The sequence below is a fragment of the Hyperolius riggenbachi genome, chromosome 7 (assembly GCF_040937935.1).
Source record: "Hyperolius riggenbachi isolate aHypRig1 chromosome 7, aHypRig1.pri, whole genome shotgun sequence".
NCBI lineage: Eukaryota > Metazoa > Chordata > Amphibia > Anura > Hyperoliidae > Hyperolius > Hyperolius riggenbachi.
In genome coordinates this window covers 276,074,378-276,315,136 of record NC_090652.1, presented here as the reverse complement: position 1 = coordinate 276,315,136, position 240,759 = coordinate 276,074,378, and the positions used below count along the sequence as shown (strand labels likewise).

Below are 240,759 nucleotides of genomic sequence, written 5' to 3'. Positions count from 1 at the left end.
CGTTCTGTTACTATGGAAGGAGGAGGAGGGCCCTTAATGCGGCGCATGGCAAAGCATTACATAGGGGGCGGGGTATTATCTACGTAATACAGCCAGAAGATCGGCATTTTATCTAGAAAACTTGCATGTTTTAGTGGGGAGTCAGTAATCGCAGCCTCCATGTGCCACTTATGACTTCATGTGCCACTCATGACTGGTTCTATGGAAAAAATATTCAGGAACATTTAGGTGTATGTTTGTAAACATTTTTGCCACTGTGTTGCAGTTGTGGCTTGTGGTAATGACTGATGGGCTGCCGCTGTGCATGTGCTGCAGTTGTGGCTTGTGGTAATCACTGATGTACTGCCACTGTGCATGTGCTGCAGTTGTGGCTTGTGGTAATCACTGATGGGCTGCCGCTGTGCATGTGCTGCAGTTGTGGCTTGTGGTAATCACTGAGGGACTGCCGCTGTGCATGTGTTGCAGTTGTGGCTTGTGGTAATGACTGATGGGCTGCCGCTGTGCATGTGCTGCAGTTGTGGCTTGTGGTAATGACTGATGGGCTGCCGCTGTGCTGCAGTTTTGGCTTGTGGTAATCACTGATGGACTGCCGCTGTGCTGCAGTAGTGGCTTGTGGTAATCACTGATGGACTGCCGCTGTGCATGTGCTGCAGTTGTGGCAATCACTGATGGGCTGCCGCTGTGCATGTGCTGCAGTTGAGGCTTGTGGTAATCAGTGATGGGCTGCCGCTGTGCATGTGCTGCAGTTGTGGCTTGTGGTGATCACTGATGGACTGTTGCTGTGCATGTGCTGCAGTTGTGGCTTGTGGTAATCGGTGATGGGCTGCCGCTGTGCATGTGCTGCAGTTGTGGCTTATGGTAATCACTGATGAACTGTTGCTGTGCATGTGCTGCAGTTGTGGCTTGTGGTGATCACTGATGGACTGCCGCTGTGCATGTGCTGCAGTTGTGGCTTGTGGTGATCACTGATGGACTGCCACTGTGCATGTGCTGCAGGTGTGGCTTGTGGTAATCACTGATGGGCTGCCGCTGTACATGTGCTGCAGTTGTGGCTTGTGGTAATCACTGAGGGACTGCCGCTGTGCATGTGCTGCAGTTGTGGCAATCACTGATGGACTGCCACTGTGCATGTGCTGCAGGTGTGGCTTGTGGTAATCACTGATGGGCTGCCGCTGTGCATGTGCTGCAGTTGTGGCTTGTGATAATCACTGATGGGCTGCCGCTGTGCATGTGCTGCAGTTGTGGCTTGTGGTAATCACTGATGGGCTGCCGCTGTGCATGTGCTGCAGTTGTGGCTTGTGGTAATCACTGATGGACTGCCGCTGTGCATGTGCTGCAGGTGTGGCTTGTGGTAATCACTGATGGACTGCCGCTGTGCATGTGCTGTAGTTGTGGCTTGTGGTAATCACTGATGTACTGCGGCTGTGCATGTGCTGCAGGTGTGGCTTGTGGTAATCACTGATGTACTGCAGTTGTGACTTGTGATAATCACTGATGGACTGCCGCTGTACATGTGCTGCAGTTGTGGCTTGTGGTAATCACTGATGGACTGTTGCTGTGCATGTGCTGCAGGTGTGGCTTGTGGTAATCACTGATGGACTGCCGCTGTGCATGTGCTGTAGTTGTGGCTTGTGGTGATCACTGATGGACTGTTGCTGTGCATGTGCTGCAGTTGTGGCTTGTGGTGATCACTGATGGACTGCTGCTGTGCATGTGCTGCAGTTGTGGCTTGTGGTAATCACTGATGGACTGCCGCTGTGCATGTGCTGCAGTTGTGGCTTGTGGTAATCACTGATGGACTGCCGCTGTGCATGTGCTGCAGTTGTGGCTTGTGGTAATCACTGATGGACTGCCGCTGTGCATGTGCTGCAGTTGTGGCTTGTGGTAATCACTGATGGACTGCCGCTAGGGGCCTGGAGGATGCTAGCCCCACCAAATCTTACTAAAAAAGCCAGGTGATTATCATCAGTGGGCAAAAACTATCTTGCCAAGGGCACCATTTCATCCTTTTCTGGGTGTAGCCTATTAAAGGGAAGGTCCAAGCAAAAAAAAAAAAATGAGATTCACTTACCTGGGGCTTCTACCAGCCCCATGCAGCCATCCTGTGCCCTCGTAGTCACTCACTGCTGCTCCAGTCCCCCGCTGGCAGCTTTCTGACCTCGGAGGTCAGGGCCAAATTGCGTACATTTTTACACATTCCCTCTAGTGCAGGAACATTAACACATACATTTTTACGCGTTAGTGGTGAAACGCGTACATTTTTGTTCCTGCACTAGCTGGAATGCGTAAAAATGTATGCAATGTGGCCCTGACCTCCGAGGTCAGAAAGCTGCCAGCGAGGAACTGGAGCAGCAGTGAGTGACTACGAGGGCACAGGATGGCTACATGGGGCTGGTAGAAGCCCCAGGTAAGTGAATCTAATTTTTTTTTTTTTTGCTTGAACCTTCCCTTTAAGTCACAAATCAAATTCCAAATGGTAGAAATCAGGTAGTGAAGAAATGGACTCTGAGTGTCTGTTTGAGGCTACATTCACAGTAGGACATTGCAGTGCTGCGTTCTAAAGTCTTATAACGCAGCTTACCGCAATGTAATGAGAAGTGTAGCAACGTTCACAGTGAGATGTTAGTGTTGCATTGTAACGTGTAGCGTTATGGTAGTGCACTGCTGCAGTGCGATACCTCTAAACGGGTACAGGAAAGCATACTTTTCATTGCCTGTATGCTTCACTGTACCTACTCTATGCAACTGTAATGCAGCTTTTTTTGTTGAGTTGTGACTTTAACGTTACATCCCAACATCCTACTGAGACTCTTGCCTTACAGTCAGTGCACTTTTCAAATTGAAATAAGCCAGAAACAGCTACTCAGAGCAATCACATGAGCAAGGGACTAAAAATGTATTCCCTAGGAGTGATAATTGTATATGTAACGTGCATATAAAAGAGAACAATAATGATAGGGAAAGGCCGGTGGAGGGAGGTATTAGCTTTAATTATACATGCAGATTTCTGTTTTGAAACAAAACTGTTGCAAACCTGCACTACAGAAATTGAGATTATGGTTAAAAAAAATGAAACAGGTAGTTACATTCAGTGACGACTGTATGTCAAATGGTCACTTACTCCAGAGTCACAGGTCACTGAAGTCAGAGTAAAAGCAAAGCGAGCTCACTGATTGGTGACATTCAAAGTCCAATAGGCAAGCTTTGGAGATGAAATGGGCAGGGCTAAAGAAAAATTGAAATCTGCATATCACTTCAATAGCCTATATCTCTGGCACTGCTGATCATTTTTACACGTAGTTTCCACGCCACATTTTTCACCATCTGCTTAGTTTATATCGCTCCTTTCTGACAGGTCGCCTAAATCTGTTGCATGCATTTCAGTAGCAACAAAGCAGCCACATATCTATAGGAAGCAGTCATTGGCCTGGTCACATGACCACAGTTCTCCCCCCATTGTTTCATGCTGGGAATGTGCCACAGATGTTTGGATGCCGCCAGTCACAACACCGGTCTCAGTAGAGGAGCTGCTGAGCTTTAGCTTATTAGGCTCCACCCACTGCTCTCTAGGCTCTCATCTCCCATCATGCTTTGCAATATACAGTAGTTGCTTTAATCCTGACAGCACCGTAGTAAAGTCAGCAGCCATTCATTTGTGGATATTTCGGGAACATTAATAAAATTATATAAGCCCCCCCCCCCCCCAAAAATAAAAAAAATAAATAATACACAACAATTTTACAACAGATGTACATTTCCTACTCTAAGTTTAGCTTCTGCCTGGCTTATTACAGGACCACGGTCATGAAAAAATGTAAAATTTAAAATACATACTGTACATACATACAGTGTAAAATGCACTATAAATTACTTTTTTTCCCCTGCGTTGCTGTCACTTAGCAGAGGCAATAAAAAGCTAACAGATCATACAGATTTTGGACTAATGCATCTCCTCATGGGGGATTCTCAGTATTTCCTTTATTCTTTACAAAAGCAATCCCTGTAAAAGGATCCATACAAAAGCTGGAAAGCTTCCCAACTCCTTTGTACACTATTTTAGCAGTTGGACTGAGAAACTGCTATTCAGTGTTTCAGTAAACAATAAAATACGCAAGAATCCCCGTGAGGAGACGCACTAGTCCAAAACCTGTCAGTTTCTGTAACTACTTTAAGTGACAGCGACATAGGAAAAGTAATTTAAAGTGTATTTTACCCTGTGAGAATTCTACATTTTATATGCATGTATTTTATATTACCGTGGTAGTTGTCATTTAAAGTGAAAAAGTGACCTATCTAAACGTCAGTTAAGGTGGCCATACACTGGCCCGATTCCCGGCCGTTTCGACAGCAGATTCGATCCTGGGATCGAATCTGCTGCCAATCGTTCGCGGTAAACGCCGCCGACGATCCGATTTTCTCCCGAAATCGGATCGGTCCGTCGATCGCGCCGTGCGGGAAATTACCCTCGATCGCCCGCGGGTAAAGTGCGCGTCGCTAGCGGCGGCCGATCCGATGAAAAATACATTACCTGATGCGGGCTCCCGGGCGTCTTCTCCGCATCTTCTCAGCGCTGCACCCGCTCCATCCCGGCGCTTCCTGGGTCACTGCAGTGACCCAGTAAGTTCAAATAGAGGGCGCTCTATTTGAACTTCCTGGTCACGGAGTGACACAGGAAGCGCCGAGATGGAGCAAGAACAGAGCGGTGCAGCGTGGAGAAGATGCCCGGGAGCCAGCATCAGGTAATGTATGCGCGGGGGGGGGGGGACAGGCGGCAGGAGCAGCTGAACAGATTGTGATCGGTTTCAGGCTGAAATCGATTCACAATCTGTTTGCAGTAAAGGCAGCCATACGATCCCTATCTGATCAGATTCGATCAGATAGGGATCTGTCAGCTGGTCGATCTGATGGCACATCGACCAGTGTATGGCTGCCTTTAGAGCCAGCAATCCATAATCCTTTGGGGTCTCTAGTGATCATGTTACTTCCAATGCAATTGATTGGTTGCCTACTGCTTAGTGTTGGTCAGGTGAACATCATGGCTGCTGAATGGTTGCTAGTCCTCACATGTGACTGATGTAAAGCAGCACTCTGTGATTTTCAGGAATTTGAGGTTTGGGAATCACTACTCGCGCTATTTCCACTGCCCTGGAAGATCAAAGCGAATCATAAAATTTTACTTTCATAATTTTGCAGTGTTTTTTTTGTTTGTTTTTTACACTTTGTAATTACAAAATACACAGCAGCAACAAAAGACATTCTCTTTTTTTTTTGCTTTGAGAAGTAGTAAACATGCAATCTCTGACTCAGTAAACATACAATATTGTCATATTTCGTTCTGAGTGCTTCTGCACAAATAACATCAGACTGAGTGCACAATGCAAGCTGACTTGTCATTACCGACCAGATTACCGTAATCTCTGATTTAGACTGGAGGCCCCCAACCAGTGGCCCTGGCTTACAAATGGTTTCTAGCACCTGCCTAGGTCAGTCTGCTGGTCCCTATAGCAGCAACACTTCAAGGTGACATTCAGCATTGTCTAATATACATCAAATCACAAAGATGCTTAACATTATAATTAACAAAATGTTAGGTGTTTGAGAAGGATAGATCACTCAATAGCTTTATTTTTTTTTAAAGTGGTACAGTATTATACTCAAATGTTATCTTTGATCTAAAGCATTAAACACAGCATAAAATTAACAGCTAAAACCATCTATTTTTCAAGGTACTGGAAGGGTTCAAACTCAATTTAGCTGCTAATTGATAAGTTTGCCTTTTCCCACCGGTATTATCTGATCGTTTTTGAAGTGTAATGAGCTGTGTAAATAAGGTAGAAATGTATCTGCTGTATCCAGAAGGGGAAAACAGATAACTTTCTCTCCTTTATTTGCTCACTAATTACTTAATTAGGAGTCAATCTGATAATTTGTCCTGCTCAGTAATGATATCAGTTAGCTTCAGTGAGATGTAAATATGAAATGACATCAGAGCAGTCTTATAGCTATTCATATTTATGTTTTACTGTGTTTAATGCATTAGGGCAAAACATTCATTTTGAGTGCAATCCCACTTTTATCTCTTTAGTGGTGAGGTTTTTGCACTAAGTTCTCAGCTCCATCCACGTGTCACAGCTGTTAATTTTTGGGTCTTAGGTACGATACATAAAACTCTGCCTTGTGAAGGACCATATTAGCTAATAATCTCAGTACAGGAGCTGCCTGACATTGCCTAAAGATCTGGCATGCAGGCTCTTTAGCAACAACAACACTCCATCAAGCCCTGAGTGCATGGTTCTCCTCCTCACTCTGCCTGCTGGAACTCCCAACGTTGTAGGCTCTGGGCAGTCCCTCCACACCGTTCCATAGAAACTGTCGCTGAAGGGATCAAGTCCTTATCCCTGTGGATGACTGTATTCATACAAGTGTACCAGGCTTTACTCTATGGAGAGTGCAGCAGGAGGAGTGGGACTCAAAGACACAAGGGGTGGAGCCTCAAACTCTGGAAAGTAACATCCCTGCTAGAGTCCCGAAAATATAAACAGCCACTGTTTGATTCACCCAACCAGAGTCCACAAAAATATGTTATGAATGGTTTTAAACTCTTCAATGGAATATATCAAGATGATTCTTATGGGGTACCTACAGGGACACTTAAAGGGCCACTATTGCAAAAATCGTAAAATTGAAAGTCCATGTAAACATAAACAAATAAGAAGTACATTTCTTCCAGAGTAAAATGAGCAATAAATTACTTTTTTCATATGTTGCTGTCACTTACAGTAGATAGTAGAAACCTGACAGAACTGACAGGTTTTGGACTAGCCCATCTCCTCATGGGGTATTCTCAGGGTTTTCTTTATTTTCAAAAGCACTTAGTGAATGTCAGTTGCTCTGTCCAACTGCCAAAGAAGTGTGCAGCGAACAGAGAGGCTGGTCAGCATCTTTGCATAAAACCTTTTCTGGAAGTGTCTTTATAAAAAATAAAGGCCATGCTGAGGATCCCCCATGAAGAGATGGACTAGCCCAAAACCTGTCGGTACTGTCAGATTTCTACTACCTACTGTAAGTGACAGCAGCATAGGAGAAAAGTAATTTATGGTTCATTTTACTCTGGAAGAAATGTGATTCTTATTTGTATGTGTTTAAATGTATTTTACATTTTACAATTTTTCATGATAGTGGTTCCTTAAGATAGCCATCCACTGGTGATATTTCATGGATTTTTCCAGCAGATTTGACCACTGACAGCTGCCTAGCACTTTGTGGCGGCAGGACAATGCTAGCAAGGAAAGCCATTCAAGCGGATCTTCAACAGTTTCTCCTACAATCCACCATTAGGGAATAGTCAAGCATTTCTTGCTATCAAACAGTGGATGGCATGGCCACCTTTATTACTAAGGTGTAGCTGCAATGACATACAAAAATCTTTCAAACATCTCATGTCAGCAGCACAAGAATTTCAACTTTTCAATATGACGCTACCATCTGTTACTCCTCCTTTTGCTTTGCACACATCTGTAATGAAAGCGTCCCTGTGATCTCGCCGCCGGGAAACTTGGGCGCAGGATACAGCCGGTGTGTGGCTTATGCTGCTGCTGCACAAGTTCCCAGTGGCGTTAAATACTATTCCCCCTCCAGGTCCACGTGTATGGTGGCGAATTGATGTAATTCGGCTTCCAGCTATTGCTGGCGGCCAAATTACAATGTTTTAAAAGTAACTTCAGCTCCGTCTTCTGATGACTCCGAAGTTACTCACTGTGCGCCGTTAGCCGTAATTCATATTACTGTCTATGGTGACGCCGGCTGCGCCAAAATCTCTTGCGCTGTTATTACAGCGCTCATACTGAAATGGTTGAATGGTTACAGTGCTCATAATGAAATGGTTCAGGCATTGCTGAAGTCGAACTCTATCTCTATTGTTTCCTGCCTTGTACCACACGTAGTATCAATAGTACAGTAGTATCAGAAGTATGTAGTATTTGACTCTTGTCACAAGAAAATACATTGATTGATTAGTTTAGGATGCATACTCAATGTCTGAGTCAACCATTGTCCAATCTAAGTGACTTTCACTGCCAAAAGTGACTGTGATCCATCTGAGTGATGGACTGTGGAAAACAGGGAAGTACAGAAGATGGGTTACATAACACTAGAAGAGAGAATGGGACTTATTTCAGGATATTAATTGCTCTGTGTGATAGCAAATATGGTCCATTATGCCATTCACTCTTTCCCCTAAGTTTTCTCCTAGGTGATGTGTTCACACCTTATCAATAACATGACAAGCAAAAAAAAAACCAAAAACCTCAAATAAAAATTTTACAGTACTTTTTACCTACTTTTTGGTACTTTTTCAATTGCAGAGTGCAAACGTTATTTTAAACAGAACATGAAAAATTATCTCCTGGGAGAAAACTTGAATTGGCTAAAAACCATGGACTGTCAACACAGCTGTATCTTGTGTAAACAACCTCCTACAACAAATGGGTTAGAGAGGAACTGTCACTCTTCTTAAAATTTAAAACACATACAAATAAGAAGTACATTTCTCCCAGAGTAAAATGAGCCATAAATCACTTTTCTCCTACGTTGCTGTCACTTACAGTAAGTAGTAGAAATCTGACATTACCGACAGGTTCAGGGCTAGTCCATCTCTTCATGGGGGGTTCTCAGCATGGCCTTTATTCTTTACGAAGACATTCCCTGAAAATGATTAATACAAAGATGCTGGCCAGCCTCCCTGCTCGCTGCACGCTATTTTGGAGGTTTGACGGAGCAACTGCCATTCACTAAATGCTTTTAAAAATAAAAAAAACGTGAGAACCCCCCTATGAAAAGGTGTGCTAGTCCAAAATCTGTCGGTAATGTCAGATTTCTACTACTTACTGTAAGTGACAGGAACATAGGAGAAAAGTCATTTATGGCTCATTTTACTCTAGGGAACATGTACTTCTTATATGTATGTGTTTTAAATTTTACGATTTTCGCGACAGTTCCTCTTTAAAGAGCATAAAGGAATCTTAACTCCTGATAGCATTATATGAAAAGTTTAATAACTGATAAGTTCGCTGACTTCAGAGCTAAGTCCCGCCCCTGCCCACCTCCTGTTTGAGATGAACGCTGTAATTGGCAGCTGAGGCTCCTTCCCTGATAAATAGAGGGTTGGTGAGTTACTGCATTCTCCACGCTGCTCTTTCCTCCAGAGTACGGCTACAGTACGGCTAACTGCTAGTTGTTACCAGTTAATACTTTGTAGAAACCACATTGGTCGAGGACCTCATCTAAATGCACGAAGAACCACTGACCTCTGAGCATTTGTGTAACAATATGGATTATGTTAAATGACATCCTCTTGTGTGTTGTAAAATATTACTTTGGATCGTGATTGATCCCCTCTGTAGCATAGAATAATTAAATCTGCATTTATACTATATAGTAAAAATAAACATATAGGTTTTTTTTGTTTATATTTAATAAACATCCTCTGTTCTATACCCCTCCCACCCGTATTCCTGTCCAGTTTATTATTTTAAATTAATTGCAACATGCTCAAGTAGACTTTCCAGTCAATTTTACCCAAATTCCAACAGGAATTGGCTTATATATTGGTTCCAACTGGAACTGTTCATTAGGAATTTCCCCGTGCAGGAAATTGTACCTATACGTGCCTTGACAGTAGCCTAAAACAAGAGTTCCCCAATCGGTCTGTCAAACCGCCAAGGCAGTTTAAGCTTGCTGAGTCTTCTAACATGAATAGTGTCGTATTTAACAGATTAAGATCAGTCACCATATCAGGTCTGGCTGTGACAAAACTATCTACACGGCCTGACTTATGCTGGTCAAACACAAGATGATCAGCTGATCATTCACAGTTCTTCGATCTATGACCGTATCAGCAGGAGTATTTTCCCCCTGTGCCTAGCAATCAATATCTTCATAAAATCAATTGTTTGATTCAATCAGGTTGGAAATATCTCTAATAAAAGATCGTACCTGGAAAGGATCATTTGTGTTACTTGGCAAAAGATCAAAAGCTACGAAAAAAACCCAGGTAATTTATTTGATCCTTCTTAAATCTTCCTGTGTGCGGCCAGCACTGCACAAATGTGGCCAGTAGACATATAACCTATGTAACTCGAAGCCAAGTCTCAGCTGAATTTTAAAGGATAATTGTACTCACATGTCTAAGTTTTCCCACTAAAGTGCATCAAAAACCTAAACTGGATGTCCTAAGCAGGTCCAGATACTCTTGGGGCCTGTTACCTTCACAACTCCTCCCTGGCAGGTGTAAACAATATTGAATAGTCACCTATGTACCCAAAAAGCAGGAAATACCATAAGTGGCGGGTCTTGTGCCAGTCAAGGCACAACCTTCAACATTGCAGCCATACAGTGCTACCAAGCCACCAACAGAAGCCCAACCCTCTGGACTACCTCTTAAGTTATTTGGATAGATAGGAGATGTCACTTTTGTTTGCAGCTCTTAAAAATGCCAGTGCAATAGAGCGGGAACTTCCCACTGTGGCAAGTTCATCCTAGCTAGGATGTCCAGATTAGTTATTTGATGTGTTTTAAGGGCAAAAAGACGTTCTCTTCTGCTACAGTAGGGCAAAGTTACCTCTTATAATTTGATTCTCTTAGGGAAAAAAACCTTCTGTACTATAAGTTAACTATAGCTACCATTTTGCTACTCTACCACATTCAATATGGACTAATGATATTATTAGGAAGTCACTATTCCCCAATGACCTGCTGGTTTGCTTTTTCCAGGGTGTTGAGTTAGTTCAGGATATAGTTCCTCCTACCAGTTGAGGATTAGCTGACAGGGATCATGGGAAAAGTAGTCTCTTGTTCAGCGTTCCCCTTTAAGCAAATTTGCAGGATAGAATAATTTCCATCACATATGTAATGTAGAGAACCATAGTGAATTCATCTGTGGTAGTCTATTTAAGAGTGGTCTATGGAGCCAATAATTACAATTCAGGGCAATCGTCAGGCCATGTTCCTCCTCATGAGAAAGACCACAGTAAAATTGCCCTATAGGACATATATTTATACCTGTAGCTGCCTATGGTTTTGGTAGATCCTTGCTCTGTTTATTTCGAAGCCACCACTACTGATGACCTCACATCTAGTAAACAGGCCATTATGCCACCAACGGGTATGCTTATTTGCGAAACATTGAGTAATTTTGATATTCCTGCTTACAGTAGATCATTGGTTTATTCAAGTGAGTTAGTTACTTCCTGTTCTGCTGGTTGGCCACATTGTTCATGTGAGAAGACCTCGGCCACAACTCTTTGACCGCTCCGACCTTTGAGTATGAAGGAAGAGAACTCTTGCCTTAGGTTACCAATGGATGTGTGCAATACTCCATGTAAACACATACTGCTCTAATAGTAATGTCAAAGTAAAAGATTGTGGATAGGGCACAATAAATCTCTACCTACAGGCATATATTTATATGGATATGGTGCTTCGCCCCATGACGCGGCATCAAGAGACACATTTGTAGCTGGCAAAATAAAGTGGTCTGTATAGCCTATCTATGTTATGTTTCTGCAAGTCACATGACCTCTTAGCGGGCCTCAGCAAACAATGCACTGGGCTTGTTCACTGGACAGCGAATTGGTCAGCGGCCACTATTCTTTGTCAAGTTCCAAAGGAAAAAAAAAGAAAAGCGAAATAAAAGGGAGGGGGAGGAAAAAATAATCTCAAAGCCTGTGCCTGGAATCATGGCTATATCCACCAGGAGAGCCTCGGTTCCGGTGAGGTTTATAAGTGTCCTGGTAGGAGTCAGAATACTCTTCTTCCACAAGAGGATAATGGTCACGGCTATGCTGGGAACTGGAAGACAAGCGGTTCCTGCTTTTCCGAGCTCGCTCGCTGTGGTAGTTTTCGTCAGACGTCATTAAGCTTCGTCTCTCGATGGGGGAGTTCTCAGTCGAATGGTTGGAGTGCCTCACACGCTGACTCTGGAGGACAAAATTGAACGAAGATATAACAATAAAGCAACTCATTAGCAACTCCAATAGCGTTATCTTGTTTGAGATCAGTGCACTGCCTTTGACTTCATTCGGCAGAACTTGTGCTGTAAATTCTTGGAATGCTTTGATCTCTCTCTACTAGCAGAAAATATAGAAGCTGATGTTATTGTCTCACACTGCTCCCTAGTGACTAGTAGCTATAAATACACATTACAACAGTATTAATTAGAAGCAGGGAAATGTAACAAATATGAAATTAAATAAAAAAAGTGCTAAAACAAATTGGCCTGGAGCACTTATAAGCCTCTATATAAATTGGCTGCTAAAAGGTTAAAGGACCACTATCATGAAAAATTGGAAAATTAAAAATACACACAAGTAAAAGGTTTTTGACTAGTCAATTTCATCATGGGGGATTCTTAGTATCTTCTTTATTCTTTACAAAAGCAACCCCTGGTAAGAATCTATACAGAAACATTGACTAGTTTCCCTACTCACTTGCACACTGCTTTGGCAGTTGGGTTGAGCAACTGCTTGTTCAGCTAGTGCTTTTGAAAATAAAATAAAAAAAACAAACCTTGAGAATCCCCCATGAGAAGACAAGTCAAAAACCTGTCAGATTTTTACAACATACTGTTAGTGATAGTGACATAGGAAAAAAAAGTAATTGTAGTGCATTTTAATCTGGGAGAAATGTATTTTTATGTGTACACATGTACGTTTGACAGTTTCTTCATGTTATTTTGTTTTGCTTTGGATAGAACAGGAAATGGTTAGTATCTGTCAGGTATGGCCTATTGTCTGTGCTCGGTGCGCTGCTGTGAACCCCAGTGTTACACTCACTTCCTGTTCCATGGGCAGGGTGGCTGACAAGTGACAACAGAGACAGGTGATATTTCTGCAAAGTGAATGTGCACAATAACCACAACATGTTTTAGTAGCATGTAAACTGTTAGAACATCTGTAAGGTTTGTATTACTGTTTGCGCTCCCAGTCAGAGGAGTCGGAACACTTCTCATCCTGAGGGTCACAGAGAATAGAAAATAAGAGAAAATTGGACCAGAAAGACACAGAAAACAATAAAAGAGTATTGATTGTTTTTATGATTCCCTACCATGTATATAAAAAAAAGTGGTCACTAATGGTCCAAATTCCATTAACCACTTAACCTCCCTGGCGTTCTATTAAAATCGCCAGGGAGGCTGCGGGAGGTTTTTTTTTTAATTAAAAAAAAACTATTTCATGCAGCCAACTGAAAGTTGGCTGCATGAAAGCCCACTAGAGGGCGCTCCGGATCCGCACTTTCGATCGCCTCCGGCGATCAAAAGTAACAAGGAAGGCCGCAATGAGCGGCCTTCCTTGTTTCGCTTTCCTCGTCGCCATGGCGACGAGCGGAGTGACGTCATGGACGTCAGCCGACGTCCTGACGTCTGCCGCCTCCGATCCAGCCCTTAGCGCTGGCCGGAACTGTTTATTCCGGCTGCGCTGGGCTCGGGCGGCTGGGGGGACCCTCTTTTGCCGCTGCACGCGGCGGATCGCCGCTCTGCGGCGGCGATCAGGTAGCACACGCGGCTGGCAAAGTGCCGGCTGCGTGTGCTGCTTTTTATTTGCTGCAAATCGGCCCAGCGGGGCCTGAGAAATCCTCCTGCGCAGGTTACCCCGAGCTGAGCTCGGGATAACCGGCAAGGGGGTTAATGGTCCGGGCTTGTTTGCGCTGATCTGTGCAGCGTGGGCTCTCCAGCCCACAGCGCAGATGAGCAAGCAGCCAGGGCGACCAGACCCCCCCCCCCTTTTACCCCACTAGGGGGATGTCCTGCTGGGAAGCCCCCTCCACAGCGATTTTCCGCCTCCTTCCCCTTCCCCCCCTACCCCTCCTTCCTATGGGCGGCACAGGACGGCGATCCATCCTGCGCCGCCTCTTATAGGCTTCAGCCTATCAGATGCTGGAGATCTGCGGCCAATCAGAGGCCGGGGATCGGCGATCTCCTTTACGGCGCTGCTGCACAGCACCGTATGATGTAAACAGCAGGGATTTCTTCCCCGCGTTTTTACATCTACCCTGCGAGCCGCGATCGGAGGCTCGCAGGCTGTTCACGGAGACACCCTCCGTGAACTGACATGGAACGGCCGCTCGTTTGTTTCCATGGAAACACCACTGCGACCTGCGTCTGCCTATCGGCTGACGTTGGTCGTTAAGTGGTTAAGTGAATCGATTACAATCAATTGAATTGATCCATTTTTCCAATCGATTTCATTGATCGGACCGAGTACGTAGTCCCTTCCCATTAGTGGATCCAATCAATCGTTTCCAACCGATCGCATTTATCGGATCGGCCCATCTATTGTTCAAGAAATTGGACCATTAGTAACTTTCTGTTAAATTCATAAAAAACTTGACTTGAGCTCTACAACTATCATTATGAAAGGAAATGGAAGCCAAGGGCTTGCACCTTAAAGGGGCACTGCAACAACATACAGTAGAAAGTACTACATCATTGAGGATACCTAATTTTACATTACTTACCTTGGTTTCAGCATCACTTCCTATATCTACAGTGGTTTGCAAAAGTATTCAGCCCCCTTGAAGTTTTCCACATTTTGTCACATTACTGCCACAAACATGAATCAATTTTATTGGAATTCCACGTGAAAGACCAATACAAAGTGGTGAACACGTGAGAAGTGGAGCGAAAATCATACATGATTCCAAATATTTTTTACAAATCAATAACTGCAAAGTGGGGTGTGCGTAATTATTCAGCCCCCTTTGATCTGAGTACAGTCAGTTGCCCATAGACATTGCCTGATCAGTGCTAATGACTAAATAGAGTGCACCTGTGTGTAATCTAATGTCAGTACAAATACAGCTGCTCTGTGACGGCCTCAGAGGTTGTCTAAGAGAATATTGGGAGCAACAACACCGTGAAGTCCAAAGAACACACCAGACAGGTCAGGGATAAAGTTATTGAGATATTTAAAGCAGGCTTAGGCTACAAAAAGATTTCCAAAGCCTTGAACATCTTACGGAGCACTGTTCAAATGATCATTCAAAAATGGACGGAGTATGGCACAACTGTAAACCTACCAAGACAAGGCCGTCCACCTAAACTCACAGGCCAAACAAGGAGAGCGCTGATCAGAAATGCAGTCAAGAGGCCCATGGTGACTCTGGACGAGCTGCAGAGATCTACAGCTCAGGTGGGGGAATCTGTCCATAGGACAACTATTAGTCATGCACTGTACAAAGTTGGCCTTTATGGAAGAGTGGCAAGAAAATAGCAATTGTGAACAGAAAAGCATAGGAAATCCCGTTTGCATTTTGCAACAAGCCATGTGGGGGACACAGCAAACGTGTGGAAGAAGGTGCTCTGGTCAGATGAGACCAAAATGGAACTTTTTAGCCAAAATGCAAAACGCTATGTGTGGCGGTAAACTAACACTGCACATCACTCTGAACACACCATCCCCATTGTCAAATATGGTGGTGGCAGCATCATGCTCTGGGGGTGCAGCTCTTCAGCAGGGACAGGGAAGCTGGTCAGAGTTGATGGGAAGATGTATGGAGCCAAATACAGGGCAATCTTGGAAGAAAACCTCTTGGAGTCTGCAAAAGACATGAGACTGGAGCGGAGGTTCACCTTCCAGCAGGACAATGACCCTAAACATAAAGTCAGGGAAACAATGGAATGGTTTAAAATAAAACGTATCTATGTGTTAGAATGGCCCAGTCAAAGTCCAGATCTAAATCCAATCGAGAATCTGTGGCAAGATCTGAAAACTGCTGTTCACAAACGCTGTCCATCTAATCTGACTGAGCTGGAGCTGTTTTGCATAGAAGAATGGGCAAGGATTTCAGTCTCTAGATGTGCAAAGTTGGTAGAGACATACCCAAAAAGACTGGCAGCTGTAATTGCAGCAAAAGGTGGTTCTACAAAGTATTGACTCAGGGGGCAGAATAATTACGCACACCCCACTTTGCAGTTATTGATTTGTAAAAAATGTTTGGTATGATTTTCGTTCCACTTCTCACGTGTACACTACTTTGTATTGGTCTTCCATGTGGAATTCCAATAAAATTGATGCATGTTTGTGGCAGTAATATGACAAAATGTGGAAAGCTTCAAGGGGGCCGAATTCTTTTGCAAGCCACTGTACCTGTGAAATGAGTTGTATTGTTTTATGGAGTATACAATAAAAAATTGACTGAATCAGACAATTTGAGTCTTCGATGGGGAGGTAACCACCATTTTTAAACTGTTTTTAGAGTATTTTAATCTTCGTTTTTTCACCTCTGGTTTGCCCACCTATACAGTGGTTGCCTTAGCGGTGACCCTTTGTTGTGAGTATTCATTCACATTTATTATCTTCCAGTAAGCTGACTTTAACATACTATACTATTGTAGGCTCATAATTTCCCTTTGTTTTTACAAGAACTATCCAGCCACTGCTTTATGTGTATCTAAAGACTGCACATATAATTATGTTGACTTTGCTACATGTAAAGCTGTATTTTTTAAATAACTCGTAGTGAAAAAAAGAGTAATATTGCTTATCTTTTCTAATATTCACTAATGGATCATGGTGCATTTTAGCTCCTCAGTTCATCTTGGTACCTGTATTGATGTAAGCGCTGTAGAGCCTAAATTTCTTCCCAGAAGAGGCGTCATAGGGGTGCTGCTTGTGGTGTGGGTGGCTCGCCAATATGCTTCTAGGTACTCTGCTAAGTGCTCACAGGCATCTTCTAACTGATTTTCATCCAAAATCACGTCAAACATTTCCTGTTTATCAAACAAACCAAAAGTTATTGTATCAATAATCGGTGCATTCACTGATATGTTCTCCTTCCCACAATCTATGAAGGGGTTCTAGAGGAGGGCAGAGGCACGTGAGAAATCCTGTATGCAGGAGTGAAGACATGGCTAGAGTAGATCAGAAGGAACATGCTAAATGCGGGCGGTGTGTGAGGCGCAGATGGAGGAGCGGGAAGTGGAAGATGGATGGGCATCGCGCGGTGGGCGGCATAGGACAGGTAATGTATAAATACACGCTCGGGGGGCACATTTATACACTAGGTGGGCAGCGTCGGATTGGACGATTTCTGTGCGATTTTATGCTGAAATTGATGGGGAATGGGCCTGAAATGTATGGGCAGCCAACAGATCTTCCTCTGATCACATTTAATCAGAGAGTTTTGTCTCTTGGTCAAATCTGCCTATCATCGCTAGATGTATGGCTACCTTAAGAGTCTTGCTAATCAGCAATGATACCGGTATATAAGAAGGCCAATGAAATTCAAATAATTCAGAGTTGATGCAGGATTATGCAAATTTTACATGCACATTTATGCAGCTTAAAGAGAACCCGATTCGGTGTAGTGGGGGGCAGATGGGACACAGAGGCATGTTCCCTGCCTCATGACATGTCTCTGAGTCTCCCCCACAGCCGCACTATAACCCCCCCTGAAATTGGCGACAATAATTGTTGCTAATCTCGAGGGCAAAGGAGGAGAGTGAGTCCCTGCTCAAAACACCCACTGGGGGCATTCCTGCAGGCTTTCCCCAGCTGCCATTGGGCAGCTGTCTCTCCCTGGCCACGCCCCCTGCCGCTTCCCTGCACCCTGAGATAGAATCTATCTCTCTTTCCAGCATTGTGACCCCAGGGGTCACAAAAGTGAACCGAAGGAAAAGCAGGCCAAAGCCGCTTGCGGCTCCCCTGCCTCCCTGCACGCTGAGAGAGAATCTATCTCTCCTTCCAGCGTCGTGACCCCAGAGGTCACAAAAGCGAACCTAATGAAAAGCAGGCCAAAGCCGCTCCCCTGCCTCCCTGCACACTGAGAGAGAATCTATCTCTCCCTTCTAGCTTCGTGACCACAGAGGTCACAAAAGTGAACCTAAGGAAAAGCAGGCCAAAGCCGCTTCCCTGCCTCCCTGCACACTGAGAGAGAATCTATCTCTCCCTTCTAGCTTCGTGACCACAGAGGTCACAAAAGTGAACCTAAGGAAAAGCAGGCCAAAGCCGCTTCCCTGCCTCCCTGCACGCTGAGAGAGAATCTATCTCTTCTTCCAGCATTGTGACCCCAGAGGTCACAAAAGTGAAACTAAGGAAAAGCAGGCCAAAGCCGCTTCCCTGCCTCCCTGCACGCTGAGAGAGAATCTATCTCTCCTTCCAGCGTCGTGACCCCAGAGGTCACAAAAGTGAACCTAAGGAAAAGCAGGCCAAAGCCGCTTCCCTGCCTCCCTGCACGCTGAGAGAGAATCTATCTCTTCTTCCAGCATTGTGACCCCAGAGGTCACAAAAGTGAAACTAAGGAAAACCAGGCCAAAGCCGCTTCCCTGCCTCCCTGCATGCTGAGAGAGAATCTATCTCTCCTTCCAGCGTCGTGACCCCAGAGGTCACAAAAGTGAAACTAAGGAAAAGCAGGCCAATGTAGCGGCGGAGGGATGGTGGCTACCTGATCCGCCCAGCCCCCGGATCAGGTACCATAGTGTTTTTTTTTATTTTATGTGCCCACCTCGGGCCCTCTTTAAAAATATACAAATCAAATCCCTCCCAGGTAGAATTTGGTCCATATTCAAGCTGCATTAATTTGTATACGCAAACATGTGTCCCATTGCATCTCCCTGACCATTGCTAAAAGGAGCGCAGGTTTTATAGATGAATAGAATACAGGATGAACACAAAATGAATGTATACGTACCGGTGGACACTGTGCAAGTTTGTCAGCTGCTACTAATTGTACGTTGAGGTGTTTGCTTTGGGATTTGCCTCTAGATTTAATAAGCCGCTGCAATACCTGGAAGCAGACCAATACACTTTAATCAATATCTTGACAGAATAAGCTACATAAAAGGGGACACACATTTTTTCACACAATTTTTTCTTTTAAATGTAGGCACGTTAATCCTTCCAGATCAATGGTTTGTAGCGAGATATAAATTGTGTATATAGTGCGACAGTGGCAGAGAAAGGGAGTTGGCGAAAGTGATAGACGGTATATATATATATATATATATATATATATATATATATATATATATATATATATATATATATATATATATATATCCTAGATTTCTTTCATCTGCACTGCCATGCTAAATCCACTCTGGGATTTCAAGTCCTCCCTCAGACAGCAGCCTTGTGAGTAAGAAGAGATCCATACCAGGTTTTGCTGCTCACCCTGAGGGAGGTGTGTTCAGGTGGACAACATAAGGCTAATCAAGTAAGTCAGTCTCAAAGCAGCCCTGATCTGATCTGAATATATTTTCCCTTAGACCAATTAGTGATGCAGCTGAAAGAGCTGGAAGCTTGCACAGCTGTGCCACCAGTGCAGATTGTATTCAGGGCAAGTAATAGCCTTGTCCTGTGTAGAGAGGATCCCCTGCTTAAAGAAAGCCTGAAGGGGGGGGGGGGGGGGATATAAAAAGATGATCTATACCTGGGGCTTCCTTCAGGCAGATCACTCCCTTGCAGTCTTTCTTTTTGCTCCGCCTGGATCCTCTGCTATTCGGCCCATAAAGGGCACAAGTACTTCTAAAGCCTGCACGAGGTGTCCAGAAGAGTTGCTTGACCGATATGGTGGAATAGCGTTACCGGAGGACCGTGGTGGAACAAAGACATGGAGTGAGGATCGGGAAGGCTCTATTGGATCCTGAACCTTCCCTCTTAGGTAAGTATCTAACACTTTTTTGTTTTTAAAGAGAATATGCACTGTCCGATTTGTACAATAAAAAACATACCAATCGAGTCACTGTGATTAGTGTTGGGCAAACATCTGGATGTTCGGGTTCGGTGTGGTTCGGCCGAACATGCCCCTGATGTTCGGCATGTTCGAGCCGAACCCCGAACCCAACCCGAACATGTCCCTTTGGGGCCCCTATAGGGTCCCAGTATAAAAGGAGAGCATGCCCCAAGCGCGGGGGGGGGGGGGGTCGGAAATGCCCTCACCCCTCCCCGCTAAGCTCTCCCTTCTGCCGGTACCCTATAATTAAATTTAAGTGCCCAAAAGTACCTGAGGAGGAGGAGGGCAGGAAGAGGGAAGTCGGAGTTCTTGGGTGCTAGTACCATCTGGTGCTTCCGCCCTCTCTTGACGCACTTCCTGGTTACATTTGAAGTCGCGTCAAGAGGGCGCAGAAGTACCGCGATGACGCGAACGAGGGTACGCGTCTTCTACATGATGACACGTACCCTCGTACGCGTCATCGCGGTACTTCTGCGCACTCTTGACGCGACTTCAAATGTAACCAGGAAGTGGGTCAAGAGAGGGCGAAAGTACCAGATGGTACTAGCGCCCAAGAACTCCGGCTTCCCTCTTCCTGCCCTCCTCCTCCTCAGGTACTTTTGGGCGCTTAAATTTAATTATAGGGTACCGGCAGAAGGGAGAGCTTAGCGGGGAGGGGTGCATTTCCGACCCCCCCGCGCTCGGGGCATGCTCTCCCTTTATGCTGGGAACCTATAGGGGGCTATGTTCGGCCGGACACGGCTGTGTTCGGCCGAACAAAGAAGGCCTGTTCGGGTTCGGGCAGCGTGCCCAAGCACCCTCCCGAACACCATGAGGTGTTCGGGGGGTGCCGAACCGAACCCGAACAGGCCAAAATCCGGGCGAACTCGAACAGTGGCGAACACTGTTCGCCCATCACTAACTGTGATCTCCTGGATCCCTCTTTGCCATTTCTGCCACTCCCCGCCGCGATCCTGGGTTTTAATTGCCAGTTTTAGGCAGTGCTTACAAACAAAAAACCAGGAAGTGATGTTTGTATATATATATAGATATATATATATATATATATATATATATATATACACACATACACACATACACTAATATGTGTATGTGTGTATATATATATATATATCATGTTACAGTATACTACAAGTTTTTATTACATAGTGAAGTATCTGCACTCCAGTCTGGGAGTCTCATTTTCTCAGCATGTGACAGGCAGCTCCCTCCCCCCTCAGCCTCACAAACTGCATCACAGACAAGCTAAAACTGAGAGCAGAGACGCTGTCTGTGAGAAATAAACAAAGCACACAGGAGTGAGCCTAGAAGGGGCGTTTATAACTTGTCCCCATTACAGCAGAGGCAGTGCATTCCTCCCTGGGTCGACAAAGCTTGACAAAGAAAAGAAGATTAGATCTATTACGGAGACAGTGCAACTAGAAAAGGCTGCAGTAAGCCAGACCACATTAGAACAGGTACAGGAACTTATAGGATAGAAGAAATAAAGCTGACAATGTTGTTACAGAGTCTCTTTAAGTCGCTTCAGGATTACTTTAAAGCATGCACTTTATGTGCATACAGGTGAAACTCGAAAAATTAGAATGTTGTGCAAGTCCATTTATTACAGTGATTTAAAAGATGAAACTAGTATATGAAGTAGGAACCCTTTGCAGGTGCTCTGGATTAATTAGCTGATTAGAGTCTGACACTTTGAACTTAGAGCCTGTGGGGTTTAAAGCCGCATCTACACGCATAGATGCGACTCCGATCCTGCGACTCGATTAGCCGCCGGATCGCCTCTTTTGCGTCCCCGCGCGTGCCCGCCGCGTCCCTGCTCGCCGCACATGCGCCGGATTCGATCCCCGCTTGTCCCTGCCGGCGCCGCTTATCTTCCGCTCGATTCCCTGCCATTGTCCCCTCGGCGGTGCGGAGATCCGTCCTGTCGGATCTTATTCGAGCCGCATCAGCGGCTCGATTGATAAGGAACATCGGAGCCGCATCTACACGTGTAGATGCGGCTTTAGAGCACTTGGACCTTTCTCTTCGTTCAATGTTTATTCAATACTCAATAATCATAAAAAAAACATTTAAAAACACGAATAATAGACCGCCACAATTAGCAATGTATCACAACAATATATCATGGATCATTTCCACGGTTCAGTCAGAACCACTTCCATGTAGAACCCGGGTTCCAAAAACAACTGATATCATAAAGTGCATTCAAAACGACGTCCAGAATATAAAACAAAAAGAAGTGCCAGTGCAAAAAATACAAAACCGTGTAACACATCTGTAATATAAACTAGTAATATAATAAAGGAATAACCAATCTAAAGGCTCGTACACACACTTGACTAAAGTTGGCTGAGGTGGCCTATAACGGCTTTAGCACATTATCAAGCGTGTGTATGGCAGCCCCAACTCGTGAGCGATATGCTCAGTGGATCTACTCACCCAACAGGCGGCCAACTTCTTTCAAGATGTCTCTTCCACGCCCGCTGCGTGATGTCACGAATGTGCCGCTTCTTCACCTCTCTGCCCGACCCGCATAGCATCAGAATGCATTGTCAGCTACACATCTGTACTGGCCCGGCGCCCAGTGATGTCCCCAAATGGGATCGCGTCCCGATCCTTGATGGGCAACATATATTACAGGTGTGTACGCACCTTAAAGGGAGTCTGAAGTGAGTTTTTAAATAAAAAAAAAATAAAAAAAACGATACCTACCTATATCCTATAGAGCCTTTCCATTCTCCTCCCGGTCCCTGCAGGCTCCTTCGTTAGCAGTCTTCGACCGTTCGGTCATGGAATGCCCTCTTTCACCTTGGGTGGGCTTTGGCAGTCTAACTCGGGCTTCTGAAGACTATACTGCACATGCACAAGCGCCCACTCTCGCGCACTTGCGGGTGCACGGTACAGAGCCACCGGTCTTCTATAGGACTCAGAGCCTTCCCTCTCCTTAAGGCCTTGTTCACATTGTGTTCCATTCGCGTGTCCGTCCCTGTTTGGCATTTTTTTACGCAATTTTTATTTCCGATTCCCGGCGATTACCTGCGCGCTGTTTTTTTTTCGTGAACCGCTTTTCTAAGTGGTTTTGCCGAGCAAATGTGTTTTTTCACTTCCTGATGTCAGTCAGGAAGTGAACTCTTTGATCCAGAAAAGAATAAATACAATGAATTTATTCTTAAAGGATATACCCGAGGTGAAAAAAAAACTGAGATAAACAATTGTATCTGTCCTCCTCCTTCTAAAAATGACTTTTAAAGTCATCCTGCAGTTTTATTTTATATTTCAATCAACTTTTTAAGCTTTTACTGTTTCATGGCCTTTTCTTAATGATGCATTAATTGTATGCCAGGGCTAAAATATATGAACTATTGACCTTTTTTTTTATCTCTTTCCTGCTTTTAGAAGCCATTTACTGCCACAAAAGTGTTTTATGGCTGCAATTTCTCATGAGTCAGGGTTACGGTAGAGTCTGACCCGGTCCCGACGCGGACAGGAACTGCCACTTACATACCTGATTTTTAACTTTTTCAGGCAGAGAAAGAAAAAAAAGGAACACAGTCTAGTTATTTGTATACTTGGCACTGTACATACACATGTCTATCTCATCATGCCACATGTCACCTCGTGAGTCCTTTAAAAACATGAACGTAATCGCTGCACAAAGCAATTTTGTGAGCGTTTGCGTTTTTCCTATACCATTGAGGCAAAATCGCCTAAAAAAATGGCCCATGCAGTGCTTTTCTGAGCGGATCGGAAACGAACCGCTCAGATGTGAACTCTTTCATAGAGATTCATGGTGTAAGCGCTTTCAGGGCGACGCTTTAGAATTGCTTTAAAGTGCTGCAGCAATGGGGCAGCATACAAAGTACTGGATAAGGTGCAAATGGAGTGCATAAATAGTGAACACTACACCGGTTACTAGTGTCTCGTCTGTCTTAATACACTCATAATGCCTGGTGGAGGTCCAGGACAAATCTCCTCAGCATGACCAGCAGTGGATATTGCCTACAAGAAGTTACACATGTGATTACCTTTGGCGAAGACACTTTGACGTGAACAATTATTGGTGCTAATGATGTCTTGATTAGTTGTGCTGGGTGATTAATGGTGTCTGCATCTAGGATGACGAGCTGTAAGGAGCGAGCAAGCTCGAAGATTCTTTCTATTTCACTCTGAACTTCAGCTGGGAAGAGAATGGAGACAAATATTACACTGCAAATATAGTCAGCAGAGTAGGAGGCAAGGCATGCAAAAAAGGACACATTTAATCAGTATTTGTTGCAAGGCAATTAGTGCTGAGAAAGCTAAACTGAAAAACGAGAGTACGTGCCTCCTCTGGTGTAATACGTTTTCAATGAATAAAACAACACACATCAATTATAAACACTTAACTGCCACTTGTAGTAAGGAGCAGTTTGTGCTAGTAAGGTTTAGAGTCCGAGCTGTATGCCGTGCCAAATGGCCACGTCTCCTGAGATCTCCTTGCATGTAAAACACCTTCCAATCTCCGGAGGATGCTGCAACCACACATCTTCCGAGATACCCTGTGTGATAAGTCACAATGCGTTTCGGGGGAACTGCTCCCCTTCATCAGGACCAAGAGAGGCTTCATACACATGCTAGTTGGTTCTTAGCTCCACTTGTGCTTTCATCACACCTCCACTCCTGCCCCCCAACAACACCTTCAGTAAAGCCTTCATCACACTTTCAGTCATGTCTCCACCACACTTCCAGTAAAACCTTCATTACAGTCACGTCCCCACCACACTTCCAGTTATCCCTTCATCACGCCTTCTAGATATAAAGATCCAACAATACAAGAAAGAAAGAAGAGTTCTCATAGAGGAGGAAAGCATATAGACACAATATTAGCTGTCAACCACGTTCCCTCTAGCATACCTCCCAAATTTTTGAGATCATAAAGAGGGACACTTAAACCACACCCCTGCCACACCTCTACCACACCCCTGACCACACCCCTAACCACGCACACTATAAAGATTTCATAAGAGAATTATGATGTTTTATACAGGATCTTCTCAAAAAATTAGCATATTGTGATAAAGTTCATTATTTTCTGTAATGTACTAATAAACATTAGACTTTCATATATTTTAGATTCAAATAGACACAACTGAAGTAGTTCAAGCCTTTTATTGTTTTAATACTGATGATTTTGGCATACAACTCATGAAAATCCAAATTTCCTATCTCAAAAAATTAGCATATTTCATCCGACCAATAAAAGAAAAGCATTTTTAAAACAAAAAAAGTCAACCTTCAAGTAATTATGTTCAGTTATGCACTCAATACTTGGTCGGGAATCCTTTTGCAGAAATGACTGCTTCAATGCGGCGTGGCATGGAGGCAATCAGCCTGTGGCACTGCTCAGGTGTTATGGAGGCCCAGGATGCTTCGATAGCGGCCTTAAGCTCATCCAGAGTGTTGGGTCCTGCGTCTCTCAACTTTCTCTTCACAATATCCCACAGATTCTCTATGGGGTACAGGTCAGGAGAGTTGTCAGGCCAATTGAGCACAGTAATACCATGGTCAGTAAACCATTTACCAGTGGTTTTGGCAATGTGAGCAGGTGCCAGGTCATGCTGAAAACTGAAATCTTCATCTCCATAAAGCTTTTCAGCAGATGAAAGCTTGAAGTGCTCCAAAATCTCCTGATAGCTAGCTGCATTTCTCTGCCCTTGATAAAACACAGTGGACCAACACCAGCAGCTGACATGGCACCCCAGACCATCACTGACTGTGGGTACTTGACACTGGACTTCAGGCATTTTGGTATTTCCCTCTCCCCAGTCTTCCTCCAGCACCTTGATTTCCGAATGACATGTAAAAGCTGCTTTCATCCGAAAAAAGTACTTTGGACCACTGAGCAACAGTCCATTGCTGCTTCTCTGTAGCCCAGGTCAGGCGCTTCTGCCGCTGATTCTGGTTTAAAAGTGGGTTCATGCATCCATCTGCTGAAAAGCTTTATGGAGATGAAGATTTCATTTTTCAGCACGACCTGGCACCTGCTCACAGTGCCAAAACCACTGGTAAATGGTTTACTGACCCTGGTATTACTGTGCTCAATTGGCCTGCCAACTCTCCTGACCTGAACCCCATAGAGAATCTGAGGGATATTGTGAAGAGAATGTTGAGAGACGCAAGACCCAACACTCTGGATGAGCTTAAGGCCGCTATCGAAGCATCCTGGGCCTCCATAACACCTGAGCAGTGCCACAGGCTGATTGCCTCCATGCCACGCCGCATTGAAGCAGTCATTTCTGCAAAAGGATTCCCGACCAAGCATTGAGTGCATAACTGAACATAATTATTTGAAGCTCCGCAGGCTCCCGGTGGTCTCCGGTGGCCGACCTGACCTGGCCAGGCCGGCGGCCAGGTCGGGCCTCTTCTGCGCTCCATGGTGCGTTCCACGCCGGCGCGCTGACGTCATCGGACGTCCTCCGGGTTGTACTGCGCAGGCTCAGGTCGGGTCGGCCACCGGAGACCACCGGGAGCCTGCGGAGCGGCGCCGAGGGCACCTCCTGCCTGCCACGGGCTGGAGGAAGCCCCAGGTAAGTGGAAATGGATTTTTATTTTTTTTAGCTAGTCCCTGAACCTCCCCTTTAAAACAATAAAAGGCTTGAACTACTTCAGTTGTGTGTATTTGAATCTAAAATATATGAAAGTCTAATGTTTATCAGTACATTACAGAAGATCCTGTAATTCAGAATTATAAAAAATCAGAATTCTGCGGAAATCAGAATTCAGAATTCTGCGGACATTTTTTAGGTCAATCACAAGTCTTAGAATTATTAAGCCAGTCAGAGAATTCAGAAGTATACCGCGATTACCAATCAGAAATGCAGATTACGCAAAATTAAATACATCCGTAGATATCACACAAAACAATCAAAAAAATTGAACTATTGACAAAATAGAAAAAAAAAACATTCTGAGGCAATCTAGGAAATCGGAAATTATGATTTCTGCAGAAATCGGAAAAAACACTTCTCACAATGGGGCACTCCATCGGAACTGAAAATTGGCATTTCTGGTCATCACTACCCAGTACGCCTTCATCACACTTCCACTCATGTCCCAACCACACTTCCACTCATGCCCCAACCATACTTCCACTTATGTCCCAACCACACTTCCACTCATGTCCCAACCACACTTCCACTCATGCCACAACCACACTACCACTCATGTCCCAACCACACTACCACTCATGTCCCAACCACACTACCACTCATTTCCCAACCACACTACCACTCATGTCCCAACCACACTACCACTCATGTCCCAACCACACTACCACTCATTTCCCAACCACACTACCACTCATGTCCCAACCACACTACCACTCATGTCCCAACCACACTACCACTCATGTCCCAACCACACTTCCACTCATGTCCCAACCACACTTCCACTCATGTCCCAACCATACTTCCACTCATGCCACAACCACACTTCCACTCATGTCCCAACCACACTACCACTCATGTCCCAACCACACTTCCACTCATGTCCCAACCATACTTCCACTCATGCCCCAACCACACTTCCACTCATGCCCCAACCACACTTCCACTCATGCCCCAACCACACTACCACTCATGTCCCAACCACACTACCACTCATGTCCCAACCACACTTCCACTCATGTCCCAACCACACTACCAGTAATACCTTCATCACACCTGTGAGTAAACATTTAGGATTTCCCACCCTTACCTGGATTATAGCAACTCATAGTACGGGTCGCTGAGAAGTCGGAAAGTAGTGTGCTTGCAGTTGCAATTGCAGTTGCATGCAGCATTCACAGCAAGAGTTTGTTTTTGTTTTGTTTAAATATGGAACAGCCTAAATTTAAAGAGGAACTATAGTAAAAATAACAAATAATATAATTGCTTCTTTTCTTTACAATTTTATTTTATAAATGTTTTATTTAGAGTTTGCCCATTGTGGGAGGGGCTTCCCCACTATATCAACCATACAGAGGTCCCAGATGATCTGTTTCAGAAAAGATTTCTCATGGTTATCAGCTACCGATTGGGATGCATTCATTCCAAGGTCCTCTTTAAGTTTTGACTGTGAGTGTCTGCATGAGACTGCAATCACACAACTGCAACTAACCTTATAACAACCCCCAATATAACTGAAACAGTTCAACATAGTACATTGTTCTTCAGTGTAAAGCAGCCCATACACTCAGCCGATTTTCTGGCCGACCGATCGATCCCGATCGATCGATCGATCGATTGCAAATCGGTTGGCCAATCGACCGATCGATGGCCGATTTCGATCGATTTCGATGGATTTCCATCGAACTTGCAGGGTGGAAAATTTAGGTCGATCTGAAGAGATTGCTTATCAGTTTGCATTGGCCTTAATGGAAATCTGATGGCAAAAAAATGCCATCAGATCGAATTTCAATAGATTTCAAACTGAAATCTGTTGGAATTCTATCCTGGTAAAAAATGTTCTAAAAACGCATCAGATAGACCATCAGATGCATTTCTTATCTATCTGCTGCCAATCTGACGAGTGTATGGGCACCTTTAAGGTACTTGTTGCATTCAAAGAGGTGATAACATTATCTTTTGTTTACATTCCGTTGTCAGGTACATTTAGTAAACATTAGCAAACTGCCAGTTGTACTGAGCAGAGAAGCAGATGGAGCTGTGAAGTGATCACTAAATTTTAATATATAAATAAAGTAGCTATAAATAAAATGCAATGGCAGCTTTCAGAGCAGATAAACTGTACTTTGAGAATGTGTATTTAGACAATATTACTTGTGCACAAAAGCAAATATGATAACTGTATGGGTAATAAAAAGTAATAAACACATTGTTATTGATTGTTATGTCAGAGTTTTATCCCACTTTAATAACAAGCATATTTTTACACTGCCCCCTCCAGGTTTGCTGGGCCGCTCCTGCAGGAGATGCTTGGGGATTCAGGAGAAGTCTTAGGCCTTGTTCACATCTAGCTAGCGCGGATGGCCGTGCGATTCGAACGCAAGGCATACGATCGCACGCCATCTGCGCTGCTGCCCGCTGTGCTGATGATCCCATCCATTGACAGTGGTAGGATCAGCTCTGCGCTTCCGGGCAAAATGCAGGCAGCAGTACGCAAGCGCTTCCTAGCACATTGTACTGCTGCGCAGCGCAGTAGATGTGAATGGTAGAAGGGCTGTCTATTCCCTTCTGCCGTTCCTGCATTTCAGCACATCATACGCACTTCCAAATGCGCACGGAAGTGCGTATGATGTGAACGAGGCCTTAGTAAATCTGGTACAATGTACACTGAGGCCCTCTGTAGGCGCCAGCATAGGTAAAGGTAATCAGGTCAGGTATAGAAGTTAAACGAGTAGAGAAAATCTCCCATTCACATCTAATTATCACATTCTCTAGTCGCAGCTGTAAATAGAGCCACAGCTTGCCTGGTACTATCAGGCTTAAAATATGGTGTGAATCTTCACAAGTTGACATCACAGATTTATAAATGTACTGATGCGCTCATCAATGAATACATTTCACCCGCCACACAATAAGCACACGCATGGGTCCTCACATGCATGGCTTATTAAAGGGAACCGGAGATGAGAGATGTTATGGAGGATACCATATCCTTTCTGAAATGTCAAGAGGGTATATTACTGTTATTTTTTTAATTTATGGACTTGTAATTAGTGATGGACGCAAAACTGAAAAAATGCACCTTTATTTCCAAATAAAATATTGGCGCCATACATTGCACTAGGAAATACTTTAAACCTTGCAATAACCGGGACAAATGGGTAAATAAAATGTGTGAGTTTATCCACAGTAGAACGTTTTATTTTAAAACTACAATGGGCGAAATGAGCCTTTCCTCTCCTCTGCCGGTGCCCTCGGTGCAGCGCTGGCTCCCCCATTCAAAGCCCCCACTATGGGGGACTTCAGAAGTCTTTAGGACCTCCCGAAGACAGGCGGCTCCATACTGCGCATGCACGATGATGCGATAGAGGGCGCTCACGTGTGCGCAGTATGGAGTGGCCTTGTCTTTGGGAGTCACCTTCGCCGGCGGAAGGAGCTGTATTTGACCAATTTAGTCAAATACTGCTCCCGGGGACAGTGCAGCACCGTGGGCACCGGGAGAGAAGAGGGAAAGCTCATTTGGACCTCTAGCCCTCCCTCTCCTTCGGTAAGTATCTGGGGTTTTTTTTTTTTTTAGCAGTGGGGTTACATTGTCTTTAAGTCTTTTACACACATACAACTTTGATTGGCCAATTTTACCACCTCCTTGTAGTAGGAGAGTGTGCATATACAATCTGTTCATAGTATTCAAAGCCTGTTAACCCTCCTACCACATGGAGGTGGTAAAAATTAAAGGTATGCACTTTAAGCCTGGTACACAACTTCAATTTTGTTTGGCCAATCACTGACCAATCTTACCACCTCCATGTAGCATGAGGGCCAACATCACACTGCGCCTGCACGCCCGTGGCAACGCACCTAGTCGCTCCCGTGCGCGTCATTGGAAGCTTACTGTGCAGGCGCAGTACAAGAAAACTTCATTAAGTTTCCAATGATGCAAGTGGGAGCAAGCATTATTCATCTTGTTAGACGAAAAATTGCCTGTTGCCAGTGGCGGGGAACGGGTGATCGGAGGAGGATGGTGTGGGACATGACAGCTACAAGGGGCTGATAGAAGCCCCAGGTAAGTGTCAGATTTTATTTCCAAACCCTTCCAGAGAACCCCTTTAAAGGGAACCTGAACTGAAAATAAAAAGTAAAAATAAACAAACACGTCATACTTACCTCCTGTGTAGTCTACTCCTCAATCTCTTTCTCCTCTCCTGCGTCCTGACTGTCCACTGTGATCAATGCAATTCTCTGTCCTCCATTTTGAAAATGGCCATTACCCCCCTAACAGCTTCCTGGTCAGCACACTGTTAAACTGTAATATTGCCCACTTGAGCCATAGGGAAACATGGACATTACCTTGCACATTCAGTTGTAACTGACAGCAGCTGATATATAACTGACAGCAACTGGTATATTTCAGTTCTGACAAAATATTGTCAGAACTGGAAGGGATCACTGTAAGAAGAAAATGGTGAGCTTCTGAGAGGAACTGACAGCGAGGCAAGTATGTAATATTCATTTGCAGCTACGCCATGTATTTATTTTAAATAATTTTACTCGCTTCAGGTTCCCTTTAAGGTAGCCATATATTTAGCAATTTGGCTATACAATCGACTATTCAATTCAATAATTTTATAGAATCAAGAGAGAATCAAGTGAGTTCCAGAATTCCCAATCGATGTAAAGTAGCTGATTCCATGTTGAATGAACCAGCTTAGCCGATTGAGCAGGATGCAAGATATCTGTCGATCGCACAGGAATCTGCTACTGTTCACGTCATTCGATTGACTCTGAATCAATTTTTGCATTCAGAGCATGGAGACACTACATTGGTCAGATCGAATGTGATCATATAGGATATCGTTTGTGTGGGTCACTCGTCGATTGGCTTTCGGTCAATCATACTGAAGTCGATTCCTTAATAAAGTCAATCGCTTTGTCGATGGAATCAGAATCACTAGCTGTATGGCTACCTTTATACTACATGGTAGTGGTAAAATTGGTCAGAAATTGGCCAATTATAATTGAAAGTGTATACCAAGCTTAAAAGTACACACTTTTAATTATAATTGTCCTATTACTGGCCAGCTTTACCACTTTCATGTAGTTTGAGAATCAACAGACTTTAAATACTATGAACAGATTGTGCAAGTAACCGCTCACGCTACATGGAGGTGGCAATATTGGTCAGTGATTGGCCAATCAAAATTGAAGGTGTGTTCCAGGCTTTTAAGGGTGCTTACACACATTCAATTTTGATTGGCCAATCACACCTGTGGGGAACCTTCACAGAAATAAAGAAATGCAGTTCACTTCTGACACCATTACTATGATGCTGTTATTTAGTGGACATTATGTCAATTGGCCAAAGATATTTTGTGAAGGTGGTCACACACAATACAATAAAATGATCCAATTTTATGGCAATTCGATAAAAACGATCAGTTTTCCCAAGGAATCAAAAGCTTTTTTTTTTTTTTTATTCAAGCAAGAAATCTGATCAGATTTCTCGTTTTTATTCGATAAAGGTTGATCGAGAGTGGTGGATTTTTCTGATCAATTTTTATGAAAATTTAATGATGTGTGGTAGATTGTCAATTTATTAATATATACCCGAGCAATTTTCTCACAGTTTTCAATCATTTTTTACATAATTGGGGAAAAATTGAACATGTGTGTGGTACATTGGTCAGATTTTTGAAATGTTATAATCAGTCAGAAAAATTGATTTCAATTCTTGAATTGGAAAGCTATTTAAAGAGAATCTGTACTGTCTGTCCGATTTGTTCAATAAGAAACATACCAATCAAGCCACTGTGATCTCCTGAATCCCTCCTTGCCGTTTCCGCCGCTCCCCACCATGATCCTGGCTTTTAATCGCCAGTTTTAGGCAGAGTTTACAGAAAAAAAACATGGCCGCTAACCAGGAAGTGATGTATGTGTATATGTATATATATATATATATATATATATATATATATATATATATATATATATATATATATATATATCTATCTCATGTTACAGTATAATACAAGTTTTTATTACATTGTGAATTATCTGCAGTACTGTCAGGGATTCTCACAGTTTCTCAGCATGACAAGCTGAAAAAGAGGGATAAACAAAGCGCACACACACAGAGCCTGCAAGGGCGTGGAGGGGGCATGCATAACTTCTCCCTATCTCAGCAGATGTAGTGCATTCCTCTCTGTGGTGACAAAGCTTGACAAAGGAAAGAAGATAAAATTTACTAGCCGACCTGCGGCGTAGTATACGCCACATAAGGGGGTACCAGGCAGGAAGGGGGTATTGGGCACAGCAACGGGGAGGGGGGTCTGACCCCCCCTCCCTCACCTGAATCCCCCATGTGCGCTCCCCCTCCAGCTTAAGCTCAGCAGGACCCCCCACCCACTTCCCTCACCTGAGTCCCCCATGTGCGCTCCCCCTCCAGCTTAAGCTCAGCAGGACCCCCCCCCCCCCCACTTTCCTCACCTGGGTCCCCATGTGCGCTCCCCCTCCAGCAGGACCCCCCACCACCACCTGGGTCCCCCATGTGCAGCCCTGGGGGCAGGGCGCTACTACTACTTCTTCCTGCTTGAAGGTTGAGGCACATACTCTATTATATATATAGATTACAGAGACAGTGCAACTAGAAAAGGCTGCAGTAAGCCAGAGCACATTAGAACAGGTATAGAAACTTATAGGATAGAAGAAATAAGGCTGAAAATGTTGTTACAGAGGCTCATATGCAATTCACTTTTTCTCCTGAGTTTTCTCCTAGGTGATATTTTAAAACTTGTCAATAAAATGCCTTTTAAGCCACCAGAAAGCAAGAAAATACTCAAAATAATTTTGATAGTACTTTTTCACCAACCTTTTGGTACTTTTTAAGTTGAAAAGTGCAGGATAGTTATTTTTAATCGAAGATTAAAAATTATCTCCTAGGAAAAAACTCAGGTGAAAATGTGAATTGCATATTGCCCAGAGTCTCTTTAAAAAAAGTGTATGGTGTGTGGCCACCTTTAGAACGTGAGGCAAATTTTTATCTTTATATAGAGTGTGGAAGGGTTAGTGTCTCTGTCATGGGCAGTCAGTTTCCTGTATACTAGGTGTAGTGTATGCCTCAATGGATTCTGGGAAACAGGACATTGGCCAGTCACATTAAAATAATGAGGGCACCTATACCTGGCTATCTCTCTACTGGGGGCACCTATACCTGGCTACCTGTACTGGGGGAACCTATACCTGGATACCTATCCTGGGGGCACCTATACCTGGCTACCCTTACTGGGGGCACCTATACCTGGCTACCTATACTGGGGGCACCTATACCTGGCTAGCTATACTGGGGGCACCTATACCTGGCTACCTATACTGGGGGCACCTATACCTGGCTACCTATACTGGGGGCACCTATACCTGGCTACCCTTACTGGGGGCACCTATACCTGGCTACCTATACTAGGGGATCCTATACTTGGCTACCTATACTGGGGGCACCTATACCTGGCTACCTATACTGGGGGATCCTATACTTGGCTACCTATACTGGGGGCACCAATACCTGGCTGAGGGGCCCAGTGATTTCTAGTTATGCCCCTGCCAGTTCGGTCAGATTAACTGTTTAAAAAAAAACAGGTTCCAAGAACTCCAGCCATGGAAAGCAGTTCCCAGCAAGGCCTGACAGGGCGTATAAGTGGCAGTCCGCTAGCTGTGACTGACAATGGGTGTCACTCTGCATTAGCGCAGAGGTTAACACAGCAAATTCAGTTACACTGCAATGTATGCCGGGGACCTTGCCAAGGTTGTTGATGTGAAAGGCAGGGATCAAGCATGAAAATCAATAGTCTGAATCAAATGTTAAGCAGTGGGGGCTCACAGGTTTAATTAAAACCCGACGCCAACTACATTGTTCCATCTCCTATTTCCATTGATGTTTTATTTTTGATGGATTACGGACAACGCGTGCTGTATGAGGAGCAAATGAACATGCTGGATTATGAATTGTATTATACATGATGCCAATTATTTCTACTTATCGATATGATTCAAGGAGATCAGCAGCTAAAACGGATACAATTCTGGAATGCATAAAATGGAAAATAGAATTATGTGATATTAGTATGCTCCTCCCACTGTATAAATCACTTGTGAGCAGGGGCATAACTAGGCTTCATATAACCCCCCTGCAAAAATGATAGCATTAGGCCCCCTTGGTCCCTGAACCCCATGAGGGTCATGTGATCAGGAGTCGGCGAATGGCAGCAGGGAGTGTTCTGCTGTGAAGCGGCACCTGGAGCAGGAAAAAATTACAGACGCTCCCAATACTCGCTACTCTGCATGGCGGGAGGAAGTGGCAGTGATGTTTTTTTTTTTAGCAAACGGGGAAGTTTTTTGTTAATTGGTAGGGAGGAGGAGGAACGCCAAAGCCTCCGGGCTCCCCTGCAACGGCAAGGGTCACAGGGGTGATTGTTACGCTTGTGAGGAGGCCACATCTAGAGTATGGCATACAGTTTTGGGTACCACACTACAGAAAGCACATTGACGTTCTAGAACAGGTAGGTGACCTTTTTAAACGGTATAAAAATATCAGATGGCATCACTAAAACTTAGCAGATGAGGTTTTTGTCCCTAGGTCAGGGGTTCCCAAACCAGGTGCCGCGGTGCCCTGGTGAGCCACAAGCACTTCTCAGGGACTTCTGTCCCTGTCCCCGTGCATTGCCTTTAGGTAAGGCAGACGCAATTGTAAAGTAGAGAAAAAGCATGTGCACCTCATCCGTAAAGTTCAGCATACATGTCGTGTGTACAGATCGCCAACTTCAAACCGCCAAGCATGTAGGCATCTGGTGCAGCCGTGGGAGTGGAGTTGGGTGGCGGGCACTGCAGGAGGGCAAGCGACAATTGTTTCATGCCCCAATGGATGCTCCAAGGCTGTATAAGGTGTATAAGGGTGTAATATGGGCTCCAAGGCTTTGAGGGTCACTAGGGGGAGGCAAGAAAAAGGGTGCGAACATGGGGGGGGGGATGGGTATCAAAGTTATGCTGGGGGGCCCCATGATTTGTAGTTAGGCCCCTGGCAAGAACATTAGGTTTTATTTTGTTCCATTGTGTAGAATCGAGTTCGAGTGCCCGTGAAGGAGCTTACCTAGACTGGACCTGGTGTTGGAGCGTTCGATGATTGCCCTCCTGCTGGGATTATTCAGCACCGATCTCTTGGCTAGAGAAATGTCTGCCGTCACCCTAGTGATGGATATCCTGAAAGCGAGGATACAACAATTTCCTGTTACACATGTACAAACGGAAAACGGGTTAATTTACATGAATTTTTCACCTCAGCTGTAAAGGTCCCTACCCACGGCTGGACTGCGTCATTCATTTTCGCCGACAATCGTTAGTTTCGAGCGATATCGTGTAAGCATTGTTTAACAAAAAATCATTAAACAACGGTTAAAGGCGGTTATTGCACAGCGATGATTGTCAGTTTTGAAAGTTTTGAAAGACCATCATAACGGATTGCATCGGGAATGATCGTTCAATATTCCACTAAAGTGAATGGTCTATAGTGGAAAAATTGTTTGGTTTGAACGATCATTAGCACGACCGTTCGCATCCCGTCAGTCTCGTCCCACCAATTGAAGTGTTGGAAGATAGATCATGGAAGGATCGTTTGTCGAAAGGAGTTCCCCAATCTAATTTTCCTGTGGATACGTGGAAAGATAATATAATCAGATAAAGTAAGATCATTTATTAAGCAATCAGATAAAACAGAGATAATAATAATAGCTAGAATAGGGAGAGATAAATTATGAGTTAAAGAGAGCCAGAGGTGGGCTCATAAAATACAAAAAATTGGCTACCTGATCCGGGGGGGCTGAGCGGATCAGGTAGCCGCAAGAAACGCCACTCCTGTGGGCCGCAATGGCCCACTTTCACTTTTGTGACCTCTGGGTCACGACTCTGCAAGGAGAGAATGTGTGTCTCATCCCATGTGCAGGGAGGCGGAGGAGCAGCAGGGGGCGCGGCCAGGGAGAGAGAGCTGCCCAATGGCCCCCGCCAGGCGTTTTGAACAGGGAACCCCTCTGCCCTGTGTTTGCCTCCGAGATGGCAACAAATAATGTCGCCAATCTCGGGGGTCTATAGCGCGCCGGGGGTGGGGACATAGAGGTTTGGGGGGGGGGGGAGTGTGGTGCAGAGAGCAGGGGTGTGGGGGCACAGAGGCATGTCATGAGGCAGAGAACATGCCTCTGTGCCCATCTGACCCCCCCTCCTCCCCCCCAAAGAACCCGTTCCCTTTAACACACATAAGGAGAGATAAGACACCAAACATTAATGTCACACATTTCTCCCGATGGACTCACTTCAGGGCTGCAATCACTTAGGCTCCACGGGTGACCAAGATCATTAGGAAGCCTTGCCCAAAGACTCCTTACTGTTTCATAATTGTACATCAAAGGCAACAGCCTTAACCAGTACACTATCCAGCTGATAATCCTTGAGTTACGTTTTTTTGAATCACCCCCAAAGTTACTTACATCTCAGTTTTTTACGAAGAAAACAGAAATATTGCAGTGCTTCGGAAGTGCTTCCAAAGAAGGGCGGCTCTGTGCTGTGCCTGCGCTGGCGCACTCTCTCGCGTATTCACGCAGGCGCAGTATGGAGCTGCCCGTATTTGGGAGGACTCAGGCTCCCAATCACTTCCGAAACCTCCCGCGGCGGCAGAATGGAAAGAGGTGACAGGGCTGGAATGAGGCAACCATGAGAGGAGCAGGAAGACTCCATAGGCCCCAAGGCCTTCCCTCTCTATAGGTACCCTTTGTTTTTTTTTAATTTCACTTGACATTAGCTAGCCACCATGCCCTGCCATTTCTGGTAATAAGAATTATGGGACGCCTGAGACTAATAGGAGTGACTTTTCATTGAAAAGGAGTAGGACATGACTATCTTACCTTCCCCATAGTTCCAATGACCAGAAGTAGCAGCATGGGCAACCATGGAAGAGGCATTGGACATTAGGGCACTTGCTTCACCAGGGGGAGCATAGAGCTGTGGAGCACTAAGGAGGCAAAGCCCATTGGGAGACTAACTGGATGGGAGCATCACACCTGATAAACTTATTTTTTTTAAGTCTGGAAATCCGGTTTAAAGGACGATTGAAGTGAGAGAGATATGGAGGCTGCCATATTTATTTCCTTTTAAACTAGGCAGCCCTGCTGGTCTATTTCTCTGCAGTAGTATCTGAATAACACCAGAAACAAGCATGCAGCTAGTCTTGTCAGATCTGACAATAATGTCAGAAACATCTGATCTGCTGCATGCTTGTTCAGGGTCTATGGCTAAAAGGTATTAGAGGTAGAGTATAAGCAGGACAGTCGGGCAACTGGTATTGCTTAAAAGGAAATGAATATGGCAGCCTCTATATCACTCTCGCTTCAGTTGTCCTTTAAACAAAAATGAACCTTTTCAGCCTTATCTAGACAAGACAAGACAAATAACATTTATATTGCGCTTTTCTCCTTGCGGACTCAAAGCGCCAGAGCAGAGCAGCAGCCACTAGGGCGCTCTCTATTGGCAGTAGCAGTGTAAGGGAGACTTGCCAAAGGTCTCCTACTGAATTAGTGCTGGCTTACTGAACAGGCAGAGCCGAGATTCGAACCCTGGTCTCCTGTGTCAGAGGCAGAGCCCTTAACCATTACACCATCAGCCAACTGCTCTAATGGACATTATACCTTGCAGGCCTTTTGTTCCTTATTTAAAACAGATCTAAACTCAGAACTTCCTCTCTGATCTAATAGGTAAGCAACAGCATAATCACCTTTTAAGAAAAACACCATTTATTTGTAACAGCTGATACAAATCCTTCAATACATCAGCAGTGTGTCTACTTCCTGCTTTCATGAAACCAGACATAGGGTTAACATCCTGTGTTCACAAACAAGCTGTTCCGCCGAGACAGCCAGCTGACACAGCTGAGAGATCAAATTACAACTTGTGATTAGTCACAGATGAGAGGAAATTAGGCTAAATTCTCTAAATACCTACAGGGTGTCTTTCTCTATGTTTTCCTTCTGCCCTGTGCAAGAGTTCAGGTTTAGTAATAACAGTGAAATCCGCATGCAAGATACGGCTTGCCCTCACCTCCCATCAAACCTGTGCTTCAAGAAGTCAAACAGAGCTTTCTGCATCATGTCCGTCACCTTCCCAGAGGAGGAGAGCAGGTGGGAAACAAGGTAGAAAGGAAGAGATAAAGAAACAGGTTGAGAGAAAAGGACAGAGCAAAAGAAGAAACTAAGCAGTCTGGGGTTTCATCTACTAAATATGCAAGTTCAATACAGCAGCAAACATTGAGGAGGAAAAGAAGTGATCAGGAAAAGCTGGAGTATCAGATAACGTTTCTTCTAATAGGCAGCAAAACTTTGCAACTCTAACCTGGGTCATATCAGAATACAGTGACATTTGTGGGAAGGTTGGTGAATTTCAGTGTGTGCTATCGCAGTCACATGAGGCCTCAAACAATTTTATACAGTATACATCTGCTACAACTTGGATCTATTAAAAAGAAAATATCTTTTAAGTAAGTGCACATGTCTGCAGCCACGCAAACACTAAACCAGTAACCTTTCAGCAACTATGTTCAACCATTCACCCACTATGTTCTCAGATGACCCAGATGAGAGGTGCAAACTTTTGCCTCCAATAAAAAATTCTATTTTAATTTGCAGCAGGCTGTACATTTTCAAATCTGACTATAAGCCCAAGTTGCATTACTTTTCTAGTCTGGAACCTGTACTTTGTGTTGCACCAGTGCAGACAGTCCGGCCATCTTCCTCTTCCTGCAGAAGGAAGTAGCTGCACAGTGCGTGACCGATTGTTGCTTATTTTCCACAACTGCACAAGCTGAGTGGCTGGCAGCTGCTTTGATAGAACTAGTGCACTCTGAGCGATTTCCAGATCGTCAGCGCTTTGAAAATTCCCAATCTCAGCAGAGTTGAGTTACAATCTGTGTGGAGTAGCTGAGCATTTGAGCTAATTTATACAAAGTAAACAATTTGAGGGGAAGTTTTAGAATAGTCCAGAAGCTCCCGGTGTCCTCCTTAACCCTACTGCTGCTGGCCAGGACCCTTTTTGTGGACACACTACCAACCATATACGCAAGTACAATCGCACCCAGGGGTGCAACTAGGGGGGAGCAGCACGTGTGACTGCAGAGGGGCCCAGAGGTGTGAGAGGGCCCCAACTAACTAACCTACCCTTTCTCTGATACGTCAGGTCAGGTGTTTTTGTGGCTACACTTGTTATGGGTGTGAAGATCCTGATGGCCACACTTGTTTCATGACCCTTGTGAGATGGGCCCCCAGGCTGTGAAGGGCACCAAGGGAAGGCAAGGGAAGGGGTGTGACCATTGGTGGCCCAGTGAAAGTTTTTTTTTTGGAGGGGGGGGCATGAATTGTAGTTAGGCCCCTGGTCGCGCCCGCACAATAACACAAAGCCACTCGTTCACATACACAGAAAGGAGCGTGGCCACGAGAACATACCCAACAAGCTTTTGTCACATATGTTCAGAGGGACCCTGCTCCGGAACGATGGGATCCTGGATGGATCAGGAAGCCTATCGGGTATCCAGAGGCTCCCCTCTACTGGGGAAAGTATCAAACGTTTTTGAGGGTTGAAGTCACTGGTTCACTTTAATAAATCCAGTTCCACGTGTTTTAGGTGACTTATGTTCTTAAAGGGGAACTTCAGCCTAAACAAACATACGGTCATTAAGTTACATTAGTTATGTTAATTAGAATAAATAGGTAATAATATATAATATTTTACCCACCCTGTTTTAAAAGAACAGGCAAATGTTTGTGATTCATGGGGGCAGCCATCTTTTTGGTTGAAAGGAGGTGACAGGGAGCATGAGACACAGTTCCAACTGTCCTGTGTCCTGATAACCCCTCCCAGCTGCACACGCTAGGCTTCAAATGTCAAATTCAAAATGTACAAAAAAAAATTGCACCAAAACAGCAGAACGAGAACAACAACATCGGAAATCCCATCATGCTTTGCACAGCATAAGGGGAAAACTGCCCGGGCAGTTTTCTTCTGTGCAGCTAAAAATGAGGCTTGTATAAGAGAAACAAAGTTCTGATTCTGTGAGACTGTTAAAGAAACACCAGGCCTTTTCAGTGCTGCCGAGTCGATTTTTAGTCTGGAGGTTCACTTTAAAGTGGATCCGAGATGAAAAACTAACTATAACAAGTAACTTGTCTATATATCTTATCTGAGGTTTAGATAGTTTACACAGTAAATCTAGCTGCAAACAGCTTCAACAGTTTATGATTATTTATTCCTGTGATACAATGAGGGCAGCCATGTTCTGTTTGTCACATTACACACAGGCAAGCTGATCTGTATCTCCCACTCCCCTCTCCTCCTCCCTTTTCCCCTCTGCCTTTGAAATCTCTGGCTAGTAACACCTCCCCCTCCTCCTGCCCAGACTGAGCTCCCATAAGCCCTTGCTACAGTGCCAAGGCACTGTGAAAAAGCTGTGGGCAAGGCTTGTTTAGTTTATATGGAATTAGAGTATTAAAACAAAACAAAAAAAGTATTTGGCTTGAGGAATGCCCTATAAACTATATGAAAGGAACACAAATATGCAATGAGTAAAAGTTTATCCTGAATGAGAGCCCCTGAATGAGTCACGGAGCGTGACGAAACACGTAGGGCGTAGTCGGAGGAGCGCATTGACGTAATCCAGGAAGCAGGACGAGCAGTAGGAGCGAGTGGCTCTATATCATCCGCGGTGGAGTCGGAACTTGTGTCCATGAAACTGTAAGCCTGCAGGATGCTTTAAGTCCAATAAACGGATTTGTCTTTATCATCTGCTGTAATCTCCTTGGCTGGCAAGGCAGTGTGATGTGATATGCAATAGAGCAAGACGCTCTTTCGGGTTTGAAGTATGCGCAGTGATTGAATTCAAGTAATACTGATCGAGGTGAAGTGAACCCTCTGTAATTGCGATCCCCTGACTTTGTGAGTGTGGTATTTCCAGTGGAGCGCAGTACTCTTTTAAAAAGATTTGGTAAAAGTTTATCTCGGATCCACTTTAAAGCCTCCTACACATGCCTGTTTTAAAGGGGAACTGAAGAGAGAGGTATATGGAGGCTGTCATGTTTATTTCCTTTTAATCAATACCAGTTACCTGGCGGCCCTGCTGGTCTATTTCTCTGCAGTAGTATCTGATTAAAACCAGAAACAAGCATGCAGCTAGTCTTGTCAGATCAGACTTATAAGTCTGAACCACTGAAACACCTGATCTGCTGCATGCTTGTTCAGGGGCTATGGCTAATAGTATTAGAGGCAGAGGATCAGCAGGGCTGCCAGGCAACTGGTATTGTCTAAAAGAAAATAAACAGGACAGCCTCCATATACCTCTCTCTTCAGTTCCCCTTTAAGTCGTATGAGGTGGCCGAAAACGACCACCTCTGCCAATAATTAGGCATGTGTGTGGCTGCCGGCTGATCCGCCAGGCGGATCTACTCACCCTCAGCGACACCGATCCCATTGTTCGCGCTGCTCCCCAGCAAGCTGTGTGACATCACGCCGCTTGTCCTCCCTCTGTTGTCTCCCTGCCCCCCCCTCCCCCCACGCATAGCAACACAGCGCATCATCAGCTACACAGCTGATATTTGTGTGCAGCCCGGCCCAGTGATGTTGCCCAAGGAGATCAGGTCTTGATCCCCGACCGACAACATCCGTCAAAGGCGTTTAGGCACCTTTAGAGTTCTCCAAACTTAGTAAATGAAAAATGTCCATACACTTATACTGTAAACTGTGACCTGATGTGGCCAAACAAATCTGTTCCCAGAGGAATAAATTCCTATCACACACAGCACACCGATATTCAGCAGATTTCAGCAGGATCCAGTGCAATGAACGTTAAACGAACTCCGCCACTGCACTGCCCCCGATCGATGCAAATCTTCTAACCTTGCCGACCAATTGTTTTGAAATGCGATCGATTATATATGTTGGGGCAATAGCTTTGAATTAAAGCAATTGATTCTGTCAGGAATCGAATGGGGAAATCGATAAGTGTGTGGCCACTCTACCTCATATGATTCTGGCTGCAGACAGCTGATCCAGCAGTAGTTCAGTAGTAGTAGCTGTACTGTATATACTCCGCTGACAGAAAACCATCAGCAATCAGCAATTATCACTAAGTGCTCTAGGAGGAATCCATTATCACCCACCAATCTCTCCTCACAGCTTGTATCAGTGTTGGAAGAAACTGTGCAGAATGTGTTCACTTTAACAACAGAGAATGTAGATAAAGCTATCTTCTAAAGATTCTAAAGGTGCCCACACATTACTCCACTTGGCGGTCGATCGACAATCCGATTTGATAATTATAGTCAAATCGGATAAAAATCGGTGCCGCCAAGCACATGTCCGATCGATGATCTGGCCAATTTCAGGCTGAAAGACTTCTGAAGCCTCCCGTGGCGGGAGATTTGAACAGGGGTGACATCACTGGAACGAGGGGACCAGGAGAGGAACGGGAAGGCTCTATAGGGCCCAGAGCCTTCCCTCTCCTTGGGTAAGTATCTGTTTTTTTATTTTAAAAAGGCTTCAGGTTTACTTTAAAGAGAAAACCTGTACTGAGTAAAAATATTTAAAATAAACACATGAGGTAACTTCAAATGAACATTACATAGTTACCTTGCCTTCAGTTCCTCTCAGAAGCTCACCATTTTCTTCATACAGTGATCCTTTCCAGTTCTGACAACATTTTGTCAGAACTGAAATATATCAGTTGCTGTCAGTTATATATCAGTTGCAATCAGTTACAGCTGAGAGGAGAACTGATGTGCCCGGTAATGTCCATGTTTCCCTATGGCTCAAGTGGGCGATGTTACAGTTTAACAGTGTGCAGACCAGAGAGCTGTTATGGGTAATGGCCATTTTCAAAATGGAGGACGGAAAATTCCCTTGATCACAGTGAACAAACAGGACGCGGGACAGGAGAAAGACACTGAGGAGTAGGCTACATGGAAGGTAAGTATGACTTGTGTATGCTTATTTCGACTTTTAATTTTCAGTTCAGGTTTTCTTTAAGGACCAGAGCGGTCCTTTCCCTTTTGTGCCCTGTGATTGGCTCACAATAATCACGGGGTCAGGAGCCAATGATATAGGCCCCTGACTGAGATGCGGAAGCTCTACTCTCACTGGGACAGCAGAGCGAGCGGGTGCAGCGACGGAACGGCAGAGCGATCGGTGAGTGCGGGGCGGTGGATAGTTGGAATCTATATCCTGTCAGAGCCGCGCAGCCACCGGCAGGAAGTAGATTCCAACTACCTCAGGACAGAAACAGCCTATTCATTATATAATTTTGTACGAAGAAGTCCATATTTCAATCCACTTATATGATCAAATTGTATTTGCATAGAGCTAATTAGTGCTATAGATCAATTATGAATGATCATCATATCATCCTTATGCCTGGTACACACCACGCAATATCCTGTCAGATAGACAGGTCTAAATTATTATTTCCGACAGGTCTGATCTGATTTCTGATTGTTTTTATGATCGATATTGTATAGAAGTTATCCGAAAATCGATCAAAACACGATCGGAAATTAGGTCAGACCTGTCGTAAAATAATCTACCGTATATACTCGCAAGCAAGCCGAATTTTTTACCTCCCAAAAGTGGCCCAAAAGTTGGGAGGTCGGCTTGCTTGCGAGTCATGTGTCTCTCCCCCCCCCCGCACCCCCCGCCCCGTGGCCGCCGCTGCCATTACCTCAGCCGGCGCCGCTTCCTCTATCCCCGTCCTGCTCGTACGGTAACTAATTCACAGGAGCGCGCCCCACGGCGGCTGCTGTGATGAGGGAGGAAACCATAGAGAGCAGTTCCCATAGTAATGGCGATACATATCGCCGCTACAGGAAGCCGCTCTCTCTAGGCTTCCTCCCTCATCACAGCGGCCGCCGTGGGGTGCGCTCCTGTGAATTAGTTACCGTACGAGCAGGACTGGGATAGAGGAAGCGGCGCCGACTGAGGTAATAGCAGCGGCGGGGGAGCGGGGAGGGGCACTGCCTACCCACCCACCTACCCATACTGGGACTATACTAGCCATACTGGGCACTATGTTAGCTATACTGGGGCACTATACTAGCTATACAGTGGGCACTATACTAGCTATACTGGGACGCTACCTACCCATACTGGGCACTATACTAGCCATACTGGGCACTATACTAGCTATCCTGGGGCGCTACCTACCCATACATTGGCACTATACTAGCCATACTGGGCACTATACTAGCTATACTGGGTCGCTACCTACCCATACTGGGCACTATACTAGCTATACTGGGACACTATACTAGCTATACTGGGCACTTTACTAGCTATACTGGGGGACTACCTACCCATACTGGGCACTTTACTAGCTATACTGGGCACTATACTAGCTATACTGGGACACACTGGGGAGATCACGCGGCCAGCATTTCCTATCCCCGGCTTATATGGAGGTCAATCATTTTTTCCTGGTTTTTCAGGTAAAAGTTGGGGGGTCGGCTTATATGCGGGTTGGCTTGCTTGCGAGTATATACGGTAATTGTCCCATTTATCTGACTGGAAATTGCATGGTGTGTACCAGGTATTGTGTCTTTTGTTGATTAGCATGGTGACATTTTTTTGTCAATTGTTTTTTGAACCATTGGTGTACCGTTGTAATTAAAACCAATAAAAGCCTTCGTTCCAGGAAATAGATCTTTCATTTAAAATTGAACAGTTAATAGGCACCTTAATGCATATACAGTAGCACTTTTAATTGTTGCTAAAGCTGCATCAAAAATTCCACATACAGCTTGAAATATTGAGCAATTGATCCACCTCCAGCTGATCTGCACTGATACTAATGATAAAATGACAGCTGAATTGAAGTCAAAGGTCTGTGTCCACTAGCCCTAAAGGTAAATGTGTCTTTAGCTCAATGCAGTCGACAGGCAATCTGCCAGGCCAGATATTTTCAGCTGACAGCTTTAAAGTGAACCTCCAGACTAAAAATCTACTCAGCAGCACTGAAAAGGCTTGGTGTTTCTTTAACCATTTCACAGCATCACTTTGTTTTTCTTACCCAAGCCTCATTTTTAGCTGCACAGAAGAAAACTGCCTGGGCATTTTTCCCCTGATGCTGTGCAAAGCATGATGGGATTTCTGATGTTGTTGTTCTCGTTCTGCTGTTTTGGTGCAATTTTTTTTCTTTGCAATTTTGAATTTGAGATTTGAAACCTAGCGCGTGCAGCTGGGAGGGGTGATCAGGACACAGGACAATTAGAACTGTGTCTTATGCTCCCTGTCACCTCCTTTCAACCAAAAAGATGGCTGCCCCCATGATATCACAAACATTTGCCCGTTCTTTTAAAACAGGATGGGTAAGAGATGATATTGCCCATCTATTTTAATTAACATAACTAATGTAACTTAAAGACAGTATGTTTGTTTTTAGGCTGAAGTTCCCCTTTAACCTCAGTAGTTGTGGGGAGACTCCTGCCTACCCTCCCTGTCGGACAGTGCGTGGAGCTTGCCCAAGCCAAGCATGCATGAATACATTTTTCCACCAGCAAAATTCTACTGTCTGAGGGAGATGAAGCAGTTGATAAAGAGGCTCGCACCGGCAAGTGTACAAAGCTGCCAGGGCTATTACACTATATGGCCACTGGGCAGCAGCGTTTTTCAACCAAACTAACTATGTAACTACGTACACCTTATTTGTCATTTTTATGTAAATAGCAGCCTGCCAGCTCCGATCATTGCTGGCAGGCTGCTCGCTGTGCCCCGCTGTGTTGACTGCAGGAAACGTGTGCTCGAGTGAGCGCTCGTTCCCTGCAAATCTTGCTCCTCGCAAGATCCCGTCGAGGAACGAGGAAGCCACTCTGCGGCCAACATCCTGAGTTAGGCAGTAGCAGAGTGGTTAATATGCAATAGGTCATTGTACACCAATGTACACATTACTGTTAGGCTTGGTTTACACATAAATATGTACATTTCCGGTCCAGTCCAGTGCTGTCCGGTCAGTTTTGCATCAGTTTTCTATCATTTTAACCTGACTGGACTGGAATGTACACAATTTATGTGTGAACAAAGCCATAGAATCAAATTCAAAACTGATGCAAAACTGACAGCACTGGACCAGAAATTAACAGATTTATGTGTAACACAGCCATAGAAACACATACAAAACTGATGCCAACTGCCAAAAACTGACGGGACTGGACTTTTTTTTATGTGTGAACCCAGCCTTTGGCTAAGGTCACACTTGTCCATGCAGAAAACCATCAGTTTTCTGCTATGGGTTTTTTTTTTTTTTGCATCTTTCCTGTGTTGGTGGTTTTTAATCAATATTCATATTAAACAAGTAAAAATAAATAATTTTTACATTAGTTTTGACCTTATTTTGGCAAAACCGGATCAAAAACGCATGCATTTTTTTCACCATAGGAAAGCATTGCATGCAGTATACAGAAAAAATGAACTTGTTGAGAGTTTTAAAAACACATCTAAAAACGCATTGAAAAATGCATACCAACGCGTTTTTTTGTGTGGCCCATAGACCATTATTATGTGCATTTTTGCATGTGTTTTCTAAAACGAATGTGATTCAAATAAGTGTGACCCTGGCCCTAGTGTTGGTGTTTGAATTGATTTGACATAGCAGTTCAGAACAACCAGATACCGTGCCGTTCAGCACAAAACAACCTGCGTGTCACAATGCGTTTCACTTGCCTCCTACCACCCGGAAGGAGGAAGCATTGGCATCACATGATATGCAACGTGACACACAAATCAGTGAACTCCTCCTGACCTTGTCCTCTTGTTCAGTGCTGAACAGCGGCAAACGGAAACATTCGGGTGTTACGTATTCACTATGCCAAATTCAAACACAAACGCTAATTGCCATCACAGTCTGTTTTATTTCACACTAGTAAAAAGGCCCAGCCGCTACCCCCCGCAATGCGCGCACATATGCATCCCGCTTGCTCCTTCCCCACCACTATTTGAAGTATATGCAAACAGGGAGCCGCTTGCTTGGCAGTTGGAAAAAGCTGTTATTTCCCACAATGCAATGAGAACCTCTGTGAACCACACACAGCAAACTGTCAGATCCGGTGTATTGTCTGATTGTGCTGCCCGGAAGCTTCCTTCCACACTGTGTAGCACGCATGCTCAGTGTGAAGTTAATGATGCTGCTGGTGGTAAAATACTAAATATCTTCATTTCCACACCTCTTACACTCCCCAAAGCTACCACTATACCAAATTGCAGCCCTCGAGACTTGCTGGTTCAGGAGATAGATTACAGAAACCTATCTCGGGAACCAGCGGGTCTCGGGGGCTGCAATTTGGCATAGAGGTCGTTCTGGGGGTTGCCTCCCTACTCTGAAAATTTGGGGAGTGTAAGAGGTGTGGGAGCGGAGATATTTAGTATTTTACCACCAGCAGCATCATTCAATAGGAAATGTGGCCGCACAGTCTCCTACTGCGCATGCGGGGCAGCGCAAATCAACAGGCAGCGTAATCAGACACAACACCGGCCCTGTGTCCTAAATGCCCTGGCTGCGCACATGCTAAGTACAAAAAAGCCAGGGACACACAACCATTCAGTTGATGACGCAGGGACACTTGCATTTTATTGTATAGGACACATAACAATGAGCGACACATGCTGGGCACTGTCTCTACTGCTGCTTTTATTGCTCTGGTGAAATGGACATCACAGCAGGGTAATACATAACGTGATGCATGAAGGTTACATCTAGCGGTGTACAGGTGGGAAGAGGTGGGTGTCACAGGGAAATCAGACGGGCGCGTATAGACTTACATACCTCGTATCCTTTAAGCGACGGACCAACTAATACTACAGGTCTCATAGATGGCACAACATCGTAAGGCGGTATGTGTTCGGTCTGAAAACACAACAGAAGTCCGTTAGGGGGCTCGGCCAGCCGACATACAGAGACGGCTCTGTGAAATCTAATCTCAACTCACCACTTTTTGCTTCTGTTTGGCTGTAAAAAAACAAAAAAGTAATAAAGTCAGATTTTATTTCAATGTAAAGGTGACTGCGCACGATACAATAAAATGTTTAATATTCCCATTTTTTTCTGATAAAAACAATCGCTTGTAAAGAAAAATAAAGAAAAATGTTAGGTTTTCAATTTTTCTCAATCACGAACCGTGACCAAATTTCCCTTTTTTTCAATATTTTTCGATCAGCCATGGAGGAAAATTTTGATAATTTTTTCAGAAAATTGAATGGCTAAGGGCAATTTGAAATTTTCTCAATAATCTTTTTCATGATTGGGGAATAATTAAACACGTGTGATACATTGGCCAGGTTTTCCAAAGATCGATCATAGTTCTTGAATCAAAGAAACCTTAAACAAAACAAAACAAAAAAGTATCGTGTGGCCACCTTTGGGGCAACATGAAATGATCTTATAGGATGACGACATATAGTTGTGTTACCTATGTGGCAGCTAATGATCAAGACCCATGTTCTGGGAAAGAGGGCCCCCTACTGAAAAGACGTGAGGCGCTCATGTCTTATTCAGAGAAGCCCCCTGGTACATTTTTCACTGACCTGAGGATGCAGAACCAACCCTTGAAACGCGTTGCAAGTTCGCACAACCTCTTCCTCTCCTTTTTAGTGTTTTTAAAGTATTTTATAACCTTGGGGGCTCTCCTCCCACCAGTGCTGGGAGAAGGTCCTTCAGCACCCAAGGCTGAGACACCAAAGTGCGCCCCTCCATCCCTCCCCCCCGGCCGCCCGTCACACACTGATTGCTATTAGACTAAGAGGTGCCCCAGGGCCCCCAACCTCCCCAATACCTTAATCTCTAGTTATCTGACTTGCAGTCACTGTCATGTATCCTCTTTTCCTATTTTTTTCTGCTTCAAACACAATTGGGAATGAGGCTGGAGCCTCTCCAGCCTCTGCCTCGGCCCGGCCTCCCACTAGTTATCTATTTACATGTTAGTTGGAAGGCTGTCATTTTAGTTTTCCTCCCCATCTGAGAGTTTATCTTGTGCCAACTCCATGCGCTGAGGAGTATAGATTCCTGGAGAGAAACCACCAGAGGTGGCCAACACAACACAACCTGAGCAGAAGCAGGAATGTTCTGTAAGCTCTGAAAGTGGTTGCATTTCTCAGCAACCAGGGAAATGTGAGTATCACACCTAACACTTATCTTGAAAGGTGTTAATTGCAGTTTGCACAATTGGCTCCTGGTCTTTTTTCAACTTCCTAGGAGCTCCGGGACAACCCACCCAGCCCGTGATACAAGTGTGGTGCAGTGTTGGGTCCCCAAACCAGCTATGTGTGAGCAAGTACATCTTTATACAACAATAACAATAATATTTCTATAGCGCTTTTTGTCCCTGGGGACTCAAAGCGCTGTGACCCTGCATTATGCAGTCTCAATGTTATACCACTGGCCACATTCTGAAGATTTCATCGTAAGCACAGTCCAACCAGCTGAGAAGAATAACAGATCTTCTATTGGACAATATGTTTCACGTACACAGTGGGTTTTTTCGTGTGGTAAAGTGACTGCCGACCTGGTCAACTGAACAGTTCCTGGAAATACTGGGGCTGGGTGGGGGAATGTCACAAGTAAGAAGGACATGGATAGTATGAGGTAACTGTACTCTATGTAGTGCACAGTTTGGTTTACCATGGAGAAGGAAGTGGCACATTTACTCTACCATGTTTGCATGGAGTTAAAGGAAACCTGAAGTACGAAGAATATGGAGGCTGCCATGTTTGTTTCCTGTTAAATAATACCAGTTGCCTGGCAGCGCTGCCGATTTATTTGGCTGCAGTAGTGTCTGAATAACACCAGAAACAAGCATGCAGCTAATCTTGTCAGTTCTGACAATTCCAGAAACACCTGATCTCCTGCATGCTTATTCAGGATCTATGAATAAAAGTATAAGAGGCAGAGAATCAGCAGAAAAGCCAGGCAACTGGTATTGCTTAAAAGGAAATAAACATGGCAGCCTCCATTCACCTCTCGCTTCAGTTGTCTTAGAAAGTCTACTTGAATATTGATTTATTTCCACCAGAAAGGCCATATGGTCACAGGACAGGTCCCCTTTAACGTGCGATGTGCTGTGACGTAGCTTAAACCCTCAGCTTCTGCCTAAATGTGGTCATGTCAGAGGCAGAGTGGTGGGAATGGGCAGCATTCCTCCATTATCTGCCTTGCTGAGAAGTTGCAGCCTCTCAGCCTGGTCATGCAAGCAGTTGTTTTCCTGTTAGGACTGCTGTCTTTCTAATATTAGTGCACAGCTCAGTGTCTCATTATGCGTGCTGACAGGCTTCTGCAGATAACTGCTTTTCTCACATCACCAGCCTCAGCCTTTATTTACCAGAGTAGTCACCTTTCAGTCCTCATTACGTACAAAAACCATACAGGTTCCTATTCATTTCGAACAAACTCCTGCCGAGGCCCTTTCTGGCCAGCTTGCTATCCGTGTACATGCGTAGGCATTTGCGGTACGGACAGGCCTGGATTTACATCTCAAGCACAAAAATCAAGCACCTCATACCCTCAGCCAACATTAGTTCATGCCTTCATTACATCCCGACTGGACTATTGTAATTGCTCTCTACACCGGCCTTCCAAACAAGGACTTGTACCGCCTACAGTTGATACAGAGTACTGCTGCCAGACTGTTACCCAACCAACCCCGTCACCGCCACATAACACCAGTCCTGCACTCCTTTCACTGGCTACCTATAAAATGGAGGATTCTATTCAAGATCAGCCTACTGACATTTAAATCACTACATAATCTGGGCCCTGGATACATGAAAGAAATGTTACAGCTGCGTAGCAATCCCCATACTCCCAACTGTCCCTTTTTTTTTGAGGGGCAGTCCCTCTTTAGGACCCTGATACCCGTTTCTCCGTCTTCCTCATTTGTTCTTCTTTCAGGGCTGATGTACAGAGCCATGTAAATATATGCATTTTTCTACTGATAAATGTGTTTAATTGACTCTAAAATGTATTCCCATAATTTAAATTGATATATTTCTTGTTTTCAAATGTTTAAATGATTGAAAACTAATAATGATAGGAAGGATCAGTGAGATATGATTTATAAAACTGCGTCTTTTGTTTATGAATTATTTGTCGAACAAGTGACTAGGGGAGTGACGGAGGCGTGGCTAGCGATGTGCCAGGGTTGTGTCTTTAAGTTTCCCTCTTTCTTATCCCAAAAAGTTGGGAGGTATGACTATCCCTGCAATCTCAGATCCACAGGTTCTAATAATCTAGTCATACCCGGAGTCCACCTGGAAAGTTTTGGTAACAGAGCCTTCTGTCATGCCGCTCCTACATTATGGAATGCCTTACCTCAGCGGATCACGACAGCTCCAGCTCTAATACTAATTACTGAATCTGAGAGAGACTAAGCGCTTTGAGTCCTATGGGAGAAAAGCGCTATAGAAATGTTATTGTTAAGAGAGCAGTAAGAATTGTTAAACTAGTTTGCACTCACCCTCCCATTTGTTTTCTTGTTTTTTTGTGTAGGGTTCTAGGAAAAAAAATGTAAGTGGTTTCCTCAATTCTGTTCTTTTGCAGCTATACGGCGTTCCACAGAAGACACAGAGCTACTAAGGGGTTACACGGAGAACTATGGGGCGAGCTTCCACACAGACATTAGTAGAGATGACATTGAATGGAATTGATTGAATTTTACACACTTGGCTAGAGTTGTAGGCTAACAGCAACTCACGGCTCAGGACAGACAACGCGGGACTTGTGGCCAGCCTGGAAACACAACTACATGCATCTCCCAGCAATTCTCACCAGTGGAAGGAGGGGTTGCTCGAAACGTACCAGATACCATTTCCCCGAGACTTGATGAAGACGTCCCACTCGACTTGCTGTTGGAAAGAAAGCATTCCTTGGTTAGACCAGAGAGGCAGTATCCCTGCCACGCACAACACAGTTATCAGTTCAGTGAATGATACGCCCACATTACATTTCATGCATCGCTAGACTCTGCTGTTTGAACCACTGGCAGTTTATAGCTTATGGTGGACTCCACATTCCAGAAGATGAAAAATAAATCCTTACCAATTCATGTTTATACATTTCTAGTATATTAGCAAACTAGATTACATAGATATATTTGTGGTTACATAGTCATCGAGGGAAAAGAGAGGTACCCCATCCTTAAAAACCCTTTATTCTGGGTTGGGTATATACAGTGGAAATCAAGTGGAGGTGATGAGGCATACATGAAATAAAGGCGCCAGGAAAAAATGATGCAGGTGATCGCTACTGGTAGAATATCACTACAATTAGCGATATTCTACTGCTGGATTCCATAGTAAGATATCGGTAATGTTTACCGATATTTTACTATGGCTATATCTAACACTACTCTCACACAGAACCCTCCCTCTACCAATGTCTAACCCTAAGACTCCCCTGGTGGTGCCTAGCCTCAAGACCCCCCTCTGTTGGTGCCTAACCCTAATACCCCCTCTGTTAGTGCCTAACCCTAAGACCCCCCCCCCTTCCCGGTTAATGGTGCCTAACTCTAAACCCTCTACCCCGGTACCAAACCCTAACCCCTCTCCAAACCCTGAACCCCCCTAATGTAAAGTCACAATATTGCGCCCGCTATGCAATGCCGCAATTTGCATTTCCCCGAGCCGTTCGCGACCACGCTCACATAGCCTGGAGCAGTCTGAGCAGGCACAGAAGTACTGCACCTGTGCAGAACGCTCCAGACCACGTGAGCGCGATCGCAAGCAGCACAACCGCCGCTCGCACAGGCGCAGAATATGACGACCTAGCGAGGTCGACATCTGCAACAGAGGTGACCTTGGGCCACCGGCTGGGAGCGGAGCTGCCGTGAGGGATAGATAGGCTGCCAGGGCCTGGAGGAAGCCCCAGGTAGGTAAATCTGTTTTTTTTTTTTTTAAGCTCAGACCTTCCCTTTGAGAAGTCACATTGAGCTGTATTGGCTACTTTATCTACAGGAGATAGCAGAGAAGGAGTCGTACACCATTACTGAGGTGCTGGACCAGTGTAAGCAATCCAAAAAACCAGGTGGTCCGCCCACTGGTTTTGAGTAAAGCCTTGTTTATTCACCAATAGTGACAATATTCCATTCACAGACCAAAGACCATTTCGGGGCTCTGGGGGTCCCCTTTGTCAAGGCAACAGAACAGAATGGCAACGGTTGCAAAGTAGCCAATACAGCTCAACATGACTTCATAAGGTTTATTGCACAGAAAATAGGGTTAAGCAACTTATAGGCAACTTATACGGGTTAGACAATTTATAGACAACTTAGACAACGCGCTTTGCGGGCATTGCTTGCTTCCTCAGGTCATTCTGTTCTGTTACCTTGACAAAGGGGAGGGCAAATGGTTGTTTGTCTTTGTGAATGGACTATTGTCACTATAAACAAGGCTTTATTCAAAACAAGTGTGCGGACCGCCTGGATAATTTGTCTACAGGAGAGGTAAGGTAGCCGCTGCCTCTCCTCTCCAACCTGTTTTAGTTGTTTTATTATTCTGGCGCCTCCACCCACCATCTTACTGATTGGTTATATTTTCAGTTGAGCTCTTAAAACCACACAAATCAATTCAAGTACTCATCAGATCAATCAGATTTTTCGCCTCCGTAACACATCAAGCTTAATCCATACAGTACTGCACCATAAAAACTAAATCTATACTGCTAAAACAACTTTTTAATCTTGTCAGAAATAGTATCCAAACAGTGTAAAACACTCCGTTCCAAATGGACCCAGTACATGAAATTTGCCTAAATCCAACATCGCTGCGGCTTGTCTACTATCCACCCCACCTGACCAGCTTAAGCCCCTGACGAAGCGAAGATGTGAAACCGGTTGGGTGGGGAGGTCAGTAGACAAGCAGCAGCGAGGTGCTCCATTTGTTTTTTATGGTGTAACTGTACTACAGTTTGGTTGAACCCAAGGTGAAAAATCCAGTTGATCTGATGAGGACTTACATTGAATCCTGTAAATTGAAGAGCCTAACAGAAAAGCCCATTTCAACCATGTGAATTGGGTCTCTGGCGCTCGGGTAAGCCTATTTTAATTTGTTGTGGTGCTGGTGTTGGAGTGAGTGCTTAAGTTTGCAAGTAACTTCATCACACTGCTGACACCTGCTCTAGAGAGGGGAGTGATAGCTTCTAATGAAAACTATAACATTTCATCTCTGCCCTAAAATTTTAAACCCAGCATAAGAACTTCTAGGGAAAAAAATATTAGTATAATGCTGCTAAAAAGGGTTAATAACTGATGAAAGGGAAATAACATTGCAAGTTGAATAGTACTGCGTTTGCTATGCGATTTGCATGCGCTTACATTGACTTGCCACGGACTGCAGCAGACACTGCGATTGCCTTTTGATAAAAATCGCAACGGATCGCAACACATTCCTAAAGAAGGTGCATCAGAATTTCCATTTTTTTTCAACAGTGTCCTTGCAATTGGCAAAATGCACGGGCTTCGAAAAGTGAATCGGTGCGCATGCAGTGTGGAAGGGCTCTTAAAGATGGGATCTGGATTTTTATTTCAAAGACACGACGCTAGGAAAAGCATCACCCACAGAGACACAAACAGCAATAGAACGTTCACCCCTTCCTCACACTATTCAACAGCAAGACAAGAAGGTTATGGTTGGAGTTTCTCTTTAAGCCATGTTATTTTATTAATGTGGCAGTTCCTCACCCTCCGTGAAATCGGCCTCTCTTCTGTTCTTGCTGAATCCGTATGTTCTCCAGCCTCAGCGGACTCGGAATAAAGCCGATTTCACAACCTTCCTTAACCAATCTTCCAATCCACCAGTCATTGTTGTATTTCTGAAATGGCAGACGGTTTCATATTATTACAGACATTTGTGTATTATTATTATTTGATATTTATATAGCGCCGACATCATCCGCAGCACTGCACAGAGTATATTGTCTTGTCACTAACTGTTCCTCAGACGGGCTCACAATCTAATCCCTACCATAGTCCTATGTCTGTGTATGTATCGTGTAGTGTATGTATTGTAGTCTAAGGCCAATTTAGGGGAAGCCAGTTAATTTATCTGTATGTTTTTGGGACGTGGGAGGAAACTGGAGTGCCCAGAGGAAACCCACACAGACACGGGAGAACATACAATCTCCTTGCAGATAGTGCCCTGGCTGGGAAACGAACCAGGGACCCCAGTGCTGGAAGGCAAAAATGCTAACCACTACGCCACCGTGCTTCCCCATGTATACAAGAGACAGAACTGCAGCTGAAACGCAGTTTTCCAAACGTAGCATGCTCTATTTTGATGCATTTGAAATACTGCAGATCGGGTGATCACATTGTGCATTGTTTGGAAGTGAATTATTAAAGTAAACCTGAGGGGAAATTAAAAAAAATATACTCGCCTAAGCTCTCCAAACCCCCTCCAGGCTCCTTATTGCATCCAGCCCCCATCCTGCTGCTGCAGGCCCCATTCACAACTCTGATGGGATCTTCAGGGGCTATAACAGCAAGATAAAGGGGAGGCCAGACGCAATAAGGAGCCTAGAGGTTTCTGGAGAGTCTATAGGTCATCATATTGTCTGAACATTTTTTTCTACTCAGGTACACTTTAACCACTTCAGCCTTCAGTCGTTTTCACTTTATGCATCCAAGCAATGTTCACCTCCCATTAATTAGCCTATAACTTTATCACTACTTATCACAATGAACTGATCTATATCTTGTTTTTTCCGCCACCAATTAGGCTTTCTTTGGGTGGTACATTTTGCTAAGAGCCACTTTACTGTAAATGCATTTTAACAGGAAGATTAAGAAAAAAGCGGAAAAAAAATCATTATTTCTCAGTTTTCAGCCATTATAGTTTTAAAATAATACATGCCTCCATAATTAAAACTCATGTATTGTATGTCCCGGTTATTACACTGTTAAAATTATGTCCCTATCACAATGTATGGCGACAATATTTTGTTTGGAAATAAAGGTGCACTTTTTCCGTTTTGCATCTATCACTATTTACAAGTTTAGAATAAAAAAAATATAGAAATATTTTATCTTTACATTGTTATTTAAAAAGTTTAGACCCTTAGGTAAATATTTACAGGTTTTTTTTTTATTATTGTAATTTTTTTTATTTTTTTTTATATTAACCTTCCTGGCGGTAAGCCGCGCAGGAGGTTTTTTTATCAGACCCTGCTCCGCCGATTTGCTTACTTTTTTTTTTTGCTGGCACTTTGCTAGCTGCGCCAGCACACTGATCGCCGCCGCCCCGCGCCCGATCACCGCTATCCGTCACGGCACGCGGGCCCCCCCCCCCCCCAGACCCCGTGCGCTGCCTGGCTAATCAGTGCCAGGCAGCGCCGAGGGGTGGATTGGGACTCCCAATGACGTCACGCCGTCGGTGACGTCATCCCGCCCTCCAGGAAATCCCGTTCTTTGAACGGGATTTCCTGATCGGAGATCGCCGAAGGCGATCGAAGCGGGCGGGAGGATGCCGCTGGGCAGCGGCTATCATGTAGCGAGCCCTGGGCTCGCTACAGGATTTAAAAAAAAAAAAAAAACTGCTGCGCATACCGCCAGGAGGGTTAGACATTTTATTTGGGTATTTTTGGGGAGGGTGGGATGTAAACAGTACTTTTAGAATGTAAATGTGTGTTGACTTTAATTTTTTTTTTACTTTTAGTTGTAGTTTTACTTTTTGGCCACAAGGTGGCGGCCATGAGTTTGTTTACATGACGTCACTCTAAGCGTAGCATACGCTTAGAGGGACGCACGGGGGACGCAAAAGCCAGAAAAAGCGGAGCTTCTGAGAGAAGCTGTCGCTTTTTCTGCGGGGGAGAGGAATCAGTGATCGGGCACCATAGCCCGATTCACTGATTCGTGGGCTAACGATCCGCGGCCGGGAGCGTGCGGACGCGCACATGGCCTCCTGGGCGTAGCTAGTACGTCCAGGAGGCCAAAGTAGTTAAGGACTGGTTCACACTAGAGGCATTTTCTGATTTTTTTTCAAGCGCAGGCGATTTTTAACCACTTGACCTCCAAGGGTTTTGAAAAATAATAAAAATATATTTCATTTTTCTATGGGAAGGTGTATAATAGGGTATTTGGATGTGGTTTTACTTTTTATCCACAAGATGGAGATACAGAGTTAGTGTGTTCTAAAAATAGAAACAGAACCAAGTGTTTATTATTTGTTTATAATTGTGTAAACACAGGGGCGTACATACTCTATCTGGTGGTGGTCAAATCGCCCCCAAAACACTTGTGCAATGAATCTCTATGAGAAGGTTCATATCAGCGCGGTCCGTGCGCTGTGCGTTCAGCAAAGCGTTGCCTGTACCATTTGTGGGGCATCTTTGCTATGGTGGAAGGTATAGGAAGAGCGCTAAACACTCACAAAGTCGCTTTGTGGGGTGATTACATTTTAAAGAATAAATACACTGTATTTATTATTTTCTGGGTCAATCGTCAGGGAGTGAATTAAAAAGAAAAGCGTTTTCACAAAAACGGAACGCCCACCCAAGTGCCAGTAATCGGAATACAAAATCGCTACAAATTGCTAACACGAGCGGAACGCAATGCGAACGAGCCCTAAAGGAATACTGAGGTGAAAATAAACTGGTGAGATAAACAATTATATATATTTTCTTCCTCCTAAAAATGACTTTTTTTTAAGATATCCAACAGTTTTTTTGTATAATTTAATCTACTTTTTTAAGTTTTGACTGTTTCATTGTCTCTGCTCAATGATGGCACAGAACTAATATCTATGCATTATTGTCCCTTGTTATCTCTTTCCTGCTCTCAGAAGCCATTTTTCTGCCAGGAAAGTGTTTATGGCTGTAATTCCTTATCAGTAAGGTGAGGAACCTTTTCCACCATTTACGATCTGCTACAAAATAAAAGCAGATCCTGGCCGTTTTGCTGATAGCAACAACACCGTGATTAACATGCAAATAGTTTTTCCACTTGTGCAATTTGTTTTCGTTAGAATCACAATCGCCGCCTGCACAATTTTTCGTGCAATCACGCTACTACACCCTATGGTTCACGGTGCAATCATAGCAAAATTGTGGGTAGTGTTCATTAAAGGAAACCCGATTGTGATTCTGATTGTGCTTCCTAGTGAAAAAGGAGCCTTATGCTAAAGTCCCACCAGGTCCCAACTGGACAGAAACCGTCACTTGCATACCTGATGTTTAACTCTTTAAGGCAGAGAAAGAAAAAAGGAACACAGCCTAGTTAATGTACAGAGACAGTGCAACTAGAAAAGGCTACAGTAATCCAGACCACATTAGAACAGGTATAGGAACTTTTCGGATAGAAGAAATAAGGCTGAAAATTTTGTTACAGAGTCTCTTTAAGACATGACCCTGCCACACCTCCAGACACACCCTTGCCACACCCCTAGTCATGCATAGCACAAAGAATCCATAAGCCAAAGTTGTAATTTTATAATTCATACCACACTGGTCCTTTTTATCATCATTAGGTTTCCTTAATAACATTCGGAAACAAAAATGCATCAATTTAACCCCTTCCTGACCGCCTAACACCGATAGGCGTCGGGAAGGTGGCTCCCCCAGGACCTAACGCCGATCGGTGTCAAGTCCTGGGGGCAGAGATTAGCGTGTATGCGTGGGGATCCCCTCAAACAACCTGCCAGCTGCGATCACGGCTGGCAGGCTACGAAAAGAAAAAACGTCCGCAATCAGTTGTACAGCGCTGCGATCTACTGCAGCGCTGTACGGGGGACAGCTCTGTCACTGAGCTGCCCCCAGGAGAGGTTCTGAAAGCGATCCTTCTCATAGGCTGATGCCTATAAGAGATGAAACGCAGGGATTGGCTGTCGGGAGAATGGGATAAATTATGAAAAAATACAGGATTTTATTTAAAAATATAATACAATAAAATTAATTTTAAAAACTGACAGTCGCAGCAGCAATCAGATGCCACCATCTGCTCTGTTGGTGGCAAGAAAGGGAGTAGAGATTCATTTGTGTGCTAAGTCAGAGTTCCCTAACCCTGTCCTCAAGGCCCGCCAACAGTGCATGTTTTGCATAAAACCACACACGGTCACAGCTGGTGTAATTAGCGTCTCAGTAGAGCTGATTAACTACCTCTGTTGGTGGACCTTGAGGACAGGGTTGGGCAACACTGTGCTAAGTTGTATGGCCCTGCAGCGAGCTGTTAAAGCTACAGTGGCTTGAATTGTAAAAACATCGCCTGGACACTAGAGGGTGTAAGCCTGTGGTCCTCAAGCGGTTAAAGGATGGGAGTAAAGTTAAAGTTCTCGTCAATTGAACACATTTTTAGGTAGAAAAAATACATATAATTAAACACATCTGTACACCAGTCCTGAAAGAGGGACAAATGAGAAAGAGGGGGGACAGAGGGATTTGGTTCCCAATGAGGGACTGTCCTGCCAAAAGTGGGACAGTTGGGAGTTATGTTACAGTTACACCCAATATGTAACCATGCTTTATGACTAGTGGTGTAGCTAAGGAGTTGTGGGCCCCGATGCAAGTCTTACATTGGGGGCCCCCAAGCACTTTATACATAACAATTGATATGGCAAACCAAAACCCGCCAATGGCAACACCAGTGTCAGAGGCGCAAGAAAGGGATGGGGAACAGTTTGTTAATGATTACCACTGTTCAAAGTATCTATAGAAGTGACTATTATGAGCACAGGACCAATAGAGAGTGAATACTGTAGTTGAGGGAGGGCCCAAGCGCCCGATGCGGTTGCTACCTCTGCACCCCCCATTGCTACGCCCCTGTTTATGACACTGCTGTATAAACAAACAAGGTCGGATTTATAATTGTTTTTGCCCCTAGATCAAATATGTTGGGACTCCCCTTTCATGTGCAGCCAGCAGTGCCCTTCCCACTCCATGTGCAGCCTCCTCTCCCATGTGTAACATCCATGTACTGCAGCCCCTCTCTTTCATGTACAACTCCCTTGAGCATCACTATCCATTTCCATGTGTTGCTACCCCTATTTCATGTCCAGGTGCCCCCTTTGGCTGCAGCCGCCCAAAACCCGGGCCTTTGTGGCCTTTCTAGAGATCCGTCACTGTAAGAAATACTGGATGCAGATGACAGGTACACACAATCCAAATCAGGAGCTGCCCTGGAAAAACAAATAACCTCGCTGGCTCCTGTATTCCAGATGCATTAAATGCATTAGTTTGTGGCTCTGCAGCAGCAGATCTGCAGCCAGCGAGGCCCTCTCTGCTGAAGAGGTTAATGAGATCCTGTCTTGCAAGGCCTGGCAGCTGGTCAGTTTTCCTTTTAGCCTTAACAAGCTGTGGTCAGACCGCTGATGTTTTATTAGCAAGTGGCAGGTGGCGAGAGAATTCATGCCAGATTTACCTCTTTAATGTGTAAAAAGTCCTTGGCATCGAAGGTGATGGCAGTGCCCGGCACAGGAACATCCTCGTCCAGAGCCCCGCAGTAGCTCACATTCGTCTTCACGGCAAACGCTACTGGCTTGGTCTGCGGACACACATACACAGCCATCAGCACTGGTGCACATATTGCATTGTAATCATCCATTCACTCAAAGAAGAAATAACTATAAATGCCCAACACATTTCCCAGCATCTCTACATAACATCTCTACATCTCTACATCTGCATTTACATAAGGAGGAAGTTCTAGATCATAAAAAGTAGAAGGTGAGCAGGGCCATAACAAGATCCTCCAGGACCAGAGGCAGAGATTCCAAAGCGTGAAACACACAGATGGGGCCAGGAGCTAAAATGGAAAGTTCCACCTTCCATTACTGGCAAAAGATGTGGTCAGGGCCGGATTTACCATAAAGCACTGTAGGCTCGTGCCTACAGGCGCCTTATGTAGGAGAGGCGGCTTCCCTACCGAAATGACCCCCGACCTATTGGGGGCTACTTAATACTGGGGTGCTGGCACATCTGGCTCCCTATACTTGGGGGAGGGGCACACCTACTACCTAGGGTTACCAAATACTAGGGAAAGTCTGGCTACCTAGTCAGGGGAGGAGGGATGACTACTTAATATGGGGTGTAGCCTGAGTTGAGGAGGAGGAGCTTGGAGCGCCAGAACGTCTGTCCCTACAGGCTCCTGAGCTGTAAATCCAGCTCTGGGTGTGATATTGTGCCATTTACAGTGGTATAAACCCCTGTAGTCATTCACTATTCTAGTTTTAACAATTCATTGCAAAACAAAAGTTGTTCCACTTTCAATAAAGGCAAGGAAGGCAATGGCAAATTCCATCATTGCCGGTTAATGAGGCTAAGTCAGACAGAAACGGTGCCCACTGGACTCTTCAGGCATTACTTTGGCTCTTTCAAGCTGGACTGCGGCTTGCTGTTCTCTCTCCTGGCGTATTGCTTCTCTGTCCTCTTCCAGAGATACATCAGAATCTGATGGTCTGCTTGTGTAGGAATCTGCTGAGCCCTGCAAAACACAGAATAAAGGAATGAGGTCACCAGGGAATGGAAAAATCTTCACGTTTTACTCAAATCTGCACATTGCTCAGACCTGCTTGATGGCTTGCAGAACTTGACAACAACTGCAACTTTAATCAAAACCTTGTATCAGTCAAACAAGTGATGCCCAGCAGTTCTAGCAGTGCTTCTGTATAGATTGCCAGACACACTAGACTTACGGAGGTCAGAGAAGTGGAAGGGTGCTCTATAGCTACTGAATGGGAGCATGCGGTTTTTGAATTTCACTATACAAGAGATATGAAGGCTGCCATATTTATTTCCTTTTAAATAATACCAGTTACCTGGCTGTTTTGCTGATCCTCCAAGCATATGCAGATCAGGTGTTCCTGACATTATTGTCACATCTGACAGAATTATCTGCATGCTTGTTTTTGGTGCGATTCAGACACTACTGCAGCCAAATAGAGCAGCAGGACTGCCAGGCAACTGGTATTGCTTAAAAGGAAATCAATATGGCAGCCTCCATATCCCTCTCGCTTCATTTGTCCTTTAAAGGATACCTGTAGTGAGAGGGATATGTAGGCTGTCATATTTACAGTATATCCTTTGAATCACTTCCTGCAAAATAGACGTTTATAAACATCCGATTTTTGCACTAATTAGTGCAATTAGGACACTTTAGAAATGTCCCTTTTGCAGCAATGCTTCGGGACTCACGTGCACTTATGCCACAACCGGTTTAACCTCCTGAGCGTTACGCCGCTCAGGAGGTTTTGTACGTTTTTGCCCCCAAGATTAAATAATTTGCACACATGGCAGTAAAAGCTTTACCTAGTACTAGGCTAGCTAGTAAAGGTGTCTGGCACCCCCGGATCCCTTGATCCAGCCAGTTTATAAATTACCCAGCCTGGATCCAGTGATTGGCGCAGCCTCCCTGCACAGCTCCGATCTTCACTATGGGGAGGATCGCACATGATGGTGACGTCATGCGCAAACCCGATCATCCCCATAGAGAGACTGGAGCTGTGCGGGGAGGCTGCGCCAATCACTGGATCCGGGCTGGGTAATGTATATAAACAGGGGGATTGGGGGGATTGCAGGCGATTGGGGGGTGACGGACACCTTTACTAGCTAGCCTAGTGCTAGCTAAAGCTTTTACAGCCATGAGAGCAAATTAATTAATTTTAGGGACTCCTGAGGACAGAGAGCGTTATGCCTGAAACAGTGTCACTGGAACTGCATGCATTGTAGAAGCAGAGAGAGCTGAGAAGTTATCACTGGATACATTATAATATATAAATACAGCCGCTATGCAGTAAACCGCAATGGCAGTTTTCAGAGCAGATAAACTGTACTTTAGGAATTTGTAGACAGACAATATTACCTATGCACAAAAGCAAATAGGGTAACTGTACAGGTAAGAAAAAGTAGGAAAATACATTTTTACTGAATGTTATGTCAGACTTTTATCCCACTTGAAAGTGTACCTGAAGTGAAAAAGAAAAGTGCCCAGTTTGGATAGTCCAGAAGCTTCCCCATGGCACTTGCCTCTCCAGCACTGGGACCTTCTGAAGCTATTGTTGACAAAGCATGGCCGCACTGCGCAGACGGCTTGCAGTAACGCAGTAAGACAGCTTTTTCCACTCAGCCCAAGCGGCTGCTCCGTGCTACTGCGCAGGTGCGAGCCCTCCTCTGCCTGCGCACCGCCCCCGTTCACACACAGGAGTGCAGCCGCAAACTTTGGGGGGGGGGGGGGGGGTCCTGAATTTGGCACGGCAAGGTGGAAGGAGATGGGGAAGCATTTGTAGGATCCAGAGGTTTGCCTCTACTGAGGTAAGTATGCAACTTTTTTTTAATGTTACAGGTTTGCTTTTTTTTTATTTCAATAGTTTTTTTTATTGCATTTTTTCTCTTATTGTTGAACAAATTTAGAGAGTGGCAGTTGTGTTTAGAGAGTGGCAGTTGTGTTTAGTGAGTGGCAGTTGTGTTTAGAGTGTGGCAGTTGTTGTGTTTAGAGAGTGGCATTTGTTGTGTTTAGAGAGTGACAGCTGTGTTTAGAGAGTGGCAGTTGTTGCGTTTAGAGAGTGGCAGTTGTTGTGTTTAGAGAATGGCAGTTATTGTGTTTAGAGAATGGCAGTTGTTGTGTTTAGAGAATAGCAGTTGTTGTGTTTAGAGAATGGCAGTTGAGATAAAAAAAACTTAAAGAAAACCTGTACTGAAAATTAAAAGTCAAAATAACCATACACAAGTCATACTTACCTGCTGTGTAGTCTATTCATCAATGTCTTTCTCCTCTCCTGTGTCCTGTTTGTCCACTGTGATCAATGGAATTCTCTGTCCTCCATTTTGAAAATGGCCATTACCCCATAACAGCTTCCTGGTCAGCACACTGTTAAACTGTAACATCGCCCACTTGAGCCATAGGGAAACATGGACACATCAGTTCTCCTCTCAGCTGTAACTGAAGCAACTGATATATAACTGACAGCAACTGATATATTTCAGTTCTCACAAAATGTTGTCAGAACTGGAAGGGATCATTGTCAGAAGAAAATGGTGAGCTTCTGAGAGGAACTGATGGCAGGGTAACTATGTAATGTTCATTTGAAGTTACCTCATGTGTTTATTTTAAATAATTTTACTCAGTACAGGTTCTCTTTAAGCGATAAGGACTATTCTGGTCAAAAAAGGCTGGTGAACGAGAGATGTGAAAAGCGAGTGGCACGCACCGTCCGCAGCAACAGAAGGGCAACAACATAACAAATTACAGCTGAATTCAATGCAGGTACATCACAAAGCATATCCCAATGCACAACAAGACGGACTTTGCAAAGGATGGGCTTTAGCAGCAGGAGTCCATCAAGAGTGCCTTTGGTATCACAGAGAAATAAGAAAAGATGCCTGTTAAATGAGAGTTTAACCTGCTTCCATGGCCAGCTCAGCCTACTGACCTCAATCCTATTGAGCATTTGTGGGACGAAGTCGAAAGATCACTTCAAAGCTCGGAAACACCACCATCCAATCTGACCCAACTTAGAGCTGCCATTATGTCAGCATGGGCCAACATTCCTCAGCAACGGTATCAGCATATTGCTGAGTCCATGCCAAGAATATCGGCTGTGATCAGAGCTAAAGGAGGACCAACTCATTTATTGGAGGGTGTCTCCACTTTTTGGCCATTCAGTGTAAAGCTAGTCAACTACTGTAGAATCTTGACTGAACAATCCTGTCTGATCTTACCACTCCTTCTACACAGTATAAAAGCTTACCTAAACAATCTCTGCAAAGCGTTCTCAGTCTGTCTGCCCTTAGGATGGGTTTTCCACTAGCTATTGCAACTGCAAACAGAAAACCGCTGATTGGCATTTGTATTTCTGCCAGTTGGCATTTCAGATGTGATTGTGTGCATTTTCCTTTTGGGTTTGTGTTTTCTGTGGTCAGTAAACATGTCACAGCGTCTAGAAACACATCTGCAGACATTTAAAAAAAAAAAAAGCATCCATTGACTACAGTTGAAACACAAATGGACCAAATTATTGCATGCGATGTGTTGGTGACTTAACGGAAAATTTGAAACACTAACTTAGGCCAAGTTCACACTGGCAATTAGTGGCAAACAAATCCGTGAAAAGCTGCTTCTGCTCCGTTTCCCCATATCCCCCACAAAATAAATTTTGCCCCTTAGAATGGTCCGTTTTTTCACTAGTATGAAGAAACGTTACGTTTTCTCATTGCCCCCAACGCAGCGCTTCAGCTTCCGTTTCTGATCCGCCGGGCTCAGCGGTCCAGAAAAATTGCTGCAGAACCAAATTTGCAGTCCGTTCAGCCGGAACGTTCTAACTAGGGATGGGACGATCCACAATTTCTTCGAATCCGAATCTGGATCCGAATCTAAAAAGGTTCTCTAATATCTCGAACCTTTCGAATCCCGAATCTAACGAATCCTGCACATAAAAATTGTGCGATCCTTGGTATAGTTGCCCGCAGTATAGGTACCCAGGCATAGGTAGCGAGGTAAAGGTGCCTTCAGTATAGCTAGCTAGGTATGGGTGCCTTCAATATTGGTAGCTTTCAGTATAGGTAGCAAGGTATCAGGGCCGCCATCAGAAATTTTGGGGCCCCTCACAAATCATCAGTCCGGGCCCCCCCCCCCCCAAACTGAGAAATGTGCGTAGCCATTACATGTTGGCAGAGCTAGTTGGAGGCTTGCTGTCCACAAATTAATCACGAATAACCACGGTGGATACTCGTGATTCAAGTTAGCTCCAATTGCCACAGCTGAGCGGCTAGATGCGGCGGGGTTAATTACCCAGAACGCCACTCTCCGCCCAGCGTTTCAACGAGGTGCAAGTGTCCGAATGGACGCGTTGCAAGCCTCGATATCGAGCACTTCCTCCTTCAAGCCGGAAGGAGGAAGTGCTCCATCATTTTTTTAGAACCTCCCAGTTTTCTTTTCTGTTTAAAAAAGCTAAAAAAAAGTAGGTTTAATGCTATTGTCTCATATGGTAATGATTCAGCTTTTCCCATAGTCTTGCAGTTAGCAATCATGTGACCCCCAACAAGACAAATTCAGCAATCATGAGGCCCCCAACAAACCATGAGGCCCCCAACAAGACAAATTCAGCAATCATGAGGCCCCCAACAAGACAAATTCAGCAATCATGAGGCCCCCAACAAATCATGAGGCCTCCAACAAGACAAATTCAGTAATCTTGAGGCTCCCAACAAATCATGAGGCCCCCAACAAGTAAAAATTCAATCATTAGGCCCCCAGCAAGACAAATTCAGCAGTCATGAGGCACATAAATAGACAGCATTTCACATAAATAGGCAGAATGACCCCTTATGGTAGACACCTCTCACCTGGATTCTGACAGGGACCCCCAGGTTAGGTAGTGAGTGACATGGAGCCCTTTAGGCAGTGAGTGACAGGGAGCCCTTTTAGGTAGTGAGTGAGTGACAGGGAGCCCCTTTAGGTAGTGAGTGAGTGCCAGGGAGCCCCTTTAGGTAGTGAGTGAGTGCCAGGGAGCCCCTTTAGGTAGTGAGTGAGTGCCAGGGAGCCCCTTTAGGTAGTGAGTGAGTGCCAGGGAGCCCCTTTAGGTAGTGAGTGAGTGCCAGGGAGCCCCTTTAGGTAGTGAGTGAGTGCCAGGGAGCCCCTTTAGGTAGTGAGTGAGTGCCAGGGAGCCCCTTTAGGTAGTGAGTGAGTGCCAGGGAGCCCCTTTAGGTAGTGAGTGAGTGCCAGGGAGCCCCTTTAGGTAGTGAGTGAGTGCCAGGGAGGCCCTTTAGGTAGTGAGTGAGTGCCAAGGAGCCCCTTTAGCAAGTGAGTGATGACAGGGAGCCCCTTTAGCAAGTGAGTGATGACAGGGAGCCCCTTTAGCAAGTGAGTGATGACAGGGAGCCCCTTTAGCAAGTGAGTGAGTGACAGGGAGCCCCTTTAGCAAGTGAGTGAGTGACAGGGAGCCCCTTTAGCAAGTGAGTGAGTGACAGGGAGGCCCTTTAGCAAGTGAGTGATGACAGGGAGCCCCTTTAGCAAGTGAGTGAGTGACAGGGAGCCCCTTTAGCAAGTGAGTGAGTGACAGGGAGCCCCTTTAGCAAGTGAGTGAGTGACAGGGAGGCCCTTTAGCAAGTGAGTGAGTGACAGGGAGGCCCTTTAGCAAGTGAGTGAGTGACAGGGAGGCCCTTTAGCAAGTGAGTGAGTGACAGGGAGGCCCTTTAGCTAGTGAGTGAGTGACAGGGAGGACCTTTAGCAAGTGAGTGAGTGACAGGGAGGCCCTTTAGCAAGTGAGTGAGTGACAGGGAGGCCCTTTAGCAAGTGAGTGAGTGACAGGGAGGCCCTTTAGCAAGTGAGTGACAGGGAGGCCCTTTAGCAAGTGAGTGAGTGACAGGGAGGCCCTTTAGCAAGTGAGTGAGTGACAGGGAGGCCCTTTAGCGAGTGAGTGACAGGGAGCCCCTTTAGCAAGTGAGTGAGTGACAGGGAGCCCCTTTAGCAAGTGAGTGAGTGACAGGGAGCCCCTTTAGCAAGTGAGTGAGTGACAGGGAGCCCCTTTAGCAAGTGAGTGAGTGACAGGGAGCAACCCCCCCTGCCGCCCGCCGCCGCCGCCGCTTCCCCTACCTTGCAGCCAGCAGCCCAGCGTCAGACCTCAAGATCAGCGGCGACCCGACCAGTAAGAGCGGGCACCGGACGCACCCGCTCTATATGCGGAAGTGATGTCACTTCCGCATATCAGTGCGGGCGCTGGGTCCTAGCGCCCGCACTATTGTCGCCGCCTGATCGAGGTCTGACGCGGCGGAGGCGGCGGCGGCGGCTATAGGGATGGAGGGAGGGAGCAGCGGCCAGAGGGGTTGAGCGGCGGCCGGGCGGCACCCGCAGCGCCGCGGCGGGGATGGGGCCCCCCTGCAGGCCCCGGGCCCGTGACGGGAGTCACGGATGTCCCCCCCTGATGGCGGGCCTGCAAGGTATAGGGGCCTTCAGTATAGGTAGCAGGGTTTATGGGCCTTCAGTATAGGTAGCAGGGTATATGGGCCTTCAGTATAGGTGTCAGGGAATATGGGCCTTCAGTATAGGTAGCAGGGTATATGGGCCTTCAGTATAGGTAGCAGGGTATATGGGCCTTCAGTATAGGTAGCAGGGTATATGGGCCTTCAGTATAGGTAGCAGGGTATATGGGCCTTCAGTATAGGTAGCAGCGTATATGTGCCTTCAGTATAGGTAGGTAGCAGGGTATAGAGGCCTTCAGTATCAGTAGCAAGGTACATGTGCCTTCAGTATCGGTAGCAAGGTATAGGGGCCTTCAGTATAGGTAGCACAGTACATGTGCTTTCAGTATTGGTAGGTAACTAGGTATAGGGGCCTTCAGTATAGGTAGCAGGGTATATGTGCCTTCAGTATAGGTAGCAGGGTATATGTGCCTTCAGTATAGGTAGGTAGCTAGGTATAGGGGCCTTCAGTATAGGTAGTAAGGTACATGTGCCTTCAGTGTAGGTAGGTAGGTAGGTAAAGGGACCTTCAGTATAGGTAGCAGGGTATAGGGCCTTAACCTCCTTGCCGGTCTAAAAAATCCGGCAAGGAGGCAGCGCTGCACTTTTTTTTAATTTTTTTTTTTTTTTAAATCATGTAGCGAGCCCAGGGCTCGCTACATGATAGCCGCTGAGCGGCGGTATCCCCCCACCCACTCCGATCGCCTTCGGCGATCAGAGTATGCAGGGAATCCCGTTGAGAACGGGATTTCCTGCAGGGCTTGACCGGGCGGGATGACGTCACCGACGTCATGGACGTCGTGACGTCAGAGGGAATCCCGATCCGCCCCTTAGCGCTGCCTGGCACTGATTGGCCAGGCTGCGCAGGGGTCTGGGGCGGGGGGGGGGGGGCGGCTCGGTGCGGCGGGTAGCGGCGAATCGGCGGCGATCGCGTACTACACGCAGCTAGCAAAGTGCTAGCTGCGTGTAGGGGAAAAAAAATTATGCAAATCGGCCCAGCGGGGCCTGAGAAATCCTCCTGCGCAGGTTACCCCGAACTGTGTTCGGGATAACCGGCAAGGAGGTTAAGTATAGGTAGGTATGTAGGTAGGTAGGTATAGGGGCCTTTAGGTAGGTAGGTAGGTAGGTAGGTAGGTAAAGGGACCTTCAGTATAGGTAGCAGGGTATAGGGCCTTAAAGGGAAGGTTCAGGGTGGCTCTTAAAAAAATAAAAATTTCCATCCACTTACCTGGGGCTTCCTCCAGCCGTGGGCAGCCAGGACGTGCCCTCGGCGCCGCTCCGCAGGCTCCCGGTCCCCTCCGGTGGCCGACCCGACCTGGCCAGGCCGGCTGCCAGGTCGGGCTCTTCTGCGTTTCAAAATGCGCCTCACGGGGGCGCGCTGACGTCATCGGACGTCCTCCGGGCTGTACTGCGCAGGCGCAGTAGTTCTGCGCCTGCGCAGTACAGCCCGGAGGACGTCCGATGACGTCAGCGCGCCCCCGTGAGGCGCTTTTTGAAACGCAGAAGAGCCCGACCTGGCAGCCAGCCTGGCCAGGTCGGGTCGGCCACCGGGAGCCTGCGGAGCGGCGCCGAGGGCACGTCCTGGCTGCCCACGGCTGGAGGAAGCCCCAGGTAAGTGGATGGGCATTTTTATTTTTTTAAGAGCCACCCTGAACCTTCCCTTTAAGTATAGGTAGGTATGTAGGTAGGCAGGTATAGGTGCCTTTAGGTAGGTAGGTACGTATAGGGGGCCTGTAGGTAGGTAGGTAGGTATTGAGGCCTGTAGGTAGGTATAGTGGCCTGTAGGTAGGTAGGTATAGGGGCCTTTAGGTAGGTAGGTAGGTATAGGGGCCTTTAGGTAGGTAGGTAGGTAGGTACGTATAGGGGGCCTTTAGGTAGGTATAGGGGGCCTTTAGGTAGGTGGGTATAGCGGCCTGTAGGTAGGTAGGTAGGTATAGCAGCCTGTAGGTAGGTAGGTAAGGATAGTGGCCAGTAGGTAGGTAGGTAGGTAGGTATAGTGGCCTGTAGATAGGTATAGTTGCCTGTAGGTAGGTAGGTATAGTGTCCGGTAGGTAGGTAGGTATAGGTGCCTTTAGGTAGGTAGGTATGTATAGGGGGCCTGTAGGTAGGTGGGTAGGTATTGAGGCCTGTAGGTAGGTATAGTGGCCTGTAGGTAGGTAGGTATAGGGGCCTTTAGGTAGGTAGGTAGGTATAGGGGCCTTTAGGTAGGCAGGTAGGTGCGTATAGGGGGCCTTTAGGTAGGTATAGGGGCCTTTAGGTAGGCAGGTAGGTGCGTATAGGGGGCCTTTAGGTAGGTATAGGGGGCCTTTAGGTAGGTATAGGGGCCTGTAGGTAAGTAGGTATAGCGACCTGTAGGTAGGTAGGTATAACGGCCTGTAGGTAGGTAGGGATAGTGTTAGGTCGGTAGGTAGGTAGGTAGATAGAACCCCCCTCCCACGGCCCCCTCTGTCCCCCGTGCCTCCTCCGCTCACCCCTGCATAATAATCTACTCACCTTTCCCGTGGAGCGCAGAGTGGCAGACCTCTTCGTTACTTCCCTGTTCCCTCTAGTGGCCGGACCGGCTCTTACTGATGACGTCATCGTAAGAGCCGGTCACTAGGGGGAACCAGGAAGTCGGCGAGAGGTCTGCCGCTCTGCGCTCCGCTATGGATAGGTGAGTGGATAGTAACTATGCGGGCAGGGGGGGCGAGCGGAGGTGGACGAGTGCGAGCGGCGGATGCGCGGCAATGCGGCGTCGGGATTCGGCGGATTCGTATAGTGGAAAATGCCATCGGGATTCGAATCCACGAATCTCGAATATTTCCTAATATTCGAGGGATTCGTGGATTCGCCGGATTCGTCGTCCCACCCCTAGTTCTAACATACCAATGGGAGCGGATCCCTAGGTTTTTTTCAACGCTAATGTGAACGCTTGAAGAAAAATGTAAGGACTGTGCTGAAAATGACTTAACCTCCCTGGCATTCAATTTCCCCAGGATTTATGTGCAAAAAGTGATCTAATTAATTTTCATAACCTTTTTTTCCTGTAACTTGCCAAAATGTGTCAAGCAAGGGTCTAGTATACAGTGCAGGAGAGTAAACATGTATGCATGTCAATACTGTTCACAGCATGTTTTGTATTGACGTGTATAACCGTCAATACCGATAGGGAGGTTAAAGAGAACCCGAGGTGGGGTTCTGACAATGCTATCTGCACACAGAGTGGGTCTGCTTATACTACCCAGCCTCAGTTGCTATCTCAATCCCCCCTAAGTTCCCCCTGCGCTCTGCTTTCCACCATAAATCATCAGTCGCGCTGTCGACACACAGCGTGTCGCAGCGGGCTGTGTTTACCTCTGTACGGTCAGTGTGCTGCTCTTCCCGCCTCCTGCAGAGCTCCGGTCCCTGCCCGCATCCCTTCCCTCCCCGCTGATTGGGGGGAAGGGACGCGGGCGGGGACTGGAGCTATGCAGGAGGCGGGGGAGCGGCGAGAGTGACAGCTGCAGATGTAAACACAGCCCGCTGCGTGTCGACAGCGCAGCTGTGATTTATGGAGGCCAGTAGAGCACAGGGGGAACTGTATAGCAACAGAGGCTGGGCAGTATAGGCAGACCCAGCCTCTGTGTGCAGATAGCATTGTCAGAACCCCACCTCGGGTTCTCTTTAAGGCCTCCCTGAAACAATACTGGCAAAAGGTATATAAGAATCACAAAAAATCTGTGGTGCATCCACTCCATTCAAACTGAATGTGTTCTTGGCTTTAGCTGTGGACCCAAAACATGCAAAAACTCAGTTGTACCTCACCTAATCATGTCAGCTACAGCTCAGATACCTGCCCTATGGAAACAGAAAAACAGCCCTTACTGAACTCAGAGCAGGATGATCCACTGGGTAATCTAGTCAGATGCCTGGGGCCTAGTAGGTTTCAATGGGGCCCACCTGCTGCCCCTCTTTGACTTATCTCCGCTTCAGCTTATAAAAAGGACCACAAGGGGCCCAAAATCGACTACCTTGCCTAGAGCCCCATTATATCCTAATCCATCTCTGGCAGAACTGGATCGCTAAATTCATCAAAATCCGGAACTTAGAAGAACTAGTATATAGTGCACATTCCACATCAGACACCTTTAATAGTATAGGCGAGTTGACACACCTTTCTCCCAAACAGAGGCGTTTAAAGGATACCCGAAGTAACATGTGACATGATGAGATAGACGTGTATGTACAGTGCCTAGCACACAAATAACTATGCTGTGTTCCTTTTTTTCTTTCTCTGCCTGAAAGAGTTAAATATCAGGTATGTAAGTGGCTGACTCAGACAGGAAGTGACTACAGTGTGACCCTCACTGATAAGTAATTCCAACTATAAAACACTTTCCTAGCAGAAAATGGCACCTGAGAGCAAGAAAGAGATCAAAAGAGGAATTTCTTATCAGTGAGGGTCACACTGTAGTCACTTCCTGTCTGGGCACTGTACATACAAATGTCTATCTCATCATGTCACATGTCACTTCGGGTATCCTTTAAGGCACTGCACTGTTCCATGTTGATAAGCTGGGTAACAAAATGCTTCTCAATACAGCACTTCTATCCTAATACCAATTACCAAACATCATATGGAAAACAAGAGTTAAGGTGGCCACACACCATACAATTTAAAGATCCAATTTTTCGCCAATTGATAATCATGATCGGTTGTCCCGAAAAATAGAGAGCTTTTCTTTGTTTATGACCGATAAATCCAATTGGATTTCCCGGTTTTTTTTTTTCAATTTTTGGATATTGGACATGTTGGAAATTTCAGACCAACTTTATCAAGAATTGTATGGTGTGTGATGGAGTGTCAATTACTTGATGTTAAGTTCCAATCCATTTTTTTCTGAGCTTTCAATTATTTTATTCATGATTGGGGAAAAATTTAACATAGGTGTGTGTGGTACATTGGTCAGATTTTTGAATTGTTACAGTCAGTCAGAAAAATTGATTGCCATTCTTGAATTGAGCAGATATTTTAAAACAATTGTATGGTGTGTGGCCACCTTTAGCAAGACCCTATAGTCTAACTCAAATATACACTGGTGGAACTACTGTTCAGTTAAGAAATGTTATTTTGTAACAATTTTGATATGTTATGTATATGTACAGTGGGTTGCAAAAATATTCAGCCCCCTTGAAGTTTTCCACATTTTGTCATATTACTGCCACAAACATGAATCAATTTTATTGGAATTCCACATGAAAGACCAACACAAAGTGGTGTACACATGAGAAGTGGAACGAAAATCATACATGATTCCAAATTTTTTTTTTACAAATAAATAACTGCAAAGTGGGGTGTGCATAATTATTCGGCCCCCTTTGATCTGAGTGCAGTCAGTTGCCTATAGACATTGCCTGATGAGTGCTAATGACTAAATAGAGTGCACCTGTGTGTAATCTAATGTCAGTACAAATACTGCTGCTCTGTGACGGCCTCAGAGGTTGTCTAAGAGAATATTAGGAGCAACAACACCGTGAAGTCCAAAGAACACACAAGACAGGTCAGGGATCAAGTTATTGAGAAATTTAATTTCATTCAGAAATGGAAGGAGTATGGCACAACTGTAAACCTACCAAGACAAGGCCATCCACCTAAACTCACAGGCCGAACAAGGAGAGCGCTGATCAGAAATGCAGTCAAGAGGTCCATGGTGACTCTGGACGAGCTGCAGAGATCTACAGCTCAGGTGGGGGAATCTGTCCATAGGACAACTATTAGTCATGCATTGTACAAAGTTGGCCTTTATGGAAGAGTGGCAAGAAGAAAGGCATTGTTAACAGAAAGCATAAGAAGTCCCATTTACAGTTTGCCACAAGCCATGTGGGGGACACAGCAACCATGTGGAAGAAGGTGCTCTGGTCAGATGAGACCAAAATGGAACTTTTTGGCCAAAATGCAAAACGCTATGTGTGGCGGAAAACTAACACTGCACATCACTCTGAACACACCATCCCCACTGTCAAATATGGTGGTGGCAGCATCATGCTCGGGGAGTGCTTCTCTTCAGCAGGGACAGGGAATCTGGTCAGAGTTGATGGGAAGATGGATGGAGCCAAATACAGGGCAAACTTGGAAGAAAACCTCTTGGAGACTGCAAAAGACTTGAGACTGGGGCAGAGGTTCACCTTCCAGCAGGACAATGACCCTAAACATAAAGCCAGGTCAACAATGGAATAGTTTAAAACAAAACATATCTATGTGTTAGAATGGCCCAGTCAAAGTCCAGATCTAAACCCAATCGAGAATCAGTGGCAAGATCTGAAAACTGCTGTTCACAAACGCTGTCCATCTAATCTGACTGAGCTGGAGCTGTTTTGCAAAGAAGAATGGGCAAGGATTTAAGTCTCTAGATGTGCAAAGCTGGTAGAGACATACCCTAAAAGACTGGCAGCTGTAATTGCAGCAAAAGGTGGTTCTACAAAGTATTGACTCAGGGGGCTGAATAATTATGCAATATGGTGTAGATCCTGCCGGCCACCGAGACTGTGTAAGTCACACACGGGGAGTCCAGTGTGGCAAGAGGCCCATCAAACCTCCCAAAAGACATCCAAAAGTTCCAGTTTCCACATAGGACTCGACCCTCCAACGTGTAATATACAAAGAGGTATTTATTGATCCATAGCGGTGATACAGCACACAGAAAAGCACAACGTTTCGGGCAGAGGCCCTTTCTCAAGAGGCACTTGAGAAAGGGCCACTGCCCGAAACGTTGTGCTTTTCTGTGTGCTGTATCACCGCTATGGATCAATAAATACCTCTTTGTATATTACACGTTGGAGGGTCGAGTCCTATGTGGAAACTGAAACTTTTGGCTGAATAATTATGCACACCCCACTTTGCAGTTATTGATTTGTAAAAAAAATTTGGAATCATGTATGATTTTCGTTCCACTTCTCATGTGTACACCACTTTGTGTTGGTCTTTCATGTGGAATTCCAATAAAATTGATTCATGTTTGTGGCAGTAATATGACAAAATGTGGAAAACTTCAAGGGGGCCGAATACTTTTGCAACCCACTGTATATGGTATGGCAAAACAGAAATTGAAATGTTATAATACTCCTGAAAGAACTACTAACAGGTTACATACTGAATATACTCGCATATAAGCCTAATTTTTCAGCAAAAAATGTGCTGAAAGTTACCCCCTCGGCTTATATGCGAGTTAGTGGAGCAGAACAGGTTTTGTTAATGGCTCCCTGCAGTGTCAGTGCCCCCCATCCCCTGCAACATGGTGTGCAGAGTGCGCTGCTCAGGACTACCTGTGTCCCCTGGCTTGTGGAGCGGAGCGTGCAAGCAACGTATCAGTGCAATGATCGGGAATTCTTACTGTGTGGCAATTGCTGTGACTTATAGGGAGGCTGATTTGTACTGGAGACACATCTGGCTACTGGGGAGGGGGCTTATACGCAAGTCAATCACTTTTTCCTGGTTTCCTGGAAAAGTGGGTACCTTGGCTTATACGCGGGTCGGCTTATATGCGAGTATATATGGTACTTACCATCTAATCTAACAGAACAACTATGCATGTCGATAGTATTCAATTGTTCTGTAACTGAAGTATTTCAAAGATTGCATGGAAAAATGTAATGTTGCAGTTCGAGCATGTAACTTTACAAATTGTGTTATGTTGACTAGTTGTTCAATAAACATTATTGAAAAAGAAAATAAGTTAATGAAAAAAAAAATGCTTTTTTTTTTTCACAATATTCATTTATAAATTATTTAGTTAGTTTAGTTAGGTTTAGTGCTAAAGTCCTGTCTGGTGATCTCTAAGGAATGTCTGTTTACTTAGAGTTCTTAAGCTAATAGAAAATATACCTGGTCTCCCAGAATGTTCTAGTAGGATAATTCTGCATCTCTGATCAGCCTTTAGACTAAGCATCACAAAGGAGTACAAATGTGTCTGAATTAGTGCATTAACTTTACAAGCACTGTACACTGTTTTTACATTTTGTTAGGAGTGTTTTTTAAAGTGGATCCGAGATTTATAGGTGGGGATCATCTCTAAGGCTCGGTTCACATTAGGTTTTGCCAGTGGATCCGGCCATCCGTCCACTCCGCTGAACGGACAGAAAAATGCAGCAGGACCCAATTTTCCGGACCGTTTCATTCAGCGTAACGGAAACGGAAGGTTTTGCAGCAAAATAGGAAACAATGAGAACAGATGTTTTACAGCACACTGGCTGTAAAAACGGACTGTTTTCCCGGATCCAGAATGCCGGATCCGTACATCCCGATCCGGGAAAAAACACAGATGTGAGCTGGGCCTAATCGCCTCCTCACATATATTAGTCAATTTTTACAACTAAAACGTTTACCCCCCCCCCCTCAGTCTCTTATTACCCTCTAACGTAATTAGCCTCTCTCCCTCATCTATCCACCACCCCGGCTCTCAGGTTCCAAGATCACAAGTGCTCCTTGGAGAACCTCTCCCAGAATCGTTTTGCGTACAATTTTTGTGTTTTTAGGCTGTGTTTACGTTTTTAAGATGGTGGTAGGGATATAGTCTAAATCTGATACAGAATCCCACTTATCAGAAATGTGGGTGAGGTTTAGCTAGGTAGTACTGTTGTACTTTGTATTTATAATGCTGCTGGTCAGGGCTGGATTAACCATAAGTCACTGTAGGCCTGTGCCTACAGGCGCCCGATGATGGAAAGGTGGTTCACTCCCCTCCCCCAGTGCCTCCCTCCCTCCTTCCCTATGCAGAGTCCTGAGGAGAGTGTAAATGAGAGGTTACTCATCCAGCTCTCAGCATTCCACTGACAAGTACCAGCACCTCCCACTACTTAATACAGAGGGTACCTCTGGCTACATAATGCTAAGGGGCACCTGTAGTTACCTGTGACGTGTAAGGGAAGTAAGGGAGAAGTGACAGCTGGACCAGAAGGCACACTTGTGGTGCTGTACGGTGGGGGTTTGTAGGTTCATGGATGGTGGAGTCTAGGGTGCCAGGATATCTGTGCCTATAGGCTCCTGTGATGTAAATCCAGGCCTGCTGCTGGTGCAATATAGTCCATTTTGTTTTTGTAGCTCAGACACGAATGTAGATATGGGAGTACAGAGGGGACTTTGGGTCAGTAGAGGGGGTATCATAATAATAATTCCGGTATTTGTATAGCGCTTTTCTCCTGTCAGACTCAAAGCACTTGTGAGGCAGCTACTAGAGCGCACTTAGTAAGCAGTAGCAGTGTTAGGAAGTCTTGACCAAAAACTCCTTACTGAATAGGTGCTGGCATACTGAATTAGGAAGAGTTTAGCCCTTAACCATTACACTATCATTGCTCAGAGTACTGAGACAGGAGACAATGCCGAATAATGAGAGAGACAAAATCATCAAAAGAGACACAATGCAGAACAACAAATACCGACGTCCTTTTTTTTATTTAATTGGCTTAAAAGTTTGTCATTTCCAGGGATGTCTTCCTGTGTCTGAATAGCATGAGGAGAGCTGTAGTGAGCTGCTATGTGCTGCATGATCCCATCACTATAGTTACTGGAGGAATATTGCAGAGAAGCTGCTTTGTGTGTCACGTTGGGTCTCTTTGGGAATGCTCTGCCTAGCTCTCATTTCCTAGAATTAAAAAGTGGTGCATTCCATTTAAAGGAGAACGCCATGAAGATTCCTTGGATCATGCATTAAAGGGAACCTTAACTGAGAGGGATATGGATGTTTCTTTTTAAACAATACCGGTTGCTTGGCAGTCCTGCTGAACTCTTTAGAAGTAGCAGTGGCTGAATCACAGACCTGAAACAAGCATGCAGCTAATCTAGTCTGACTTCAGTCAGAGCACCTGATCTGCATGCTTGTTGAGGGGCTGTGGCTAAAAGTATCAGAGACACAGGATCAGCAGGAGAGTCAGGCAACTGGTATTATTTTAAAAGGAAAAATCCATATCCTTCTCAGTTTAGGTTCCCTTTAAAGTAGACATGACACAAGGAAAACACAGATTAATCCACCCTGTTTGTGCTTAGAGTGAAGAGCCTGTCTATTTCCGCCACAGCTGCAAGTAATCTCAATTGTAATTTGATCTCTCAGCTGTGCCAGCACAGAAATTCAGCAGTCCTTGGCAGCCTTAGCTAATTTGTAATCATAGGATGTTAACCCTTTATCTGCTTCAATGAAAGCAGGAAGTTGACACACTGCAGATGTATTGCAGGGGTTCTGTGGGCTGCAAGAAAGAAATGTTTTTCTGTAAAGGTATTTACTGTTGCTTATTTTGTAGAGCAGCGAGGAAGTTCTGAGTTCAGGTCTTCTTAAATTAGGAAAAATATAGCTACTTTCTTGTAACAATGGTTTTTTCTTCAAAGGTTATCAGTTGCAAGAGTTATCTCATACCTCCCAACTTTCTGAGATAGGAAAGAGGGACACCTTAAAGAGGATCTGTAACATGAAAAGATCCCCTGGGGGGTACTCACCTCGGGTGGGGAAAGCCTCCGGATCCTAATGAGGCTTCCCACGCCGTCCTCCATCCGTCAGGGGTCTCGCTGCAGCCCTCCGTGGAGTCCGTGCAGCGGTGACGTCAATATTTACCTTCCTGGCTCCTGCGCAGGCGCTCTGACGGCTGTCGGCTCCGAACTACACGGAAATACCCGATCGCCGTCGGATCTGCTCTACTGCGCAGGCGCAAGTTTCCTGCGCCTGCGCAGTAGAGCGGACCCGAATGAGATCGGGTATTTCCGTGTAGTTCGGAACGGAAAGCCGCCACAGCGCCCCCGCTGGAGCCAGCAAAGGTAAATATTGAACTGACAGTCGGCACAGTCGCCGGCTGTTCGGAGGGCTGCGGCGAGACCCCTGACGGATGGAGGACGGCGTGGGAAGCCTCATTAGGATCCGGAGGCTTCCCCCACCCGAGGTGAGTACCCCCCAGGGGATCTTTTTAATGTTACAGAGTCTCTTTTAAGGCTAGTACACACTAGCAATTTTGATTGGCCAATGATTGGTCAATTTTACCACCTCCGTGTAGTATGAGGGCCAAACAAATTTTCTGTTCTATGCAGATTATATAGGTAAATGGTCATACTACATGCAGGTGGTAAAATTGACCAATGATTGGCCTATCAAAATTGCTAGTGTGTACTAGGCTTAAGACTCACCCATGCCACACCTCCAGACACGCATTTGTTCCACCTCTAGTCATGCATACCACACAGAACCCATGAGCAAAAAGTGTAGTTTTATAATTCACACACAGGGCCGGTTCTAGACTTTTGCTGCCTGAGGAAATTTTGTGAGGGTGTGCCCCCCTCCCATCCCTACCCTTCCCCCCCCCCCCCGCCCCCTCAATTTGGAATGATTGCTCAGCCACTCCATTCATCCTCAGTCAGGGCAGCAGTGCCACCTCCTCCCTCCTGCTGTGCAAGTCAAATGAAACACTGCTGCTCTCCTGCCTCCCCCTCCTCACTCACTGTCTGACTCCTCACACAGCACAACAAGCTGCTTTTCCCCAATGATGACCTCTTCACCTCGCTCTCCTCTCGCTCCTCCTACTCTGACTGCATGCTGTTAGTGTAACACACAGTACAAACATGCTGCCCCTGTAATCTCTGCACCTGATGCAAATGTTTCACCTTACTTCATGAGATAACCGGCCCTGTTCATACCACACTGGTCCTTTCTATCATCATTAGGTTTCCTTAAGGCACAATTTTTTCACCAAATGCGATCATTCGATGCAATTTTTATGATCGCATTGTATAGGAAATTCGCATTTAGTGAAAAATTGTACCGTTAGTGGGCACCTTTCCCATTTGGAAATAAGAAATGCATCCATTTAAAGGCTGAGAATAAAGTTTAGAGTCAATGAAACACATTTTTAAGTAGAAAAATACATATATTAGCATAGATCTGTTCATCAGTCCTGAAAGAGGGACAAATGAGGAAGAAAGAGTGATAGTTAGGAGCTATGGTTATCTATATGATTGTTTTTTTTCAGCCCCCCTTACCCACACTCCTCCCATTATATTCAGACAATTCTCCACCCATTCAGTGATGAGGTCACTTCTTGTTGGCGCTCCTGTGACCCAATCAACCGCAGTCACATATTATGGGGGTGTGGCTATTACAGCCACTTACCCTCCCATTTTGTGGATGAGAGGACATGGTTACCATGGTTATAGCGGTAGGAAGCTGGGAGCACTTTATTGTTGGATCAACGCAGCATTTTCTAGGAAGCAGGACTGATCTGAAAGGGTGAAACTAGATATTTACACTGACTAATAAGAGTTAGGAGCTACTGAGCAATTGCTGTAACTAGCTGCTGGTTAATTGAGTAACTAACTGCTGGTTTATTGAGTAACTAACTGCTGGTTTATTGAGTACCTTGTACAAAAATGTGTAAATCATTTCGGCCCCATTTTCAGATACATTTCCAGCATACACAGTAATACCCAGTAAACTAGTTACAATCTGTGCTGATCCCTAATTATTATTTTTATTATTTAGTACTTACGCCAATGTCTTCCGCAGCGATGTACACAGTATATTGTCTTGTCACTTAACTGTCCCTCAGAGGAGCTCGCAATTTAATCCCTACCATAGTCCTATGTCTATGTATGTATCGTGTAGTGTATGTATCGTAGTCTGGGGCCAATTTAGGAGGAAGCCAATTAAATGACAACTGTAAAGAGAGTGATATGGAGGTTGCCATATTTGTTTCTTTTTAAACAATACCAGTTCCTTGGCTAATTTACTGGCCCTCTGCCTCTAATACTTTTAGCCATAGCCCCTGAACAAGCATATGCAGGAGATCAGGTGTTTCTGACATTGTCAGATCTGACAAGATTAGCTGCATGCTTGTTTCTGGTGTTATTCAGACACTACTGCAGCCCAACAGATCAGCAGCACTGCCAGGCAACTGGTATTGTTTAACAGGAAATAAATATGGCAGCTTCCATATTCTTATCACTACAGTTGTCCTTTAATCTATCTGTATGTTTTTAGGCTGTGGGAGGATTAATCAGGTAAAAAAGGTGCAGGAGCCCTTACGGAAAAAACGCGCTTCCATAGGTGCCAATTATAAAAGCCGAGATTAGCAGCAAACCATGGAAGTTTGGGCGCATGGCGGTGGTCACCGAAATTTACAGTTTGTGCCGCAAATCGGGGCTTTTACTGTATAATGCAGAAATGAATTTACATTTGGGCGCATGGAGGCGCCCGATTACCGGCAAGCACAGTAAATTTCTGCACCCGGAGGAGCCCGACAGAATTGCAGGTGCCGGGGGTTTGCGTAAATGCAAATTGTGGCATTGCATAGCAGGTGCGTGCATTTTTTCAGTTTTGCGTGCATCACTGATTACAAGGGGGATTTAGGTATTTTTAGTTAATTTACTGTATTAACCTCTTGAGGACCGCGGTCCTAAACACCCCTAATGACCAGGCTATTTTTAACAAAATAGGCCACTGCAGCTTTAAAGAGGAACTCCAGTGAAAATAATGTAATAAAAAAAAGTGCTTCATTTTTACAATAATTATGTATAAATGATTTAGTCAGTGTTTGCCCATTGTATATTTTAAATCCCTGATTTATATTCTGACATGTATCGCATGGTGACATTTTTACTGCTGGCAAGTGATGTAGCTGCTGCTTGCTGTTTTGGCAGTTGGAGACAGCTGTAAACAGCTATTTCCCACAATGCAACAGGGTTCACAGACAGGAAACTGCCAAGAGTACGTACTCAGAATTTCTTTGTGGGAGGGGTTTTACCACAATATCAGCCATACAGCGCCCCCTGATGGTCTGTTTGTGAAAAGGAACAGATTTCTCATGTAAAAGGGGGTATCAGCTACTGATTGGGATAAAGTTAAATTCTTGGTCGGAGTTTCTCTTTAAAGACTCAATGCAGGGCCGCACAACTCAGCATACAAGTGATTCCCCCCTTTTTCTGCCCACCAACAGAGCTCTCTGTTGGTGGGCTATGATTGCTCCCAGGATGTTTATTTTTTTAAATAAATATTTGTGTCTTTATTTTTTAAATAAAATGTCATATTTTTTATTTTATTTTGTAAAAGTCCCTGCCTCCCTCCCCTGCCAGCCAATCACTGTGATAGGCTGTCATAGGCTTCAGCCTATGACAGCAGATCACCCCTGAGCCTGCCAAGCGGACAGCTGTGTCACACGGCTATACAGTGTTATTAGACGGCGGTTTCGCAATCTAACAGTCCCTAGCGGTGATCGTCGCTGGGAGACTGATGACAGAGCTCTGCTACGTCATTCAAGCGGGGATGCATGCCTGCTGGCACGCGCGATCCCCTGCAATCCCCGCCCAGAGCCATTCATGCCAATCAGCGTGGAGTGGTCCTGGGGCTGCCATTCGTTAGGCAGTTAAGGTATAATTTTACTATTTTGCCACTAGATGTTCCCACCCCTGTCTATTCATGTGTATTGTGAACAGTACACAGGAAGTTATGTGTGTATGCTTTCACTTTTAGTTCGTCAATGACCACTGGCATCTCATTGAAGCTGGTGATCATCGATCACAGGCACTTTGTTCCCATTCACTGATCACGCGGCGGCGGCGACGAGAACGCGCACGGGACTGCTCATAGCGGCGATCGCGGCAAGATACACTTATCTACAGCCCTGAGGCTAAGATGGCGTCTCAAGGGGCGCAGATATAAAGTATTAAAAACGTTAAATGGTTAACAAAAACGATAAGTGGTTAAAAAAAAACAACCCCTCTGTGTTGACCAATATACATCTCTGAGCCTTTGAATCCCCAGATAGCACGCGCAAATGTACAAAATGGCCGCCTTCCCAGGACTAGGATGATTCACGAGTCATGTAATTATATCACTTGAGATGTTAAGTTGTAGACGGTATAGATTATAAGGAAAGAAAGAATTTAAGCCGCTGCATTTTTCTCAACATGAGCCGCCACACTACACACCTATAATTTCACGCTGAGCGTGTTTGTGAAAACGGCTTTCAGACAAATGCAAACAGCTTTACAGAGTTCACGCGAAAATGGAAAGCATTAACCCCTCCGATTCACATGTTGCCACAGATCTGCCTCATGTTTCTCACTTCTCTGTTACCGCTGGTTAAATTTAGCTATTGTTAATAGTGGAAACTCTGACATGCTGCTACCTCTGCAGTTATTCATGTGGAAGCAGTATTCTGAGGGGCCTGTTTTTTTCAGGCCAACACCAGAACCCACTGCAGTAGTTTGCAAAAACAAAAATTGTCCCCGGGGTGTAACTAGACTTAATAATGCCCCCCCTGCAAAAATAATAACATGGGAGCTCCTTGGTCCCTGAACCCCACGAGGGTCACGTGATTGGGAGCCAGCAAATGGCAGCAGAGAGTGTTCTGCTGTGAAGCAGCTTCTGGAAGCAGGAAAAAATTACAGACACTCCCGCTACTGGCAGGAGGAGGTGGCAACCCCTAAAGCCTCTGGGCCCCAATGTGATGGAAGGAGTTGCAAGAGTGATTGCTATGCCCATGCATTGGCCTACAAACTGAAGTGAGAAAGCCTGGCACTAGATGTAACAGGGTAGATGAACCACTGAGGCACTGGGAGCAACATGCAATACCAGGAAAAGATGTGAAGGAAGCACAACATCCTTTTCAGCCGTGTATGAGATACAGTGGTTAGGTAGTGGGGAGTGAACAGAAAGGCCTGACAGCCGTTTCGCGGTGTCCCCCCTTCGTCAGAAGCCTCCAATGATACGGGAATACCGTGAAACGGCTGTCAGAACTTTTGCTTCATCCCCACCGCCTAACCACTGTGCATGGCTAAAGAAAGGTCCGTTTTGTTCCTCCTTCACTTTCTTTTCCAAACATTGGCCTATGTTCCTACGCTGGCTAAACCCCGAATTGATTGTTGCTAGTCACATGATGCTGGAAACATCATGGGATCTGGTGGACCAATGACAGGTCAAGAGAATATCCCACGCTCTCTGTCAATGTATTGGCCACGTGTGAGGACCAGAGGTTGTCCTTAGGTCAGTTAGAGGGGCCAGCACTTTTTTAAGTGGTGAAGCTGTCCTTGTGGAGGGTGACTAGCTTAATCACAGCTTTATAAATAGAATATTACATTGCTTTATTTACAAAAGTATGGGCTTGTGAATGGGACAATGATCCTCTCTTCACTTGGTCTACACTTTCAGAAAAGATTTGGTTGATTTCCTCACTGTGAAGGACATCCACATCTACGATTTCTAGATCTGGGAAGATGATACTTTGATTCACTCATGGAGACTCAAGTTTCTGAGCTTGTGGGCTTTCTTTGCTCTGGTTAAAGGGGAACCGAAGAGAGAAGTATATGGAGGCTGCCATGTTTATTTCCTTTTAAGCAATACCAGTTGCCTGGCAGCCCTGCCGATTCCTCTGCCTCTAATACTATTAGCCATAGCCCCTGAACAAGCATGCAGCAGATCAGGTGTTTCAGACTTTAAAGTCAGATCTGACAAGACTAGCTGCATGCTTGTTTCTGGTGTTATTCAGTTACTACTGCAGAGAAATAGACTAGCAGGGCTGCCAGGCAACTGGTATTGATTAAAAAGAAATAAATATGGCAGCCTCCGTATACCTCTTACTTCAGTTCCCCTTTAAAGCTGCAGTTAGAATCAAGACTTTGGATACAAAATTTAGTTTTTACCCCAGGTAACTATGGAACAAGGGAGTAGATTCACTAAAGATAAGCAGAGCTTGTTAAACCAGCACAGTCTTGTCAGCGTAGCGTGCGCTCTTAAGTTACGCACGATCCTTTGAAGTGTGACGTAGCGTGACCGCGATACTTCACTATCGTGGCTGCTACTACTTTAATTAATATCGTGACTGCTAATATGTTAATTAATATTCCTCTACCTGCAGTTGTCCTTTAAAGGGAACCTAAACTGAGAAGGATATGGATTTTTCCTTTTAAAATAATACCAGTTGCCTGACTCTCCTGCTGATCCCGTGTCTCTAATACTTTCAGCCACAGCCCCTGAACAAGCATGCAGATCAGGTGCTCTGACTGAAGTCAGACTGGATTAGCTGCATGCTTGTTTCAGGTGTGTGATTCAGCCACCACTGCAGCCAAAGAGATCAGCAGGACTGCCAGGCAACTGGTATTGTTTAAAAGGAAACATCCATATCCCTCTCAGTCTAGGTTCCCTTTAAATGTCATTTTTTACTATTCTGAGGATGAGGCTTTCCTTGCATAAGTACAAGCCTCTACACTGAGAGCTTCTTACAAGAGAGACCAGGTTGATGATTCATCAGTATGCTGCTGCTCTCTGCAGTACAATCAGCATGTTCTGACCTTCCTGCATTAGTTGGACTGCACAGGGAAAGACAGTAGGAATGGTTAGTAATATCCACTTCCAGTTCCGCAGAAATTCCGATTTTTGTCAATGCCAATTGTAGTTTTTTTTCCAATTTTTGATTTCCAATGTTTGAGGAGTATTTAATTAGGTATTTTTGCATCAGAGCATGCAACAAAAACGGAAAATCAGTCTTGTGATTGGTCTAAAATTACTACGGTGATCCAATTTTTTCAGAAAAATTCTGCATACTCTGATTGGTCCAATGCTTCCGAGTTCTGTCATTGGGCTAAAACTACAGAGTTGCGGTGGATCAGATTTTCACAGAATTCCGATTTCCATTTTCCGGTTTCTGAATTTCAATTTGCAATCGAAAATGCGGAAATTTCAATTCCACAGAATTCCGAATGAGCATCTCTAAGGCTTTGTTCACAACTAAAATCAAAATCGCTGATGCCAGCAATTCCCCCCCCCCCCCCCTCCTCCCGGCTCTCCACTGTGCACTACGATTTTGTACAAAGAGCTTTTGTAAGTGCTTTTGCAGAGCGATTTTTTACCTAAGTCAGGAAGTGAACTCTTTCACCCGGAAATGAATAAATACAATGTATTTATTCATAAAAGTGCGAACACAATCGCCGCACAAAGCGAATTATGAGCGTTTTGCGTTCTTCCTATACCTTCCATTGTAGCAAAATCTCCCCGAAAATGGTACATGCAGCGCTTTGCTGAGCGGAAAGCAGACGAAACGCGCTGATAAGAACTGTCCCATAAGGAATCATTGCACAAGTGCTTTTAAGGCGTTTTTAAAAATCAACGGCGCTCAAAAAAACGCCCTAGGTGTGAACAAGCCCTAGAAGACAGTTTGCTTCTGTGGATACGACTTGAGCCATCGGAATCACAGGACAGGATGAACAGAATTCTGCGTTTGGTAGGCGAGACATTTTGCCAGTTTTGGATTTCAGCTGTTTTCCCGGAGTGGGGCTTTAACACCCAGAACAGCAACGTTAGCACAAAGCAAGAAGCCAGTTTAGTTTCTGTCTGTTTAGGCGTAATTTCTGCTGTGTCCTCCTCAGTCCTATCAATACACAGCCCACCTCCGCCCCCTCATTTCATCAGCATACAATCCTCCGGAGATTACTACCCACTCCATCCAAATCACATCAGCAGCACGATGCAAGTCACTGGGAGAGATGGCTCGCTTCAGGAACTCGCTCCTATTATTCCGCAAATGTCTGCTTACATAATGCGTTATGCTCATTTCGCCATTTATCGCTACTCCTGCCCATTTAAGCTGAGACTGGGACGCGCGTTCCATTTCTTTTACTGCTGTCCGATTCTAAAGAGGACCTGTAGTAAAAATAATGTAATGAATAACATTGCTTATTTTTTTTTACAATATTCCTTTATAGGTTATGTAGTAAGTGCTTGCCCATCGCATAATCTTTCCTCTCCGATTTACATTCTGAAATTTATCACAGGTTGTAACATCTTTAAGGAGCCACTAATGAACCAGTTTCTAGCAAAAAATCATTTGAGCGATCAGATAATTCTGATCGGAAGTGAAATCGTTCACTACACCATCAACGAAACCAGTCTTTGCCTCCTACCTATCACAACCGACAAGAAAATCCAAATTTTGGGTCGGCGAAAATCCAAGTGGACGTTTTTATAATCTTTCATAATCGATTGTGCCAGTCAATGGAGACTATTTACAGCCAATCAGATCAGAATTATCTGATCGCTCTAATGCTTTTTCACTAGAAATTGGAGTGTTAGTGGCCACCTTAAAGAAGAACTCCAGTGAAAATAATGTAACAAAAAAGTGCTTCATTTTTACAATAATTATGTATAAATGACTAGTCAGTGTTTGCTCATTGGGAAATCTTTCCTCTCCCTGATTTGCATTCTGACATTTACCACATAGTGACATTTTTACTGCTGGCAGGTGATGTCAGTGGAAGGAGATGCTGCTGGCTTTTTTGGCAGTCGGAAACAGCTGTAAACAGCTGTCATTTCCCACAATGGAACAAGGCTCCCACAGGGCGATGTCAGAACCATGGTCCTGATGTCACACTGTGGGAGGGGTTTCAACACAATATCAGCCATACAGAGCCCCCTGATGATCCGTTTGTGAAAAGGAAAATATTTCTCATGGGAAGGAGTATCAGCTACTGATTGGGATAAAGTTCAATTCCCTTGGTTACGGTTTCTCTTTAACCTATTGCCGACTGCGTCACGCTGATGGGAGAGGCCGTGGTGGCAACCCCAGGACCGCCTAACGCCGATTGGTGTAAGGTCCTTGGGGCCTCCATTGCAGGAGATCGCGCACACTAATGCGCGCGCATCTCCGCTTGGTAGGGGCGGAGCGCAGCCTTCCAGCGGCGATTGCCGCTAGGAGACTGTTAGACGGCGAAACCTCCTTCTAATTAACTTGTGCAGTGCTGCGATCCACGGCTGTCCCCTCCAGAGGCTTTCAGGAATAAACAAGACGAAGGGACTGAGTGCATTGTTTACATGAACAACGGTAAAAGCTGGTAAATAGAGCCATTTATTCATTTGAATGGACAACCCCTGAGTAATGAATGCCGCAACTGCTGTTTCAGCGCCCGTCTGAACCGACCCTTAAGGCCCCCATACACTGGGCCGATTCCCGTCCGTTTCGACAGCAGATTCGATCCTGGGATCGAATCTGCTGCCAATCGCTTGCGCTAAACGCACCCGCCGATCCGATTTCCTCCCGAAATCGGATCGGTCCGTCGATCGCGCCGTGCGGGAAATTACCCTCGATCGCCCGGCGGTAGGAGCGCGTCGCTTGCGGCGTACGATTCGGGCCCGATGCGACGCATGTATACATTACCTGAAGCTGGCTCCGGGGTCCTCTTCTCCTCGCTGCACCGCATTTCCGCATGTCCCAGTGTACGCTATACTTCCTGTGTCACTCCGGTGACCAGGAAGTTGAAATAGAGGGCGCTCTATTTGAACTTCCTGGTCACGGAGTAACACAGGAAGCGCCGGGATGGAGCAAGAACAGCGGTGCGGTGAAGCGCGGAGAAGACGCCCGGGAGCCAGCCTCAGGTAATGTATACGGGGGTTGGGGGACAGGCGGCAGAACAGCTCAGCAGATGGTGAATCGGTTTCAGGCTGAAATCGATTCACAATCTGTTTGCAGTAAAGGTGGCCATACGATCCCTCTCTGATCAGATTCGATCAGATAGGGATCTGTCAGCTGGTCGATCTAATGGCACATCGACCAGTGTATGGTCACCTTTAGGCTCTGTTCCCTCTTGTGTAGAGAATTTTTGTTTCCGTTCTCCACTCATCACAAAACTGACAGTGTATGGCACCTATTTTATAAATATGCCACGACAGGGGCGTTTCTAGGGTCCTTGGAGATCGGGGGCACCTGTGGGCACCAGGCGGGGAGGTGGCAAAATGGGCGTGGCCATGAGGTGAGTGGGTGTGGCCATGGGTGGGGCCAAATGTACATGAACTTAGCAGCGGTGTAAGCTATAGATAAAGGGCCTGCCCATCGAAATATTGGATGGAGCCCCCTGTCCTTTATTTAGATAATTTACAATCAGTATAGGCATAGATCAAAGATGTATACACACATACAATTTTGATTGGTCAATCACTGACCAATTTTACCACCCCCGTGCAGTTAGTGGGCCAACAGACAATGAATTTGATGAACAGAGCTAAAATTGGCTAATCAAAATTGTATGTGTGTACCAGGCTTTACAGCTAATACTGTACATACTGAAAGTAGCAAGGATCAGCATACAATACAGCTGGTTTACAATCCGTAAAGGCACAGAGTAACACCTTACACTGTACACACTGGAGGTAGATCAGCACACAGTGCAGGCACTAGAGAACAGCGTATACTGTACATACTGTAGGCAGCAGAATTCAGCACACTGCAGCTGGTTTACAATCAGTAAAGGCACAGAGTAACACCTTACACTGTACACACTGGAGGTAAATCAGCACACAGTGCAGGCACTAGAGAACAGCGTATACTGTACATACTGTAGGCAGCAGAATTCAGCACAATGCAGCTAGCGTCCCAAAAATATGAGGATCACGTTGTGCGGCGTGCTTATCGTGCCGCACCGAAAAATGGGTGGGCCATGGACCAGAATATAGGTGTGGTAACGGGTGGAGACAAATTTACAAGAACCTAGCAATGGTGGGACATTAGATTAGGACAGTGGTGGCGAACCTTTTGGAGGCCGAGTGCCCAAACTGCAACCCAAAAGTCACTTATCTATCGCAAAGTGGCAACAGCAATTTAAACTAAATACTGTACAAATGTTTTAACTCATACATGAACATTATGAAAAATCCAAGTTGATAATAAACTGTGAAGATAAACAATTTCATCCATCCTACTCCTGAAAAATGTATTAAATTTTTTAGAACCTCCCAGTTTTATTTTCGGTTTTAAAAAGCTAAAAAAGTAGGTTTAATGCTATTGTCTCATATGATAAGGATTCAGCTTTTCCCATAGTCTCGCAGTTAGCAATCATGTGACCCCCAACAAGACAAATTCAGCAATCATGAGGCCCCCAACAAGACAAATTCAGCAATCGTGAGGCCCCCGACATGACAAATTCAGCAATCGTGAGGCCCCCGACATGACAAATTCAGCAATCGTGAGGCCCCCAGCATGACAAATTCAGCAATCGTGAGGCCCCCAACATGACAAATTCAGCAATCATGAGGCCCCCAACAAGACAAATTCAGCAATCTTTAGGCCCCCAACAAGACAAATTCAGCAGTCATGAGGCACATAAAGAGACAGCATTTCACATAAATAGGCAGAATGCCCCCTTAATATGGTAGTCCCCAAGTTAGGTAGTGAGTGACAGGGACCCCCAGGTTAGCTAGTGAGTGACAGGTGCCCCCCAGGTTAGGTAGTGAGTGACAGGCGCCCCCCAGGTTAGGTAGTGAATGACAGGCGCCTCCAGTTAGGTAGTGAGTGACAGGCACCTCCAGTTAGGTAGTGAGTTACAGGGACCCCAGTTAGGTAGTGAGTGACAGGGACCCCAGTTAGATAGTAAGTGACAGGGACCCTCGTTAGATAGTGAGTGACAGGGACCCCCGTTAGCTAGTGAATGACAGGGACCCCCGTTAGCTAGTGAATGACAGGGACCCCCGATAGATAGTGAGTGACAGGGACCCCGTTAGCTAGTGAGTGACAGGGACTCCAGATAGTGAGTGACAGAGACCCCCGATAGTGAGTGACAGGGACCCCAGTTAGATAGTGAGTGACAGGGACCCCAGTTAGATAGTAAGTGACAGGGACCCCAGTTAGATACTGAGTGACAGGGACCCCAGTTAGATACTGAGTGACAGGGACCCCAGTTAGATAGTGACAGGGACCCCAGTTAGATAGTGAGTGACAGGGACCCCAGTTTGATAGTGAGTGACAGGGACCCCAGTTTGATAGTGAGTGACAGGGACCCCAGTTAGTGACAGGGACCCCAGTTAGCTAGTGAGTGACAGGGACCCCCGATAGTGAGTGACAGGGACCCCCGTTAGATAGTGAGTGACAGGGACCCCAGTTAGTAAGTGACAGGGACCCCCATTAGCTAGTGAGTGACAGGGACCCCCGTTAGCTAGTGAGTGACAGGGACCCCCGATAGTGAGTGACAGGCGCCCCCCCGTTAGCTAGTGAGTGACAGGGACCCCTGATAGATAGTGAGTGACAGGGACCCCCGTTAGATAGTGAGTGACAGGCGCCCCCCGTTAGATAGTGAGTGACAGGGACCACCGATAGTGAGTGACAGGGACCCCCATTAGATAGTGAGTGACAGGGACCCCCGTTAGCTAGTGAGTGACAGGGACCCCCGTTAGCTAGTGAGTGACAGGGACCCCCGTTAGCTAGTGAGTGACAGGGACCCCCAATAGTGAGTGACAGGGACCCCCGTTAGATAGTGAGTGACAGGCGCCCCCCGTTAGCTAGTGAGTGACAGGGACCCCCGATAGTGAGTGACAGGGACCCTCATTAGATAGTAAGTGATAGGGACCCCAGTTAGTGAGTGACAGGGACCTCGTTAGATAGTGAGTGACAGGCGCCCCCCGTTAGATAGTGACAGGGACCCCCGATAGTGAGTGGCAGGGACCCCCATTAGATAGTGAGTGACAGGGACTCCAGTGAGTGACAGGGACCCCAGTTAGTGACAGGGACCCCCGTTAGCTAGTGAGTGACAGGGACCCCCAATAGTGAGTGACAGGGACCCCCGATAGATAGTGAGTGACAGGGACCCCCGTTAGATAGTGAGTGACAGGCGCCTCCCGTTAGCTAGTGAGTGACAGGGACCCCCGATAGTGAGTGACAGGGACCCTCATTAGATAGTGAGTGATAGGGACCCCAGTTAGTGACAGGGACCCCCGTTAGCTAGTGAGTGACAGGGACCCTCGATAGATAGTGAGTGACAGGGACCCCCGTTAGCTAGTGAGTGACAGGACTGGCCATGCGTAGCTTTTTCCGCATTCCCGACTGTAATTAGCACTATTGCGGGCCGCAACGCGTACAAAAATACGCGTTGTCGCATATCTATGCGTGCGTAATGCGGCAACGCATTGCGGCCCGCAATAGCGCTAATTACAGTCGGGAATGCGGAAAAAGCTACGCATGGCCATTCCTGACGGGCCTGTCGGCAAAAAACGAAACTAGCTGGCAGCATGGGACCAGAGGATGAGTGAGTGGCTGCGAGGGCACAGGACTGCTGCAGAGGACTGGTAGAAGCCCCAGGTGAGTAAAAGTCATTTTTTTTTCCTGGCTTAAGTGTCCCTTTAAAAAGCATTTTATTGACAAGTTTAAAATTATCATCTAGGAGAAAACTCAAGTAAAAAAGTGAATTGCATATGGGCCTTTGTCAGAAAAAGGCCTTTGAAACCACCAGCAAGAACATACTTAAAGGACTTAGGAGTCCAATAATAAAAAAAGTGAAGTACCTGCATCATGTTTAAATGTACGGAGGACGCCATCCGCGCCCTCCATGCAGTTCCGCCGGGTCCCCGCAGTGCAATCGCCCCCCATTCCGCTCCCGACCCCACAGCCCGAGTCGGGCTCTCCTGCCTCTCCTAATATGGCCACCGGAGCTGGCCGCGGCTGCGCAGTCTGCATAGACGCAAGTGCGGCTGCGCAGCTCTAGGGCCTCCCCCCCCCATGCACAGGAGACAGCCTGTAGCGTGGATGGGAGGGAGGCCCTAGAGCTGCACAGCCGCACTGCAGAATAACATTGGTCCTCAGTTTACCTGTGCATAAAGTGAGGGGGGAGGGGGCCCCATCCAAAGTTATGCAGGGGGGCCCAGTGATTTCTAGTAATGCCCCTGGTACCATGCGTTGCGACGTGTGTGCTGCAGTGAGAAGCCAGTTTTGAAATTCCTTGCAATGTGCAGCGGATTCAGCGTGAACTCGAGGTAAGATCGGCAAACTGGACATCTTTAGAACAAACTCCCAATTCTTTTGACCATTATTACAGTCCTGAAGGAAGGGCGTACACACACGGGCATCGTTTTCTTTCCTCCCGCTCGCACACCGTCCGTGTTTAACCTCCTTAACCAGCGCCACAAGCAGTGACGCGTTCCGTCATCCAGCAGAAGGCGGTAAGCGATGTGATTTCATATGCCGTATTTACAAGCGCTCCCCGGCAGGCAAGCAGAGAAGCATTAAACATTCAGCAGTCCTCCCTGTGTTGTTGCTATGCACAGGGTGAGGCCCGGCTTTTCACAGCCTACGGAATAATTTGACACAAAACGCCGCACAATCGGTACAGGTAGAGATTACGGCGGAACCTGTACTTACTCCGTGGGACGCTGTTACATATGAAAGCTAATTGATCCTCTTCAATTTGCAGCAAATAATTTTCCCGGAAAAGCCTACAAATAGCTTGAAAATAATATTAAGTATTTCCCCCTTCAGCGCCGACATTGAGCTGCTAGTCAACATGTCGCCGCCGCTGCAATTAACCTGTAAGAGTTCACATGCGGTACTCCTGTTTGTTTAGGCGCCGGTTCTGATGGCTGAGCATGGAGGAGGGGCTGATTGGGGCAAACTTGATTCTGAGGTAAAAATGCTGCCAAGAGTTTCATTAAATTTGACGCGAGTTGTAAAATGTGAGGCAATGTGACAATAATGGCGGCTATTGGGGGTAAAGTCATCAATAGGTTGACCAATCAGTGGTTTGTTTACTTTTTAAAGGCCACACTTTAGAGTTGGGTTATATAAAACAAGGTATGTGAAAGCAAAAGCTACAGTATGGGTGAGTTCCCCTTCCAAAGACAACGCCATAGACCTCTTTTAACCCTTTAGTTGCTAATCTATTCAGAGGCTTGCAAGTGCTCCAGGCCAATTCATTTTAGCACATTTTTTCTATTCCCTGTTTGTTAGATTTCCCTGCTTCTAATTAGTACTGCTGTAATGTGTATTTATGGCCACTTGCTGCTAATGGGTTACAGCGGACCTGGACTTTTGCAAGGAGACAAGGACAACACAGAGAAATTCAAGCTGTGTGTGTTTATAGAGAACAGCCTGTCTAATTCTCCCCTCTCAGCAAGTAATGAGCTAGTGTAGGCTGTCTGCAGCGGCCTTAAAAAATCAGAATCCAAATTCTTAGCTAATATGTAAACACGGGAGGTTAACCCTTTCAACGCTCCCAGGCTACCAAGAAGTAACCACTCTGCAGAAATCTCATTTGGAGTTCTATCAGCAGTGACAAGGAAATGTTTTTCTCTTAAAGGCTATTATGCTGTTGCTTATCTTCTAGAGCAGAGAGGGATTTCTGAGTTCAGGTCCACTTTAATTGCACTCCCAAGCTGTTTACATACTTTTGACACTTATATGGTAAATATAAGTGAATGTCAATAATGCAGAATAACTGGCTGAAACTCACTGTGACCCTCTAGATCAAACACTCTCCCATCATGGGAGATTGAAGGTAGAGATAACCCTTTATTGTTTAAAAAAAAACCTAAAAAATGTTGCAGGTTAATGGTATTTTTAGAATCTGCAGAAATCAAGATGGCAGCCACCATGTAAGTGAAAATTCATTCTGTAGCTCTAACTAACAAGGTGACATAACACTGTGAACTGGTTAACACATGTTATTTAGGTACGTAGATAAGATCAAGTGAAAGAAGGGGCCTAGTTATAAAAGCTTCATCATGAAAAGATCGTTATTTTTCCAGAATGTTCGGCACTTTTATACAATCAACAAATTCAACAGCAACACGCAGCTGGTTAGAGCTGGAGATAAATATCGAACACTTTCGCTTGATTTACCGAATACTTTAATCTTTTTGAATTGCAATTTCTTGACATTTCTTGAGCTATTTTCTGCACAAGTTGGTAATTTACCTCAATAGTTGGTAATCTCATTTTTCTGTGCGGTAATAAGTTTAGTGAATTGGAATGTGGGAAGGTGATCAGTAAAATTAGCAGTTTTCTGCATTACTGAATGCGGTAATGTTCAGTGAATTGAGGCCAATGATAAAGTGGTGATTGGCCTCATCTTCACTGTATAGATTTCCAAACAGTATTTAGCACTTCCAAAGTGAAGAATTCCATAGGTTACAATGGGTAACGGTGGTTCGTCGGTGTGCTGCAGACCACTATTCTATCATGTATTTTTCTGATGATCAACGGCTGGCGACCCACATTACACTCAGGTGGATAGAGCTGTGGATTTAAAGAGAAACTCCGACCAAGAATTGAACTTTATCCCAATCAGTAGCTGATACCCCCTTTTACATGAGAAATCTATTCCTTTTCACAAAGAGACCATCAGGGGGCGCTGTATGACTGATATTGTGGTGAAACCCCTCCCACAAGAAACTATTGAATACATACTCCTGGCAGTTTCCTGTTTGGGAACCTTGTTGCATTGTCGGAAATAGCGGTTTACAGCTGTTTCCAACTGCCAAAAAAATATGCAGCAGCTACATCACTTGGCAACAGTAAAAATGTCACCATGTAATAAATGGCAGAATGTAAATTGGGGATTTAAAAGATTTCACAATGGGCAAACACTGACTAAATCATTTATACATAATTATTGTAAAAATGAAGACTTTTTTTTATTACATTATTTTCACTGAAGTTCCTCTTTAAAGAGTCCTTGAAGAGACAAGTGAGTGTTGAGATCAGAGCTGTATCATCCACAAGGCAAACCTAGGCAGTTGCCTAGGGCCTGCAAAGAGTCTAGGGGCTTGGCGGATGCTAGCTCCAACCAAATCTTACTAAAAAAGCCAGGTGACCCATCTGCGGTGGGCAAAAAGCACCATCTTGCCTAGGGCCCCATCTCATTAATCCTTTTCTGGTTGAGTTAAACGTGTATGTACAGTCCCAATTCTACTTAGAACTAGACTGTGTTGTAGGGTTAAGAATCCAGGGATCTGCAGTCGGATTGTAGCGTAACTCTGATAGAGAGTGCAGGTACAAGTTGAATTGTTCAAGATATGTCTAACTGCGTGTAGCAGAGACTGGTGAAACTTTAGAGAAAGATTGTAACCTTTAGTTTACAAACGTGTTATTGGATAAAAACATGATACAGCCAGAGTGCAAACCATCCCATATGAATGAACAACAAATAGAGATAGCAAAGACATTCTGCAGTAAATTCACACAGCGGTACAAAATCTCAACATGAGATAACATAAAACAAGAAACTGGCTCAAAACAACAAAGAACAATAAAACAGCTGCAGGTAGGGCAAATAAAGTTCTGACATAATATTCAATAAAATGTGTAGGTTTACAAATGACAAGTTCCCAAAGCACAATTTATCTGCTCTGAAAGCTGCCATTGCATTGTACTGCATAGTGGTTGCATTTATATATTCAAATTTAGTGATCAATTCTCAGCTCTCTGTCTTCTTCTACTACTGTATGTGTGTAGCTCCATTTCAGTGCTGCTGCTAATTGCAGCTGACAAAGGAATACAACAGAAGATATTGTTATCACCTCTTTGGACTGGGAAACAAGCTTTCTACTGAAGAAGAAAGTGCTGTGTTTAACTGTTTGAATGCTGTTTTGCTACCAATTTTTTTTTCGTGGTAGTAGGATTAAAGTGTACCCGAGGCGAATCCTATTCTACAAACGGACACAGAGGCATGTTCTTTGCTCAGTGACATGCCTCTGTGTCCTCTCTGCACTGCTCTTTGTTTTGCCTTCCCTCTGGTGTGCCCCCCTAAAATTGGCAACAAGCAGCTTATCGGCATCCTAATATGGGAAGGAGCATCCTTTGCAGGAAAGGCACTACTAGGAACACCCCTTCCCCACCTTCCTCCACCCCTTTCCTGCCCCTCCCCGAGCCATTCCCTGCCTCTCTCCAACCCTACCCCACCCCTCTATGTCACAGAAGAGGACTCTTTGAGAGCTCTGTGAGAACTGAGATGCTGCAGCATTGTGACCTCCGGGGTCGCAGCCATCTTGAAAAAGAAGAAAACTTGCCTGCAGCTCAGCGGATGAACGGAGCAACGTAGGATGGCGAGGAGGTGATCGTTGGACTTGGAGAAGACCTGGTTCAGGTAGTATGTTTTTTTTATATTTTCTTTTGGCCTTAGGAACAGGTCTCTTTAGGTAAGTATGTGATTCTTGCGGTCATTTATGCCTCGGGCTCTTTTTCAGCTACATAACCATAGTAGACCTTCAGCACCCAAAACATTTTTTCTTCTTACTATCGTTGTGTTGTGTGAGAATATTTGCTGTTTGCTCTCTCTCTCCCTTTTCTTTCCATAGAACAGGAAGTGTTGCTCGGCAGAGAGAGGAACATCATGTCTTTACACCAATCCTTTATTGTGACATAACTTTCCCACATCTATGTGGCTTATCCCTAATCTCACCCGTCTCTGTTTAAAACCTGAAGTGAGACTAAACTGATGAGATTAATACAATATTTGTATTCTATAGTTCTAATTCTAAATAGGATTTTCCTGAAATACAATAATCTTATTTTGTTTTAAAAGGTTACAAATTTTGATATAGCAAATAATATGCTAAACTATCAGAAGGTATGGCAGGCCTGGCTGGATACAGAGGAGGAAATGAGCCTACTATTTCACACCTGAACTATACAGTGCCTTGCAAAAGTATTCGGCCCCCTTGAAGTTTTCCACATTTTGTCACATTACTGCCACAACATGAATCAATTTTATTGGAATTCCACGTGAAAGACCAATACAAAGTGGTGAACACTTGAGAAGTGGAACGAAAATCATACATGATTCCAAACATTTTTTACAAATAAATAACTGCAAAGTGGGGTGTGCATAATTATTCAGCCCCCCTAAATCAATACTTTGTAGAACCACCTTTTGCTGCAATTACAGCTGCCAGTCTTTTAGGATATGTCTCTACCAGCTTTGCACATCTAGAGACTGAAATCCTTGCCCATTCTTCTTTGCAAAACAGCCCCAGCTCAGTCAGATTAGATCAGGCTTTCTCAACCAGGGTTCCTTGAGGACTCTGCAGGGGTTCCTTGGCATTTTACACCATTGTGGGGGAAGTATAATAAAGCACACTATAATAGGTGGTACTGTAACAAGAAGCACTAAATTGGGGGGTCAGGAGACAGTATAATGAGTGGCAGTGTAATAGGAGATAGTGAAATTAGCAGCCTAAACTATTTAAAGACCATGCCTCCTGAAAAATAAATGTAGGTGTTCCTCGAGACCAAAAAATTGTTTGTAGGGGTTCCTTGAGATTGAAAAGTTATTTATAGGGTTCCTCCAAGGTAAAAAGGTTGACAAAGGCTGGATTAGATGGACAGCGTTTGAAAACAGCAGTTTTCAGATCTTGCCACAGATTTTCGATTGGATTTAGGTCTGGACTTTGCCTTGGCCATTCTAACACATGGATATGTTTTGTTTTAAACCATTCCATTGTTGCCCTGGCTTTATGTTTGGGGTCCTTGTCCTGCTGGAAGCTGAACCTCCGCCCCAGTCTCAAGTCTTTTGCAGACTCTAAGAGGTTTTCTTCCAAGATTGCCCTGTATTTGGCTCCATCCATCTTCCCATCAACTCTGACCAGCTTCCCTGTCCCTACTGAAGAGAAGCACCCCCAGAGCATGATGCTGCCACCACCATATTTGACAGTGGGGATGGTGTGTTCAGAGTGATGTGCAGTGCTAGTTTTCCGCCACACATAGCGTTTTGCATTTTGGCCAAGAAGTTCAGTTTTGGTCTCATCTGACCAGAGCACCTTCTTCCACATGTTTGCTGTGTCCCCCACATGGCTTGTGGCAAACTGCAAATGGGACTTCTTATGCTTTTCTGTTAACAATGGCTTTCTTCTTGCCACTCTTCCATAAAGGCCAATTTTGTGCAGTCCCTGACTAATAGTTGTCCTATGGACAGATTGCCCCACCTGAGCTGTAGATCTCTGCAGTTCATCCAGAGTCACCATGGGCCTCTTGACTGCATTTCTGATCAGCGTTCTCCTTGTTCGGCCTGTGAGTTTAGGTGGATGGCCTTGTCTTGGTAGGTTTACAGTTGTGCCATACTCCTTCCATTTCTGAATGATCGTTTGAACAGTGCTCCGTTGGATGTTCAAGGCTTTGAAAATATTTTTGTAGCCTAAGCCTGCTTTAAATTTCTCAATAACTTTATCCCTGACCTGTCTGGTGTGATCTTTGGACTTCCTGGTGTTGTTGTTCCCAATATTCTCTTCGACAACCTCTGAGGTCATCACAGAGCAGCTGTATTTGTACTGACATTAGATTACACACAGGTGCACTCTATTTAGTCATTAGCACTCATCAGGCAATGTCTATAGGCAACTGACTGCACTCAGAACAAAGGGGGCTGAATAATTATGCACACCCCACTTTGCAATTATTGATTTGTAAAAAATGTTTGGAATCATGTATGATTTTTGTTCCACTTCTCTCGTGTACACCACTTTGTATTGGTCTTTCATGTGGAATTCCAATAAAATTGATTCATGTTTGTGGCAGTAATGTGACAAAATGTGGAAAACTTCAAGGGGGCTGAATACTTTTGCAAGCCACTGTACATGATGGTACAGTATGCAAACTCTGGTAAACTGCTGTTCGCTGGCAGCACATGGCAATTTCACCGGTACATGTCAATTATGTAGTGTGTGTTGTGCAAATAGTAAGGCAACACGCGCGTTGTTCGTGTACCATGCATTACCCTACACTAGAAACATACGCATTACCTAGTTAACACAATTTGTGTAACAGGCTACGGCGCTGGTATAAGCACCGGTAAAATTGCTGTGGGCCACCTGTTGTAGTTAGTTGAATATATCTCATTGTTAACGGATAAGCCCTTTTATGTATAATGGATCAGTGGCGTAGACATCACCATAGCTGCCATAGTTGCTGCTATGTGGCCCGTAGCCACGAGAGGCACAGTGTGCATGGCCAGCGGCGGTGATATGGGGGGTCTGCGGTGGGCTTCGTAGAGACCCTGCTCATATTGAGGGGGCTACTTCTGACTACCTACTACAAGGGTTCTTCTGGATAACAATACTTAGGAGAGCATCCCTTACTGTGGGTGCTTTGGCTAACTATACTGAGGGGATTACCTCTAACTACTTATACTGGTGAGGAAGTACTTCTAGCTACCTATATAGAGGACCCTTTGGCTACCTATACTGAGGGGGCTACTTCTAGATAGCTAGCAGTACTTCTGCCACCTATACTTATGGGGGAACATTTGGCTAGAAAGTCACAAATTATTACGGTAGATGCTTAAAAAAAATTGGGTTTGAAACCAAACCATTATAAATTCTTTTTGATTGCCTCAGGTGGTAATTGTATGCACCTCCCATACAGACACATCTTGAACTACTTATCTGTTCTCTGCTCTCTCATAATTCGTGACCTGTAATTACCTATCAGTGAGAGGTCAACACTTCTGTGAAACCGTCATTTACAGCCCTGGATTCTGAACCCTTACAGTGAAAAAAATAAACAAGGAACACAAGCTAGTTCTAAGTAGCACTGTATATATACATATTCATATAGCTACACATATTGATCTCACTATGGGCCTAATATACTAAAGTATGGTATAGTTGCCATGTGCACGGAGCACACTGCGATTTTACAGTTACTTAGCGCAGGGGGAGCACTAGCTGTTAACCCATTAGTAGCACATTGCCCTGTGCCTCACCATAGCAATGTGCAGGTTACCATGGAAATACACATGCCACTACCGGGTTAGAGTTCCCCTGCTCTTGTAACAGTAAAATTGCAACTTTTTTGAACGTTGTGCACCAGGCCCCATATAACCAATCACTTCAGGCACACTAGCCACGCCCTTCAGAGGTGTGACATGACCTAGGGGTTTCCTTACACTTCGTTTCATGTCTCTAGGGCAGTGTTCCCCCCAGAATTTTTTTTCAGCCGGGTGTCATGAAAAAGTAGCCGGGTGGGGCGAGATGAGAGAATACAGGGCTGGCACTTCTCTGCTTACAGCAGAGGAGGAGGTGAGAAGATAAGAGCCAGGTGGTCACCAGAAATAGCCGGGTGGGGCACCCGCCTAAAAGAGCCTGGGGAGAACACTGTAGAGGTCTAAAAGGAACCCGAGATGAGAAACATATGGACACGGCCATATTTATTTCCTGTTAAACAATACCAGTTGTCTGGCAGCCCTGCTGATCTTTCTGTTCAGTGTCTGAATCACACGCCTGAAACAAGCATGTGGCTAATCTTGTCAGATTTTTGGCAGGATCATCTGCATGCTTGTTCAGGGTCTGTAGTTAAAAGTATTCGAGGCAGTGGATCAGCAGGACAGCCAAACCATGTTTATTGTTTAAAATGAAATAAAAATGGTAGCCTCCATAGACCTCTCACATCAGGTTTGCTTTAAAGTGACACTGAAGTGAAAAAAAAAACGTATGATATAATGAATAGCATGTGTAGTACAGATACTTAAAAGCACATTAGTATTAAAGAAAACAGTCTCATATTGTTTTTTTCAGATACAGTGTATAGATTTTTTTTAATAACATTGCATCATTCTGTTATTTTTGCAATTACAAACCATACACTGTATTTTAAACTATAAAACAGAGCAGAGGTAATGATCATTTGAACTCCCCTGCAGTAAAACCTTATCTGAAGCGGCCTCCCACTGTTTCTTTGATGTATAAGTGCTCTCTCTCTGACCCAAGTTGAGTCGGAAAGCTCAGAGAATCTCTTTCGCATAGATAACAATTGAAGTTTCTTAACTCTTCCTGTACTGGAAACAATATAAGACTCTGTTCTTTGCTACTAATGTTCTATTTCTTAGCTGTACAACACATACATAGTTACATAGTTATTTTGGTTGAAAAAAGACATACGTCCATCGAGTTCAACCAGTATAAAGTACAACGCCAGCCTGCTCCCTCACATATCCCTGTTGATCCAAAGGAAGGCGAAAAACCCTTACAAGGCATGGTCCAATTAGCCCCTAAAGGGAAAAATTCCTTCCCGACTCCAGATGGCAATCAGATAAAATCCCTGGATCAACATCATTAGGCATTACCTAGTAATTGTAGCAATGAATGTCTTTCAACGCAAGGAAAGCATCTAAGCCCCCTTTTAATGCAGGTATAGAGTTTTCCATAACGACTTCCTGTGGCAATGCATTCCACATCTTAATCACTCTTACTGTAAAGAACCCTTTCCTAAATAAATCGCTAAAACGTTTTTCCTCCATGCGCAGATCATGTCCTCTAGTCCTTAGAGAAGGCCTAGGGACAAAAAGCTCATCCGCCAAGCTATTATATTGCCCTCTGATGTATTTATACATGTTAATTAGATCCCCTCTAAGGCGTCTTTTCTCTAGACTAAATAAACCCAGTTTATCTAACCTTTCTTGATAAGTGAGACCTTCCATCCCACGTATCAATTTTGTTGCTCATCTCTGCACCTGCTCTAAAACTGCAATTCATTATAGCATAAGTTTATTTTCCCCTCAAGTTCCCTTTAAAGGGGAACTGAAGTAAGAGGTATATGGAGGCTGCCATGTTTATTTCCTTTTAAGCAATACCAGTTGCCTGGCAGTCCTGCTGATCCTCTGCCTCTAATACTATTAGCCATAGCCCCTGAACAAGCATGCAGCAGATCAGGTGTTTCAGACTTTAAAGTCAGATCTGACAAGACTAGCTGCATGCTTGTTTCTGGTGTTATTCAGATACTACTGCAGAGAAATAGACCAGTAGGGCTGCCAGGCAACTGGTATTGATTACAAGGAAATAAATATGGCAGCCGGACCGTATACCTCTTACTTCAGTTCCCCTTTAAGGCTTGGAAAGAGGCAGAAGCAAACACAAGACAGCAGTTCTAAGTCTTCCCTTATACATCTAAAAGTGCATTCTGGTTCCAAGCCTATTTTAAGACATGAATGAGAAGAAGAAACCACCTATGCAGCCGGCCTCACTGTGTACTGCCACAGATTTGGGCCTATCCGGATTACTGGAAAGGGAGGCGGGACTCTGAAGACGTGAGGAGGAAATAGGACATTTCTTTCCACTGCTGACCATCTGTAAAGGAACTAGATCCCAGCCAGCAGCATGATGGATAAAATGGAAATATAAATATTTAATAATTCTGCTGTGATAAGGGCAGGACTAAACACCAGAAGTATAGGTAGCATGAAAAACAAAATACATTAAAAACCATTATTTAAAGTGTGTCTTTCATAAACTAACATATCTAAATAAAAGAACAGATGGCACAGGCATGTCTAGCTGTACGATAATAACCAGGTGACTGACCAGGGGATACCGGTACTTCCTGTATGCAGTTATTTTGTCCTCTTGCACAGACAGGCTGATCCTGTACATATTGCTGACTAGGGTTGGTTTTCAGGTTCGTGTTGTTGCTTTATTCGACTGGAATACGGCTGGTCGCATTCGTGTTCAGGTAAACCCAACAGGTGATTCGCCTGTACAAATTCGTCAAAGCCCCCATGCATGCTAGAATCCCCACATTTCCTGGGTATGTTAAAGCAGGATTGTCAGCAACAGAATCAAATTCCATTTACCCACTGCTCTGTGTTTATTATTTAGTCTACATCCCGAACCTGCATTCAAAGCATTCCAATATAAACATAAATGTTTCTGCTGTATCAAATTTCCACTTAGTCAGCCAGGCTCTATTCTGGTACACTGCCGGGGAGAGGGAAGTTTGTTATCTCCCCTCCCACATGTCTTCTCCTCACTGATTGCAGATCTCACTGATTGCTCCTCACTGAGGGCAGCTCAGTGTGAGAGGAAGCTGAGAAGGGAAATACACCTTACCCCTCTGCAGAAGCTGCTGAAATACGATCTATGCTGTGCTCACATGTGTTTACAAAGCAAGCTAGATATGACAGTGCAGTTCCTAGGAGAAAAAAAAAGAGTAAGGGCAGAAATGGCATCAGGATTGGCGTCAGTCCGTGGCAGTAAAGATGGAAAATGCTCTTTATTTACTATATAAAATTCACTGAAATCAAAACATGGACAGTACAATACATATGGAATATAAGTAGAACAAGTATTTATCTACTTTTATATATTACTAGTGACCTTAGCCCGTTTAAAAACGTGCTAGGTCTGTCTCCGTGCGCATGTGCGCTCCTGCCGCACGCGTCCCTCTCGTCCTCCCTGTGTGAGGCTGGGTCCGTGCTACGCACATGCGCAGTAGCAAAAAGCACGGACCCAGCTACACTGAGACAACTACGCAGGGACAGTTGCTTATTATTATAGAGGATATACACACATGACAGACCAGACTCCAAGTAACAGACCTCCAATGACAAACCAGACATCTGATGACAGCCAGCACCCCCAGTGACAAACCAGACCCCCAGTGACATACCAGACCCCGGTGACAGACAGCACCCCCAGTTACAGACAGCACCCTCAGTTACAGACAGCATCCTCAGTTACAGACAGCATCCTCAGTGACAAACCAGACCCCCAGTACCAGACCAGACTATAGTAACTGACCAGACCCCCAGTGACAGACAGCACACGGATGATAGACAGCACTCCCAGTGACAAACCAGACCCCCAGTGATAGATCAGACCCCCAGTGACAGACAGCACCCCCAGTGACAGACAGCACCCCCAGTGATAGATCAGACCCCCAGTGACATACCAGACCCCCGGTCACAGACAGCAGCCCCAGTGACAAACCAAACCCCCAGTGACAGATCAGACCCCCAGTGACATACCAGACCCCCAGTGACAGACAGCAGCCCCAGAGACAAACCAGACCCCCAGAGACAAACCAGACCCCCAGTGACATACCAGACCCCCCAGTGATAGATCAGACCCCCAGTGACATACCAGACCCCCAGTGACATACCAGACCCCCAGTGATAGATCAGACCCCCAGTGACATACCAGACCCCCAGTGACAAACCAGACCCCCAGTGACATACCAGACCCCCAGTGATAGATCAGACCCCCAGTGACATACCAGACCCCCAGTGACAAACCAGACCCCCAGTGACATACCAGACCCCCAGTGATAGATCAGACCCCCAGTGACATACCAGACCCCCAGTGATAGATCAGACCCCCAGTGACATACCAGACCCCCAGTGACATACCAGACCCCCAGTGATAGATCAGACCCCCAGTGACATACCAGACCCCCAGTGACAAACCAGACCCCCAGTGACATACCAGACCCCCAGTGACATACCAGACCCCCAGTGACATACCAGACCCCCAGTGACAGACAGCAGCCCCAGTGATAGATCAGACCCCCAGTGACATACCAGACCCCTAGTGATAGATCAGACCCCCAGTGACAAACCAGACCCCCAGTGACATACCAGACCCCCAGTGATAGATCAGACCCCCAGTGACATACCAGACCCCCAGTGACATACCAGACCCCCAGTGACAGACAGCAGCCCCAGTGACAGACAGCAGCCCCAGTGATAGATCAGACCCCCAGTGACAGACAGCAGCCCCAGTGACAAACCAGACCCCCAGTGACATACCAGACCCCCAGTGATAGATCAGACCCCCAGTGACATACCAGACCCCCAGTGATAGATCAGACCCCCAGTGACATACCAGACCCCCAGTGATAGATCAGACCCCCAGTGACATACCAGACCCCCAGTGACAGACAGCAGCCCCAGTGACAAACCAGACCCCCAGTGATAGATCAGACCCCCAGTGACATACCAGACCCCCAGTGACAAACCAGACCCCCAGTGACATACCAGACCCCCAGTGATAGATCAGACCCCCAGTGACATACCAGACCCCCAGTGATAGATCAGACCCCCAGTGATAGATCAGACCCCCAGTGACATACCAGACCCCCAGTGATAGATCAGACCCCCAGTGATAGATCAGACCCCCAGTGACATACCAGACCCCCAGTGACATACCAGACCCCCAGTGATAGATCAGACCCCCAGTGATAGATCAGACCCCCAGTGACATACCAGACCCCCGGTCACAGACAGCAGCCCCAGTGACAAACCAGACCCCCAGTGATAGATCAGACCCCCAGTGACATACCAGACCCCCAGTGCCAAACCAGACCCCCAGTGACATACCAGACCCCCAGTGATAGATCAGACCCCCAGTGATAGATCAGACCCCCAGTGATAGATCAGACCCCCAGTGATAGATCAGACCCCCAGTGAAAGATCAGACCCCCAGTGACATACCAGACCCCCAGTGACATACCAGACCCCCAGTGATAGTTCAGACCCCCAGTGACATACCAGACCCCCAGTGATAGATCAGACCCCCAGTGACATACCAGACCCCCAGTGATAGTTCAGACCCCCAGTGACATACCAGACCCCCAGTGATAGATCAGACCCCCAGTGACATACCAGACCCCCAGTGACAAACCAGACCCCCAGTGACATACCAGACCCCCGGTCACAGACAGCAGCCCCAGTGACAAACCAGACCCCCAGTGACATACCAGACCCCCAGTGATAGATCAGACCCCCAGTGACATACCAGACCCCCAGTGATAGATCAGACCCCCAGTGACATACCAGACCCCCAGTGACAGACAGCAGCCCCAGTGACAAACCAGACCCCCAGTGATAGATCAGACCCCCAGTGACATACCAGACCCCCAGTGACAAACCAGACCCCCAGTGACATACCAGACCCCCAGTGATAGATCAGACCCCCAGTGACATACCAGACCCCCAGTGATAGATCAGACCCCCAGTGATAGATCAGACCCCCAGTGATAGATCAGACCCCCAGTGACATACCAGACCCCCAGTGATAGATCAGACCCCCAGTGACATACCAGACCCCCAGTGATAGATCAGACCCCCAGTGATAGATCAGACCCCCAGTGACATACCAGACCCCCGGTCACAGACAGCAGCCCCAGTGACAAACCAGACCCCCAGTGATAGATCAGACCCCCAGTGACATACCAGACCCCCAGTGACAAACCAGACCCCCAGTGATAGATCAGACCCCCAGTGACATACCAGACCCCCAGTGATAGATCAGACCCCCAGTGATAGATCAGACCCCCAGTGATAGATCAGACCCCCAGTGACATACCAGACCCCCAGTGATAGTTCAGACCCCCAGTGACATACCAGACCCCCAGTGACATACCAGACCCCCAGTGACAAACCAGACCCCCAGTGACATACCAGACCCCCAGTGATAGTTCAGACCCCCAGTGACATACCAGACCCCCAGTGATAGATCAGACCCCCAGTGACAAACCAGACCCCCAGAGACAAACCAGACCCCCAGTGACATACCAGACCCCCAGTGATAGATCAGACCCCCAGTGATAGATCAGACCCCCAGTGATAGATCAGACCCCCAGTGACATACCAGACCCCCAGTGATAGATCAGACCCCCAGTGACATACCAGACCCCCAGTGACAAACCAGACCCCCAGTGACAAACCAGACCCCCAGTGACATACCAGACCCCCAGTGATAGATCAGACCCCCAGTGACATACCAGACCCCCAGTGACAAACCAGACCCCCAGTGACATACCAGACCCCCAGTGATAGATCAGACCCCCAGTGACATACCAGACCCCCAGTGATAGATCAGACCCCCAGTGACATACCAGACCCCCAGTGACATACCAGACCCCCAGTGATAGATCAGACCCCCAGTGACATACCAGACCCCCAGTGACAAACCAGACCCCCAGTGACATACCAGACCCCCAGTGACATACCAGACCCCCAGTGACATACCAGACCCCCAGTGACATACCAGACCCCCAGTGACAGACAGCAGCCCCAGTGATAGATCAGACCCCCAGTGACATACCAGACCCCTAGTGATAGATCAGACCCCCAGTGACAAACCAGACCCCCAGTGACATACCAGACCCCCAGTGATAGATCAGACCCCCAGTGACATACCAGACCCCCAGTGACATACCAGACCCCCAGTGACAGACAGCAGCCCCAGTGACAGACAGCAGCCCCAGTGATAGATCAGACCCCCAGTGACAGACAGCAGCCCCAGTGACAAACCAGACCCCCAGTGACATACCAGACCCCCAGTGATAGATCAGACCCCCAGTGACATACCAGACCCCCAGTGATAGATCAGACCCCCAGTGACATACCAGACCCCCAGTGATAGATCAGACCCCCAGTGATAGATCAGACCCCCAGTGACATACCAGACCCCCGGTCACAGACAGCAGCCCCAGTGACAAACCAGACCCCCAGTGCCATACCAGACCCCCAGTGACAAACCAGACCCCCAGTGATAGATCAGACCCCCAGTGACATACCAGACCCCCAGTGATAGATCAGACCCCCAGTGATAGATCAGACCCCCAGTGACATACCAGACCCCCAGTGATAGTTCAGACCCCCAGTGACATACCAGACCCCCAGTGATAGATCAGACCCCCAGTGACATACCAGACCCCCAGTGATAGTTCAGACCCCAGTGACATACCAGACCCCCAGTGATAGATCAGACCCCCAGTGATAGATCAGACCCCCAGTGACATACCAGACCCCCAGTGACAAACCAGACCCCCAGTGACATACCAGACCCCCGGTCACAGACAGCAGCCCCAGTGACAAACCAGACCCCCAGTGACATACCAGACCCCCAGTGATAGATCAGACCCCCAGTGACATACCAGACCCCCAGTGACAGACAGCAGCCCCAGTGACAAACCAGACCCCCAGTGATAGATCAGACCCCCAGTGACATACCAGACCCCCAGTGACAAACCAGACCCCCAGTGACATACCAGACCCCCAGTGATAGATCAGACCCCCAGTGATAGATCAGACCCCCAGTGACATACCAGACCCCCAGTGATAGATCAGACCCCCAGTGACATACCAGACCCCCAGTGATAGATCAGACCCCCAGTGACATACCAGACCCCCAGTGATAGATCAGACCCCCAGTGATAGATCAGACCCCCAGTGACATACCAGACCCCCAGTGATAGATCAGACCCCCAGTGACATACCAGACCCCCAGTGATAGATCAGACCCCCAGTGACATACCAGACCCCCAGTGATAGATCAGACCCCCAGTGACATACCAGACCCCCAGTGACAGACAGCAGCCCCAGTGACAAACCAGACCCCCAGTGATAGATCAGACCCCCAGTGACATACCAGACCCCCAGTGACAAACCAGACCCCCAGTGACATACCAGACCCCCAGTGATAGATCAGACCCCCAGTGACATACCAGACCCCCAGTGATAGATCAGACCCCCAGTGACATACCAGACCCCCAGTGATAGATCAGACCCCCAGTGACATACCAGACCCCCAGTGATAGATCAGACCCCCAGTGATAGATCAGACCCCCAGTGACATACCAGACCCCCGGTCACAGACAGCAGCCCCAGTGACAAACCAGACCCCCAGTGATAGATCAGACCCCCAGTGACATACCAGACCCCCAGTGACAAACCAGACCCCCAGTGATAGATCAGACCCCCAGTGACATACCAGACCCCCAGTGATAGATCAGACCCCCAGTGATAGATCAGACCCCCAGTGATAGATCAGACCCCCAGTGATAGATCAGACCCCCAGTGACATACCAGACCCCCAGTGATAGTTCAAACCCCCAGTGACATACCAGACCCCCAGTGATAGATCAGACCCCCAGTGACATACCAGACCCCCAGTGACATACCAGACCCCCAGTGATAGTTCAGACCCCCAGTGACATACCAGACCCCCAGTGATAGATCAGACCCCCAGTGACATACCAGACCCCCAGTGACAAACCAGACCCCCAGTGACATACCAGACCCCCGGTCACAGACAGCAGCCCCAGTGACAAACCAGACCCCCAGTGACATACCAGACCCCCAGTGATAGATCAGACCCCCAGTGACATACCAGACCCCCAGTGACAGACAGCAGCCCCAGTGACAAACCAGACCCCCAGTGATAGATCAGACCCCCAGTGACATACCAGACCCCCAGTGACAAACCAGACCCCCAGTGACATACCAGACCCCCAGTGATAGATCAGACCCCCAGTGATAGATCAGACCCCCAGTGACATACCAGACCCCCAGTGATAGATCAGACCCCCAGTGACATACCAGACCCCCAGTGATAGATCAGACCCCCAGTGACATACCAGACCCCCAGTGATAGATCAGACCCCCAGTGATAGATCAGACCCCCAGTGACATACCAGACCCCCAGTGATAGATCAGACCCCCAGTGATAGATCAGACCCCCAGTGACATACCAGACCCCCGGTCACAGACAGCAGCCCCAGTGACAAACCAGACCCCCAGTGATAGATCAGACCCCCAGTGACATACCAGACCCCCAGTGACAAACCAGACCCCCAGTGATAGATCAGACCCCCAGTGACATACCAGACCCCCAGTGACATACCAGACCCCCAGTGATAGATCAGACCCCCAGTGATAGATCAGACCCCCAGTGATAGATCAGACCCCCAGTGATAGATCAGACCCCCAGTGACATACCAGACCCCCAGTGATAGTTCAGACCCCCAGTGACATACCAGACCCCCAGTGATAGATCAGACCCCCAGTGACATACCAGACCCCCAGTGACAAACCAGACCCCCAGTGACAAACCAGACCCCCAGTGACAAACCAGACCCCCAGTGACATACCAGACCCCCAGTGATAGTTCAGACCCCCAGTGACATACCAGACCCCCAGTGATAGATCAGACCCCCAGTGACATACCAGACCCCCAGTGACAAACCAGACCCCCAGTGACATACCAGACCCCCGGTCACAGACAGCAGCCCCAGTGACAAACCAGACCCCCAGTGATAGATCAGACCCCCAGTGACATACCAGACCCCCAGTGATAGTTCAGACCCCCAGTGACATACCAGACCCCCAGTGACAAACCAGACCCCCAGTGACATACCAGACCCCCGGTCACAGACAGCAGCCCCAGTGACATACCAGACCCCCAGTGACAGACAGCAGCCCCAGTGACATACCAGACCCCCAGTGATAGATCAGACCCCCAGTGATAGATCAGACCCCCAGTGACAAACCAAACCCCCAGTGATAGATCAGACCCCCAGTGACATACCAGACCCCCAGTGACATACCAGACCCCCGGTCACAGACAGCAGCCCCAGTGACAAACCAGACCCCCAGTGATAGATCAGACCCCCAGTGATAGATCAGACCCCCAGTGACATACCAGACCCCCAGTGACAGACAGCAGCCCCAGTGACATACCAGACCCCCAGTGATAGATCAGACCCCCAGTGACATACCAGACCCCCAGTGACATACCAGACCCCCGGTCACAGACAGCAGCCCCAGTGACAAACCAGACCCCCAGTGATAGATCAGACCCCCAGTGACATACCAGACCCCCAGTGATAGATCAGACCCCCAGTGACATACCAGACCCCCAGTGATAGATCAGACCCCCAGTGACATACCAGACCCCCAGTGACATACCAGACCCCCAGTGATAGATCAGACCCCCAGTGACATACCAGACCCCCAGTGATAGATCAGACCCCCAGTGATAGATCAGACCCCCAGTGACATACCAGACCCCCAGTGATAGATCAGACCCCCAGTGACATACCAGACCCCAGTGATAGATCAGACCCCCAGTGATAGATCAGACCCCCAGTGACATACCAGACCCCCAATGATAGATCAGACCCCCAGTGATAGATCAGACCCCCAGTGACATACCAGACCCCCGGTCACAGACAGCAGCCCCAGTGACAAACCAGACCCCCAGTGATAGATCAGACCCCCAGTGACATACCAGACCCCCAGTGATAGATCAGACCCCCAGTGATAGATCAGACCCCCAGTGACATACCAGACCCCCAGTGACATACCAGACCCCCAGTGACAAACCAGACCCCCAGTGACATACCAGACCCCCAGTGATAGTTCAGACCCCCAGTGACATACCAGACCCCCAGTGATAGATCAGACCCCCAGTGACATACCAGACCCCCAGTGACAAACCAGACCCCCAGTGACATACCAGACCCCCGGTCACAGACAGCAGCCCCAGTGACATACCAGACCCCCAGTGATAGATCAGACCCCCAGTGATAGATCAGACCCCCAGTGACATACCAGACCCCCAGTGACAGACAGCAGCCCCAGTGACAAACCAAACCCCCAGTGATAGATCAGACCCCCAGTGACATACCAGACCCCCAGTGACATACCAGACCCCCGGTCACAGATAGCAGCCCCAGTGACAAACCAGACCCCCAGTGATAGATCAGACCCCCAGTGATAGATCAGACCCCCAGTGACATACCAGACCCCCAGTGACAGACAGCAGCCCCAGTGACAAACCAGACCCCCAGTGATAGATCAGACCCCCAGTGACATACCAGACCCCCAGTGACAGCACACCCATGATAGACAGCACCACTAGTGACAACATATCACTTTACAGGTAATTTTGTAACTGAATGCCATTAAATATTTCCTTTCAATTCCTTGTATAATAACCTTTAAAAGATTTTTTTTTTAGCTTATACAAATCCTGCAATTAATTTGCAGTGTGTCTACTTCCTGCTTTGATGGAAGCAGACATAGGGTTAGCATCCAGTTTACATATTAGCTGCTCTGCCATGGAAGATGAGATTCCTGAGCTGACACAGCTGAGAGATCAAATTACAGATGTGATTAGTCACAGATGAGGGGGGGGGGGGGATTAGACAGGCTAAACTCTCTAAATACATACAGGGTGCATTTCCCTCTGTTTTCCCTCTGCCCTGTGCAAGAGTTCAGGTCCACTTCAATAATAATATTATTATCAGCATCATCTTAACCTCCCTGCCGGTATGATTTCATGCGGCGCACGGCCACGGGAGGGTTTTTTTTGCCTTTTTTTTTTTTTTAAGCATGTAGCTAGCCTAGCGCTAGCTACATGCTTCCCCCCTCCCTGCGGTGTCCGTCCCACCCCTCCGATCCCCGCCGGCGCATAATCTCAACAGGAAATCCCGCTCTGAACGGGATTTCCTGTATGGGCTTCCCCCGTCGCCATGGTGACGATCGCGATGACGTCATCAACGGGGTCCCGATCCACCCCTCAGCGCTGCCTGGCACTGATTGGCCAGGCTGCACTAGGGGTCTGGGGGGCGGCGCATCGACGGCGATCGTATAGAACACGCAGCTAGCAAAGTGCTAGCTGCGTGTTTTAAAAAAGATGGTGCAAATCGGCCCAGCAGGGCCTGAGAAATCCTCCTGCGCAGCATACCCCGAGCTGAGCTCGGGCTTACCGCCAGGGAGGTTAAAGGACAACTGTAATGAGAGGGATATGGAGGCTGCCATATTTATTTCCTTATAAGCAATACCAGTTACCTGGCTAGCCTGCTGATCCTCTGCCTCTAATACCTTTTAGCCATAGACCCAGAACAAGCATGCAGCAGATCAGGTGTTTCAGACATTATTGTCAGATCTGACAAGATTAGCTGCATGCTTGTTTCTGGTTCATTCACTACTGCAGCCATATAGATCAGCAGGGCTGCCAGGCAACTGGTATTGTTTAAACGGAAATAAATATGGCAGCCTCCATATCCCTGTAGTTACAGTTGTCCTTTAAGTCTCTAGATGTAGACAATCACCTCTAGCATACTTTAGTCCGATCATGTGATCTTATGACGTTACCTGACTACTTATAGGAGACGTTATCTGACTCAGTTTCCAGGAATTACGGCTTATCACCTGTCCCTCTGCCAGATCTGAAATATCTGAGATTCCTTTCCGCAGAGAACACACAGCGCTGCCAGGCTCACTCGGTGGCCTCATCTCAATGCAGTATAGCTCTGCGCCACATATACCAGGGCCATTTCTGGCTATATGGTGCCCTAGGCGAGGCATCCCCTCACCCCTGTGCCCCTGCTAAAACACCGCTATCCCGCGGCTGAACGAGGGTCCTTTCCCCTCCAAATCCCCCCCTGCAAAATCACGACCAACTTGGTCGTAGATTTTGCTACCCCTGTGCGCTTCCGTGTGAGGCAAGGCTATGAGCTGCAGCCCTGCCTCACACGCGTCTATCAGCGGCTGATCTCCGCCTCTCCCCCGCTCCTCTCAGTGAAGGAAGACTGAGAGGGGCGGGGGAGAGGCGGAGATCCGCCGCTGATAGACGCGTGTGAGGCAGGGCTGTAGCTCATAGCCCCGCCTCACACGGAAGCGCTCCCCGGGCAGCAAAGGGGGGATTTGGAGGGGAAAGGACCCTCGTTTAGCCGCATGATAGCTGCGTTTTAGCAGAGGCACACATGCCCCTGCTATATATAAGGAAAAAAGCCATTTTTATTATGGCTTCAGACTCTCTTTAAGTCTAACGACGGACGAGCTAGATCGTTAAAAATGAACCATCTAGCTTGGCGGATTTTTTCCAACGACGATCGTTTGCAAAAGTAGTACATCATTGGAAACGGTCGTTCGTACTAGGCTTGACATGCGCATTTTGCTATTTTGTCCATGGAACTTTTCATTTTTATGCGCAAGCGCAATAGTTGCTTTACGTGATGTAATGTTCGTTCTGACGATCAAATCGTTACACACTTTTAAAAACGAACTTTACTTAGGTCGTTCTTTCGTCAATTAAAAGTTCGTTCGTCGTTCACAACGAACGATCGTTGTCGCATGTGTGTACGTAGCTTAAGACTTCATAAAGGACTAAAGGGAACCTAAAAGGCCCCTTCATAAAAAATGTTATGCTATATATAAATGTGTTATATTCAAAGAAAAGGCATAAAGGCATTTGCAATTATTTAGCTTTATGTGAAAAAGAAGGCACTCCCATGATGCATCACTGCTACTCAAAGTTTAAAAAAGGAGCATTAGGACAATCCTACCCAGGGGTGTAACTAGAGGGGAGCAGCTCCTGCAATTACGGGGGTCCTACCCAGGGGTGTAACTAGAGGGGAGCAGCTCCTGCAATTACGGGGGGGGGGGGGGGAGCTTTTGTGGGGCCCCGACTCCTAACCTTCCCTTTCTCTGATACGGGGGCCTGTACTTCAGATCAGGGCCCTTATTCAAGTTACTTTTTCTCCAAAGATTTCTCCTACAAGTTTAGCATTGGGGCCTACCAGCATGCTATAAATACCAATTGATACAACACACCAAAACCAATCAAGGACAACCACAGTGTCAGAGGTGCAGGAAGGGGATGGGAAACTGTGTGTTACTGATCACTACTATTCAAATCAACTATAGAGGTGAATATTACCAGTACAGGACCAATAAAGAGCTAATATCGTGTTTGAGGGGTGGGCTCCTTGGGGCCCCTCTAGCCCAAAGGCCCCGATGCAGTCTCTACCTCTGCACCCCCTATTGCTATGCCACTGCCCTTTATACCTTCCAGGCGGTTCTGGGTCACCATGAGCTGTCTGGGCCTTCTTTACCGAAGCAGTAAAAAAAGGGTGCATGCGGCAAGTGGACTAATTGGGCGCAGCCATAGGTGCCAATGCAAAATATTGGGAATTTAGGAGCTGGAGCGGAAATTTGGGCACCCGGTAAGTGCCCGCTATATATCGAGCAGCGGATGCAATGCGGTCATCACTATTGGAAACTGGCCCTTAGGTAACTAGTGTGCAGGGATTTAAGTGTAAGGTATGTCGTTTGTGCATGGTGAAAAGTTTTAAGGGTTAGGTGTTAGCTAGGTATCTTGTGCAGGGGGACGGGGGAGGTTTAAGGATTAGGCGTTAGGTAGGTAGTCTGTTAAGGAGGGTTAAGGGTTATGTAGGTAGTTTGTGCAGTGGGGGTTTAAGGCTTAGGCGTTAAGTAGGTAGTTTTTGTGTGTGTGTTTTAAGTGTTGGGCGCTAGGTAGATAGTTTGTGCAATGTAAGTTTAGGCATTAAAGGGACTCCGAGCAGTGCAGAAACTATGGAAAGATGCATATCATTTTAAAGCTCTCTTTCTCCTCTTTACAATGATATATAAACCACCACCCTACGTCTTTTAGTTTTCGCTATTTTCACGATTGAAATTGCCGCGGCCGCGATTTCGATCGCGAAAATAGAGAAAACTAAAAGGCGTAGGGCAACGATTTAGGCGTCGTCAGAAAGAGGAGAAAGAGAGCTTTAAAATGATATCCATCAAGCCATAGTTATATTGTATTACACAGGACGACACTTTCCCCAGTGTCAGCAGCTCCATTCTGCTGAATGCAGCTGCTGACTTTGACAAAAAGTCGCCCTGTGTAATACAATATAACTATGGAAAGATGGATATCATTTTAAAGCTCTCTTTCTCCTCTTTCTGACGACACCTAAATCGTTGCCCTACGCCTTTTAGTTTTCTCTATTTTCGCGATCGAAACCGCGGCCGCGGCAATTTTAATCGCGAAAATAGCGAAAACTAAAAGACATAGGGCGGCAGTTTATATATCATTGGAAAGAGGAGAAAGAGAGCTTTAAAATGATGTGCATCTTTCCATAGTTTCTGCACTGCTCGGAGTCCCTTTAAGCAGGTAGTGTGTGCTGGGGAGGGGGTAAGAGTTAGGCATCGGGGGGAGGGTTCTGTGTGAGAGTAGGGTTAGGTTTGGCCATAGTAAAATATCGGTCTTTAATACCAATATTTTACTATCAGCATTACTGGGTGGCCAAATTTCAAGGCCCCAATTTTGGATAGACGCATTCCTTACTACTTGCTCTTACAGCCAAAATATTCCTCTCGCTGTTTATCTAATTGATTATCATAACTTTGCACAAAGCAGGAAGTAAAATGAATCGCTCCCTTCACATCCCTACAGCTTTTCAGGTTTACTGCAGTGAGACTATCATTCCGCAGGGAACTGGCTAGATACAGGGGACCTGACCTCACCACATCCGTTCACTTGGAAAATCGATTGGAAATCAGATCAGATATGTTGGAAATAATCAATCTGGCATAAATCTGCCAGAAAATCTTATTATGTGTACCAGGCATTAGAGGCACAGGATCAGCAGGACAGCCAGGCAATGTGCATTATTTAACAGGAAATAAACATGTCAGCCTCCATATTTCTTTCACCTCTGATTCCCTTTAAGATCCTTCAGCCAATAAGTGTCACCATTTTAAATACTAAACAGTTTTGAGCCCTCATACCACCTCATACCAACACTTCCACAGGAAACTACAGCTGCCTAAACTGGCCATTTCTTCCTGCATGACGTAACAATTTTACATATGGATCCTGTTTTTATTGGAACGCCTCTTCCAATCACTTTTGGCCCTTCCTGATAAGACAGTAATGGTGGGGTGCATATCCCCTCTAATCCATTTTTAAACTATCCAGATGCATATTTTATGCAAATTGTATGCAGTAATCAAAATCAACAGAAAGTCTGACTGGCCTAATCCATACAACCAGTGACATAGCAATAGGGGTTGCAAAGGTTATGACCGCATCGGGGCCTTTGGGCCAGAGGGTCCCCATAGGGCCCTCCCTCAACCACAGTATTAGCTCTCTATTGGTCCTGTGCTGGTAATAACTTCTATAGATACTTTGAATAGTGGTAATCATTAACAATCTGTTCCCCATCCCCTTCTTGCACCCCTGACACTGTGGTTTTTCTTAGCAGGTTTCGGGGTGCCGCATCATTTGTTATGTATAGAGTGCTTGGGGGGCCCAATGTAAAACTTGCACCGGAGCCCATAGGCCCTTAGCTAAGGCACTGCATACAACTGGCATGACATTTTCATGCAAGCAGATGCTATTAAGTTCTCACTGGCCATCTATACTCAGCTACAATAGAGTAATATCGGTCCTCTTACACCTTGTTTATATTCGCAAATACAAATGACCGTGTGTTCAGAACACGAAGCACGGAATCGCACGCCATCCGCAATACGCTGCTGATCACATTCACTACAGTGTGAATGGATCAGTGCTGCTCTTTGCAAAACATGCGAGCAGCAGTGCAATATTGCAGCGCACTGCTGCACAACACGTAAAAGCGAGAAGGTCAGACAGTGCAGTCTAAGGACTTTTGATGTTCTTGTGTATCACACACTCATTGCCAACGTGTGCACAGTAACGTGTATAGTGTGAACTAGGCCTCAGTCCTCTGTGGGGCATCCCTAGCAGTTCAGTGGATGCTGGGGGCAGTTAGAGGGCGATGTCGCCTCATGAAAGTTTATACATATATAATTCTTTGTATTTATTTTACAGAACGTGAATACATTTAGATAAAAAAGATACTGTAGGCTTAAAGGACCACTGAAAGAGACACTGAAGCGAAAAAAAAATGATAATATTATGATTTGTATGTGTAGTACAGCTAAGAAAAAAAACATTATGGCCTAGTGCACACCGGAGCGTTTCCGCTGCGGTTTGCGATCCGCTTGCGGGTGCGGATCCGCTAGGGTAATGTATTTCAATGGGCTGGTGCACACCAGAGCGGGCGGCGTTTTGCAGAAACGCATACTCCCGGGCTGCTGCAGATTTTGGATTGCGGATGCGTTTCTGCCTCAATGTTAAGTATAGGAAAAACGCAAACCGCTCTGAAAAACGGCACTTCAGAGCGGTTTGCCAGGCGTTTTTTGTTACAGTAGCTGTTCAGTAACAGCTTTACTGTAACAATACATGAAATCTACTACACCAAAAACGCTTCACAAAACCGCAAAATGCTAGCTGAAACGCTACAGAAAAAGAAGAAAAAGCGTTTCAAAATCTGCTAGCATTTTGCGGATCTGCTAGCGGTTTTTGTTGTGCACCAGGCCTAAGAGCAGATACATCAGTCTAATTGTTTCCAGTACAGGAAGAGTTGAGAAACTCCAGTTGTTATCTCTATTCAAAAAAGCTATTAAGCTCTCCGACTAAGTTAGTCGTGGAGAGGGCTGTTATCTGACTTTTATTATCTCAACTGTAAGTGAACTGTTTACTTTTCCTCTGCTAGAGGAGAGTTCATTACTTCACAGACTCTTCTGAAAGAATCATTTTGAATGCTAAGTGTTGTGTAATCTGCACATATTATAGAGTGATGCAATGTTAGAAAAAACACTATATACCTGAAAATAAAAATATGAGAATATTTTCTTTGCTGCTAATCTTCTAGTAATTATTCATAGTACACAACCAATTCATTATATCATATATTTTTTTTCGCTTCAGTGTCTCTTGAAGTGAGAGGTATGTGGAGGCTGCCATTTTTATTTAATTTTAAAGAGATCCTATAAGGAATAAAGTGTCCCTGAGGGGTATTTACCTCGGGAGGGGGAAGCCTCTGGATCCTAATGAACAGCGTTCGGCAATATTTACCTATCCGCGCTCCTGCGCAGGCGCAGTACAAGCTTCTGGTGGAAGTAGCCGAGCCAGATCGGGTCCGCTTTACTGATAAAGCCTGACAAGTTTGTTGGTGGATTTTCGAGGGCTGACAGAGCTGGATCCCTGAGGAAGACGCCTCATTAGGATCCAGAGTCTTCTTCCTCCTGAGGTACCCCATAGGGACACATTTTTTCCCTTACAGTGTCTCTAAAGCAGACCTGGACTTATAACCTTCTCTCTTGTCTAAAAGATACGCAACAACATAATAACCTTTAAAGTGAACCCGAGGTAAATGGAGGCTGTTATATTTATTTCCTTTTAACCGCTTCCCGACCGCCTAACGCAGGATTGCGGTGGGACAGCTTCTCTCTCGCTCCTCTGCGACGCATATGTGCATCATCTCGCGAGGAATCATCGCGATCTCCCGTCACTGTGCACAGCAGCCCCCAACGATCGGCCTGCCAGCTGCTGATCAGTGCTGGCAGGCTGTTTTTTCTTGTAATTTAAATATGTATATAGCACTGAGATCTTACGCAGTGCTGTACAGAATTTAGTCTTGTCATGTAACTGTCCCTCAAAGGAGCTCACAATCGAATCCCTATCATAGACATATGTCTATGTATGTATAGTGTAGTGTATGTAAAGTAGTCTAGGGCCAATTTAGGAGGAAGCCAATTAAACAACAACTGTAAAGAGAGTGATATGGAGGCGGCCATATTTGTTTCCTTTTAAACAATACCAATTTAGGGGGAGGGAATAAAAAATACTTTTTTTACTTGTTTTAATTAATAAAAAAAAAAAACTAAAAATAACAGCAGCAATCAAATAGCACCAAAAGAAAGCTCTATTTGTGAGAAGAAAAGTAGGTAAGGTTAATTTGGGTAAGTTGTATGACCCAGCAATTAATCGTTAAAGTTGTGAAGTGGCGAATTGTAAAAAATGGCCTGGTCAGTGGTCACTAGGGGGCACAAACCTCTGAGGCTCAAGAGGTTAAACAATACTAGTTACCTGGCAGCCCTGCTGATTTATTTGGCTCCAGTAGTGTCTGAATAACACCAGAACAAGCATGTGGCTAATCTTGTCAGTTCTGACAATGTTGTCAGAAACACCTGATCTGCTGCATGCTTGTTCAGGGTCTATGGCTAAAAGTATTAAAGGCAGAGGATCAGCAGGATAGCCAGGCAACTGGTATTGCTTAAAAGGAAATAAATATGGCAGCTTCCATTTCACTCTCACCTCAGGTTCACTTTAAAGAAAAACATTTCTTTGTTAAGCTGATACAAACCCTGCAAAAAATATGCAGTGTGTCTACTTCCTGCTTTCATGGAAGCAGACATAGGGCTAACATCCTGTGTTCACAAATTAGCTGCTCTGCCGTGGCAGATGAGATTCCTGAGCTGACACAGCTGAGAGATCAAATTACATTGGTGATTAGTCACAGATGAGGGAGGATTAGACAGGATAAATTATCTTAATACATACAGGGTGCATTTCTCTAGGTTTGCCTTCTGTTTTGTGCAAGAGTTCAGGTCCACTTTAAGCAACACCAGTTGCCTGGCAGCCCTGTTGATCTATTTGGCTGCAGCAGTGACTGAATAACACCAGAAGCAAGCATGCAGCTAATCTTCTCAGATCTGACAATAATGTCAGAAACACCTGATCTGCTGCATGCTTGTTCAGGGTCTATGACTAAAAGTATTAGAGGCAGAGGATAAGCAGGATAGCCAGGCAACTGGTATTGCTTACATGTAAATAAATATGGCAGCCTCCATATCCCTCTCACTTCAGTTGTCCTTTAAAAAGTGCACATTGCCTGGCTGTCCTGCTGATCCTCTGCCTCTAATACTTTAAGCTACAGACCCTGAACAAGCATGCAGATAAGATGTCTATGACAAATCTAACAAGATTAGCTGCATGCTTGTTTCAGGTGTGTGAATTAGACCCTACTGACCAGAAAGATCAGCAGGACTGCTGTATTGTTTAAAAGGAAATAAATATGGCAACTTCCATAGGTCCAATACCTCGGGTTCATTTTAATACTAGATCCAATTAAGAGGGCTTTTTTCCACTAGCAATCGCAAAAGAAAGTTACAAACGCAAGAGTTTGCGATTTTTCATCAATTTTGTTTTGCGATTGCTATTTTGCATTTAACTTTCAACACTGAAGCTCGATCGCTTCAAAAATTGCTCAAAAAAGCGATTGCGATTTACAGAAACATGAATCGCTACAGTGGAAAATACTTTTCATGATTCCTATGTTAAAACAGCAAACCTGGCGATTTAAAAACCGCAAGCGATTTGCGATTTTAAGCAAATCGCTCTCAGAGGAAAAGGGCCCTAAAGGTGAGATTCTTTGAAAATTGTGGTTTGATAAGAAGACAGGTACTCTGCATTGAAACTGTACCGATGTATCTGTTTGATAACCACAATTAAAAATATTTTGAGAAGATACGAAATACAGGCTTTTCTTCACAAATGGAGAAATAAGGCCAAGATTTCCGATTTTCCCTCCAAGAGCTGCTGCTGCTGCTTCTACACAAAAGAGCGCATCTCCACAGAGGAGCAAAGATCCTCCCCCCCCCCCCTCCTCCTCCTCCTTCTCCTGCCTGTCCTCCCCCTGAAAGGGTGCAACCCGAATGGTTCCTGCACATCCTTTGCAGGCAGCCTTGAAGAAGCTCGCTCTCTCCCTCCTCTCCCTTCACGCTTCTTCATCCAAAATCCAAGAGCTCATCATTCCCTAAAACAAAAAGGACGGGGTACCCCTGGTGCTGGCCACACATTGCTTGATGTGCTAAAGGCACATGGGCTAGCTGACATCAGAGAGCAGCACTCTCTCTCCCATATCTGCTGATACAAAGGAGGGGGCACAGAAGGGCTGACATGCAACGCTGTCCCTTGTGGTTACCACACCAGTAAGTTTACACATCTGCAATGACGTACACACCGGACCCAGTTATGAAAATCAATTCTACTTACATAACGTACCGTATCCCCCTCTTCTCCTTCCCTCCACCCCCCTCAAAGCAAAGACTGAAGTCACCTAGCTATGGACAGGAGTGTCACCACTATCGTTACATTCTAAATCAACGATTTAACCTCTCGTTCGGTCCCAAGTGTCTCAGTTCCACCAGTCTGGCAATGATTGGGGGGGAGGAAGGGGGGTGTCCACCCTCATCAAATTAATTACCGTGCCAGAATTAGGCTTGTAGCTACCTGATCAGGCATTACACTGATCCCTTAGAGGATTTCGGCTTTTCTGCTGATCCAAGGCAATTTAAATTCTCGTTTCGTAGCGCCAACATTGTCTGCAGCGCTGTACAAAGTGAGGAAAAATATTGGCATGGCAAGGCATGACAAGCTGCACTCATACATAAAAAAAACACAAACGTACAAATACATACCGTAAGCAGGGAGACCCTGCCCAAATGACTATACTACACACACACTAAAACAAAATACCTGCATACACAGAAAATGAAACAGATCAAGCACAGATACAATAATACAGTCTATAGAACAATAAGCTAGAAGCTCTTTCACAAATAGAGACCTTGCACCAAAAACAGAGGATGGACAAAATTCCCCTGCTAAAGATCCTCTAACGAGAAGCATCCTTTTTTAAGATTTCTACAGCAAAGCATGCTAAGAAAGCCCACCTAGTCCATTCAAACAAGCATTTCTGTCACAGCTCAGCTGTACAGAGGCAGAAAACAGGAATACGAGAGGAACCAGAGAGAAGCTTACCGCCTCGGAATCTTCAAATCCATGCAGGTACAAATTGTCGTACATGGAGGGCTACGATCCAGTGCACCTTCCCAATGCAGAAACGACGGAGGGGGAGAGATCCAAGCAAAGGCCTCAAGATAGCACCAAGGCTGTGCTGTCAATTTTCCCTGTGTGTGTTTGTATGCCCCAGCCAAGATGCTGTTCATTCATATTATAGAGGGGAGGCGATCCCTAGAGACAGTTTAGAGCTGGCATTTTTTATCGGTCTTCCAAATTCAGAGCATGAAACGAACCCTTTTTTCCCAAGCACCCGACTGGTGAGGAGAGACCCAGGAATGTGTCCTGTGATTGGCTGGATCCGCTCAGCTGGAAGTACATCTGCTTTGATAGTGCAAAGCACAGAGCTTACACAGTGCAATGCAATCTCTCTCTCCTATTCCTCAGTATCACCAGCCAACACCACCTCTCCTTCCCCACTCTGTCCTATGCTTATTATTTCACTCTGAGGAGTCACTGCTAAGCATCAAATGGTCTGAAATGAGTGATTTTTTGAGCGTTTAGGCAGCGATTCAAAATGCTAGCGATTTTCCTAAACGCTAAAGTTAATGGATGGGCCAAATTCCACTGGAGCGATTGCGATTAGCAAAATCGCTAACGCAGGACATGCAGCATTTTTTGAGCATCTGCGTTTCTGCAATGTAAAGTATATAAACACTGGCGTAATCGCTCAGAAATCGCTATACAAAGCGATTTGCAAGCGTTAGTAAATTGCTGCACACTGTAAAAAAAAATTTAAATTAATTGAAAAGACCAATCACAATTAAAAATGCTAATCGTAAATCCCTACATAATCGCTGGCAAAAAGCTTACACTTTTTTAAATCACTGCCATCGCTACTGCTACTCATGAAATCGCTTACAAAACACTCATTAAAAACGCTAGAGATTGCGATTTGCTCTTAGAAGTGGGTTCCAGGCCTCAGGGGTGTTTTGGGGATTTCCTTTTGTCAGCCAGTTAGGTTTGAGCTTTTTCTTTTAAGGTGACCACACATGATGCAATAAAATGATCGAATTTTACAGAAATTCAATAAAAAAAAAGATTAGTGGAACAGGAACAGAGATATCGAAAGGTTTTGTTTTGATCAAATTTCCATTTTTTCCGATAAAAGTCGATCAGGAGTGGCAGATTTTTCTGGTCAATCTTTTTGAAAATTGAATGGTGTAGAGTAGATTGTCAAACAGAAGTTTGCCTTCTTAAAACAGAAGGTATTTGCAATAATTCAGATTGGAGATTGTCAAATTTTCAAATTCTTGTTTTAAGAAAAGCTTTTTTTCATTCAAGTGAAAACTCCAATCGGATTTCCTGTATTTTTTGATTTTTCTTGATCGGGAGTGGCAGGAAATTTCTGATCAATTTTTTTGCAAGATTGTATAGTGTGTGGTAGATTGACAATTTCGTAATGCAAAGATGCAGGCATTTTTTTCAGAGTTTTCAATCTTTTTGCGCAATTGGGGAAAACTTGAACACACGTGTGGTACGGTGGCCAGATTTTTCTAATGTTACAATCAATTGAGAAAAATTGATTGTAAATCTTGGACTGAAAAGAAATGGAAAAAATTGTTGCGTTTGATGCGACGTTAAGGTCGCATAACGTGCCCCTAACGCAACGCATGTTAGCCTTGAAGTTGGACGTTACATTGAACTGCGTTATGCGTCTCTTGATGCGTACGTGATGCATACTTTTTGACGCATACGAATCGAACGAAAACGGCGCATGCGGCACATTTAAAAAAAAACAAAAAACAAACATTACTGAGCATGTGCAAACAGTCTAACACAGCTAAAACCGCTATAACGCACAGCATGCTACACTTTCATTCAAAGTGTAGCGTTACAATGTAACACAACGTTGGCACTGTGAACAGCCCAATGATTTTTCATTACTGTGAGTTGGGCTGCGTTACAGGCTGCTCTAACGTCAGACTTTAACAATACAGGTGTGGGGTACATTGAGCAGATTTTTCAAATGTTACAATCAATCAGGAAAATGTATTGTAATTTTTTATTTTTTTAGAGAGAGAAATATAAAATTTGTAAGGTGTGTGGCCACCGTTAGAACCAATGAAAGAGCATAGGCAACCCTGAAAACTTGTCCTGCACTGAATAAAATTGTCTGTTGCTACATGGCTAAAAATGTGCAACTCTTATGGTGGCCACACAAGATACAATAAAAAGATCCGATTTTATGGCAAGCTAATAAAAATGTTCTGTTGTGCAGAAAAATCTAAAGTTTTTTTTTTCCTTATTTGTTTGAGAAATTTGATCGAATATCCCCCTTTTTTTTTATTTAGAAAAAAGTGGATATTTCTGATGAAACTTTCTGAAAATTGAATGAGACAGATTATCATTTTCTTGATTTAAGGTGGCCACAGACGATACAATAAAATGATCCCATTTTACAAAAAAATTGGTTGTGCAGAAAAATAAAAAAACTTTTTTTTATTTGTTCAAGAAATCTGATTGAATTTTTTTCCCGATGAAAAGTCGAATGGGAGTGGTGTATTTTTTGGATCAATCTTTCTAAATATTGAATGGTGTATGGTAGATTGTCAAATTCTTGATTTAGGCCCTATTTATACTTAATGCGTTGGGATGCGACACAACTCAACGCAACACATTAAGTGTAAATAGAACCTCTAATACCCAATCAATTTTTTCTAAGTTTTCAATAATTTGTGTGAAAAATTGAACTCAGGTGTGTGGTACATTGCTCAGATTTTTAAATGTTACTGCCCCTGGGCCGGGCCGAGGCAGAGGCGAGAGAGGCTCCAGACTCAGGGCGCAGTGTAGGAGGGGCGCACAACTCACTCGGCTATCATTCCCCTATTGTGTTTGAAGCACAGATGAATAAGAAAAGGGGATACATGGCAGTGACTACAAGCCAGATAACTAGAGATAAAGGTTTTTGGGGGTTGGGGGCCCTGGGGAGCCTCTTAGTCTAATAGCAATCAGTGTGTGGCGGCTGGGGTGGGGGGGATGGAGGGGCGCACTTTGGTGTCTCAGCCTTGAGTGCTGGAGGACCTTGTCCCGCCTCTGTACTTCGGAGGGAACAGCGGGCATGTAAATATTTACCTTCCCGGCTCCCGCGCAGGCGCAGTAGCGGCTCTCGGCTTCAAAATAGTTGGAAATAGCTGATCCCAGTTGGGTCTGCTATTTCTGCCTATTTCTGAGCGGAGAGCCGCGACAATGCCCCCGCTGGAACAGGGAAAGTTAAATATTGCAAAGCCACCGTGGGACAGAGAAGGACGGGGGAAGCCTCGATAGGATCCAGAGGCTTCTCCCTCCTGAGGTGAGTACCCCTAGGGGCATTTTTTTTTAGTACAGAGTCTCTTTAAAAGGCAGCATGTGCAGGACAGCCAGGCAACGTGCATTCTCTTCAAAAGGGATCTGAGGTATGGGACCTATGGAAGTTGCCATATTTATTTATTTAAAGGGACACCGAGCAGTGCAGAAACTATGGAAAGATGCACATCATTTTAAAGCTCTCTTTCTCCTCTTTCCAATGATATATAAACCGCCACCCTACACCTTTTAGTTTTCACTATTTTCGCAATTGAAATTGCCACGGCCGCAATTTCAATCACGAAAATAGAGAAAACTAAAAGGTGTAGGGCGACGATTTAGGTGTCGCCAGAAAGAGGAGAAAGAGAGCTTTAAAATGATATCCATCTTTCCATAGTTACTTGTATCACACAGGACGACACATTCCCCAGTGTCAGCAGCTCCATTCAGCAGAAAAAGTCGTCCAGTGTAATACAATGTAACTATCGTCGCCCTACGCCTTTTAGTTTTCTCTATTTTCGCGATTGAAATCGCGTCCGCGGCAATTTCAATCGCGAAAATAGCGAAAACTAAAAGGCGTAGGATGGCGGTTTATATATCATTGGAAAGAGGAGAAAGAGAGCTTTAAAATGATATCCATCTTTCCATAGTTTCTGCACTGCTCGGAGTCCCTTTAATACCAGTTGCATGGCAGCTCTGCTGATCTTTTTGGTCAGTATGGTCTAAATCACACACCTGAAACAAGCATGCAGCTAATCTTGTCCAAGGTTTGTCTTATGCTGGGAATACACCATGAGAATTTTTGGCAGAGAGATAGTTCGATAGATAATTTCCGAAAGGTCTGATGTGATTTTCTGATCGATTTCTCATAGAAGTGAATGGAAATTGATCAGAAAATCGTTTGGTAAATCGATCAGACAGTAAATCTGCTGAAAAATCTTATTGTGTATTCCCAGCATTAGACATCTGATCTGCATGCTTGTTCAGGGTCTATGGCTTAAAGTATTAGGGCTCGTTCCCACTGTTGCGACGCGATTTCGGCCGCATTCCGACGCTTGTAAAAACGCATGCGGATGAGTTTCCGCATGCGTTTTTACCCGCGATTTCGCATGCGATTTCGCATGGCAGGGTGCCATGCGAAATTAACCATGACACTGCCAGGGCTAAATAAAATTGAAAAAGGTGCGAAATCGCACGCGAAATCGCGGGTAAAAACGCATGTAACAAACGCATGCGTTTTTACTATTAAATACATTAGCGGCGATTCGCACGGATTCCCGACGCAGGCGAAATCGTTGGCTCTTTTGTGCGTTTTTTTCACGCTGAAAAAAACGCACCTCAACAACGCTACAGTGGAAACAGGCCCATCCACTTGCATTACATGTGCGAATCTGCATGCGTTGGACGCATGCAGATTCGCGATAGTGGGAACGAGCCCTTAGAGGCAGAGGATCAGCAGGACAGCCAGGCAATCTGAATTAAACATGTCTGCCTCCATAGCCCTCTCACCTTGGGTTTCCTTTAAAATCCCTGCATCACTATAGACTTGCATGATTTCCGGTCCGCCGCACGTCACTACAGATCGTCCCAGAGGTTGCGCGGTAACGCCTGTATACGCTTGCGGTAGATCGGTGACTTCTGGTGCACCGTATGCGGTATGAAAGCACCCATAGGCTTTCTTAGCATAGCGGCGAGCTGCAGTAAAATGACCCACCGCACCAGTGTGAAAGGGCTTTGAAAGTGCCTATTGATGGTGGAATAGTCAACAAAGAATATCCAGAGTGATCAGATAAATGGGATCGGAAACAAAATGTAATACCGTATATACTGGCATATAAGTTGACCCGTGTATAAGCCGAGGCACACACTTTTCCCTCAGAGGCCAGGGAAAAAGTGATTGACTCGTGTATAAGCCCCTCCCCAATATTGCCCCCTCCACAGTAGCCAGATGTGCCCCCAGTACGAGTCAGCACCCCTCCCAAAAACCAGATGTGCTCCAGGATCATACAGCTGTGTCTCAAGAAGCCACTAGATGGCATCATAGATATGAGACACAGCGATTGTCACACAGGAAGAATCTCTGATCATTACACCGCTGACACGTTGCTTGCACGCTCCGCTCAACAAGGCAGGAGACACGGGTAGTCTTGAGCAGCGCACTCTGCGCACCATATTGCAGGGGATGCGGGGCACGGACACATCAGGGAGCCAGCTGGCAAGAGCAGGATCAGTAGTACACAATTCTTACGCTCCTCTTCCTGTTTCTATGTATTTTTTCAATTGAACATGTACCAGCAAGAGCTGTTTCTTATTAGAGTATTGAGTACCTCTCATATTAATATTATAGGCCCTGGAGCCTGGGAAAGTAATGCTGCATACACACTTGAGATAACAGTCTTTGGAAAATGAAAGATCACAGACCAATTTTACCCCCTTCCATGTAGTATGAGAGCCATACTCTACACAGTCTATTCTATGGAGCTGCACTCCCCATCAGATAAAATCTTTGCAAGATGCTGCACACAAAGATGCCCGTACACACTCAAAAGATCATTATCTGCAAAAGATCTGTTCCTGCAAAAGATCCATTCCATGCAAAATGCATTATAGTCTATGAGATCTGCAGATCATCATACACACTTGGTTTAACAGACTTCATCTGCATATCTGGCAATCATCTGCAGATCTGAAAATCCACCCTGTTGAATCTGATCTGCAGATGATCTGCAGATGATTGTCTGTTAAACCAAGTGTGTATGATGATCTGCCAATCTCATAGACTATAATGCATTTTGCATGGAATGGATCTTTTGCAGGAACAGATCTTTTGCAGATAATGATCTTTTGAGTGTGTACGGGCATCTGTGTGTGCAGCATCCTGCAAAGTTTTTATTTGTTGGGGAGTGCAGCTCCATAGAATAGACTGTGTAGGTATGGCTCTCATACTACATGGAAGGGGGTAAAATTGGTCTGTGATCTTTCATTTTCCAAAGACTTTTATCTCAAGTGTGTATGAAGCATAAGTTTTAAGTACTCACAAAAATGTGTTGCCGTAGTGCAAATACAATTCCCTGCTTATACACTTGATAATTGTGTCATCTCTCAGATAAGCCCAGGGCCGGTTCTAGACTGTTTGCTGCCTGAGGCAAACTTGTGAGGATGTGCCCCCTCCTCAGTCAGGACAGTAGTGCCGCCTCCTCCCTTCTGCTTTGCAAGTCAAATGAAACACTGCTGCTCTCCTGCCTCCCCCCTCCTCGCTCACTGCCAGACTCCTCACACAGCACAATAAGCTGTTATTCCCCAAAAATGACCTCTTCACCTCACTCTCCTCTCACTTCTCCTCCTGCTCTGACTGCATGCTGTTACAAGCATGTTGCTGCATGCTGCCTCTGTAATCTCTGAGCCTGATGCAAATGTTTCACCTTGCTTCATGAGAGAACCAGCCATGGGTAAGCCGCCTCCTTTTTAAAAACTTTTATGGTTTTTAATACATTTTATCACTCCTGAGGGCCTCTTTCTCCTGATGTACCAGTATTAGCAATGTTTTCAAACTATACATCAATTGTATGCATCTCTACTTATTGTCCTGATTGTACAGTTTGTTGAACTACTCATGCATATATGCTCCCCATCATTGTGTGGTTTTGCACTATGTACAGCACTATGGTAGACGTTGAAGCCATGTAGATAAGAAATTATAATAGGGTTTGGATTTCACTTGTGCTTGATATTAGAAAGAGATAAGTCCATAATAAACAAAGGGGGCTTAATAACTAGTCCTCAGGTTAAGAGACTCTAGCAAAGGAAGCAGTGATGTAACTATGATTATTCTCCCCCCCGGGAAACCCAACGTTCACACCCCTCCGCAAAATAAACATACACAGGTCCACTCATCAATCTCTTTCTCCTTTCCCGTGTCCTGTTTGGCCACCGTGATCAATGTCGTTCTCCATCCTCCATTTTGAAAATGGCCATAACCCTATAACAGCTTCCTGGTCAGCACACTGGTAAATTGTAACAAGTGAGCCCACAGGAAAACATGGACATTGCCTTGCTTATCTGTTGTCCTTTCAGTTATAACTGACAGCAACTGATATATAACTGACAGCAACTGGTATATTTCAGTTCTGACAAAATCTTGTCAGAATTAGAAGGAATCGATGTAAGAAGAAAATGAATGATGAGCTTCTGAGAGGAACTGACAGCGAGGTAAGTATGCAATATTCATTTGCAGGTACATCATGTGTTTATTTTAAATAATTATATTCAGTTCAGGTTCCTTTTAAAAAGTGTGGCCATCATGATCTTGACCCCCATCGCAGGTGTAGCCACAAAAACACCTGATCTAAAGTATGGTCCTCTGAAGGGAAGGGAAGGTTAGCAGTTGGAGCCCCCTTACAACTATGCCCCCCCCCCCTGTTCTCCTCTAGTTAAGCCCCTGAAAGGAAGACATATTTCTGCCAGACAAACCAGCAGGTTTATTATTTTGCACAGATAATCTGTAATATTTCATAAATTCCTTATTAGAAAAAGAATACTATACGTTCACTATTTGTACAACTCACAATAAATAAATGTATTAACCAGCTGAGCGGTCTGGACGAGCTCAGCTCGTCCAACACCGCCAGCGGCTGCCGCTCAGGCCCTGCTGGGCCGATTTTAATGAAATAAAAAGCAGCACACGCAGCCGGCACTTTGCCAGCCGCGTGTGCTGCCTGATCGCCGCCGCTCTGCGGCGATTCGCCGCGAGCAGCGGCGAAAGAGGGTCCCCCCAGCCGCCTGAGCCCAGCGTAGCCGGAACAAAAAGTTCCGGCCAGCGCTAAGGGCTGGATCGGAGGCGGCTGACGTCAGGACGTCGGCTGACGTCGATGACGTCACTCCGCTCGTCGCTATGGCGACGATATAAGCAAAACAAGGAAGGCCGCTCATTGCGGCCTTCCTTGTTTATTCTGGGCGCCGGAGGCGATCGGAAGATCGCCTCCGGAGCGCCCTCTAGTGGGCTTTCATGCAGCCAACTTTCAGTTGGCTGCATGAAATAGTTTTTTTTTAATTTAAAAAAAACCCTCCCGCAGCCACCCTGGCGATTTAATCAGAACGCCAGGGTGGTTAAACCACAGTATGCATCCTCTGCAAAAATCAATAAATATGGCGCAGATAACACTACTTGTGAACAAAAGCAATTTGCATAGCTTTATGGGCAATAATGAGTAGTAAAGTTAAAGTGGTTTGGAACTCAGCATTCATTCTTTGCTCTAAAATATTCCTTCCTGCCTTAAACCTACTAATCAGCATTCAATTCAACACAGCACTTTGCTCTGCACTGGTAAGCCCCTTCAGCTTATGATCCACAGAGAGGAGATAACATTATCTTTTGTTTACATTCCTCAGTTTTTACATTGCCTGTAACGACTGAAAACAAGCGCTCTCTCTCTCTGCTTCAAGCATGCACAGAGTTCAGAAGAGCTCACTAGAAGATTTTAGTTTTAATATATGAAAAGCAGCTTGAATTAAATGCAATGGCAGCTTTCAGAGCAGATAAACTGTACTTTGAGAACTTGACATTTGTAAATGGACTATATTACTTGTGCACAAAAGCAAATCTGGTAACTGTACGGGTAATAAAAAGGAGGAAAACACATTTTTATTGAATGATATGTCAGAGTTTCAGACCACATTAAGTTTTTATTATGCTAGAATGTAATTGAGAGCAGAATCCCCCTTTAATGGGCTGTTTGCAGGGGAGTCTTATATTTCTCAGAGCGTCCTATCAGTGGTGTCCCCGCACTAGTGTGCATGCTGTGTGCTGGCTCAGGGGGTCAGATGCTGGCAGAGCATGCATTGGCTTTCCTATTAAACCTCAGGGTAAAAGGCACAGCTGGGGACCAACTATTGTCCTACAAATCTACATTTTTTTTTACTAGATGTTTACATAGCAATGCCAGACACAGAGACTTGGCAGTGATTAACTAAACTGAGAAGGCTGATTGTCTGTACTCACTTTAACCACTTGACCACTACAGGTTGTGTTCCCTTTGTGGACCAGAGCAATATTCACCTTTCAGCGCTCCTCCCATTCATTTGCCAATAACTTTATCACTTCTTCTCACAGTGAAATGATCTATACATTGTTTATTTTGCCATAAATTGGGCTTTCTTTGGGTGGTACTTTTTGCTAAGAATTATTTTATTCTATATGCATTTTAACAGGAAATATAAGAAAAAAATAGAAAAAACAATAATTATCTTTCAGTTCTCAGCCTTTATACAGTAGTTTTATAATAAAACAAGCTACTCTTGATTAAACCCACACGTTTTATTTGCCCATTTGTCCTGATTATTACAGTGTTTAAATTATCCCCCTAGATCAATGTACGGCAACAATATTTTATTTGGAAATAAAGGTGTATATTTTTAAGTTTTGTGTTTCTTTTTACTATATCACTAATTACAAGCCCTTATTTGCAAAATAACAGTAATATACCCTCATGACATACATATTAAAAAAAGTTGAGTCCCTAAGGTAACTGTAACAATAGTGTCAGCAAGATAACAGGTTTCCGATTATGTGGTGATCTGCAGTATCACCAATAATACAGATACTATATCTGATTATATGGTGATCTGCAGAATCACCAATAATACAGAAATAGTTAGCAAATGGCGTGTAAGACATGGCAAAGTCACTAGCTTTATTGCACAAATGTAATGATCTGCTCAGCTGCCTGTGCAGGCAGGCAGCTTTTTGACCATTGTTTAGGTTTGCATGCTGCAGGACTCTGGAAAGGAGAGCTTCTGTCAGTTTTGCAGCTTGTGCTTGCTGAGGAATTTGTATACGTTGTCATGCAAATTGCCTGGCCACATTCATTGGAGGCGTGTACTATAAGTACTATGTGTTTCCCACAATGCTTGGCTGGTCATAAGGATTCCTTCCTGTGAAACACTCCTGGAGGAGTGTCAGCCTTTCTCTTTGTTTGAAGTTCAGCTTAGCGTATTCCTGAAACTGCGCTAGGCAGGTTAACCTAGTGCAGTTAGGATTGCTTATCTGTTTTGTTTGTTCTGTTGCGATTGTCCTGTCCCAGCGGTGGTCGACAGGAAAACGTTCTGATCTCTGTTCTTGGAGTATAGCTGGTGCAGCGGTTGCTACCAGCTATCTCTTCTGATCTGTCTCACTTGGATCGCACTAGCATCTTGTGCTAGCGCTGTGGATCCTTCTGTTCTGTCTCCTTGGATCGCGCTAGCCACTTTCCGCTAGTGCTGTGGATCCTTCTGTTCTGCCTTCCTGGATCGCACTAGCATCCTGCGCTAGTGCTGTGGATCCTTCTGTTCTGCTACTCTGTCTGCCTGGATCGCACTCGCCTAGCGCTAGTGCTGTGGATCCTTCTGTTCTGCTACTCTGTACCTGGATCGCACTAGCATCCTGCGCTAGTACTGTGGATCCTTCTGTTCTGTCTTCCTGGATCGCGCTAGCCACTTTCGCTAGTGCTGTGGATCCTATCTCTAGCTTGTCCCTGTTTTCGTGTGTCTGTCTTGTCTGCTACGAACGCTTGCTGGAGGCTCGGTGAGGTAACCGTTAAGCAAGCGCTCGCGTCCTCTGTTACATGTTTGTCTGTCAATGGTTAGTTAGGCGTGCTTGTCCCTGTTGTGCTTATCATGCGGGGACTGCGCACGAACACGTGCACTGTTGCGAATGAGTGCAGTGTTCGCGTTCAGTTAGCGTTTGTTGTTTTCTTTACCTTCTCGTTGTATGATTTGCTGTGCCTTTGCTATCCTCGTATTCTGTTCTGATCTGCCTTGTGTCACTTCTGGCAATCGCCTTTCTTGCGGTTGCGTTTCTGTTTCGTATCTGCTGTTGTGTGTGCGCTGTCGCGGGGTGGCGACTAGATTGGCGCACACACATACAACCTGTCCCTTTGCTCGTTATCATTCGCAATCGCTTCTCTTGCGATTGCGTTCTGCGCTTCTTACAATTCCTGTCTGGCATTTGTGGAGGTACAGAGGATTGGTTCCTCTGCACTCCCCAGCGCCATCTGCCGACAGGAATTTCCCTCTACGGGTGCGTAGCACCTTTTGCTGGGTTCCTGCAATTATACACTTGTGGAGGATTTCGCCGTATCAGCGCACGCGTTGTGCGCTGATCACGGAGAAAGTTCCACAATCGTTACAACAAAGTGTAGTGATTGGTGCAAACAGTAATTTTCTGATAGATCCTCAGCGGTAACCTCACCAGTGGCGATGGAGGTTACAGATAGAACCACAGCGGTAACCTCACCAGTGGCGAGGGCCCACTGGTGAGAGAGAGTAGTCGGACAGATCAGGTAGGCAACAGACGGGCAGACAAGGTACAGAATCGGCAGGCAGAATCAAAGTGGAGTTCAGGCAAAAGTCGGCAACAAGATGGGCAGAAGCACAGAATCACAAGGCAAAAGGATAGTCGAGAGTTTAGGCAAGGTTCATACACATAAAGACAATAATATCAATTATAATTATAATCTGAATAATCTGAACATTTGTATAGCGCTTTTCTCCTGTCGGACTCAAAGCGCTCAAGAGCTGCAGCCACTGGGACGCGCTCAGGAGGCCACCCTGCAGTGTTAGGGAGTCTTGCCTTGAACTCCTTACTGAATAGGTACTTGACCTAGCCAGGATTTGAACCCTGGTCTCCCATGTCAAAGGCAAACAATTCCTATCTCTGTGTGAAATCCCCGGTTTCCTCCCGGATCAAAGCACACCGGAACTATCTAAGGTCTGAGCGCTAACACAAAGTATTCACAACAACAGACAGTGAGCAAATGACATCTCCCAGCTTAAATACAGAAAGCAAACTCAAACCGCCCGCCCAGAGGGCTGGACCAATCAGCAGCGTGTGATTGGCAGGTTGGTGTCAGCTGATTGCAAGATCAGCTGACCCGTCTCCTCAGATTATAAAGGTCCTGCCGCCCCGCCCACAAGCGTGCTGACCTAATCTGATGTGCAGAGGAGAGACCTGTCCTGCCAGGGGCTGTGTAAGATGTCTGAGAGGATATGTCTGAGAGGATGCAGCCGCCGCGGGGTGACGTCAGACGCGGAAGTGGCGGCTGCAGCACTCTCCGCTGGTGAGGTAATACTGCTATACCTGACAGTAACTATGTGGTTTTCTTAAAGGCTGTCGCTTTTTTTGTTTTATTTTGGTAACTATGGGGGAGGGTGGAGGGTAAGGGGTTAATTAATGAGGCATTTTTGTATGTATTTTAATGTATGAGGTAAATTCATACTACATGGAAGTGGTAAACTTGACCAATTATTTGTATGCAAGGCTTTATGTTAAAAAGGGCACCAGGGGAAAATAAAGGGGAAGGTTATTTTTGAAGTTTGTGCTAGTGATTTAGCTTCCGAGTGTCAGGAGGAAAAGCACTCCCACAATACTGTAATGGTCTGACTCCATATATGGTTTGCCAATGCGTCAGTGTATATTCAACCAAAACCTTTCCCCCAGCCTTCTCCTCTTCTTGACTCTGATGCCTGGCATGGAATCCCCCCCCCCCCCCCCCCCCAATACACACATAAAAGTTGTAGCAGTGGCAGACTGAAGTCAAAGGACAAATTTTATTTCAGTTGGCTTGAGTAATGAAGACATATTTTTTTGTTGTTGTACTAAAGTGGAGTAAACCTTTCTTATGCCTCTTTCACAAAGGAGGATCTAAAGTTACATACAGAGCCGGGACAAGGTCCTCCAGCACCTAAGGCTGAGACTCCAAAGTGCGCCCCTCCATGCCTGCCACCCCAGCCATCACACACTGATTGCTATTAGACTAAGAGGCAGCCCAGGGCCCCCAACACCTTAATCTCTAGTTATCTGGCTTGCAGTCACTGCCATGTATCCACTTTTCTTATTTTTTCTGATTTAAGCACAATAGTGGAATCACAGCTGAGTGAGTTGTGCACCCCCTCCTACACTGCGCCCTGAGGCTGGAGTCTCTCTTGCCTCTGCCTTACCCTGGCTATACCCAGCAGAATAATAGGCAGATAATTACTGGTGCCAACATCATCAGAGGGACTCCCCCACACAGCGCAAGGAAGTTGGCCCTCCCACCCAAATGTCATGCATTGCTGTTGGTCCTTTCGATATGATGGGCGGCCTCACTGACTCATCTAAAGCTCATGAGCCCAGCTGTCTGTTTCTCCGAGATCTGCTGAAAATGACACACAGGTTTTCACTGCAGGTTACCTCTGATTATTACCTTGTTTTGCTGCAGGTTAGTTTGAAAAAAAAATACAGCAGGAGAGGAAAGAAAGACAGGGAATTTGTGTGCAGATGTAATGACAGTACGTAGCTAAGGACATCAGCCATCAATAAACAGCTAAGCAGCCCCCCCACGTTATTGTCCAAACTCTTGTGCCTCCACTGACAGAGAGGGCAATTATGGCAGTGCGGATATCCTTCTATTGATTGTATTGTTTTTTGCAGGCTCTAGCTTTAGGTATAATTGAAGATGGGACTAATTAACTTTATGAGACCATAAAATGACTTTTTAGGAACATTTATCATTTTTCTTTGCGGCGCATTCATTTATTAGCCACGGTGGACTAAATGTTTGCTCTGACGCAACGAGGTGTGCGTGGAAGCGCTGTTCATTTTTCCCCGATTCTGTCAATATCCCGCTCGTTTCAGATCGACTTTGACAAATTGGGCAGAGAAAAGCTGATGAGAGGTAGAAATCACAGGAGTGTAAAGCGGATCTCCAGGAATTAATAATATATTATGATCATTATCATCATTTCAGATGCAGCCCCTTATAACCCCCTCATTCCCTCCCTCCTGTACAATAACGGAGCAGCACGGTGGGGTAGCGGTTAGTGCTCTCGCCTTGCAACGCTGGGTCCCCGCCCACATAGCCTGTTATCTCTTTCAGCTGGTATGCTCCAGCTCACACAACTCATTTTTGAAAGCCCATGGAAGTACTCCTGTCCCCGAGACAACCAATATTAGTAAGGGCCTGAGCCCACTAACGCAGTTGTACGCAGTTGTGTCCGCTTTTCAGCATCTGTAACATTGGTGTGTTTCTGAAAAGCGGACACAACTGCACACAGCTGCTTTAGTGGGCTCAGGCCCTAATGAAACCACAATGGTCCATGGAGGTCCCCAGGATAGAAAATCAGGGAAAATACCTCACCACCCCAAAACAATATGATAAGGGCAGCACGGTGGCGTAGTGGTTATTGCTCTCGACTTGCAGCGCTGGGTCCCCGGTTCGAATCCCAGTCAGGTCAACGTCTGCAAGGAGTTTGTATGTTCTCGTGTCTGTGTGGGTTTCCTCTGGGCACTCCGATTTCCTCTCACATCCCAAAAACATACAGATAAGTTAATAGGCTTCCCCCTAAATTGGTCCTAGACTATTATACATGCACTACACCATACATACATAGACATAGGGCTATGGTAGGGATTAGATTGTGAGCCCCTCTGAGGGACAGTTAGGCGACAATATACTCTGTACAGCGCTACGCAATATGTCGGCGCTATATAAGTACTAAATAATAATAAATAACAATGAAATGACCACTATCTGGAAAAAATGTAAAATTTAAACTACAAGTATACACATTCAGAAGTACATTTCTCTCAGAGTAAAATTCACTATACATTACCTTTCTCCTATGCTTACAGTAGGCAGTTCAAATCTGATGGATTTTGTAAGTAATTAAGGAGACACTGAGTATCCCCATAAAATGATGGACTAGTCCAAAACCTGTCAGATCTGTCAGATTTTTACTGCCTACTGTAAGCCATATAGGAACATAGGAGAAAAGTTATTTATGGTTAATTTTAATCTGGGAGAACTTTACTTTTTATAAGTACATTTATTTCATACTTTAAAATTTTTCGGTATAGTGGTCCTTTAACCACTTGACCACTGTAGGTTTGGTTCCCCTTATAGATCAGAGCAGTTTTCACCTTTCATAGCTCCTCCCATTCATTCGCCAATAACATTATCACTACTTATCACACCGAAATCATCTATATCATGTTTTTCTCACCACAGATTGGGCTTTCTTTGGGTGGTACTTTTTGCTAAAAATGATTTTATTACATTTGCATTTTAATGGGAATAATAAGAAAAGAATGGAATTTTTTTTTTCCGTTTTCAGCCATTATAGTTTAAAATAAAATGTGCTACTGTGGATAAAACCCATTTGTCCCAGTTACTACAAAATTTAAATGATGTCCCTAGTACAATGTATGGCAATAATATTTTAAAAATAAAGGTGTATTTTTCAGTTTTAGGTTTGTTTATACTATATCACTAATTACAAGCCCTTATTTTCAAAAGTAAAAAAAAGTGTTTTATTTTGGTAACTATGGGAGGGGGTGGGAGGTAAGGGGTTAAATAATGGGGGTGGTTATTTATGTTTAATTTATTGTACATAGGCGTATTTTCAATATTTCAATAGCAGCCTTTTCTAAGCGCTAGTGCAGTGGTCCTCAAACTAAGGCCCGTGGGCCGAAAGCGGCCCCCCAAGGCTTTTTTTCCTGGCCCCCCAAACACAAAATGTATAACTTATAGATGTGGCCCACTGCACCTTTACATATCAGCTATTCATATAGAATAGCAGTGTTGGCACCTACTGTAGAGGCAGGGGCGTAACTAGAAATCACTGGGCCCCCCTGCGAATATTTGGATGGGCCCCCCCCCCCCCATAGGTGCCAAATAATCGTAATGGGGCAGCGTTTCACTGTAAATTAATTGTAAAGTGGGCAGTATTTTACCAGACAATCGTAATGTGGGCCAGAAAATCGTAATGTGGGCAGAGTTCACCAGAAAATCGTAATGTGGGCCTTTAGAAAATCATAATGTGGGCAGAGTTCACCAGAAAATCGTAATGTGGGCACCAGTCACCAGAAAATTGTAACGTGGACAGCATTCACCAGACAATCGTAATATGGGCAGCGTTCACCAGAAAATCATAATGTGGGCAGAGTTCACCAGAAAATCATAATGTGGGCAGAGTTCACCAGAAAATCGTAATTGTGGGCACCAGTCACCAGAAAATCGTAACGTGAGCAGCAGTCACCAGAAAATTGTAACGTGGACAGCATTCACCAGACAATCGTAATGTGGGCAGCGTTCACCAGAATGTCGTAATGTGGGACAGAAAATCGTAATGTGGGCAGAGTTCACCAAAAAACTGCAATGTGGGCAGCAGTCACCAGAAAATCACCATGTGGGCAGCAGTCACCAAAAAATCGCAATGTGGGCAGCAGACACCAGAAAATCCTAATGTGTGCAGCAGTGACCTGAAAATCGCAATGTGGGCAGCAGACACCAGAAAATCGTAATGTGGGCAGCAGACACCAGAAAATCGCAATGTGTGCAGCAGTGACCAGAAAATCGTAATGTGGGCAGCAGTGACCAGAAAATCGTAATGTGGGCAGCAGACACCAGAAAATCCTAATGTGGGCAGCAGACACCAGAAAATCCTAATGTGTGCAGCAGTGACCTGAAAATCGCAATGTGGGCAGCAGACACCTGAAAATCGTAATGTGGGCAGCAGACACCAGAAAATCGCAATGTGTGCAGCAGTGACCAGAAAATCGTAATGTGGGCAGCAGACACCTGAAAATCGCAATGGCTATCATTCATGAACAGGCTGTCGGTAAACAGAATCAGTGCGGGAAAACACCGCTGGCGAATTTTTAGACTTCTGGGTGGGCATTCATGAAGATGTATCCATGTGCGGAAGCAGTGCGGAGATTCCCCGAACTAAGCTGGCGGTAGGCAGGCGGTAGGCTTGCGGAGACACGGAAGCTGCCGAGTTGATACATTTCTCCGTGTTCCGCTCTGCTGCAGCTGCCTGGGAGGTCTGTGTGTCTCCATTCACTTACATTGGTATCGCCACATCAGAGGGAGCGGTACTTCCCGACCTCACACCGCTTGCGGTGATCTTCATGAATTAACATTTTGCTACATTTGTACCGATAATCACCGCACAAGGCGGTGATTTATCACTCTGCTCGGTAGTGTCATTTTTCCATGCGGAAAGAGGCTTTATGAATGCTGACTTTGCCGAGTGGTCGGTAAAGTCAGCTGTTTTAAGCATTTCCGCATGCGGAAATGCTTTATGAATGATAGCCAATGTGGGCAGCAGACACCAGAAAATCGTAATGTGGGCAGCAGACACCAGAAAATCGCAATGTGTGCAGCAGTGACCAGAAAATCGTAATGTGGGCAGCAGACACCAGAAAATCGCAATGTGGGCAGCAGACACCAGAAAATCGTAATGTGGGCAGCAGACACCAGAAAATCGCAATGTGTGCAGCAGTGACCAGAAAATCGTAATGTGGGCAGCAGACACCTGAAAATCGTAATGTGGGCAGCAGACACCAGAAAATCGCAATGTGTGCAGCAGTGACCAGAAAATCGTAATGTGGGCAGCAGACACCAGAAAATCGCAATGTGTGCAGCAGTGACCAGAAAATCGTAATGTGGGCAGCAGACACCTGAAAATTGCAATGTGGGCAGCAGACACCAGAAAATCGTAATGTGGGCAGCAGACACCAGAAAATCGCAATGTGTGCAGCAGTGACCAGAAAATTGTAATGTGGGCAGCAGACACCTGAAAATCGTAATGTGGGCAGCAGACACCAGAAAATCGCAATGTGTGCAGCAGTGACCAGAAAATCGTAATGTGGGCAGCAGACACCTGAAAATCGTAATGTGGGCAGCAGACACCAGAAAATCGCAATGTGTGCAGCAGTGACCAGAAAATCGTAATGTGGGCAGCAGACACCAGAAAATCGCAATGTGGGCAGCAGACACCAGAAAATCGTAATGTGGGCAGCAGACACCAGAAAATCGCAATGTGTGCAGCAGTGACCAGAAAATCGTAATGTGGGCAGCAGACACCTGAAAATCGTAATGTGGGCAGCAGACACCAGAAAATCGCAATGTGTGCAGCAGTGACCAGAAAATCGTAATGTGGGCAGCAGACACCAGAAAATCGCAATGTGTGCAGCAGTGACCAGAAAATCGTAATGTGGGCAGCAGACACCTGAAAATCGCAATGTGGGCAGCAGACACCAGAAAATCGTAATGTGGGCAGCAGACACCAGAAAATCGCAATGTGTGCAGCAGTGACCAGAAAATCGTAATGTGGGCAGCAGACACCTGAAAATCGTAATGTGGGCAGCAGACACCAGAAAATCGCAATGTGTGCAGCAGTGACCAGAAAATCGTAATGTGGGCAGCAGACACCTGAAAATCGTAATGTGGGCAGCAGACACCAGAAAATCACAATGTGTGCAGCAGTGACCAGAAAATCGTAATGTGGGCAGCAGACACCAGAAAATCGCAATGTGTGCAGCAGTGATCAGAAAATCGTAATGTGGGCAGCAGACACCTGAAAATCGCAATGTGGGCAGCAGACACCAGAAAATCGCAATGTGTGCAGCAGTGACCAGAAAATCGTAATGTGGGCAGCAGACACCTGAAAATCGTAATGTGGGCAGCAGACACCTGAAAATCGTAATGTGGGCAGCAGACACCAGAAAATCGCAATGTGTGCAGCAGTGACCAGAAAATCGTAATGTGGGCAGCAGACACCTGAAAATCGCAATGTAGGCAGCAGACACCAGAAAATCGTAATGTGGGCAGCAGACACCAGAAAATCGCAATGTGTGCAGCAGTGACCAGAAAATCGTAATGTGGGCAGCAGACACCTGAAAATCGTAATGTGGGCAGCAGACACCAGAAAATCGCAATGTGTGCAGCAGTGACCAGAAAATCGTAATGTGGGCAGCAGACACCTGAAAATCGCAATGTGGGCAGCAGACACCTGAAAATCGTAATGTGGGCAGCAGACACCAGAAAATCGCAATGTGTGCAGCAGTGACCAGAAAATCGTAATGTGTGCAGCAGACACCAGAAAATCCCCCTGCAGAATTTCAGAAGCGGAAGTGACGTCTGCCGCTAGAGCGAGAAGGCGGCGATGGAACGCAAGGAAGAAGGTATGTATCCTGACGCCGCTGCTGCCCGCTGCCCACACACGTTAACTAGCTGGAGGGGAGAGCCCCGAGGTGAGGGAGAGGGGGGAACTTCCCCTCTCCCCGCCGACTGTGGGCAAGGCTTTCCCCTCATGCTGCCACCCCTCCAGCCCCCAAAAAACGGCCCCGAGCGGGCCCCGGGGGGGGGGCGCCGGGCCCCCCCGCGGGCGCAGGCGCTGCAGGGCCTATTGCTACGCCCCTGTGTAGAGGCCAGCAAGCAGTCATTCGCTGGCTTCCAATTCAATTCTGCATCGGGTGACACTGCTGTCCACCTGGGTATGCTTCACTGTCTGGTGCACAAAGACGTTCTCCGGGCACCGCATGACTGAATGGCTGCTGCTGGGAGTTCTCCTCTTTGCATGATTGGGGGAATCAATACCTAGATTCAATTAAATGTTTTTCAACAACATTTTATGTATACTCCGGCCCCCCAGCAGTCTGAAGTATGTTGACCTCTTGCTAATGCAATACTATGGGGGATTTTTATCAAATCGCATTGCTCCAGTGGGATCACACCCATAGCATTACATTAGCAAAAGCTTTTCACATCACAAAATGCCCAAAATGGCGCTTCTAGTGGGTTCCAGGCCTAACATTTATCCTAACTTGATAAATATTCAGCCTTGGATGCACTGGATTGCAGGTAATGAGGTAACATGAAGCTCCTCCTTAATTTCAGAATAGATTATGCTGCTAATATTTAAGGCCTGATATCTAGTGATGTCGCAAACATGACATTTTTCGTTTGTGAACTCGAATTTACCGCAAACGTTTGCAAACAGGCGAAACTCCATAGACTTCAATGGGCAGGCGAATTCTAAAACCTATAGGGACGGTTTCTGGCCACAAAAGTGATGGAAAGTTGTTTCAAAGGGCCTAACACCTGGACCATGGCATGCCAAAGGGGGATCCATGGCAGAAGTCCTACAAAAAAGTATGCAGTGGACGCAAAGTCGTTTTTTAATCTCTAAAGCGCAGAATTAAAATTACATTCCTACCTTTGTGGAATAAAGTGGTGCTTTAAAGAGAAACTGTAACCAAGAATTGAAATTCATCCCAATCACCCCCTTTCCCATGAGAAATCTATTCCTTTTCACAAACAGATCATCAGGGGGCTCTGTATGGCTAATATTGTGGCGAAACCCCTCCCACAGTGTGATGTCAGGACCATGGCTGTGACACTGTGTGAGCCTTGTTGCATTGTAGGCAGTGGTCGAGTGGGGCGTGAACGCGGGTGGACGACGTTCACAAACCTTTTCTTCAACGTGAACGCCGTCCACCCTGTCCCCATTTCCTGGTTGGCGGCTGGGCTAGACTGCGCAGAACAGCCGCAGCGCGCTGGGCACTTCTCTCCCGGCTTCTCCCCTCCTCTAGTAGGCGGAGCCGGAGCGGCAGCTGAGCTCGCGTGATCGCAGGCGCTGCGGTCATGTGACAGCTTAGTCACATGACCGCTCGGCACGCTGGGCATTTCTTTCCCGGCTTCTCCCCTCCTCTAGTGGGTGGAGCTGGAGCCGGAGCGTAATGACGGCCGCTCGCGTGATGCGGCGTGACGTCTTTACCTCCCAGCCCAGCCCAGCAGCCCCCAGCGCCATTTTAGCCACACAGGCAGAGCAGACAGACAGAGAGACAGTCTGCTGCTCCTGAGCTGAGCTCTAGTGCGAAATCTGATCTGTGATCTCCATTCGGATTCTCCATTACCTACTAGGCTAGCTAGCCTGCCCTATTTGCTCCCTGAGACGAGTCACTCTGAGTCTGAGAGTGACCGTCCGTCACCCAGTCCACTCCAGAGAGTCTTCTCTTAGCCCACCCGGACTGACTGACTGCAGCACTGTCACAGACAGTGTGTGTGCACTGTGCACCACCTTGCTCTTGCAGGCCAGGCCTGCTAGTACAGACAGGACTCAGGAGACTTAATTTAACTCTGCCTGCCAGTGCCAGTCCAGCCAGATATAATACCATTACCCACCAGTCAGACCAGTGTCAGTGTAATATATTGCCTGATAATATTATTGACCTCCTGCTTTTTCCAGATATTTTTGTCTAAAAAGTGACCACCTGTGACCTGTAACCAGATATATTGTCTAAAGTTACCTGATTTCTCCAGAAATATTGTCTAAAAAGTGACCTGCTGTCTCCAGATATATTGTCTAAAAAGTGACCTGCTTTCTCCAGATATATTGTCTAAAAAGTGACCTAATTTCTCCAGAAATATTGTCTAAAAAGTGACCTGCTGTCTCCAGATATATTGTCTAAAAATTGACCTGCTTTCTCCAGATATATTGTCTAAAAAGTGACCTAATTTCTCCAGAAATATTGTCTAAAAAGTGACCTGCTGTCTTCAGATATATTGTAAAAAAAAGTGACCTAATTTCTCCACAAATATTGTCTAAAAAGTGACCTGCTGTCTCCAGATATATTGTCTAAAAAGTGACCTGCTGTCTCCAGATATATTGTCTAAAAAGTGACCTGCTGTCTCCAGATATATTGTCTAAAAAGTGACCTGCTGTCTCCAGATATATTGTAAAAAAAGTGACCTAATTTCTCCAGAAATATTGTCTAAAAAGTGACCTGCTGTCTCCAGATATATTGTCTAAAAAGTGACCTGCTGTCTCCAGATATATTGTAAAATAAGTGACCTAATTTCTCCACAAATATTGTCTAAAAAGTGACCTGCTGTCTGCAGATATATTGTCAAAAAAGTGACCTGCTGTCTCCAGATATATTGTCTAAAAAGTGACCTGCTGTCTCCAGATATATTGTAAAATAAGTGACCTAATTTCTCCACAAATATTGTCTAAAAAGTGACCTGCTGTCTCCAGATATATGGTCTAAAAAGTGACCTGCTGTCTCCAGACATATTGTCTAAAAAGTGACCTGCTGTCTCCAGATATATTGCCTGCTAGTACAGACAGGACTCAGGAGACTTAATTTAACTCTGCCTGCCAGTGCCAGTCCAGCCAGATATAATACCATTACCACCCACCAGTCAGACCAGTGTCAGTGTAATATATTGCCTGATAATATTATTGACCTCCTGCTTTTTTGGGGGGGTGGGGAGTATGGGGGGTGGCATCCGTGGCTGGGGTGAGCCCACTCACTACTTTTTCCAGGACTATGGCCCACCCATGACCACGACCATGACCACGCCCACATTCTGCTGCATGGCCACGCCCATTTTTAGTGTCGGGGTAGAGTCCACCCACCTTTTTTCCCAGGACTAGACCCCTGATTGTAGGAAATAACAGCTGTTTACAGTTGCCAAAAAAGCAAGCAGCATTTCCTTCCACTGACATTACCTGTCAGCAGTAAAAATGTCACTATGTAGTAAATGTCAGAATGTAAATCAGGGAGAGGAAAGATTTTACAATGGGCAAGCACTGACTAATCCTAATGTGCGCTTATCCTCATGTGTTGATCCAATTGTCGTTTGTGACGGGAGATCAGGTGCCTTTGCAAAACAGTTGTACCTAAGTGGGAATTGGCCTTGATGTTTCAAGGGGTCTAACATCTGAGTTTTTGCATGGATGAGTGGGATAGCCGCCAAAATCTGGATTTGACGCAAAGCAGCGTTTTAAGGGCAGAAATCACATTGAATGCTAAATTGCAGGCCTAAAGTGTCTTAAAACATCTTGCATGAGAATACATCAATCAGGGAGTGTAATTAGAGTTCTGCTTCACACTGACACACCAAACTCACTGTGTAACGCACCGCAAACAGCTGTTTGTGTAGTGACGGCCGTGCTGGACTGGTGTGCACCATGGCGAGATTGCTCTTCCTCACTCACTCAGTGATGTCAGGTAATGTGTGACTTCCTTCTCAACTTTCAATGGTTCTTTCTCTATCATTGTTAAAGCTTACATCTATTTTTTTAAATACTTGTTCTGCTTGCTGTTCAGTACCTGCAATGAGAATCTTATGGAGGGCAAGTCTGCCATTGTGAGTGACCACGGGTAATGGCTGGGGAATCCTGGTTCGATTACGGTCTGGAGTGGGAGCCTAAAAAATGGCTACCACCACCACACATCCAAGGAAGGCAGCAAGCATGGCATGCACGTCCCGAGGTAGTGACCAAAAATAACAATACAGGAGGACTTTCGAGGCGCTGTATACGTGAAATGAATCAACTTTAAATACTTTAACGAGAATCTGTTATGGAGGGCAAGTCTGATGGTGCCTTCACTGCGACTCACCAGGTTGGTCACCTCCTCAAGGAGGCGAGAATCTGTTATGGAGGGCAAGTCTGCCATTGTGAGTGACCACGGGTAATGGCCGGGGAATCCAGGTTCTATTCCGGTCCAGAGTGGAAGCCTGAGACCCATGCTGTATAAGTAATGTACCTGCCCTGACCGTGCTTTGCAGACCAGGCATCTGTGGTCAGAGGGACCCTTGACCCAGCGCAAGACGAACCAAATCGAAAGCATTTGCCAAGAATGTGTTATTATGGAGGGCAAGTCTGCCACTCATTCAACTGTGTGAAAGTTTCTATGGTACTTTGTCAGTACCATGGTGACCACGGGTAATGGCCGGGGAATCCTGGTTTGATTCCGGCCCTGGGTTGGAGCCTAAGAAACGGCTACCACCACACATCCAAGGAAGGTAGCAGGCAGGCATGCACTTCCCGAGGTAGTGACCAAAAATAACAATACAGGAGGACTTTCGAGGCCCTGTGAAATGAATCAACTTTTAATCCTTTAACGAGAATCTGTTATGGAGGGCAAGTCTGATGGTGCCCTCACTGCAACTCACCAGGTTGGTCACCTCCTCAAACGGCCGCATGAGCCTGCATGCATTTCGCATCAGTGTCCAGTTGTTGGGCCACAACATCCCCATCTCCCCAGATTGTGTCCTTCTACTGTAATTGTACAGGTACAGGGTGACAGCTTTCTCCTGTTCTAGCAGGCGAGAGAACACGACCAGGGTCGAATTTCAGCGAGTCGGGCTATCACATATCAAGCGTCTCACCGGCAAGTTGTTTCTCCAGTGAATGTCCGCAAAGTGTGCACTCAACACAACAGGTAGGTATATGCAGTGATGAGGTGGGTTCACTGAACACAACAGGTAGGTATATGCAGTGATGAGGTGGGTTCACTGAACAGGAGTGATGAGGTGGGTTCACTGAACAGGAGTGATGAGGTGGGTTCGCTCAACACAACAGGTAGGTATATGCAGTGATGAGGTGGGTTCCCTGAACACAACAGGTAGGTATATGCAGTGATGAGGTGGGTGCACATAACACAACAGGTAGGTATATGCAATAATGGGTATTACAATGTGCACCTGCAGTCACACACACAGGTAGTCACTGAATGTGTTGGGCCTGGCAGTGGCGCACACACAGTATGAATTAGCAAGGCTGTCTATGCAACACAAGTATCAGTGAAACACACAGAAAAAAAATTGATCACAAAAACAAGATTAGCTCTCAAAAGAGCTGTTGTGGGGTGCTATTTTAGCAATAAGAATCAGCCAGGAGCAAGCTAACAAGCCTATAACAGCCTAACTAATCTTTCTCTATGAGAGTCTGCCAGCAGCTGTCACTTCTCTCACTATTGCAGGCACACGAGTGAGTGTAATGGCCAGCGGAGCCTGCCTTATATAACGGGGGGAGTGGCTCCAGGAGAAAGAGTAGCCTGATTGGCTACAATGTGCCTGCTGACTGTGATGTAGAGGGTCAAAGTTGACCCTAATGGTGCACAATGGGGGCAAACCAAACTTCCGGAAAAGTTCGCCTTAGATGGCGAACGCGAACCACTGGAAGTTCGCCTGGAACCGGCAAACCGTTCGGGCCATCTCTAATTATCATCATCACACCTTACGTCCATATGTGTAATGTCGCCTGACTGAGACATATCAGGTGTAACATTCTTATCTCCATCCTCTGGCAATAATGTTTGAGCGCCACTAATTTCCACAAACTTATGTGTAAATAACTCCTCTGACACCTCAAGTGAAGCATTTGTGGTGCTAGGGGTGGTGGGGTGAGTGGTAAGTCCTGGGGTGCCCGAATCAGACCAGGAGGAGGAAGGTGCGGCCAGGTTCCGAGCGGAAGCGGAAGAAGATGGGGTGTGCTGTGTAAGCCAGTCAACTAAGTCATCAACACTTTGTGAGTTCAGGGTACGTGCCTCTTTAACACTGTTCATTATTCTAGGGCCAAAGGAAATCACAGCAGTAGGACCCCTGTGGTGTGGCCTGCTTCTGCCTGTCATTTTTTTTTTACTTCATTATATTAAAATATCAAAAATAAATACCCTGCCAGTGAGGAGGAACAGATTGTCACTTCACGCAGGTCAGGTGACCTAAGGGTTTATATAATACTAACTGCAACAATCAATCACAATATAGGCCCAATACAGGGGGCAGTAGTGGTCAGACAGTAGATGATGCCAGTAGTGGTGCTGAAGGATTAGTGGGTTACGTAGTCGGTGCACTACTATGACCACCAGCAGACTGGTCTCCAATGGCTAATGTGGGCACTGGACACAGAGGACTGCAATATAACATCAAGAGAGAAAAAAATCACTTATGAGGGGTATTGTGCAAGGTACTGTACCACTAGCAGCAGTGTGCACAACTGTGTCCACCAGCAAAAGTCAGTGCACTGTGGAAACACAGAACTGCAATATAACAATATCAAGAAAAACAATGTACCAGCCCTTATAAGGGCTCGTGGGTGCTCAGGAAGCTGTACAAACAGCAAGAAACTCCACTGGGGACACAGAGCAGAGGCCTAACTAACGCTTTTCCTATTAGCAGCATAGCTCTCTCCCTACACTCCTTTACAGCAGCCACAGACAGAGTGTAAAATGGCTGCCAAGCTGTCATTTTTATAGGGGGGGGGGGGTAATAAAAATCCCCCTCTCGCCCTTTTGTGTCCCAAGCTTGGGAGCTGCCGGCATTATAGCTACGCAGCATCAGGCTTAGGCAGCCACAAGTGCGGCCTAGTTTTTACTACGGCCTGTCCCGAACCGGTTAATTTGTGGCACAGCTTTATTGCTTTCAAAATAAAGAGCTTTTGCGATGGCACCTCTTTCTGCAGAGCTTCCCTAGATGGTGCTATAAATAGTATAATAAGTGTAATCTTTAACACCACAGCCAAAGACGTGATAATACATGACTTGAAACATGAAATAAATAAATAAAAAAGTACAAGAAAATTGCTAAAAACTACTCATCCAGGTTACCCCAAAACAGCCGAATACAGCTACAACTTAAAGAGAGTCCCCTACACATACTAAATGATCTTCGGCCAAGGTGTTTGAGAATCTTGCATGTATACAGCTACTCCAAGATGATCCAGCGCGGCAGATCGCAAAACGTTGAGCAACGAGGCCATTGTGCTCACACTTCACTGTCTTATTATCATGTAAGATCCCAGTCGGTGGTAGGCAATTGTAAGAGCAGGAAGCTAGCCAGATGCTAGAGATTTTACCTCTATGCGGACAGTAGGGTGGCCACTTGCAGAACCCCAAAAAGGAGGACATCACACCCTGAAAAGGAGGAAATCGTACTGAGCGTTCCAAAAGTGGGCGTGGTCAAACATAAAGCGGGCGTGGTCATGGGTGGGGCCAAATATCCATGACCTTAGCAGAGGTGTAAATGGTCTGCCAGGGAAGTTTGAGCTCTGCCATAGTGTAGCCCCCAAAAATAGATGTAATCTGACAGTATTTCACCAAAAATACACGTAATCTGGTAGAAGTTCTTCCAAAATACAGATAATATGGCAGTGGTTCCCCCAAAATAAACAATATGGCAGCAGCAGTTCCCTCCAACATACACATAATCTGGAAGCAGTTCCCCAAAATACACAAAACCTGGCAGCGGATCACCCAAAATACATATAATCTGGCAGCAGTGGTCCCCCAAACATACACAATCTGGCAGCAGCATAGTCCCCAACCGTCCCGTTTTCGTCGGGATTCTCCCGATTTGGGGGGGCTCTCCCTCGCTATCCCGGTAAGAGCCCCCCAAGTCCCGGGCGGCTGTCAGTATTGACAGCCGCCCTTAGCAGGAGGAGAGCAGCGCAGTGGAGGGAAAGCGGTGGGCAGCGGCGGAGAAGGGGGCCATCTCCCCCCCTTCTCTCACCTTAGGGTGCTCTCCCTCCCTCGCTCTCTCCTCCGATCTGTGTGTGCGGCAGCGTTTGGCAGCGGGCGGGACTTACCTTCCGTGTCGCTCCATGCGCCGGCCGGAAGTTCTGGTGCCGCAGCCGCTGCTCTGGTCTGGATCAGACCAGAGTAGTGGCAAATCATCCCGCGCCGGCGACGAGACCAGACGGAGGACACGGAAGGTAAGTTCCGCCCCTCTGCCAGCCACCGCACTTCATTCCGGAGGGGACAGCGAGAGCACCCTAAGGTGAGGGAAGGGGGGGAGATGGCCCCCCTTCTCCACCGCTCTCCTTCCCTTGCTCTCTCCTACTGGGGGGGACAGGACAACACCTGGCTACCTATTCTGGGCACATATACACCTGGCTATAATATACTGGGGCACATATACACCTGGCTACAATATACTGAGGCACATATACACCTGGCTACAATATACTGGGGCACATATACACCTGGCTACAATATACTGGGGCACATATACACCTGGCTACAATATACTGGGGCACATATACACCTGGCTACAATATACTGGGGCACATATACACCTGGCTACAATATACTGGGGCACATATACACCTGGCTACAATATACTGGGGCACATATACACCTGGCTACAATATACTGGGGCACATATACACCTGGCTACAATATACTGGGGCACATATACACCTGGCTACACTATACTGGGGCACATATACACCTGGCTACAATATACTGGGGCACATATACACCTGGCTACAATATACTGGGGCACATATACACCTGGCTACATATACTGGGCACATATACCCCTGGCTACATATACTGGGCACATATACCCCTGGCTACATATACTGGGCACATATACCCCTGCCTACATATACTGGGCACATATACCCCTGCCTACATATACTGGGCACATATACCTCTGGCTACATATACTGGGCACATATACCCCTGCCTACATATACTGGGGACGTATACCTCTGGCTACATATACTGGGCACATATAACCCTGGCTACATATACTGGGGACAACTGGCTGTTTGTCATTATGTGCATTTACTGGTGAAAAGCTGTCTCTTATTATGTGCATTTACTGGTGAAAAGCTGTCTCTTATTATGTGCATTTACTGGTGAAAAGCGGTCTCTTATTATGTGCATTTACTGGTGAAAAGCTGTCTCTTATTATGTGCATTTACTGGTGAAAGGCTGTCTCTTATTATGTGCATTTACTGGTGAAAAGCGGTCTCTTATTATGTGCATTTATTGGTGAAAAGCGGTCTCTTATGTGCATTTACTGGTGAAAAGCAGTCTCTTATTATGTGCATTTACTGGGGAAACGCTGTCTCTCATTACGTGCATTTACTGGTGAAACGCTGTCTCTTATGTGCATTTAGTGGGGAAACGCTGTCTCTCATTTCATGCATTTACTGGGGAAACGCTGTCTGTCATGTGCATTTACTTCATATTTTATTTATGTGACTACATTAGCTGGTATAACTACATTACAGTTAGCCAAACCCACGGGCAGGGTATATGAGGGATATATTTATTAAAAAATATAAGGGCATCAATATTAAAAAAAAAAAAAAACTTTATGGTTGTCGTGACTTGGGGGTGTTTAGGGGGTGTGGCTAGGGGTGTGTTGGGGTGTGTGGCTAGGGGTGTGGCCTGTGTCCCGATTTCTAATTTTAAAATGTTGGGAGGTATGCAGCAGTTCCCCCAAATACACAAAATCTGGCAGCAGCCGTGCCCCTAACATACATAATCTGAACGAAAAAGGAGGAAAACTGGACTTAACCAGGATTTCCTACAGTACAAGACTAACCTGCTGCAGTTCCACACTGCCCTTACTGATGCAAAGCAGGAATACTTTACCAAGCTCATCGGAGCACAAGCTTCCAGCCCCCGGCATCCTTTTGCAACTTTCAACTCCCTGCTTAAACCCAAGACCCCCCCCCCACCCCACCCTCCGTTTCCTCCCTCTCTGCCACAGATTTAGCCACCCACTTCGCCAACAAAATTGTCTCCATCTGTCAGGAAATATCCAATCTTCAATCTTCACCTCCCACCCCCTCCCAACCAGCTCCTACTCCACCCTATCCTCCCCTCTCCTCCTTCACACCTACTACCACTGAGGAAGTCAACCACCTACTGCAGACTTCCCATACCACTACCTCCCCCCTTGACCCCATCTCTTCTGATTTACTCCAGCCTCACTTCATGGAATTGGCCCCAGTCCTCACTTCCCTGTTTAACCTCTCCCTATTCACAGGCACCTTCCCCTCAGACTTCAAGCAGGCCACTGTACTACCCCTGCTCAAGAAACCCTCCCTCGACCCCTCACTACCCTCCAACTACAGCCTTATCTCCCTCCCCCCCTTTGCCTCAAAACTCCTTGAGCGTCTGGTTCACAAACGCCTGACCCAGTACCTCAATGCCAACTCACTGCTAGACCCGCTGCAATCTGGATTTCGGCCTGCCCACTCAACCGAAACAGCTCTCACCAAACTGGTCATTGTCCATGCCTTAGCTTAAATTGAAGGTAAATACTCTATTCACCTCCTCCTTGACCTTTCAGCAGCTTTCCAGTCCCTCCAGTCCATGGGCATTAATGACCTCGCCCTGGCCTGGCTCTCATCCTACCTCTCCAACCGCTCCTTCACGACCTCCTTCAATGAGTCCTCATCCACCCCCAACCACCTCTCGGTGGGAGTCCCCCAAGGCTCGGTCCTTGGCCCCCTACTGTTCTACTTATACACATCCTCCATTGGCAAGGTTATCTCCTCCATGGGTTTTAACTATCATCTGTATGCAAATGAAACCCAGATCTACCTCCACACCCCTGACATATCTACCACTACCATGGACAAGGTCTCCTCCTGCCTATCAGCCATCTCCTCCTGGAGGTCCGCTAGGTTCCTAAAACTAAATCTAGACAAAATGAAATTTATGATCTTCCCACCCCGGCCATCCCTCAACCTCCCAGATGTGCATGTCACTGTTAACCAGAATACCATTCGCCCTACCTCTCAAGCCCGCTGTCTGGGAGTCACCCTGGACTGATCTGCCCTTTCCTGACCGCTGCCACCACCAAACTCATCATCCATGCCCTCAATTTCCCGCATTGACTACTGCAATGCCCTTCTGTCTGGTCTCCCTATGACCCGAATATCGCCGCTGCAGTCCATCATGAATGCGGCAGCCAGAATAATCCACTCCTCCCATTGCTCCGCCACGGCGACTCCCCTCTGTGAATCACTGGCTTCCTATCCAGTCCAGATTCAAATTCAAGATACTGTGTCTGGCCTACAAATCTGTCCACAAAACCTGCCCAACCTACATTTCTGATCTTACTCAGAGGTACACACCTAGCCGCTCACTCAGCTCCTCCAATGAACTTCGCCTGATCGCCCCCCCCTCTCCCCCCGCATCACCCAGTCCCATGCACGCCTCCAGGACTTCTCAAGCGCTGCTCCAACACTATGGAACTCTATACCTCCACCCATTAGTGCAGCCACCTCCTTCAACATCTTCAATAAGGCCCTCAAAAGTCACCTTTTCACTCTGGCCTACCCCCCCCCCCCCCCCCTCACAAGTGCTCTAAACCCGCAGCTGAATTCTGGTCCCCTACCTTTCCTGTCCTTACCTCTCCCTCTAGATTGTAAGCCTTTGGGCAGGGTCCTCCTCCTTTTGCGTCCTACCTGATCATGCACCTCCATTACTGTGCACCCATGCTATGCACTTGAGTAAACTCAAACTGCCTAATCTCCATGCTCCCCTCCAGTGACTGACTAAGCATTACCTTGTACTCAAACTGTGCCGTGTGATCTGGTTTTTCTTGTATTCCTGTATTGTCAACAAGGAGCGCTCCATAGTGCATTAATATAAAAACCATTTATTCCGCAATTACAGGTTATACTCACAAGCTATATGTTAAAACCTCGCTCATCAGCGGTAAGCCTCTCCGCTTAGCTCCCCGGCGGCTATAGCTCTCACGCTGTGGCCTGCAGCGCGGTCCCGATGGATTCCTTAGCTCGTCTCTGGGGGGTGGGCGTGGCTTATTTCAGGCGTGCTTGTAGCGTCATTACACGTTTCGGCGCTCTGCGCCTTCATCAGATGACGCTACAAGCTGTAGCATGCCCCTTATCTAGATTGCTGCCGCATTGTCATGGCAACATCTAAGGCGGCGATTAGGGAGAACTGCTGTATGTCACCCCTAAATATTGTCTGTAACCTAAACTAATGTCCAGCGCTGCGTAATATGTTGGCGCTTTATAAATACAATAAATAAACAAAAATACTAGCTTATTTAGCTTGGAAAGAGAGATGTCTAAGTGGTGACCTGATTAACATGTATAAAATACACCAGAGTACAACATATAAGCTTTATGCTAGGTACACTCCATACACTTTTCTATGCCGGTGCTGATTTTCATTCAGTTATTTGAAAATTAATCGAAAAAACAATAAAAAAAAAAGATTAAAAAACTATTGGAAAATTGAAAAACCGATCAGATCGGACATGTTGGAAGTAATCGATCTGACAGGTAAATCTGCCAGAAAATTGTATGGTGTGTACCTAGCATAAAAGATGAGCTTTTTGTCCCTATGTTTGTACAACGAACAAGGGGACATGATCTTTGTATGGAGAAAAAAGTTTTTGCCGTGTATTTCGAAAGGGGCTCTTTACAGTAAGAGTGGTTAAAATGTGGAAAACCAGGCTTCTGATTTTGGATCCGAAGATTGAGGGTTCGAGTCCCTTTGTGGTCGAAATTTAATATTCAGTGCTGTGTAATATGTTGGCGCATTATAAATAGAATAAATAATGAAATTAATAATAAACAAGTAATGTGACATGTGCTACCCATGTACCGCTGGCAATGTCTCTCTAATATTGTACACACAGAAGTGATATTTCCAAGCAAGAGTGCCTCCATTGTCAGGCCGGTCCCACCTATTATGCGGGGTGACGCAGCTTCCTCAGGCGGCGAAAGTGTGGAGGCGGCTCCAGGCAGAAACAGGAAAAGAAGAGTGCGCCTGGCCTGCCGCCGCCTGCCTTACCACCGCCTGTCTTCAGCAGCCCTTGGTATATGTCACTGTGTCCCCCACTCTGTTTCCTTCCTGCCTTATTGTCAGATTACGTCCTCCGCTCCGCCTGTTACAGCAGGGCTACAAGAAAATGGCTGCCAGCACCTGCATTTGCAGACATCAGCACCCATTTTGTTGTAGCCCTGCTGTAATAGCCTCGAGCGAAGGACGCGATCTGACAAGCGGGGAGGGAAACAGAGCGGGGGATGCTGCGCTGCAGATGGTTGGTGAGTTGCGGGGGAGGGGGGTAGCACATTATCACAAGTTTTCCTTGGGCGGCAAAAAGTGTAGAGCCGGCCCTGTCCCTTGTATCATTTTGAACATTATCTTGATATTGTGGCCTGGAGAACCCCAGAGGGTTAGCACTGCCGCACCAGCAGCAGGGTGAAGTTGCCTGGAAGGAGTTTTGTAGAGGTCACTAATATTGTATCTGGTGTTGGTACCAGTAATAGCCTTGCGCACGGTCCTTCCACATTAATCCATGCCATGCACTGATGAGGACCAACCAGTCTTAATCAGTCTGTATGCATGTTGGATTATTGCGGCTCTGTACAATTAAAAAGCTGACAAAACATTGCAGTCCAGCAGTTCTGGAGATGTGCTTATGGTGCCCATACATGGTACAATTTTTTCGATTAGATGATTTCGTTCGATTATTTAGATCATATATAAAGATATTTCCAACATGCCAGATCGGATTTTTCTTAAAAAAAAAAAATGGATAATCGCAGTGACCATTCATTTTTTTTACAATTCAGGCCATGCAGCTTTAAGAGCTTGCTGTATGGCCGTACAACTTACTAAAGATGAATGGGCAAAAATTCCTGTGGAGACTTGGAAAAAGCTGGTCTGCAATTATAGGAAGCGTTTGATTGCTGTAATAGCCAATAAAGGCTTTTCAATTGATTGTTGTGAAGGATATGAATAATTTTGGACTGGACACTTTTTGCTCAAATGTAAATAAAAGCTGAGAAATGTTTTTTTTTCCCACAATAATGCCTCTTGTACATCCTCTCATTATCTTTTGGGAGACACCTTTGTCATTTCCTGTCAAAAAAGTGCTTGCTGGTTGAATAAAAATAACTTTAACCACCCTGGCGTTCTATTAAGATCGCCAGGGCAGCTGCATGAGGGTTTTTTTTAAATAAAAAAAAAAATATTTCATGCAGCCAACTGAAAGTTGGCTGCATGAAAGCCCACTAGATGGCGCTCCGGAGGCGTTCTTCCGATCGCCTCCGGCGCCCAGAATAAACAAGGAAGGCCGCGATGAGCGGCCTTCCTTGTTTTGCTTAGATCGTCGCCATAGCGACGAGCGGAGTGACGTCATGGACGTCAGCCGACGTCCTGACGTCTGCCGCCTCCGATCCAGCCCTTAGCGCTGGCCGGAACTATTTGTTCCGGCTGCGCAGGGCTCAGGCGGCTGGGGGGACCCTCTTTCGCCGCTGCTCGCGGCGGATCGCCGCAGAGCGGCGGCGATCGGGCAGCACACGCGGCTGGCAAAGTGCCGGCTGCGTGTGCTGCTCTTTATTTCATGTAAATCGGCCCAGCAGGGCCTGAGCGGCACCCTCTGGCGGTAATGGACGAGCTGAGCTCGTCCATACCGCTAAGGTGGTTAAGTCAAAATTTGCCAGGGGAATGAATAACTATGGACAGCACTGTACTGTATTTCCTTTTAAACATAACCAGTTACCTGGCAGCCCTGCTGATACTCTGCCTCTAATACTGTTAGCCATAGACCCTGAACACGTATGCAGCAGTTCAGGTGTTTCTGACATTATTGTCATATCTGACAAGATTAGCTGCATGCTTGTTTCGATGTTATTCAGACACTACTGCAGCCAAATAGATCAGCAGAGCTGCCAGGCAACTGGTATTATTTAAAAGGAAATAAATATGACAGCTGCCATATTCTTCCCACTGCAGTGTGGTCCTTTTGTCTCTTGACTTCCTCCGAAGTTGAGATTTGTCTATCATTTGTGGCTTGGATTCCAGAGCATGCAGCATTCGCAGTATGATAATATTCTATTGGCATTCTCGCACTAGTTTGAAGACTAAGAATTCACCACAGGTACATTTTAACAAGTGATGGAGGCCGATCTTTCATAGTCACATATTTCAGTTTTATCAGATGTCTATTGTGCTTCGCGCTATACAAGGTCTTATTAGCCATTATGTAGCTGCTGGCAGAGTATTCCTTTGTACCTAGCTGGTAACAATGTCTTTATCTGCAGCTATTAATAGACTAGACCAGAGCATTGCGTTCCATCCACAGCCAAAATATAACATCACAATGCAAGCCCGCTGTACAGACAAGCTTTTAAAGGCCTTTCAAAATGCTTCCTTTAGGAGAAGAATTCTGTAAAGCCTCAAATAGTAACGCTATCCCTCAAGCAATAAACGTTATTGCAATTAATTTTTATAATACCCATTCTCCCTTTCTTCTAATGTGCTTTAAAGCGGTATTGTCACAATAAAAATCAAATTTCAACAGCAACTGGTCTGAGTGTATTAAGTGATAAAGATGCTAATCCTGCATTCAAAACTTGCAAAACTTTTTCTGCTGTTATGGTTTGCAGTTATCACATACTTTAGGAGCACTGGTCCTAGTGCCAAACAGTGCCAAAGAGTTGAATGCTGGGAGTTATTTTTATCTGTAATATATTCCTCCTCTTCCATTTATTTCCCTGCCTAGCTGCTTATCAGACACACCCTCTGATTACTTGTGTTTACAAGCAAGGCTGAGGTGACTTAGTGATTGGATGTGTAAATAAAAAAAAGACAGTGCAGTTGTTAGTATACACCTCAGTGGGAGTGTCTGAAGACTCTGGGAGGAGGGCAGCTAATAAATACACAATGAGCAAGAAAAGGGAGGGGGAAAAACAAGACTCAGGGAGGATATGATGTCAGCATTAGCTTGGCAAGATGGCCACTGCCTAGAATAGGATTTTCTGCTTTTCCTTTATAAAATTCACATGAATCATTATATGGATAGCACAATACATCTGTTATGTAAGTAGAAGTAGTATTTATCTACTTATATATGTGATTTTTATGTCTAGGTTAGCATGGGTGTCACTTGTTCTTTAATAGATTGGGAAGCAGCCTGTTTTGGTCCTGTAATGACTGTATTTTGTGTGCATTTGAGGAGGTTTGGATCAGGGCCGTGACCACAAACCATGTGATCCAAGAGATAAGACATTTTTAGACACAGGCATCGTACGCACACCATTTTTGCGGTGGAAATCCGGATGCCCCGTTTAATATCAGAGTCCATAAGCTGTCTACCAACTTTAAATGAAGTGAGTATAAGTATAGGGGTACATTAGCAGGGGCATTGCTAGCCCCAAAGATCAGTGGCACATGCCACGGATCTTTTCTGGGGTGCCCTGGATGTCCCCAGGCAGCGGGGTGGCAGTACACACCTCCAGCCGCTTGGTCTCCTGATTCTGAAGACATCTTCTCTTCCAGGCTTCTCCCCCTAGTGTCTGAGAATGAATGAGACACCAGAGCTCCTAGCATCTGATTCTCTGATGCTAGGGGGAGAATCACCAGCTACAGAGGATGGCTCCAGACTTGGAGAGGGGATGGAGGAGATGAGTAGTTCCTCCCGCTATGCTACTCAGCTGGGGGGGGGGGGTCAGGGGGAGGAACAGTGAGGACACATTCAATGGTGTATGTTCCCTATGGAGCCTCCAGGCATCACAACTTCCAGCATGGCACCACAACACCAAGCATGCTCCACAAAGATACCACAGCACCCAGCATGATACCACACAGCATCCAGCATGGCCCATAGAGGCACTACAGCACCCAGCATGGCACTGCAAAGCATCCAGCATGGTACCACAGCACCCAGCATGCCCCACAGAGGCACCATAGCACCCAGCAAGGCACCACAGCACTCAGCATGCCCCATAGAGGCATCACGGCACCAGGCATACCCTATAGAAGCAACACAGCACCCAGCATGCCCCTATACAGGAACTAAAGCACCCAGCATGCCCTCATAGAGGCACCACAGCACCAAGCATGCCCCATTAAGGCACCATAGCTCCCACCATACCCCCACAGAGCTGTAGATCCTCTATGGGGGCACGCTGGGAGCTGTGGTTTATATAATGTAAAAAGACATAACAACAGTATGGCAATACAATATCACCTCAGCTGAGGCAGAACAATCTAGTACACCCAAAAAAAGTAATAATAATAAAAGGAAAAATACACATTGAGTTGCATAGGATTGCAACCATCAAATAAGGCTTGTGGAGGAGCCCCAACCTCCGCTGATTCAGGCCCCAGGTATTTCAGGACTCGATTAGCTCTAGCATATTTTTATTAAAACACAAAAGCTACAAATACAATCTCTTTCCAAAAGTTACACACCAGTCATGTGAATGGTTATTATCAGGTTATTAGAAAGTGCCTGAAAGTGCCTGAAACCAAGATCTCTTGTCCTGCTAACCTCAGCTGTTATATGTTCTTTTTTCTCATTGACCTGAAGAAGCGGGATAACCCCACAAAACGCATTGTCCTTTTGTGTGCAATAAAACTGATATTAAACATTCACATGACTGGTGTGTATCTTCGAGAGGATTAAGCCAACACTACCTCTCTCTTTTAAACTGTTTTCAATTACCATATTTTATACGCTTTGGGAAACTCCACTCAGTATCAAGGACGAAACTAGAGGGGAGCAGACCCCGAGACAGCAGGGGGGCCCAGAGCTGTAAGGGGGCCCCAACAACTACTTCACTCCCTCTGATCCAGGGGTCCATCCTTCAGATCAGGTGTTTTTGGGACAACACTTGTTATGGGTGCGAAGATTACGTTGTCCACACTTGTTTTAGGACCCTTGCGAGATGGGCCGCCAGGCTGTGAGGGTCACCAGGGGAAGGAAAGGGAGTGAACATTGAGGGGCCACATCAAAGTTTTGCTGAAGGGCCCCATGTTTTGTAGTTATGCCCCTGCTTAGTATTCATTTCCAAGCTGTACAAACTTGCCTATGCATTAAATGATTTGCATCTCATCGACGGTCTCTAATGAGCATAACCCTCTCCTCTTTTTGAGTTCTGTGACCAGAGTTCCACTTGCGGCAAGGAAAGGGCATTTTTTTCTGTCTCTGTACAACAACAATATGTCTGTGGAGGAATAAAGGACTCAGTCAGATGTGTGGGGGAGATGCTCACACATAAGTATGACTCACAGCTCCTGTGTCTTCAGGGAGTTCTGTATCTATGAAGGTTTCACCTCTCACAGCAAATATCTCCTCATAACTGCAGCAGATGATTGCTGCACCAGCCAACCGAACGTGACACAGTCACCACCATACATCATAGCAGGATATTACATCCTAGAGGGGCAGAGTGACCAGCTATGGACTGACACCCTCTCCCCTTCTATGTTGCACTGTGCTAAAATTGATTTCTCCCTAACTCTGTTTCCCTCCGGTTTACATAAGTTACATAGAGCGGTTCTGAGATTTAAGAATATGAAAAAAAAACCCGAAATACTATTTTTTCATTTAACTCCGCATAACTCAGAACTTCTTTAATTCTCTCTCGTGTGCCCACTTACATGTACATCTTTAAGTGGATCCGAGATAAACTTTTACTCATTGCATAATTGTATTCCTTTGATATAGTTTATAGGGCATTCCTCAAACCAAATACGTTTCTAAATACTCTAATTCCCTATAAACTGAACAAGCCTTCGTTCACAGCTTCTCCAGAGTGCCTTGGCACTTTCAGACTCATGTAGCAAGGGCTTATGGGAGCTCTGTCTGGGCAGGAGGAGGAGGAGGTTACTAGCCAGAGATTTCAGAGGCAGAGAGGAGGAGCAGGAGGAGAGGGGAGTGAAGTTTTCACAGGTTGAGGGCTGGAGATACAGATCAACTTGCCTGTGTGTAATGTGACAAACAGAACATGGCTGCTCTCATTGTATCACAGGAATAAATAATCATAAACTGTTAAAGCTGTTTGCAGCTAGATTTGCTGTGTAAACGACTGAGGTGATAGCGTACATATGTAATCGCCACCGGGAGACTTAGGCACAGGATACAGCCGGTATGGCTTATCCTGCTGCTGCACAAGTCCTGGCGACGTCAATTACTATTCCCCCTCTAGGTCCACGTGGATAGTGAGGAATTATAGTGTTTTAAATTGTAACTTCTGCTCCTCCTTCTGAAGCGCTCGGATAGAGAATACCCCATTTCCCTGAAAATGAAGGTGGCCAAGCAAACATAGTAACATAGTTTGGTTGAAAATGACATCCGTCCATCAAATTCAACCAGAAGAAAAAACAAACTGTCCTAAACCCGCACATATCTCAGTTGATCCAGAGGAAGGCAAAAGGCCTGGACAATTTAGCCTTAAAGTGTAACTGTCGGGCCTAAAATCAAAAATAAATTCTTTGTTTTTATCTGGTAAACAAGTAATAAGGATGCCAATCAGGCAATCCAAAAGTTAAAATCGCTATTACTTTTCTTGCTGATAAATGATCATTCCCCAGTTTACCTGACTCTTATTTGGTACGTTGCCACACAAAGGAAGTTGCAGGGCATGCTGGGTTGTCCTTTTTTGCTTCTGTACATTAGTTTAGTCTGAGGGGAAATAAAGAAGCAAAAAAGACATCCCAGCATGCCCTGCAACTTCCTTTTTGCAGCAACATACCAAATAAGAGTCAGGTAAACTGGGGAATGATCATTTTTAATCAAGAAAAGTAATAGAGATTTTAACTTTTGGATTGCCTGGTTAGCATTCTTATTACTTGATTACCAGATAAAAATAAAGAATTGATTTTTGATTTTATGCCCGACAGTTACACTTTAAAGGAAACCTGAGATCTTATAACTGTTTATTTATACTTGAGGACCATGGGCTCCCTCTTTGCCCTCTCCATTCTCCAGCTATGCCCCTGGTAATCCGTTTTTTCCACTCTCTTTTGCGCATGTGCAGCTCAGCAGTATGTGCACTCCCAGCTGGGAGCGTGCAGGAGTAATGCGCAGACGCAGAATGCTTCCGGACACATGCACATCTGCAAATGTGCAGACATGCACGACTGGCCGGGACTAGCCAAATTACCAGAAGGCAAAGTGAAAGAACAGAGGGGCCGGAGAGGATGGTCCTCATGGCACTGGAGGAAGCCCAAGGTAAGTGTAAATTAGGCACTGTGCACCATTTCAAGTACATTAGAAAAGGGAAAAATTCCTTCCCGACTCCAGATGGCAACTAGATAAATCCCTGGATCAACTCTCCCGGGAATTTCCTAGTAATTATAGCCGTGGATGCCCTTCAATCCAAGGAAAGCATCTAAGCCCTCTTTAAACGCAGATATAGAGTTTGCCATAACTACGTCCTGAGGTAAGATGTTCCAGATTTTAACCACTAACATCTGCCAAGCTTTTGTATTGTCCTGTGATGTAATCAGGTTGACATTAATCAGGTCAACTCTTAGTTGCCTTTTTTCCGAGCTAATTTAGGCCCGGTTCACATTAGCGGTGGCTATCCGGAATAGCCGTGCCGGAGCCGCACCGCATGCTGGCCGGACGAAACGGACGCACGGCATAGCAATGTAAATCTATGCCAGGGTTCACATGTGTCCGTTTCGTCCGGACCGGAGCCGGACCGGATCCGGACTCCGGTGTCTGTTCCAACATGCGCTATTTTTTGGTCCGGCTCCTCCGGCAGCCGTATCCGGGGCGGAGCCGGACTGCACCATCCGGCCAATGGAAACCAATGAGAACCGGAGAGCGCACAACACACTGGCAAAAAATCCGGATGTTCTACCCCACTTCCTATGCGGATTTTTGCGGCGATATTGGCTGGGGACACATGGGCAAGCATTTTGGAGTGGAGCAGCACAGCTGGATCCGGATATGTTGGCAGCATGTCGGAGGTGGAGGTGAGTGCTAAACAGCAGAGGGCCTGATTCCACAGGTCCCCCTTCTGCTGACCTCCCAGACCCCAACATTTTTTTTTTTTTTTATACAGGTTGTTACTCTTTAAGAATCCGGATCCGGACCGCAACCGTGTTCATACCGCACGGAAACCGTATGCAACCGGACCGGATCCGGACAGGAACCGTACGGTTCAGGTCCGATCCGGCTCCGGTGCGGTCCGGACATCCGGTGCGGTTTTTGCAAAACCGCAAGTGTGAACCGGCCCTAAGTCCAGCTTGTCGAACCTTTCTTGGTAAGTGAGCTATTCCATCCCTCTGATTAATTTAGTTGCCCATCTTTGTACCCGTTCTAGAACCTTTAATGTCCTTTCTATAGGGAGGTGCCCCAAACTGTATCCCATACTCTAGATGTGGCCTCACAAGTGATACATACAGAGTAGTATAAACGAGTAGTATAATAGCATCTTTATTATTTCCCGCTTTATTCAACCCAGAATTTTATTTGCCTTATCTACTGCTGCTTGGCATTGTATATGGTTACTTAAGGTGTTCTCAACCTTGGTATCAACTTGTGCTTACAGAGGGACACCAGATTCAACCATCAGATAGATCCCTGTCAGACAAGGCCGGATACATTTTCTGCCCCTGGGCCAAGTATATTGTGACTCCCCTTTCTTGAGCCTCAGCGCCTCTCCTATTCCACGTGCAGCCGCTTCTTCCATGTGTAACATCCATGTACAGCAGCTCCTCTCTCTTTCATCAACAGCTTCCTGGAGCATCAGTTTCCTTTCTCATGAAGGCCCGGTTCACATTAGCGGTGGCTATCCGGAATAGCCGTGCCGGAGCCGCACCGCATGCTGGCCGGACGAAACGGACGCACGGCATAGCAATGTTAAGTCTATGCCAGGGTTCACATGTGTCCGTTTCGTCCGGACCGGAGCCGGACCGGATCCGGACTCCGGTGTCCGTTCCAACATGCGCTATTTTTTGGTCCGGCTCCTCCGGCAGCCGTATCCGGGGCGGAGCCGGACTGCACCATCCGGCCAATGGAAACCAATGAGAACCGGAGAGCGCACAACACACTGGCAAAAAATCCGGATGTTCTACCCCACTTCCTATGCGGATTTTTGCGGCGATATTGGCTGGGGACACATGGGCAAGCATTTTGGAGTGGAGCAGCACAGCTGGATCCGGAGATGTTGGCAGCATGTCGGAGGTGGAGGTGAGTGCTAAACAGCAGAGGGCCTGATTCCACAGGTCCCCCTTCTGCTGACCTCCCAGACCCCAAAATTTTTTTTTTTATACAGGTTGTACTCTTTAAGAATCCGGATCCGGACCGCAACCGTGTTCATACCGCACGGAAACCGTATGCAACCGGACCGGATCCGGACAGGAACCGTACGGTTCAGGTCCGATCCGGCTCCGGTGCGGTCCGGACATCCGGTGCGGTTTTTGCAAAACCGCAAGTGTGAACTGGCCCTTACTCCCCATCTTCACCCTGCTCTTTCATATGTTGTAATCCTTGATGTCCAGGTGCCCCTTGGCCTGCAGCCGCCCAAGGCCGGGGCCTTCCCAGAAACCTGACCCTGCTGTTAGATCAAATCTGATCGGAGAGGGATATATTACTGCCACACACCAGGAAATGATTTGTAATATATTTCAGCATGAAATTGCAAGATTTTTTATACAGAAAGGAACCTTCAGCTAAGTGTACAGATGGTGAACTTTTCTTCAACAACTCCCCTATCATAAAATTCCCAGAGCATGTTTGAGATACATGGTGTGAAGAAAAAAATCAGATCTGAAATCACATTTTTCTCAATGTCACCGTTTTATGAGCTTACCACAATCTGCCCAGCTCAGCTAAACTGATACTGGGAGGGAACTGAGCTCTTCCCAGCTCTCCTATCATCCACTTTGTTTGTCTGCTGTTTATCATAGCTCTGTACACAGACTTAAATAGGAACTCCAGTGAAAATAATGTAATAAAAAAGTGCTTTATTTTTACAATAATTATGTATAAATGATTTAGTCAGTGTTTGCCCATTGTAAAAGCTTTTAAATCCCTGATTTACATTCGGACATGTATCACATGGGGACATTTTTACTGCTGGCAGGTGATGTAGCTGCTGCTCGTTTTTTTGGCATTTGGAAACAGCTGCAAACAGATATTTCCCACAATGCAACAAGCTTCACAGACAGGAAACTGCAAGAACCATGGTCCTCAGAGTTTCTTGTGGGAGGGGTTTCACCACAATATCAGCCATACAGCGCCCCCTGATGATCCGTTTGTGAAAAGGAATATATTTCTCATGTAAAAGGTGGTATCAGCTACTGATTTGAATGACGTTCAATTCTTGGTCACGCTTTCTCTTTAAGGGCTGATTCAGACGGGCAGTATATTCACAGTGAGCGATGAAATTGTAATTTGATAGTGATCAACCGACCTTCCGTTCAAATGAAACGCAAAAATGTAGCAGTAGCTCCTGTCGTCTCATCTCCCATCGTCTCATCTTAACGTTCAAGATGGCTGTGATTGAGCCGTTCCATGCCCCCCTAGGGGCTCAAAACGCAAAGATAAGACAAAACGCCAGGATCCGATACTAAAGGATTTTCTGCCCAGTAGCAGTAAAGCATTCAGCATCGGCTAAATAAAACAAGCCGTCTGAACCAGCCCTTACTTTACACAAACAATTGCTGGGGGATTTACCAGACACAGGTGATAAGGCATAAAGAGAATTGTAGTGAGTCTAGATAACCATTCCTGTGACTCAATACAGACAGAGGCTACATAAAGAATGTGGCATGGGGGAATCACTTTTAATAATTAATAATAATTTAGTACACTGATTAAAGGGAACCCGAGGTGCGAATAATATGGAGGCTGCCATATTTATTTCCTTTTAAGCAATACCAGTTGCCTGGCTGCCCTGCTGGTCCTCTGCCTCTACTACTTTCAACCATAGACCCTGAACAAGCATGCAGCAGGTCGGGGGTTTCGGACAATATTGTCAGATCTGACAAGATTAGCTGCATGCTTGTTTCTGGTGTAATTCAGATCACTACTGCAGCCAGAAAGATCAGCAGGACTGCCAGGCAACTAGTATTGTTTAAAAGGAAATAAATATGGCAGCCTCCATATCACTCTTACCTTGGGTTCACTTTATGCAATTTCTGTATCGAAATTTCAGGAATGAATGAAAACAGCAACTGATAACAGGCAATTTCTGTCCCTGCAAACTAGTAATGGCTGTTAATCTGTGAGTGGAGTTACCCTTTAATGTAATTTCCTGTTTGTGGCTGCAGATTTGTCACAAGTTACAGAGATCGGTGTGGAGTGTTTGTATCTCGGCTCCTGGAATGTACCATTAGCTGGGGAAGATTGGCACCATTGGATGCAAATGAATCTTCCTGACCCAGATAGAGGCCCTCATACTTCCTTCCGCTATATACGTGCACGTCCCGCAATCCGAGCCGGATTCTATCTATACCTCCTCAGCCTCGTATAATCTGGGATGTGCTGCTATTTCTGCTCACTGCGACTTCTCACTGAAGGTAGAGCAACGTATGGTGGTGGTTTCAGGTTCAGTATCTTCTGGCCAAATGCAGTGGTCAGGGGCATAACTTGCATATGCAGGGCCCTCTAGTAAAATTCAGCAGGCCAGGACACACACACACACACACACACACACACACACACACACACACACACACACACACACACACACACACGTGGGATATTAAAGAAAACAAAAACATTATGCCTTGTGTGCAGGGCCGGGCCGAGGCATAGGCTGGAGAGGCTCCAGCCTCAGGGCGCAGTGTAGGAGGGGGCGCACAACTCATTCAGCTGTCATTCCTAATCGTGTATGAAGCAGAAAGAAATAAGAAAAGGGGATACATAGCAGTAACTGCAAGCCAGATAACTAGATATTAAGGTGTTGGGGAGGTTGTGGGCCCTGTGGCCCTCTTAGTCTAATAGCAATCAGTGTGCGACGGCTGGAGTGGGAGGGATGGAGGGGCGCACTTTGGTGTCTCAGCCTTGGGTGCTGGAGGACCTTGTCCCGGCTCTGCTTGTGTGTGCTGCCGAAACTCTCCACCCCCGAGATGCTGCAGAGCTTCATACTATACCTCGCTCCAGCGGCGGGATAGGTCCTCTTCACTTACTTTACAGTGTAGCCGAACAGGACCTGACAGGAAGAGGACCTGTCTCACCACCAGAACAAGGTACGATATGAAGCTCCACTGCCATGCTACTCTGCAACCCAAGGCCAGGCCCCCTTAATCACTGACTCTGGGTAGCCGCCGGGAGGTCTATGCAGAGCCTGTGCGCAGTGGGCGTTTGTAACTCACCTCCTCTGGGATTTGGACGCTGGCAGCCATTCTTCTTCCGGTTCTCAAAGGCTCTCCATCCCTCTGGTGAGATCGCCGTTTGTCACATGACAACAGACGGCCATCTCACCATTGGGGTCGAGAGACACCCGGCGGACGGAGGGAGAATTGCAGTGCTGGATCCAGGGGAGGGCAGATGTATTAAGGGCTGTTGCAGATCTATCTAGCGGTGTAATTTTTTGTTCCTGCTTTTAGTGTCTAAAGAGCTTGTGAAAAAAATTGCACCGTTTTTTAGACCCTAAAATCCAAAAGTAATCATACCGCCAGGGAGGTTAATGATTTTAGGCTGAGTTGGAGATAGCCATAGGAGGTTACACTTGTCAGGTTGAAGATTGGAATGTGTTTTAAATTGATCCGTTTTTTAAAATATTGTGCTTTTGCAGCATACGTTTCCAGTCCGTTTAAACACATGACAAAAACGTGCCCTTCCTGTGTGTTTCTATTGGATAAGAGATCTGCAACGATGACGCTGAGGGAAGGAGCAGGCAGTAGCCAATCTGCTTTGGCATTCGTTTTGTGTGCAAAGTTCTCTGTGTAGAGGGAGATGCATTTTTTGTGTGTTGCCTTTCATTGCCTCCTTGGGTATCCGGGCTCCGTGAAAATCAGCAAAATCCAGACTGTCCATTCAGTTTTCTAAAAGTGAGCCCACTGCTCCGGTTTTTTAAATGTGTGAACCACGGATACGGTTTTGAAACAAGTGTGAACCGACCCTTACCAATATACTATACTGTAGGACAGCAAAGAAAGCCATTTGGGGGGAGGGGTTGCGTCCTCTCATGTCGCATTGACAACTAACTGACAACTACTTTACAACCTTTTATATATGTGTCGGCAGCTTAGTGAACCGACATACAGCCCAGAGAGTCCAGGCTGTGCCATTGTAGCCGGTATAACCTGCGTCACTATGAAGAGATCATTCTCATTTCTGATCATTCTCCCAGTGCCTCTTCAGCCTCCGCTACTGTAAGGAAAGCGTGAGGTTCATTTTTGGCCGGCTGCGGCTCTGATAGCTTCTAAAATTAACTTTCTAAATGACACTGATGGCAAAACAGACAGCTCGGAGTACGTCACAGCAAAAGTCACAGAAATAGGCTCAGCAAATAGTAATTGCGAGACTGAGATGGCACTAAAATGATTTGAATAATCTTGGCCAGCGCTCATTAGGACACATTTTCACATTGCTTAGCCTCATTTATAAATTCAGAAGCTAAATATAGCCCAGGAAGAGCAGTCCGCTCATAATTAAAGCAAACGTGTGAACGGTTAAACTGTCAATGCTTGCTTAAAGGGTACCTGTATAAAAGCAGATAAAATAATACATGATAATAATAAATACTGTATTTTTGTGCATCCTGTTTGTTTGATTTCTTTTTCTGTGATTGGAAAGAGCTGCATCAATGCAGGGCGGGTGGGACATAACCTCCTGCTGTCATGACCAGGAGCGGGCATCATGCTCACACCACGCCCAGACACCCTGTCCCCTCCCCAACCCCCATTCACTGCTGCTTGGAGGGAAGTGAAATGGGGGAGCGGTGATTTATTCATAAGCAAGTGTCATGAAATGTGTCTAAGGAACAGTGGTGGAAGCAGTGCCGGGACAAGGCAGAGATGCTAAAAGTGTAGCCCCCCTCCGAGATGCTAAAGTTACATAGATACATAGTTATTTGGGTTGAAAAAAGACATAATGTACGTCCATCGAGTTCAACCAGAGAGCAAAGTACAACGCCAGCCTGCTCCCTCACATATCCCTGTTGATTCAGAGGAAGGCGAAAAACCCTTACAAGGCATAGTCCAATTAGCCCCAAAAGGGAAAAAAAAACCTTCCCGACTCCAGATGGCAATCAGATAGAATCCCTGGATCAACATCACTGGGCATTACCTAGTAATTATAGCCATAGATGTCTTTCAACGCAAGGAAAAGTGTAGCATGACGCCCCCCCCCCCGCATCGTGCTTGCCCCAGTATAGGTAGCACATGTGCATCCAGTATTAGGTAGCCCCCCTTCAGTGTAAGTAGCATCATTTACCCCCCTCCCGGGTATAGGTAGCCCGATCTCCCTAAGTATAGGTAGCCTTATGCTCGCTCCCCCCAGTATAGGGAGCCAGAACTCCACCATTGTAAGTAGCCTTACGTTCCTCCAGTAGGTAGCAAGTGTCTCCCTCCCACTCACACACTATAGGTAGACAGAGTAACTCAAAGTGGACCTGAACTCCTAGAGAGTTTAGCCTGTCTAATTTCCCCTCATCTGTTACTAATCACAAGTGTAATTTGATCTCTCAGCTGTGTCAGATGGCTGCTTCGACAGAGCAGCTAATTTGTAAAAACAGGATGTTAACCCTATGTCTGCTTCCATGTAAGCAGGAAGTAGACACACTGTAGATTTATTGAAGAATTTGTATCAGCTGTAACAAAGAAATGTTTTGCTTTAAAGATTATTATGCTGTTGCTTATTTTTTTAGAGCGGAGAGGAAGTTCTGAGTTTCGGCCTGTTTAAATATAGGTAGCCAGGAAGTGAACTGACATCTGGCCAAGATACAGAGTTAACTTACTTGGAGTACACGTTTTGTAACAACTCTAAATTAGAGCTTATTCAGCCTAAAAGTCAAAGTGCACTGAAAGAGAGTTATATTGTGGGAGAGTGATTTGGGTGGCAAAGCTGGGTGCATTGGTCACTTTATCTTTTATTTTGTTTACTTTTATCTTCCTAACCTTTTTGTTTATTTGATTTATATTTTATTTTGTTTGTTATTTTGGGAGGCCCCATCCAGAGAGGCATGTTAAAGGGATACTGTAGGGGGGTCGGGGGAAAATGAACTGAACTTACCCGGGGCTTCTAATGGTCCCCCGCAGACATCCTGTGTTGGCGCAGCCGCTCACCGATGCTCCGGCCCCGCCTCCGGTTCACTTCTGGAATTTCTGACTTTAAAGTCAGAAAACCACTGCGCCTGCGTTGCCGTGTCCTCGATCCCGCTGATGTCATCAAGAGCGCACAGCGCAGGCCCAGTATGGTCTGTGTCTGCGCAGTACACTCCTGGTGACATCAGTGGGAGCGAGGACACGGCAATGCAGGCGCAGTGGTTTTCTGACTTTAAAGTCAGAAATTCCAGAAGTGAACCGGAGGCGGGGCCGGAGCATTGGGGAGTGGCTGCGCCAACACAGGATGTCTGCGGGGGACCATTAGATGCCCCGGGTAAGTTCAGCTCATTTTCCCCCGACCCCCCTACAGTATCCCTTTAAGTATAAAGTGGGTTTGTGGTAGATTATCAAGGGTAAACTGTCTAAGAGATCTTTGAGCAAGGTGAACATCATTTTTGGGATCAACCAACGAACTGTGCAACTATACAGTACCATCTTTAAGAACTGTCATGAGTTCCCCCCAGGTTTTGCTGAGCAATATAGCATGGACTTAGTTGCAAGGGACTGAGAACTGTTTAGGAACCAAAATTACTCAGTAGACCATCCCCTTTCCTAGCCCACGCCCCAATAGCGGTACTGTGATGTAAACATGCTGTAAAGTGATTGATTATTGTACAAAAAGACCTTTGCAGCTCAAATTTCATATATAATTTCTATGTAACTTAACCTTTTTATTCCGCAGCATTTACTGACCGGCTGTGAAGACTGGGAGATTGTGTATTTTGATCTGTGATGTGCAAGGGAGGTGTATTGTGTTGTTGAAGTGTTCCGGGTTGATTGAAGCTACAGTGATCACCGTTAGGTCGCAAATAAATCTTTGATAATTTCATCTGAGTCAGTGTCCGGTGGATTCCTCTCAGCCGGGACTTGGTGCTAACGTTTAAATCGAGTTACACTTAGTATACTGTATACTGTAACATGATATATATATATATATATATATATATATAATTATTTTTTGTTTGTAAACACTGCCTAAAACTGGTGATTAAAAGCCAGGACCGTGGCGGGGAGCGGCGGAAATGGCAAAGAGCGATCCAGGAGATCACAGTGACTCGATTGGTATGTTTTTTATTGTACAAATCAGACAGTACAGATTCTCTTTAGAGAGGGGAAAGGGTAGTTTCTGATGGACGAGCAACCAAGCAGAGGTGAGGGAGGTCTAGTAGATGGTTGGACTGGTGAAAGGGATTGCATTTTGAAGCTATTCTGTATTGTATCAATTTTGCTAATAAAGTATGATGCAAAGTCTTCAAAGTACTGTACTCATGTCCCCAAGTTTTTCTAAAGACACGTGCATCTGTGCCAAGTGAGTTTTCTCACTTCCGGTTTGCTTTTAAGGTGGCCACACACGATACAATAAAATTATCCGATTTTACGGCAATTCGATAAATATGATCAGATCTCCTGAAAAATCAAAAGCTTTTTTTTTCATTTAACTGAAAAATCCGATCGGATTTCCCGTTGTTTTTTTATTTTTACAGATCCGGAATACAGCAACTCTTTCTTCAATCTTTCTAAAGATGTGTGGATTGTCAGTTTATTAATATCCACACCCTAGCAATTTTCTCAGAGTTTCCAATCATTTTTATGGGGAAAAATTGAACATAGGTGCGTTGTACATTGGTCAGATTTTTGAAATTACAATCAGTCAGAAAAATTGATTGCAATTCTTAAATTGAACAGATATTTAAAAAATTGTATGGTGTGTGGCCACCTTTAGTCTTTACACAGGAGGCATGTAATAATACACAGCAATCTATTTGCCCTCCACATCTTTTGAGAAAATTGTGTAACTGTGTTTCATCAAGCTCTATTTGATGATAAATACTTTCTCGCCATCTAGTGGCAAACTACTGTAATGCATGCAATTAAATGTTTAACAACTTCTACAGTATGTAAGGTTACAAATTGCAGGTGCTGAACAGCTTTGTGGGATAGAGGGAAAAGTGCAAGTATTACATTGGGCCCCCCAAGTACTCAACAATTACGTATATACATAACAATTGATACAACTCGATATAACCTGCTGCCAGGGACAACCACAGTGTCAGAGGTGTAAGAAGGGGATGGGGAGCAGTTTGTTAATGATTACTACTATTCTAAGTATCTATAAAAGTGATCATTACCAGCACAGGATGAATAAAAAGCTAACACTGCAATTGAGGGAGGGTCCCTAGGTGCCCCTCTGGCCTAAGGGACCCGGTCATGTCGCAACCTATTGCTACGCCACAGGAACTATATTCCGCAACCCACCCCCCCCCAGCAAAGTTGTAGACCGCTGATCAGTGAATGAAAACATAGTTCCTACTCACAGATCTAAGTGCCAGTGATCCAGTGATCAATGATCACCGGCATCAAGGAAACGCCAGCATCATTGATAAAACTGAAAGTAAAAGAGCACTTTTAAGTACACAGGAGGAATAAACTGGGGGGACATCTAAGGGCCATAAAGTAAATTACAATCTAATACATTACATCACATAAAAATATATTTGGGAAAGCCCCATTAAAATTAACCCCTAACCCTCCCCCCCCCCCACTCTCCCATAGTTACCAAAATAAAACATTTATAAAAAAAAATTACATTTACAAAAAATACATAAATAGTTACCTAAGGCACTCAACTCTTTTAAAATGTAGGTCATGAGGGTATAGTTTGCAAGTAAAGGCTTGTAATTAGTGATTGACGCAAAACTGAAAAAATACACCTTAAAGGAGTACTGTAGGGGGGTAGGAGGAAAAAGAGTTGAACTTACCTGGGGCTACTAATGGCCCCCCCCGCAGATGTCCTGTGCCCACACAGCCACTCACTGATGCGCCGATCCCCGCCTCCGGTTCACTTCCGGCATTTGCGACTTTAAAGAGGGAAAACCACTGTGCTTGCACAGTACGCTCCTGGTGACGCCAGCGGGAGCGAGCACACGGCTGCACAGGCACAGTGTTTTTATGGCTTTAAAGTTGGAAATTCCGGAAGTGAACCGGAGGTGGGGATCGGAGCATCGGTGAGTGGCTGCGCAGGGACAGGACGTCTGCGGGGGACCATTAGTAGCCTAAGGTAAATTCAACTTTTTTTTACTGTGCGCCTTCAATTTCCAAATAAAATATTATCACCATACATTGTACTAGATACATATTAACCCTCCTGGCGGTCTATTAAAAACCACCAGGGGGCAGCACAGCAGTTTTTTTCATTTTTTTTAAAATCATGTCCCACGGCTCTCTACATGATAGCCTATGTGCAGTGGCATCCCCCCACCCTCTTCGATCGCCTCCGGCGATTTCCTGGAGGGCTTCCCTCGTCGGGGGTCTGGGGGGGGGGCGGCACGGCGCGGTGAGCGGCGGCTAATCGGCGCGGAGCGGCGGCGATCGGAGTGCACATGCAGCTAGCAAAGTGCTAGCTGCGTGTTGCAAAAAAAAAAAAAAAATTATGCGAATCGGCCCAGTAGGGCCTGAGAAATCCTCCTGCGCGGCTTACCGCCAGGAAGGTTAACATATAAACGTTGTAATAACCAGGACAAATGAGCAAAAAAATGTGCGTTTTCTCCACGGTAGTATGTTTTATTTTAAAATTATAATGGCCGAAAACTGAGAAATAATGATTTTTTTCCCATTTTTTCTTATTATTCCTCTTAAAATTAATTTAGAATAAAATAATTCTTAGCAAAAAGTACCACCCAAAGAAAGCCCAATTGGCGGCGAAAAAAAACAAGATATAGATCATTTTGTTGTGATAAGAAGTGATAAAGTTCTTGGCGTATGAATGGAAGGAGTGCTGAAAGGTGACAATTGCGCTGTCCACAAGGGGAAAAAACCCTCAGTGGTGAACTGGTTGAAAAACAAACATTATTAAAGAGAACCCGAGGTGGGATTTAATTATGCTAGTGGGGCACAGAGGCTGGTTGTGCACACTAACACCAGCCTCTGTTGCCCTATGGTGTGCTTCCAGGACCCCCCTGCGCGCCCGCTATACCCCCCGCAGTGCTAGCGACACGCAGCGTGTCGGCAGCACGTTTACCTCTCTCTGTCTGTTAGCGCTGCTCCCCCGCCTCCTCCGTATCGGCGCTACCCGCCCGCGTCACTTCCCTCCAATCAGCGGGAGGGAAGGGACGCGGGCGGGTAGCGCCGATACGGAGGAGGTGGGGGAGCGGCGCTGACTAACACCGCATAGGTAAACATTGTGCTGGCGACACGCTGTGTGTCGCTAGCACTGCGGAGGGGATAGCGGCGCGCAGGGGGGTCCTGGAGGCACACCATGGGGCAACAGAGGCTGGTGTTAGTGTGCACAACCAGCCTCTGTGCCCCACTAGCATAATTAAATCCCACCTCGGGTTCTCTTTAAGCTTTCGCCATATTGTGTGTAGCTCTCCATCTCGCATATTGCTCTTACATGGCTTGTTTGATGCTTCATGATTTGTGAGTTTATCCTCTCCTACGGCATTTCCATGTTTGTTGCTTTTATTACAATCAATAAAAGTTATGTGTTGGAAAAAAAAAAAACTGTTCCGATCCTGCAAATGTATATATTGCTTATATTTCAAATGTGACTATGAAGGATAGGAAGCAGCAAAGTTGGGATGGCACCACCTTAGTAAATGTAAAAAAGCATCTTTATAATTGGCTGCAGTAACAGACAGCCGTTTCGGGTAATGCCTCATAGACATAGGCCTCAATTCACTAAGCTTTATCAAACACTTTATCAAATGTTTGATAATTTACCTCATCTAAAATCTAATTTTGAATTCACAAAGGTGTTATAGATTTGTTGAACGTTTTATCGATAAAACATTCAATGAATCTATAACACCTTAGTGAATTTAAAATTAGATTTTACCCATGAGGTAAATTGTCAAACGTTTGATAAAGTGTTAGATAAAGCTTAGTGAATTGAGCCCATAGTATGGCTATGGCAGTTTGAAAAAGGGTACATTACCCAAAACGGCAGCCTGTTACTGCAGACGATTATACAGATGTCCCAGTAAAGAGCTTTTTTTATTTTTTTATTTACTAAGGTGGTGCCGACAACTTTGCTGCTACTACTGTGTACCCCTAGAGGCACTAAGATAGAGGTCTGGGAACACGTTGCTTATTTTTGTGGCTCTTGCTCCAATTATGACATTTTGTATGAACGATAGATAGTGATGACAGTAAGGATCGGTGCAGGAGCGTAACAACAGCCTCCACAACCACCGCCATTGGGATGTGACCCCAGGGGCTAAGGGGGCTGCTACTGCTGTGTTTGTAGAGTACAGGCTGCAAAGCATCATACTTTACCTAATTCCAGAGGAGTTAAACAGCATGAGCAGAGATGGCTTAAAGAGGAACTCCAGTGAAAATAACGTAATAAAAAAAGTGCTTCATTTTTACAATAATTATGTATAAATGATTTAGTCAGTGTTTGCCCATTGTCAAATCTTTCCTCTTCCCGCCAACTGCTGCCACTCCCATCCTGGCTGTTACTCCCTCCAGCATGGAGGCCCCTCCCCACCCACAGGATGACACAGAAAACCGATCTATTTCTGTGTCCAAAGCTGCTAGGCAGAGGGGGATCCGTTTTCCTATTGCCTGCCACTACCCCTCCGTGTATCCGGATCCATAAGCAGTCCGTGAAAAATCTGCAAATCCGGACCGTCTGTTGAAGTTTTCATAACGGATCCCTCGGATCCGTTTTTTTTTTTGGGGGGGGGGGGGGGGGGGGGTTTAAGAGAAGATGGCTGCTATTTTTAACATTGGTAACCATGGCTCTGTTTTTTATCCGGGCCAAAAAGCAGAGGTCATTTTTACAGACCCAGGACAGATGTAGTGAGGAAAGATAAAGCTCTGGGTCTCCTGCAGGGCTGGGCCGCCCATAAGGCTGGGTGAGGCAGGTTCCTCAGGTGACGGAAGCGGGGGGGGGGGGGGGGGCGGTGGAACGCAGCCTGGACCGGAAGGAGGTGAGTAATTGCCTCGCTTCTCTCTTACTGATGGTAATTCCAGGCAAATAGCTCGAGGGGAAGCGTGGACAGGGGAGCCCCAGGTGAGAGAGGGGAGGTCTGCCCCCCCCACCGCTGTGCCTGCTGCTCTCACGTCCTGGCTGCTACCCCCTCCAGAGATACTGGGGTCAATGTAACTGGGGGGGGCTGCGGCATCCTCACAAGTTTGCTTTAGGCGGCAAAAAGTCTAGAACCGGCCCTAGTCTCCTGATTACATATTCAACCAAAGGAGCCCATCTAGATGCTAAGAAAGGGAAGAGCAACAATCTCTTACTTGCCATCTCTACCAGATAAACACAACCTATCACTTAAACAGTCCCCAAATCATTTGCACATCTATACATGAAAAGTTCACCGTTTTCAAGATCAACAAAGCCAAATAGCTTCCTATCTCATAATAGCAATCTTGTTTTAGAAAACCCAACGTCCCGAAACAGAAGAGCAACTCTACCGGAAGATAGTAGCACAGGAAAAAAATAAATCAATACATTGCAAAGTGAGAAGTTCAAAAATAGAACATAGATCAAGAAAAGACTGATACTCGCTGTGTAATTAGTTCATGTTGTTGGATCCACTGTGAGCCTGCGGGTCATCATCATTACTACTGGCAGACATGAAAGAAACCAGACAGCACCAACTACCATTATCTATAAACGCACCCACTAACAATGTGGTAGGTTAAAAGGCTGTTTTTTATATCTATATACTGTATGCACAGAGAGAGAGATACTGCTTGCTTGGCAATTGGAAACATCTGTTATTTCCCACAATGCAACAAGGCTCACAGACAGAAATCTGTAAGGGCCATGGCCCTGATATCACACTGTGGGAGGGGTTTCACCTCAATATCCACACAAACTCCCCTGATGATCTATTCCAGAAACGGTAAAGATTTCGCGTGAGAAAGGGGGCATCGACTACTGATTAGGATGAAATTCAAACCTGGGTTAAAGTTTCTCTTTGATTGGATGGTGACTCCCTTACTTCCTTCAGCTCTCCACTGGCTCCTGTGTATGTTGACCAATGTAAACTTTCCGGGCTAGATCATAGGGGAGGTGGGAGCTTTATTACCATGGAGTTATGTAAACACAATCAGATGAGATCTTATAGAGAGGAGATCCTTGCTGCATGCAGCAGCTGGGCGAGCAGCAGATAGTGTCAGGCAGCATAACACAGGGTGTCATTACCAGGGCCGTTTCTTGGGCAGTGCGGGGAGGGCGACCGCCCTGGGCGCAGACCGGCAAGCAGAAGAAGGGGGACGCATGCAGAAGGACATAACCGCTAGGGAGCTGGTGACACGTAGTGCAGCCAAATGGAAGAAGAAGATTACCAGCTTGATCACCTTCCTTGAGTTCTCCTAGGCTGACGTCATGTCATCTTCACGTCACCACAGCATGATGACACCTGATGTCCTGTAGCGGTACTGCAGGTTGTCAGTGCACGGTGCCCATGGAGGAGTTGGCTTTCCGGACTCTCTTCACCTGTGTTTTCCTGGTCCCTGCTTCCTCCTGGATGAGCTGCTGGTCACTAGTAAGTAGGCAGATCAATTTGTGACTTGTGGCTGTGTGACTGTCCCTAAAGAGTAAGAGTACGCCAGTCCACAGGGGTGGGGGGCGCGATTTTTACACCCTCGCCCTGGATTTAGCCTAGAAACTGCCCTGGTCATTACACATACTATTAGGCTACTAGATTCCATCTTGGCCACACCGAATGCTATACAATGTAATTTCTGTAACGCAAGTTATGGTTTACACTTGTAACAAAGCAAAAAGCGTGGGTGGAATTGTCTTTTACATAAAAAAAAAAATAACTTTTGAGAAGTTCTTTCTGTTCCTGACAGGCTGGTGAGCTGCACTTCCAGCTCCATTACATACGCAGAAACACACATTGTTCTATGTGTGGATCAATAGAGAGATAAGTGATTGACTCATCCCTGTCCCCCTACACATAGCGGCTATGCATTCTGTCATACGCACTCTTTCATTTATATAATTCAGCTCATGACAGGCGATTAACGTCTTCACGAAACGTTCTTTCATCCAGCGTAGAATGGATGAGTCGGCAAACAGCCTCACTCCTACAGGCAACAAAGTTGGAAGTTTGTAAACTTCTGTCACTGTCCTTGTTTTACGTTGTAAAGCTTTGTACAAGCGTTAAGGTAACCTTAACTACTTTATATACTCCAGTATATAGTATATATAGTTTCTATATAGTATATAGAAATTTAGGTCTGATTCACTTCATATAAGTATAGGGGTCAACTTTTACAGTCCTGGCCAAAAGTTTTTAGACTGTCAAAAAAATTGGAAATGAGAAAAGTTGGTGCTTAAAGGAGTTGCCAGGCAAACTATAGTAAAATGAGTGGCACTTACCGGGGGCTTCCTCCATCTCCCAGGATGTCCCTCGCCGCAGCTCTGCCCGCAGCCGTTCACCGCAGATCCATCTCGGTCCCCGGCGATGACGTCAGAGCGACCTCCAGGTCGTTCTGTACTGCGCCTGCGCGAGCGGCGCTGTCAATCACCGCCACGTGGGCCGGAGCGGACTGCGCAAGGTCCTGAACCTGGAGGTCGCTCTGACGTCATCACTGGGGACCGGGACAGACCTGCGGCGAGCGGCTGCGGGCAGAGCTGCGACGAGGGACATCCTGGGAGCTTGGAGCTGGAGGAAGTCCCCGGTAAGTATTACTCATTATATTATAGATTGCCTGATGACTCCTTTAAGTTTTTAGAATAGCAATTTGCATATACTCCAAAATGTTATGAAGAGTGTTCATATGAATTGTATAGTCGTCCTTTGCCATGAAAATTAACTGAATCCCAAAAAAAGCCTTTCCACTGCATTTCATTGCTGTCATTAAAGGACCTGCTAAGATCATTTCAGTAATCATTTTGTTAACTCCGGTGAGAATGTTGACGAGCACAAGGCTGGAGATCATTATGTCAGGCTGATTGGGTTCGCAGACATGATATGTTAAAAGGAGGGTGATGCTTGAAATTATTGATCTTCAATTGTTAACCATGGTGACCAGCAAAGAAACGCATGCAGCCATCATTGCGTTGCATAAAAATGACTTCACAGGCAAGGATATTGTGGCTACTAAGATTGCACCTACATCAACAATTTATAGGATCATCAAGAACTTCAATGAAATAGGTTCAATTCCTGTTAAGAAGGCTTCAGTGCGTCCAAAAAAGTCCAGCAAGCGCCAGGATTGTCTCCTAAAGAGGATTCAGCTGCGGGATCGGAGTGCAACCAGTGCAGAGGTTGCTCAGGAATGACAGCAGGCAGGTGTGAGCACATCTACACACACAGTGAGGCGAAGACTATTGGAAGATGGCCTGGTGTCAAGGACAGCAAAGAAGCCACTTCTCTCCCAAAAAAACATCAGGAACAGATTGATCTTCTGCAGAAAGTATGGTGAATGGACTGCTGAGGACTGGGGCAAAGTCATATTCTCCGATGAAGCCCCTTTCCGATTGTTTGGGGCATCTAGAAAAAGGGGAGCGCTACCATCAGTCCTGTGTCATGCCAACATTAAAGCATCCTGAGACCATTTATGTGTGGGGTTGCTTCTCATCCAAGGGAGTGGGCTCACTCACAATTTTTTGCCCAAAAAACACAGCCATGAATAAATAATGATAGTAACACCCTCCAACAGCAACTTCTTCCAACAACAGTTTGGTGGAACAATGCATTTTCCAGCACAATGGAGCACCGTGTCATAAGGCAGAAGTGATAACTAAGTGGCTCGGGGACCAAAATGTTGAAATTTTGGGTCCATGGCCTAAAAACTCCCCAGATCTTAATCCCATTGAGAACTTGTGGTCATTCCTTGAGAGGCGGCTGGACAAACAAAACCAACTAATTCCGAGAAACTCAAAGAAGTGATTATGAAAGAATGGGTTGCTATCAGTCACAGTGTTCTCCCCAGAAATTTTTTACAGCCGGGTGGCATGAAAACGTAGCCGGGTGGGGCAAGATCAGAGAATACAGGGCTGGCGCTTTTCTGCACAACTCTGATTACAGCAGAGGAGGAAGTGAGCCGATGACAGCCGGGTGGTCACCAAAACTAGCCGGGTGGGGCACCCGGCTAAAAGAGCCTGGGGAGAACACTGAGTCAGGATTTGGCCCAGAAGTTGATTGAGAGCATGCCCAGCCAAATTGCAGAGGTCCTGAAAAAGAAGGGCCAATACTGTCTGCAAATACTGACTCTTTGCATAAGTCTCATGTAATTATCAAAAAAACCCTTTGAAGTGCTTATAATTATATTTCAGTACATCACATAAACAACTGAAACAAAGATCTAAGGCCTCTTTCACAGTGGGATGTTGCGGTTTGATGTGACGTTGAAGTCGCAGCGCAAATTATAACGCAACGCCCCAAAAAAGTCGCAACGCAACTTAATGCCCCGTTATCGTTGCATACAGTAGTAGAGCACACAGGCAATGAAAAGTATGTTTCCAAGTCATTACTGAGCCTGTGCAAACAGTTCAACGCAGCTACTAACGTGTATAACGCACAGTATGCAGCACTGTCTAACAACCTTACACACAAACGCAATGTGTGTACTATGAATGTCGCACACACTTACTCTTGCTGTGCGACTTTTTGGGGGCATTGCGTCGCATCAAACCGCACTGAACTACTGTGATAGAAGCCTAAACGAAGTTTAGGAGCAAACTTTGTGAAAACTAATATTTTTGACTCAAAACTTTTGGCCAGGACTATAGTTTCTGAGAATGATTTCATTTTATTTGCATCTTATAGGAAAAAAATAGGCGTAAATGCAGAAAAGATACATTTTCTTTCATTTTATATTACACCTTTGGTAACTTTCATATGTCAAGTGCCACAGTTACAAAACACCGCAAAATATAAATTTTTTTCTTGTTCTATTTAACCACTCTGCGACCGCTTAATGCAGGATGGCGGCCGCAGAGGGGCTTTCTTTTTCCTCGGTCATGTAGCGTCATTTAGGGAGGAGCGAGATTAGACAGTAGCTTGCACGAGCGCAAGCTCCCATCAGTAAACAAAGCCGGACACAGTGATCAGACTGCCAGCCCACGATCAGAACTGGCAGGCTGATTTTTTCATTTACAGGCAAATATATATTTGTATAGCGCTGCGGTCTCCCACAGCGCTGTACAGAGGACAGCCTTGTCACTTAACTGTCCCACAGAGGGGCTCACAATCTAATCCCTGCCACAGACATATCTATGTATCATGTAGTGTATGTAACAGTCTTGGGTCAATTTAGGGGTTCAAAAGAAAGCCCTACTTGTACGAAGAAAAGGGGGTAAAATTAATTTGGTTGCTAAGCTGTATGACCGAGCAATAAACCGTTGAAGTTGTGAAGTGCCGAATTGTAAAAATGGTCTGGTCACTTGGGGGTATAAACCTCTGGTTCTCAAGTGGTTAAAATCAGGGCCGCGCCTGGGCGGGTGCTGCGGTTGCATTGCACCCAGGCGCCTCTCTCGGTCAGGCGCCGCCGCTCCCTCCCTCCAGCCGCGTCCATTGGGCGCAGGGGGGGCGTGGCGCCCCGGGTGACTGACACCCAAGGGGGTGTCGCCACGACCCCCCATGGTGGGGGAAGAGCAGCGCTAGAAGGATGGGTGGGGACAGCGGCGGGGAGGGCGGACAGATCTCCCCCCCCACCTGGGTCCCCTCCTTCTGCCTCTCTTCCCCGCTGCTGGCCGCCCGATTCATCTCCCCGCTGTGGGGACCGCCATCTTGCCATAGCCCTGCTCTGCCTGTTAGCGCGGGAGATCATCGCTAGAGGATCGTCTGGGAGCTGCACGTCAGAGGCCGGCTAAAGTGAGTGAATTTTTTTTTCACAGCACTGCTCCCCACAAAAAGATTATTTTCTGGTGATAGCTCCCCACATAACGATTATTTTCTGGTGATTGCTCCCCACATAATGATTATTTTCTGGTGATAGCTCCCCACATAACGATTATTTTCTGGTGATTGCCCCCACATTGCGATTATTTTCTGGTGATTGCTCCCCATATAACGATTATTTTCTGGTGAATGCTCCCCATATAATGATTATTTTCTGGTGAATGCTCCCCACATAACGATTATTTTCTGGTAATTGCTACCCATACAACAATTATTTTCTGGTGAATGCTCCTCACATAACGATTATTTTCTGGTGATTGCCACTACATTGCGATTATTTTCTAGTGATTGCTGCGCACATAACGATTATTTTCTGGTGAATGCTTCCCACATAGCGATTATTTTCTGGTGAATGCTCCCCACATTGCGATTATTTTCTGGTGAATGCTCCCCACATTGCGATTATTTTCTGGTGAATGCTTCCCACATAACGATTATTTTCTGGTGAATGCTCCCCACATAACGATTATTTTCTGGTGAATGCTGTGCACCTAGCGATTATTTTCTGGTAATTGCTCCCCACATAGCGTTTATTTTCTGGTGAATTACTATTTTCTGGTGAATGCTGCGCACATAATGATTATTTTCTGGTGAATGCTCCCCACATTGCGAATATTTTCTGGTGAATGCTCCCCACATAGCGATTATTTTCTGGTGAATGCCCCCACATTGCGATTATTTTCTGGTGAATGCTCCCCACATAGCGATTATTTTCTGGTGAATGCTGCCCACGTTGCGATTATTTTCTGGTGAATGCTCCCTGCATAACGATTTTCTGGTGAATGCTCCCCACATAACGATTATTTTCTGGTGATAGCTCCCCACATAACGATTATTTTCTGGTGATTGCCCCCACATTGCAATTATTTTCTGGTGATTGCTCCCCATATAACGATTATTTTCTGGTGAATGCTCCCCATATAATGATTATTTTCTGGTGAATGCTCCCCACATAACGATTATTTTCTGGTTATTGCTACCCATACAACGATTATTTTCTGGTGAATGCTCCTCACATAGCGATTATTTTCTGGTGAATGCTCCCCACATAGCGATTATTTTCTGGTGAATGCTCCCCACATTGCAATTATTTTCTGGTGAATGCTCCCCACATTGCGATTATTTTCTGGTGAATGCTCCCCACATAACGATTATTTTCTGGTGAATGCTGCGCACCTAGCTATTATTTTCTGGTGATTGCTCCCCACATAGCGTTTATTTTCTGGTGAATGATTTTCTGGTGAATGCTGCGCACATGACGATTATTTTCTGGTGAATGCTCCCCACATTGCGAATATTTTCTGGTGAATGCTCCCCACATAGCGATTATTTTATGGTGAATGCCCCCACATTGCGATTGTTTTCTGGTGATTGCTCCCCACATTGCGATTATTTTCTGGTGAATGCTCCCCACATAGTGATTATTTTCTGGTGAATGCTGCCCACATTGCGATTATTTTCTGGTGAATGCTCCCTGCATAACGATTTTCTGGTGAATGCTCCCCACATAACGATTATTTTCTGGTGAATGCTGCCCACATAATGATTATTTTCTGGTGAATGCTGCCCACATAATGATTATGGACATAAGTGTGGTTATGTGGTTGGGCGCGGTTAATTTATCCACTCCCATAGGCGCCAGAGAAAATCTTGCACCCAGGTGCCAGGCACCCCAGGCTCACCCCTGGTTAAAATGATACCCTACATGCCATATTTCATCACTAGTTGGGAATGTGATGTACTATTATAACCAGCCTGTGCGTCTGTAGCTATTGTATCCGATCACTATGGTGCACAGTTTGGGGACCCCAGTGCTGTACAGATACATTGCCAGGCAACAGCATAACAATGTATCTGTACAGCGTTGGGTCTCGGAAATGTCACCCTAGTGATCACATCCGATTGGTACAGCCGGCAGCCATTACAAGTGTCCACGGATCTTAAAGGGAATCTAAACTGAGAAGGATATGCATTTTTCCTTTTAAAACAATACCAATTGCCTGACTCTCCTGCTGATCCTGTGTCTCTAATACTTTTAGCCACAGCCCCTCAACAAGCATGCAGATCAGGTGCTCTGACTGAAGTCAGACTGGATTAGCTGCATGCTTGTTTCAGGTGTGTGAGTCAGCCACTACTGCAGCCAACTCGATTACAGGACTGCCAGATATTTGGGTGCCCAATATGTAGTGAGTGCTGATGAAGCGCCCGCTATATATCGGGCATCGCGGGCACCCAAATACCGCTATTCTGCTCCACTTGCCGCATGTGTCATTTTCTCCTGCTCAGCCGCTGTCACCCTGGGAAGCTCCTCCACTGGCCCACAGGAGGTGGTGGCAGAAAGGGGAGGAAGTGCAGCGCTTCCCATGCGCAAACACACAGTGGGGGAGAAGCTGCCCAGCCAGGACTCGTGCTATGAGCAGAAGGGGAGCGTGGGGTGCGCAGGGACCGGAGTGAAGATGTCAGTGCTGGCGGAGCTGGCAATGGATTACAGGACAGCACTCTTGATCCAGGCTTCCAAAGTCTATAGTGATCTTAGGTTTAGCCATAGTAAAAAATTGTTATTTAATATCGATATTTTACATTTTATAGTAAAATATCGGTATTTAATAACTACATTTTACTAAGTAACTACATTACTGTGCGCCCTTTTTTCCATGCGCCTTTATTGGTTGTATGGGACATACCTAGACTTTCATAAGTGGAATTCTCATATCCCTGTTTTGAATATGAAAGAGACCAGGTAGGTATATCAGCCTGCATATATTATCAGAAATGTATAATGGTGACAGGTACACTTTAATCGTTCATCCCACATATCTGCAGCATCTGTCAGAGTGAGATGTTAATGTTGGAAGTGTGAAGCCGAAGCCAGCGATTCTTATGAATGTGACATTAGAATGATGATATCATGAGGAAGTGTGACATGTGCTGACCTACTTATTCCCTCTGCCTAATATTCTGGTAATTGGTTATGTTCCCAAATGAAATTTTTACTGAAAGACTGTATGTCAGATGAAAAGGAGTTAATGTTCTACATCAGTTCCCTGTCTACAGTACAAGACAGGTCCCATACGGAAACGGAACAGTAAGAGAACATTGTTCATTACAACATGAACCACCAGCACAATAACATAGGGAAGGACTCCGCCATGACAGCACAGCAAGCCTGTACCTGTGGCAGCACTATCATTCAAGACTTGTATCCATCGCTAGGCCCAAGACTTTCCCAGAGCTGCCCTACTAGTTTCTGTGACATTCTCTTCCCTTCAGGTGTCAATAACGGACATACAAGTGACATCTGGATATCTCCAATGCATCTTGCAGCTATTCTTTCATGTGCCCTCAGGGGCATAACTAGAAATCACTGCCCCCCCCCCCCCCGCGCGAAGATTTGGATAGGGCCCCCCGCTCCCCCACTCTCTCACTTTCTGCACAAGTAAACTGAGAACCAATGTTATTCATTGGCTAGTGCACTCTTGTATGTGTTTTCCCCATGCAGATTATAACTGACTTCAGTGAAGCACTGCACACATTTTCTCTATCAATTACATTAGCTTCTGTGCTAAAGCATGCATGTTTCCACACATCCAGACACACATGGTGTGCAGAAAACGCATACAGCAAACTGACAGACGAGTGTCAGTGGCTGAGCAGATGCAGTCATTAGAACAATTGTGCAGAGAACAAAGTTTTTCTATTGGTGCCCTTAGTTATCAGTTTCTCAGGACAGGGAAAAGAAACTTCTCTCCCCACCCCACAGGGCTCCCTGCTGCTTCTGGGCCCCCCTGTGGCTGCATCCCTTGGTGGGTCTCTTGTTACGCTCCTGTGTGCCCTCTATTGTCTCTGCTGTTTTCTTGCCTTTACCCTCCAATCTTAGAGTTTTTGTTATTCCTTTTCTGTCCAAATTGTCTCTAATTCTCCGGTCTCTCTGTTTTCTCCTACCCCTGCTACCCCTGGCCTCAACTGTCTCCATTACTCCCAACAACAACGATGGAACATTTGGATTTGCCTTTCTTCTATAGGATGCAAAGTTAATAAGCTTGTCTCGGATTAGTACATAGTGATGTGTTACAGGGGAGAAAGTTATGTGCTCATAAATGCCAGACTGAACATGTGGCTTTTCAGTTTTGATTTAAATGCATCCAGGGTTGGAGTTGTCTTCAATGGGGCAAGGTGTTCCAAAGGGTAGGGGCAGCATGACAAAAGGCTCTGGCTCCAAATGTTTTTAGTTGGACTCTGGGGGTGATCAAGCTATTGGATCCTTTTGTTCTCAGGTTGTGGGAGGCTTGAAACAGCTGCAACAAATACTTCAGGTATCCAGGGCCTAGGTCACGTAGGGATTTGAATATTAGCATGCCAATTTTGAAGAGGATTCTCCATTGTATGGGTAGCCAGTGGAGTGAACAAAGGATTGGTGTTGTTTGGCAATGGCGGGGTTGACCTGTTAACAGTCTTACGGCAGCATTTTGTGCTGCCTTCATGCGGTGTAGATCTTTATTTGGAAGCATTGCTAGAGTCCAGCCGTGATGTGATAAAGCTTGAGTTGGAAGCTCCTCTGAAGGAATTAGGTGCTTGATGTTTGCAATAATCCTTAAGTGACAGATGAAATTTGATTCGTGAAGTTTAATTCACCATCAATCAGTAAACCCAAGCTGCACAATGTGTTGGAGTTAGTAAGGTCTGAGTTCCCTACCCTCAGTGCTACCGCCTCATATTTGTAAGTCATTGGCCCTGATTCACAAAGCGGTGATAACTCAGTTATCACGCCTAAAAGACTTTAGGCGTGATAAGCCGTGCAAAGCTGAGTTATCACCGATTTGTGCTGCTCTTCGCGCGAAGCTCCCGCGCGCAAAGTTTTGCGCGCGTAGCACACCGCGCTGCGCGCGCAAAGTCCCATAGGGCTCAATGGACGCTGCGTGCGAAGCACGGTACACTGCGCGCGCAGCGCGGTGTGCTACGCGCGCAACACTTTGCGCGCGGGAGATCGCGCGAGTTTCTTCTTATCACGCCTAAACTGAGTTTAGGTGTGATAAAGGGCTTTTCACAGGCGTGCAAACACTTTGCACCGCTTTGTGAATCAAGCCCATTGTCTCCAGTTCTTCATTCTCTCTGTTCTTTCCAAGTCTTTGCCAACAACTCTCTTTCACTCCCTCCTCCCACCACCCCTTTTATTGTTGCCAGTACTCCTTTAAAGTTTGCTCTGTCTACTCTCATCTGTACCGCCTTACCTGTGCCACCACTGACCTCTTAATTGGTTATTCCAGTCGTAGCTGCTTTTTCTCCTTTGTCCTCCATTTTCTTCATTATTTCAGCCTTCTTTCGTCTTCCTTATAGTTCCTCACTTTGTAAGCTCCCTTCTTTCCTGATCTTTGACCTTCTTACTTTTTTTTAACCTGTTCCCTGCTGTGGTTGTCATCATCCACTATCTGCTATGCCCTCCCTTCTCTTACTGTATCCATTCTTCTACACCCCACCCACAGTCAATTTCTGCATCATTGCAATGTCTTTTCTAGTTCACGTTGTCCTTTCTCCACTGATCCTCACTTTAACTAGCCCCTACTATCTCCTTCCGGACTTCTCTTCTCTGGTCCTCAGGGGCACATCTTTTCTTCTCTGGTCCTCACGGGTTCATCTTCTATTCTTTGGTCCTCACGGTCTCATCTTTTCTTCTCTGGTCCTCACGGTCTCATCTTTTCTTCTCTGGTCCTCACGGTCTCGTCTTCTCTTCTTTGGTCCTCACGGTCTCATCTTCTCTTCTCTGGTCCTCACGGTCTCATCTTTTCTTCTCTGGTCCTCACGGTCTCATCTTTTCTTCTCTGGTCCTCACGGTCTCGTCTTCTCTTCTTTGGTCCTCACGGTCTCATCTTCTCTTCTCTGGTCCTCACGGTCTCTTGGACCTCATCATCTCCCTTCCTCATGCTCTGTTCTGGCCATCACACTCTGCTCTTCACTGGTACACACTTTCTCCTCTAGTTCTACTCTAACCCTCACTGTCTCCGCTCCTTTGTCTCTGCTCTGTCACTCAATGTTGCCTCTTCTTTAACCCTCACAGTGAGGTTGGTGGATTCTGCCATTTTCCCATTCCCTTTTGTGCCCAGAGATGGCACACTTTTGCTGGTAGTTATTATGAGTTCATCTAACCCCAATGAGGTGGAAAACAGCTGATTTACAGTTTTGGAGCGTGATCGAACTTCATTTAAATGTTTTCCAAAAGGCACATTCACACCTTTATTTTCTGTTCTGCCAGATCATGTTCTTTTTCTATTCGTAGCTGCTGTACATTCACACCCCGGCAATCAAATTTGTTTTTAACACTTGGCAGCTGGCCTGAGCTCCCAGACATTTCCTTGAAATATAGATGATTGTGTAAAAGTTACAGTATGCTGCCTTACAGAACACAAAGTATTTTCAGCATTAGCAAAACAGTGCAGAGCCCATTAGTCCTCAGTCTAAGTTACTTACAAATATTTTTTGAAAGTTGACATACTTTGTTGTATTGTTTCATTGCTATTTCTATTAGAAGTTTAGTTTCCAAGTATATATTTAGAGCAGGGGTAGGGAACCTATGGCTCGGGAGCCAGATGTGGCTCTTTTGATGGCTACATCTGGCTCACAGACAAATCAGTAGGGGTTGATTTACTAAGCTACACTGCTCAAGCAGCACAGCTTAGGCACCTCTTACACTTAATCAGTTGCTCTCAGTTAAAACTGAGAGAAAACTGATTTTCAAAGTAATGCCCATGTTTTCCTATGGCTCAGTTCCCACTATATGCATTTTAACTGAAAGCTATTTTACAATACACCGCTATGGAAAAAACGCATACCAACGTGTACTAACGTACACTTACGCATACCAATGCATTAAGTGTAAAAGGGCCCTTAGTGTGGCAGCGCAAGAAAAGTTTTCAAAGTAGGCACACTGCTGCTGTAGCATGCACTACTAACATACTCGTGCTACCCAAAATCTCGTGCTACCCAAATAGCTGCTCGACTGGCCCACTCTGGACCATGTCAGGTCCAGTGACTTTATAAGACGAGATCCCCGCACAATGATTGGCGAATAGGCTGCCTGTCACTTGACAAGCAGCCTATTGGGCCAAAGTGCAGAGATCTTGTCCTACAAAGTGAATCAACCCCCAAGTAAGATAGCTAATTGTACAAGCTGTTAGTTGGTATTTCTCCTGTCTGGCTCTCAGGGAAATTGCTGATGTTGATGAACCCCAAGAGAAGCTGAAGACGTGTCTGACACTTCTGCTGCCCGGCGGATCAACTGCGTACACATCACCATGGCAACAGGGACGCAAGCCCTACTGCCCCAGTTTGAAACATATTGTATGGCTCTCACGGAATTACATTTTCAAATATGTGGCGTTTATGGCTCTCTCAGCACAAAAAGGTTCCTGACCCCTGATTTAGAGGATCACAATTGCAAAAAATATCCATGTGTAGGCATATCTCTAAAATGTATATTTGTTCCAGGAGAAGATGCACTATAAGTTCATTTTCTCCTATATTCCTGTCACAGTAGGTAGAAAAATTCTCTCTCACATTTTCCAAAGTTTGCATCAGGCAGCAGAAAGTCTAGAACCAGACTTAAGCATACTAGGTGAGTTGTATTTATGCACAGGTGTCCTCTTCCTGAACGAAATAGAACACCAATGTGACATCATCAGGATGAAATGACAGTAGTGGCCATAGGATACATGTCTGTTGAGGCTAGTCTTATCAATGCCGTGTCTTCAGAATGTCTTCCCTGACAGCAATCTCTCTCCCGCACGCAGGTTCCAAATCACTAGTTAGATTCTATGCTGTTCGTAGTGAAAAGATCACCGAGAGTGACGCCACAAAGGCTGAGGTCAGACAATAGGGCTCTGTTAAAAGCCTATTTTTGCTCAGTACATGTTTAATTTGACATTCAGAGTCCGACCTTAAAATAAAATAAGGCTTTCAGAATTAATTGAAATGCTTCACGGAGCTGCAGCAATAATATCCAGAGGGGTCGCAATATAATTAGGCAGCAGACAGCGGCAGTAAGATTAGGCGGCCACACAAAATAAAACCCTCCCCACCAGCATATTAGCATAAGACAAATGTTCTTGCTGCATTACCGTGCCTACACAGGTTTTAGTTATCCAGCTCTGCAATATTTTCCATTCTTCAGTCTAATACAATGCAGGCCGCTAACCGATGTTAAAGAGGAACCACAACAACATATACAGGTAATCCCCGGTTAACAAACAAGATAGGGACTGTAGGTTTGTTTTTAACCTAAATCGGTTCTTAAACCGAACCTTGTGCCATATCTGTCCCCTGTACCACCTCTGTACCCCCCTGTGACTCCATTGTCTTCTTCTGTGCCATCTCTGTCCCCCTAGTGTCTCCCTCTGTGCCACCTCTGCCTCCACTGTGTCCCTCTGCCTCTTCTGTGTCCCTCTGTACCACATCTGCCTTTACTGTGTCCCTCTTTACCACCTCCGCCTCCACTGTGTCCCTCTGCCTCTACTGTGTCCCTCTGTACCACCTCTGCCTCCACTGTGTCCCTCTGCCTTTACTGTGTCCCTCTGCACCACCTCTGCCTCCACTGTGTCCCTCTGCCTTTACTGTGTCCCTCTGTACCACCTCTGCCTTTACTGTGTCCCTCTGTACCACCTCTGCCTCCACTGTGTCCCTCTGCCTCTACTGTGTCCCTCTGTACCACCTCTGCCTCCACTGTGTCCCTCTGCCTCTACTGTGTCCCTCTGTACCACCTCTGCCTCCACTGTGTCCCTCTGCCTCTACTGTGTCCTTCTGTACCACCTCTGCCTCCACTGTGTCCCTCTGCCTCTTCTGTGTCCCTCTGTACCACCTCTGCCTCCACTGTGTCCCTCTGCACCACCTCTGCCTCCACTGTGTCCCTCTGCACCACCTCTGCCTCCACTGTGTCCCTCTGCCTTTACTGTGTCCCTCTGTACCACCTCTGCCTCTACTGTGTCCCTCTGTACCACCTCTGCCTCCACTGTGTCCCTCTGCCTCTACTGTGTCCCTCTGTACTATCTCTGCCTCCACTGTGTCCCTCTGCCTCTTCTGTGTCCCTCTGTACCACCTCTGCCTCCACTGTGTCCCTCTGCACCACCTCTGCCTCCACTGTGTCCCTCTGCACCACCTCTGCATCCACTGTGTCCCTCTGCCTCTACTGTGTCCCTCTGTACCACCTCTGCCTCTTCTGTGCCCCTCTGTACCACCTCTGCCTCCACTGTGTCCCTCTGTACCACCTCTGCCTCCACTGTGTCCCTCTGCCTCTACAGTGTCCCTCTGTACCACCTCTGCCTCTTCTGTGTCCCTCTGCACCACCTCTGCCTTTACGGTGTCCCTCTGCACCACCTCTGCCTCCACTGTGTCCCTCTGCCTTTACTGTGTCCCTCTGCACCACCTCTGCCTCCACTGTGTCCCTCTGCCTTTACTGTGTCCCTCTGTACCACCTCTGCCTTTACTGTGTCCCTCTGTACCACCTCTGCCTCCACTGTGTCCCTTTGCCTCTACTGTGTCCCTCTGTACCACCTCTGCCTCCACTATGTCCCTCTGTACCACCTCTGCCTCCACTGTGTCCCTCTGCACCACCTCTGCCTCCACTGTGTCCCTCTGCCTTTACTGTGTCCCTCTGTACCACCTCTGCCTTCACTGTGTCCCTCTGTCTCTACTGTGTCCCTCTGTACCACCTCTGCCTCCACTGTGTCCCTCTGTACCACCTCTGCCTCCACTGTGTCCCTCTGTACCACCTCTGCCTCCACTGTGTCCCTCTGCCTCTTATGTGCGCCTCTGTACCACCTCTGCCTCCACTGTGTCCCTCTGCACCACCTCTGCCTCCACTGTGTCCCTCTGCACCACCTCTGCCTCCACTGTGTCCCTCTGCCTTCACTGTGTCCTTCTGTACCACCTCTGCCTCCACTGTGTCCCTCTGCCTCTTATGTGCGCCTCTGTACCACCTCTGCCTCCACTGTGTCCCTCTGTACCACCTCTGCCTCCACTGTATCCCTCTGCCTCTACTGTGTCCCTCTGTACCTTCTTCTGACCCCTTTGTGTTTCTTTCTGTCCTAGTGATGATCACTGAGTGTTAATTTCACTTATGGAAAATGTAATGTAAATATTTTGCAATTACAATTATGCGTAGTTTATGTAATTGATTTTACGTAATCCACCCAAACAGGACTACCTGTAGGAGAATGCAGTAAATTATTCAGGATACCCACTTTTTCATGAAATATGCTTGTTTCAGCACCAGGAACACTTCCTATAGCTATTTATTGCTATATTTGAGATGTAGCCCCGCCCTCCCACTGAAGCTTAGCCTAGGCTGTTTATTATGCGGAATATCCCCCTGAGCATTCTGAAAGATCAGGGATCTTGTCTCCTGGCTTTAGAACGCTCTGTAATTGACAATTTCGCAGAGATCCCCTGCCGGTACTAAAGATGTTGCCGCCTGTGACACATTTCAGAAGGTAAATCAGGGAGAGGAATGGGCAAACACTGAATAAATAAATGTTGTTAAAAAAAAAAGAAAAAAAAAGCAATTTTAATTGTTAGGTTATTTTGACTACAGTTTGATCTGATCTATCAATGCAATTTACAAGTAACTGTTTGCTGTGAAGGCTCTGCGGATTGGAAGGTTTAGGTATGATCTTAAGTGGAATCTGAAGCAAAAATAAACCTTATTAACAAAGAAAAGAGTCTCATATTGTTTCCAGTACAAGAAGAGTTAAAGTGAACCAGAGATGGTCCACTAGCGCTTATTTATACTTACCCCGGGCTTCCTCCATCCCCATGGGCAGCACAGAGACCCTCGCCGTCCTCCTTGGCCCCTCCGTTAAGCCACTAGGACTCCTATTAACCCGGCAGTGGCAGCCTTCTGTGCATGCGCGGCTCAGCCGCGAACGCAACCCTTGTCGCGCTCTGGTCCCCTGGAGCGTACTGCGCAGGCTCAGAACAGTCCAGAAGACGGGAGCGCGCGCATGTCAGAGCCGCACATGTGCAGAGGACCTCGACTGGCGGCAACTGACCAGATTACCGACAGTCGTAGCAACAGAACGGAGGGGCCGAGGAGGACGGCGAGGGACTCGGTGCTGCTCATGGGGCTGGAGGAAGCCCGGGGTAAGTATAAATTAAGCCTAGTGTACCATCTCTGGTACACTTTAAGAAATTTCACTTGTTATCTATGCAAAAAAACTTTTCTGAGCTCTCCGACCCAACTTGGATCAGCTACAGTGTTTTTTCCTAAAGCACGTATGCATCTAAGAAACAGTGAGAGACAACTTTCAGTTTTTACTGCAGGGAAGTTCAAAGGGTCATTAGCTCTGCTCTGTTTCATAATTTAAAATACCATACAGTTCAGGTACTCCTTAAAGAGACTCTGTAACAACATGTTCAGCCTTATTTCTTCTATCCTATAAGTTCCTATACCTGTTCTAATGTGGTCTGGATTAATGCTGCCTTTTCTAGTTGCACTGTCTCTGTAATATATCTAATCTTTTTTTCTTTGTCAAGCTTTGTCGACCCAGAGGTGGAACGCACTGCCTCTGCTGTGATAGGGAGAAGTTATGCACGCCCCCTGCAGGCTCTGTGTGTGTGCTTTGTTTATTCCTCACAGACATGTCTCTGCTCTCAATTTCAGCTTATCTGAGGGAAGTTGCCCATGCTGAGAAACTGTGAGAATTCCTGATTGGAGTGCAGATAATTTACTATGTAATAAAAACTTGTAGTATACTGTAACATGATATAGATATATATATATATATATATATATATATATATACATATCACTTCCTGGTTAGTGGCCATGTTTTTTGTTTGTAAACACTGCCTAAAACTGGCGATTAAAAGCCAGGATCACGGCGGGAAGCGGTGGAAACGGCAAAGAGGGATCCAGGAGATCCTCCTCAGCCAGCTCATTCCAGCACTGGATCTCCGGAGTGACACTGACAACAATATTTACAATCAGCGGTGCGCGGTAGCGGCTTCCCACTTGGGTTCCGGCAGAAATAGTCGAGCCTGATCGGGTCCGCTGTACTGCACAGGCGCCAACCATCTGCACCTTTGCAGTATCGACCCCCATGTCTCATAAAATTATTTTCTTTTCTTTGTTGTGTCATGAATTTATTAGGATGTCTCTAATGCTGCTTTGTAAAAATGATATGTATCAGCAGCAGATCTCTCCCAGCTAAAGATGGAACAAACAGATCGCCTTGCCCTGCGATGAACTGTTCACCATAGAACAGTACCTGGGGCTACTTCCAGGCCGGTGAGGTCTTTTACCACTTGAGGACCGCAGTGTTAAACCCCCCTAAAGACCAGGCCATTTTTCTTTAAATTGGCCACTGCAGCTTTAGGGCCTAGCTGCAGGGCCGCACAACACAGCACACAAGTGATTCCCCCACCCCCCTTTTCTCCCCACCAACAGAGATCTCTGTTGGTGGGGTCTGATCGCTCCCCCAGATGCTTGTTTATTTTTGTATAAATATTTATTTCATTATTTTTCTATTATTTTTCTACTATTTATTTCAATTTTTAAAATCCCTCCCTCCTTGCAGCCAGCCAATCATGGGGATCGGCTGTCATAGGCTTCTGCCAGCCCCAGGACTTGATGCCAATTGGCGTTAGGCGGTCCTGGGGCTAGCGCCACGGTCACGCCCATTGGCGTGATGCGGACTTTGTTTGCAGTTCTGGTACTAGGTCCCGTAACTACCTCCAGTTGCGGACAGTCTGCGCAAGAAGAAGTGCGCTCTCTAGCGTTACCAGAGCTTGTACCGGAGCTGCAGGCAGCGGAGGACGGCGGCGTGGGATAAACCCATGCGCATGGGGCTGGAGGAAGCCCCAGGTATGTATAAAACTTTTTTATGTTTCATCTCTGGTTTCCTTTAAGACATCTTGATTTTTTAAAAACATTCTCAGTGTTTTATGTACAAAACTTTAGTAACGTAACACCTGAAAAACGTACAAATGTTTAACCTTTCCGCAGCCTCCCACTATATTCTAATATAACCCAGGCGAAGGTTGAAAACATTTGACACCCAATATTAGATGATCACATCTAAGCCAGTCTATGCACATTAGTAGCTCAGGGGAATTAAAGTAAATTAGACCTATAAAAACAAAATACAGAACAGAAGGATGCTGCTTGTTTCACTTTTATTCACTTGCTAAACTGGAATGTGTCCATTTCGTGGAGGGTGTACATTACTGCCTGCTAGTGGTTGGCATGAGGCATATCAAATGTAGGCAGGACTGCGGGCGGCAGAAGGTGGGTAACTCTCTGGATGCCTCTCTGGTGCAGCATCTTCCTCTGGTTTTGTCTGCGGCGTGTGGTTGCTTTTCTTGTTACACTGGGGCTGCGGCGTGTGCTTGGTGTTCTGCGGTGTCTGGTCGGTGATCTTTGCCGTGAGGTTCTTTTTCTTGCCACACTGGCTCTGCGGTGTGTGGTTGGTGCCCTGTGCTTTCTGGTTGATGCTCTGTGGCGTCTGGCTGTTTTTCTTACCACACTGGCTCTGCGGCGTGTGCTTGGTGTTCCGTGGCGTCTGGTTGGTTTTCTGTGCCGTGTGGTGGTTTTTCTTGCCACACTGCTCCTCCTACTTCCTCGCTGGGTGGTTCCTTTTGCCATCTCTACATGAGCTCTGGTGTGCGATGGATCTCTAGTGTTAGGCCTCGCCATCTTAAGCAGCACCACAGGTGATCCAGCAAGGAGTAATCTCAGGAGGCCTCAGGTATCAGCTTGCAGTCAGTTCCTCGCTCTCAGGGAAGTGTGCAGAAAAGGCAGTTGTAACTGCTGAGGTGGATGCTGGGAGCAGTTAGCTGTTAGTGGCTGGTGAGAGTCGTTATACCCGTGAGGAGGAGGCTGCAGGTGCTAGAGAAATTTCTGGAAGTGACCTCAAACCAGACAACACAAAATTCCCCATTCACACTCATTTGCGTGCATTATTGAGTTTTCACATTTATTGCACATCTAATGTACTTCAATGGCACCACATTTGTACTTTTGTTCTAGGGTTTTAAGTATTTTAGCGCGTTTTGCATTTTGCGATTTGGTACTTATCCGTTAGCCGGGCGCATCCTCTAGGTGGCGACAAAACTCCACCAGAGTTACATCTTTCCCTACTATCCATGTCGGCCTGGAGGGGGAATAGTAATTAGCGCCACCTGCCGGATGCGCCCGGCTAACGGATAAGTACCTGCGATTTTTCTGCATTTTAAAATCGCACTGCAGTGTTGAATTTTTCTGACGCAATGTTTGAATTCACAAACACTGGTCCACATGACAGCCCAGGGGCCCCAGGTCTCTCTCACTGACTGGGGCCCCCAAACCACCATGCGACACCTAGAGGGAAGTGCGGGCAAGCCCTGGACCTCTCACCTCCAGGGAACTCACCCCACCACCTCTAAACTGAATGCCAACTGCAACAAACACAATTGCTAACTTCCAGTCAGAGCAATAACCTGCCTCTATCTGGCCAGCAGACGCTAGTCAGCCAATCAGGTGCACTGTCATACACCCTTTGCCTGCTGTACCATACCTAGCAGGAATTACATAGATTAGCATTCAGGTGGGAGGCTTCGGTTGGACGCAATCGTGAATTGCGTCGTTTACAGGGACGCCCCATGTAGGCACATCTCCCACACGGTCCCCTCCCTAACCACTCACCTGTCAACCGCATCCTAGAAGCTGCAAAAAATAAATTTAAAATCACAAACACCCTTTAGATAGAGGCAGGTTATTGCTCTGACTGGAAGTTAGCAATTGTGTTTGTTGCAGTTGGCATTCAGGTTAGAGGTGGTGGGGTGAGTTCCCTGGAGGTGAGAGGTCCAGGGCTTGCCCGCACTTCCCTCTAGGTGTCGCATGGTGGTTTGGGGGCCCCAGTGAGTGAGAGAGACCTGGGGCCCCTGGGCTGTCATGTGGACCAGTGTTTGTGATTTTAAATTTATTTTTTGCAGCTTCTAGGATGCGGTTGACAGGTGAGTGGTTAGGGAGGGGACCGTGTGGGAGATGTGCCTACACGGGGCGTCCCTGTAAACGACGCAATTCACGATTGCGTACAACCGAAGCCTCCCACCTGAATGCTAATCTATGTAATTCCTGCTAGGTATTGTACAGCAGGCAAAGGGTGTATGACAGTGCACCTGATTGGCTGACTAGCGTCTGCTGGCCAGATAGAGGCAGGTTATTGCTCTGACTGGAAGTTAGCAATTGTGTTTGTTGCAATGTTTGAATAGCATTTAATGCAAGCCAATGGAAATGCGAAAAAAAAATGCCTCTAAATTTGAAGTTAATCAGATACAACAGTTCTTTAAGGCTGGGTTTACAACCGGCCGTAGCATTGCGGAGCGATGCTCCACCCTCATCACATCGCATTGCCAAAAAATGGCATTCATATGAACGGCGGCAGAGTCATATGCATAGCGCTTGTCTAATATAGCCCCTGCGGCCACCTCACCTTACCAAAAAAGGACAGGTGACGAGCAGGGGAGAGGAAACCGCCGCCTTGCCTAGGACCCCATTTCAACTTAAAGTATACCTGAAGTGAAAAAAAACACCCCAATTTGGGTACTTACCTCGGAAGAGGGAAGCCTCCAGGCATGGGCAAACTCGGCCCTCCAGCTGTTACGCAACTACAAGTCCCACAATTCATTTGCCTTTATGAGTCATGACTGTGGATGTCAGACTCCTGCAATGCATTGTGGAACTTGTAGTGTCTTAACAGCTGGAGGGCCAAGTTTGCCCATGCCTGCTCTAGATCCTCCTGAGGCTTCCCTCGTTGCCCTCCTCATCTTTCCAGCACTGAGACCCCCACAAGCACGTCCACAGGGGCTTGTCAACAGAGTTCACCCAGACTGCACAGGCGGCTCACAGCTGTGCACTAGCTCCGTGCTGGTCCGTGCCTGCGTGCCTCTTCAATTTTCCCGAAGCTGGAACGGAGGGGCGGAGAGAGACGGGAAGCCTCTGTAGGATCCCGAGGTAAGTATCTATTTATTTTACTATTTCTCAGGTTTGATTTAAAGGAACACTGTCGCGAAAATCTTAAAATTTAAAATATATGTAAACATATACAGATAGGAAGTATGTTTCTTCCAGAGTAAAATGAGCTATAATGTTGCTGTCACTTACAGTAAGTAGTCTAAATCTGACTGAACCAACAAGGTTTTGGACTAGCCCATCTCCTCATGGGGTGGTTCTCAGGATTTTCTTTATTTTCAAAAGCACTTATTGAATAGCATTTGCTCCGTCCAACTGCCAAAAAGGTATATGGTGAGCAGGGAAGCTGGCCAGCATCTTAGTATAAATCTTTTTCAGGGAGTGTTTTTATAAAGAATAAAGGCCGAGATTCCCCCATGCAGAAATGGACTAGTCAAAAATCTGTCAGTTCTTTAAGATTTCTACTACCTACTGTAAGTGACAGTAACATAGGAAAAAAGTAATTTATGGCTCATTTTACGCTGGAAGAAACGTACTTCTTATTTATATGCGTTTACATATATTTCACATTTTTAGATTTTCGCAACAGTCCTTTAATGCATCTGTGACTCTCACCTAGTGATGAGCGTGATGACGTAATTACGATTATGCGAAATTTCGCGAAATTACAATTATGGGCGTAATTGAAAACTCATAATTTCACAAAATTACACGGAATTTTGCATGTATGCGGAATTTCATCATTTCCGTTTAACTATCCTACGACCGCTTAACGCCGATTGGTGTTAAGTCCTGGGGCGGGGTTTTACAGGAGATCACACGTGCCGAAATCTGGCCCTACCACCAACAGAAAGCTCTATTGGTGGGCAGAAAAGGGGGGGGAAATCACTTGTGTGCTGAGTTATGCAGCTCTGCAGCGAGGCCTAATTAGTAAAAAATGGCCTGGTCACTAGGGGGGTTAAAGCCCATGGTCCTTAAAGGGAACCTGAACCGAGTGAAATTATTTAAAATAAACACATGATGCACCTGCAAATGAATATGACATACTTACCTCACCATCAGTTGCTCTCAGAAGCTCACCATTTTCTTCTAACAACAATCCATTCCAGTTCTGACAAGATTTTGTCAGCACTGAAATACTGTATATCAGTTGCTATCTGTTATAGCTGAAAGGAAAAGTGATGTGCAAGGTAATATCCATGTTTCCCTGTGGCTCAAGTGGGCGATATTACAGTTAGCAGTGTGCTGACCTGGAAGCTGTTATGAGGTAGTGGCCATTTTTATAATGGAGGATGGAGAATTCCATTGATCACAGTGGGCAAACAGGATGCGGGAGAGGAGAAAGATTGATGAGCAGACTACAGTGGAGGTAAGTATGACATGTGCGTGTTTATTTTGACTTTTCAGTTTAGGTTTGCTTTAAATGGTTAAAGCAGAAATTTGGCCGTACTCGAAATTGTGTTCCAGTCCAGAGCCTCCTGATACATTTAAAGTGACAACATAAGCAGGGACCTTTGCATTATCAGATATTGCAAGGCTCAAAACCAAGCGTCTCAGCATGCATGACCACTAAGTGCACCTTTACAAAGAGCACCTGTCTTTGAAGTGGCTGCAGGTAAAGCTTCCTAATACATTTAAAGTGACAGCATGTGCAGGGGCCTTTGCATTATCAGTCATTGCAATCAATGAGTGACTTTCCTGAGTTTAGTAATTACTTACATTTGCATAATTACGATTTAAAATGAAATGACGTCCATTTTTGCAATTAAAATTACTGTCTCTATAGAAAACACGAAATTACGCAGAAACGTGAAATTACTTGATGAAAATTTTGCTTACGGAATTCTGAATTACTGTCTGTATGGCAATTACAAAATGATGAATTCGCGACGTAGTCACCATCAAGCTTCAGTCACCACAAGGTGATTGGCTGGCTGCAGGACTCCTGCAAACTAACCAGGAAGAGGAGGAGACACGATCGCCCAGAACCATGAAATGTATGATAGATGCCGGTAATGACATCTTGTAATTAAGGTTATTAAACCACTTAAGCTCTAAGACTCTGCTGCTGCCACTGCACCGTGCATGCGATCGCGCGCGCTCCCGCCACCTCCCGTAAGCCTCGTGATCAATGAATGGGAATACAATTCCCATTCATTGATCTAAGTCCCCCGCAGAAAAACTGACGGCCTCTTATCAGAGGCCGCGGTCTTCCTGCAGAAAACAAACGTTTCCCGTCCTCCTAATGCTTCCTGGAAGCGAGATCATTAGCTTCCAGGACTTTTTGACTGACGCCATCTTGTGGCCAAATAGTAAAACTACACCCACATACATTATTTATTAAATACATACATTATATTACATTTAAAATTATCTGTTTACCTCCCACACCAAATATTACCCAAATAACATTTTTAATAAAAAAAAAAAAATTACAATTAAAAACAAAAAACATAAATAGTTACCTAAGGGTCTGAACGTTTTGAATATGCATATCAAGAGAGTATATTAATATAATTTTTTTTAATTATAAGCTTGTAAATAGTGATGGATGCAAATTGAAAATGCACCTTTATTGCCAAATAAAATATTGGCGCCATAAATTGTGATAGGGACATAACTGAAATGGTGTAATAACCGGGACAAATGGGCAAATAAAATACATGGGTTTTAATTACGGTAGCATGTATTAATTTCAAACTATAATGGCCAAAAACGGAGAAATAATGATTTTCTTTCCATTTCTTTCTTAATCTTCCTGTTAAAATGGATTTAGAATAAAATAATAGATCATTTCAGTGTGATAAGTAGTGATAAAGTTATTGGCGAATGAATGGGAGGTGAAAGTTGCTCGGATGCATAAGGTGAACAACACTGTAGGCTGAAGTGGTTAATGGTTTAAGGTATTTTTTGAAACATGAAATAACCTTAGTAGCAAGATGTCATTATTAGCATTACCCTGTGCCATTTTTTGTGCTATTTTGAATGTACGCTCCATTGCCAGTCCGGTGTACACAGAACAACACAACGGATGCACTGCGAAGGGCTCCTAAATTTAGCCTGGCTTTGAAATGAGGCCTTCACCTTGCTGGAAGTAAGCCAGCTCTAGCAGAACAGCGCAGAATACACAGGTGCCAGACACCAGAGAATAGGAGGCTGGAGCTCTGCCACTGCACACCGCTCCATCTAATTACCGGGTTACACTCTGTCATTACACTGCAGCAAAATCCTACTTCACAGGATCCTGTACCTTTCTGTGTAATTCATGTCACTGGAATAATGCTGTACATTGGGCTTCAATACTATCGGCAGAAATCCTACACTGGGGATGCATAGTGTTCATGTAAAAAGAATGTTAGAATACATTGGAGTGTGATAGTCATTAACCACTTGAGGACCGTGGGCTTTACCCCCCTTAAAGGGAAGGTCCAAGCAAAATAAAAAAATGAGTTTCACTTACCTGGGGCTTCTCCCAGCCCCCTGCAGCCATCCTGTGCCCTCGTAGTCACTCACTGCTGCTCCAGTCCCCCGCTGGCAGCTTGCCGACCTCGGAGGTCGGCGGAAAGCATTGCGTACATTTTTACGCATTCCCGCTAGTGCAGAACATTAACACATACATTTTTACGCGTTAGTGGTTGAACCAGTAACGCATAAAATGTATGTGTTAATGTTCTGCACTAGCGGGAATGCGTAAAAATGTACGCAATGCTTTCCGCCGACCTCCAAGGTCGGCAAGCTGCCAGCGGGGGACTGGAGCAGCAGTGAGTGACTACGAGGGCACAGGATGGCTGCAGGGGGCTGGGAGAAGCCCCAGGTAAGTGAAACTCATTTTTTTATTTTGCTTGGACCTTCCCTTTAAGGACCAGGCACTTTTTTTCCATTCAGACCACTGCAGCTTTCACGGTTTATTGCTCGCTCATACAACCTACCACCTAAATGAATTTTGGCTCCTTTTCTTGTCACTAATAAAGCTTTCTTTTGGTGCTATTTGATTGCTCCTGCGATTTTTACTTTTTATTATATTCATCAAAAAAGACATGAATTTTGGCAAAAAAATGATTTTTTTAACTTTCTGTGCTGACATTTTTCAAATAAAGTAAAATTTCTGTATACATGCAGCGCGAAAAATGTGGACAAACATGTTTTTGATTAAAAAAAACCCCATTCAGCCTATATTTATTGGTTTGGGTAAAAGTTATAGCGTTTACAAACTGTGGTGCCAAAAGTGAATTTTCCCATTTTCCAGCATCTCTGACTTTTCTGACCACCTGACATGTTTCATGAGGGGCTAGAATTCCAGGATAGTATAAATACCCCCCAAATGACCCCATTTTGGAAAGAAGACATCCCAAAGTATTCACTGAGAGGCATAGTGAGTTCATAGAAGATATTATTTTTTGTCACAAGTTAGCGGAAAATGACACAAGGGCCTCGATTCATAAAAGTGCTGTTGGTAAGGTAACATCGAGCGGGGAAACACCGCTGTCGGTATTTCCGCCTTCAGGGTGGTAATTCAGAAAAATGTTGCTAGTTGTGACAGGCGTGCGGAGATATTCCGCTGTAGGCAGGCGTTAGGCTGTCGGGAGACATGCGGAAACAGGTGAAGCAGGCGGAGTCCCTCCGTGCGGTGTTCTCTCTGCAGCTGCTTGGGAGGTCTGTCCCATTCACTGCAATGTATTCCGCACGCTTCTCGCCACATCAGAGGTAGCGGTAATACCCGTCCGCATACCGCTACCTCTAATCTTTATGAATTGACTACTTGTTACTTTTGCTATGATAATCACAGCGCAAGGCGGTGATTTATCACTCTGCTCGCGAATGTCGGCTTTTCATGCGGAAAAAGCCTGTATGAATACAGATTTTGCTGTGTGGTCGGTAAAGTGAGCCGTTTTCAGCATTTCCGAATGCGGGAATGCTTTATGAATCGAGGCCAAGGTGACAAAAAAAAAAAAAGAAAGGTTCAATTTTTTCTAACTTGCGACAAAAAAAAAAATGAAATCTGCCACGGACTCACTATGCCCCTCTCTCTGAATACCTTGAAGGGGCTTCTTTCCAAAATGGGGTCATTTGTGGGGTGTGTTTACTGTCCTGACATTTTGGGGGGTGCTAAATTGTAAGCACCCCTGTAAAGCCTAAAGGTGCTCATTGGACTTTGGGCCCCTTAGTGCAGTTAGGCTGCAAAAAAAGTGCCACACATGTGTTATTGCCGTACTCAGGAGAAGTAGTATAATGTGTTTTGGGGTGTATTTTTAGACATACCCATGCTGGGTGGGAGAAATATCTCTGTAAATGACAATTGTTTGATTTTTTTTACACACAATTGTCCATTTACAGAGAGATTTCTCCCACTCAGCATGGGTATGTGTAAAAATACACCCCAAAACACATTATACTACTTCTCCTGAGTACGGCGATACCACATGTGTGGCACTTTTTTGAACCCTAACTGCGCTAAGGGGCCCAAAGTCCAATGAGTACCTTTAGGATTTCACAGGTCATTTTTGTTTCAAGACTACTCCTCACGGTTTAGGGCCCCTAAAATGCCAGGGCAGTATAGGAACCCCACTAATGACCCCATTTTAGAAAGAAGACACCCCAAGGTATTCCGTTAGGAGTATGGTGAGTTCATAGAAGATTTTATTTTTTGTCGCAAGTTAGCGGAAATTGATTTTAATTGTTTTTTTTCACAAAGTGTCATTTTCCGCTAATTTGTGACAAAAAATAAAATCTTCTATGAACTCACCATACTCCTAACGGAATACCTTTGGGTGTCTTCTTTCTAGAATGGGGTCATTTGTGGGGTTCCTATACTGCCCTGGCATTTTAGGGGCCCTAAACCGTGAGAAGTAGTCTTGAAACCAAATGTCGCAAAATGACCTGTGATATCCTAAAGGTACTCATTGGACTTTGGGCCCCTTAGTGCACTTGGGGTGTAAAAAAGTGCCACACATGTGGTACCGACGTACTCAGGAGAAGTAGTATAATGTGTTTTGGGGTGTATTTTTACACATACCCATGCTGGGTGGGAGAAATATCTCTGTAAATGACAATTGTTTGATTTTTTTTACACACAATTATCCATTTACAGAGAGATTTCTCCCACTCAGCATGGGTATGTGTAAAAATACACCCCAAAACACATTATACTACTTTTCCTGAGTACGGCGGTACCACATGTGTGACACTTTTTTGCAGCCTATGTGCGCTAAGGGGCCCAACGTCCTAGTCACAGGTCATTTTGTGGCATTTGATTTCTAGACTACTCCTCACGGTTTAGGGCCCCTAAAATGCCAGGGCAGTATAGGAACCCCACAAGTGACCCCATTTTAGAAAGAAGTCACCCCAAGGTATTCCGTTAGGTGTATGGCGAGTTCATAGAAGATTTTATTTTTTGTCACAAGTTAGTGAAAAATGACACTTTGTGAAAAAAAACCCAATAAAAATCAATTTCCGCTTGACAAAAAATAAAATCTTCTATGAACTTGTCATACACCTAACAGAATACCTTGGGGTGTCTTTTTTTCTAAAATGGGGTCACTTGTGGGGTTCCTATACCGCCCTGGCATTTTACGGGCCCAAAACCGTGAGTAGTCTGGAAACCAAATGTCTCAAAATGACTGTTCAGAGGTATAAGCATCTGCAAATTTTGATGACAGGTGGTCTATGAGGGGGTGAATTTTGTGGAACCGGTCATAAGCAGGGTGGCCTTTTAGATGACAGGTTGTATTGGGCCTGATCTGATGGATAGGAGTGCTAGGGGGGTGACAGGAGGTGATTGATGGGTGTCTCAGGGGGTGGTTAGAGGGGAAAATAGATGCAATCAATGCACTGGGGAGGTGATCGGAAGGGGGTCTAAAGGGGATCTGAAGGTTTGGCCGAGTGATCAGGAGCCCACACAGGGCAAATTAGGGCCTGATCTGATGGGTAGGTGTGGTAGGGGGTGACAGGAGGTGATTGATGGGTGTCTCAAGGTGTGATTAGAGGGGGGAATAGATGCAAGCAATGCACTGGCGAGGTGATCAGGGCTGGGGTCTGAGGGCGTTCTGAGGGTGTGGGCGGTGATTGAGTGCCCTAGGGGCAGATAGGGGTCTAATCTGATAGGTAGCAGTGACAGGGGGTGATTGATGGGTAATTAGTGGGTGTTTAGGGTAGAGAACAGATGTAAACACTGCACTTGGGAGGTGATCTGACGTCGGATCTGCGGGCGATCTATTGGTGTGGGTGGGTGATCAGATTGCCCGCAAGGGGCAGGTTAGGGGCTGATTGATGGGTGGCAGTGACAGGGGGTGATTGATGGGTGGCAGTGACAGGGGGTGATTGATGGGTGATTGACAGGTGATCCGTGGATTATTACAGGGAAGAACAGATGTAAATATTGCACTGGCGAATTGATAAGGGGGGGTCTGAGGGCAATCTGAGCGTGTAGGCGGGTGATTGGGTGCCCGCAAGGGGCAGATTAGGGTCTGATCTGATGGGTAACAATGACAGGTGGTGATAGGGGGTGATTGATGTGTAATTAGTGGGTGTTTAGGGTAGAGGACAGATGTAAACACTGCACTTGGGAGGTGATCTGACGTCGGATTTGCGGGCGATCTATTGGTGTGGGTGGGTGATCAGATTGCCCGCATGGGGCAAGTAAGGGCTGAGGGGTGGGGGGTTGATCAGGAGGGGGCAGGGGGCAGTTTAGGGCTTAAAAAAAATAGTGTTGACAGATAGTGACAGGGAGTGATTGATGGGTGATTAGGGGGGTGATTGGGTGCAAACAGTGGTCTGGGGGGGGGGAATCAGTGTGCTTGGGTGCAGACTAGAGTGGCTGCAGCCTGCCCTGGTGGTCCCTCGGACACTGGGACCACCAGGGCAGAAGGGAGCCTGTATAATACACTTTGTATACATTACAAAGTGTATTATACACTTTGTATGCGGCGATCCGGGTGCTAGTAACCCGCCGGCGCTTCCGAACGGCCGGCGGGTTACAGCGCGAGGGGGGCGGAGCCAGTCGCCGGCAGCCGATCGCGGCACGAATGATGCGATCGCGCCGCCCATGCCCCTACAAGGACCGCCGCCTCTGGGCATGAGCTGGTCCTTGCGGCATCCACTTTCCGACCGCCCCTGTGCAGTGGGCGGTCGTTAAGTGGTTAAAGGATACCCAAACTGACGTGTGACATGATGAGATAGACATGTGTATGTACAGTGCCTAGCACACACATAACTAGGCTGTGTTCCTTTTTTTCTTTCTCTGCCTGAAAGAGTTAATATCAGGTATGCAAGTGGCTGACTCGGTCCTGACTCGAAGTGACTACAGTGTGACCCCTTTTTTTTATCTCTTTCCGGCTCTCAGAAGCCATTTTCTGCTAGAAAAGTGTTTTATATTTGGAATTTCTTATCAGTGAGGGTCACACTGTAGTCACTTCCTGTCTGAGTCAGGACTGAGTCAGCCACTTGCATACCTGATATTTAACTCTTTCAGGCAGGGAAAGAAAAAAAAAGGAACACAACATAGTTATTAGTGTGCTAGGCACTGTACATACACATGTCTATCTCATGTCACATGTCAGTTCGAGTATCCTTTAACAGGGTCCATATAGCGTTTTTCTGATATTGGCTAAACCAGTGGTGTAGCAATAGGGGATGCTGAGGGTGAGACTGCACCGGGGGCCCCTGGAGCAGAGGGGCCTACTGTGGGCCTTCCGCCATCAATCTTATTAGCTTTTCTTTGGGGCTATGCTGGTAATGAACACCTCTATATGTTCATTACAAAGTGGTAATCCTTAACAAATGGTTTCCTTACTCCGATTACTCCTCTCTAATACTGCAGCGGTTTTGGGGCTCCATATCAATAGAGTGCTTGGGTCCCCATGCAGTGGCATAGCAATAGGGAATGCAGAGGTTGCAACCGCATCGGGGCCCCTGGACTAAAGGGGCCCACTATGGGCCCTCCTTCATGCATCTTATTAGCTTTTCATGTTGGTAATACACTTCTATATGTGCATTGCTCAGTGATAATCCATAATAACCGTTTCCTTAAATAAATAGGATCTAGGGCTCTGGATCTATAAAGTGCTTGGGCCCCCATGTAAAACTCGTACTGTCATTACGTTACATTAGTTATGTTAATTAAAATAGATCGTAATATAATCTCTTACCCACCCTGTTTTAAAAGAACAGGCAAATGTTTGATTTCATGAGGGCAGTCATTTTTTTGGTTGAAAGGAGGTAACAGGGAGCATGAGACACAGTTCCAGCTGTCCTGTGTGCTGATCACCCCTCCTAGTTGCTAGGCAACATGAATAACAACATAGGAAATCCCATCATGCTTTGCACAGCATCAGGGAAAAAAAGCCAAGGCAATTTTCTTTGATGGGTGGGGCTTAGCTAAAAATGCAGCTAAACATCATGCTTTGGTAATAAAAACAAAGTTCTGATGCTGTGAAACTGTTAAAGAAACACCAATTCTTTTCAGTTCTGCTGAGTAGATTTTCAGTCCAGAGGTTCACTTTAATCTCTAGTTATTTGGCTTGCAGTCACTGCCATGAATCCCCTTTTCTTATTTCTCTCTGCTGTGTCCCTGCGTCCTCTCCTGTCCGTGCCTTTGCGCTACTGCGCATGTGTGGCACGCGGACGGACATTGGCGAGCAGGAGGATGAGTGCAAGGGGAGCATGGCCATGCGCATATGGCGGGAAGCGTGGGTTGCATGCCAAGCAAGACTGTGATGAGGGGGGACCCAGCTGAGCCCTAGTGTCAGTTTTAAATGGGCTCGCTTAATGCCTACTCATTTCAGCCCGTGGGTATTTTTCACCTTATGCATCAGAGCAATTTTCACCTCCCATTCATTCGCCAATAACTTTATCACTAATTATCACAATGAATTGACCTGTATCTTGTTTTTTCAGCCACTAATTAGGCTTTCTTTGGGTGGTACATTTTGCTAAGAATATTAAGAAAAAAATCATTATTTCTCAGTTTTTGGCCAATATAGGTTTAAAATAATACATGCTACCATAATTAAAACCTATCTATTTTATTTGCCCATTCGTCCCGGTTATTACACCATTTAAATTATGTCCCTATAACAATGTATGGTGCAAATATTTTATTTGGAAATAAAGGTGCTTTTTTTAGTTTTGCGTCCATCTCTATTTACAAGCTTACAATTTAAAAAATGTTCGTAATATACCCTCTTCACATGCATATTTAAAAAGTTCAGACCCTTAGGTAACTATTTATGTTTGTTTGTTTTTTTTGTAATTTTTTTTTTTTTCATTAAAAATTTTATTTGGGTAATTTTTGGTGTGGGAGGTAAACAGTTCATTTTAAATGTAATAATGTGATTTTATTTCATTGAAAAATGTATGTAGATGAACTCTCTCGCTTTCAGGAAGCATTAGGAAGACAGGAGACTATTTTCATCAGAAAGACGGCGGTTTCGGTTTTTCTACCGGGGACTTAGTTTAATGAATGGGAACTATCAACCATTCATTGATCTCCAAACTAACGGGGGACAATGCACGGCAGCGCTACAGCAGCCGCCTGGATGTGACAATCACGTCCAGGCGGCATAAATGGTATATATATATATATAGTTTTGTAATAAAATATTAAATACATTGTTGAGGAAAACATATTTCAATCTGAAATACTGTCTAAGAAATGTTAATCTATTTAAAAAGGAACTATAGTCACAATATTTTCTCTGCTATGGTTATCCTAACCATAAGAAACTTCTACAAACAAGTAAATATTTGTGGGATTATGAACTTTTTCAGTAAGGGCCCGTTCACACTGCACGCGTTTCCAGCCGCGTTTTGGAAACGCGTGCAGGTGGCCGAAACGCACGACATCAGACATTGCATAGAGTGCAATGTCTGATGTTCACACTGCATGCGTTCCGGACCTGTGCGGTCCGGGAACGCATGCTGCACGCAGATTTTGCAAAAACGTGTGGCTGTCCCATTCACTTTTCAGTGATGGGATCAGCCACGCAACGCACACAAACGCGGATGGCCATGCGTTCGTACGCGTTGCGGTCCGCACGCGTGGCCATCCGCATTTCTGATCTGAACGGGCCCTAACTGACTGTGTTTCACTTTGCTCAAAGGCTTATCACAGGACGTTTATAAACATCCAGTGTATTTGTGGAGAGTGCACCACAAGTGTGCTATTAAATGAGGCACATGTGGTATCATTTAAACCGTGATGAGTTGTAGAATACATTTTGGTGTGTTAAAGCTTGGAGCCATGTTACTTAAAAATTGGGTAGGGACAAACTCAATCCAACATAAAAAGTAATTTTCAAAATTATATTGTAGAAGAGAACAGAGGCGCCAAAAGAATAAAATCCACATCTACAAAGTGCGACTTCTTAATCCTGAGCGGGGACAGAACAATCTCCCAGCCTGCCCATACAGTGGTTACCTGGAGGTAACCTTGGTTTGTGAGTATTACTGTATACTCATTTCATTTATCATATTTACTTAACATACTACACTATATTGGGCTCTCGGTTCTCTTTTTACATATTTTCAAAATTATGATCAATCTTGGGAAAGTTTTAGCAAAACTACAAGAGACATATGTGGTAACATTTTAACTGTGATAAGTAGTAGAATAGAATTGAGAGTGTTTTAGGGTTGAGGCCCATGCCCTTTTAGTCACAAACTGAATCAAAAGCAATTACATTTTTGCATATTCTGCACCAAAAGAAAATACTTGTAAAATGAAAACAACGTGACAGAATATAAAAGAAAATACATACATTGTTACCTTAGAAACTTGGCTTTTTAAATATGTATGCCATGAGGGTATATTACTATTATTTTTGAAAATATGGTCTTGTCATTATTGAAAAAGCAAAAAAACAGAAAAAGGTGCCTTTATTTCCAAATACAATATTGTCACCATACTAGGAACATAATCTAAATGTTGTAATAACCAGGATGGATAAGCAAATACTATTTGTGGGTTTAACTTATAGTTAGCACTGTTTATTGAAAAACTATAATGGATGTAATTAGAGAAATTGTGTGTTTTTTCTATGTTTCTCGTTTATTTTCCCTTTAAAATGCATAGAAAATGAGGTAATTACTAAAAAAAAATTTAAAAAAAAAACCACACACACACTAAAAGCCTAATTTGTCCTGAAAAAAACCCCCACAATATTTACATCATTTAGTTGTGATAAGTAGTAATAAAGTTATAGGCGAATAAATGTGAGCTGCGCGGACATGTGAAAATTGCTCTTGTCCTGAAGTGGTTAATAGGATGTAATATGTAAAATAGCTCAAAAGTCTTTGGGAAAGGGATGGCCAAGGCAGTTATTAAATAATCTATACAATCAATCATCAATTAATAATATCAAATCTCATGCATCCTGCCAACAAGATAAAGATACTAGATAAAAAATAATAATGAGAGTTGGCTCTTGGGTGCATGAAAAATTTACAAAAAGCTTTATTATATAACATCACGAATAAAAACTACCACATAAACACATACTAGAAATCTATGAAGGGTCTAAAACCAATGAATCATTCCTCCCGGAGAGCAACCTGCTGGTTAGAACTAAATGAGGCTGCAGTCCTCAAGCAATCCCCCCAGACAGAGAGTCCTGCTTCCAGATGGATGTAGAGTATCCACTCAAGTGATATAACCAGGATGGTATATTCTAGGATAGAACAGGATGTATTGCTATAGCTTGTCCAAATGTCTTTTAATCACTAATTATAGTTGATAAGTGTGGTGGTGGCATAGCATATAGGGTTTGTTTTTGTAGGATTCAATGTGACTGTAAGCAGAGAAGAGACAGTTTTCCTCATAGTAAAAGTTTTCTGAATGAATTTGATAGGATACCTCCATTGCAATGACAGCTCCCAGGCCTGGTGTATATGCTGGGTGACCTTAGTTAAAGGGATACTGTAGGGGGGTCAGGGGAAAATGAGTTGAACTTACCCGGGGCTTCTAACGGTCCCCCGCAGACATCCTGTGTTGGCGCAGCCACTCCCCGATGCTCCGGCCCCGCCTCCGGTTCACTTCTGGAATTTCAGACTTTAAAGTCTGAAAAACACTGCGCCTGCGTTGCCGTGTCCTCGATCCCACTGATGTCACCAAAAACGCACAGCGCAGGCCCAGTATGGTCTGTGTCTGCGCAGTACACTACTGGTGACATCAGGGGAAGCAAGGACATGGCAACGCAGGCGCAGTGGTTTTCTGACTTTAAAGTCAGAAATTCCAGAAGTGAACTGGAGGCGGGGCCGGAGCATCGGTGAGTGGCTGCGCCAACACAGGATGTCTGCGGGGGACCATTAGAAGCCCCGGGTAAGTTCAACTCATTTTCCCCCGACCCCCTACAGTATCCCTTTAAGGGTTATGCCAGACTATTATTCCGCTTTAAGTAAGATGCTACATTTCTTTACAGTGGGAAACAACTGAGGTTCATGTTGAAGTATTTGTCTTTAGATTGACACTGCTTTTGTGTAAAGTGATTGTGTATTTACTCTTACATTGTTATTGTTTCTGTTATAGTGCTGTGCTCACTTCTGAAGAGACAGACTGATCTAATTAGTTCCCCTCGGTGCAAACTGTGACTTGACAACTGTAAAATGAAGCCTACACAACATGGAGCTGATTGCAAGAGCTGACTGAGGCACTCTGAGTAAGTCATGGTCTGCTTCATGCGCTAGCCATATAAGCTACTCCAGCTGTGGTTAAAGTGTACCTGAGATGATAAGAAGTAGATCGATCCCACACCAATGTCCAAAGCCTCCTGGATCCTCCAGTAGCAGCCCTGTTCTCGGGCGTACTGCGCATGCCCAGCCCGGCTGCGCGCTCCCGCCCCTCCATGCTCCCATCGTCGGGAGTGTTCTGCGCCTGCGCAGTACTACGCTGAAGAAAGCTCTCAGCCTCAGTAGTGAGATGAGGCAGCATGCTTGGGCACACTACTACTGGCCGAGAGATAATGGGGCTGCTATGGGAGGATCCAGGAGGCTTTGGACTGCGGCATGGGAGCAATCTGCAAGGAGGGGGCTGGAGGAAGCCCCAAGTATGTATAAAACTTTTACTTCTAGTCATCCCAGGTACACTTTAAGGGCTCTGCCTCTGACGCAGGAGACCAGGGTTCCAATCTCAGCTCTTCCTATTCAGTATGCCAGCACCTATTCAGTAGGAGACCTTGGGCAAGACTCCCTAACACTGTTACTGCCTATAGAGCGCATCCTAGTGGCTGCAGCTCTGGCGCTTTGAGTCCTCCAGGAGAGGAGAGAAGCGCGATATAAATGTTCTATGTGTGTCGTTATCTCATCTTCTCCCATCCATATTTCTTGCATCCATGACATCACACCGAGCAAAGGGAAAAGTTAATTCAAGACTGAACCCCAAATAGTTGAATGTCCATTCTCTTTGCAGTGAGGCACCTTTGCTGAAATGAGTAAAGTAAGAACCCAACCAGTTTTTATCCCCACTTCCTGTTTACACTGAGACAAACAGGACATATTTCCTGAATCTTGCACTCCCGGAGCATTCTATGGAAACCAATTTTCCTTGACAATGATAAGCTGAAGCACAGGAGACTTAAAGAGAAACCGTAACCAAGAATTGAACTTCATCCCAATCAGTAGCTCATACGCACTTTTATATGAGAAATCTATTCCTTTTCACAAACGGATCATCAGGGGGCGCTGTATGGCTGATATTGTGGTGAACCCCTCCCACAAGAAACTGATGATCATGGTCCTGGCAGTTTCCTGTCTGTGAACCTTGTTGCATTGTGGGAAATAGCTGTTTACAGCTGTTTCCAACTGCCAAAACAGCAAGCAGCAGCTACATCACCTGCTAGCAGTAAAAATGTCACCCTGTGATACATGTCAGAATGTAATTCAGGGATTTAAAAGATTTTACAATGGGCAAACACTGACTAAATCATTTATACATAATTATTGTAAAAATGAAACACTTTTTATTACATTATTTTCACTGGAGTTCCTCTTTAAAGAGGAGCTGTTAGGTATAAGGTCTCAGAGAAAATAAACACATATATCAGTAGCTAAAGATTGGCTGTACTTACATTACATATGCATTTCACTGTCCACGTTTGGATTTCACAGAATTTGTATATAGTATATGCAGAGATAGATGCTCCTGACAGCTCATGGCAGGCTCCATGTTTTTCTGTCAAATGTGTTGTCATGTCCTGCCTGCTTCCTGATCACAGAAAAGCTGGTACTAAATAACACAGTGTGCAGTGAATATTAATGAGCCATGTGGCTAGGAACAATAGCTGACTCCTGCAGTGTACTCTGCCCGGAGATTTATCAGTGCTACGCGCTGGACTGATTACAAGCTGCTGTAACGTCTCATTAGCAGCCGAGGGGAGGGCCCCAGAATGCTTTGCAGTATAGTATGCGGCTTGCGTCCTGCTTAGGTCTAACAGTTTGATGATAAGCACACATCAAAGGTAACTGAGATTTTTATCTTCACTAATGGCTTTTGGGCTTCCTTCTAAACTGTTTAACACAGGAGAATAGAGGTTTAAATTAGCTTCTGCAGCCTGACAGTTACTCTTTAAGGTGCCTATAAATTACTTGATTTGTGGCATGGATATCCAACCAATTCGATCATAATGATCGAATATCCGTCAGTGATCGATGGCAGAACATGGCCACCTGATCAATCGTTTCAATTGATTTATGGTCAAATTGATTGAAGCGATCAAGCCGTCATGCTGGAAAGATCTTGCTTAAAAGGTCTCAGTCAGCTGCGAAGTCATAGCGGCGTTCAATATTTTGACGAGTGACAGACCCCCGTCAGCTGGTCTCCCCCCCCAAACCTAATGGCCCCCCCTCCCCGGGCAGCTCACCTGTCCACTGGTGTGAGTCCTGTACTCCTCTACTGCCTTGTCTGAATTGACTCTGGCAGCGCCTGTACCCGGTGACAGGGCCGGCTCTACCATAGAGGCAAAGGGGGCAATTGCCCCAGGGCCCCAGAACTTGTAAGGGCCCCCAGTGGCTACAAGAGGAAAAACCATTTTTTCAAATCGACCTTATAGTTTTTGAGAAAACCGATTTTAACGTTTCAAAGGAAAAAAAATACACATTTAAAAACCCGCCGACTTTAATGCTTAATAGCAAATCCACCTTAAATGCTAGAAACCCTAAATTTGCAAGATATGTTAAGGAGATCATTGGGAATAAGAGGAAAAAACAATTTTTCAAAAAGACCTTATAGTTTTTGAGAAAATCGATTTTAAAGTTTCGAAGGAAAAAAAGTATACTTTTAAATGCTGTAAATGTCACTTTTAGTAGCAAACCTAACGGTAGTGTAATTTTACATGCATCAAAAGAAAGAGCAATACATTTCCTGACGGGGTTTCTTGGGGGTCCATACGCAGCCGCAGCGCTTTGGCTAGGGATCGCTATACAGCCGCAATATGGCTGCATGAAGATCCCTGGCATTTTTTCCTATTTTCCCATTTTTTTTTTTTATGTTTAGAGTGTGGGAATTAAAAAAATAAATTATGTGGGGTCCCTCCTCCTGAAACTTTTTAACCTCTTGTCCCCCACGCTGGCTGAGGTAGCCAGAGGTAGCCAGAAAGTGGAGCTCCGACCGATTGGGGCTTCACACCCTGACTATACCAGCTGCAAAAAAGGTCTCTTAATGCCGATTTTTTTTTACGGGGTATCTGTTGGGGGGGGGGGGGGGGGCAGGTTTATTTTGCCCTGGGGCCCCATTGTTGCTTAAACCGGCCCTGCCCGGTGACCCGGTCTCATGTACTGATGTCACATACATGAGACAGTGTCACGGGTTAAAGATGCCCCCCCCCCCCCCAGTCATGCAGAGGAGACACTAGAGAAGGCGTGTGACACCCCCTATGCGTCAATACCAAACCTCATTACACTCATCAGTGATTGTTCCCTCCCTATCTGTTACTTCAATATACCCTGACAACTTTATTCGTGGCCTTTATTTTATGTTTGAATTCCTAGAGTCTATATGCTGTTATATTGGGGACCTGAGAATAAATTAACACCATTTCAACTAATTCAATTACATTTCTATACTACAGAAAAGTTGAATGCATTGCAGGACTCAAAGTCTGGATATCTAAAAAAAATTCTGGTGACTCTAAAAGCAGGGCCGGTGTTATAAGAGGGGTAAAGTGGGCAATTTCCCCAGGGTCCCAGAGTCCATAGCGGCCCCCCTCCCCCCTCCAAGTATCCTCCCATCAACTCTGCTGAATTGGCAATGGCCTGACAGTGGCCGGATACGGTGTTTCGGCACTGGCACAGTTATGCTGGGGGACAGGGCAGGAAAGCATATATTACTTATCTGGCACTCAAACTTGGCTCCTCCATCCAGAGCAACTCGTTGTGATAGCTCCAGGGGCATAACAATAGGCCCTGAAAGGGATGCAGCCGCAGGGGGGCCCAGAAGCCACAGGGGGCCTGGTCCTGAGAGAATGACAACTAAGGAGAGAAAAAAAAACGTTCTGCTCTCTACACAATTGTTCTAATGACTGCATCTGCTCAGCCACTGATAACGAATAATACAAAGTTTTGTAGACAAATATTTGTAGACAGTCCCTATTCAGTGTGTAGTGGAGGGGGCCCCATCCAAAGTTTTGCAGGGAGGCCGAGTGATTTCTAGTTACTCCCCTGCATAGCTCCCTAGATTGCCGTAGTGGTGTCGCTATCTTTGTGATGCAAGCATGTTTCGTCACGTCAGTGCCTGCAAGGAAGGAAGAGGCACTATGGTGCTGCTGCCAGAGGGAGAACAGGAGGAGGAATCCTGGAGCGTGCATGTTGCGAAAAGAGCGCACATCCACTAGGTAACTGAAGCATCAAGCTCTTCTACTGTGCATACCCTGCATTGTGAAATAAAATGATGGGGGGCAAAGTCTGTGTCGGGGGGGATATTTAAAAGCAGATGCAGATTGTCTCCATTAAACTACTGAGGAGGAGGAATAGTCAGCTACCATCAATTTATGGGGGGGGGGGAGGTGCTATGTGAAAGCCGCTTGCTGCCAATAAGTTAGGGTCCCTTGTTCTTGTTGCCCGAGGGCCCCATTTCATCTAGAGCCGGGCCTGGCTAAACGTTACACTTTGCAGGCAGTGGACTGCTTTGCACTACAGAGAATCTAGCAGTCTGTGTTCAGCACCTCGGCCAGCTACAAAGTCATTTCAGCAGCATACGTTCTACTATGCTGACCTCATTTTATTTCAAGAGGAAAAGAAGTCCTAAAATTATCCAAAGACATACGCCTGACTTGATTTCATAAGAAGATTCAGATATTACGATGTTAGATTAGTACTTGTAGATTTAAAGTATAACTCTGCTGAAATACAAAATGACAGATACAAACACAAAAAGGGCTTGATTTTCTAAGACAAATAGCATGCCTTATCTGAGTTAACACACCTTATCAGAGATACCCCGCCTTATCCGAGTTAACACACCTTATCAGAGATAACACACCTTATCAGAGATAACACGCCTTATCAGAGTAGCATAGCAAGCGCTACGAACTTATGCCTGCTAATTGGCAATGACGAGAGCTCCACTCATCAAGGCCTGAGCCCCTGCGTGTTTGTAGCGCTCGCTATGCAACTCTGATAAGGAGTGTTAACTTTGATAAGCCGTGTTATCTCTGATAAGGCGTGTTAACTCAGATAAGGCATGAGATTTGTCTTAGTGAATCTAGCCCAATGTGAGTTAGGCTTATTACACACTACAAATCGCAAGCCCTTTTGTGAGCGATTATGTTAAGAGATTCTTGGCATTTTTAGAGCTATTTGCATTTTTTGCAAGGGATTGGATGCGTTTTCGCTTTGTGATTTTGTGTGTGCAGACAAACAGGAAGTGCACTCAGACCCGGAACTGAATGGGGTTGATTCATCAACAGTAATGCGCTGCAGCAGCGCGAGTTAAATGGCCTTACGAGTGGTAATTTTCTAGTGTGACTTAATGTTTCCACGGCGCCCTACTGGTAGCGAAGCGTGCGCTCCCTAGCAACGCCGATACTTTGAAATGCTGCACTATAGTGACTTCATTAGCACCGCCGCTACTACAATAATTAACATAGTAGCAGTGGCGCTAGTCAATTCACTTTCACGCACCATTTCAAAATATCGGGCGTTGCGAGGGAGCGCACGCTGCATTGTTAGTAGCATGCCTGTGGAAACATTAAGTCGCTCACAAAATCGCTGTTCAAAAAGCGCTTTTAAAGCAATTTTTTCAATACCTTGCATTGAAGCGCAATCGTCCAGAAATTGGTGAAGGACCCCTGTTAGCGATTGGAAAAAAAATCTCATCGCTCATTCGAAACCAAAATCACATAGGACTTCAATACACAAGCGCTTTTTACAGCGCTTTAAGAAACGCTTGCGATTAAAAAAAATGCCAGCTACAAACACAAAATTCAATGCAATCTTTGATGTAGATCATACCATTTATGGCAATGTTTGATGTTTTGTGCATGCTTTGTTTTCCTTATAGTTATTTTTGCACTTTGCGCATTGTTTTTCACGTTCACATATAGTTTCAAGGAAATTGATTTGAGTCACTATTTTGGTAAAATCTTACAGCAAATCCACACAGCGTATATATGCAAAGAATTAAAAAGCTTGAGTTGTTATCTATGCGAAAGAGCTTCAACTAACTTGGTCCTGTTTTCTGAAGAGCTTAAACAGCCAAGAAACAGTGAGAGACAGCTTGTGATAAAGTTTTGCTGCAGGAAAGTTCAAGGGGTCATTATTTCTGCTTTGTTTTACACCTCAAAATGCAGAGTGTGGATTCTAAACTGTAACAGCATGGTGCAATGTTATTAATAAAGCTATATACCTGAAAAATAAAAATATGAGAATCTTTTCTTTGCTACTAATGTTCTCAGGCCCGGATTTACCACACGGGAGCACAGATCTCTTGGCACCATAGATTTCACCCTTCATGAATCTACAAAGCCCCATCGAATGGCATGGCAAATGTGCTGACTGGCCCTTGCCGGTCATAGGTAGCTACAGGTGTCCCTTAGCATTAGGTACAGTGTTCTCCCCAGGCTCTTTTAGCCGGGTGCTCCACCCGGCAAGATTTTGTAACCACCCGGCTGTCATCAGCTCCCCTCCTCACCTATTCCTATGCTGTAAGCACAGTTGCCCTGCATTTTCAACTCGCCCCACCCGGCTACTTTTTCATGCCACCCGGCTACTATTTCATGCCACCCGGCTGGAAAAAAATTCTGGGGAGAACACTGAGGTAGCCTGAAGTACCCAAAGTATTAAGTAGCTAGTGGTGACCCCACTGAAGGGAGATCTTGTCAGTGGAATGCAGAGGACTGGGTCAGTAACCTCTCAGTTACACTCTGCTCAGAACTCTGCATAGGGAAGGAGGGAGGGAGGAGCTCTGGAAGGGGAGTGAGCCACCTTTCCATCATTAGGCGCCTGTAGGCACATGCCTACAGTGCCTTATGGTAAATCTGGCCCTGAATGTTCTTCTTATTATCCATACTATAATAATAATAATAAATCATACATTTGTATAGCGCTTTTCTCCTGTCGGACTCAAAGCGCTCAGAAGCTGCAGCCACTGGGATGCGCTCAGGAGGCCACCCTGTAGTGTTAGGGAGTCTTGCCTTGAACTCCTTACTGATCCCTGGCCAGCATTCGAACCCCGGTCTCCCATGTCAAAGGCAGTGCCCTTAACCAGTACACTATCCAGCCACTGCACTACACATACAATTCATTAGATCATAAGTAGGGATGCTTATTCGAATTTTGCAGGATTTAAATTTCCGCATTTCTGATCAGAAATTTGTTTTTCCGAATTACCACAACTCTGTAATTTTAGCCCAATCACAGAACTCAGAATCACTGGACCAAACAGAGAATGCAGTCAACTCGGAAGTATACTGCCAATCAGAGTATGCAAAAAACAAAAAACAACAACATAGAAAACGATATGAAATCCACGAAAACTGACCATCTCTAATCAGACGTTTATTTTCACTTCAGTTCTGCTTTAAAGGACACCTGACGTGAGATGAATATGGAGGGTGCCATATTTATTTCTTTTTAAGCAATGCACATTGCCTGGCAGACATGCCGAACCTCTGCCTGAGATGTGTGATTCAACACTTCTGCAGCCACTAAGATCAGCAGGATAGCCAGGCAACTAGTATTGCTTAACCACTTCGCATCCAGACCTTGTTTTCAACTTATGGACCAGAGCAGTTTTGACAGTTTAGCCATGTCCCTATTTAATTAGAAATAACTTTATACCTACTTACGACACAGAAATGAAATATATATTGTTTTTTTCAAGACAAACTAGGCTTTCATTGTATGCCATTTTTTTCCCTCAAACAATTTTGTTATCTATGATTTTAATGGGAAAACAAAGGAAAAAAATAGAAAAAAAACATTTATTTCTCAGTTCTACCAATTCCAGTTTAAATATAAAAAGTGCTACTGTAGATAAAAAAAACACACATTTTGTTTGGCTATTCTTACTGCTTATCACAAAACTTAGATTATGTTCCGGTCACAATTTATAGTGAAAATATTCTGAAATAATGCTACAGAGCGTATTTTTCACTATGAAATGAGAAAATAAAAGTATTTTTAATAGTAAAAATCAATCTGAGCTCAGAAAAAAACATATATTCCTATTCACCAATTAGTGCTGCATCAGATAGTGCCAGAAATGTGCACAGGAGCAAGCCCAATCCTGCACAGCACTGCTTCTGCTACAAGACATATCTACTGACTTGTGGCTTAGATGAAGTCCCAGAGGACGTATATCTACTGACCTGTGGACGAAGTGGTTAAAAAGAAATAAATATGGCAGCCTCCATATTCCTCTCACTTTAATTGTCCTTTAACAACATTGTTATACATTATGTGCAATCTGAGCCATCAAGCTCACCGAGTGACATAGCCTCATATGTTTATCATATACTTTCTAGTTTCATATTCCCTTATAGCTTATCAATATCGCTATCCTATTGTGTTACACGGATATTTTTTGACTATTACTCAGAATTGATGATAAAACATAAAGTGTACCTGTCGGAGGATGAAGCTGGTAGACGTGGTACTCCCATCAGACCTCTTTAATCTGCTTCTTCTAGATGCAGTTCCTCTTGATGATGCCTAATCTCAAGAACAAAGAGGAAAATTCCTGAGTAAAAATATCGCCAGAAGCATCCGCTCAGACTCTGATTGTCAGCAATATACTACAGAATATTTACAGGAACTGTGAGCACTTTGCGTCTCCGTGTAGCACTCAGGCACCATCAGCCACAGGTATGTTCTAGGATGCTGGAAAGTCTCTGAGATCAGTCAATGGTTTCTTAAAGCGGGATTGTCACCATAAAAATCAAATTTCAACAGCAACTGGTCTGAGTGTATTAAGTGATAGCGATGCTAATCCTGCATTCAAAACGACTTTTTCTGCTGTTATGATTATACTTAAGGAGCACTGCCCCTTTAGTAGTCAGTGCCAAACAGTTACATGCTGGGGGATCTTTTGATCTATAATATATTCCTCCCCTTCCATTTATTTCCCTGCCTATCTGCCTATCTGAAACACGATCCCCTGCTCACTTGTGTTTACAAGCAAGGCTGAGGTGACTCAGCGATTGGAGGAGAAAAGAAAAAAAGTAAAGGGCAGAAATGACATCAGGATTTAGCCTAAACTGTGGGCAAAAGACATGGTTCCCACCAGGAACAGAATTCTCTTCATTTATTTCATAACATTCAATGAAATCAAGTATTTATCTACTTATATATGTGTTTTTTTCCTGGCATAGTATGGCTAATCCTACTGCTTTAACCTCTCGAGGACTGCAGGGCTAAACCCCCCAAGTGACCAGGCCATTTTGAGTAAAATTGCCCACTGCAGCTTTAAGGCCAAGCTGCAGGGCCGCACAACACAGCACACAAGTGATTCCCCTCTTTTCTCCCCACCAACAGAGCTTTCTGTTGGTGGTGTCTGATTGCTTCCCCCATGTTTATTTTTTTTTTTTATAAATATTATTGTACGTGTTTTTTTTTTTTTTTTTAAACACTGTTTCTTTAACTCCCTTCCCTTCCCTCCCTCCCTCCCTCCCCACAGCCAGCCTATTACTGCAATCGGCTCTCATAGGCTTCTGCCTATGAGAGCCGATCGCTCACTTGTCCCCCAGGGGGACAGCCGTGTCACACGGCTGTCCCCAGTGCAGCGCTGCTGCTGATCGCAGCTCTGCACAGTCTAAATAGACGGCGATCACGCTGTCTAACAGTCTCCCGAACGGCAATAGCCTGCGCGCGATCTCCTGCAAAACAGAGCCCCAGGACTTTACGCCAATTGGCGTTAGGCGGTCCTGGGGCTGCCGCCATGGCCACGCCCATCGGCGTGACGCGGTCGGCAAAACGTTAAAGGGACCCGAACAGACAAAAAAGGAATATGAACGTACTTGGGGCTTCCTCCAGCCCCCTATAGCCCCCGAGGTCTCTTGGCATCATCTGGGTTTCCTCCTTTCTCCTACTGGTGCTTCCGGTAGTGAGCAACTTGCAAGGAAGCCCCAGGTAAGTTCAGATTCCATTTTTATCGTCTGTTCAGGGTCCCTTTCAGGTGGCCATACACTTATCAATTTCCCCATGAAATGCTAATGATGCCTGATCAATCTTTGTCTAAAAACCATTGAATCTGTTGATTGCGTAGAACAGAAGATATTGCTCAAGTGGCAGTGGATCAGAAGCACAGCGGTAGCGGTCTTCGATTTCAGGACAATGGATGTGCAGTGTTGGCAGCGCAGCTTACACTCACCTATTCCCTAGTGCAGTGATGGCTAACCTTGGCACTCCAGCTGTGACAAAACCACAAATCCCATCATGCCTCTTCCTCCCCAAGTTATGCTTAGAGCTGTCAGAGTATTGCAATGCCTCATGGGACTTGTAGTTCCACCACAGCTGGAGAGCCAAGGTTAGCCATCATTGCCCTAGCGTGTGTCTTCTCTCTATCTCTGGTGCTCCTCCCCATCTCTTATGTCACGTGGCGCCTGTACATGTCACATAAGGCATGTGCCACCGGGCATCTAGTTTTGAAATCTATTGAAAATGAGTACAGTAAGTGAAAGGATTCAAATACGGCACATAGATTTCGCTCTTATCAGATTATGATCTGAGAGGCATCTGCTGTAGGAGGGGAGGTTAGTGTTAGGCACTAGGAGGGGAGGTGAGTGTTAGGCACGCCTCTTTCACCGTTCTGGCCCACCCTTGTATCCTATATACCGCTTTCTCTGCCTCTCAGATCTCGCACGTGTGGCCCTGCGCCGCTTCACTACAGTCCTCAGCAGTGAGATCTGAGAGGCGGTAACAGGATATGGCGTATCACCCGGCATCAATTACACCCAGCGTAAAAGACGACCGCTGACTATTCAGAAGATTTGCAAGGCTTAAAAAGTTGTCTTATACGCCAGAATATACAGTAAATCAATAATAATAATAATAAGATGGTTGATCAGCCGCCAAGTCCCCAGATGTATGGCGACCTTTAGAAGTCACTAAATGTTATATCTGATCTTCTATCACAACTGTTAGATAAATTAACAGATTTTAACTTTTGGGCAAAATCTGGGCTATTTTTCTTTAGTCATTCAATTACAAAACCCAAACCTGCTGATATCCTGGGATTTATAGTTCTTTGCAATAGACTGCAAAGCACTAGAAACCTAAAACAAAGGGAAAGTAAAAACTGTAATTTCTATCCCATTTGAAAATAATGCCAGTTACCTGGTCATAGGTTACCGCCATTATCTTTCACCAGTCATAGGAGGCTCCCAATATCAGTCAACAGTCATAGGCGGCTGCCCACCTCTACAAGCAGTTGTAGGTGGCTCCCAATATCAGTCAGCAGTCATGTGTGGCTTCCAATCACTGTCAATGGTATTCTCTGCCTCTCCCAATGGTGAGCAAGTGCTACAAAGCTGAGGACATACTGTGAGGCAAACTAGAAAGCTACAACACATTGTGGGGCAAGTTCAGAGACAACAGACTGCATGAAAGAAGAAATGCACTGGTGAGCACTGAAAAGCTGGGGCGCTGGATCTTTCTTGTGCTATATTGCTGTGCTATATTTGACACTCATGGCTCCACCTACTTTTCTGAGACTCCTCCTTTCCCATCACCCTTTCCTGTGGCCAATTGGTTGTGTTTCACCTCAGACCAAGTGACCCTGGCCCTCCCCTGCTTTACACCAACACCCTTCTGAATCCCGACACTTCTGGTGGGTGAACCTGGGGGTCCTTAGCTGGTAGTTCCATGCTGCAAAGCATTAGGGGATTTCTATCCCATTAGCCCTTGTGTGGTACTCTAGTGTAAACCAGCAGTTTTCACAACCCGTGCTTAGCGCAAGTCACCTGCCATTGGTGAGTATCCGAACCCTGAGTACACGGCCACAACAAGCATGTAGCAGTGGAATCAGACCCTCTGATCTGTATATGTGTCCTGGGTCAGGGATAAAGGAAGTATAAAAAGCAGAGGATCAACACAACATTCAGGCACATAGCATTAGGGCAGTAAGAAATGGTGCACTATCCTTTCACTAAAGTTTTCCTTTAACCACTTGAGGACCCACCCTTTACCCCCCCTTAAGGACCAGCGCTAGTTTGATTGATCTGTGCTGGGTGGGCTCTGCAGCCCCCAGCACAGATCAGGGTGCAGGCAGGGAGATCAGATTGCCCCCCTTTTTTCCCCCCTATGGGGATGATGTGCTGGGGGGGTCTGATCTCTGCTGCCTGCGAGTGGCTGGCGGGGGGGGCACCTCAAAGCCCCCCTCCGCGGCGAAATGCTCCCCCTCCCTCTCCTACCTGGCCCCCTTTGGTAAGCCGGGCTGCACAGGACGCTATCCGTCCTGTGCAGCCAGTGACAGGCTGTCTCCTGTCACATGGCGGCGATCCCCGGCCGCTGATTGGCCGGGGATCGCCGATCTGCCTTACGGCGCTGCTGCGCAGCAGCGCCGTACAAATGTAAACAAAGCGGATTATTTCCGCTTGTGTTTACATCTAGCCTGCGAGCCGCCATCGGCGGCCCGCAGGCTATTCACGGAGCCCCCCGCCGTGATTTGACAGGAAGCAGCCGCTCGTACGAGCGGCTGCTTCCTGATTAATTAGGCTGCAGCTGGCGACGCAGTACTGCGTCGCTGGTCCTGCAGCTGCCACTTTGCCGACGCACGTTATGAGTGTGCGGTCGGCAAGTGGTTAAAGAGGAACTGTTGCGAAAATCTTAAAATTTAGAACACATACAAATAAGAAGTATGTTTCTCCCAAAGTAAAATGAGCCATAAATTACTTTTCTCCTATGTTGCTGTCACTTACAGTAGGTAGTAGAAATCTGACATTACCGACAGGTTTTGGGCTAGTCCATCTCTTCATGGGGGATTCTCAGCATGGCCTTTATTCTTTATGAAGACATTCCCTGAAAATGATTTATACAAAGATGCTGGCCAGTCTCCCTGCTCGCTGCACTCTATTTTGGCAGTTGGACGGAGCAACTGCTATTTCACGAAGTGCTTTTAAAAATAATGAAAACCCTGGGAACTCCCCTATGAGAAGATGGGCTAGTCCAAAGTCTGTCGGTAATGTCAGTTTTCTACTACTTACTGTAAGTGACAGCAACATAGGAAAAAAGTAATTTATGGCTCATTTTACTTTGGGAGAAATGTACTTTTTATTTGTATGTGTTTTAAATTTTAAGATTTTTGCGACAGTTCATCTTAAAAGCAAACAGTTAAATGCAAAGTGAGAATTCACATAACTGAACCGATCTTCCTGCCAAAGGACCTGTAATTCTGTTAGAACAGTTGTGATTCATGCTTATATTTAAACACATTTTGCATATAATTTACATACAGGAAGTGACACGCCAGTGCTATTATGGGGCTAAAATGTAAGCAAATTTCATTACTGATCGGGCCTAACTATAAAACATTTTAAACAGAAGTATATGTGTACAGTATACTTTTAAGGTTATGAGCTGATGTGCCATCAAATCTCAACTATGCTTCATATAGAGTAGAAGTATGTTCTCTGCCCCGGTATAGAGCTGCCCACACTGTAATAGATAACTGGTTTTTGTTTTGCTTCTATACTTCCACCTTATTCTTTGCCTGCTTATCTACAATTACGCACCGCGATCACCAATTTCTACAGCTAGTCCCAGATAATTGAAAGCTGTAAATACTGACCAATTAAACCATAAAACCTGTCTTTGTAAGCTAAAGGCCTATCCTGATACAAGTTTAGGGTTACGAGTGTTGGGTGATCTATCACTCCCCTGACTAGGACTCCTTGGAAGCATTAAGTTCTTCCTCGAAGTAAGATAAAAGCCACCCAAAAGGGTCCTATGCAGTTGAACTCAGTGAAGATCTCGTGACCATGGATGCTCCGTAGAAACCACCGCTAACTTGCTGTAGGTGAATAGGAAAGGGATTAGGACATGAAGAGTGGTTAAGGTGGTCATATAGCTAGCGATGTTGGCGGCCAATCGACCAAGAGACATATCTCTCTCTGATCGAATCTGATCGGAGAGAGATCGGTTGGCTGCCATAAACCACAGGCCAATTCTTGTGACGCCACCACAATGCCTTCCGGCCCCCAGCTGCTGACCCCCTAATGATTTGTGTCTCCCCCCCATGTAGTTATACTTTACCTGTCACACCATCCCGCGAGTGTCCCTGCTGTACTACCGCATTTGCGCCCCCATGTGGTTGCCAGCTTCATACCACGTGGGGCGCATGTGTGATGTAAATTTTTATTAATTCCATCAGATAAGACAGTCGTAGCGGTATCTTTCCAAGGCCACTAAATATGCTAAGGATTCCTGTATTAGTGTATCTCAGACGGTATTGAAAACGGCACCCTAAAATTGACAGGGGGTGCAGCACACTGCTCAGCACAACGCAAGTCAGATGCAAAGAAACTGCAAAAGTGAAGCAGTTTCCCCTTTTTTAAATTAAGTTTTCATTTGTTTTCCAGTTTTTATTTGTGTGTTGAGGTTGTTGTCAGTCCAATAAAGATAATCCCAGTGCTGCAACCCAGTAGATTCCAATACCAGGGAGTCAACCAGTCGACATCCCTATCCAGGGCAGCCATCAGGGGGGGGGACAAATGACACTGCAGTGAGGTGCCCAAAGCTTCTGGGGGCCCTGCCTCCCCCCCAAATCGCTGGAAGGGTCGCATTTGCTGGCTTTGGGCTTGTGGCTCACTAACCAGCACACCGCGTTCCAGCACTGAGAGAAGAATGACATCAGCGCTTGAACGTCGGGAGCAGATGAGTGAGCCTGCTACTACACTATACTGGGGAACCTATACCTGGCTACCTATACTGGGGGCACCTATGCCTGAATACCTATACTGGGGCACCAGGAAGAAAAGAGGAGGACAATAGAGAATGGATAAAGGATAAGAATGGACCTACAAGTCCCTATCCCATTTGTTAACCAGGAACTACCTGTATTTTGCTAGTATTTGGCTCCACCCACAACATGCCATGTCACGCCCACTTTTTGCCGCATCACGCTGTACATGCCGCTTTCTTCAGTGTCGGAGCCATGCACATTTTTTGCTGCAGAGCACTTTGCGCATGGACATGGGGGTGGGGTGGCTAGTGGGCGGGCACAGTAACCAGTGGGTGGTCCCAGGGACGCGGGCCCAGGCTTGATGATGTGTGAGGGGCCCCAAAATTTCTGATGTCGGCCCTGCCCCTATCCACCTAAGGGTAACTTCATGCAAACAGAAAAAAGACCGGGTCTCCACCGGGATTTATGGCCGACTGGCCAGTTTATTGTCATTACCACAGACAAAAGCACAAATAGTGCTTCTGTCTGTGGTATTGACAATAAACTGGCCAGTCGGCCATAAATCCAGGTGGAGACCCGGTCTTTTTTCTGTTTGATGTTGTTGTCAGTCCCAATTTGCTCTGGCTGGCTAAGCTTTCAAGGAACAGCCGATAACCTGTTTATTATTTATCATTAGAAATACTGAAAGTATTAATAGCTCATGCCTGACTGGCAGAGGAGTCGGTGCAAAAAACCTACTAGCCAAATGCTAATTACTTTTACAGTGTTGCCTGCTGTAGTCACTGTCCCCCTTGGCCATCAGCTCTGAAGGGTCCTAACGGTCTGCACACTGGGTTCCCCTGACACAGAATAACAGTTGTACCTGGAAGATTGGAGTATGGAGTGCCTCCGATATCCCGTTCTTGGGGTAGGAATTCCTGGACATGACTACAAGACCATGTCCTCTCCTCCCAGGCAGGGAAGGGGGCAGCTGGAAGACCTGAAGACCAGATCACTGAAGCTCACCAAGCTTCCTCATCGGAGCTGTCCATCTTCCTAGTCTTCACCAGGCATGCTCGTCACCACAGCTCCAAAGGCACCATCACAGAGAGAAATCCAGAGGAGGAAACAGATCAGCTTGTCTCCGTCGCTGAACCCTCTGAACATCAGGTCCAAAATGCAGCCTCAGATGACACTGAGCCGAGAAGCCCTTCAGTGCTTAGGTGCTGGCAAGCTGTGACCTACCTCTCAAGGTCTTCCTGGGAAAAATAGCAAGCTGTGGACTGGCAGTCTTGAAATGTGAATTAAAAACCGACAATCTGATAGGCTGCTGATTCTCTCAGGACCTGCCTTAACTGAAAGGATGTGAATTAACCTTTGAGGCCCCGTAGAGAATTGGTGTTTTTATTTCTTCTTTTCCTTCTCCTGAGCTGTGGCTGCTCTAGTTTGCTTGGATCTGCTCCCAGCCTCTCTCGTTTTCTCTCCTCGGCGCTGCAATCCTCTCTACTCGTGATTTTTGATGAACACTCTAGGGGTCTTCTGTGCTTGGATGATTATTTTAGAAACGCTTTGCATGAAACTGCTGGCAGTAGCTTTTCGCCAGGCGTTGCCATATGTCCTCCACGCATCAGCGTTCGCTGTAATCTTCCACTTTTCTTGGGGACATTCTGTGCAGGCATCTATCTATAGCGGACTTTGTAGCACACACAGTGGTTTCCGACTCTCCCCCTTCTTTCTCTCTCTCTGACTCTTAAAATCCTCAGTACTGCACCAAGTTTAGCTCAGCCTTGGAAGACATCCAGATAATTGGTACCTTAATATAATGTTGCATTGTCACTATTCCTAGAGAGCTTTGCATCTCAGAATTGCAGCGAACAAAAAGGCTCTGCGATTCCTCTGAAATGAAGTTAGATGTCATATGGCGAGATACATTGTACTCATTCTATTTAGGAGTTTCCTGGCAGTGTAGATAAAGGATACCCGAACTGACATATGACATGATGAGATAGACATGTGTATGTACAGTGCCTAGCACACAAATAACTATGCAGTGTTCCCTTTTTTCTTTCTCTGCCTGAAAGAGTTAAATATCAGGTATGTAAGTGGCTGACTCAGACAGGAAGTGGCTACAGTGTGACCCTCACTGATAACAAATTCTCCTTTTTATCTCTTTTCTGCTCTCAGAAGCCATTTTCTGCTAGGAAAGTGTTTTATAGTTGGAATTTCTTATCAGTGAGGGTCACACTGTAGTCACTTCCTGTCTAAGCCGGGACTGACTAATATATAATATAATCTAAAAATGTATATTGTAAAAAATAAGCAATTTTATTCACTACAGTTGATACTATGTAGAAACATTGTAAAATTTAAAATACACACTTAAAATAAGTAAATCTCTGCCATAGTAAAATGGAATATAAATTAATGTTCTCATATGCTGCTGTTGCTTATGGCAGACAGTAAAATCTGACAGGTTTTGGACTATTCCATCTTACTCATGGGGGATTCTCAGTATTTCTTTTATTCTTTTGAAAAGCATTCACTGAAAAGGATCTATACAAAAGATGCCAGTCAGCCTCCCTACTTGCTTCCGCACTATTCTGGCAGTTGGACTAAGTAACTGCTCTTCAGGAAATGCTTTTGAAAATCCTGAGAATCTCTCATAAGGACATGTGCTAGTCCGAAAATGTCAGATTTTTACAACCTATTGTAAGTAACAGTGATGTCAGAAACAAGAAATTTATAGTGTAAGGTGCCCATACACATCCATTTTCTACTTTGATTCCCATTCGATCGGTCTGCAGGGAATCCGTTCCCTCAAAATGTCCAATTGATTAACATTCCGCCAATCTTGACCAAATATCGATTGAAAGTCTTGATCGGACAGGATAGAAGATCTAGGTCGGTTGGGAACGCTGGCAGATCGACAGGCTATAGTGTTGCAGTGCACTAAACAGGGCAACCCTAATTTTTCAGTTGATTCCCTGCTGGAATCTATTGAACATCGATGTGGAGTGTGTGATAGGAACGGATTCCTTCCTGAGCGGATTCCTTTCAGAATCAATAATGTTTGGCACATCTAGAGCATTCCCGATCCATGATGCGACCAATTTCAGGCCAAAATTGGTTGCATGTATCGGACGGACATGCTGCCATAGTAGGGCAGACATGCTGCACGGCGGTAACAGCGTGCGGTATCGGGACGAGCCACAAATGCGACTGAACCCCCAGCCGTTGCCCCCCCCCCCCCGTGTAAAATGCACCCCCCACTCCGGGTGCCCCATGCAGTATAGTGATTACAAAGCCCCCCCCCCACTGAAAACCTAACCCTAACCCCTCCCCCCCACCTTATGCCTAGCTCTAAATTATATAAAATGAACACGTCAACTAAATGCCTGCCAATCATGGTAACCAGTTGACCTGCTCCAACTAGCGTCCCATTCTAATGAGCAGCGAAGGCGTAGCGATGAGGAATACATTTGCATTGCTTAGCTGAATCGGATCTAAATTGTGGTGGTTTTTGGATTATATTAGCAAACTAGAGGAAAGGTGGATAAGTTTGCAGCTGTTACTTGTCTCGCAGAGGGAGTTCTGGAGTTCTCCTATGTCTGAGTGATTTCAGAAGTGCTGCTGAATATTTCTCACCGCTTGCAGCAAAATTGACTTTGAAGTGAAGGTTTCATTAGGAGCTGAACCACTTCAGAGAAGTTTGCACTACTCCGTGCGATCGCTAGCTTCCAAGCTCCAGGCAGGTAGCTCCATCCTGATGTAATTAACTCTCTAGCCTAGGCTAGCCTTAGCCAGCCCTGGGCTTTCCAAGCAGATGTAGAACTGCAAGTCCCAGCATGTCCTGCCAACCATAATCTACACAGCATGCATTTAAACAGTGCCTATTATTTAGCACCTGTGTCCCTCAACCCTCCTGGCAGTCTAATTAATTTCGCCAGGAGGGAGCGCAGCAGTTTTTGTAATCATGCAGCGAGCCCAGGGCTCGTTACATGATAGCCTTCGGCGATCTCCGATTAGGAAATCCCATTCAAAGAACGGGATTTCCTGGAGGGCTTCCCCCGTCGCCCCGTCAGTGACGTCATTGGGAGTCCCGATCCACCCCTCAGCGCTGCCTGGCACTGATTGGCCAGGCAGCGCACGGGGTCTGGGGGGGGGCGTGACGGATAGCGGCGATAGAGCGATGGGCGGCGGTGATCGGTGTGCTGACGCAGCTAGCAAAGTGCTAGCTGCGTGCAGCAAAAAAAAAAAAGTAAGCAAATCGGCCCAGCAGGGCCTGAGAAAACCTCATGCGCGGCTTACCCCGAACTACGTTCGGGGTTACCGCCAGGAAGGTTAAAGCAAGATCATCAGCCATAAAATCAAAGTCCATTTACCCACAGCTCTGTGTTCATTATGTAGTCTACATCCTGACCCTGCATTGCAAGCATTCCAATATAATCATAAATGTTTCTGCTGTAATGAATCTCATCTCAGTCAGCCTGGCTCATTTCTGGTACTTTGTCGGAGAGAGGGAAGCTTGTTATCTCCCCTCCCATATTCCTGCTCCTCACTGATTGTTTGAGGGCAGTTCAGTGTGACACGAGTCTGAGAAGGGAAATACACTATCTATGCTGTGCTCATTTGTTTACAAAGCATGCTAGATATGACAGGGCAGTTTCTCCAGAACTCAGAGGTAAAGTAGGCTGGCCAAATTTAGGCAGGAGGAAAAAAAAAAAAGGTAAGGGAGGAAATGACATCAAGATTGGCTTCAGTCAGAGGCAGTAAAGATAGAAACTGCCTGGAACAGTTTTCTCTTTATTTACTTTATAAATAGTAATGCAATAAAAAGAAAGCATGGCCTGTACAATACATGTGTTATGTAAGTAGAGCAAGTATTTATCTACTTATATATGTGGATTTTTTTTTCTGGGATAGTATGGCTGACCCTGTTGCTTTCACAGTTCTAACAACGGCTTGGAGAAGGTGTTAAGGGGCAACTTCCATCTGTTTCAAGTGACAGTATAGTTTATATTGAGTGCCGTTTCCCACTAACAAACATGATCGCAATGTAGATTCTTGTCATTTCCACTACCACATCTGCGCCGTGATCGATCAGGAGTAAGTCACGCTTGTGGCGCTTTGCGTTTCCTGACTGGAGAGCCGAAAATGGCAGGATAAAATTTTGAATTGTTGAAAAAAAATGACGTAGTGTGATATATACTTAGTATAGGGGCGGTGTAGTGGTGAGTGCTCTCGCCTTGCAAAGCTGGGTCCCCGGTTCGAATCCTAGCCAGGTCAACATCTGCAAGGAGTTTATATGTTCTCCCCGTGTCTGCATGGATTTCCTCCAGGAACTCCAGTTTCCTCCCACGTCCAAAAAACATACAGATAAGTTAATTGGCTTCCCCCTAAATTAGCCCTAGACTATGATACATACACCACACGATACATACATAGACATATGACTATTATAGGGACTGGATTGTGAGCCCCTCTGGGAGGCAGTTAGGGACAAGACAATATACTCTGTACAGCACTGCGTAATATGTCAGTTCTATATAAATATTAAAATAAATAGTATAGGCGGCCAATCTCACAAAAAATGCAGCAGATATGATGATTGAGATCAGAAACCATCACCACGTGGTTTCCATTATATCTGGGGTTTTGTGATTTGATCACAATTATGATCGCATCATAATCACATCGCAAAACGCATGTAGTGGAAAATAGCTCTAAGAGAAACTGTAAGTGTAATGTAATTTCCAACAATATCTTCCAACGCTCTTCAGTCCCAAAAGAACTTAAAAAAAAATGAACAGTGTATTTAGCTGAAAAGATTTCACCGTTTTTTCGTGTTCTGCTTCTTCTATATTTCTACAAATGAGGTTACAAAGTGACTGTGAGATCTGTGCATAAAAATATTGATTGCTTCCTTTATACAGTAACAGTAGACACCATAAGGACGGCTATATTTATCTATGACTGTAACCTAACATAATGCACCAAGTTATGCAGTGCTATACAATATGCAGGGGGGGAATGACAAGTCCACATTACATAACAAGCACAAGCTAGAAGAGTATATTTGTTGCTTTTTAAACACAAAAAAATTGCTGGTTGAAAGCGGACCTGAACTCTTGCACAGGACAGAAAGAAAACATAGGGAAATGCACCAGTGTGTATTTAGAGAATTTAGTCTGTCGAATTCCCCTGCATCTGTAACTAATCACAAGTGTAATTTGATCTCTAAACTGTCAGCTGGCTGCCTCTAGAGCAGCTAATTTGTAAACAAAGCACGTTATCAATAGGTCTTCTTCCATGAAAGCAGGAAGTAGATCTATTGCAGGATTTGTATCTGCTGCAACCAGGTGTTTTTCTATAAAGATTATGCTGTTGCTTATCTTTTAAAGCAGAGAGGAAGTTCTGAGTGCAGGTCTGCTTTAACCCACACCTCCTGCTTTGTAGGCCCTCCTCCCCCCCAGCCTAGCAACATAAGGTGTCGCTAGCCTGGAGGCAAGAGACGCGTCTTTACAGCCTTGACCTTACACTGACACCTGAGGGAAGGAGCCCTAATCTCTGCCAGGTGGCTGTGCTCATGTGTGTAAGGCCCCGTTCACACTGCACGCGTTCCGGGAACGCTTGCAGGAGGCCGACACGCACGACATCAAACAGTGCAGAGTGCACACTGTCAAGTTCCGGACCAGTGCGGTCCAGGAACGCATGCTGCACACATTTTTTCCAGAAACTCGCGGCTGACCCATTCACTTCAGTGAATGGGATCAGCCACGCAACGCATACAGACACGGATTGCGTGCATTCGTATGCGTTGCGTTCCGAACGCAGGGCTGTCCACATTTGCACATGCGAACAGGGCCTCAGTCTTTACACACTCATCAGATATGAAGGCCTGTGCTTCCTCTCACCAAGACTATTTTCTCTTAAAGAGACCCTGTGACTTTAAAAGTAGAGAAAGTCACATACTTACCTTGGTAGAGGGAAGCCTCTGGGTCCTCCAAAGGCTCCCCACAACCTCCTCGAGAACACTAATCCAGCACTTGGACATTTTGGAAGTTTGCAGGAACGCTCGGTTACAGACGGTAGCAAGGCCGCGCACTTCAAGACTAGCCTTTGTCGAACTTTTCCCAGCGTGGGATCGGCGGAGGTGAGGGGGGCGGAGAAGCCTCTGAATTATGGAGAGCCTTCCCTCGAAGTAAGTAAATGGGGCAATTTTTCCCTTCGGGTACACTCCAAGCTTGGTACACACCTTGCAATTTAGACTTCAGATCCTATTCAAGTAAGCAATCAGATTTTAGGGCTAGTGCAGACCAAAAAGCGCTAACTTAATCGCAAATGCTCAGTGCTTTTTGAAGTGATTTTTCAAGGCGATTCTAAGCATGTGCCTAACTATTTTTTCTCTATACCTAGAGATTTTTGGAGCGTTTTTGTGTAGCTTTTTTTTTTTTAGATAGAATACAGCTGCTGGTGTACTGGTATTGACACAAAAATGCTCTGATCTATCGCTTTTCAGAGCGGATTTCCACTTTCCTATAAACATTGAGGCTGAATCCCCTCAGAAATCAGCAGAAATGCTGCAGGACCTGTGTTTGAGTTTGGGGGGGGGGGGGGGGGGGGAATCACATTGTTCTGGTGTGCTCCATCCCATTCAAATACACTAGCCAAGTGCTTTTTAAAGCGCTAGCATTTTTAAAAGCGCTCAGAAGCGCTCTTGGTGTGCACCAGCCCTGATATTGATTGGATGTAGAGGAAAGCTAGCATACACATACCGGTATATGATTTTTTTCAAAGTCCAATCATATTTCTGACTGGATATCGATTGAAAATGAATCAAAAGGGCACACACAAGACTATATCCAGTATTTCAATTATATTTTCCCATGTCCGATCCGCTTCCCATCAAGAAGGTGGTCGATTTTAAACTTGGGATCAGTCGCTGGCAATCAGTAGGAGAGAATATATTTAATTTTTTGCATATGATCCGATTATTTTCTCAATCGGAAACCGGATCTGTAATTGAAAATGGCATGGTGTGTACCAGGCCTTATGAGACCCAAATACATGCAGAGTTCAGTCTTGCCCCGCCCACTTGAGCCAGTCTCACTCCACTGTGTTGTGACTAGAGACAATTACTGACATGCTAATAACTGTAAGTCAAAGTTAATGTCATGTTAATTGTATGCAAATATATGCTACTTAAAATCAGCTGGTGATTGTGATTGGTCCAAGTTGCATACATTTAACCTGGTAATTAGTATCTAATTCGCCATCTCTAATCTTGACTAGAGATGGTGTATGAGATGCTGATAATCAAGTATGCATGCTAATTTACGGTGACCAGGCGTCCCGGAATCGGGGTCCCCTGTCCCAGACTGAGTCATGTCCCACTTTTAGCCGCGGGACGTCCCAGCCTCGGGACTCTGGCCACCGTCCATTGCATCAACTGGCCGCGGCGTCTATTAGACGCCGCGCCAGATCATAGCCTGCAGCCCGCTCCAGCCTGCATAGACTCCGGCAGGCGAGCAGGGCTACGGGAAGATGGCGTCCAAAGCCCTGTACTGGAGACTATTTGTGTCTCCAGTACAGGGCTTTGAGCGCCATCTTCCCGAAGCCCTGCTATTCCAATCAGCGCAGGAGATTGCAGGAGCAAGATCTCCAGGGGAGCTGAGCGCCAGAGGCCGGCCGGGAGAGGAGACTTCTGTCAGGTGAGTAAATTATTTTCTTTTGCAGGTGAAATGTTGCCCAAATTGCGTTTGTTTTTCTGCTGAAATGCTGCCCACATTGAGTTTATTTTCTGGTGTCTGGGGTAACTGTTGCTGCATTTATTATTTAATGGTCATAGTTGGCTATATTTGCGGCTTTGGATTTACGGTTATGCTCCACCCATACAATGTTATGGCCACTCCCATTTTAACCCATTTTTCGGAGCAGCGCGTTACGCATGCCACGAACACCCCCCCCCCCAATCAAAACTCCCCCAGGTTGGACCCAGAACGATCTGCTCACTGTAGCTAACTGTATGTAGCTTGGAAGTGGGCCAGTCAGATTTCCTGCCAATTTTCATTGACCCAACTCCATAACTTGCACTAAATATGCAGACAAATAGGAATGCTGTGCATCCCATTTACCCTTTCTGGTCAAGATTAGTGTGATGGTAAAACTGCATGAGATTAGCCCAGTATCAATCTACATACAAACTGCAACCAAATTTGCAATTTACTGATCATCTTCAGTCTTGACATGTTGGGATTAGCAATGAAATGCAAATAATGTCTTCCTCTTCTGGTGCCCCCCAGCCACACAGTACCTGCTATCCTCATGTCCACACACAGGAACTGAGAATCTTGTGACCAGAAAAGGTGGCTTTCCTTCCTGTCCACAGACTCCACAGCACAGTAGTTACCATAGAGTAGAGAGGAGGCAACATCTCTTTAGAAATAAATCTATTTGCTATTCAGCAGCACCACCTAATGGCCGGAGTGAGCAATGCTGCTGCATCTATGCTGCAGCCCCAGATGCCTGCAGATGTATTGCAGATCGCTGCATTTTAGAAGTGTCATTATTCTTTTAAAGAAAATTGCATGATGGGCTGAATAAAATCATCTCTGTAATTATATCAGCTATTGAAATTGTGGAATAAACTTTCCTTTGCTTAATATAAACAGTACCAAAAAATTGTGTAGTGAATATTGTATAAAATGGACTTTCAGAAGCTCTGTGTTAAGTGCTAATCACAGTCATTCTTTTGTATTTAAAGGACAACTGAAGCGAGAGGGATCTGGAGGCTGCCATATGTATTTCCTATTAAGCAATACCAGTTGTCTGGCTATCCCACTGATGCTCTGCCTCTAATACTTTTAGCCATAGACCCTGGACAAGCATGCAGCAGATCAGGTGTTTCTGACATTATTGTCAGATCTGACAAGATTATCTGCATGCTTGTTTCTGGTGTGATTCAGACACTACTGCAGCCAAATAGATCAGCAGGACTGCCAGGCAACTGGCATTGCTTAATAGGAAATAAATATGGCAGCCTCCATATTCTTATCACATAGAGAAATTCCAGTGAAAATGATGTAATAAAAAAGTGCTTCATTTTTACAATAATTATGTATAAAAGATTTAGTCAGTGTTTGCCCATTGTAAAATCTTTCCTCTCCCTGATTTACATTCTGACATTTGTCACCGTTTTACTGCTGGCAGGTGATGTCACTGGAAGGAGATGCTGCTTGCTTTTTTGACAGTTGAAAACAGCGGTAAACAGCTATTTCCCATAATGCAACAAGGTTCACAGACAGGAAACTACCAGAAAAAAATGGCCCGCAGTCTCCTGTGGGAGGGGCTTCACCCCAATATCAGCCATACAGCACCCCCTGATAAGCCGAGAAAAGGAATAGATTTCTCATGTAACAGGGGGTATCAGCTACTGATTGGGATGAAGTTCAATTCTTGGTCACGGTTTCTCTTTAAGTTGGTGCAAATACTTTGAAGTTGATAAAGGAATATGCAAATTTGTGCAGCTTGAAAATGGACCGATTTTAATTCACTTTGGTGGCTGTTGATTGGACCATTTTCAAAATTCATAAATTTGCATCTCAATGACTATCCCTATCCACTAGACACCTTGTGTAGGATGAGCAGAGGTGCACATTGAACGTACACTTAAAGGGATACTGTAGGGGGTCGGGGGAAAATGAGTTGAAGATACCCGGGGCTTCTAATGGTCCCCCTTAGGCATCCTGTGCCTATGCAGCCACTCACCGATGCTCCGGCCCCGCCTCCGGTTCACTTCTGGAATTTCAGACTTTAAAGTCTGAAAACCATTGCGCCTGCGTTGCCGTGTCCTCGCTTCCCCTGATATCACCAGCAGCGCACGGCGCAGGCACAGACCGTATTGGGCCTGCACAGTATGCTCCTGGTGACATCAGCGGGAGCGAGGACACGGGCGTGCAGGCACAGTGGTTTTCAGACTTTAAAGTCAGAAATTCCAGAAGTGAACTGGAGGCGGGGCCGGAGCATGGGGGAGTGGCTGCGCGGGCACAGGATGTCTGCGGGGGACCATTAGAAGCCCCGGGTAAGTTCAACTCATTTTCCCCCGACCCCCCTACAGTATCCCTTTAAAGAGAACCTGAACTGAAAATAAAAAGTCGAAATAACCATACACAGGTCATACTTGCCTCCTGTGTGGTCTACTCATCAATCTCTTTCTCCTCTCCTGCGTCCCATTTGTCCACTGTGATCACTGGAATTCTCCGACCTCCATTTTAAAAATGGCCATTACCCCCTAACAGCTTCCTGGTCATCACACTGTTAAACTGTAATATCACCCACTTGAGCCATAGGGAAACATGGACTTTACCTTGCACATTCAGTTGTAACTGACAGTTGCTGAAATATAACTGACGGCAACTGCTATATTTCAGTTCTGACAAAATATTGTCAGAACTGGAAGGGATCACTGTAAGAAGAAAATGGTGAGCTTCTGAGAGGAACGGACAGTGAGGTTAGTATGTAATATTCATTTGCAGCTACGCCACGTATTTATTTTAAATAATTTTCCTCGCTTCAGGTTCCCTAAACTGTAATGAGAGGCTATATAGGGGCTGCCATATTTATTTATTTTTAAACAATACCAGGCAGTTGCCTGGCAGCCCAGCTGATGCTCTGCCTCTAATACTTTTAGCCATCGACCCTGATCAAGCATGCAGCAGATCTGACATTTCTGACATTCTTGTCAGATCTGACAAGATTATCTGCATGCTTCTTTCTGGTGTTGTTATTCAGACACTACTGCAGCTAAATAGGTAAGCAGAGTTGCCAGGCAACCGCCACATGCTTCTTACTTCAGGTTTCCTTTAAACAAAATTTCATCACATTTTAATGCAGTGTCATAAAAATTAAAAAATAAATAAACTCTCTTCTCAGCAACATTTTATTTTATTTGGAAACGATCCTGAAAATAAATATAACAATTTAGTATTATGCGAGGAAGGGGAAAGTAAGCAAACGTTCCGGAACACCATGAAAATTGTCGAAAGCAAAAAGAGGATAAAATCGTCAATTCTTACATTATCTACAGAATATCATCCAAATCACATGATCAGATTACGTGCCACGCCTCCCTCCGATGTCCTCCTATATATGACATAACAGTGCTGCCGTATATACAAAATGGAGCCGCTCCCCCTCCTGAAAGGGAACGGCTTCACGTAGCTGTATAGAATATATCTATATATGTATAAAATTTCACATAAACAACTGTCTGTCGCCAGCGAAAGGCGACGGACTTCTCTCCAGGCGTTGGCGAACAACACCTACCAGCATGCCGCGATAACAATAGCAGCCGAATAGACAATGGGGTCTATATACACTATACATTTTATATATCATAAACTATATGTTAATAAATGCTTTTAATCAAAGTCTGATTAATTTTCAGAGATATTTTCAGGGTAGGTAATGACTGGTGTTAGGGCGCAGTGCTTAAAGTGATCCTGAGGTGAGAGGGATACGGAGGCTGCCATATTTATTTCCTTTTAAGCAATACCAGTTGCCTGACTGTCCTGCTGATCCTCTGCCTCTAATACTTTCAGCCATAGACCCTGAACAAGCATGCAGCAGATCAGGTGCTTCTGACAGAACGACAATAAACATGCTTGTTTCTGGTGTTATTCAGACATTACTACAGACAAGTAGATCAGCAGGGCTGCCAGGCAACTGGTATTGTTTAAAAGAAAATAAATATGGCAGCTTCCATATCACTCATCTCAGGTTCCCTTTAAAGGGGAACTGAAGAGAGAGGTACATGGAGGCTGCTATGTTTATTTCCTTTTAAGCAATACCAGTTGTCTGGCAGCCCTGCTGATCCTCTGCCTCTAATACTTTTAGCCATAGCCCCTGAACAAGCATGCAGCAGATCAGGTGCTTCTGACAGAACGACAATAAACATGCTTGTTTCTGGTGTTATTCAGACATTACTACAGACAAGTAGATCAGCAGGGCTGCCAGGCAACTGGTATTGTTTAAAAGAAAATAAATATGGCAGCTTCCATATCACTCATCTCAGGTTCCCTTTAAAGGGGAACTGAAGAGAGAGGTACATGGAGGCTGCTATGTTTATTTCCTTTTAAGCAATACCAGTTGCCTGACTGTCCTGCTGATCCTCTGCCTCTAATACTTTCAGCCATAGACCCTGAACAAGCATGCAGCAGATCAGGTGCTTCTGACAGAACGACAATAAACATGCTTGTTTCTGGTGTTATTCAGACATTACTACAGACAAGTAGATCAGCAGGGCTGCCAGGCAACTGGTATTGTTTAAAAGAAAATAAATATGGCAGCTTCCATATCACTCATCTCAGGTTCCCTTTAAAGGGGAACTGAAGAGAGAGGTACATGGAGGCTGCTATGTTTATTTCCTTTTAAGCAATACCAGTTGTCTGGCAGCCCTGCTGATCCTCTGCCTCTAATACTTTTAGCCATAGCCCCTGAACAAGCATGCAGCAGATCAGGTGTTTCAGACTTTAAAGTCAGATCTGACAAGACTAGCTGCATGCTTGTTTCTGGTGTTATTCAGATACTACTGCAGAGAAATAGACCAGCAGGGCTGCCAGGCAACTGGTATTGATTAAAAGGAAATAAATATGGCAGCCTCCGCATACCTCTTACTTCAGTTCCCCTTTAATATTTGTTTGGCAAAAAGTCACTACATGGAAAATGGAAGTCACTGTAGAGATAAGTTGTCTATCAGAACAGGGTTACACTGTAACTGCAATGACATACATGTATATACTAACTCAGGGCAGGATCATTCATAAGGCAACCTTGGCAGGTGCCTGGGGCCTAGTAGGTATCAAGGGGGCCAGCTG

General features: G+C 45.5%; 1 protein-coding gene and 1 long non-coding RNA gene across 4 annotated transcripts; one reads left to right on the top strand and one right to left on the bottom strand.

Moving 5' to 3' along the window:
* Positions 1-9,031: 9,031 nt before the first annotated feature.
* On the bottom strand, positions 9,032-228,208 carry CACNB4 (calcium voltage-gated channel auxiliary subunit beta 4). 3 transcript variants are annotated; one of them, XM_068245790.1, is made up of 14 exons: positions 227,769-228,208; positions 220,633-220,719; positions 61,757-61,876; positions 60,815-60,937; positions 55,148-55,278; positions 52,270-52,316; positions 48,410-48,429; positions 48,247-48,327; positions 38,499-38,557; positions 35,509-35,618; positions 23,754-23,905; positions 18,685-18,780; positions 16,601-16,765; positions 9,032-11,975 (listed from the first exon to the last, which is right to left on the bottom strand). In XM_068245790.1, exons 1-14 carry the CDS (start codon positions 227,829-227,831, stop codon positions 11,715-11,717), a joined length of 1,515 nt encoding a protein of 504 aa, XP_068101891.1. In that variant the 5' UTR covers positions 227,832-228,208; the 3' UTR covers positions 9,032-11,714. The 3 variants fall into 3 exon arrangements, with proteins under 3 accessions (XP_068101891.1, XP_068101892.1, XP_068101893.1); XM_068245791.1 differs by lacking the exons at positions 220,633-220,719; positions 227,769-228,208 and adding an exon at positions 123,057-123,332; XM_068245792.1 differs by lacking the exons at positions 220,633-220,719; positions 227,769-228,208 and adding an exon at positions 80,315-80,412.
* On the top strand, positions 209,900-220,962 carry LOC137525056 (uncharacterized). The gene is made up of 3 exons (XR_011022853.1): positions 209,900-210,017; positions 212,105-212,234; positions 220,698-220,962. It is a non-coding gene; the product is annotated as an uncharacterized lncRNA (long non-coding RNA).
* Positions 228,209-240,759: the final 12,551 nt, after the last annotated feature.

Bases quoted from the DNA above. Each gene is read 5' to 3' on its own strand.
- CACNB4 (XM_068245790.1), bottom strand. From the start codon at position 227,831: ATGTCCAGGAATTCCTACCCCAAGAACGGGATATCGGAGGCACTCCAT. The intron at 38,558-48,246 runs GTATGTAAGTCT...TCCTCTGGGAAG, and splicing joins CGTCGCTTAAAGGATACGAG to GTGACGGACATGATGCAGAA. The intron at 16,766-18,684 runs GTACGTATACAT...TTTGATAAACAG, and splicing joins AACTTGCACAGTGTCCACCG to GAAATGTTTGACGTGATTTT.